The following is a 281,615-nucleotide window of genomic DNA, read 5'->3' as shown; positions in this document are numbered from 1 at the left end:
CAAATTTAGAACAAGAGAAGCTTCTTGCAGTTTCCTAAAAACTCTAGGAAAAAGTAAAAATGTACTCTAGTATCTGCATCCCAGGTGTGAGTATAAACTACCACATCATCCAAGTAAGCTTCACAGTTAGGCACATCGCCCAGTACCAAAGTCATTAGCCTCTGAAAGGTGGACAGAGCATTTCGGAGACCAAAAGGTATGACAGTATATTGAAGAAATGAATCAGGTGTGGCAAAAGCAGATATTTCTGATGCACGAGGGGTGAGTGGCGCCTGCCAATAACCTTTCAATAGGTCAAGTTTACTAACAAAAACAACCAACCCAATACAACCAAGGCTATCTTCCATTCTAGGCATTGGAAATGAGTCCAGGATGGTAACAGCATTAACTTTATAATAATCTGTACAGAGACGAAAAGTACCATCAGGTTTTGGCACCAGCATACATGGAGAACACCCAAGGACTACAACTAGGGACAGCAAAACTATGTTCTAATAGATATTCTGTTTCTTTCTGCTTTATAAAGGATTTATGGAGGTTTAGGTGGTATGGGTGTTGTCTGATGGGTGGATGGGATCCTACCTCTATATTATGTTGTAGCAGGGAAGAACGAGTGGGGACATCAGAAAACAAAGAGGGGAATTTATCTAGAAGAGCTATTAAATCAGCCTGAGGTGCAAGGGGAAGGCCAGACAACTTTTGCAGAAGGGCTTGCAATGCAAGGGAGTTGGGGAGATGGGCACAAGGTAAGCAATTCCACTCTTTACACAATATATATTATATATATTTGTATATATGTACAGCTACCAAAGCAGGAGGGACAAAGCCAAAGACGAAGTCCAAAAATGGGGAAAAACAAGGTCATACACAAAACGTCTTACAAATTTTCAATCACAGCCAAACGAACTCCAAACTAACAAGCAGTTTGTTCGCTCATTCATTCGTTCATTCTCTCTCGCTCTCTCTCTCTCTCTCTGTCTCTCTCTCTGGTGGAGATCCTGTCAGTGGACCTGGAACACATGCATCAAATGAACACAGCACATAACACCAGGGAAATTGAAATCCTTTCAATTTATGTTCTGGATAATGGCTGAAAGAACGAGATCACACATACAAGCGGCCAAAATGAGCTTTGCCAGGTAGCAAAGCTTTCTGTCCATGATAGAATAAGAAGCTCAGATATCCAGTAGGAGCTCAGAGTACAACTGCTGCTCATATGGACAACATGATATCTGATATGGATGCCCCTATGGATGCCACTATCTCCCCCTTGCATGGCCAACTGGAAAAAAGCCTGAGCGTCCAGGACTTGCTGGAAGGATTACCTTACCTGGATAGCCTGGGAATGCTACAGAAAGACCTGTGGCCTATGCTTTAAAATGCAGTTCAAAATAAGAAGTGAAGAGTTTATTTGCAAAAACCAATAAACACCATACTTCTTTTTAAAAAAATGACCTGACTGTTCTGACTTATTTTTAACACGCAGCACATTCTACACCTAAATATGTTTTTTTCACAATAGCCGTTATTGTCCATTGTCAAGACATTGCAAGTTCACATTTTACAGCAGAAAACGTCAAATGCCAGTACTGTTCTTGATCATAGCGCGATAAATCAGTTCAGCCAATCAGTGCATAGTATTCGGGTCAGGTGACGCAAGTTTTCCGCAATTTGTTTTGAAGCTGCTGTCTAAGAGAAATTTAGAGTAACTTTGTGGACGTCACTTTATTTAAACATGAATAAGGAAACTGAAGAGGCCAGTAGCACAAAGTAAATTTTTGCAGCACACAGAGTTCAAATAAAAACCTCTTTTATTATTGGACCATAAATCATCTTTAGCACTAGTCATACACAATAAAAGGCTAGACGGTGAAGTGACACATCGGCTTAAATGAGTTCTCTTGACTTTGGTGGACGGTATTGGCTGGTCGAGATAACATTTAGTAATGAAAAATACACTACATTATGTTTCCTTGACAACATGCAGCTATCAGCATGCTAGGTTCTCCACTCTTAAGATAGATGCTATAGTGCCTTTTGTGGCAGGGTTACAATTAGGCTCATTGGTATTGCAGTCAGAGCTCATACTCAGCCTTAGTGACAATTGCTGTCCTACAGGAAGCGTGCACGTATGTGTTTTATGCACATAGGAGTCGCTTGCACATCCCCCAGTCGTACTTCTCTCGTCCTAGGGTGCCCCACCCGCTAGTGCTTCACCCATCTCTGGGGTCCCTCACACAGGAGTCAACATAATTTGGAGGTCCTCATATGGCTCACACGCTGTGCACGCCTCCTCTGTCTTTGTCTCTGTGTCTCGAAAACCTGACTCTTTGGTGTTGGCATTACGATAAACGTTATTGTTCATTGTCAGGGGTTTTGTAGGCAGGCAAGAATTTTCTTATAAATGTTTAATATTGCCCATTAATGGGTTGTTTTTGTTTTATATATATATATATATATCATTAGCCATTTTTATGGTTTCCCCGAAATGAAAGCAGTGATTCGTGAATCCATCCTAAATTTAAAGTCTCCAGAAAGTTCAGAGGGTGCTTTGTATGGATAAATGAAAGTGTGCATGTAATTGCATAGGCCAGGCTATCTCTATCATTGTGTTTACTCTGGCAGTATATGAACATGCCTGCAAATGAACATATATTGCACAGCAGTGAAAGATAATCTGTGGATCTACATACGTAATTGCTTTCTGTGATGGAGTTGCTAAGTAGCCCGTGAAGCATTGATGCTCACTGCTGTTTGAGAGGCAGTACGGCAAACAGAAATCAGCTATTATGATTCCTCTGGGGTTTAAAGTGCAAAGTAACCCTGTGTTTGCTAATGAGTCACTCACCATATGGCGGCCAATGGGAAAATGCTCACTTAAGCGTCATCTGATCAAATGGCTAAAAAGAGGACAGGCTTTTATGTCCTTGCTTTTAAAGTGCCTGGGTTATTTTAGGATGTCAAGGGAGTGCGAGTGGAACAGCTGTTTGGTTGGACTGAAATCTGTGGGTGCTGCATCACTGACCTTGTGCCCTCACCTCATGGACAAATGTTTCAGCCACACAGCTCTGGCACTTATAGAATGTTGACACACTTTGTTTTCTTAGGGCCACATGCGTTGATTTATAACAGCAGCCCATATGGGCTTAAGTAGTATATTCAGTGAAACTGAGTACTGTGATGAACATTTGTGCTGTATTTAAATTCTAAGTTGATTGTGTTACACCTGTTTGTATTTGTTAACACATTTGTTTGCTCTTGCATCATCTGGCCTGAAAAACTCTAAATGCTAGTGTGAGGGTTTTCATGTAGGTTCTGCAGTGTTGGTCAGTGGTCAGTGAGCCATGGCACTGAGTTTGTTTCACCTTTGGTTCCTTGCTACACTTCCCAGGATTATTTGTCTTTCACAACACATTTTTCTCACTAAAACCAGACCAGTAAAAGTTCCATGAAGAACTAGATTCATTATACTTCATCTGAGTTTATTAAAATTGATTGGGGGATTAGATGCGCCAGGAAACTGTTAATGTGTGCATATGCTCCTTTTAAGTTAGCATGGTCAGTATGTGGGCAGTCCACATTTTAATGTCTGGTGATATGGAAATTGGGTCTTAGCAGTATTGGGATCTGCATTCACTGCACCACCCCATCCTCCCTGGGGCATAGTTTTTGCATTCTAATCTACTCAGAATGCTTTGTAAGCTTTGATGTTGATGTTTTCCTTTAATGTGGAGCTCAAGTCATCTTAAACCAAGATGAGACTGTCCAGAATTTTTTCTGAAGTTTTCAGAGGTTTTTCCATTTTAGTATGAACAAAAAAAGTAGGCAAGTCTAGTTTTTCTGGACTATCATTCACATGCACATCAGTTCAGATGTCCTACTTGTTGACAAGTGTGACAAAATGCAAGTGTCAACAGTACATTTTAGTTTGTTTCATGCATCTTGAGTATCAGGATTTTGTTCAGCTAGAGATCATCAACATCAAAATACAGGTGTAAATGTACCCCATGCACATGGGTTACTTCAGAAAGTGGTCTTAGATACATTTTAGCCAGGCCTTGTGGTAGTGAAAACACATCCATCTGTCCAAGCCACCTTCAACAACCAAATCCCTGTCCAGTATAGTCACAATGCTTGTGATCCATGACCGTGGGAAGGCTAATTATGGAGGATGCACATAGTTGGTCCCTGGTCAAATATAAATGCTTATTAGCCATTCTTGCACCAAAATTGATGCATGAATTAAATATTCTGGTGATGATGATCTGATTGAACATCCTTGATTGGCTGAGTCCTTGGCCGGGTGATGAACAGTCTGCTGGGTAGTGTAGTGTGATAGGGGGTCGAGCTGTTAAAATCATATATATCATATAGTTAAAATCATATCAGGATGCAATCCACTAGTCTCATGAAATGACCAGATTTTTGGAAATGTCTACAAGAAATCTCTAAAGGAAGTTTGGAATCTTGCAATCTTATTTGCTGCATAGAGTGCTAAAATATTAGTCCACTGTGTGCTTTGCAACTGTTAGCTATTGCCACAACTACTAATTAAAAGTCAAATTAAAGAGCCTAGGATCTCTTGTTTATATGCATTTCAGCAGTCAGAGGTAGTCAATCATAAAATCACCATTACATACTATGAATACTATGAGAATACTATGATTTCGCTATTTAGCTATATCCCCCCCCCCCCCCGAAAAAATAAATAAATAAATAATCTGACTCAATAAATTTTTGACATTGTTAAAATGTGACCAATTTTTTTTTCTGTTACAGCTAATAAATATGCCTGCTGGCTTGCTAATAATTGCTGACATTTATAAGTCCTAAATAGCAAATAACTTTTTCTAACACTGGGCAAAATAAAACACATTGTTAGGTAACCTAGATTAATAATAATTAATAATACCTAGATTAATAATCCTCATCACATCATCATGAATATCCCACAGTACAGGACAGCAAGACAGAAGGTTAACCTACCACTAAGAAAGCCATTAGCTAACATTAAAAAATCATTCTTTGTGTAATTTACCCTATTATCTTCTTACCTAATTACATGATTAATGAGAGAATAATTTGGCACCAGTGGGTGCCAAATTGACAGTAACTGCCCCTTGTCATGCAAAATGTGCAACACGGTATTTTTGAAAGTCACACTTTAATATACATTAAAGACCCATGCAAAACAACAGATGATTAACCTCAGTCATGGTACCAGTGGTACGTTGAAAATTGCCAGTTGCATAAAAATATAAGATATTTGTAACTTTCACCAAAACAGGAACTGCATGGTTGCTGAAGTTTGATGAGCTGAAGTTCTTCTAAATCATGGGAGAGCACCAAAATTGTATCTCTTTGCAGTCTATATCTGGTTATAGTTTCTTCCTCTGTAACACTGTAACACTTAAATTTGCAGTTCTTATGGGAAAAGTTCATGGCATTTTGAGATCCTGCTCAAGCAAGTCACCAAATGTGGTCATATGTTTAATGAATTTAGCCCAATACAGTTTTTGGTGTATTCATTTCTAACTTGTTACAACAACCACTAACTTAGATACCTAGATAGCCACCTACTGTGCAAATGTATTGAGATCCTTTGCACTTGTGCAGTGGCTCAGTAAGTGAGTGAGCAACAAAGCTTCTTCATGATGCATTTTTTCAAATATTTTGTTGGACATACTTAACATATCTCTTCCCCTAACAGAATATTCCTGCTGTTTATGGTTAGGAGCAAGTTGCATAAGTCACACCACTGAACAAGATTCTTTCTTTTGAACAGTCAGATGGGCTTCATGGTCCCACTGTGGACTACGTCTGGAAACTATGCATTTTCTCAAGTTAATGAGAATAATAACAATGATTTTGCTCTTGATGGCCCTATAAATCTTTTCCTGTAATACTAATGTCTCTTTTTACTTGTCAAAGCAGATCATGATGGCAATTTAGTAGATGACAGCATATGGTTCTGGAGATAATGATAATCTGGGGATGTTTAGCAGTGTTTTATGCTTGAAGTCATTATTAAGGTTCATGGATTAATAACCCCTTGGGTGCCACAGGCCAGAAAAGCTCAGTATCCCTGCACCAACACATTTCATGAAGGACATGACAACTAACCAACCATTTGATGTATTGTATGAGGGAAAATATTAATTATTACAGTACTATGGACCAAGAGTTGACTTTATGTGATTGGACATACAAATAAAATTTTGTACCTCTCCTCCTCCTTCATGTGTTAAGCATTTATAAACATACCTCTTCTTGGTGATATTCTTGTTTTCTGTGGCAGGGCCCACTTGCAGAACAGTGTCTCCCAGGGCAGAGTGTGAGGAACCCAAGTCTGAGAAGCTGGCAGACAAGGGCAGTGAAAGTGGTGCTTCCCTGAATGAGCTGTCCACCTCCAGCTCTGAGACCCACTCTGAAGCCACCTCCCCACAGGACAGAGGCCCCATCCTGGCACCACGAGGAGAGGTGGTCGGCGGATCCCTGGCTCCATGTGGAGGCCTGCACTCCGTCTCTCGTCCCCCCAGTACCCTCACCCTGGGCAGGCCACCCAAGAAGGGCTCCTCAGTGCAGTGGATGGAGCTCCCAGATAAGAGGCGCAACAGCGAGCTCTTCCAATCCCTGACCAGTGGAGTGGGTTCAAGGGAGGGGGGTGTGGGTGGATTGACACGAAGGAAGACTCTGGAGAGGCCCAGCGCTGAAGAGGAGATGAAGCAGTGCATACGGGATTTTCGCAAGATCAAGATTCCACAGGCATTTCCAGAACGGAAGCGGCAGTGGCAGTCAGATTTGCTTCAGAAATATGGGCTCTAAAGAATCACTAAATCAAGATCTTTGTTGTCTGCATTTCTCTTCACTAAATGTTCACATGCATAGATGACAGTTGAGCCATAGCTGTCTACTGTACTATTGTTTTAGTGCTGAATGAAGAGGTGATCAAATCAAACTTGCTTAGCAGAGTACTAACCTATGAATGTGCAAAATTTAGGGGTCTCCTTTCACTTCAAGCTGTTGAGACTATTCTTGGTGAAACAGTCAAAAAGAAGACTGAATTGGAATTCTCTTGTTATGTTGCCTTGTATATGGAATGTTATGGTGTCAGTACAGGGTTTGAGTCATGTATGGTCCCATTGTGCAAATGTAAACATTTTATACCTCACACTGATTCATGTATTTTTACTTTGAACATGAAGCCAGCACTGGATAAAGGAATTTTTAAGTTAATTCTATTTGCCTCAAATGCACAATGTGCACGTTAAACACTGCAGTGGCAAAATCTAATATCACTTCCTATCTAATGTTTTAAGGTTCAAGATATATCAAAAAAGCACAAAGTTTATTGGTTCATTACATTTCCTCACCACCTCCTAAAAGAAGTTTAAAAGTTTATATCCGCTGCAATGCCATGAGCGGATGTGTATTTTACTATTAGCTGATACGTAAAAAGACTGTCCAGAGTCAGCTAAGCCCATAGAGCTAGGACTGTTTCATTATTTATGTGGATTCAGTTGGTAAATGATTGCTTGTGCATACAAACTTTGTATATGTTTTGTGTATAGTTCATTACACTCACTTAAAGGTACATTCCAGCATTTTTCTCAAAAGACTTTTTGCATATTTTTCTTGGTGTTTTAAAAGCCTTTCTGAAAGGCATCCTTCAAAAAAAATGTTTTAAATATACCCTCATAAGGTTCCACAGAGCATAGAATGAGACAAAGAAAATCACTATTTCTAATATACCATTAATGCAATGGTATATTAGAAAAAGAACAGAATGGAGCACTTGAACTTGTGCGTAAACAAACCTGAAAAGCTATGCATTTAGCTACAGCCAGAATAGTAGTTTTAAAATTTAAATTTAAGAATTATTTTTATTTATTTATTTGATTTTTTAGTTGAATGAAGTACTGATACATAATTCACATACTGATACGTAATTCACACAATAATCCAGGACTGTTTTTATGTATACACTTGTACAAGACAATATGGAACCTGAAAGTGGGTGCAGTTATATTCCCTTTAGAGAAGTATATTTTATTTAATTATATAATGGCATCTTAATTAAATTGGAAGTACATATTTCAAATTGACCAAAATCATTTAAGTATTGTGAAATGTGAAGAAAGTATGGTTTTAAGAAAAATGCTGTAATATTCCTTTAAGATATAGGGCTTTGTAAGTTTTCATAGATGCTGGAGCCCTTTGTCTATGGCTTAGCATCTAAGGTTTGTCAGTATGTTTAAAGTAAAACCTACAGTAAAAGCTGGATTGAGATACTGAATTGTCTTATTCCAGGTCACAGGTTTTAGAAGCACAAGGACAGAGCTGTCTCTGTGATACAGTAGTAACAATTGCAGTATTACAGTGACTCTCCAACAAAAGCTAGCGTTAGATTGTTGTGCGATGTGAAATAAGACAAATGATGCTTTGGTTTTATCAGTTGACCTCTTTTCATTTGCCTCAGTGTTCTTTAATAAAACATGATGTGTGAAAATGAAAAGAAATAAACTTGTCTGCTTGGCGTATGATTTCATCTTAAAAGTGCAGTAAGCATCAATCACTGCTGTTTTGTACAAACATTTGAGGAAGCTCAGTCTTCCAGCTGTGCTAAGCATTTATAACAACACATACTAATATGTTTTAATATTTTTTCAAACTTATCACACCTGACCTGTCGTGGCACACTGGAAAAGTAATTTTAAAAATGTCATATAACATTGACATTAAGAAATAATTTATGATTAACTCAAAATAAAAGGATTACTCTAAACAATTCAACGTTATGTTGTTTTAACCTATATGTATTTACTTGCTTCATCATCATTTACTTAATATATGTATTTAAATACACTCTTTCAGGTTTAGTATTTAGAATGATATATTGGAGGACATACGTTATTGCTTGGTTCTCTCTAAGGATGCCTCAAGGCTTATCATTCTGCCCAATGGGGCTGAAGAATCAGTGAGTATGTTCATTTTTAATCAAGTCAGGAGGAGATTTATTCATGAAAGGAAGAGAGCACTTGGGCCAGAGTGTCTCAGGATTGTCAGCAGCTCAGCCATTTCAACAAGCTCAGTGTGATGAGTCCAGGCATTTGAAATAATGTGGAGGAAGTCTCCATACCGGGCTAGGAATAAAAATTATGATCTTGAGTTACGTGGCATTGTTCACTGGCTATTTCCTCTACAGGTTAGAGGAATTATTTTACCATTTATATTTTTAACATTGATATTTGCATTTACAGTTTCTCTGTATTCCCTTGACCTTTGCTGTTCCTTTTCATTTCAGTTTAGATTCCTCTACAATTTACGTCTCAACTGCAATAAGGTAAGATCAATATGCATTTACTTTGGGAATCTGATACTGCTTCCCAATATAAATTGCATACATTTAATATGCAATAATGTTATTATCCATGCTCCAGTGAAGTCTGCATTTATGATGGTAATGTCTGTCTTTATTTCCTGGAATAGGCAATGTGAGCATGTTTCTGGAACTAGCCAAACCATTTACTTCAAAGTTTAGTCCTACCAAGAAAGCCTGAATATTTGAAAATCCATGAAAAAAACTATTGGCACACTAACGAATGCCTGGACTGAAAACTGTCTGCCTAATCGAACTTTTCTTTAATGGACAAAGAAGCTCATTTAAATGCCACACCAAATGGAAATTAAAAAGATGAATTACAGAAATCTTGTTTAGTGGCTGACATTTAAACAGATCACATGGAAATAGTTCATAAAATGGCTGAGCACATGACTGAAAGACAACGCCTCCACAGTGAATGCTGTGAGCTTAAAACTGTCTGTGAAATAGGAATTTATGGTAAAATACACATTTACACATAAGCTAAGAGAAATACACACACAGATTTACACACACATGAAGCACATAAAGCACACTACAAAATTATGTTATCAACTGACATCCTCCCAGGAAAAAAGCTGCAAAAAGCTGTGCTCTCTCTACCATCCCCTCCTAAGTACCATCCCCTCCCATTCAAAGCCTGTGGTCAGCAGAAAAGGAACATTTAAATATGTTTGGGGAAACAACAAAAGATGAAGGTAACGCTGCATTGTTCTCTGTGTTCTCATTTCCATGGCAACTTGCGAGATGAGTGTTTCTCCTCCGGCTCAATGGAAGCCCCTCCAGTTTGCGACGCAGCAGAGTCCACAAACCCACCAGCATCCCACTCAAAAAAGCTCAAGGCACTGGGCCTGGCCATTGCACATGATCATGCTGCTGCCACAGGAATAGCAGCTTAATTATGAGCCATTCAAGAATCCATAATACAAGACCAGCAGGTGAGAGGTCCCAGGATAAACCTAAAAAGGCCGTACTGTTCCCGAAACACTCCTTATACATAGCTGATAGGCAGCTCACAGAAGGGTGACATTTTAAAGTACGTGCAGGTCTACTGCGTATAGATAAAGGGGTTTGAAAGGTTGTGCTGCCTGATTACTAGAAGTGCATATGATAGACTGTCAGATGCTTCTGCTGGCCTCCACTTGTCTACCAACTGCTGAGAGCTTCACAGATTTGCATGAATACCCCATCAAATAAGGCAATGAATATTTTATTTGCATTGTCAAGGAAGATTCAAGAGCACCCAAACTGACTGGCCCATTTAGAATAATGCATACATGCAGATTATGCAGAAAAATATCCATGTTCCACAGAGACATCAATTTTTTCTGCAATGTTTTAATTACCATATTTGTCATCCTCAATGGCAGTGACATCACCACTTTACATGAATTACAAGAAGTCTGGGATTAGAACACTGATGAAAGTCTTCTGACCTACAAAGTAATTGAAGAATTTTGTGGCATCCAGTACAGATATGCATGCAGATTCCGAAATTCACACGACTTTGTCATGTGGGACAAACACTGCTTCCAGCCAAACTGCCATCTTTGGTAAAAACAATATGTGTCAATCATATAGATATGACTCGAATATTAACGTAGATACTGGAAGATCATCACTATCGCATTTGCCATCTGACTACCCAACCTTATCCCTCCCCGCAAAGCATGTGGAGCAGTTCTGCTCCAACCAGGAGTGATGGAAGCTCAAAGCAAATGGAGAACTGAAGTTTTTCTTTGACTTCAGGCACAGCCCAGAACATCAAGGACACAAGACGCACCTGCTGGAATGAACAACTTCAAACGCGACCGGTACATTTTTAAGGCTCATTTGTATGTAGTTGAGTGCACAGAACAGTGGAACACATGCCTGCCACATGACTACATTCTGAGGAATTAAACAGCACATAGGCTTATCTCCCCTTCTGCTCCTGAAAAGAAATAATGAATGACTAGTTGGAGGCTGTCAGCTTATCGCAACAGAACCTAAGCAGCAGAAGTTAAATGCAAAGAGACTGCTTTAAAATTGTTTTAAATAGTTCTGATGATTTAGTCTCACATGATGCAGGACTTATAGGGCTTATGTGCCAATACTTAAATGACCGCTCATCCATTTCTTCATTTAACGCTGAACTAAACACATACCTCTTCACCATCCAGTATTCATCTATCATTTAGCAGTTTTGTTGTCTGTTGTATTTAAATGTGTTCAATGTTGAGTTTTTTTACTGTGTTTTCATTGTGACCATTGTTTAAATGTACAGTGACCTTGAACCTTATAAATAAAACATAATAATAATAATAACAATATTATTATTGTTATTATTTTCATACCAGAAACGGGTGTTTTGCAGAGAAGTAAAAATGATGAGATTTAGGACTAGCATGGATAAAAGTGACAGCTATAAAGCATCAGAACTTGAGGTTAAAAATAAAACACCTTTGATGTTACAGAATATAGGAAGTCACGAATAATGTCAGTGAAAGTGTTATGGAGTAAGATTATCTCAGCAATATTCCACAGTAGTAAGCAAAAAACACACATCAGAAAATAGGTATATAGTAGTGAAATGAAATTCCCTTTCTCTCAACTAAACTTTTAATCAGGCTCCCCTTCTGGGGCAGCAAGCCAGCATCACTATTCTAAACTCATGTCAGCAGTTTTCCATATTGCGTTGTTTCATGCTGCAGAATAAACCCATGCATAATGACAGGTGTGAATTAATGGAGCAAAAAAGTTAACAGGCAGACATACTCTGGGATCACAGAAAAATAAACTACATTTTAATGAAAATAAAGGTGTTTCTTTCTTCTCGTTTCTCATTTCTTTCGTCTCATTTCTGAAATGCATTATTATAATATCTTGGCATCATCCCTCAATAGCAAAACCCAATATATGTGAATAGAGACTTTTGTGTTACACTACTAGGTAAATGTATCAGTAATAGTGTACAGTGTGAAAAAACTCAGCTTTTTTTCCAAACTTCTGTTATTTGCATGCTGTATAGTGTTTTACTCTTATCATCCTGCATGGTTAACAGCCATAGATGGGGTTCACTTCAATGTTCCTTTGTCTGTGTTCCACACATGCATCTCCTGCTTCGTTTTGTTTTGTTTTTCCATTTCAGTTTCATTCAGATCACCATTTCATTTTTTGCTCTGTTACTTAAGAAAAAAAAAAACACAGGAACCCACATGACATCTACCATGTGGAGATGCATGCACTGGCTCAGTGAAGTCCAAATACTTGTTTTAGTGAGAAGGCTTTTATCTCTGGGTTTGTGCATTGCCTTGACAAATAACTGCACTGCATGACAGGCATTCTCTCATACTACAAAGACTAGAGCAGATTCAAAGTGCTTCCTTCTTCAAAGCTGTAAGTGATGTCACATGTCATTTAATGTAAATGCTAATTTAATCTGGAATTCTAATTATTTTATATCTGTCTCCATACAACCTGAACACATATGCATTGGTATCTTAATTGACAAATGACTTCTGATTGTTGCCATTTGATCATTTGTTAAATATCCTTCATCGAAAGACCCAAGAAGCACCTTCTAATTTTGTGGAACCAACATTCCCCTGCTCAGTAATTCCTCAGAACATACTGATTCTGAATGAAATGATACAGTGCTTAAGCAAGCATTGTTTGACAAATAACTGTTATTACACTACTAATAAAATGACTGTGGGTAGATTCATTTGAACTAATTTTATAGCCCTTGTGAGTTCAGAAGCCAGTATCTTTATGAATTTATGAAGACTTTAAGATAATATAATTTGACTTACTCAATTCACAAAAAAGACACTAAAGCGGCATATTCCGAAAATGCTCACAGACAATACCCCTACACACTGAAGCGCATTTACTCAGACTGTTAATCACATCATATTCCACTATTGCTTGGAACTAAAAGGCCATTCATTGCCACTGTTACTTTTGTTGACAAGTCTTTTAAAGTAGTGGGCTGTGCTTTCTACTGGCATATCCCTGTTTTTTTTGCTTCACAGATAAGGCACAGAAATCCTTAATAATAGACCCAGACAAGACATGCAGAAAAACATACACCGCAGTGTAGTTCTCCAAGACCCAGCCATTACAACAGAACAGCAACACAGTCCTCCATCCTCTCCCTTTTAATCCTCCCACTCTCTCCCTCTTACATGAGCCCATTTACACCACATCTCTATCCATCCCATCACATATTGCACCGGCTGACATACCATTGCACATGCCTGCCCACAAAATACCCGTTTATCTTAAATTATTGCTATTCATCATTTTATATACAGAGGTGTTCAAGGCCATTTGAGCAATCATTCAGCAGAACTACACACAGTTCTTTATGGACAACCGCGCTTCAATTTATGCCGGCTCCCATAACAGTGAAACCGCTCTATTGCAGGAAAAAACCCATCTGGAAGCCATTGTCCCTGAATTGCTCTATTAAGTGATCAACAGCAAACACATTAATAGAATAACAGTATACATTAGCAACATATGTCAAATTCCAGTATATTCCCCAGCATCAATGTATTGTCATTATAACTAAAGCTTACACAATAGTGGCAAGTTATTTCCTGAACACATTTAACCTTATGTTGAGGTTTATTAAATTCACCCACAGTATGGAGAGTGCATTGTGTAATCAAAGATTCCCAGAAGTAGCAGAGGAATTTGTATCTGTCTGCCAGCTTTTCCAGCAATGTGTGAAGGAGACAGGAGCGTGTTTCAGGGCTCCTGAATAATTGGGTTTACATCACAGATAAGATTAAAAAGCAGAAATGACGACCACAAAATCCTGGCAAAAAGTTAGTTATTTACACACTAGTGTAACATTGAGCGGTAAGGAGGCAGACACATGTGAGGAGAGGAACGGAGCGAGATTTATTATGGGCAAATATCAGAATAGTTATCATAGTCCAGGGTCAAAGAGCCAACATGGAGAGCATGGGGATAAATGAGTAAACAAAAAAACACAGGGAAGCAGGCTATAACTAAGGCTAGGGAAAACCCAGGGCTAGGAAACACAGTACAAACCAACAACCATACGAACTAAACACATTTCAAAAATTCAAATGAACAGCCAAAATACAGGGATCAAGACATGGTTTAAATACATGAATTTAACAAGAGACAGGTGTGGAAATAATCAAACGAGGGGCAGAGAAAACAAAACCCTGGAACAGAACCAAAAAATTCAAGATGGGGAAAGCATAGCACCCAGGAGGGTCTGATCATGACAAGTCACCACTGCTAACATGGCTGAGTTCAAAGATTGTTGGTTCTTGGTCTTGGTAAGAAGGTTTCATGTTTGCTCTGTGGTAACTGCTGGTGAAGCCCAGCCGTGTTTTCTTGCATCCTGCTCTGCCCCTTGCCATTATCCAAGTTGCTTGTGTATAGGGTGTTTAACTGAAATGAGGGTTAAGAAATATCAGTGCTACTGGAATTTAGTTGAATGTCAGTGTCATGAACATCTTAAACTAGCACAGTACTAGATATTATTTAAACAATTGTGAGATGAGTCTCACCCTTCCAGCAGATGGATCTTTGTCTACACTCTGGCCTTTTACCAGAGGCCTGTGAACTTGATATGGTACTTTTTTCTGCTCCTGCTTCTGAACAGAGATTGCTGTTCTCAATCCCAGCCACAAGTTCCCACTGGGACAATGGTACAATCACCACTGGGACAATGGTAGTGCCAACATCTCATTCTCTCTTTTGTATTGTTCACAACTTTTCATATACTTTCCTTTGGATATTTCCATCACTTCAGACTGCCACAGCTAATAATACTATTTATCTTATTGAATATCAAATTGTCTGGTTGGTTTGCCATTACTTGCTTATCGGTCTGGATATGGAGGGCCTTGTGGTTCTCCACAACTCTGTGGTTACTTGCATTTGGATGGCGGGCAGATCATATGCCATCCAGATTACTAAATACAGAGAATCAAGAAGGTGAGAACAAGGATATGGGCATGTTGGAGGAACATGTCAAAGCTCGAGGAGAGAACAGATGCTGTGGAAGTTCGATTGAAAAATGTAGTTGCTGAGATCGAGGATCAGCTTCGTGCAATGGTGCAGGCTCTGAACCAATGCCTCCAAGACTTCGCTTATGACTATAGGGCTTTGTGCCTGAAATGGCACCCTGAGATGGCAGAGGATGAGATGGTCTGGAGGATTTTAAATGCCTGTAATCCTTGTCTTGCTACTGGGTTAAAGGGATTAGTAACCACTGTGGACCAATTTGTGAAGACAGGCTCCATGGTAGAGCATGACTGGGCATCCTCTAAAGGGTACTGGACCAGAGTCCAGAATGCAAGCAGTGGTGACAGTCATGCCTCCAAGAAACCACAAAAAAAGGGGTGGGGAGAGGAACAGCAGAAAGGGGGAGATTGCATCTATGCATGCTGAGCTTTTTCTTCTTGAGGTTCCTGTACAGATCATGGGGATGGCTTATGATGCTGTGCTGGACACTTGAAGCACTTTCACCCTCATACAAGAGAGTCTATGGAAACATGTAGCCAGAGATGAAGATCTACAACATAGCAACCACCAGACTTGTAATGGCTGGAGAGCCAAGCCATCAGGAAGGCTCCATTGTTTCTCAGTCTTCATGACACCACTTATAAGAGAGATATGTCCTCAGGGATAACCTGCACATGCCTCTTCTGCAGGCTAGAGATTTTCTAGTGTTTAGCAAGCTCACCCTCCAGCCTCATCACAAGTATAACATCCAATGGCAAAACACACCAATTTAAGAAAACATCTCCACTAAGGGGGGGGGGGGGGGGGAAGGGGTGGCATCAACTTTTATATGGCTGTTATGAAGGAGCAACCCTCAGCACTCCATCAGAACATTGTCTCTCAACCTGAGATTGTTAGACTGCTGCAGAAGTGGTCTACTCTATGGACAGTTGAGGTTCTGCTAGGATTGTGCAACATCGAATCTACACTACTGATGAGATCAGGCAGTGAGTATACTGGACCTCCTGCCATAAGCAGGAAGTAATCAAGAACCATGTCCAAAAGATGATGACAGAGGGAGTACTAGAACAGTCCTCCTCTTCCTGGGCAGCTCCTGTGGTCTTGGGGCCTAAACCAGATGGGTCCTTCCATTTTTTGTAGATTACCATGGTCTAAATACCAAGACATTCCTGGATGCTTACCCAATGCCTCAGGTACATGAGATTGGAATCATTGGAAGGCGTGGCATACTTCAGTACTTTGGATCTCTTGAGTGGTTATTGGCAAGTGGCTATGAACAAGCAGAGCAAGCAAAAAACTGCCATCACACCACAAGGCCTGTATCAATTTAAGGTTATGCCTTTTGGTCTCAAGAACGCTAGTGCTACCTTCCAATGGCTGATGAAGCAGGTATTATGTGAGTTGAAAAGGAGGATGTTTTGTCTATATTAATGACATCGTGTTCTCAAACTAAAGAACAACACTTAGAAGCCATATTTATAAAATTACATCTTACCAATCTGACATTGAACATAAAATGTCACCTTTTTCAAACCCACCTTATTTTCTTGGGCCATGTGGTATCAGGTAAAGGGCTAGAAGTAGACCCAGAAAAAGTAAGAGCCACATGTGAATATCCACCACCTACAGGTATTAAAAGTCTGCAGAGATTCTTGGGACTGGCACCACAAGTTTATCCCTTACCTAGCAGACATTTCAGCTCCCCTAAACCATCTGAAGAAAAAGAATGTGGTCTGGGAGGGGACAGGAGTGCCAACAGGTTTTCATGAGGTTGAAAGAGGCTCTTCAGTCATCCCCAGTACTAGCTCAGCCTAGAAGAGATCTCACATATCAAGTACAAACAGATGCCATTGACATTGGGCTGGGTAAGATTCTTACTCAACAGCAGGATGAAGAGAAGGTTATAGCCTATGCCTCATGGGCTTTAAAGGGTGTGGAACTGAGATATTCAACTCTGCAGAAGGAGTGTTTGGCTGTAGTATGGGCTGTGGAGAAGTGGCGTCATTTGACTTGTACAACAACTATGGTGCTCTCACTTGGGCTTTTAATTCACCAAGAACAGCATCTAGGCTGATTTGAGGCTCCAAGCCTTTGACTTCAGGGTTCATTACAGGAAAGATTGCACCAACATTTTTCCAGATGCTCCATCAAAGGCACCCCCTGATGTCCAAGGTGTTCTGTTCAGCTGTGGCAAAGACTTTTTGGGGTGATTTGCCAACATCTCTCCAGAACGTCAGAGCTGCACAAGCCTTGACGGAGATGATTCAGGACACCAAAGCAGGTCGGGTCTACTACCAGGAGCAGCAAGGCATCTTGTTCTGGGGTATGCCCTCTAGACATGGTTTTCATTATCAACTAGTGGTCCCTGAGGGATTGATACAACAATTTCTTCACTATTACCACAACAGCCCATTTGGGGGGCCATCAAGGCCACATGAAGACCCTCAGGAAATTCCTAGAGTTTGGCCTGGTGGCCTAGGATCTGGAAGGATGTGTGGACATTTTTCAAGGCATGGTCAAATCTGTCAACAGCACAAAAACCATAGTGTCCTTCCTGCAGGATTAATACAATAGACTGAAATCCAAGAACCAAAGGAAATGTTAGGGGTGGACTTCATGGGACCATTTCCAGTGAGTCGAGCAAAGAACACAGTACCAAAATATAGTATATGATCAAGGGCCACAATGGAAGAGCAAGTTCGTGACCAGGCTGTGAAGCCTGGGGAGTCACCCAGAAGATGACCATGGGCCATCATCCCCAGTCCAACCTCACTGAGAGGGTGAACAGGGCCCTGAAGACCATGATTGCATCTTACATGGGGATACACCATCAAGATTGGGACCGATGGTTGCCAGAGTTTCACCTAGCCATCAACACGGCTGTTCATGAAACCACAGGGGTCACGCCTGCCATGATGGCTTTGGGACGCTCACTCAAGGGTCCCATAGAACAACTCTGTATCCAGATGTCCCAAACAGTCTGAAGGGGGCATCATCAGAGAAAACAACTTTACCCCAGTCCTCTGCAGTCCAAGCCCTATAGTTGCTGCAGAATATCAGTCTGTCCTTGATGTTTTTCTTGGAGAGAAACAGCTTCTTTGCTGCCCTTCTTGACACCAAGCCATCCTCCAAAAGCAGATGCACTCACACCTGCCTTCTGCCATTCCTGAGAAAGCTCTGCACTGGTGATGACCAGATCCCATAGCTGCATCCTCTTTAGGAGATGGTCCTTGTGCTTGCTTGACTTTCTTGGGCACCCTGAAGCCTTCTTCACTGCAATTGAACCTCTCTTCTTGAAGTTCTTGTTGATACAATAGGTGATAAATAGTTGATTTAGGCACTCTCTTACAAACAGCAATGTCCATGCTTGTAAAGCCCTTTTGATGCGATGCGATGCGATGCGATGCGATGATATGATAACTGCACATGTTTCCTTGGAGGTAACCATGTTTAACAGAAGAAAACTTCAAGCACCACCACCCTTTTAAAGTAACCAGACTGCTCTTCTAATCAGCATGACAGAGTGATATCAGCTGCTTTGTCCTCATTAACACTTTCTTCTGTGCTAACAAGAAGATTACTGAAACAATGTTGGCAGGCCATTTTGTGGCAGGGTTTAAATGACAGTGATCTTAAACCTTTCTGTGCTCCCCACACAACAATCAAGAAACTAGTTTGTAGCTAGTTAAATCTAGTTAATAATAATCTTAAAATTACACAACTAGCTCACTAATTAAATGTACATGAACTAGCTAGCTAGATGCATAACTGAAGTGCTTGGCTAATAAGACTAGTTGAGGAATCAAAACATTTATGACAGTTTCATTAATGACAACTCATTCATTCATAACATCCCTTTACAACAAATGCGGGAAACATGGATAGAAAAATTAACCATTGCTGCACCTCTTACCTGGCTTGCTCCATGGTTACAATAGCAGCTTCACATACGGCGCAAAGGCAGAGGGGGTGGGGGGTTGTAGGACAAGGTCTTAATGCTACCTCCCTGAAATCAGTTTTTTCATGGCAAGATGTCTTATCCTATAACATATCATTAACTAGCTAGCTAGTTAACTAGGTCCACATATTGTTATTAGTAGACATCTAACCCCTTCACAGCTAGGAGCATCTAATTTTGGGTTCCATTTAATTCAGGAAAATTAGGACCTTACAGTTTTCACTTGGAAAAACTTCCAGAAAAAAATCCAGAGCATTGAGCAAATAAGCATTAAACAATGTTTAAAATGTGTCATAATCATTTACAGTACCTTCAAACCAATAAGAGTAATGGTGTCAAGTGATTAACTCCCCCACATGCTATTCCAGTAATCTTGTTACTCTTTTGTTGGCTGCATCTTTCATGTATCTTTGTCCGGATGCCAGTGCTTTTAACCTATTTTTTAGTTTAATTTTTCTACAGAGGAAGCTTATGACTTTTATTTTAACAAACTGTCTTGGAAGTGGAACAAATCGTTGGCTTAGTGTATGACTTGTATTGATTATGAAACTGAGGAGTAGGTGGCCACACTTGACCTGTAACTTGCCAGCGAGGCCTTGCTGAGAAGAAATTCTTCAAAAAATGAACATTTCTTCTGACAACAATTCCTAAAACAAATCTCTTAGAAAATGCCTCTCATCTTGATGAGGAGACCAACCTAATAATTAACATGAGTTTGTGTGTTTAGTAAATAAACATTTTTTAATTTAAGGAATTGTCTCTTATTCACGTGTGTAGTTAGGAATTTCCTAATTTCAACTACACAAAATAATTTTATGTAATTTGGACAAGGAAGGTCATGTCAGGAGACAAGGGTGAAATGGTTTTCAGGCTGCCAGTACTACAGAAGAGTCATTTTACATTCAGCATGCATTGCCTCTGCGGCCCTGTACCACAGCATATTGTTGTTTCAGATCAGAGGGGCTTAGCAGCAGTACAGCTTCTGTTAGGTCTAAGAATCGACTAACTCATGTAGCTCTGACTCTGGTTCAGCTTACAGAGACATACAGTTAGAGGACAGCATGCACTAAATTACTGTTTTGGCTAAACTTTTTCAACTAATCACTATAAAACTTAGAAAGTACCAAATGGATATGAGTTGATTATAGATTTGTTGTTTCTGAAACCAGTTTGGAGCCTCACAAAATGATTAAATTCAATGACAGCTTGATGACCACAAAAACAAGTCAGATAATTGCCTTATTTCTGGGGATTTGTATCTTAAATTATGTATTGATCTAAGCCGTGGCAATGCCAATGTTCCTTACCAAACTAAATAAGGTGTTGCCAATGGCTGGTCCTTGTTTAAAACTGATAATGTTTTGCTTTCTTTCACTAATCAGTGGTGAATTTATCTTTGGATCAGCATTGCCTCAGCTACTAGCAATAAAAAAGATATGTTGTCCCAAAAAAACTAACTTCTAGATTTTCATATATTTTTTCAATTGTTTAGAAACCTGTGCAATGTATAGGATATATTTTCTAATCATTTTATAATTGTGAATTTCCTATTGTTGTTAATTAACAAAATTACACTTGCACAATCACTTTATTAAATTGTTCATGTTATAGGGTAGTGCTTTTATAGTTATGCCAGAGATGTACGTTGACAGCAGTTATACAGTGCCTGGACAGTATACTGAGTACACAGTATACTGCTATATTTCTTTTTAACATCCTCTTGTCAGGAATCTGAACATGCCAATGTAATTATGAGTGCACATGATGTGCTTCTCCACAACAAAAACACACACACAGCCATTGCCTAGAATGACAGGAAAGAAATTTGAGACTACTTTGCCTTAAACCTTCTGTATCTGCAACTTGCATATTTATTAATATGATAGGATGTGTGCTCTCTGGGAATCAAACCCTAATCTTGATGTTGCTAGCAAGTTCTCTTCCTGCTCTGTGAGGTAAACCTATCTCAGGTTTCTTGAAGTTAAAACCTTTTTTGGCAATATAGATGTGTACAATGTTACATTCACATAGGCTGGCTGCAGTGGAATGAATTATCTGGTTGGGTGACCATCACATGTCTCTGTCTGTTGCGGGTCCACCAATGGCAGTGTGTCTTCAGTTGTCCACCGCTCCTGTTAGCACCTGCACCTAGTTTATTCATTACAAGTATGTTCTATTTAAGGTCTTCGTTACGAAACCTTACACCTCCCTATGTTTTTGTGCCTTGCTATTTTCAATGCCTATAATTTCTTATTCTTGTTTTGCTTGTTATTTCCTTTGCCTTTGTTATTCTGTTTATTAAACATTCTGCTCTAGCATCCACCCGTGTCTTTGAATTGTTACAGAAGTCTTTCCCTTTACCACAGAAGCTGCAGAGAGTCTGTACCAGGAGCAATTAGCTTGGAGGAAATCTTGCAGCAGCTACAAAAAATGTTGACAGCAAATGTATTTATATCTGCCACATCAAACCTCTGAATGATTCACATCCGTTGTGAATGCTCTTGCACACTGACAGACAACTGATTGCGCTCTCTGCATTATCCATATGCAGGGATGTTGGATCACAGGTAATGACTAAGCAGGACTTTCTATAGACAATGCTTCCCTTTAAAAATTTTGTGAAAAATTATCTTGGTTTCTAATTTTGATATATATTGAGAAATAAATAATATGAGACTTGCGTTTTCCATGATAAATTCTGCTTAGTCATCTTCCATGTTGGCTTTCTCCCAAACCAAAAGTGGTTTGATCCTTGGGTGCACACACATATCATGTATCTTGTTTAGTAGGGCAGTGGTAGCTGAGTGGTTAAAGTACTTGACTGTTGGGCCCCTGCACAAGACCCTCAAGTTGTACTCACTCATAATTGTAAATAGCTTTAAAAAAATGCCACTGTTGGCTATAAAGTGTAGTGACTGTCTTCCAATTCTGAATTGGTTGTAATGAGCCCATAGTCAAGATTTCAGAAATTAAAGGAACAGAGAAAGAAAGCAAAAAGGGGACAACTTCCAACACATTTCTTCCAGAAAACATGTGAATGTAAAGTGCCAATTTATTGTGTAGCAACAGCAACTGACATCTATGACATTTGGCCACTATGAGTAAATCATTATGCACTATGGCTGGTCAAACAGACTGTTGTTATTTCATTAATGAGGTCCTTTGTGACACACTCCACAGATTTATTGTAGTTTACTTCAATAATATTTTCATCTACTTCATGAGCCTGAAGTAGATTTTCACCATGAGGGCCTTGATAAGAGTGTTGGAACATTGAACAATGACTTTTTGTCAGGACTGCAAGATGTTATTTACATCTCCCATCTGTCACCTTCCCTGGCTATGTCTTATCTCAAGGTTGGATACGCATGGAGGAGCATAAAGTGTATGCAATGGTGTAAGGAATGGCCTCAACCCCATAATATGAAACACTTACAACTTCTACCAGTGTTTCTGTTTCAGGTCTCAATGACTGAGCAACCATAACAGTGAATTATGTGCTGTTGAATTAGAGAAAACACAGACATGAGTGGGTTTCTTCAAAGCAGGCTGTTCTTTGTTTGAAGATAAATATAACTCTATACTTGACCCAGCTACTTCCTCGTGTCTACACAGCACGCCTGAGAGACGCTAAAGGAGCATCTCTGTTGGACATGAAGAGATGTTTGTGACACAGTTCTTCCTCCTTCTTTAGAACATAATTAAACTAAATAAAACAAAAATGTGACCATACTTTACTTTACATCACATGTTGTGCATATGGCTGCACTTTTTGACTGCACTCTTCAAAAATGCTCCATGCATTTCATCGCTCTCCTGGCATTCATTGACCTAAAACATAATTTCCACTCCAGTGGCTCATCCTGACCCATCAGAATACTTTGTTCTAAAGGTGGAGTCAAGTCTGTGCTGACATAAAGGCTAAGAGATCCACCCTAGCTCCACCCAGAAGTCTCTATGATGCATAACGGAATTATAATGTTAACCCCTGTAGAACAGAATTATAATGTTGACAATATAGAACTCCAATCCCTTAAGGTATCCCTAGAGAAGTGGAGCACCTGATTTAGGGGCAGTCAGGAAGTATGGCTATCCAGCCTTAGATGTCTAGTGAGTACAGGGTATTGGGAGGGTAACCGGACCATCTTGTATAGAAAGACTTCTATTGTCAATTCCCTGTTCTCCTTACTTTGTGCTAGGAGCAGGAGTTGAGGGTATTACACCGTCATAGTATAGGCTACTCTAGAAATATTCCAGGCAACTAACCCTACAAACCTTTTTTATCTATGAATGCTTTCAGTCTTATATCAAAACTAGATTTGTGATCACCATTTTCAAGTGGATTTTTAAAAGTTAATAGAAGGCTCAGCTGCTAATGAGCTTCCTCCATTTTTTTACATCTACCCTGGGTGAAGGATAAATAAACAGTTCACACATTTGTCAGAGCATATTTATGTGATTATGGGGAGCATAGCGCATCTGATTGCTGTAAGGCACTGTGAGAAGAAGTGGACTGCTGATTTTAGCATACAGGTTTCATCATTCACAGTGAAGTGATTGATTTCTCACCAAGTCAGTCATTCATTAACTCTTTGATGGGGGGAGATAATAGATTACAACTACAGGGCAGATTGGCAAATTGAATTTTATCTAGAAGTGTTAGCAGGGAGTGGAATGAAGGAAGTGAAATTATACTGAATTTCACACTGAATTCCATCCATTTTACAGTAACTAAGTATAAAGATTTATAGGTATTATTTTAAGTATGCTTTCTTTACCAAACTATAGCACAACACAGCATCATAAATCATAAAGGCAGAATGGGTCAGCCTTTTTATAGTGTTGTGTGTGCTTACCGTAGAAGCAATGCTTTCAGGGAATCTCTGAAATATTTCTCTATCAATTAAAAATAGCATTTAGGTTTTCAATAATCCAATCTCCTCTTCAGAAGAGAACCATTCACAAAGCTCCAACAAGTGCAAGGCACAGCATTTCTACTATAGCAGTTTGACTTTCAAGTTATACTTTCATCTGTCAGTAATAATTGGCAGAAAATTGTGTATGTGATGGGCAGTATTTTTTTTTTCTTCCATCAAAGAGGAAAAAAGGGGTAGCAATTATGGACCTTCTTATCAGGCTCCTCCCCAGTGTAGCACCAGTGCTCTGCAAGGCAACAGAATTAAAAGAGGAACTCTGCCTTGCTCATTCTGTGAAATTTGCCACACTGCAGTGAAATGGAATGAGTCTGTATGCCCTGGCGGTGTACACATTTGATTCACCTATTGATTCACAGTGCCGAACTCTAGGCAGTCACTCCTGTTCGCTACCTGGTTCCATGCTAAAAGCTAGTCTATGATAACTGGAAGCATTTTCATATGATGATTCAATATATTGATATTCAATGTGATTATCAAAAAGAGAAATATAGAAAAAATTAAGAGAAATAGATCACAGGAGGAACAGGTGAGTGACTCGACATATTAATTGAGAATATTAATACAGTATACAGTATCCTTCATTTCACGAACACAGAAGCACTTAAAACTAACCATGGATGCAGTTGTGACTCTATCCTCTAATTATGACTCTATATTCACAAATGACAGGGTGCTCTAACTGTAGATATGTCATTATTTCAAGCACAAATACTTCATTACAAACAAAATGGATTTGAAATTGGACAATGCTGTCATGGGCTCTAGAAAGTGCAGTCACATCCAGGGAATTGTAACCTCATCTTACATGTCAAGAAAATTCTTCAGCAAGAAAGTTTCTGACAGACGGGGTGAATAAACACAGGCTTGCTCTGTGTGGCATGCAGGATTAAAGAGTTGGGATTAGGGGCTGTTTCACAGCTAAGGAGAGATGGCTAATCTTCCACCAGCAGACTGAGGGAAAAGCTGCTCCACACTGACAAGCCAGCCCATGTTCCTCCTTCCGGCAAATTCCAATCCATCTATGTCTTGCCTGTCCAGTCGATGAAAACTCAGTGTAGAAAAATGCTCCCCTCGGAATTGCATTCTCCAACATGCTGCCATATTAGGAAAATTATAAATTTTTAGATGACTACAATATGACAGTTCCCCCCCACACACATATTCAATTGCACATGGCCAACTTTATACAATAGACAGTGTTAATTCTGCAGATGACAGACAGCTTCTGTGCACATTAAATCTGTGTGGATAGTGCTTACAGGATTCCAAATAATAATCCATTTGTATAATATTACAGCACTGTGCCCTTTATCCTCGGAAAATTTAGGATTGGCTCTAAACCCTGAGAATGAATAAGAGTAATAACAGATGCCAGTCTGTTTTATGTACAGAGATGACGATTAAATATGCGATATGGCTGCAGTGCTGCCTGTTGCTATTGTCCCAGCAGGGGGATGGAACATTTCTCTGAATAGATGCATCTGAAGGGGACAGAAAAGAATTAGTCACAAAGCTCCTGCTCTGAACTGATAACACTTCATCTGGGAAGTGACTGTACGGAAGGACTATGAAGCAAAAAAGAGGTCAATGCAACCCTAAGTCTCTTGTATAGCAACAAATTGATTGTATTGTCAAATACTTACTTGTATTGTCAACAAATTTTTAACATTCTGTTCAATATTTTGAACATTCTGTTAATGCAACTAAGATAAGTAAATGGACAAGTTGATAGCCACGGTGTTATCTACAGTGCACAGAAAGGAGCAAAACAACCTCTGGTTGATTTTGCTGATAACAATGCAAACTCTAGATAATAATAATTGTATAAAGCTTTTGCAGTATTATCGGCATCATTTGTGTCAACAAATTGACCTTGGCATTAAAACTAAACTTATTTTATATATCTTACCAGCTTAAGGTCAAAAATGAGAAGCAGATTTTTTTAAAATTTGTTTGCACAGTAATATGCAGCTGCTATTTGAATGTGTTAAGAATGTATTCTTCTTAAAGGATACTGCTCCAAGAGGATTAACAGGACATACTAAAATGTCTAGTGTCTTTAAAGATGTGGCCTAGCATGGGCATCACTGATTACTGAGTGTCTCATGTGTGCTGTGTTGCTCAGCTTTTCTCAATGAGGGTTTCTCACAGCCAAGCTGTGAGAGTGCTAGTCATGGTCAGAGTGAACCGGTAAGAAGCAATTAACACCCAATGGAGGACCTGTATTTTTTTCTCTGACTTCAGTTCATACTCACAGTATGTGAGCTCATTTGAAAGCACATGTTTGAAATGTATGAATATTCAGCAGGTGGGCTTAAAGTTCTTTTTCAGGCTGCTTCTGTAAAAAAGGAGTACTTTAAACCACAGTTGTCTGCCCACTAAGCAGAGCAGTAAGTACTTTACCTTGCAACAGAATTGGAAAGGTTGATTTGGATTTATTCTGAATAGGGAAGTGAACACACACACACACACACACACACACACACACACACACACACACACACACACACACACACACATGCTCCGCTCCACACAAACACACAGAGATAACCAAATTATTTCGCAGGCCTGTGGTCTAGGCATTGCTCAGGCTGTGTTCAGGATTAGGATGGCTTGATGGACAGTAGGCACTTGAGTCTAGAAGACAGATTTGGCAGGAATGGAAAGACATCATGAAATGTCTTTGCATACTGTCTGTCTCTCTCTCTCTCTCTCTCTCTCTCTCTCTCTGTCTCTCTCTTTCTCTCTGTCTCTCTCACTCCTTCCTTGTTTTCCTCCATGTACGTCTGTGCTATGATAGCTAATTCCTTCTCTGTTAGACAAATACTTAAAATGTGTGTGCATGTGTTAGCACTGGAAGAGCTATGTGGTGTTACACTGTTGTCTAAAACCCCAGATATACACACATTTACACATTTTTCTGATTTCACAAATGCATTCAACATGGTAGACTTCATAATAAATATTTTAAATAACAGATTATTTATTGTTCTGCCCAGCTATTGTTTTGTGTACTTCAGTCGCCCAAATGATTTAAGAATGCTTTGCAAGTACTTAGTTTAATTATCAAGACAGAATAACAACAATGCAAATTACAGCAACTATCTCACACTAGCATGTGGTGCTTCTACTCCAGATTGGTCCACATTGGCTCAGCCTCTGCCTCGCAATCGTCTCGTCATTACCACCAACTCCACTCTGCTGTTCATGGCCTCATTAAGATTTGCATACATACTCCCTACTGTGTTTCATTTCTTCGTGAAGTGCTTGCTAATATTACTGACACTGCTAAAGATATATTGTTTTGGCAATATCCTCATTTCTCATTACTATGTTTTTGTGACCTTTCCTGACTTGTTAATACTGAGTTGTCTATGATGACCTGGTGGCTTGTGATGACCATGTCCAAGGGATTAGCAATAATTATAATTTTAGAAATTAAATATTAATTTGAATACATTTAGGAAAATTAGTATTACCAGGTTGAACTCTTCAATACGCCAAGTCCAAACATAAGCAAATAACAATGCTGTTCCAAATGATCAGAGGAAAGCTGATTTATAGATCATATTTGATCACTCAGTGCACTTTGCAAATCGGTTCTGATGGAGTAACAAGTGGTAAATGTTTTTGCTGTAGTATGTTTTTATGCCTTTAAATAAATCTGTGAACAAAATTCCTACATTTTAGACCCAGGCACAAGCAGAATGAAATGTGTCATTCCCTTTAATTATGACTACATATATTTTCCAGAAAATAAAATGGAGAACTTATCTGTATGATACCTCTGTGATATAGATAAATATCTGTTACTGTTGTATATTGACATATACTTGTAAGTAAAGGTAAATCTTACAATCATAATAGAATTGAGATTTAAATTAAAACAGCTTATATTGGCAAAGATAAAGAAAGTTTGTGCTTGTTCATAATTATACAGGAAATTAATGGTTCCAGAGGTCAGTCAGCAGATACATTCCATCAGAAAAACTATAAATTATTACATTTAGACATGACTGGTTAAACATTTTGTCTATTTTACTGTCAATTCATGGTCAATAACTATTTAGGAGAATTTATCTCCAAGAAAACCAGGACCTCAGAATGCAATGGTTTGGTGCTTCCGACATGGTTGTGTTGGTGCTAAATTACTCTGTCATTAACTCTGCACTTCAATTTATAGCAGCAAAACACATTTAACAGTATATAGGTTTCCTACAAACACTGACACCTTTTAAAGCACTCTTCAAGCACACCTCATGACATAGCTATTCTATATCTATATAGCACTGATGTATACAAAAGTAAAATCATTTTGAATGTAAATTAATGTCACGTCGGCTGAAACCCAAGCACACTACAACGCCCAACATGCTGTTCGTCACCCGGCTAACGACTCAACCAATCATACACATTCCTTCAGTTCCTCATCACAGCAATATTGATATCACCTGTTTCTCTGCATTCAACTGTATCTAAACCTGCCTAGAACTTCCAAGTATTGCCACTAGTATCTACTGTGCATACCGCACGGTCTTTTCTTAATTTCTCTCCTGTGTATAGGTTTTGGGGGTTTTTTTAGCTTTTCTGTCTTCTGATTTTTGCCTGCCCCTTTGTGGAATAGTTTGCCTGGTTTATGATGGCTCTCAGGTTTTTTGACTCAGACTGTTTACCTTAATGATTTGGATTACCTCTGTCTTTGCTTTCCTGGTTTTGACCCTGGCTTGTTCACTCACCATGAACTTGGAATACAATAAATCCATCGCGCTACATCCGCGAGCGTCTGACCTTGTTTGCCCTATCACAATTAAGTTCTTCTGTTATAATCAGATTCAACAATATAGTGTGACATTCCACCCACAGTAATACAGAGTAATAAATGCATTTATATTTAAATGCTTAATTTTTAGTTACAACCTTTGTTGAAATATTGGTAAAGAAAGGCAAGGAAAATGCCAATTCTAAGAAGGCAGAACCCTTTTGAAAGGTCCACTTTGTGCGTAGGATCATGTTGCTTTGTAGCTGAGCCTCAGACCACTCTGTGTCATCACAGCAAAGGAAGAACAAGGAACTGTTTCATATCTCACGGGCCCTGTGTCGAGCTCCAGCAGCCAGGGAAATAGAGAGATTGAGCAAGTGAGAGAGAGATCAATTGTTAAGGGTTGAGTATCCAAGGGAAAATATGAGAGCCCAGTAATGCACCATGCATTTGACCTTGTTGTAACACCAAAGATGTTTTAACTCTTAGCTAAAAAATAGTGTTGCATCAGGTCACCATGGTCTGTCTTTATACACTCCATATCTTGTTTAAAAGGCTGGGAGAATAACCAAACTGTGAGTGTTTGCACAGCAGCATACTTACATTTCAACACAGCTTGTCCACAGCACCTGGATGACGGTGGAATAAATTATCTGTATAAATAACCAGTTTGCCTAAATGTTTTTTTTTGTTGTTTTTTTTTTACCTTAAGACCCATTTCGGTGGTCTCCAAAAGCAACATGCTAACATGAGCACTTAGCATCGTACCTGAAGTTAAATTATTAAAGACTGAATAAACAGATTCATGGCCTGCTCCCTCACAGTGTAGCACCTGCTGGCTCTGAATAGCTCCGAGTGTCCTATCAGCACCCTTCCAGCCTTCTGCTCTTTTACATCACTCACTGCTGTTAAATGGGCCATGCAGAATTAAAATGCTAAATATTGATCGCTAGGTGACAAAGGCCACAGCAGCTGGGTTTGCAGGGTGCTTGAAAACCCTCTCTAATGAAGCTGGCATTTCAAGCCTGCTGCCGGCTGGCCGTTTGTCATCCTGCTTTGAGGCTGAGAGACCCAGCCCTCTTGCTTTTCAGATGGAGCGGGAGGGACATGTGGCGAACTCAAAGGCTAATCATTTGGCTTCAGGCACAGATAAATAGACTTAAATTGGAAAGGGGAAAAGTTGTGCTTTTACTTGTCAATGGAAAGGGCTGGGGGTAGGGGGGGGAATTTCATCAACACAGCTTTTACTGTATGGCAGTCATATCTGTGCATTCTGGATTTTAATGATAACTAACAAGAAATGTTGCTTGTCTCTTTGCTTGCTCTCTTCTTATTAAACTGAAAGCAGTAGTCGATGTAGTGCAGTTTTTTCAAACAGTATTGTCAGTGAATGTTACTATGCCCTGTCTATCTGAGTTAAAAGAGATTTATCTGCATGTCTACTAATACCCAATAGCCACATAACCAACAGTTTGATATTTTTACCTTGCTAAAGTATGGTAATAGTGAAAAATGATATGTGCATGGGAATAAGCATTGTTATTTGTAATGAGAAAAAAACATTCTTAATAGTCAGAGCTTGATATAAATCTGTGCTTTTGACTAATATCCCCACACTAAATAAAATGATAGAATAAAATGTGTCAGAGTGAATATTTAAGAGCATGCTTACTGAGCTAAAAATACAATGATATATGATGACCTCTGATTACAAGCACAGAATGAGTGCCTTTTGTGTGATCTGGTGGCCATTTTGTGATTATTAAGGAGAGTTCTGATTAGTAGGACATGTTTGTAATTGTCATGACCACTAAGTATTATGTGAAACTATTAACATATAACCATATTAATTTTGACATAAAACCTGTTTTACAGCTAGCATAAATAACAATGTAGAACTGAATGTTATAGCCTACTTGTCTGATGTGCAAGCAACTTCTGTTTAGTAAACTCATCCAGTAAATCACAGACTAACAGCAGTATGAATGCCAAAAGTGAACAAACAATTAAAGTTGATATACCATACTTTCTCACCAGTTTTGTTAATTCTATTCCAGGGAAACTTCAGATGTATTTTTGTGGGACCAGGTTGCTTCCACTGACACCACAGCTCAACTAGTTACTCATGAAGCATTTTTTGTAAGTGACCTACTGATCTTTTACAATGATATCCAGAAGAACTCATTGTACTGTATAATGTAGCTAAATGAGATTGAGCTTACTAATTTTTCTCTTTTCCACAGTGAGCTCTCATAAAATACTAGAACTAGAAAATACTAGAAATTATATTTCTCAAAATTATCTTTCTTAACTTGCAAAGTTTAGTCATTTTCTAAATTAACATCTGATTGTGATAAAAAGACAAAAGTCTTTAAATGTTTTTAAGTTCTAACATGACTTCTACTAATTTATTTATGCAAGAGGAGACTGACTTGGCAAGAAAGACACTACAGTTCACATATTTTCAAACCACTGATGTAATGAGGCATGAATCACTCAATAGAACTTTCAATTTAGCTACAATATTTTGAGAAAACACACTTCTTGTCTTTAAAACCTAATGTGGAATGAAGGGCAAAATTCAATCAAACTATCATGTAATTGCTACCATGGCTATTTTATAGTTCATTTCCTCATTTCTCTACTCTGTTGGGAATTGTGGGTGACTGATTTCTGAATGCACAAAAAAACACTTATTATAAAACCTGAAAATATTGACTTCATTACTGTCAAACACTGTTTTTCAGTTTCCATGCATTAGAGCATGTAAAACCTGAATTATTTCTGATAATATGGTAATTAGGACAATTATAGTATATTGAACTGTGAGCAAATGGTTCAGTACACTCTTGAAATCATATGAAGATAATGATACACACATGAATAACTGATAATAATACCAATTTTTATTTTAAGCTTGGTCAATAACATATTTCACACTATACTTTGAAAGAAATTTTGAAATGAGTCATGCTTTCAAAGAAATGAGTCATACTTTGAAAGAAATTTTGAAATGAGTATGCTTCTCCAAGGAACCTTAGCCCAATCTTTTGTTTGTTTGTTTTTTTGTTTGTTTGTTTGTTTCAGATTAGTTTTTTTTTAACATCTGAAGATAAACATTTACCAAACAATATCATTTTATTTAAAAATACAGAAATCTTTCAAGTGGGGATCTGCTCACTCCTCTTCAGATTCAGAGTAACAGGAAAATAAATTAAAAATAACAAATGTATCAACTGATAGAATGCCTTCAAATACTACTTGAGACAAAATTGACCAGAAAAAATCATAAGGTCATAATGATCCCATCTTAAGGGCTTTATCAATATTTTATTAACTAAAGTGAAGTGTGTTAGATGAGGCCTCGGAGGGGTGAGTGAACAAGTGAACACAAATTTCCACTTCAGTAGTACAAAACCTGCACAGAAACATTACTGCCTGATGCAGCTTCCATTTAGAGAGTAAAAACAATTGCAAACTATTAGCTATACCTAACTTCCACTGCTTAATGAAAAGCCTCCGTGTTTATATTTTCTTTGATTGTCTGTTTATGTTAAAAAGACTGAAATCTCCACCAAATATTTATGAATAAGAGAAATTAAAGACTATAAAAAGGTATTTTAAAAAAAAACACATTGAACTTTTGTCAGAATAAAGACTATTGACATGAAGTTATTTTTTTCTGACAAAAGTTCAATGCATTTTTAAACCTTTTTAAGTTATAGAAATAAATAAAATATTGAATAATATAGATTACTGACTTAATGCTCACAATACATTGATTAAAATGGCTTAATTGACAAACAATAAGGTATAAATGAACAGAAGCACTGGCCCCACTTAGCTCACCAGTTCAAATGGTCTAGAACAAACACTGATGCAAGTATTTAACATTTTTAAGAGCTTACAGCTATGCCAAATTAAAATGATTCTTCCATGCTCATATTTCCTTGTAGATTAATTTTTACAGTGTACAGGCTAGCAACCAAACCTACTATATGTGCCTTGAACAGGAGATCTAAGCTCTCTGTTGTTTGAGTACTACTACCATGCCTTTCAGCAACCAGAGTCCTACAAACAGCCTTCATCATTCCGGTCCCTTTCTCCACAGGCTCCAAGATGAGCTTAGAAATCCAAATATTGTCAAAGACATGACCTTGATATCAAAATGGATTTTGTAAAAAATTTCATGTAGCTTGAGAGGTCATGTAATTCAACACATGATTGTTATATCTATTTTACATTCTCATTGATTTATTTTGTCAAACAAATCACTTGCTACTGGACCTATTTTATAGCAAACCCATCCGTTGAGTCAATTTTGCAGGCTTTAACATATGATTCGATTCAACTGCTAATTATCAGGCCCATGGAGAGCTGAATCGAGTGTTTTAAGACAATGACATTATTAAACATGGTAGAATTTCACTTGATGATTCAGGGCCAGAGTTGTGCTTTTATGTCTTCAGGAGATTGTTCCTATTAAAATAGCCATGTTTTTTTTCAATTTCACAATTTTACAATTCTAGCCCTATGGTTTTGGTCCTGAATGGAAATTATCTGAAGTCTGTACTTGGGTCTGTGCTTGTTTGTATGTGTGTGTGTGGTAATCTAGATTAAGAACAATATATTACAGTGTGCCCAGTGTGTGCTTGATCAGAATGGTCACAGTATCATCCCTGAGTGACACACACACTCTTTCAAGATGCATTTCTGCCTAGACAAAACTCCTGATAGCTTGCTTGATCCTATTTGACCCCTGCCACTGAGGATTGGGTGTGTTTAGAGTATCTCATTCTGATGCCAGCCTCATGGGTATCATCTCAGTTTCTTGTGGATATGTGATCATGTGATATGGTTTGCTGAGCACTCAGAGAAAAACAAGTCTTGAGCAGGGCTGTTTTGCAGATGATCCTTGACTCCATGTCCAAGGCCAGCAAATCCTCCAGCAAACATAAATATGTGATAACAACAGGCTCAAACACCAAAACAGGAAATAGCCTTTCTTTCTGAAACATAACCATTTGAGTTAAGGATTCCAGCTTTTTTTTATACTTTTTAGAGGAGCATGTAGACTTTTACTGTCGCACTGACACTTCATGAATGTCAGATTTAATACTCGTAGAATTAAAATATTTTCAAAGTGCTTCTTAGATTGTGTAGGAAACCAATGATCACTAAGGTGTGTTCTCTGAGGAAAGTGTCTCTCTGTAGAAGAACACAGGCACACATTTTAATCATCTGTCTGCACTTATCTTTTTCCTTCATCTTTCACTTCTACTTATGCATAGCCTTATTTTCGTTTACTGCACAAACAGGCTGTTGTCCCCTCACTATCTAGTTTTGCTGGGGTTCTGATGAGACAGTGTCCACAGGAATGAAGAGGTTCTCCGTTGGTCTCAAGTAATGGTGGTTTACGGCTGGCCACCTTCGGGGGCCTTCCATTTTCCTTTCCATTTAGTTTGATTTGCATCTGTCACTTTTCACTGACAGCCACGACCAAAGAGGAAATGAAGAAGTGCTCAAACAGCTATTACACCAGTGAACACACCGTAAACTGCTTGCCTCACCTTCACTAAGCCTTGGCTGCCTCCACTCACCTGGAACGGCTGCTTGGTAGCCCTGGTTGAGGTTTTGGGGGTTATTTGATGCGGCTCCATTCATCAGTACTCATTATTAGCACTAACAGCTGGTGGCATGGGAATACAGCAACATAGCGAAGAAATTCTTCATCCACCTCCATCTGTTCCAGCCGATTAGCCCAGGAGATGGGTGTGTGACTCCAGTAAATGCTTTCCAGAATGTTCTAATCACACCTTACTCACCATCTTCTTTCACTGCACCATGCCAGCCCCTTGATGACAGACACAACATGGCCACTTAGAGTGAGCTATAAATTAAGCATTAAATTATAATGCTACTAAAATCAGGGAAATACCAGTAATTGTAAATATTGCAAGATAATGTCTCTAAAGTTTTAAAATGGCTTTGATTGAAAATCTGGTGAGATTCTGCTGTCAGTCTCTGCAATACAGAGCTCATACTATATTTTAAAACAAAAAAACAAACAAACAAACAAAAAGATTTTATAGTCTTTGTAACAGCCTCTAACCTATTCAGATCATTTCTAACTGAATTGTATTTTCTAAAATATAAGTGTTTATCTGTTTGGTGCACACTGTTTACAGCTCCAGAGTGCAGGATAATAACTACAATTATTCCAGCATCTTCCACAAGAGGCGTAACTTCTCATAGCCATTCAGAATTTTTCTGTTTACACTAAGAGCTAGATTGGCATTTTCAAAAGCGCTGTCAATGTTAATGGATCCATTAACACACCAGATCTGGCCACCCCTCAATAATTTATTCATGAACACACCAGGAACACATACTTTGAAAGTGCAATTGACCTTTAGATTGGCTTTTTGTAGAGGAGCACGAAAGGAAACAGGCACCAGGAGGCCACCACAGTTATTGTGTGTCTTAACACACTATGGTAATCAGCATCCACAGTATAATACACTGTGTGCTGAATATGCAAATCCCAGTGCTGTGTTCAGATGAATCAAAATTGCAAATCTAAATTGCATATATGGTTTCCCCAAAAGCTTTAAGAGTAGTTAATTAAAAAGTAACTTAATCAGGGATGTAAATGCAATGAAATATCACATGAGCTGAAAAGAGAGGTAAGAGTTGAGCATTACTGAGTTAGTTTTTCGTGTTTTACAATATAAGGCATTTAGCCCTAAAAGTGCTTGCTGAGTCGTTCATATACTAAATATTGCTGCATGGACAGTGAACTAAATTTGTGTATTACATGTAATTCAGACTGTTCTTCTAGGCAGTTGCCCCAAAATAATTTATATATTTGTATATATATATATATATTTCTATATGGTATGTGTTTAGGTGATGGTTGTAAATTCAGTTCTGTTAAAGCCTTTTTTTACCTTGATTGTCTGACCTTGTAGTCATGTAGTTAAGGATGTAACTGCCTTTATATCAAACGGATACTCAGAGGTCCCTCTAAGTAGGGCTCCATGGAATCTTTCAGTCTGTAAGTATCTGACCGAAGAATGTAAAGGCATTGACAGCATACTCTTGCAAATATATAGTCTGAACCCAAAATGACAAGAATAAGTCTAATGAGGTGCTGGAAGCAAATGAGGCGTATGGAATGCTGCATATATTTATTATTACTTGTTTGCTTGTGTAAACAAGGATATTTTATATGGTACTACATCTAAAGTGGATCAACCAGTTCAAAGCACGTTCATGGGAATTTGGAACAACTTTGTGGCATTCACATCCAGGACTACAACTCACTCTCACCTAAAAAGCCATGCATATGTAATGATCTGTCTCCACTGTTCCCTTGTTTTGGCAGGAGATGGTGTAATGTCTCAAATAATGTAGTGTTATGCCAAAAGGCCTCATGAGTATTTAATGTCATACCCACAGATTCCACAAAAACGTTGTATGATAAGGTACTGGCCACTGGAGCCATACTCTCTGCTAGCTGCCACTGCTGTTCCAGCTGCAGAGAACCCTAAGGAACTGTTCAGGAGGCAAAAAGGTTGTTCATGCCTTCAGAAACCCATAATTTCCAACTTTTTATATTCCTCCTTATTAAAAAAAACATAAAAGACAAATGAATGGCTCTTTGAATTATAAGAAGCTGCTAATTTAGAGACGCGTCCAGCAGTTCTCTCTGTAAAAGGGAGAGTTTCACTATAATTAATACTGTTGTTTGCCTAAGGGACATTCTGATTATGAATCCTGAATCCTGCACATTATTTTCATATTGATAGTCCTTACCCTACAACATTCCCATTTTAAAATGATATAAATTCCATTGCCTGAGGTAAGTGGAACATGATTTTATTTAAAAAACGTACTGTAATCATTTAAGATTTTTTTTTATCTTTCATCAGTGGGAAGGGAAATGTAAGCCTGCAAGTGATAATTAACACTGAGTTGTTTGAGCATCGATGATCCTGGCCAAAACATTTGAGCTTGGCACTAGAGTGGCAGGAGTTGAGCTTCCAAACTCTGCAAGGGAGGCGTGAGCTCACCAGGCACAATGTGTGGCCACAGAATCTGTTAGTGCGTGCATCATAGTTAACTACCATCAAAATGGATTCATTAATTCACTCGTTAATTTGCTGCTTTATTAGGGTGTGACAAGTGAATATCTGCAAAAGACACACATCTTCAATTAATCTCAATCCCTCACAGTTTGCCGCCTGCTTGTTTTCTGTGATGATTATTTTTAGGCTGTGTGGAATAAGAATAATTGTCCTTCAGAGCCTGGCACGTGACAGTGGAGGGGATAATGTGCCAGAACAATCTGTGTCGCATGTCATTGTCAGTGGCAGACTCTCACATTAAAAGTGCAGTTATAACCAGCAGGTCTTATTGACATGGTGCTAAATTGTTCCATCATAATCCAAACATAGCATGCATGAGCAAGCGCAGCATATGTACTTCCTGAAACAGCACATATGACCTTTATATGGTAACTTTCATTATACAGGCTCAAACAGTGGCATGTACACCTTTATTACCTTACAGCATAGCATGGCAACTGTACCTTAGAATTATGCATTACATGTGATTTTCTTATCTTTAAACTGTAAATTTAAACAATAAAATAAGATTGTAGAGTTACTTAATGATGCTTTTAAAACAAGATTCTGCTAAGTTTCATTTCCGAAGTCTATGAGAATGGCTGCATGTAGACCTGCATGTGAAATGTATTTTCTGTGCTGACCACTTGAACTTGTTTGTCGCTGAGCCTCTGTGCTTAGCAGTGGCTCGTGTGTACCCAACAACTGTGTTTAAGATTTTTTACAATTGTTTACACACATTTCTCAATAGTTGACTTTCTCAAATTCTAGACACAGTTCTCTTTACAAGCATGCAGCACGCTATAGCAGTTAACCACACAACCATAATTTACTAAAACTACCAAAACTTCATACATAGCTGAAAATGGAGATTCCAGAACACATGTTCTCTGGGAAGAAGGTTACATTATCATACATAGCACAATGACATAAAATGTGCTGATATCAGTGGTCTTTAATTTGTCTTAGTTTTATAAGGTTGCTGACCTTGGTGTTACAGTATGTGTATGCATACGTGATTATACTGCTGAAACCACTTTGAACTTCCACAGCTTTTCCGATTGTACAGCTGTTAGTCCCCAAAGCCTCTTATAGTAGCTTCTGTTATTTTCTACTACTGTAAGTTATGTTTAGAGAAATGTGTGTGTTCATGTCCAGTATTATTGCTTTGAGGTTTACTGTATTAACATTGACTGGTAAGTCCAGACTGTTGATTCTTTGTGTAGATATAATACAGCCATCCATGTGGAACATCTATATATCCATTACACTCTCTCAAACTCATAAATGTATCTCTGATTTCTTGTGTTGTATTCTAGAAAATAAATTACATTTTGACTTCATTTATCTAATGCCATACCACTGGCAAAGAAGTGTAGAGAAAAGCTCTTTAGTATTGGTCTTACTGAGGTCAATGTTTCTGTCATCGATTTTCAAATGTATGCATTCATCTTTCAAAAATATGGCATGGAGGTTTGTCCTGAAAATTGTACTTAGATACTGAGAACTGTATGCAGTTTTGTGCAAAGATTGTCTAAGAAGTTTGTAATGAAAGTCTATCTAGTACAATGTGTTTAGAGATTTACACCACGAACACAGGCAACAGCAACCTGAGTATTAGTGGGAACTGTGTGCCAGTGGTCAATAGCAATGTCTAAGAAATGTTTTGTATACATTTTTAAAAATAATGTAGGAATATTTATATGTGCAGTCACTGGCAAGGTAGAGGGCCTTTTTTTATTTTATTTTTTTAATTTAAATTCCCCTCATGTGAACCCTCCGCAGCTCAAGGTCCACCTGCAGAGCAAGTCCTGTAAGCCCCTCCCCTACACCACTGTGTGCAGTCAGGTACAACTTTGTTGAGTTTTGATTTAAGAGTTCTGAAAACATGAAAATGAGTTTTATGTACATTTGAATGAGAGAATCTTTTTTTGAAAAATTCAATGCATTTTGTGCCAAAGCAATGAAAATTCAGGCACACTTCACTCCACATAAATCATTTTTGTGCTAACTGTGAAGAGTTTTGCAAAACCGAGTTCCAAACTGAAAAATGCTTGTTAGAAATTGTAAAAAAAACAAAAAAACAAAAAAACTGTAAGACCTTTACACATTTACAATATTTAATTCACACAAAATTCCTACCCGTCAGTCTGTGTCTAAGAGTGTGAAGAGTATGAAGCTTATACATTAAGTAATCAGTGAAATCAATGAAATAAATCTCTACACTTTGCAATACAGTTTAGAGCAGTAAACTGCCACAATCACTGCAATGCTCCATCATTGCCCAAACTGGAATAAGAGGGCATGCATTCAGAAAACAGTGTATTCTTGCCCTTCCTGCACTGACAACTGTTCAGCACAGGGCACTGAGCCAGTGTGGTGCTGGCTATGTAAGCAAGTATGTGTATGTGTGGGGGGAGGGGGTTGATTATGTATGTGCATTGTATGCATGTGTGTGAAAGGGAAACAGTTTGAGCATGTGTAACCTGTCAGCACATGGCAACCTGTATGGTTGTTGTAGTGTAGTGGGTAACAATGCTGCATTTTGGCCGGGGGGGGGGCAAGGTTCAATCTCCAGCTGGGCAAGTGTTCTATGCTACACCAATAGTCTTTGGGTAGGACCTCTAACACTACACTCACCTACCTCTGTTATGTGATTGAAAATTGTTGCTGTGGATAAGAGTGCCTGCCAAGCACATAAAATATAAATCCTGGAGTAAACATGTTTCTAATCTTAGTCACTGCTAGCATGCCAGAAAGGAACACACCTGATGGTACTACCAGTGAACCAAAATAAAGGGTTCAGGCCAGGGTATAAAAATAGAAGTAATAGCTGGAAGGTGTACAACAAGGTGGTTATCTCAAAGATCTAGGGCTTGGTTATGCACATATAAAATGTCTGATTAGAGTTGGGATTAGAGTTTGATTGCCTCTGTGAGTGTGTTTGTGTTTATGACACTTAGTCAACTTAAAAGCTTGTTAATGTAGCCATAATCGGTGAGATACCTGGCTTATATCTGTACTCAGCAAGTCCTTCACTATACCCGGACTCCTTCCTTTACTCACTTTCTGCCTGGGGAAACTCTATGATGTAGGTACCATCTGGGAAGTAAAGGAGTTAACGTACTCTGCTATACCAGCTGGAGAACTGGAAGCATGAGTGAAATCTGTAGCAAACATCCATTTCTCTGTCAAAGTTATTGCCCTCGCTTGCAAACCTTAATGGCCATCACCAGCAAATCACTGTACTAATTGTCACATCCTTGATCCAGCCTCATAGAGTAGGTTCTCCCTTCCACTTTACAGTATCTGGCAAGTTGGCTTCCACACCAAGACCCTGAGCTGCAGCGCCAAAGAGAAGTACAATTCTCTCAAGGTTACTGAAAATTAATTTTGTACTGTAATATTTTCCTTAAATTTTCATATCATTTAGACTACAATGAATCACATGGTTCCTGTCCCCTGATAGAGCCCTTTATTATTACTTTTCTAACACTGTTGGGCTCCATAATATTCAAAATGACATTTGCTCATTTAAAGTTTCATATATGATCAGCTGAGTGATACCATGCCTAGCAAATGAGACCTTTGTAAGAAAAAATGTGGAAGAACATCAGGAAGAGTGATATACGTGTATTCATTCTGACTGCACTTAAGCACAGTGGATAGCATAAAGACACAGATATCGTATTAAGCACAGGGGATATTATAAAGACACAAACGTACATGGTTTCACTAAAATAAAGAGAGAGTCATGAACATGGTCATGAGTCATTGTCAGGTTCATGCTTTAGCTATAGAGCCCTTATCTATTGTGCTGAAATCTCACAATTCATTCATGGAATTTGCAGATGGGATATGGAGCATAAAGTAAGTGTATATGGTGATGATTATTACTATATCTATTTTTACATCCTGTTTCTTATGCCCAAAATATAGTGGAAATATTGTAAAATTTGGAGGATTTACAGGTTTTACAAGAGTTTTGCTTTCCTGTTAATTGCCCAGGTCTATATTAGATTCAGAATCAGCTCTATGTATATCAGATTCAAATCCACCTTTCTGTATGAGCAGACCAGGTTTCAAATATTAGTCAAACAATACTGTGCATAACTTATCCAGTCTTTATTAAAAAAAAACAACTTTAAACTTAAACTTGATCTTCAGAAATTCAGAGCATTCTATACGTTTCACTTGCAGGTGGAACTAACTGCAAAAAAAAAAGTGCTTTGCAGGTTGCTGTATCTGTTCCACTGCCTTCCAACATTTTTGTCAAGTTCTTTTTTTCCAGCTCAGTAAACAAAATTATATCATCATTTTCATGACAGGAGATGACAGGAATCCTTAAATGTAAAAAGGTATATTTGAAGATCTTCTTAGATAAAGAGGATCTTCAAAGGCATAAAGCTCACAATGCAAAATAGAATTTTGATATTGTACAAAATCGAATGTTCAAATGGTGCAAAATAGAATATAGCTCCTCTCTTTGAAATTTTTGCCCTAATTACAGTCAAACTGACCATTTAAAATGGTTCGCGTTAAAGATCTGGGTGCACTTACAAAGGTATTTCAAATTTCTAGACCTTTCATTACAAGGCCCTATATGTAACAACCACCTGTTTCTTCAAGCTAAATTAGACTAAACTTTTATAGAATTGTATTATGAATTGTCATAGTAAATTCAATTACTTTTGCCTGTTTTATTTATTCATTTTCCAAGCCACTTAATCCAATTCAGGGTCATGGACTGTTCTAAATATATTTCAACTAAATTTAAACTTGACTTCTACACATCTTTGTTCACACTAAACTTTCACTAAGATTCCAGTGGACTAGACATTATTTTGGTAACTGTTGTACAACCCACATGCTTGATTTCAGGTATTAATGATATTGTCATGTCCTTAAAAATGCGGCAATGGATAGGATACAGTCTAAATGGGAGAAAGACAATTAATGGAATGTACTCTTGAGCCTAATTCTGTTCAAAGTCATTCACTATATCCATTAAAATAAAACTAAATTAGCTAAGAAAGCATAATAGCTAATTAATGCTATAGAATATGCTATATTATGACATTAGCAATCCTTGTGATTGTTAGTATTCTACTATTATTGACCTAACTCACATGTTCTTGGTAAGCACCAGACTCTCAAACTTTTGGTCAGATATATTCAGTATAAAGTTATCAGAGGCCTTCCCCTCTCTCTCAGAACTGTTGGGAGGGTAAGGATTGATGAATGGGGTTGTAGGTTATTTTATTAAAAAGGATAGCAAGAAAACACCTGGAGAATATTATGTTCTACCTATTATGTATGCATAATACTTGTGCTGCTAAAAAGAGCTGGAGCTGGAATAGGCCCTAATAGATTATGCTCTTACATCTTCAGGAGATGTACTCCTGATGTTAAAATGACTCACATTGGTATCTGTGTTGAGTTTCATACAGAATGTCACAATGATGTATAATGATTAAATGTAAAGCTGGAAAACATGGAAACTCTTCACATAAATATGAGACTGCCCTCTGGTGGCGGATGAAGGCACACCGTTATCCATCTGCTAGATTCCCTGCAGTAATGCAGGTAGCTGCCAATCAAAGCCTCCCTGTCATTCTCAGCAAGGCTGCCTGTGGCTAATGACTTTCATCTCACCTGTCGCCACAACAATCATCTCCCCTGTGGTCATAGCAGTGTCTACTACAGCCCGCTTCTTCTATGCGGGGGGGGTGGGGGTGGGGGTGGACATATGGTCTGTGAAGTCGCATTAAAATGTATTTTCTTTCAGGAGCATGATGCTCATCTCCTGCCCTTTGAGTGGCGTGTTTGCAGTGCATGACATTTTGCTGGTGCCTGGCATTTGCGATATGCAGCAAGTGTGAACACTGCTGCTCATCTTTGCAGCTTTTCCTCGCAGATGTTGATGGACAAGAAAATGTTAAACTTGCCCGCACCACTGCACCGTTTACCTATGATCATTGGCCATTGAAGATGTGCTTCAGTTGATTCAGTGATTCAGTTTATTTTCGGGGGGAGGGGACAGTCTGTGGTTGCTCAGTAAAGTGTGAATATATGGAAAGTCAAGCTGGAAGACAATACTAGGTCTTGATAGACTACATTCATAATTTTCTGTCTGTCTTTTCCTCCCTATCTCTATCTACCTCTTTGAATCTCTTATTTTAATGTATTCCTTACACATGCTTTTGCTCTTACACAGATTAGAGGTACACAGTATGCACATGACATTTTCACACCAGCATTTGGAGCCTGTCTTGAAACTGACTCATAGTTCTGGAAGGAAAAACTGAGTACTGGCTCTCAGAATTGTCAGATCACCATCCCCTCCCTGCTGCTTCACACATGCTGCACCGAGCACAATTTTGGGAACTGAGGTCCTGAGAAATCGTGTTCTTAAAGTGGTAACGTCTGTAAAGTTACACATATCAGTGGCTTACAGATTAGTTTACCTGAGTGTCAAGGCACATCTAGTAGAGCACACAGATCTAGGAGAGTCTTCTGCGGTTGTCCTCAAAGTGTCATCCTTGCGTACACTGGCAACGATGAAATCGGGTCAGACTTGATTGCACCTGTTCAAGGACGGCTCATGAAAGTTTAAAAAGTGAGAGGGGTAGTTGCAAGAATCCCAGTAATAAATGTGCCTTGAAAAACCACTCACTGGTATAAGATAAAATTCTGTTTACCCACCTTGAGATCTTTGTGCAGGTAAAACAATAATTCATTTCATGTGGATGACGGGCCCTGCGACAACGAGAATAATCGGAGGACCGCAATGACTGATAACAAATAATAAGCATTTTAGCGCCATCTAGCGAGCGAATACTGACGCTTTTACCAACAGAACGCGACGCGACAGAGTAAAGTGATGTCTCGCTACGTATAACCTTTAAGAGATTCGCACGGATAATCAAACACATGCCGTATAAAATTGTATGCCGTATATAAATTATATACCTAGTACTATCCATAGAATGTATAACTATCCATAGACTCACTACAACTGCAGTGAAACAGCGAGGTCTGATTTAGCCCATAAAATTAGCCCACTTTGTTCTATAACATCTAATTTGGGCTGGCTTTGACAATCATTTGACCAACGTTTGTGTGCTTGTTGTCAGTAGTAAATTTTGTGCGCTTAACAGCAAGTGAATCTTATTTGAAACCTATTTGTGGAAAAAAAAAATGCCGTCTTTTCAGTTTCTTTCTTAATGAAAAATATTACTTTAAAAATATAATTTTTGCTTCATCACGCATAAGATGTACTACATATAAAAAGGGGAGATACGTATTTGTCGTCTCGTCATTTGATTACTCCACACATCTAACAAGCATTGGTCTCAGACCTTTCGCAGCAGTTGATTTCATCACAGGGACTCCTTGTGCAGTTGCCTCACATGCTGATCATGAACGCAGGAACTATTCCACTCTGGATAAAATGTCTCAGTGCTTTCCAACCCCTTGGCCTTTTTCCCTGAATAGAACGTTCAACAGCAACATGAACGTCAACAGTAGAGGCCACCCATACAAATTCCACTATTTGAAACTTTCTAGGACAAATAATATGAATTAATAATGAGCTGAAGAGTGGTGATGGGCTGTCCACAGAGTAGCCTCTATCAGAGAGGAATCCACATTAAAAAAAAGAGGCATTGTGAATGTGCAGTTTCTGATTTAGTTCAGAAAAAAGAACTGTCAGAGGTTTGTGTGCTGGTAGCACAATGGTCTATAAATACTGGAAAGAAAAGTAGAAAGTTTAAGAAGGTCAAGTGAGTCATGAAGAAAACAGCAGTTCAAAAACGAGGAGATTGCAAAAGGACACTCTACACAGGGGCCGTGTCGTGCTAGTTAGCCTGCTTTTGGGAATGAGCTCAAGGATGGAGAGAACGTTGATACAGAGGGGGCCCAACATTACAGGAGCTCAATGCCGAGATCATGGACTTCTTCCTCCACATCCAAGAAGTAACAGCTGTGCTGTTTCTGAGGCTCAGGCGGAGGTTCCTTCAGACTGCCTTTCTCTTGTGCATGATTGTGCTTCTTTTTCTGGGTGGCCCTCTTTTCTCTATGGCAGTTTCTACTACTCTTTCATACCAACTGCAAAACTTCATTACTCCTGTGCACTTCTATTACAGGTGAGAGCTTATTTGTTTCAGGTGAGTCTTAATTGAGCTGTAGTGTGGTAGACACAAGAGAAGACCTCAGTTCTGTAACTTGATATTATAGTTAGAAGTGCCAAATTAAAAGAAAATAACTGGTTTTATCTCCACTGATTTTGGTATGGAGAGATATACATTCTACAGTAATGTATAAAGTATACAGTAATATAAAGAATTATAGTACGTATTATTTTAAATGCCTATATGAATGAAGTATTGTAAGTTTACATGAAGTATATTTTTAGTATTATAATGTAAAAGGTTGTACAACATCAAAAGAAACTAAAATTACACCATTAAAACAAAAAGGGAAAAGAGCTGATAAAATATGTTGTCATCTGAAGGACTCGTCATTCCTTAAAATTCTATTCATCAGTTCCATGGCTCAAGTTGATATGTAATATCTAAAAGAAATATAGTTTCTACATTGTAGCAGACACTGAAATAATAGTAGGAAGGGTCGCGGCCCGCTGATGGTGTAGACGGGGGGGGGGGGCGACTGCTGACCCGCGTGGACAGGGGACGGGGCAGGGGGGTTGCGGCATCACAGGGCTGTATTTATTTCTGCTACCTCCTTAACCAGTGTTTGATTGTCCAGCAGAACAGACTGTCCGCATGCCCAGCACTCGCTCTGCTCCCTTCCCATGGCAAACTTCTCACTCCTCGGGAACAGCAATAAGAAACAGGTTTCCTCATATTCTTATTCAACAATTTATTCAGCTTTTTTTGTTTGTTTGTTTGTTTGATTATAGCAGTATGCATACCGGACATTTTGCTATAGTTTATGTATTACTGTTTGTTCAAAATATAATATTTTTTCATATCTTTTCCCACCCACATCAGGTGATGACCTATGGCCAGCCCTACCAGATCACACTGGAGCTAGAAATGCCAGAGTCTCCAGCCAATGAGCAGCTAGGAATGTTCCTGGTGAAGATGTCCTGCTACTCCTATAATAGCCAGATTATCGATTCTTCTGCCCGCTCTGTAAATGTCACCAAATGGACACACACATGCACAAAAAATAAATGCAACCAAGCTTAACTATCCCAGTATCACACACTGTGCATCACTCATCCAGAACATCCTCTCTCAGTCACGGCCCTGTGTGTGTACTGCCTTTAGACTATGATTCACTATCGCTCCAGCCTGCTACAGTCTCTGGGGACCCTTACACTTTTTCCTTTGCTGTTGATGGGTGCTACTGAGCAGAAGCAGCGTGTCCTGGTGGAGCTCTATTCCTCATATATCAACAACTCAGTAAGTACAGCCTGTGCTCAGAACAGAAAGGTGGTTATGGCCATGCAACAGGCCATATATTATCGCCTTATTATAAGACCATGGAGTATGAATACTGTGTTGTAACATAGGTTTAGGCTATATTAAAGGAAAGGCAAAGGTTCTCTTAGCAGACTTGTATGTTAGGTTTATGTTATGGCCCCATCTCATTCTTATTACAAACATAACACATTCTCACTCTTGCAATACCTTTTGCATTACATGACTTGCTGCAGTGCTCTAAACAGGGTTGGCCAGTGTTGGAGGGCCATAACACTGCACAGTACGATGTTTTCACTGTAGATTGAGTTCAGTGAAAACACTAAAATGTTCAGTGCTGTGCACATCAATTTATGCAAAAAAAAAATCTTTAAAAGTATCACTACAAAAAGCATTCCAATTCAGAAACTATTGATATTACAGCCGTATGCAATGTGCAGAACACAGGAAGATAAAATAATATTTACCTTTGACTGAAGGAGCAAGATACATGCACACATATACACAGTGCAGAAAGTACATAAAAATAGCAAATATATAATGTGTAGAAATTGAAATAATTGTACATGAAAATCACTTACTTTTTCCATTGTTCTCTATCTATCTATCTATCTATCTATCTATCTATCTATCTATCTATCTATCTATCTATCTATCTATCTATCTATCTATCTGTCTGTCTGTCTGTCTGTCTGTCTGTCTGTCTGTCTGCAGTATAAACCCACTATTGGAGCCATTATAGAAATCTACTCTCAACAGGTTCAAATCTACAAAGCCGATCTCTACATTCATGCTCGCTTCACAGGCATCGGGTGTGTGTGTGCTCAACAGAGAGAAAAACACAGAGCGTGACAAAAGGACAGTCAGATAGAGAGAGTTGTCTTTAAGTGAAAGCTAACTTATTCCTGACATCAACAGGTACATCCTCTATCACTTCCCCCTGACTTCAGCTGTTGTGGGTGTAATAAGTAACTTCATCTTCCTCTGCATGCTCATCCTCATCAGCTATCCGAACATCACCCTGGACTGCCACCCAAATCCACAAGTATACCCTTCTAATTTCTAGCCAAAATTACCCTAGTTTATGAATGTGTGTGTGTGTGTGTGTGTGTGTGTGTGTGTGTGTGTGTGTGTGTATGTGTCTGTGTGTCTGTGTGGTTGAATGCTATGTGATTTTGTTTCTTTCTGTTGATTTCAGGTTGTAAATTGGAATAAAATAAGGCTGAAGAGTGCAAGAGCCAAACATCAGTATGAGAGAACCACACAAACTGAGGACCACAGTGCAGGTTAATACTGCACGTCACTAGTTAAAAGCTTTTTTTTTTTTTGCCAGAAGTTACAGGTGGCATTTGTGTGGTAAGTACAGAAGTACAAAAAAAAAACAACAATATGCACTTATTTCTTCAGCCACAAAGACATATCTGCAGGATGCCTCTGTAATAGGATCCGGTGACATCATGAATTCCAGTTCAGGCCACATGGAAGAATCCATTCTTCACACACAGATGGAGGAAGACATGAACATGGAACATGAATCATCCCATAGGCTTTGCTGAGGGTCTGTCTGTATCTGGGGCTGATGACAGGGATATTTATTTGAAGTATAGATTTCTGTCTAAGGTATCTTCAGATTAATTTCTGCCTTCCTCATACCAAGAAAAGACCTGCTATCAGAGTGGAACTTTCTTAAGCTCATAGGACAAATGGGGAGGTTTAGAAATTGGGGTAAAGTTTATGAAAAGTAAATGCAACAGTGAGGAAATATTCTCAGTTTCATAGCTTGAATCTATGCTTTTTATGCTAAAATGAATGCATTTGGTTATTAGCTAAGATATATGTGTATTTGTTAACTAATTCCCCAGAAATCCAAATTAAGAAATTCAATAATGTTTTACTAATTGTGGTTTGTTTGCATAAAGCAAAGCCTTAATTTAAGACTTAATTTATTTACATTGTCATTATTTTCACACTTAGTTACTCAGATATGTGACAGTTTGCATTTTGAATAACCAATAAAGTAGCTTACTTTGTCTACATTAGAGGTACACTCGGTGCTTTTATAATATGGAGGAGTTGGAAGTATGATTGGCAACTCAAATTAATAATAAAAATCCATTAATAATAATTAAAAAAAAATCCAGGTCCTTGTCACAGCTCTTCATCAAATTTCATCCATTCGTTTGTTTTTGATCACTGTAGGCATATTTCGTCCGATTCAGCAGCATTATCCTGAAACTCCTGATGTCAATGAAATTTGTGAGATCAGGAAGGTTATTACGAGGCGTCATCGACTGCTATATAGTCTATGTGCTGATGGTGTCCACCCCTTGATTTGCCTACTCATATCGCGAAGTTTCCGCTTGGACATCCACTAAGTAGACTGACGTCAAATCCGATGTTTGCATCTGAAATCAGTTGTAACGTTTTGGAAAGTGGTACGCAAAGGAAAACAGCTGCTTACTAAGCGACCATTTTCCATAGCGACAATCTGCCTAATAAGCGACCGTATAGTTCTCATACTAATGCGTATACGGGGGTGCATAGAATCAGACAACTAAGACGTGCTTATGACTTTAATATGTTTTTAGGTTTCCGTGAATTGTATTTATTGGCCCATCGGAATACGCTTTGTAAAAGTTACGCCAGAAAACAGCTTCATACGTTGATGTAAAGTACTTTCATACGAAGTAGGTTTTTAGTTCACAGGAAACGGTTTTTACATTTTGCATTCTGATTTAGCTCTTTTCTGAACTCTGATGTTTGTCCTTGGACTGTAAAATGCAGTGTAATGCATGAATTAGACTAACACACCGCTGCCGGAGTCTCTCTCTCGCTCTCTCTCTCTCTCTCTCTCTCTCTCTCGCTCTCTCTCTCTCTCTCTCGCTTTCAGAAAAGGAAAGCCAAATTGTATTATTTGTTAATTCTCAGACTGTTGTTATCTCGGGGCAACACAAGGCAACAAGTTTTGCATGTCTAAACTATAAATGTAACGGTAAGTGTACTGACAGATACTGACACGGAGTCGTGGAAACTTTATGACGTCATGATATGCAAATGCAGAGCTACCAACCTATCGCAAGTCTTTGCAGCGAGCTTAAGCGCTTACTTTGTTGGAATTCTGTGTGCCTTTTGGAGCCAGCGTGTCATCCTAAGACCATTAGCACCGAAATGTGATGTGGCTATATAACAGTGAGTTATCAATGCACGGGAATACTTTCAATTATTTGGAATTTATATTCCAAACCGTAGCTAAATCCAGAAATGTTTGAGTTTTTTAGTGAATCATTAGTTTTTTTAGTTATGCAATTTTTGAGTGTGTTTTATAATGTAACAATGATACATTTTTTCATGTATGTTTCACAAGGCTCTCATCCAAGGTCACAGTTTATTGGATTCTTGGAATTGTGGATTTTTCTGAGCACTGAGTTTGATGGCCTAGCTTCATGAAAGGACTGGCATTTTTTCAGTGAGAAATATGAGCATGTCAGTGTATAAACATGATGAAGGCAAAGCAGGAAGATCCAGTCAGGTGGAGAATGAAGAGAGTGTGAGAAACCTGTTAAGAGGAGAGGGAAACCAACAAGATGAATTTGCTCTCGAGTCTGCTGACCCTGCACATATGGGGAATCCTTACATGAGGAAAGCACTGCTAAGTGGTCGAAGGTCGAAACCCAAACTGGTGTCTGCTCAGGCTGTGCTCTTTTCCAGACTAGAACCAGAGTTCATTCAGGAGGAACCAGCTGGTACTGTAGCACATGCACTGGAAACTCCTCAGGACACAGAACTGAAGGTGAAACGAGACAGTATACCACGCGCCGCTGAAACCAACATCGCTAGTGATGGAAAACCCACGGACAACGAGGGAGTGACACAAAACATGAAAGAGAGAAACACTACCAGATCATTAATTGAGACTGGTGAAGTGTCTAGAAAGAGCTTGTGGTTAGCCGGACACAGGGAGCGATGGAGGGGGAAAAGGCGTGAGAAGCTGGGAGGGAGTGTGGAGAACATCGCAGAGGACGTCATGACCACTGAGAAAGAAATGAGCCGAGTCATCCGAATGAGACATCCGCGAAAACATTATGAATCTACCAAGAAGCAAGATGAAGAATATGAAAGGGAGGGAGGAGAAAGACAGGCAGAACAAGGGAGAGTGGAAGGAGAAGCCGACACCCGAAGAGTGGCCACACACCGTATATTCTCAAGGGTCCTTGCTCACTCCTTCGTCTCATCTTCCTCCTCTTCATCTTCATCCTTTAACTGCTCCTCTGCAGAGAGTGATGACGTCTTCAGTGAGGGAGAGGAGACAGTCAGGAAGAATGACATGAGGAGGGTGAGTGGAGGTCAAAGAAGTGGCAGATTGCCTAGACAGCAAAATTCATCACACTCGGCTTACGTAGATAAAGAGATCATGGTCTACCAATTCCATTCACGTGTCTTAAACAAGATACTTTTACACAGCATAGCTTTTCTAAGGTGCAGAGCATGGCTTTTCTATGGTGTTCATTTACAAAAAACAGTATATGGTTTTCTGTTATACTTACATTTTAGGGAAAAAATATATTTTCAGTAAGGTTCTCTCTTTGTCTCATTGCTCTACTGTCAATTTGCATACTTTTGAAAGAGACCCTTGACATCAACCATTTGAATAAGCTATTTGCATAACCCAGTAGATGGAGATAATGTATTAGTAGTCTGTTATTTAATAATATCCCAATATATCTCAAACATGCTCAAGGTTTCAGTTGATGGATGGGTGAATATAGTTAAACATTATAGTAATAATTATATTGAGAATTTTATAACCTTCAGACTTTCACAGTTTTGGAAATTCCATATGCTTTTAATTTGACTGTGGAATTTGCTTTGTCTGGTGAAACATAGTTTAAAATTGAATTTTAATGATTCCACTCAACCATTCGTGATTTTATCTCTGTGCAGGCCAATTATTCTAAATGTGAATTAAAGTTTAAATGTGAATTAAAGATGAATTAGTGGAGAAAATAAACCTCATAAAATACAGCAGACCCTTTTTTTCAGTGTCGATCCTGGAGAATGTTCCTCACCATGATGCAGTGGTCAAAGCGAAGGCAGAGTTCCTGGGTTCAGCTGGCTGGACACAAAGGTATGTGACCTGTGCCTACTCAGTGACATCATCACAGCATTCCCCACATTATCCTGACCTCTATCTAGTTACTATTGATAGTCCTGTTACCTTCTGTTCAGTACATCTAGTTTTACACATTACTGATATCCAGTCTGCACCAGGTAAATCCTGAAAACACATGCCTTTCCCAATCAGTGTATCTACAGCTTTATGAACCTGTTATAGGACCTTGTGGAGTGCAGCACAGCTATTAAAGTGCCCTCTATTGCCCATGTGTTACAAGGTAATATCCAACAGGGTGAAGGTGGGAAGGTGCTTAAGAAGTTCAATGTGGTGGAGGACACCTGTCTGCAGGCACTCATGTCTGATCCCCTTCACCTGTTTGTGCCTCGTTACTATGGGAACATTAGCAGAAATGGAGAGCGTTACATACGACTCGAGGATCTGCTTAGTGGCCTCAGGAAGCCTGCCATCATGGACTGCAAAATGGGCATCCGGTACGCAAGAGCTTTGTCCAGCTTAATTGGTGTTTTTGAGAAAGCTACAAGGTTTATTTTGAATGGTCTAACAGTTGGTTCAGACCAAATGGCACAGATAAGTGGCTTCACTGGATTAATCCTATCTTATGTCTACATCATTGTCAAGTGTAGGTCTATGGGCTGTGTGTGAACCTTATGTAGTATAGTCGTGGCCAAACATTTTGAGACTGACACAAATTTTGGTTTTCACAAAGTTTACTGCCTCCGTTTTTTTTTTTTAGATCCTTTTGTCAAATGTTTATTTGGTATAGTGAAGTACAATTATAAGCACGTCATAAGTTTTTTTTTTTCTTTTTATTGACAAATACGTCCAGTTTAAGCAAAGACTTGTTGACCCTTCTTTTTTAAATACTTCTGAAATTTGTCTTGGCATGCTGGATATCAGCTCCTGGGCTCTTGACTGATGGCAACCCATTCTTTCCTAATCAGTGCTTGGAGTTGATCATAGTTTCTGTTTTTGTTTGTCCAACCTCTCTTTGAGGATTGACAACAGGCTCTCAATTGGATTGAGATCTGAGGAGTTTCCTGGCCATGGACACAAAATTTAAATGTTTTGTTCACCGCGCCACTTGGTTATCACTTTTGCCTTGTGACATGGTGCTCCATCATGCTGGAAAAAGCATTGTTCATCACTAAATTGCTCCTTGATCGTTGGGAGAAGTTGCTCTTGGAGGATGTTTTGGTACCATTCCTTATTCATTGGCAGTGTTCTTAGGCAAAAGTCTGAGCAAACGCACTCCCTTGGATGAGAAGCAACCCCACACATGAATTGTCTTAGTATGCGTCACTGTTGGCATTACACAGGACTCATGGTAGCACTCACCTTTTCTTCTCCGGACAATCATTTTTACAGATGTCCCAAACAGTCTGAAGAATGTCAGTCTGTCCTTGATGTTTTCTTGGAAAGAAGTGACTTCTTTGCTGCCCTTCTTGACACCAAGCCATCCTCCAAAAGCCTTCATCTCACTGTGCATGCAGATGCACTCACACCTGCCTTCTGCCATTCCTCTGCACTGGTGTTGACCTGATCCCATAGCTGGTCCTGAGATGCTTGCTTGACTTTCTTGGGCCTTCACTGCAGTTGAACCTCTCTCCTTGAAGTTCTTGATGATTCAATAAATTGTAAATAGTTAATTTAGGTAATATCTTACAAGCAGCAATGTCCTTGCCTGTGAAGCCCTTTTGATGCAATGCGATGATGACTGCACATGTTTCCTTGGTTAATCATTGTTAACATGCTCAACTTCAAGCACCCCCACCCTTTTAAAGCAACCAGGCTGTTTTTCTAATACGTATGACAAGATGATATCAGCTGCTTTGTCCTCATTAACACTTTCTGCTGAGCTAACGAGAAGATCACTAAAATTATTTTAGCAGGCCATTTTCAGGCAGTGGCTGGAATGCAGTACTTTTTTTTATTAAGTTATTTTCATGGTAAGGAATGATTTTGCAATTAATTGCAATTCATCTGATCACACTTCACAATCTATAGTTAATGCAAACTGCCACCATAAAAACTGAAGCAGCAAACTTTGTGAAAACCAAAATTTGTGCTAGTCTGAAAACATTAAGCCACGACTGTACAATGCTGCATCCATTGTATGCTGTTTGATAGCAGGACAAAGGGAAACAAGGATTTCCATAAGAAGTGAAGCCAAACATTCAGTTCTGTTCACACAAAGTTAGTCAAGTAATGAAAGAGTCAGAACACTGAATTTACATTTGATCGTGTAGAAGTGGCCTCACGTTTCACACAGCAGTATTATGCAGATATGCTGCATTGCTTAGGAGAAATCGTTACTCTTATTTGTGGGAAGGAACGCATGTTTTAAATCCAAGGCATCAAACTACACAGGCCAAACCATAGCTGGGCTATACTGCTGCCAGCCAAGATCTGGCAACTATATTGAATTCAACAGCAAGATTATACTGTATGCAAGTTTTATTAAAGAATTCAAAACAAGCGATCTCTGAAGTCATTTATGAAGGCTTATTATGCACAGTATGTTTCGGCAATCTCTCACATCACATGTGATCAGGGTTTTGGTAGTTGTTATCTAATATTGACTTTAGAACATGCAAAAGAGCTCAGGAGTGATTCCTTTTCAGCATAATGCCGGAATTAACAGTAGTAAAAAAGGGCCTCTATTAAATATTTATCTTGTGTGACTGGTTCATATGCACACACTTTTAAATAATCATTGCTTTAATTTTCTACCTTTGATCCAGAACTTACCAGGAGGAGGAAATCATTAAAGCCAAGACCAAGGGTAGTCTGCGGTCCGATATGTATCAGAAGATGGAGAACGTGGACCCCACAGCTCCTACAGCAGAGGAACAGGCACAGAGAGGCGTGACAAAGCTGCGCTACATGCAGTGGAGAGACAGTACAAGTAGTACCTCAACACTAGGGCTCCGCATAGAGGGGATAATGGTATGCCACTAGCAGGAAGTGCCAAAGCCAGACTGCTGAGCCACTCTGCATTGCTGGGAGATCCATTTTAGTCTGCGCATATGAAATATGCTCCCTCAAGCTCCGTTCTGGACTGTTGTGTGTATGTGCTCTCTTTCAGATGGAGAATGGGACTGTATTACGAGAGTTCAATAAAACACGAACCAAAGCACAAGTTACTGAAACTCTGTTGTTTTTTACCAAGAGGCAGGTACACATTCTAGTAAGTTGGTGATGTCAAATATTCCATTCATAATACTCGAATGAATGCTTCAAAGTTTAAAGTTGAATTTTTTAAAATAACTATAATGCTCCTATAAAATAATGCTAAAATAATTTGTAATGAGCTATTTAGAATGTCCTTCAAAATCTTTTCTTCATTACCCCTTGTATGTTAGAAGGCCTATGTGTCCAGATTAGAGGCACTAAGAGAGACATTAAAGGAATCATCATTTTTCAACACCCATGAGGTAACGGGTGTGTCTGTTAACTTTTTTTTAAGTGTCTTTTGTTATCTTGGCATCCAGTAACTGCATGCTTCCGTCCAACCCCTAGATAATAGGAAGCTCTCTCCTTTTCCTTCATGATCAAACATGCAAGGCCAACATATGGATGATTGACTTTGGGAAGACCATACCAGCACCTGAAAATGTTTATCTGAAGCATGATGTGCCATGGGTTGAGGGGAACCGGGAAGATGGCTACCTCACTGGACTGACATCACTCATCTCACTGCTGCATGCAGCCATTAGGGAAGCAGCAGCTCAGAGCCTAGAGAACCATCACCCAGACCACAGAGAGACTGATACTCTTATGAAACCTTTGCCTGGGGAAAATGAGTCAACACCACACTTGGTAAAGAAAACCAAAGAAATCAACCATCTTAGCTGATGGATTGCCATTTTGGAGCTATTTATGTATCCACATGGCATGGACTATTTAGAACCATGTAGAATCATGATTAATTGTTTGGGTGACCAACTTAATTATTCTTCTACTGCTGTTGCTTTGACATCTTAAAAATGGTTGATTCTTAGTTGATATTTGTTTATTTTAATAAGATGCAACATTATTTAACTTTGAGGTGAAATCCTAGTATTAAACCAGTGTCACGAGACAAGATGCGCTCGAATGCTTGCAACGTTTCTCAATTGAAAACGTACCTTATGCCTGTTGCAAACTAACGTTGTTTCCTAACGGTACTTATTTCCCCTAGATGGCGCCACTTAGTCATTAAATTCGTAGTGTCATAAAATTTCTAAAACTATTCTAATTTGCAGTTGGGTTTAAAGTTGTTGTTTTTTTTAATCACAAACAGTTTTTATCAGTCCGTTATTTCTCGGACCTGGTCACTAACGTGAGCGTTGGAACCCACTTTTGAGCACAAATTTCCAGCGGTATTTTGTTGTGCTCAAGGCGGGAATGTAAACGCATACTAAGTTGCTCAACTTATTTAGCCATTAGACCTATGCGGATGCATCTATCGCGATAGTAACACTAATCTTAAATATTGATGTTAAAATAAGATGTCTCCGATTCGAAGATGGTACCATAATTTATCTGTGGTCACACGTGTCCGTCCAGATTTTCCAGAACAAGGTAATCTTTCAGTGGTCCGGGATTCTGATACTTGGTGTATCAGAATGTTTGTGGTAAATTCTATTAATAAAGTTACAATAAATGGCGTGCTAGCTATCTTAGATGTAGCATTCTGATATAAAACACGTTCCCGCAACTTGGCCATGCCCTACACAAGGGCGGCCACAGTGCGTAGGATCACCTATGTTAGCTGTTGTTAGTAGTTTGCTGTGGACTCTATTTCTTATGAAGTTACTTAATGTTTATAGTTATTTCTTGCTTTCTTTCTATATGGTAATAAATGGCAAAAACGTAAATATGGCGCACGTGTCGACACCCCTAGCTAACTAGTTACTATAGCAAAGTTAACTTGCTAGATAGTTAAGCACGATAGTCGCAAGCATTTTTTGGTTAAATTTTGAAATCAGATATAATGTATTTGCATAACATTTGAAATTATTGAGACATTAAAGAGCAATTTTGTGTAAATGATAGTCAAATTCTTTCGATTTCCATAAATTACTCTCGGTTGTATTGTTGGTAGACTGCTAACTAATTGAGCGGGGTAAAATGCTGGTATGTCAGGAAACCCCGGAAGTAAACTACAGTGGAGTGATGGTTATTGTAGTTCTTTAGGAACATTGTGTTTGGGTAGTGCGCAGTCGTTGTATCCGTATACTACTGGCATATAATTAAAAGTAATTTGTGAAAGGTAGGTTTAAATGTTCATGTTTAATTGAAATAATTTGCAGTTCAGCTTTGGTAAAGGGAAACTGCTGTTAGTTTCTTAAACCGACGGTGATTAGGTTGAGAGATGGCGGACGATAGCCGCTACTACAATGGTAAGTGTGAATAATAGTATCAACTCTGTTGATACTGAAAACATTTTCTACTCTTTCTTTAGACTTTGACGGGTTTCCTGTTGTAAGAGAGGTCTGGAACAATGAGAGCGTTGCCAGAGGTAAACAGAATGAGATGAACGGCATTTGTTTTCCGATATGTTCGTTCGTTCGTTCCTCCTCTTTCTGTTGCATAGTAAGGCAAATTTAGTAGTATCTCAAATTTGTAGTAGACGTTATGTTATAAGGTGCCGTGCGGGTATTTCATAAACAGTGTACATTAATACACTGAAAGGTGTGCGTTTTGTAGCTTTAATAAATAACACAGACGCAGTCGGCGAATGTGAATCGTTGTTTACGTTTGAGAGGGGCTGACGAATTGAGCATACTCTCCCACTTATATATATATATATATATATATATATATATAGCTTCCGTTTACTTTTCTTACAGTAATTTACCACCAGATGCATTAAGCATCTTGAATAGATTTGCGTACACTTATGGAACTTTTAGGTTGTTCTGTATAGTGTAAAACTATTCAACTGCTTCACTTATTACTATGCATTCTTTTTGTTATATATTAATTATAGTGCAATTTACAGTGTACTTTTACATTGCTCTGCATACATGCCAGTCTTCTTTTTGCTAGAAGACCTTTTCACTACAACATAAGATTGTCTTTACCTCTGTTACCATAGAGACCAATCAACACTCACAAACAAGCTGTCATCCAGTCAAAATATTTGTGTATTTCAATTCAAAATCTAGGACACTCAGCATCAGTCAAGGGCATAATCAGGAGTTTGTATTGTTTTCATCCGGCATGTTTTTTATGTGGCCCAGAGCATGATGGACCGCGTGGGCAGCCCTCATTTCTGTCATCGTAAGGGCCGTGGGCCCTTCAGAGGACGCGTGCACAATGAGCCAGTACGTCAGAGGCACAGAGGCTTTCCTGCGGGAGGCTTTGGTCCTGGTCCCCCAAGCCGGTTTGAGGATGACTGTGATGTGGACATGACTGGTGGCCAAGATGGGCCATCCCATCGGAGATTGTGAGTGCAAATATGCAAGTTTGGGTTTGTGCAAGCATGAAAAAGACAGCAAATGTGATTGATTTGTGCTGCTCTTCTCTGTAGCAACCCCTATGGACGGCCCACCCGAAGAGGAGAAGGCCGATTTGATCTAGACAGAAGAGGAGGGGGCTTTTGGGGCTGCAGGTCTACAGGAGGCAGTGGAGTATTTGGGGATGCAGGAAGACTTGGAGGTGGAGTGAGTTCAGACAAATCCAAAACATGGTACAAAATAACGGTAAGAAAATAGAATGGAGCCACTTTTTGAAGTGAAATGGCTTTTCACCCTTCTGCTATCAAAGTTGGTGGACATGACCCATGCTTGTCCTTTGACAGATACCCTATGGCAGGAAATATGACAAGAAATGGCTGCTGACTGCATTACAAAATCTTTGCCCCATACCTATTATTCCAATGCATGTGAGTAAACACTGTCTGACTAATGCTTAGGAGTCAGGACAATATTGAAAAACATTATTTAATGGCTTAAACTATTAACTATTTTCAAAAAACATGTAAATGAATAATAGTTTAGTAATCACATAACTGCCATTCAGTCTGCCTTGTGTATGTTAAATAGAATATGATGAGGATGGCAGGAGATATTGCCAGCTTTGGCACCGTCATTCATGTGAGTGCTCTTGTGTCTGTGTATTCCTTTGTATGTGTGTAGTATGCCACAGAGGGCCAGAAAGTGCAGTTCTACTTGGAGGATGCCACAGCCGCCAGCGCCCTGTGCAAAATCACACGTAGGATCACAGACCGTGAAGGATATAAGGCACGCCGCTTCATTTTTCAGTACCTTCTCTCTTTTAAAATTGGTTTACTGAGCTGTGATTGTGCATGCAATCATATTTTTGTAAGTTAAATTACTTTCCTTTGCTATCAGATGAATGCTTTCCAGCAAAACCCTGCCATTTATTGAATTGATATTGAATGAATCTGGTAAATGTGACCTAAGCGAAACAGAGGCTGTGCTAGTAGGCCCCAGTTAGCTTTCTTTCATGGTTAGCCACTGTAACATTATTGCAAAGTAGCTGTAGCAAAGTATTTTGTGAAGAGTTTGTTTTTGTTTATCTGTTTAGGTGGTTGTGTGGATGAATGCCTGTTCCCCTCCTTCCTTTCTCCAGAGTGACCTGAAAGACCAGGATTTAGTACACTTAAAGGTGATGGAGAGCACACGTTTTATGTTTTTGATCTGAGAGAAAGTGATTCCAATGGCTTGCATTCACTGTGTTGATGATGCAACTCTTTTCTTTCCCTTAGCAATGCATGTCCAAACGTTTTGATCGTTCTGAGCAATTTCTCGATTTGAACAGCATTCGCACTGATCCAGGTAAGACCTCTGTACGGCCTATGGGTTTGTATGAAATCTATGGACACGTGGTGTCAAGTGTTGAATTCAAGTTGCGTGAATTGGCTAGATACCGATAGGCAAAATAGACTAGAAACTAATGTACAGACCAGTGAGCAGCCTTTGTGAAATGATGAATTTGAGATTGTGATGATTTTCTGATGCATTGTCTTTCTCAGAGTTGGTGTCTCAGAACATTGAGGTTATTTTGAGCAGGAAAAGCTGCATGCAGGCTGTGGTAAAGATCATTGAGGAGAATATTCCAGAGGTAAGAATGCACTTCAAAAGTTATCTTCCAAGAAACAACTGAGAACTCAGTTTAAGTTCAGCACTTACAGTGAATATTTATTATATTTTCGTTTTTTATACACTTGTAGACCATTTTGTAAGGCAACTGAAATTTGTGACAATTAAGGCCAGGTTCACAGATCCAGATTAAGCCTAGGTTAAAAGAATTTCTAGTGGTAAGTCAGCATTAGTAGTGCAGTTTAGTCCAAGACTACACTTAAGCCATGTCTGGGAAACTGGTGTTTAAAGTACTCATCACCATCATAAGTTAGCTGTCTAACCACTGAACTGCTGCATGTGAAACGTAATGCAAGACTAACATATACAGAACACCAGAGTTTAATTAGCCATGGAAGGCATTACTACCACCACAAATTCAACACACACTTTTCTCCTCTCTCGCTTTTTGTCAGCTGGTGAGTCTGAATCTAAGCAATAACAGACTATACAAGTTGGACGACCTTGCTGATTTGGTGAACAAAGCCCCAATCTAAGCGCTCAACCTGTCCCATAATGAGGTGACATTTAAACTCTGTCCTCCCACCAATTTAAAATCCACATCCATAATCATTACTAGATATACTTTTAAAGTAAATCAGATTTATCTTTGTGAAATGTCTTTGTTGTCTAAGTTAACGTAGCTAACGTGAGTATCTGCTAATGCTGGTTCCCAATCCTGTTGCGCTCGCGCTCACGCTGCAGCTGAAGTCAGAGCGGGAGCTGGACAAGGTGAAGGGCTTCAAGCTGGCAGAGCTGTGGCTGGATCGCAACCCTCTGTGTGATCACTTCAAGGACAAGCCCACGTACATTAGGTCAGTGTGTATACCCAGTGCAGCTCCCTCAAAGCCATGTGGGGGGAGAAGATCAAGGAGGGAGATACCGCCAAGATGTCCTGGTCTCAGACTATTATGCCCATGTGGTTGAGCTTGTATTTTAAGATTCTTACTTCCTAGTGTCAGAGTTGTTCTTATAGTACACACCTGTGCTTGATTCTGAGTCGACTTATACCAGTGTCTTAAGAGTATGTGTTAAATGGCTGATTAATGTATAAAAAAAAAAGTACCCACTGGAATTCCATTTACAGTACAGTTGTCTTGAAATTATGAGGATGATTTAAGAAGAAACTGCAGTCTGACCAGTTTTCATGAATGGATGAAGTATAGATACCTGAAATATTTAGTTGCTGAACAAGGTTTTTAAAGAAGTTAGTTGTAGGCATTATACATTTGAGGATTAAAGTTTCAGCTGGGCAGGTTGTCCTTTACTAAGCATTGAAATGATGAAGCAGTCCATTGTAACTATTGTTTGTGTGAATGTGTGCAGATTTGCTGAAATGCTTTCTCTTTTAACAACACACAAACGACTTGGAAAATAATGTTTCTATAAATCATAAGCCACAGTTTTCTAAAGCACTCCATGTCTTGTTTCTGGGATGTTCTCTGTTTTGCTTTTACGCTATTCCTTCTGGAGGCATGTGTCTCCCTGTGTCAGCCTCCTGAGAAACCATCAAACGTGAAATTGTTCTGCTCCACTAAAGATAACTGTCGTGCATGGTAATAACTGAAGTTGTATCCCAGACATGTTTCAAGAAGTTGAACAAGTCTAAATCAGAAGAAACTCTCTAGACATCACTACCAGCAGTGATATTGGAGATCATTTCAAAACTCAGAGAAAATGTAGATGTGTTTTGACGTTGATTTCGCTGGAATTCAGTCTTGTTTTCATGCTGCCCATTGTAGTTCAGTGTTGCTTCTTTATTCAAACCTTTTCCCTCCCCTCATGGTGTCCCGTCAACCAGAGCACTGCTTATTGGCCAGTAAAGAAGGTTGGTTAGCCAGTGACGGGTAAGATCTCAACTTCTACACCTGGGATGACTTAAGTCAGGCACAGTCGTAATAACTGGCCATGAAATTGACAGAAAGTGCACGAAAATGGAGGAAATCCATTGAAGGAAGTAAAATTTAAACCCTTTTGGTTTGTAGCAATGGGGAAAATGGTCTGTGAAACAGAAATTGGTGAAAAGCATTGTGAAAGCATTCACAAGCGTTTCCTGAGATGACTTGGGAAGAGGTGAAAGCAACACACTCCCTCAGAAACTTTTGAGGGAGGATGCTACACAATTCTAGGGAGAAAAACACCATTATCCTTTGCTGGAATTCATTTTGGTGTGCCTTTCTGCTGTCTGAGGAGTGTTTGTTTAACCGTTTTTGAAACAAAGCTAGACCTAGATCGAAAAGAAATGCTTGGCAAATCATAGTTGCCTTATGTGGTTGTTATTTCCTTTGGCATATCATTTTACAAAAGGGCATAATGTTTTAAAGGTTAGCTTGTAAGTAAATTGGTACTAGTTAAAGGAAATGGCATCTGTAGTGAAGCTACTGAGGTTAACTTCACTGTTTAGTTTTTTCACTTTAGGCTTCTCTTGTCCAATCCGTTTGGATTAAAGTGGTGCCTTTTTCTCTACAATTTCCTCTGCCTGTTGCTGAATTGTTGTCATTTGTGCTCATGGGCTCCATCTGATGGTCTAAATATAACCTAATGCTCAAGGTTTTGTATATAACATTGGTGTCTTCTTCCCATGAGAGGACCAAGTGAGGTTCTTGCTAAACATCTGAATATCTGCTTTATGTCCTGGTTTTTAAGTCACTTTGCCTACAACCAATGTCTTTGTTTTTTCTTTTCTACAGCTCAGTAAAGTTATTTCTCTGTATTTTGTACTTCCTCATGTTCTGTAGTTTCGGGCTTTGTCTCTATCTGTGTATGTAAAGACCCAGTGACGTATGTCTATGATGTTGATGCCTCCACAAAGCAGTGTACTACAGCTGATACTTGGACAAATCTTGTGTGTCTGTGTAATTCTGATGTTTGGATGTTGCACGTTTGTATGTATGTACAGATTTTCCTGTATGTCTCAAAATCTGGGTTTTAAATTGACTTTCTCTACATATATGGGTGTAGGCAGGTGGCAACAACTGCTAACTTTGGGCTTAAATTAACTGGCCTGGCAGAAGGCATGTGTTTAAAAAGGAAATGCATTTAAATAATTACTCTGAGAGGTAAAGTTGCAATAAGAAATGAGGACAGGACAGTACCTCCTGTTACAGTTCTGGTCTTTTAGATTGAGAGATTTTTAAATACAGTAATGCTACTGATCCTTTCTGACCCTAATGACTGAGAAGAGATCTCTATTATTGTAGAACGAATGCCGTAAATGTAGTTCTGATGGGGTGTGTTAAAAAAAATGTGCGTGCATGAGTGTATATACGTTGCTAAAAGGTCAGAAGTAACACTCTTTTCCATTGTTGTGTCCTCTTCACATTAACAGCGCTATTCGGGAACGATTCCCCAGGCTCCTCCGACTGGTGAGATATGCCTCTCCAACAATCTCTTATTGGCTTAGTTGTACAGTCGTATCTTGGATATGGGTTAGTTGAACATCATGCCACTTTTTTTTTTTTTTTTGTCATCCTTCCCCTCCGTTCATCTGTAGGATGGCCATAATCTTCCGGCAACGATAGGTTTTGATGTTGAAACTCGCACTGCAATTCCTATGTGCAAGGTATCGGGTTCAGTCATGAAAGTTATTTATGATGAATATGAACAAGTGCACGTATTAATACTGCTGTTTTTCCTTGCTCATTCAGGGCAGCTATTTTGGTTCCGAGGAAATCAAGGAATTCATTGTGCGCTTCCTGCAGCAGTAAGGGACTTTCATGGTTATCAATTGTTGCCTGTTGTGCTTACTATGTACAATAAGCTTCTCTTCACCATATCTTTGTCAGATACTACAGTGTTTATGACTCGGGAGACAGACAGCCTCTACTGGACGCCTATCACGATGGGGCCTGCTTTTCTCTCAGTCTGCCTGTCACCATGCACATCCCTTCCAGGTACATGATTGTCTCTGGATCCCTGGATTTCCCATATCCTTCTGTCTCTCTCACTGTCTTTTCATCTACTGCAGGTCTAGTTTGGGAGACTATAATAAAGACAATCGCAACATTAAGAAAGTCAAAGACCCTGGTAAGTTTCAAAATGTATTAATAAATATGTATGTAGGTATGCCTCTGACTATTTAATGTATAGAGGGATCACTTGCATTGCGTACCTGCATTAGCCTGCGCTAGAAACTAGTTAAATTTAAATGCAGCTATATAAAATGTGTGCACCGTCTTGTGTAGATGTGCATCTTTTGAAAGATTTCCCTAAAGGGAAAGTAACAATACACCTCAAGATTTGCTGACAGATATATCTTTGCCACAGGCACAAGGTTCCGCTTGTTGAAGCACACACGACTAAATGTAGTCGCCTTTCTCAATGAGCTCCCCAAGACCCAGCATGACACAGCCTCTTTCACTGTAGATGTAAACACATACACGGTGAGTTTCAGTGAAGATGTAAACACACACACATACACTGAGTTCCTGCCATTTTTATTTAAAATGCAGCTTGTGTCTTAAGGACTTCTCATTGATCTTTTTCTCTTAATTCCTATAATACAGCAAACATTACTGGCATTTACAGTAAGTGGGGTATTTAAGGAAGGTAGGTGTTGCAAACCTTCACATTTGACAAATTCACACTAGGGTGTTCATGTGGCTTTCTGCCTATATCAATGTTATTTGTGTGTGTGTCCTGTTGTCTCAGTTGATGGCAAGTCCAGAGACTCTGTTCATGCATTCTTTCGGGTCTTCATTGCAGTTCCAGCCATGAATTCTGGGTATGAAAGCAAGAACTGTTCTGTTGTCTTCTCAAAAAAAATTGAAATGTGTAATTGGTGTATTAGTTAGCTTTTAGGTGTCTTTACATTTTGTGTAAATACCCAGGTCTATATCTATATCAGAGCTCTCATGCCTTTTGGCTAGAATTTATAAAGAAATTAAGCTTTTTATATTGGGTGTGTGTGACTTGTAGGTTGTGTTTAGTCAATGATGAGCTATTTGTGAGGAATGCTGCCCCTGAGGAGATCCGCCGTGCGTTTGCTGCACCAGGCCCCACACCCTCCAGCAGCCCTGTCCCCACACTTTCTGCGTCCCAGCAGGAGATGCTCTCAGCGTTCTCCCAGAAATCTCAGATGAATCTCGAATGGTCCCAGAAGTGAGTGGAGTTCTGGGCAGAATTGGCCTTCAGTATGTCATTTGTTTTAATATTTGTGTTTCTGATTGTGTATGTGTGTGTCTGTGCGTGTGTGTGTCTGTGTGTGCGCGCGTGCGTGTGTGTGTGTGAGATCCAGGTGTCTACAGCATAGTGAATGGAACTTCAACCGAGCTGTTCAAACCTTCACAGAACTTAAGGTAAAACCAAACAGACATACCAGCAGAACCAAACAGTATTACATTTTATGCTTATAATAGTATGCTTAGTTTGATAGGCTGTCTCTGTGTGTAATGCTTTCATCGCCAATCTTTTCTAGGATCAGGGCTCCATACCAGAAGTCGCTTTCATAAAGTGAAGATGGATCAATGTAGTTTTGTTTGCAAATATGAAAACAAGGAACTTTGTTTTTATATACATTTTTAGAGTTTTTTTTCTGCACTTTGTATTTTCAGCTATTCTGAGAACCTCAAAAATCACTTGTTATTCTGTTACAGTTGCATTTAAGTTATTTTTATTTATGTATAACCATTCATGTTTTCATTTCTACTGCGTAGTATATGGTTTCTGTGTTTTCTCAGAAATAAAATCTATTGTTGCCATAATATATCTTTTTTTCTTTTTAATGTGGCTAAATAGGTTGGGGATCATATTGACATGATGAAAGTCAAGGTACAATTCAGTAGTAACGGACTCAAACTATCGGTGCTGAAATTAAAGGAAGAGTTAATATAGAATCAGATTAAGAACTACTTGAACGTTTTGGTCCATAGTCAGAAACATTTATTTGTGACCTTCTTAAAATGGCTTCACTCCCTTCCGTTTTCCGAGCGGTGCCTCTCTGATGACGTAATGACGCTGCTCCACTCTTGCTCTGAGTATGAAAACAATAAACAACCTTATGAGAAGAAACGCAGAACCTGTCGCTCACACTCGAAATACATTTAGTCAGAAGGAAAACTTGTTTTACAGAGACTTATTTTAAGGGAAACGACGCCTTTAAAAATTACACGGGACAAATGTTTGTCCTGACTTAAATTATTTCAGGATTTTTGTGTCTGAAAAGGAAGTTAGTTAGCCAGCCAGCCTAGGTAGCACCTTCAAGAGAGCAGTCCCTATCTTATCATTTGACTGTACCTCGTTACGCGTTAGCTAATACTTTGTGTTTATTGTTATGCAGTTACCGGAGTACTGTTGCCTCACTCGTTTTCCTCCACCACCTCTTTGCACCCTCACCCCAATTTCTCTGGCCCCATGTCTCGGTGGCTGTTCCCCTGGTCTGGCTCAATAAAGAAGCGGGCCTGTCGATACCTTTTACAGCATTACCTCGGTCACTTTTTGGAGGAACGTTTGAGTTTGGAACAACTGAGTTTGGATTTGTACAATGGCAGTGGAGTCATTAAAGAAATCAACCTCGATGTTTGGGTAAGTTAGCTAGCTAGCTAACTACTTCACAGCCTTGTGCAGGCCAGTCTCTTCTGAAGAAACTATGAGACCCATAGCTGTGTTTCGCAATTCTGACTAGGCTGAGAACAATAACAACAACCCTTAACGTCACCATGCACATCTTAGACTGAAAAGCAGCCTTTTTCCAAGGTTGCTAGCTAATATCTATCCCTGCTCGTTGGTGAGGCCTAGAAATCCATTGTCACGCTGACCAAGTAATTTTTATTCACATCTAGCTTACTCGTAGGTATTACCACTACGTTTGGGAATTACTTTGAACTCATGAACACAACTACAGTAGCTTTATAATGTTATGTCTTGTCTTGATATACCTCTCAAAGGAATAGTCTCGTTCATTATCTATATTGTACCTACTCTCCCAGGCAGTGAATGAGTTGCTGGAGTCATTAGGGGCTCCCCTGGAGATAGTGGAAGGCTTTGTGCGGAGTATAGCAGTTACAATACCATGGGCAGCACTTGTCACTGACCACTGCACACTTGAAGTCACTGGGCTACAGATAACATGTAGACCCAAGTACAGAACCAGTAAGTTGACTGCACCTAATCATCTTTATGACCAGGTATATGAGAGATATTTTGTGCAATGAGTCTCATATAAGTTGACTTACATTTTGTTCTTGTAGGTGGGAGCTGGGACTCCCAAGGCTGGTCCTCATGTATGACGTCCAGCATGCAGCTGGCACAAGAGTGTTTGAAGGACCCACCTGAGGCATCTGAAGAGCCCCCTGCTCCATTGGAGGGGCTGGAGATGTTTGCACAGACCATTGAGACTGGTATACATAATCAAAGTTTCATGTGAGCTAGAAGGGGCCATGGGTCATTGCCTAGATAGAGTGACAGGTGGTATAACTGATAATCCACCAGTAGCATTTTTGGAACCAGGTGCAACTAAGTTGATATTCAGCATTCTTGATGCTGGTAAAGGTAACGTGTCATGCTAAGTATTGTCGCATTTGGCTGTATTTTCCCATTTTCATATTGACTGCTGTACAATCTAACAAAATGTCCTTTTTCTATACTGCACAGTTCTGCGGCGGATCAAAGTCACTTTTCTGGATACTATAGTGAGAATTGAGCACCAACCTTTTGATGCTGAGACCGGGGTTGCCTTAGAGATGCAAATTAAACGGTAAGTGCATGTAAAGTGTGTAGTAAAATGCTATTAAAGTGTTGTGTCAAGAGATAAAAGGTATTCTCCTTGCTTCTCTTTCTCTTCTGTTCTTCTCCCATTATCGACACAACATCCATGATGTCATATACCTAGCATAAATTGAGTGTACATGTCTCCATTGTTCCAGTGTCCAAAATCATTCATTATTAATTTTTGCCTTTAGTCATGTCAACAAACAACAGATATAACAATTTCTGTTTGAGGAAAGAATTTAATAGAATTAATAACATGGAAAAAAGATGGAGCTCATTGTGGTGGCATAGCTGATCCAGGAACTGGTAATGATCATCCTTCAACCTCTGAAATCAATGCTATGGCACAGTTAACTCCTTCTCATTTACATACCTAATGCAATCATATAATTTTTCTCAAAGCTAGCAAGAATAGTCTTTTTTCTTAAGTCAAGTTTATATCACATACTAGAAATATCATCATGTACATTCCTTGCAGTGTGAACAACAGCAATAAATCCAGCTGGTTTCAATAGACAGTGGCTTATACTAGACAAAGTACAAACATGACAAATATCCAAGTTAAACACCATGTGCGAACATTTTCCGTAAACTGTTAGAACAATATTACATTTTTAAAATAAATAAATAAAATAGTCTGTTGTATATAGAGAGAAATTAGAGGCTGAAATATGAGAACTATTACATGTGCAGTATTTAAAGCAGTCATACTTAGATACGTAAGATACATATTTTCCATATACCTTCGTTACCCACCTTGCGTCTAGTGGGTATACAGTTAGAGACACATTTTTTGATAGTCATCTTCCAATACCTCTTCAGTTTTTAGTTTCTGACAACACTGGTACAGCATGATGCAAGCATGCTAGTGTAGCACCTACTGTCTCGTTCTACTACAGTTACATTGTCACAAGATGCCAGAGCAGGTTCATCTCAATATAGATGTCTCTTATTTTCACTTCTAACTAAATTCTACATTTTATATTTCTAGCATTTAGCAGATGCTCTTATCCAGAGCAACTTATAAAAGTGCACTGTCATTTCATAAAATGTATGACATTGCTAGCCACTACAAAAGATTAGAATCAAATTGAACCATTGAAATGTTAAACTTTAACATTACTCACTCACCATTGGAGTCACTCATTTATAAAACAGTAATTGGACAGTAACTAAATTTTTATTTAGACTGTGTTCCGTCTCATTCGGCTTGAAATGAAAGTTTGACCGTGTTGTTAAAGTAGGATGAATTCTGAGGTGCACAGAAACATCCAGCTGATATACAACCAAAAGCCTTTGTCTAACAACAAGATAGTGACCCAAAAGATTCTACTGCAGGAACTATGAATCATTCTACTGAAGACCCTAAAACCCCACTAAGCAAGCATTTCACTGATTGAAGACAGAGTAAAGGTGAAAGGCCCCCAAAATAAGCAGGAACTGAGAACGACTGCATTACAGTCCTGGCAGCGCATCACCGGGGAAGAGCTTTAGCTTTTCATGATGTCTGTGTGATTTTGGGCAGAAGATCAGAGATTGCAAAGGATTACCAGCCAAGGGCTGGTCTTTTAAATAGTAGTAGTATAAAAATAATATTATATTGTCAGATTACTCATGGTCCCCCAAAACAGGACTAGTATATATAAAAGGGCAATGGTTCAGATTTACCCAATATATACAAAATGCACCTGGAGTAAAGCTAACATTCTCTCTAAAGATGTTATTCTTGTCATCAGTGTTACATTTATGGCTACAAATGAACTCTCTGTAAACCTCTGTCCGTTAATGAGCTGTATTCTGTTCTTGCTGGCCATGTCATAATGCAGTCTGGAATACTGTGATGAGGCTGTGAGAGACTCAAGTCAGACAGTGCCTGTAGATATCCACCAGCCCCCAGCCTTCCTGCACAAGATTCTCCAGCTGACCTCAGTACAACTGCTATATGAGACTATTGGAGGGCCACAGGTGAGAGCCATTTTAAACCACAAGGAATGGGGGATGGGATTTAATATAAGTCACCAGTTGGTGTAACTGGCTGCCAGAAAGTAGAAAGCGAAAAATTAATTTGAGCTTGACAATGCAAAGTAAAACTGTTGATGCCAACAAACTGATAATGAAAGCTTTGGCTTTAATCTTGTAAATTGAAGGCAATACAGGTAAGCTACAGACAACCAAGATTGTCTCCCATTATCCTCATCCCAGTACATGACAGTACTTGAGTTCTCCAGCTAGATCCCTTTATGCTGTAAACCTCAAGCCTTTTGGCAATCATTTTGATATAGTTATCCAGTATAATAAACAAACATTATTAAAGCCCTCTTCTGTTTTCCAGGAACTTGTTCCAGAAGACCCTGAGGGCAGTGAGGATGATGATGATAAGAAAGACTCTACCCCTCAGCCTCTGCGGCCACATTCTGGGCCTCTGCTCATTGGCAGCTGCTCTGGCTTCATGGAGACCATAGTCAAAATCAAGCAGAATGACATGCTCCCAGGGCCCAAGGCATGTGGCGTCACTAATGCTTGTTTGTGTGGGTAGAGCAAGATGCTACTAAGAATAAAGAATGATAAAGAATATGTAAGTCACCCTGCGTAAGAGCATTTGCCAAATGCTATAAATGTAATTTGAGATCTAAGGACATCAGTGGTTATAGAATATTTTTTGCTGGGTTTAGACTGTCGTGCAGGCTCTCTCAGCAGTTGAGGTTGCCTTTGGGCTGACACTGTGAACTAGGCTTGAGTAAGTGTTTGCACTTTACTTTCTTGTTTGTAATTATTTGGTTCACGTCTTTCAGCTGGAGCTGGACGGCAAAGTCGGCTGCCTCCACTTGCTGTTGTCTCCCACTCAGATTATTCACCTGACGGACCTTCTGACTGCCCTCTGCATTGAGACAGGTTACATGTTCACCTTGCCTTTGAATACTTACCATTGTTTACCTGTCATTCAGCTGTCAACTGTCTCTTAGCGCTCACTGTCCTTGTGTCGCTCGCTCTTGCAGAGGGAGGCAGTAATTCTCATGGTGCTGGGATTGGTGCTGGTGGTCACAGTAGGCCTCTGGGTTCAGATGATTTGAGGTTGATAGAGGAGGATCTCAGCAAGCAGCTCAGTACAGATGTGGCAGACCGCGATCTGGAGCTGGATGGAGAACCTTACATCTGCAGCCTGGAGAATGGAGGTTAGGTTGGTGTGTGTGTGTGTGTGTGTGTGTGTGTGTGTGTGTGTGTGTGTTTATTTTACTTCTTCAGTTGGAAGTGTGTAGCTTTTACTTGCTATGCTGATGTTAATGCTTTGCAAATCTTATAATCGTTCCTCTGTTTGTGTATACAGGACTGGTCCTAAAATTGTTTTTCTGTAATTATTTCATGTTCAGTTTGTGTTATGCTTTTCTTGTTGTCATTTTCCCTCTCTCTGTGTCTCAGAGATGTTTTTCTCCATGGGTCCTGGCGGTATGACGAGCAGTGTAATGTCAACACGTTCGGGAAGTGAGCTCTCAGACAGTGACATGGAGTCCTCAACACACAGTCAAAGCAGTGTAGCTCAGACACACCCTCTGTCTCCACAGGTCAGCCTTCCGAGAGTTTGTGTATGTGTGTTCATGAGAGAGATGCTGTGTCTTATTTGCAGCAGTTCTTATGAAATTTTACTGGTGTTTTCACTCTCTGGTGCGTCTGTGTTTCACCTGTCAGGGAATGCTCAACTGCCCCAGACGTTATCCTGTACCAGGAGCCTTATCCAGCATACCTAGCAGGCCTGCACGTATGTTACCCTTTCTACTTACACACACACACACACACACACACACACTTTGCTTTTCATGCCCCACTATTTGTGGAATTTCTGAAAGCACCCGGCCTGTTCTGCTGTGTAGGGTCCTCGGCCCATGGTGGCCAGTCAGAATCTATGAAGCCTGAAGCCTTGCTCCGCCTCTCTCTGGGTGGAGTCACCCTGACTTTGCTGGAGCAAGAGCCACCTCCTGGTACTGAAGGCCTGTCCCCAATGGCTGAGGTGTCCCAGGTGTTCTTCCATGAGCTGGCCTTCTTCAGAGACAGTATGTTCAGCGAGAGAGACTTTAAGAATCTGAGAGGCAGTTTCGCTAAAGCTTGCCCTCACTCTCATCTCAGGTACACTCACTTTCTTTCTTTACTTTTGGAAATGTAATGGGAAGTCTAAGCAGTATTTTTAATATTCACAAGGCAGTATATTCTGATCCTAGATGTTTAGACAGGCAAAGACTCTCACAGCTCACCTCTGGCATGCAGCTGTTCTGCTGGGCAACATCAGCAGTTTTGTGAAAGTGGCATTTACAGTCTAGCAGAGGAGGATTGCTTGACCAGGGGCTTTATTTGCTCACGTTGCATCGGTCATTACTCAAGCAAACTTAATTTGCTGCTGTGTTGCTACGGGAAGCTAATGTTTTTTTAGTAGATTAGTTGTGCTAACATTATCAAAAGTACATTTTTACCTGCCTAAATCCTCTACCCACCGGAGACAGTGAACAATGCTCAAACCTCAGCATCTGAAGCTGGATGGATGGCTTTAGCTTGGCAAGCTGCTTGATTTAGAGTTGCTATGGATACTCTACCATATTTTCTGAAACTTGACTGTCTACTGACTATAAATTATAAACAGACTATAAATTAATGTGAGGACTCATTTTATAGGTAGTATGTGTAGCTCAGCACAGTGTTTATCATTGACTGATCACTGACCACTAACAGGATGAGAACATACTGTATTTTCCCATGTCTTACTCTCTGTTGGGAGCAGAGCTCTTGATTCTGTTGTTCCTTGCTCTAGGTTGACAGGGGCGGCCGTGCAGGTGACATGCGAGATGCGTAGCTCCGGGCGGCATGCGTCCTCTGTGACCTCTGACCTCTCCTTTAGCAGGCTGGAACTGCTGGAGTGCCTGTGGGAGCCAGGCGAGCCCCAGTACACTGAGGTACTGAACCTGCAGCAGTCGCTTATGCACCATGCCACAAAGCACACATCTAATTACACTTTTGCACTTTTAATTACACCTCATAGACCATGTACCATGTAACACAAACATGTGCAATTAGCAGGGTGATGATTTTCTACATCTATGGAAGTACACAGACACAGGGAACATTTGATGGTGCTAAGATTGCTGGATGAGAACAACAGTTTTCTAATATCAGAAGTGCTCATTCAGAGTGGACATAACCAGAGATAACCAGAGATAACCAGTGAACAGTAAGCCCTGTGAGAGTGGAGCTAGGCATTATTAATACTGTGACTCCTTGGATTCACATTCATCCTTTTAGAAAGTGTGGGTTCATTCTTGAACACACATGATAATGTGTCATAATCCTGATAATCCTGTATGATAATTATTCATCTATGAGAGTCATTTAGTTTTAAGTAAACTGCATATTACCAGGCATTATTAAGTCTGAACTACTGCATGAGAACGCATTGGTTGTTCTGGAAGAATGCATTGACCTGTGCATGCGTGTGTTTGTGTGTGTCTGTCTCTACAGCTGTTGCAGTTCCAGACTGCTGGTCTCTTTACTGTGGGAGCCACCGCCAGACCTTGTGCCCAACTCCACTACAGCCTGATGGAAAAACACCAGCGAAAGGTGCTCCAGCTCAGTTAGTTTACTCAGTAATCAGACGTTTGACACAGTGGGTGGAGTTTAGTCATCACGCAACTAAAACTGTGTTAGATTGCAGGTTCTGGCTGCCTCCACTACCTTGAGAACTTTGCAAGAAACACTGGCATGACATAGAAAATAGAATTTGAGATGAAAATAGTTTATTTGCAGATACAGTTGGCCAATAGAGAGAACAGCAGCATGTCAAAAAATGTTAAACTGTTTTCATCTTGCTAAGCACCAACGTCCAGCTCTATGCCAATCTGAACAGTAGGCTGACATGACACGTGAAGTGTGTAAAGGAGTTATAGGACCACAGGGTACCAAGTGGCTGATGACACTATCAGTTGGTTAGGAATTCAATCAGGCCAACTTGTGGTCTAAACCACAATAGTTAATTTGGAGCATAAGGAGTGTATGATGAGGCATGTGGTGGTTCGCATGCCTTTAACTGGCAATGTCTCAAATTCCTGTTGGTTTGAAAATGGGTTAATGAGGGTCAAAGTAAATCTTCATTACAAATTTAAGTGAACACACAAAGTTGCTGGACGACAGCTTCAACATCTCGGATTACCAGAAAGCTCTACAAGTGGGGGCTCCAGGGGCTGCACCTTTTATATGGAAAAGGGTAAGGCTTAAGCCTAAATTTAAAAATTGGGAATGTGTCTTTTGTTTCTGACTTTTAACATTTTAGAGCATCCAATTAGAAGACCATTACAGTAATCCAGTCTTGATGAGATAAAAGCATGGACTAATTGAAATTGGCCTGTAATTGGTCTTAATTGGTGGCTTAATAACTACAAGTTTTAATGATTTTGGAATATAGCTTGGGCCCAGAGAAGAGTTCAGAGTGAGCAAAGGTTCTATACCAATAGGCAGTAAGTCTTTGAGTAAATGAGGTGGAACTGGATCAAGTATACATGAGGATGGTTTGGAAGAATTTATCAAAGAATTTATCAAAGCTCCTCCAGACAGATTGAGGAAAAGGATTCTAAATGTTTGTCTGAACTAACCAGGCAGCTGCCAGAATGCATTTGCAGATTAACAGGGTCCAAGAGAGCACAATTCATTTTTTTCCTGATATTTTTAAATCTTGTGATTAAAAAACTTCTATTACTATTACTATCCATTACTGCTGCATTCCTGTGGGATCAGGAATTTAATTTCAGTATGATTCCTGGTTGGTTTTGGTATAGTATTATCTTGGATTGTTGTTGTTGTTTTTTCTTTCTCTATTAGAGAGGATGAGTATGGTGATTTTGCCACAGAGTGGGCATATTTATATTAATTAAGGCTATTTTTCCAAGACACTTTAAATACCTCTAATTTAGTATTTCTCCATTTGCATTCCAAGATTTATGTGGCTCATTTGAGACTATGCGTATGATCATTGTACCAAGGAGCCATTGTCGCTCATTCTTTTTATTTGAGATGGTGCAACCGTATCTAGTTATTTGGAACGAATTCCCAGTGTGCTCAGTTATATGCTCCTACTGGAGCTACAGGTAAATCAGTGTTAAATCTGGTAAAGTCAATAAGTGCAGCTTTTGTAGCAGATAGTAACAGTAATAGTTTGTTTAGTTTGATGAACAGGGCAGCCAACGAATTATGGTTCAAATATTCATAAGTTGTAATGAAGTGGTCAAATACTGCCTCACTTTGAGGAAGTATTGCTAATTGTCTGTCAGTACCAAGAGACAGGATTAGGTCTAAAGTATGGTTACAATTATGCATAGGTCCCACCACATTCTGAATGATACTCATGGAATCAGTAATTAATTGATTTCATTTTCAAGTTCATTTTAAAAGAATCATGTTTATTTTCAAAGTGAACATTGAAATCACCAACGACAATTGCTGTTTTAGTAGATAGCATTATGCCTGATAAGAAGTCCGAAAATTTCTGCAGAAACTCTGAGTGGGGACCTGGGACACGGTAAACAGTAATTAACATAAATGACTGGCGTTTTCTTGGTTGAAGACGAAGGTGTGTTCTTCTCTTGTGCAGAGTGGCTCAAAACAGCGCATGGTGCACAGGGAGTGCTCGGTGTGTGTGGACCTGGGAGAGCTCACCACTGAGGTAGACCTGGACACACTGGGTAGACTGGACAGCATCATCCAGGCCCTGAGCCACTGCCCCAGCCAGGCTGCAAAGCCGACACACACCCAGGTCTTGCCGTACACAACGCCACTGCTTCTGTTATGCATGCTTGCGCTGGGACTGATTTCATTACTGTTCTCTCTCCACTATATCACCCCCTTCTGCTCCACAGACACAGGCCATGGTGCAGCTCTCCTCCATCACCCTCTCTTCCCCCCATGCTGTGATCAGGCTGCGCTTCCCCATCCCCGACCTTCGACCTTTAGGTCAAAGAAGGCCTGTCTGCCAGCGGGCAGTGCGCACCGAGGTACTGACCCTGGATATGTCCAGACTGGAGCTGAGGTCGCAGCAGGGGCCGGCCAGTGTGTCTCAGGAGATGCCCTTTGCCTCGTCGGCCAAGCTTACACAGCTGCTGGAAGCAACCTTCAGCGACATGCATGGTGAGAGGGCCGACCTCGCTCAAACGCACACCTTCTGCAGTGCCAGTTAAACTAAGGAGTACAGCTTTTCTCTTTGCTAAAAAGATATATGCAGGGTTTTGCCCTTAAATGACTCATATATGCTGTAGTTGTCACTAGAGAATTTAGTCTATGCTTGATGTGGAAATGTCAGCGAGAGTGCTTTTTTTGAGTGTTCTTTTTTTTTCCCCCTTTCTTAGGAGTCTATGAGGGATGGGAGGGGGGTTCTTTCCCCTGTATCTGTGTTCAAAGTAATCTGGAATTGGAGAAGACAGAAGGAACACCTAGGTGTGTTTGTGTAGTGTGGGTGATTATTGTAGTCCTTGCAATGAACATAACTAAAAGTGGTGTTTAGATGGTTAACTTAAAGATGAATATCTCGCACTAGATACAGAATTTTTTCAACTTCTCACATATCTCTGAAATGTATTATTTTGCTTCTGTCTCCACTTTTGTAATTTTTTTCTGACTCTGTGTAGAATTGTGGTGCGTGTGAGTGGAGGAGCGGGTTTTGATGGTGGAGTTGGTGGTGTGGGGTTGAACAGGGATCTGGGCTCAACGTCTATGGAAAACCCCTGTGAGATGAGGGAAAAGAACAGTTCCCCCTTCTCCTCCAACCGCACCATGTTTGAGACCGAGGAGGTGGGCAGCTTTCTCCTCGCTCTGCTGCTTTTTGTGTTTGTGCTTGATTTGTTCTTCCCTGCTTGTTGTCTTTTCACACCACCATCTTTAAATCCTCTATATTTCACTATCCCTGTAACCCCTCTACCCTCTACACCACCCCCCAGCACTCACCCATTCACTGTACTTGTTCCTGTTTCTAGATGGTGATCCCCGCAGATCCCGAGGAGATGAAGGAGTTCCAGTCCCTCTGTGTGTCTCAGTGTCAATGTGAGGTGGAGATCACACTGCCTGTGGCTTACGTGCTCGTGCCCAGTAAAGTAGCCTTCCAGAGCATCTACAATAGGCAAGTGCTTTCCCGCTCTACTGCATGTTCAGCTTCAACTATGAAGCTTAAATCTTCTGAGTGTTCTATCTGCTCTGCCTTAAAAAAGTGACCACCTTAGCAGTAGTATGGGGTTTGTTTGAAGTTCTGTATTAATGTTTTAGCTTTCATTTTTTGTCTTCACAGGATCAATAATGATTTATTGATGTGGGAGCCTCCTATTCCTCCTCTGACCTCTTCCAAGAGCACTCCCAACCTCCCGCAACAGCAGAGATCAGAGGATGAGTTTCAGCTCTGCAAATCTGCCTTCAGACTCGGTGAGGCACTTAAACATCCTGTGTTTATTGCCTGTTTGCGACCGACAGTGATTTTATACATTTTGAATTAATGTGGTTCAGGATTCGTGTGCGTGTGTGTGATTTTTAATTTTTTTTGTTGCTATTTGTAGAATCTGATTCAGAAGAGGAAGAGCCCCAGTTCTGCTCCCCAAGAGAACCTGATAAAAAGAAGCAACCTGAGCCCCAACTTGACTATGCCCTAAGTTTCCTATGTTTAACTGTACTTATTGGCAAGGGGCGCCTCCAGGTCATGACGGACACTAAAGTGAGCAAATTACCATTTTTGCAATCCTGTCACTCAAAATAGGATGAGAGAAGGTGTGCCATATTTTATCTTTTTCCTATTGTGCTTTCACAGAATGAGGCAGGTCGGAGGGTGGAACAGTGCCATGGGGAACTACTGTTAGACTTTGAAGGGGGAAAGATTTTCAGTGTTACACAGCACCAAAATAATCCCAACCTAAATTTCTTGACTATAGAAAGCAAAAAGGTTGAGCTCTATCACAAAGGTAAAGTACTCTTGACTCCTCCTACATATCTTGCTCTTATTTATGTATTACTTTAAACTTTTAATTCAGGACAAAACTAAAATCTCACCTTTTTGTCTTTCTCTATGTAGCGGAAGTTCCAGACTCCCCCACTCCTGTACGATTAGAAATACCCAGGTTTGTTCCCCCAAGCCATCTGGACCCTACCATTTATCCCACAGAGGTGGGTGTCAGCAGCGTGGGAGGCAGAGGGGCAGGTGGTCAAATGTTGTCGACTGCCATCAAAATCACACTTGACCCCCAACGCAATGTCAAGGTTGCTGTGTTTTAGTTTTCAACATCTCTATATCTACATTAAGTAGTAAGCTCTTTTACTCAGCTTTTGCTCTTCCTCAGGAGTTTCTTGTTGCCCTACGACTCCAAGGTGCTACTTTACGACATCACATGGCAATGACCAATCACAGTTGGCACGAACAGGTACCACTATTAATGTAATGGATTCTTAGATGTCACTTTTTATTTTGTTTATATTTAATGTTTGAATTAATCAATTTTCTAATAACTAAATACATCCACACCATGTCATAAGTTGAACATTTATAGGGATTGTATATGATTTCAAGAGAAGTGTACTGGCAGGAAAAAAATGTTGAGGGAAGATCCCCAGTTATGAGAAAAGCTTTGCATGCTAGTCCTAAATAGCACCACCTCAGAAAGGGCAATACAATTGGATTTGGAGGTATAAAATGAAACAAAAATAAGGCAAAGGGGCTAAGGGTTTTGTGCAGAATGATGGGAAAGTAATCAAATATTGAATACCAAAAGGTTGCACCGGGGAGGACATGTGCAAACCTTATGAGAGAGGGTAGCAGAGGCTTGGAGATCCCAATTTGGGTTAAGTTTGGCTAGCCTGGCCTTTGTCATTTACACATGATACACCAATTTCATCTGAACTAGACTATGTCTAGCACAGCTAGAAGAATGAGGAATCCCAAGAAGGATGTGGGTCCATTCATTCTCTTGGAAACAGAAGTGCATGTCCAGATTCCCACTGCTACCCATACCCCATCAATGTTAATTTCCTCTGTTTCATGTTTAGTTGGTGGATTTTCTGGATGTCATTGACGATGATATTTTAGGATACACACCACCTGTCATCATTACTGTCTTGCACACACACCTGGCCACCTGTGCAGTTGACTACAGGTAAAAGTTCTAGAACCTAGAAGTTGAATCTTACAGCAAAGCCTAACAAAATATAGGTTAGAGGTTGATGTGTCAGATTATTTATATTACCCTAATACCCTTATGAAAAATACATATTTTCTTGGTATACATAATTTTTCTCTATTTTTGTCCTATCCAGGCCCCTGTACCTTCCACTGCGAGTGTTGTTGACGGCAGAATCTTTCTCTTTGTCCAGTAACATTATTGTGGATACTGCTACCTTTCACCTCAGGTATTGGCACTCTGTAATGGAACAAGCTTCGGTGTATTCTGCTGGTTGAATCTGATGACTTTGCAACTCTTTTTAGGTTCATCCTGGATGACTCGGCATTGTACCTCACTGATAAATGTGAGAACGAGACTGTGGATTTGAGACGAGGTACAAATACTCATCTGAAATACTCATCTGTCTATATTTTGCTGCACTAAATAATAACATTCTGCTACTGATCTTTTTTTCCTCCCTTCCAGACTATGTGTGTGTATTAGACATTGACCTGTTGGAGCTGGCTATTACTACATGGAAAGGCAGTGACACTGGCAAACTGGTGAGCCTTATATTTGTTTATACCTTAGTTACATTTAATTTTTTTTTTAATGCCAAAGATGTTTCTAACACAGGTATTCCATGTTCAGTCCCAGCCTCTGTTTGACCTGCGCTGCTCAAATAATGTGGTTCACGTGCACACCTGTGCAGACTCCTGTGCTGCTCTGGTAAACATGCTCCAGTACCTGGTCTCGCAGGGCGACCTACACCCGCCCCCGCGCCACACGTCCCCCACCGAAATCGCCGGACAGAAGCTCCCCGTGCGAACTTGACTCAGGCTTTCTTTTTTTTTTTACTTTAAAGAAGTGTCAAACTTTAATTGCTGCTGTTTATAAGCAGTTAACTGGGGTTCCAGATTCTTATATGGAGATTTTTTTTTTTTTTTTCCCCCCCCAGCTATCAGAAGCTCCTACATCTGTACCCCTCTATCCACCAGCGGAGACGGCAGAGATTAACCAGTGCGATCTTACTGATGCTTTAATTGACACAGAAAGGATCCACCATGAAGAGGACCATGAAGACACAGGTAAAATTTTATCACAGTAATTTATAGGAATTACATTTATGGTTTTATCCGTTAACTGCCCCATCTTGCCCCACCATGTAGTGCTGGGAAAACTACTCTAGCATTGTTACCTGCTGTAGTAGCCTACACTGAGCCAACTTTTATGCTGGTTTAATTTTCAGAAAACTGAATGCTTTCTGTAACTACAGCTTTTATTCCATGCTTCGCTTGATTTCTGATTGTCCATTGGTTTGCTAAATTCTTTGATTGGCAGACCCTTCCTCCTCGTTAAAGCGGGCGTCACCTGTCTCAGTGTACCTATTCCCAGGAGAAGCCCCCAAATCGCATTCCTCCATTTTAGAGGGGGAGGACTTGGAGCTTGATGGACTAGTGGCCACAGCCAATGAGGCAAATGTTGACATGATGTCAGAGGAGGGTTCCGAATGCTCCACTGACAACGATGACTTCTGCATCCTAGAGGCTCCAGGCATGGGCATTCCTGTGAGCACTTTATTACCTCTTCCTGCACTCACGTTCTTTATTCTATGCCTTTCTGTTAAGCGTTTTTGACAAACATATGGCTACCAGGCTGGGATCAGCACAATTATTAATCTAGAATGTTTTAAATTAAAATCATATTTTAATATTGTATTAAGTAATTTTTAATGTTGTATTCAATTTGAAAGACTGCATTACAAAGGTTAAAAGACTTGGTCTCTGTGAGGAAAATATATTCCACTAGGGGGCAACCAGAGCAATAAACTCCAGGTTACCCACAAAATGTTAAGAATTTAACGATGTATATATGATTCTATCTAAAGGAATCGTTTAAAAATAGGTTTGCAATTTTTAGATAAATGATGATAAACACATTTAAGGGGAGTTGTTCATCTGTTATTAATTATTATTTAACTGCATTTTTGGTTCTGCCCACTTATAATAAGTATAAGTATAATGTGGCATGTTACCTAGACTGAGTTTGAAACCACCAATCTATTGTATTCAGTTCCTTCTGGGGGTTTTTTCTACTTTAAAAATTTTTAGTCCTGTTCAATAGTTATCAGGATTGAAAGTGAATTCAGAAATGCAGAACAGTACTTTCCTCTCTTCCTCTTGACCCTGTGCAGCCTAAGGATGGAGAGCCGGTTGTCACCGTGTTATGTCAGGGCCCAATAAAGGTGCGTGAGGGCTACTTCTCTCGGCCCCGGGGCAGTTCCGACCTGCTGCGCGCCCCTGCCCACTTCCCTGTGCCCCAGAGCAGGGTCGTGCTCAGGGAGGTGTCTGTCGTCTGGCATCTCTATGGGGGCAAAGACTTTGGGGGTAAACCCATCTCCACTCTCACCCAACACAGCCACAGGTGAGGGAAATCTTTTAACTGGCTGATATCTAGTGGTTAACAACTATTCTGTTTTTCTGTGTGTTTTTTGTTTTGTTTTTTTGCTTCTGTAAAACACCAGACTCAGCGAATTGAAAGGTTTACTTGTTAGCTGATTTAAAAAACACCAACTTTTCCTTGACTAGGGCATGAGTGTAACGCATATGCGCCCCTCTTCATGATCTCTGTGAGACGACATGCGTGTTTTCTCCAGGGGTCGTTCGGCCCCTCCAGGGGCCCGTGGTTCTCCATCCCGCTCGGCTGGCTCCTCCAGACCCCAGAACTCATGGCGTTGGGTGGGGGGAAATGGCAGACAGCATTCGCTCCTCATGGAGATCCAGCTGACTAAGGTTGTGAGAGTGCTAAACTGACACTTAAACAGCGTTTGCTCATATTAACTTCATGAACAAATATTTGTTCTTTCCGTCGTGTCCCGTATGACAGCTCAGCAGTTTCTCACCCCTCTACCTCACTTGTCATTCTAGGTCAGTTTCCAGCACGAGTCCTACCCCATGGTGTCGTCCTCTGCTGTCCCTGGGCAGGACGCAGAAAGTGCGAGCATGGGAGAGCAGCCCCTGTCCCGGCAGGTATTCATCGTGCAGGAACTGGAGGTGCGCGACAGACTGGCCTCCTCCCAGATCAACAAATTCCTCTACCTGTACACCAGCGAGAGCATGCCCCGCAGAGCCCACTCCAACATGGTGAGCGGGGCTGGATCTTTTCCCATACTGTCCAACAGTAACTGTGGCCCCTAGGCAGCTAGAACATAGTGAGGTCAGAAGGGTGAAAAGGAAACAAATAGCATAGAAACAACACTGAAAATGAGAGAGGTAGCAAAGAGTACAGAAAGGAGTGTATCAATGCATCAGCAACCAGTGGGGTTGGGGGGGAGGGGTCATGAATTGTAGTCTTAATTGGTGCAGTATATGTGGTTAACATAGCTGTGTGTGTGTGTGTGTGTGCTGCAGTTGACTGTGAAAGCTCTTCAGGTGCTCCCTGAGTCTGGACTGGGAGGACCAGAGTGTTGCCTGCGAGTCAGCCTCCTGCCTCTCCGACTCAACATAGACCAAGTAAGTCTTACCATGGAAGCATTACTGATGTTGGGTTTAATGAACTGCCGGTATCTCTGTTCAGAGTACAGTAGAATTTAAACATTCAAAAAGGTTGTTAAGGAGGCCCAAATCTGGATGTGGAAAAAGAATTCACAAATTCTCTGGTGCTTGACAGTGCTTCATGAAACAATAGGGTGTACTTAATGTTAACTAAAAAATTATTGTTTGAACATGAGTATAACATTATTATAGACTCAGACCTATTAACATGAAATATTAATTAAAACATGCTAGACTACACAATTTATCGCTCCTGTATTAAAATCCATATACTGCCTTCCAATTCATTTTAAAATTTATGGCTGCTAGAGCACCAACATATTTAAGGGATCTTCTCACCCCTCTAATACCAGTCTATATCTTTTTCAATGGTCACTATGTCAGATCATGCAGTTACATTGACATTAAGTATGCCTAAAACCAGGCTTCAAATCATGAGCGAAGTTTTTAGTATATTAGGCCCCTGACTGAATGAGTTACTTTTTGTGTAGCTTCTTAACATTTTTATTTTATTTAATTTTATCTTGGTTCTTATTCATTTCGTTCATTTAATTCTGTTTTTTTTGTTTTTCCCATTTCATTAGTCTATAGTCTATTTTTACAATATTTTATTGGTTTACTGATTTTGTTGTTGTAGAACACTATAACCTGTTCTTTCTACCTCACTATTGTTAATTATTTTATTTTAAATATGAGGTACCCCGAGATGGCATTGAAGTGTCACACACAAATACATTTCCTTTTTGGGGGCAATATTTAATGGGTAAGCACTGAGACTGTCTCTACTCTCATTTTTATTGTTCCCTCAGGATGCACTTTTCTTCCTGAAGGACTTCTTTAGCAGTATGGCAGCCGGGGTTAACCCCTACCTTTCTGTTGACATAGCAGCTGAGGGTAAGCTTATGAAAGTTTGAAGCAGCATTTACAATCAGATGAATAGAACACTACCAACTATATTTTGTCATCCCTCCCTGAATTTACAGTAAAGGCAGACATTACTCAAAAGCAGGCAGAGGAGGTGGACCATGGCTCTGGATTGGGCCCTGATCTGACTGCTTCTGTGGAGACAACCTATAGCGAGCAGAGCTCCTCTTCAGCTGGCTCTTCCTCCTCCTCCTCTGACCAGCCAATCTATTTCCGGTAAAACAAACATGGGTTTTATTGCTTTGTTGCAACAAAGTATGTTTTCTTAATATAGTCTTAATGTCTCCTTTTAGAGAGTTTCGTTTCACCTCAGAAGTTCCCATCTGGCTTGATTACCATGGGAAGCATGTGGCTATTGAACAGGTAAGAGTTCAGTTGCTGCACTGATTTGCACAAACTTCTCTGTGTTAGAAATTGGTCATGACAACAAAATGAGTGCTGGTGCTGATTTGCATCTTATATCAAAGGAGTTGTATAGCAAAATGCAAAAGTAAAAAAAAGTTTTTTTTCTTGTTTTTTTTTAATAATTCTTTTGTAGGCATTTTTTATTGACCAGTTTTACAGATACAGCCAGACTACACTGTGTAAAATCCGTGATGTCATGTGATTTCATAGGGCACGTTTGCAGGGATTCTGATTGGCCTGGCGCAGCTGAACTGCTCCGAGCTTAAGCTGAAGAGGCTGTGCTGTAGACACGGGTGATTTGCTCTGCCCCACTCGCAAGCACCAGCTGCCCCTAGCAAGGATCTGAATGCCTCTCAGCACTTCACCTACTATTGCCCTCTTTTCCAATGACACCATCTGACTGATTATTTTGTAGAGAATATGTCTGTCTGCTTTTTTCCATGATAGTTTCGCCATATTTTCCTGTACTGTGATGGGTGTCACTTTGCAGGACATTATCTGTCAGGTAGCTAGATATTGATAGCTATTGAATACAGAAGCAAAGGGAGGTTCAAATTTGCTATGCTTTGTTTTGTTAGACTGCTGGGTGTTGACAAAGTCATTCAGTATGCTGTGAACGAGTGGCTGACTGACATCAGAAAGAACCAACTACCAGGCATTCTGGGAGGTGTAGGTCCAATGCACTCTGTAGTTCAGCTCTGTAAGTATGCATTATGCAACATGCTTTGTTCATTAACAAAATGTACTAAATGTTAATGTGAATAATCTTTGTCGATTTCTTGTCCAGGTGAAGTATTGTCTTGTATTGTAAGCATTGTATTGTATTGTATCTCTGAATCTAAGTTACCGAACAGACTGTTATTTCAGGCAGTATCTTGTTCTGAGGGTATTTTTGGACTCAGACCTATTTGTATTAGTTCAGGATACTCTTTTGTAAGTCGCTCTGGATAAGAGCATCTGCTAAATTATGTAAATGTAAGTAATTAGGTGTCTCCCCATTGAAAGTTATTTTAGGCTAAGGCTAGCCTTTATCTTTTAACAAAAAATATGTGGGTTTTTGTTAAATTTAGAGTGAAACGGGAATGGGACTAGCAAAGCTGAGAAATTTATAATTGTGTTTATTGCTTATATATTCTTTATGGTTGTTTCTTTCATCTTCTGCCCTGGTGCCCGCCCACCAACCTTTTACTATAGTCCATGGTGTGCGAGATCTGTTCTGGATGCCTATTGAGCAGTATAGGAGAGATGGACGCATTATCCGTGGCCTCCAGAGGGGGGCAGCATCCTTTGGCACCTCTACAGCCTCTGCTGCTCTGGAGCTTAGCAACAGACTGGTGCAGGCCATACAGGTACATGTACACAGCACCGTTGTTTATTTATTCAGTGAAGTATTAAATGCCAAATCAACCAAGTTGCTTTAGATACCTTAGGTTGTTTGGTATCAGTTACAACTGTTGGAGGCACAATGTGCCATTTTTAAATGAGTTATGAAATAAGAATAATGTACTTAAATTAATCATTTCTTATTTCTTAATTATTAATATTATAACACTTTGTATAAAACTAATATAACAATTGTTACTGAGTCAGTCTTGTGGTAAGATTATTTTGTGACATGGTGTGAAACATATTTTCTAAGGTCCATTAATATGCACACATCTGAAAACACATCTAAAAAACTGATATATTGTTACTAAGTATCAAATAAGCTCCATACATATATCTGGATTTAAATAGAAAAGACAAAAAACTCAGCACTGTCTTTATAAAATCCTTGAATGTTTTCAGGCATTTTATCTCAAATTGTATTTACCACCTGACTCATTGGGACTTAAAATTGTGGATATTATGCAAAATTGTATGCATCCAAATGTGTTCTGCAGGCCACAGCTGAAACAGTGTATGACATCCTGTCCCCGACTCCACCTTTAACACGTTACATCACTGAGGGACGTCCTATCTCCCGACCTAGACGGACCCCCCAACCAGCTGACCTCAGAGAAGGCGTGGCCAAGGCCTATGACACTGTCAGAGAGGTATTATGCTGTGCAGTTTATTACTTTGCACTGATTCATTGTACCCACTGGCTGTTAATCAGTTTTTAATATTTAAATGTTCTTATATTTTTAGGGAGTGATCGACACGGCTCAGACCCTGTGTGATGTGGCCTCTCGCGGCCATGAGCAGAAAGGTCTTCCGGGGGCAGTGGGTGGGGTTCTGCGTCAGATCCCACCCACTGTCGTGCGTCCCTTAATAGTGGCCTCTGAGGCCACCTCCAACCTGCTCGGAGGTATGCGGAACCAAATCAAACCGGATGCAAGGAAGGAGGACTTCCTGAAATGGCGCACAGAAGATAGCCAAGAGTGACTGATGCAGATGGCTGTTGAGTCTTTTTGGTAGTGTGAATGGTAGACTGAAGGTGTGAGTGTACAAGTGAACATGTATTTCTGAGTATTAATGCGAAGATGAAGAGATCTGCCGCTCAGTGAAACCTGAGATGTTTAAGTGGCTTCCAGATGTTAGTTGCACATTTCATCACATTCATGCAGTGCAACATTTTTCATTGTGCACTTTGGTACAAGCAAAGCTCTCTGTAGGCAGCCAAGTGCAATTCGCTGCCATCTCACCTTGTCGGAAAGTATGCAATTATACCAATCCAGAACACTGTTTACTATTTACCAAATGACCTGCTACTAATTTTTATTTCCTCTTGGAAATACACAAAAGGCATCAGGGTGTTTTCTTAAACTGTAGGACTGTGTAAACCTGTTTAATAACCTTTGGCTATTTTAAACTATGACCCTGATGTTATTGTGCCATGAATCTGTTTAATGTCCAGGTGAAATACATTTTTGAGCAGTAGTTCTGTCTCTCCTCCTGATGCCTGCATACATGTGTCTATAGCATGTCCATGCTAGTTTCGTATTGTGTTAACATCTGTTCCATTTTGTTTGCTATTTTATCAGACTTCAAATAAGTGGGGAAAGGTCTGCTTATCTGTCCAGTTTCCCAAGTTCAGACTTGCTTGGTTTTGTTTTGTTAGTTGTGTTTTGGCAATGGCTTTTACATTTTTTCATTAAATTCATAATACAGTTTAAGGCAGGTGAGGTTGTGCGCACATACATTCATGTATCTTATGAGTGGGTGAGGGAGGAATTGTGTATTTGTGGGGTGATCTATTGGCTATGTGACTCATAGCGATCAGTATGTGTTTTTCCTGTAATTATTACTATATCATAAGCTGTAAGAATCATCTGTATAATACCAAGAGAATGTGTAAACAGATTAATACAAAAATAATAAAACATGTACATTTGAATGAGAGTCTGTAATTAATATGGTATGTATTGAGGTGTTTCTGATACGAGATTAATGACTTTCGTAATAACTGTTCTCAGTATATTGTGAATGCTACTCAGAATCCGAAATTATTTGCTTCAAGGGAGTCTTATTTATATCCAGTGGGTGGCGATATGTTCCATAAGTGTAGTCGTAGTCGCCATGTTTAATCAGAGAAGAAGGAGGACACGTGAAGAGCTAAAATTTAGCAAGTGGCCATTGCTCGTTTGTTATTGCGATATTTGCTAGTTTTTTTTTCTTAGGCATTACTGAAATGAAGCTATTAACGCATAATATGTTGACATCGCACGTGAAAGGTGTGACTAAAGGATACCCTCTCTTGATTAAGGTAAGATAGCGTCGGCGTGGATTTCAGATTTGTAGCTAGATGTCTAGTAGTTAACTAATAACTAACTAATCTAAACAATAATAGGCTACTGGAGACGTACCTAGCTAGGTTGCTTAGCTATAATCTACGTCCGTAGTAGTCCATCATTTGTTATGACATCGCTGATTCGATATGTCTTAAATAATTGTGAATTTATGTTACTGTTGCACCCCATACTGCCAAGTGGCATCTCCTTATGACAGATGGCTACCTGGATTACGGTTTTAAAGGTAGAATTATAGATGTAGTCCTGTTGTGGGTTCTCTCCTTTCCCAAGGCAACGGAAGTCAAAGTAAATGAAGTGGAGTTCCAGCCTCAGTTTGTGAGCCGAATGATTCCGAAACTGGAGTGGAGTGCTTTGATCCAAGCAGCCGAAGGGGTGAGATTTTCCATTTAAGATAATTTTCTGCATTCACCAAGAATTTTTCTGCATTCATCTAGAATTTTCTCTTAAAACAAGAACACATTTTGAATAATCCAAATTTGAAAATTAGCGTTTAACTAAAAATATTGTATTTTATTGAATTTTTAATGATATTTATGATGGCAATCCTTGCAAGAGAGCATCCTGCATTGCAAGTGAAAGTTCAACATCCCAAACAATGACCAAACACGTCATTCGTCTTGCCAGTTGTGGCTTGACAAATTTGGGCTGTGCATGTGTCTAGTGCACTGATGATTACAGGAACCACTGCCACCTAAACTTTCCAAATCTGGTAAAGACCTCAAAAAGCAGAAACCTGAGGAGGTGCAGGAACCAGCATGGTATGTACCACTGGATAGCTCAGTGACCAGACACCACTGACTAAAAGCCCTCTACCCTTAGTATTTTTCAAGCTTCTCGTTTTCCTTGGTCCTGATGTTACAATCACCATCTATCACTAGTTGGTCCTGATGTTGCAATCACCATCTACCTGTTTTGAACTCTGTGTTAGTGGGGTAGACAGGAGAAGCCCTAGTCAGGATTTGAACCCCCCATACCAAAGTGAGTGGTGCAACTCACTGCACTATTCAGTAGTACATGCGATACCATGCTTGTTCCTGCTCCTCCTCAGGTTTATGCTTTTTGGTAGTGTTACGGACATTGCCTAAGGGACCACACTGGAGACGTCCTGGTCAGGATTTGAACCCCCCATACCAAAGTCAGTGGTGTAACGCACTGAGCTATCCAACCACTTTTGGAATTCTGTGCAAAAGTCTTAGGCCACCATTAGCTTTGGTATAATAATGAACATATATTTCCAATTCACTTAAGATACAAACCAAAAATAAGGAAATATGTATATACAATTTTAAGAAACACAATTTGCTGAAGAAAATAGTGGTGTGTCATGTGTTTTCCCTTGGCATTAAGTGCAAATTGAACTCTTTTGGGAAGAGTTTTTTTAAGTAATGTTCTGGTACCATTCCATTTAGAGAGCCAGGTTCCTGCTATTACGCAAGTGTGAGGTCATTAAATACTTGCCACTGTAGCCTATAGAAGCTTTTTTTTCTGAAGGTTTTTCTTTTTTTAAATACTGAATATACATTTCCTGTATTTTCTGGTTGTATTTTAATAAAGAGATTGAGAAATAGTTATATGGTCAATTTAATTTATTGTTATTTTTTAAATGAATGGCCCTGACTGACACAGTGGACAGGTCACTTAGTCATTTAACCCTATAAGTAGTGCTGGGTGATTAAAACAGTCTCAGAACAGGATTGCGATAGACTGTTACATCTATACTTATCCAGTAAAAATGTCAAAGGCTTAACATCGTTATTGACATAAATTCTATCACAGCAGAAATAAATGTGACAACAGCCAGTCAGTCAGTTTTGGATTGCACATCAAAGTGCACATCTATTTCCTGCCGCAAAGCATTGTTTGCCCTACCAGAGCTGAAGAAAGCTGGGAAAACTAGAAAAGAACAATGAGTGGAGCCAGCGAGGGGCACGGAAGTGAAGGTGAACTCATGATATTTTGCTGAAGCTGATGAAAGTGTTGACAAAAAAGTTATCACAATATCAGTTATGTGGAAGTGGCTTGGATATCAGAAAAGTAATGAAGCACAGATTATGATGGCCTGCGAAATAGGTCATTGGTCTGCGCAAACCAAGATAGGAACAACAACAAATCTTTTACAGAGCATCCACACCAACAGTGTGAAATTGCTGCCAATGTTACACCATCCACATTTTAGCTGCACTTGCTGTACCAAAACAACAATAAATCGTGTCGTCTTTTGCGGCCATTACCCCCATATGAAAAGCAATTAAAAATAAGCAAGGATATGACGAGAGGAGTTTCAGTTATATAACACGCACACATGTAGCATCATGACTGGTTAATAGGGTTTACATTTTGCAATTTTTACTCAAATTTCTATATTGAAAACATTTGAGTGATGTGAAACCTGCATCTAATTTATATTACTTTTTGTTAAAGTTTAAACTGATTGCACAGTTAAATGTGTACATTATATTCTTGTATTGCTCATCAACTATTTTCAGTTATTTGCAAGATTCTCTTCAAGCTGGCAGCATTATGGAATGATATATTGTGATAATTATCTATATTGATCAATATGGGGAAAAATATGATCATATTTTTGCTACATCACCCAGCTCTACTTATAAGGCATTTCTGGATAGTCAAATATACTAAACCACAGTTTTCACGAACACCCACTCTTGTACAAGCATTTGATGAATCAGACCTGGCACAGTTGTACAAGCTGACTTTTATGGTAAACGTACGAAAATGCTCCTGCGTGAGGCCCAGTGTTCCTACCTAGAGACAGCATCACTGTTTTTGAATGTGTCTATGACAGTGCTGATCCAGTCAATCATTTCTATAGCTGGGATACTTGCAAGACTTGCCCAACGCGCCCATATCAAACTATGAGAATAATGAAGAGTTCTTACGGAAAGTGCACCGGGTTCTGCTGGAGGTGAGAGGAACTGTACTCAACAGTTACAAGTTTCACATTCCTGTGTTTTTATAAATTATCCCAAAGTACTTAATGATTGCAACAGGTTTGGTGGATATTTCCACAAGCCAGTCTGAGTGAAGTGTGAAAGGTGTGTTTGTGACATTAAGAATACATTATTTTTATAACACCAGGCTGCTATGCACTTATTTTGGAATAACCTGACAAAATAATTTGTCTTAGGTTAATGATCACTCTTAAGATATTACCTACAGGAAACTAAGTGAATTATATTCTGTTTGTCAACTCTGCTATTGAGTAATATTAACAGGGATATTTTTTTCTTTTCCTCCTTAGGTGGAGGTAATTGAAGGGTGTCTGCAATGCCCTGAGTCTGGCAGACAATTCCCCATCTCTAAGGGAGTCCCTAACATGCTCCTCAATGAAGATGAGTCATAGACAACTTACCTACTCCTGTTTCTTTCAGTAACAAACAGATACAGCATCGCTGATATATCGGATTACAAAAGAGTAGGGTTGGACTTTGCCAGAAAAGCCATCAGTAATCCAAATAGTATTTGTCATTTTTGCATTTAAGCCTTTTATTGCTAATGTTCTGTTAACTGTTGTTTGTCTTTGATTATTATTCTTTATGAATATTTTTGAAATAAACTGTAAATGTTGCAAAATTGCATTTAATATTTGATGATTTGTTAATCAGGTTTGTTACTGACAGTTGCAAATAATTTGAACATTTGTAATGAATACGCTTGTATTGATATCTTTAAGAAAAATGCCTTCTCAGAAAAATGATTTTTGCCAAATGCAATAGATTCATTAGATAAAAATGTAGATGGGGTACAGTTACAGCTTTATAATAACATTCTAAATCATTCTAAAACATTCTAAATCATTGTGTTTCGAGACAGAGGGAAAACTGTGCTCTAAAGGTGGATTATTTGTTTTTCTCGAGTGTAATAATCTGCCTTCGTTTACCATCAAGGAGAGTTCACTAATTCTTACTAAGTTGCAAACAGTCATTTACACATGGAAAGTATCTTTGTAGATGAAATATTTTTAAAAGGTTTGTGAGAAATAAATTTCAGTCTTAAGCAAAAGTCATGTGTTTACACAAACCACACTTTTTGCAGAACCCACCGATCCACTCGAGTGGTTCCCAGTGGTTCAAAGGCTCCTTGCAGTTCAGAATGCTCAACCTCACCAAAATACTTCAGACATATTTAGAGAACTCAGGGTTTCATGTGCTTGCATTAGTTGGTGCTGTAATATTCAAGGAATGGTTCAGTGAAAAGTCAGATTTACGGGCTTTCCCTTTTGCTTTTTTGGTTTGTTCGTTTATTCATTAATTTTCTTAGGTTTTATTGAAGCTGTGAGGTCTAACATAGTTGAGAAGTAAATGACAGTAAGTGCCTACCAATTCTGAAATCTTTACTTGCCTCAAATGTTTATTGAGTTGTTGTAAATAGACTTACGTGGTTTTCTTACACTGTAGGACATACTGTTATCTATAAAAATGAACAAAAGTATGAACAATGAACAATATCTGATGTTTGTTTTTATTCACAAGTTGATATATAGGATTATGCCAATCAATAGTGGTGAAAATATTGTTCTCTGTCATCTTTGTACTCGTGTGTTGGTTTGGAAGAACACTCACTGAGTAAAGATGATTTCTTATTCACATTGCCATCATCAAGAAATTAGCTCTCAGCAACAACTTGACAAGCATAGCAAAGTTCACATATTTGAAAATAAGATCAGTATATGCCCCCGTTCACGATTTGCACCAGTTGTAGTTCACCAATTGCTTCATATTCTTAGTCTTTCTTTTGCTGCTGGCCCGTTATTTATTTGTAAAGTGTCTTAGAACCTAAGATGGCGAAGTCTGCATGAATAACTGGGAGAGGAGGGTGACGTGGCACGTTAAAGACTATATTTATATTACGGGTGGTCTAGGGAAAAAAAAGCGCATATGTTGGGGGGGGGGGGGGGGGGGGGGGGTGCGCTATTTTTAAACATCGCATTGCAATACCGCTACCAACCACCGGAGATTCAACTTTTGCCTCTCCTTCCCTTACCAGCACTAGATGTCGCCAAACCACTAAGATCCACGTAAGCATTTTTCTTTCCTAAACGCTAGTCTTAAATAAACGCTCAAATTCTTAAGTCATATTTGAACAGGAAAAAGTATTTTCGTACAGTGGTACCAGCTACTCTGCAAAAGTACTTCCTTGTACATTTACGAAGCACTTTCAGTGTTACCCTACTGCCTGTCGCTACAAATTCAATTACAGCCTCTCACTGAAATTATAATAGGGTTATAATGGGAGAGGTGGAAAGCTGCCCTAAAGTTGTAATTAACAATGAGATTGGAGGTGAGAGACGGGAGGGAGAGGAAACTAAAGACAGGGTGTAGCCGAAATAAAAGGACTAAATTAGAAAGTATATTAATCATTATAGCGTCAAAGCAAAATGTAAGGTCAAAATCATAATCCGATGTGAAGCAGATAGAAAATATAAGACCGTGTAAAGATCGTATTTCGGAAAGCAAATTTTAGATGGGACTTCTTTTTGCCTCACCACTATAGCTGTTTGACTGTGACATTGTATAGTCTGCTGTTAATTATACTGCAGCAGCACCTAGGTTATGTTTTTTATATAGATTTGCCAAGATGTAGTTGATCTTTTACTGTCTAGAAGCAGACAGCGTCAAGCAAGCTGCGGGATAAAGGTGGAATAACTGCAGCCTTCCTGGGTTTAACCGTGCAGTGGGTATCTGCATAAACTGTTTCAAAACAAACTGCTAGCGTTATGGAAAGATTCATTCTGCTTCAGTCCTTCCTTAGTGATTTTTTTACCTGTGTGTGTGTGTGTGTGTGTGTGTGTGTGTGTGTGTGTGTGTGTGTGTGTGTGTGTGTGTGTGTGCGTGTGTGTGTGTGCGTGTGCGTGCGTGCGTGCGTGCGTAGATTTTGCCGAGACTGATCTAAGTATTTTGCAGTTTCTTCTAAAGTCTTGTAAAAGCACTGTCCTTTTCTAATGTCTCATTCCCCGAATAGTAGGTCTAAAGTTTTTCTAGGACGAATTGTTTGTTGCAATGCTTGCAATTTCTTTGCATACGATCATTATTATATGTTCCTTCAGTAGGCTGTTCCTGGATAACTACATATGAGGTAACGTTGTGGTTCTTATTTAGTTGAAGATGTTAAACCTGACCTGAGGCTGATTCTGGACAATATTAAACGGTCAGATCCGTCTGGAACGTATTGTGTGTCATGGCAAAGTAACTGGAGAGTGACATTAAAAAGAAAGTTAACTAAAATAGCGTTCCCTCACAAAGCTCCGAGAAGAACCGCAAGAATTCTAACCATTACTTCGACACCACATTCGGCTTCTCTTCGAAACACTCTCTGCCGAGAGTCTGCCGAGCAAGTTCTGTTTATTACATCTCCGGAAGCAAAATATTTAGAGTTAATCAAACAAAGAACTGCTCAGCATAATGCACAGGAAAGGAAAAATTAGCCTTTTGTAATACCTACATACTTTATTTCAATAGCATGTAGGAATAATTTATAATGAGGATCAGTATAAACTTTGTAGCTTACCTTAAAATGCGCAAAAGTTATTTTTCATGAAGGGTCCTAAGGTGATGTAGTCTAAATGATGCAAAGTTTACTTCGGTGATTTAGCATCTCTTAATTTCATTTTGCTTCTCAAATTAACATGGGCTACCATGTGAGCGTCTCACGCGGAGCAACGTAAGCCACATTGCGTGGAGCGCTAAAGAAGATAAAACCTGTATCTGAACGCCACGCGGATCAGTCACCAGGTGCACGCGGGAGTCAGCACATCCTACGCACTTTGCGTTTAACCTATCCGAGGAGAACGGTATATTCACCGAACTGCGGTGAATTGCGCTGCGAAGGAATTCAGCATTTGGGTCCTTTTTCCTTTTGAGACGCTGCAGACGTTTTTGTCACCCTTTCAGTCATGTGGTTCATCAATCTCATACTGCTTATTCTAAAACTATTGGTTTCGGCAGAGGGATTTTCTACTTGTCAGTCTTATGACTTGGACGACCACAAATCAAAGAGGATAGAGGCGGTGCGAGGGCAAATCCTCAGCAAGCTGCGCCTTCGCGCACCACCCGATCCTGCCTCCAGTCCTCCACCAGAGTCGCTACCCGTTGAGGTAATGTTACTGTACAACAGCACTAAGGAGCTTCTGAAGGAACGTGTGCGCCAGGCCGAGTCTTCTTGCGACCGGGAGAGTAGCGAGGAGGATTATTACGCAAAGGAGGTCCAGCGTGTGGATGTGCTTCCTCAGCGCGCGGACACTAGTAAGTAAAAACTGTTTTTGACTTTTAAATTGTCATAAATTCCAAAAGTGAAAAGGAACTGTAGGCCATTCTTTTCAGGATCATTACAAATAGTGTTTCTAATTTCGGTATACAGTGAAAATACCCAGCTGGTTTACCAAGATGCATATTTATCTATCTTAATTTGTCAACACGCCAGCCTAGTGTTGTAGATAATGCTACAGGTTTATAATTTGTGACTGAAATTATTTTATTCATGTTTGTTTGGTCAACCAGATATTGACCTAGAACCTTATGATTCAAAGGGTTTCTGGGAAGCTCAGGGGCGTTTGTTAGTTGTTTTGGCACTGTCTGTGATTTTTTTTCTCTTTGAGGTGAGTCGTCTGAAAACCACCCAGACTTTAATAGAATGCTCCTGTTGTCCGCAGACGCGATAAACACAGTGCCCCAGAATCCATACTTCAGAGTGGTGAGGTTCGACCTAACCAATGTAGAAAGAAATTCAAGCACACTTGTCAAGGCGGAATTTCGCATCTTCAGAGTGCAAAACGCACGGGCGCGCGTCACAGAACAACGAGTGGAAATATACCAGGTGAGTTAATATAGTGTACCTTAGCTGCTACACACAAGCTTGGACTTATCAACATTAACTGCAGTTTGAAGTAAATGGTTGCATAATTACCAAAGTCTTTTGTGTAAAATATTTTTGCATCTACTAACAGTGTCTGTCTGTCTGTCTGTCTGTCTGTCTGTCTGTCGATTCATCTATTAATCCATCCATTCATCCATCCATCCAGATTTTGAAATCTGATGATGTTACGGCTCCTTCTCAGAGGTACATCGATTCAAGAACAGTACAGCCCCAAGCCAAAGGGGCATGGCTGTCTGTTGATGTTACAGAGACATTGAAGGAGTGGATGGCTTTTCAAGGTCAGAAGGTTCATGAAGCCACACCGCATCAGCAAACAATTTTAATTATTCCTCTGTGTTGTCAAGTGAGAACTGCTTGAACTGTTCTCCTTTAGAAATCTATGAATAACATTAGAGAATGGAAATACTCAGAGTCAGTCATTTACTGTCATTATCCTCCCACTCAGAGAAGAATCTGGGACTGAAGCTCAGCGTTCATTGTCCATGCTGCACATTCGTTCCATCTACAAATAATATCCTGTTCAACAAAAGTGAGGAGCTGGAAGCTCGATTTGCAGGTCCCGCTTTTCTTTCTTTATTTTAGTCTCATTTCACCTATAACCTATGTTTTCTGCTTCCAGCTCAGTCAGAAATGGTCACTCAAAGTGCTGACAGTATTTTATAGTAAATGGAATTGAATCAGTCTCTTTCCTTTTCTAATGTGCAGGTGTTGATGATGACCTGGTTCGCCAGAACAGGCGGCCAGGTCTGACAAAAGGCCAGGTGGAGTTTAGTACTAAAACGCCGCACCTCATACTAACGCTGCTACCCACTGACCGTTTGGAGAACCCTAACAAAAAGCACCGCAAGAGGAGAGCAGCCAGTGACACTACAACATGCTCAAGGTAGCATCGGAAAGGCATAAAAACACACACACCATATCGTTATGTGTGTGGCAGGGTGTATGAAAGAGCTACTGTACCCTGTTCTACTGTAAACTAACTGACATACAGGGTATCCAGTGTTTTGCATGTAGTGACCTGCTTAGGGAGTGTCTTGTATTTAAGTGTGGAAAAAACCACCCAGATGTGCATAAACCTTTCTTTGCATGTGCCTTCTTATTCTGGTATAAACTGTACTCAGTAAGGGAACATTAGGGCAGACTGCTTAGAAATCCTCACAATGAAAATGAGAATGTGAGCAGAGTCTGCTTTTGATTTGTTTTTTTTTTCCCTTGCAAATTAGCCTGGAGAAAAAGAGTTGGGAGGCAGTATTTTATATAATCACTGTACCATTTCAGTATCTCAGTGCCAATCTAAAATCAGGTTTGTTGTACTCAGATAAAGACACATCCAAAACTAGTGGTCTGTTGATCACAGGTACTGAAAAAGAGGTGTAGAAAAAGATAGGAGCAAATAGATGTGAATATTAACAAGATGCATTAATAAGATGCAGCAAGACGTTATGGTAGGCATTTGTTTGTTTGTTTGATAGATAGACCAAAGCGAATACATTTTCATAGATTTCCATTCCACACTCACATACTGTAATATCCGTAATATCATATTTTGCACATCAGTATGAAGAGAAAGAATAAGCAAAAATGACAAAGATAATACATATATAGATAAGTAAATAATAAATAGAAAACATAAAAGATAAATTAAAAATAAATGGTTGTCTAGTAAGTTCGAATCCTGGCTCTACCATGCAACTGTTGGACCTTTAAGCAAGGCCCTTAACACTCTTGGCTCCAGGGAGCTGCACACTGGCTGACCCTGCTCTATGCATTTCTTTGTTTGTGTATTGTACATGTATATATGACAAAAATAAAGGCATTCCATCTGCCCTGGATGGAATTAATTCCTAGAATTTGTTGTATTTTCTATCTAGCTGAAACTCAGTTTACAAATGTAGTAATAATCATATTAATCTTAGTGGCAATGTTGGTACTAGGCACAGCGCAGTATGGAGGCAGTACTTATAGACTATTCAAGTGCAAAAGCAGAAATTGGCAAATAAAAATAGATTTACTGGAAGCTTTGACTTGTCAGTTCTCTCATCAATTTTCTGACAGGAATGCAGACCAAAGCTGCTGTTTGAGGTCTCTATATATTGACTTCCGTCGGGATCTAAATTGGAAATGGATCCATGAGCCGAAAGGATACCGAGCAAATTTCTGCGCAGGGAACTGTCCCTACTTGTGGAGCGCAGATAATCACTACAATATGGTATGTGAACAAAGTGCTTTATATTAATTCAATTGAATGAAGACTTGTCTTTCTGTACCGAGTATTGTGTTATAAGAAATATTAAAGAAATTCTGAAACGCACTCTACCATCCTCTTACTTACCCTCTAGTTATTGCGGATGTTTAGTGATTTGTGTCTCTCCCTATGTCTCGCCTAGATTCTGCCACTCTATAACAAAATGAATCCTGAGGCCTCAGCATCACCCTGCTGTGTGCCCCAGGACCTGGAGCCCCTCACTATTGTTTATTTCCTGGGTCGGACACCCCGAGTGGAGCAGCTTTCCAACATGGTCGTCAAATCTTGTAAATGCCGCTGACTGCTGTAGGTATGCGAGCAGGGGGACACTAACGAGATGGAGCTTTCAGGTGGCCCCTAGGAGATGGGAGGAGTGATGCAATTGACAGTATGGACAATATCTGATAGCAGGGAGAGCTAGTAAATCTATTTGAGACCTTGTTGTGCAGGCGTTTCTCAGGTTTCACTTGCTTTGAGTTGATGCAGAGTTGCAGAGCATTACTTGAGAACTGCTAAGAAGCTACCTTTCTCAAAATTAATCTTTCAAGTAGGCCTACATGATGGTATTCAGTCTTATTCAGTCTTTTGTCATATTTTTTAGTCTAATACTTTTACAACAGTAAAAATAAAGTATTCAGGAAGTGGTGGTCTAAAAAAAGAAAGAGGGTAAAAAAACAGACTTTTTATGTCACCTGAGTATGCAAGAGAAGTTTGTAGAATGGCTTATATTTTGTTTGATTATAGCAAATGTAAATATTTTCCCAGCCAGATAAGGGTTGTATATGTTTGTGTACCAAATACAATAACGTTTTATTAGATAGGTGGTTCTTGGCTCTTTTTATTGACGAGACTACACAATGGATTTTACCTAACTGTGGACATCTATTAACTTGTTTATTAACAAAATTCGTTTTCTAAATCTTCCTAACCAAAACGCTAGAAAATTAACTGGAAAGGTAGAAAATTGGTAAAGACCAGTTTCATACGTGATACTAAAGTGCAACCCTTTCTTTAAAAAAAAAAAATTAAGCTGATTTGTTTCTCGACTCGCCAGTCAGATGCGGTCAAGACTTGAAAATCTTTGGCGTAAACAGGATGTGAACGATTTCCAGACACCGACCACTCACGAAACGCCAGATTTAAACGCCTGGGGTTCAGGGTTTGCGGTGACACAGCAGGGGGAAAAAAGCAACGGAAACGTTGGAGGAAACGTAGGTTTGAATGCATTTTACGCAGTCTCTTTTACACCGTCTATTCCAGATTGTACGGAAACATCCTTGAAACATTGGCGCAAGTTACGTACTACTGTATTTTATTAAGCGATGCAGCGGCGTCGTCCACGTCTACTGGTATAGTCTATATTGCTGAGTAATGTAATTTTGGGTTTGTGGGAGACAATTTATCTTGGCCAACATATTGCGTCGTCTTGTTTTTCTCTCCCTTCTAAACTGATAATGTTTTACTGTACCCTCCAAAATCGTTTCCTATATGTCTTGCCAATACTTGCCAGTGTTTGTTTTTGAAGGAGACATTACGTTGTTTGAACTGTTACAATTTTAGTCCTGTTAGGACGACCGCTGGGAAATGAGAGGCATTCTGTGTCTGGCTGCCAGGGTTTAAGACCGTGAATGCCTCCGATTTCAAGCCAAACGAAAACAACTTTTTAACCCAAAAAGGAGTCTGAGATGTGGTGTTATATAAATGGCAAATAAATCGAATAAACCAAAATACTGTCTCGAAGCAAAGTCAACGTGATTCACAACCCAGTGATCTGTGCATGTCTGTAAACAAAAGTTTACAGAAAAAAAGTTTACACTTACAGACTAGAGATTGACTTCTTAAGTAATGTATGTCAAAGAATGTGATTAGGCCAATCTGAAACAGCTCATCTGGCACTGTTCCAGACAGGTTACGGAGGGTTTTGTGCTGAAATTTAATAACATGTCCATCAAGCACCCACGGGTCCTTCCTGTGATCCTTCCTGCAGCCTCCCTATGCCACAAAGTAAACCAGAGCAGTCCAGATTCACACGGGAGTCTTATTAAGGGGTATTGTAATGAAATTGTGGTTAAATAAGGTTTGGTCGAACAGTTTAAATTGAAATGCCTACAGAGACAGTATAAGGAATAGGTTCACACTTAATTACAGTTCAGTAACTATTCAGATAGTCTTATTTGGGTTGATACATGCTGTATAGATTGCCTAAGTGCACCCATCATGTAACTGATTGATAGTTTTAATTCAGTGACTTTCCAAAATATTCCTGTCATATAATATGAAAAGTACAAATAGAACAGTATATGAAGACCTCAAAATGGATGTAGCACCACCATATAAGGTGTGTATAAGGATATGTGGACATGTTAACCTTTTTCTTTGTATTACAAATTTACACTGTATATTTTTACATGTACTGTAAACAGTATGTATATATTTTATATATTTTTTTAAAATTATATCAAAACAAGTTTTCAACATGCTTGATATTTATGTCAATTATGATTATACAATTCTGTCTTTTGTAACAAATACACCATTTTTCTTAACCCAAATCAAAATTGTCTGGACTTGGTTAATGTTTGCACAGGGGATCAGGAAGTTCTAAATGAGGGGAAGGTTAAATGTTCGCTTATGATCTGTGTGACATGAAAAATGGCCTGAGACATGCACCACCCTCTGCAGTGAAAAGACGAGAAAACAAATGGGGAAGAGTGAGAAAGAAACGGTCACAAGTGGATAAGAATTGATTTTCTGCAAGTGACAATAAAGTGTGCACAGGCCCTGATACCCAGTGCTCAGGGTGCAGGGAGACAGTGTTAGGTGGGGCTACACTGTGGGCCCTCAGAGGTAGAAATTAGGGGAGCTCAGCCTGGCATGGCTCCTTCCTAAACCACCATCATGTGTTTGTCCTCTTCACTCTAAATACCCCCTTTACTATGTGCACCCGGCACTTATCTCTGCAGCCAGGCTTTCCAGGGAGCATACAAAAACCTTTCCTGGACCTGGCCTGTAACAGTTTTTCTCTCATTTTCTCACTCTCCACCTTGGCCATTCTGAAAGCTCATCTATACAGCAGAGCTTAAGTACTCAGACAGCTGGCATGGCATGTTGTTTGCGTTCCGCAATCTCGGTCATGTTTTGTGTACACACTAAAATGCAGGTTTGAGTAAATCTATGAGAAAGGATGTAAAGAATCAAGTCACTGTTTGAGAGTGTTTCCGTGTAGGTAGGTGTGTGTTTAATTTGCAAGGCAGTCCTCCAGCTAAAGAATAAACATATCCAGCAGATTTACGGGTTCAATCAAGTTCCAAACTGAAATACTAAATGATCATTACCCAGGTGTAATATTAAGATGTCTGACAAATCTGGACACATTTGAGAACTGTCCAATTAACCTCGTCATCCAGCCACATGAGGGAGACATTTTTTTCATACAGGGTTCAGAGTAAAAACATCCTTGTCATGAACTGCTTTAAAATAAATTTGTTGAAGTACAGATTAGAAAACCAACTAATAATAATAATAATATATTCTCAAACAAACACCCAGAGTCATTAAAAGATACTATATCACAAAAATCATCAGGAATTATAAATAATATCTTCACAAGAAACTTAAAGGTGTAGACAAAACTGCAGTTATTTTTAGTAACATGTTGTGGAGTGTATATATGGCACATCATATTTCAGTAACTGTGTAGACTTTTTAAACTAAACTTCAATGAGCCAGATGGTGTCAGGATCTTACAGGTCTTGATTATGTGAGCATGAGTTTTTCAGATATCCATGATCATGGCAAGGCAGCTGACATATTTGAAAGTTAATTGTAAACAATATGTATATATTTTCATATGTATACATTTAGTAGAGTTTTAATCTCTCCATAGAATTATGCAATGCTGCACTGTATTTATGGCATCAGACATGTCAGTGTAAAGATTATTTAACAATAATTGTTAACATCATTTTCAGATCACCACTATGCGGTAAGTCAAAGAGTCACATATTTGTTTGTTAACACACTGGTTCTTTGTTACCTGATTAGTATTAATTTATGGCTGCCCACTCTGTGTTTTGAGGTTATGGTCAGATGGGGGTTTATAAACTCAAGTGCCACAATTCCTGGAAAGAGTGGCTACTGATCTGGAATCAGTCTTTAAGTGGAGGAGGTGTTGGGGGATATGATGGAGGTTGAAGTTCATTGCTGTACTCTGTGTATAGTCCAAGAGGACCTGTGTAAGGAAGCTGCCTCCTCATGCTTCTCCGCTTTGGCTTGCGTGGTCGGTTTAGTCCAGTCCCAGCTGGTTTGATGCGGTCACTCAGAGTATCTGAGGACTCGTCAATGTATGCCAGGTTCTCACCAAAGAAGTCCAGGAGAGAAGGGCATGGGGGAGAAGAGGGGCATGAGGAAGACGGAAGCGGAAGATGTGAACAGCTCTCCACCAAGTCAGATGGCACGTCCCCCTCGCTTGCCAGATTGCCCCCAGCTTCCGTCCCCGACCCAGATTCCTGCGAATTCCAATCTGATTCAGACCAGGATTCCGACGGTGTCTCAGATCTGGAATCTGATTCTGAAACTGATCTGGATGCAGACCTTGATGCAGGCTTAGACTGAAGCCCCAGCTCAGCTCGTGAGACAACCTTTGATCCGTGTCCTGATGTTAGCCTTGATCCCGATCTTATCCCGTAGCTTGTATATAATCTAGGTAAAGGCCACATCATATTATAACACTGTTATTAAGCAGACACACTTACCTGCACTTTTACAAAAAAGTAATGCAAAAATACTATATATTAATATGAAGAAAAAAATGGAGACGCCAACCCCACCGAGTATCGGATCCAGTGTTATATCGGGAACCCGGCCAGCTCACAAACAAATGCCCATTTTCCCTGATGGCCTCTGCCTCCAGAGAGACAGCATGAGGAAGCCCGTCCACTGGCGGCCTGGGGTGCCGATGATGGGCCCCACGGTGGCACCTCTTCCTGCGTCTGCGCTGGAGCTGAAAGGGGTCATTCAAGTCCAGAGGGACTGGGATGCGGAAGTCCATAGACATGTTCTGGATGTTCTGGGTCCAGTCAGTGGCATGGGCTCTCAGCTCTTCCATCTTAGGACAAGAGAGGGAGCAATAGTGAAAATAAATGGAAAATTTGTTTTATTACATATTTCAACATTATTTACACTTAAGCAGTTCAAATTCTATGTTTTGTTCTTATAAGGGTCATTCGTTTTTGACATTAAGTTTTGTTCAGCAAAATACATATAGGGATACAAATATTCAGACTATACCAATATATGTAGGTGTACTGTAAACGATTTTATAGCTCATTCACTGAGTAGGAGTGACACAGAAAACATCAGAGAGGTTAATGTTTAAAATATGGTCATGCATGGTGCAAGTAAAGCACATTCACTATGAGTAGTTAGTTAGTCACAATGAAATCAAGTCACAATAAATGCATTTCAAGTCAGCATTAGCTAACTTTGCATGTTTGTACTTGCGCCCACACACACACACACACACACACACACACACACACACACACAGACACAGACACACACACACACACATTTTTACACCGACCTCTGCCCTGGTTTTCTTGGAGAGCACCCTGAGCCAGTTGCCTATCATTGTGAGGATAGAAGCGAAGTAGGCCAAGCCGAACACAATCCACAGCCACACCAGAGGCTTGTACATTGGGATGCCTTCTCTCCGGTTATCTAGGAGTCAGAGGAAGGACACGTTTGTGCCTGGTCTACCTTTCAGACTAAATGCTTATTTAGGCTACAGGGCCTTAAGTATCTGATGAAGTAGTCAGTAAGTTTGTAACTATTTATCCAGCTTTATTCAACTATTCAAGTTTGGAACTGCTGAAGACTAAAATACATTTGTCTCATTTAGGATTGTCACGGTATACCAGAATTGATGATAATAGCAATATTCAATAAATGAATATTGATATCATGTTAATAATACATATATATGATAACATCATAAATAATCTAGCCTCAGTAACTAAGGCAGATTTTAGGCTTTAGAGATGTTTTATTTATTCATTCAACTGGTTGCCTTTTCACTGTGCAGTAATTAATGTAATTAATGTAATGTTCTTTTTATACACTTTTGGTTACATACTCTCATCACTACACTTATATTTTGAGCATATTTTATTTGTCAAAAACAGACTAAACACACAAAACTAATTTAAACATTAATTTGAGTGACAGTACAATTATTATTTTGTTATAGCTTCCGTTTTCTACACTGGTCAGGTGTATGTGGCCATCATCATGGCATGTTAGTCAAAACACAGAATACTTGGTAAACTTGAAAATTTACTAAGCTTGCAATGCCATTTGAATTTCATGCATGGTAGTGACAACGGAGTTATGTTGTGGCCTGAAATAATACAAGCTATGAACATGAATAGCTTAACAACTAATATCAATAAACAATGTTTCACTTCACTTCACTTCACTTCAATTATAAACAGGTCAGTACTAAACCAACTATAGGGAAGAATTGGGTAAGATGAGCCAGTGGGTAAGTTGACCCATCACTCGTATATGGACAACCATTCACAATTTTTGTCATATGGCCCTAAAATTAGTTTGCATTGTCCCCATATTCTGTTATCTATTTGAAATAGGTACACTAATAAGGATTCAAACGATGGCATACATCCTGAACTTGTGTTGTATGCAGTAAGTTTATTCCTGTCTTATATTCCCTTGGCTATAGGTCAACTTAAATAGAAATTAGCTCATCTAACCTCACTCTCTCCTACATGGAAATACTTCCAGAAATAAGGAGAGGAAGTGAAATTTAACGGCAGATCACACAATCTAATATTCCATATTACACAATATATACTGGTATTTAGCTAGTATATATTCACTAGACAAACACCAGTTACTCACTTTAGGTCCAGTACGCACAACACAAATGCTAAAGCAATTGTAGGCTGCTCATATGCAGTTCTCTCTTTAAAACTCTGCTGCTCACTACTCAGCCACCAAGCAGCTGCATGATTAGCACATGATCGGTGGATTTGGTTTGTCTTAAGGGGCAGCATCTTGTACATATTCACATTTTTGATAGCTATTGCAATTTGTCTTCCACAGATTACTGGTGGACATTAGTTAAATTAGAGAATGTTGTGCATTGTGGAAGAAAATAACTTCCTGCAAACCTAATGTAAATGCAATATCCTCCCCCCAAATAACATTAAAATGATAATAGAGTACCTGCTACATAGTCACCAAAGCCAACAGTTGTCAGTGTGATTACAACAAAGTATCCTGCCTCAAGAAGAGTCCACTTTTCCACTTCTTGAAACACAACGGTTGGCAAGGCGATGAAGATCAAACAACCAATCAGAATGGAGAATACAGCAGATATGACCCGTATGCTGGTGTGGCTCACGCCCTTCTGCTATTATTTGGGAAGATTACAGGAAAGAAATATTATCCAAACAAATCTTTGAACTCCTGGAACAGAAACCAGTCAAGTTTCAGTGTTGCCTTGGACTTAATGTTGCTGGTTTTGCCCTGGAACATAATGGTTGTAATCTTGTAATCATTAAAGGATAATCAGCACATTTTGTAGCCTTGTAAAATTCTTGTAAAATTGCCAGTGTTCTTATGTGAAAAAAAACAAACTCAGCAAGTAGTTTGTAAAGAAAATTAAGCTGTGAAATTAGATGAGAAATACACTGCCCTTACCAGGAACAGGTCCTCTATCTTTGCTACTGCCCTCCTGAGCATGTTGCCCAGGTGATCCCCCACACCAGCTAAGAGAATTCCAAACATGGGAATCCCCACCAGAGCGTAGAATATACAAAATAACTGCCCTCCTTCTGTCTTTGGGGAAAGATTCCCAAAACCTGAATGGTGCAAAGTGCAAAGGACAGGAGACAGACCTTTTATTGCTATTTGACTTACAACCTCTCAGTGCCACAGCAAAGGTACTAAGTCTCCGCTTCCCAAAGGGATAGCCAGTGATTAAGGTAAAGCTGTTCCACTGTCTCACCAATTGTGGTGAGGATGGTCCCACAGAAGAAGAAGGCATTGGATAGATCCCACCTGCTGGTGAAATTGGCTGTGCTTCTAGCATCCACACCAGCCTCGATTGCATCAACCACTTTCTGCAGGAAAAAGTATAGAAAAGAGATGGTTGTATATAGTGGGTTTCAGATGCTACTGCTAACACAATTTTGTTTGTCTGTATGTGTCTGTGTTGTTCATTTACATACATATGCTCAGATTAAATGTTATATTGCAGGTCTGGCACTGTAGGACAGTAATGATTAGCTATGCGTGCAAATGTACCTGAGTGAATTCACTGAGACTGTTTTCTTGAACACAAGTGTGGTTGTTCAGGAAGGCGAGGCGAGAGTTGAGCAGCTGCCCGTAAGCCCATTCCTCCCGGGAGGCTTCCAGCCAGCCAAACACCAGTGCCCCCATCACCAGGTACAGCAGCACAGCAGCCAGGATCATCACCAATGTGGAGCAGCGCATGGTTCCTCAGCCCACCTTTTGGAGTAGGACACGTCCTCTAGTAGGCCCACATGAATGAACTGTGGATGGAGAGGTGATCGCTAAGTGCTGTCTTTTCCTGCCTGACATAGTTAAGGTGGAAACCTAAGCAGGCAACTGAGGAAGACCAAGTGCACTGTGTGCGTGGCAGTTTAAGTATGAGACAGAGCTGAAGTGTGAGAGCACAGGTCAGGTCACCTATGACTCTGCACTGTCATCCCAGTTGGTGATCTCGTCCTCCTTCATTGCAGCCATCAGTCATCTCTCTCTCGCCTCCACACAGTCAACCTCCTTCTCTGGGACCCGCTACAGCCTGCGGAACACAGCGGCAGAGAAAGCAGACCTATTGGGCTGCACACGGCAGACACGAGACAGATCATCATAAGCATAACAGCCCGAAGCGCAACAAATGACGCCATAGTAACAGAGCCTCTGGCAGAGGTCTGTGTAAACACAGTGTTCTAAAGGCTGGTGACAGCGCCTTGACGCACAGCAGGGCATTCGACACGTTTGCACAGAGCAACCTGCATGCATGGTACATATGGGAACAAGAAACAGCAGATTGCAAAGGTTCAAAAATCAATTAAAAAACCTTAAAGAGGTCAGATCAAATTATTTCAAATCATCACAAGATAAGCAATGGTTAGGATTAATGATCCATTTTCTTGTTGCTAAAGCACATGTTTTAACAGAACACTTGTTATTACTGTAACAGCTTTTCATTTTATATCCTTGTAATTTAAAATGCTAAACTATTTTAACATATCAGCAGTCAACAAATATATTTATATATTAGAATGGATAGCTTACTGAACTTCACAGCAAAAGAAAGCAAGAAGTCAGAAATTAAGCATTACTCATTTGGTCAAGTTAGTTTATACATGTATCTAAAGTCAGTATGTGCCAAACTATTGACACACCTTGAATATCTCAGTATTACTGCATCAATATTCCTTAGAGCACAAAGAGCTATCACACTCAACCATCACAGTGTCAGACAAATATATTTAGTAAGGGGATATTTAGCTGCACTCTTGAACCTTAAAGTAGAAAAAGTACACCTGTACACAAAACCCTTTTTGTCAAAGGACTATGATAGAGGAGCAGATCTACTTTTTCCTTTAAAATATTTAACAAAAAAAGAAATTAAACTCATCACTTCTCATATTTAGGGCACATTGCTTACCTCAATGAAATGCAAAAATGTGAGATTCCAGCAATGACAGTCCGGAGTTCCCTCTCTGCAACAAGAGAGCAAGTGTGTTTCCCCATTCCCAAACCCTTACATCAGCTGCCAGTGTAAGAGGTGAGATAGTACAGAGAACGAAGGACAGAAAACAGAGAGAGAGAGACACAGAGAGAGAGAGAGAGAGAGAGAGAGAGAGAGTGAGGAAGAAGAAGATGAAGAAGAAGAGACGAGAATTCTGAAGAGTTCTGAAGACAGGGAGAGACTACGAGAAAGAAAACAAGACAGAAGGATAGATTCATGGAGATAGATTCACATATTACAATTTGACTATCCAATCCATGTCCTCATATACCCCTTATTTTATTCTGAATTTCTCTTATTAATTTTTACAGACATTAAATGTTCACTAGAGCAGGGCCTCTTAACTCTGGGAAATAATTACTCTAAACATTGACATTTTCCCTGCTCGAAGACATTGAGTTGTGTGTTGGAAGTAAAAGCCTGAAACTATAAACAGCAGTGGGTCCCCAGCACTCCCCATAATTTCTAGATGTCATATTCCAGCTATTAGCCTATTAAATGTTGTTAGTCTTCTTTTGAAATATTTGATCCTTGGGCAATGTACTATAGTAACATGAGCTTGTCAATGCTCATGATTCTGTAGTGCTGACCTATTTATTACTGCTCAGGAGACTGAAATACAACTTTTTGTACTTATAACTTAGTTGTATTTTAGATTTATATATACTTAGAGTTACAAGTATGGGTATAAAATTTCTTGCGAAATGTGTTCACCCAACTTGCCCACTTTGGCAGCCTTTAGCAACTGATTATGACACTTGTTGAGGAATGACTATGCATACATGGTTTGTCTAGGCTCTCTCAAACAAATAAATGGATTTATACAGGATGCTATTAATGGCAAGAAGGCATCACCACCGCCTTTAGTAAGGCCAGGGGAGCAGGGCTAATGAGCCATGCTGGATCGGTTCCTCATGAGGGACCTAGACCTATCTCTCGCTCAGTCTCAAACATGCAAAACAGGCTTTTCAACAATCACACACATCTTTTTTTTTTTTAATTCCTGATCCAGCAGTGACTAATGCCCTGCTATTGAAGCCATCAAGCTTGATATAAACAGAAACAAACTCGGCTACTTTCCCAAAAGCAGCATAGTATCTAGTCTGTATACACTATTAAATAAGTGTGCAAAGTGCTATCTGTCCAGCACATCTGGGTTCTCAGATAGCTCCTGCAATGTCTTCCTTACTGCTCACAAACAAGAGAAGGGACATACCCTAGAGAAGCTGTATGTACTTCATAAAAATTTTAAATGAACATTGAGTTGCTGAACTGCAAAACAGGCATTAAATCAGAAGTGTATATTTACCATTAGAATTCATACAATTTGCAGTTTCAAGGTAATTTCTCAGACTTTAATGGCATACAAATGCACAGTAGGCTGACAGGTCAAAAATACTGAATGGAAAAAAAAACAAAAAAAAACCAAACCCAGTACTCAAGTTTCTCAACTAAGCCCAACAGATTTTAATTCAGCTTTACAAATCCTCATTTATCTGACACAAAAGAAAAACTATTTAAGGAATATGTACACATACACCCAAAAAACCTAGTCAATTATATTAATCTCATATAATAATAATAAAAAAAAAAACAACCAAAATGAACTGTACAAAACTCTTGTTGAAACAAGATGAACTAGGCACTGGAACGCAGTGTGAGCACACTTCTGCACAGATCACCATACAAGGAGCGGAAACAGGGTTAGCTTGGTCTGAGACATATTACACACACACACACACACACACACACACACACACACACACACACATCCTCCACTCCTTTTACTGTACCTTATTCACAACAATCAAGCTACTGCAAAAAAGAAAGATGTCAATGAGGAAAATATATAAAGATATCAAGTTTTTGAAAGCTGAGCCAACATCACAAAATCACATGTAATGTACATACATTTGCACGATATATACAGTAAAGCCTTGCTTTTCACAAGCAACATTTGTGAGAATGTTACTGTGCTTCAAAAAGCAGCAACTGTTAAATCCACTTGTCCAAGAAGTTGAAATTCATTGCCGAATCATCCCTGTGGCTGGTAGAGCATCTTGATGAGGTAGGCAGGTTCCTATCTGCCTCCTCTATAAACCTAAAGTTTAAAATAAAAAATAAGACATTTAAAAATTCACAAATTTAATTTAGGCAGGAACATTAAAAAATACTATATAGTAAAGGTGTTTTTTGCACGATTAGAAGGAGCACCAGTTGTAGAATTTGATACGTGTACGTGAGTGTACCAGCAGCAGTTTAAGTCTCTTAAGGGTCAACTTCATCTTCTGTCTCTTTGAGTGTGGGCTCTCTGAGAGATAGGGGTAAAGCATCAGTGCCCAAAAGCCCCCTGCGCAGGACATAAGGACAAGCAGGACCCATAGGAATATCAGCAAAACCTGGACAGACGGACATACAAAATCGGCAAGAAAGAAAATGTAAAGAAAGAACGGACTCATTTGTGAAGTCATAGCTCCTTATTTAATCAGAATTTACGCAAAAATTAGCAAAAACATGACTCCTGCTTAACTAGATTTGAGGAAAAGATGTACAAGCTGGAATGCGCTAACAGAACTCTCTGAAGCAGGTGTTCGTACAAGCACTTTGGTTCTTCACTATTAAAGCAATGCCAGTAAGAGCAAGGCTTCTTAAAACACAGCCGACACCCACCTTTCATGACAACTTCAGGCAGGCCGTAAGGCTCGTACTCAATATCATCGTATGCTACTGACATACGGCTGCGATTGCGCCGGATGCGCTCGGCTAGGTGAGCTGGGTCAGCCGGGATTGGGAACGTTCCAGAAAACAGGAGTTTCTCTGGGTCCCCCGGTGGGGCTGGAGAGAAGTGAGCAGAGTCAGCACTACCAGTGTCCTGTTCCTCCTCTTCCTCTCTCTGCTTTGGTTCATCAGTGTAGGTCTGGGTGCTGGCATGGATGACAGTGTGTCCACAGCCTGGGGAAATGGAGCCCCCGAGTGCTTCCTCTTCCCAATCCATATGCACATATGTCTGAGTGGACATGCTCTTCACTTCTTTTGCCTTTTCTTGGCGTAGACTCTCCAAGACAGTTGTGACCTCTGATATTTGACTTTGGTCTAAAGCAAGACACATTATTGCAACATCCTCCTCCCTCTTCAATGGTTTGTCAGTCTGTCTCCCAGGAGCAGCAGCATGCTTAATTTGGTAATCTGGTGTGTTTACAAGAGCTTTACCATATTGTAGAGAAGTAAATGCATCATGTTTAACTGTAGGCTTCTGGGTGTGTTTCTTAGTTGGTGCTTCTGTACTTAGCTTTGGACTTATTACTTTGGACTGAGTTTCAGGTGAGATTGAAACAACATCCTGGCTTTCTTTTCTGACAGTGTTTTCCTTGAGTTGGATGTCAAGATTGACTGAGACAGCTTGCTGGTCATCATCTCTTGGTCCTGTTTTTTTAACATATTGAACTAAATCAGGCCTATCATCAAAGATCTCAATTTCAGAAAATGAGGCTGGACTAGATGAGAATTCAGTGTTGACATTCATGTCTCTGATCTCCACTGTTAGGTTATCGTTTGCTTGTATTGAGCCATTACTCTTTGCAATCAATTCCTGGGGGGAAAATAAATGAACTAAATAAGGGAAAAGAATCTCCCAGTTACAAAAAACAACAACTCACTCAACACAATAGTTTGAGGGTCACATAACGAAATACTGCTTTCATTTACCTTGGCATTGAGAATCGGTTGCCAGTGGACTGTTGTCTTTTCTGAGCCGAGCTGATAATCCATTTGGTTGTCTCCAGTCCCATGGCCAAAGCAACCCCTTTCCTGTGAGAGACCTCCCTGCTGTACCATGCTCCTGAAACAGACAGTACATACTAATGTGAAGAGAGAAAGACTATGTACTGACAGTACAACATAAACATCTCTCACCCAGCACCTGTGTTTACTGTCCCGATACACCACCATTAACTTCAAGTGCTCCACAGCTCACTTACAAATACATGCCCAAAATGTACGCACACACTATCCATCACAGGCTCTCACTGTTATTGTGTGCTTATCTATAACAAATGCCAGTCAAATGGCTGGCCTGAGCAGGTACCTTCTCTGTCTGCTGTGAACGTGTAGTGAATCGGGGCAGCATGGGAGGATAAGCTCGTCTTCTCGCACCAACACTATAGAGTGGCCATTGCTATGGTGACCCAAAATCTCCTCCGATGACAAGGCAGAGATCCTCCACCTCTGCAGCTCTTCAGACTGCTGTCTGCTCTGCTCGGAGAGCAGCTGGTTCTGGGCCTGCAGAATCTGCAGCTGAGAGCACAGACATTTTGGGGGGGGGGGGGGGGGACAAAACACATCGACACAGATACAAATTGGTAAATACACTCTACACTATAGTGTGCAAGTACATCACAGATCAGTTCATTTAGGATGCAGTGCTACATATAGCCTTGAAGCAATGTTTTGCAGAACATATAGCATGTTTTGCGCTGTAAAAAATTATTTATCATTATTAATTTAGATCCTAGATGCAAACAAGGCTTAAAAAGCTCACTAGGTGGCAAATATACTGCAGACCACAACGACTGTTACAAACATATCCAGTAGGCCACCATGCTACAACTCACCGGCTGTATTTTCCAGAATAGATTTCCACAACCTATTTTGGGTCAAAAAACAGTTCACTGGAGTACTCTTATTGGACATTTTCAAATAATGACCACCAAGCAGGGGTTTTGAATTGGCAAACAAAATGTTATAAGAACATGAATAAAGCTAAAATAAAGAACTGAAGAAAAATTAACAAAATGAAAACTATATCCTCAAACAATTAATCCTACAGTACTGATTTGAATTGTATATACATTAAACCTTTGGACAGTCTTGCCACATTCTCTGTAGTGCTGTCAATAACTAAGCAGTCTATAAATGCCAGGATATATAGCTTTCATACTCTATGTTCAGTGTAGTTTTATTGGTCCAGAAAATATCAAACACACATGATTCCGATTGTGGACCATCATTGGTTGGGGCTGGTAACTCAATTTTGCATCTTGATCATTTAGAAAACAGTGGATACAGGCACTAAAGCAGTGAAACTGCTAAGATCACCGCCTGCAAATGAGAGAGAGTACCTGTTCCTGTGGAGTGTCAGCCTGTAAAGCGGAAAGTGTCTCTATTTCACACTCTCCATTTTCCTCTCCGCCATCCTCCTTGCTATTTCTCAGTCCATCTTCTGAACTTCCATCAACGTCCACCGTCTCCTCCAGAGCAGAGGAGGGACTAGGACAGTGTTTTCCACAATCTTTGCTGTGCAGACCCTCCTGTTGTGTGTTTGCCAAATCAGAAGATTCTTGTCTTAGCACAGGTATATGTTCTAAACCTTTTTCTTTTTCCAGTAACTTCAATTTTAGCTGTTCATTCTCTTGCTTGATGGACAAAAGATCCTCTCTTGATACTTCCTCCAGCTGCAGTGTTAGCTGCTTGTGTTTGACCTTCAACAAAGACAGCTCATTTTGTGCTTCATAGAATTCATATATTACCCGCTTTAAAGCATTGAGGTCATCTGTAGGGTACTCCAAAAGCCTCTGTAGGACCAGTGCATCATTCTGTCTGTCTGTCTCCTTGGAACTTGGCACTCCTTCGCACTTTGGATTTTCTGTGTTCTTATGAAGCACATGGTGACTGCCTTTCTGAGCAGTAGCCAGCTGTTCCAGTGGACCCTTTGCCGTTGCGTTTTCTGTGAAGAGGGCAGAATCTTTGTAGTGTACATCTAATATAGGTAGTGACATATGGACCTTATTGTCTACAGTAACATTACTCATATGCAACACATCTGAAGTAGGGCTGACATTGCCAGGTTGATCATTTCTAGCCTCTTCATTTGAGCAAGACTGTAGTGGATCAGCGTGTAGTGTTTTGTCTTCAACAAACTGAGAGGCCTCTTCTTTAACCATTTCAGTAGTTATAGTAGCACAGCTAACTACTAAATTACAATGTTGATCCTCAAGGTCCTCTAAAGATGTGTTTAAGGGCAGCCCAGAGTCCATCTCTTTTAGTTTATATGATTTTAGCAAGGCAATCTCTTCTAGACAGTTCTGCAGTTCCATTCCTCGACTCCGTAGGGCATCATCCCTTTCCTGTAGCTCCCTCAAGAGATCTTCAATGTGCTTGCTTTGGTTCTCAAATGCTAGTGTTAGTAGCTGGGTTTGACTGGTCACCTGGCACTGAAGAGTGTCCAGCTTTTTCTGGGCGTTTTTCGCCTTCTCTGCTTCTCTGTCTCTCTGTGTTCGCAAACGTTCCACCTCTAAGACTAAAACGGTAGTGTTGTCCAGGTCCATCATTTCTTTGGTCTTTGCTTGCTCTTTGAGCTCCTCTGCTGTAGTGTTGTCCTCTCTATTCTGTTGAGAGCATTCAGAAGATTTTGTTTGGGTTCTGCCTTCTGTAATCAGCGCCATTGTTTCCGTTTCCTTGGAGAACATAATATTTTGAAGGTTTACAGGTTCACAGAAGGAAAGAGGTGAAATAACATCATTTTCAAATGCAGTAATGTCATATGTGGTGTGTGTTTGGTTTCCAAGCTGCAGATAGCCTAACGGCATGTTTCCTTGTACATTTATGTCCTCCAGTCCAGCAGACCTTTGTAGCTGGTCCAACTTCGCTTGGAGTTCAGCGATCTTTAATCCTTCCATTTCACTGTTTTTGAGTCGTTTCTTCTCTTCCTCCCTCTCCCGCCCCCTCTCTTCCCGTTCCTGCAGAAGCTCACACTGAAGAGCCGCAAGTTCCTTTTGGATTCTCTCCCCTTCTCCTTCATGCTCTGCTACCTTCCTTTCCATCTCAGCAAAGTCCTCTTTGAGCTGTGTGTTCTCCTCCTGCCTCTCTTCCTGCTCCCTTTCTCTCTCCTCCAGTCTTTTCTCAGCCGCCTTCTCCAGTGCAGCCACCACCTCCCTGAGCCTTGTGGTCTCCTTCCTCTCCATGTCAAGCTGCGCCTCCAGTTTCCCACCTTTCTCTTTGAGCTCCAGGGCCTTGGCACGATGTTGCTCAACTTGGGTGGAGTGTTTCTTACTCAGCTGCTTCAATTTGGTTCTTGCCTCTGCCTCCGCCCCTCTCTGGGTCTCTAGGTCTTCCAGACGTTGCTCCAGCTCCCGCTTGACGTCGCAAAGCTCCTCACGAAGAACAGCATTCTCATTCTCTAATTCCGCAAGAGATGAGTCTTGTTTTTTTTCCTGATCCAAAGGGGTTGAATTTTCATTCCCTGTGTCATGACAAATATCCTTCTGAGGAAAGGCATCATCTTTAAACAGGCGCTCGCTGGTTGAATCAGACATATAAGATTCTGTGTCTGTGTCTTCTATCCCTGTGTCTTGCTCAGTCATTGAGCTGTCCATGTCCACTACACTAGGGTTCCCAGCTCCATGCTCATCATCTGCCTGTTTGATGCTCAGTTTCAGGGTGTTTTCAGACCCATAAACACTGATGTGCTCCGAGTCAATACCCTCACCGGGTTCTCTGTCTGGGGGATATGTTAATATGCCTTGCACACTTGGTCTCTCAGCTTTCAGGGCCCTATTCCTGTGGGATGAGTGCTGGCGAGGAGAAGTGCAGCCATGGTGGATTGAGAGAACAGGAGTGAAGCTATCCACAGCAACAGGTGTGAACGGATGAGAAACTTGAAGAGGAGAAGCCATAAGCTGGGCTAAAAACAAGAAGAATGTGTGTGTGTGTGTGTGTGTGTGTAAAAGAGCAAGAGAGAAAGGGAATGTAAATTAATATATGCATTGGTATATATAATAGCAGTTCTATCTAGCAAGACTTTATTTTAAAATATCTGGTTTGTTCCATCACATATTTGCTAGCAGATGGCAGCAAACATAACAACACAGAGTACACGGCATAAATGTGCCAAGCACACAAACAAAAATATCCATTCTATACCCTGAAGTTCTTTGATGAGCTTCAGTGCTTCAGCCAACTCTTCAGTCAGCCTCTTCACATCTACCTCCAGACTCTTCTCCCTCTTCTTCAACTGATCCAGAGACAAACGTAGGCTCTCACTTTCCTTCAGCGACTCCTACAGGCCAGGATTGGAGTTGCAGTAGCACAACAGAAAAACAGACTCAGTAGTTAAGTCTCAGTAGGGTGTTGAACAATTATTAATTATTTATCACTGCGTCCTGCTGATGTAATGAATAATTTGTTTCTAGACATCATGTGAAGTGTGTACAAAGTCTTAAAATAGAGACTTTTTAGTGACAGAGTGAAAGGACGAATTAAATAACCTACAGAAAGCCTAAAATTGTACCCCATAATACATATACAAAACCCACACAGGCACACATCTAAATCAATTAAAGGAAGGGTTCAATTAAAACTATGACTAAAAGGCATAACACTGTTGCATTATGCAATTACTGTTATCCTGTCTTAAGACCATCTGTATTCTACACAACTGCAGGACAGCTTTCACATTTATAATCCAAGCCCTTCGTTAGCCAGTTACTCTGGCACCCATTGTTAGAACACACCCCAAAAGCTGAGCACATACAGAGAGAAACCACTGGTGTACTGACAGTGAAAAGATAAGATAATAGTAGCTTATTTTGCTGAGTCACCAACAGCAATTTAACAGTGGCACCAGTTCACTTATGGAGAATGATAGCAGTTTAGAAATCCCAGTACTTCTGCCAGAAACAAAAACAAAAAAAGAAAGAAAAGACAAACAGCCTCAGTCATGGGCCAACTTCAAACTTCTCCACTTCATTTAGACCATAATGTTAATGTTGGTTTCCCATTTAGCTATTTATAATTTTAACAGTCTATATCCATGTTTACGAGATGGATAATGCAGTAGTATCTGAGGATGGAACAACCCCTTAGACAGAACTGCTGGCATTTAACTCTTTCTGTACCATTTTCACTGAGGCAACAAAAAGAGCTTGTGTGCAAGTACACACGCTGGTGGCGTACCGTGAGTTTTTCCAGCATTTGAGCCTCTCTCTTCTGACTTTCCGTCAGATCGGCCTCCCTGTTCTTTAGCTTGGTATGCACATCCTCCAGATCCCTCTCCACAGTCTGCTTCTGCAATGCCAGCTAGGGTGTAAGGGGAGAGCGAGAGAGAGCGAGAGAGAGCCTTAGGACTCAGGGTTTCGGTGCAGTAAAATCAGTGTGACCTAAGAATTTATTCATGAGGTGTTTGGCCATCATGATCTCTTTAGTGAAACAATTCCACCTCTCAGGTACAGAAAATGAATATATCATTGCCACAAAGTAAGATGCAACTCCTGCCTGTGATTTATGAAATACAAAGTGATCATGGTTTGTGGGTTTACTGCCATGATAATTATTCAGCCAGCTCAGATGTCAGGACAAACAAAACAGCATGAGTTCTGAGCATATATCATACCATGCATTATAAAATATAACTTGATTATCAATGAAAACTGAGAATATTTCCAGTTAAATGGTGTACAGAATGTGTGCTTTTTTAAGCAGGCCGATTTATCACAACATAGATCGGTGAAGAATACCCCAAACTTGAGCAATAATAAGGCAATGCAGCTTACTGCAAAAACAGCCATTAAACCAACCCTTAAGGACAGAATGCACCTTCTTCTAAAACATGCAATGTTCATGAATATGCTACATTTAAAAGTGCTTACATAATTTGTTGTTACAAAACACCACATTCAGCACTCTTTGAGGTAACCAGTTTTAGTCATCATGAGACATTTATTGCATGAGGAACCTTTTGATAATTTTGTTGACTGATGAGTTTACCACATGGTTATAGAAGTGACCTAAAACACAAAAGGCCTTTGCAGTATGATGTCCAGATGGCCAGTTCATGTTATTTGCATTTGTGTTTCTGTATCTTTGACAGAGTTTAATCAGATAAGCAGTTTGAATTAGATTAGATATGAGCATTTATAAGATAAATATAAAGGGTACATCAGTCAACGACCCAATCATACTATATTCAGACATCTGGAAAATGATACAAGTCTATAACGATTACTGAGAAAGCAAAAAGCCAAGGGGCCTTACACACGTATTTCAGCTTGTGGAGCATAACAAGATGTTACATACAACAGTACACAGAGAGACTCATGGGCATGCAGGCTAGTGGGCATGCAGTCTGCTAGATTTTGTTGCTCCACTTACTGATCTACCCATCAACTGCATACCCAGTGACCCCTCAATGCACCCTTAAATCATTACTATGAAAGGAATGTGCGAAAGAGAGAGAGAGAATGGGGCATATAACTAGAAAATATAATTATGGGTTTAATCAAACCACACAAATTACAACACTGACCTTGACTTAAGTGCCTTCTGTCAGAAAGTCATGAGGCAGAGAAAAGGAAAGTAAGAGAAAGAATAACAGTCGGAGAGAAAGTAATGTAAGAAATCGAGGGATAAGAGGGAAATAAGAAAGATGAGCTGGAGGTCACATTAGGACACTGACCAGTAGAAAACAGACAGCCAAGAAAAAGAACTTGAAAAAAAGCAAACATCTTCACAAATGCTGCAATAACAAAGTAACATTTATCTAAACTAACCTTTCTAACACACAGAAAGAGGGAGAGGGAGAACAAGAACATAACATGAACAAAACAAAAAGAATTACAGAGTTTTAAAAAGTGTATAGAGGTCCTGTGTCTATAGTATAGTACATCACGTTGTGTATAAGAGCATTTACATTTATAGTATTCAGCAGACGCTTTTATCCAAAGCGACTTACAGATGAGGGTTAAGGGCCTTGTTCAGGGCCCCAACAGTTTTAACTTGGCAATGATAGGGATTGAACCAGCAGCCTTCTCATTGCTAGCCCAGTACCTTAACTGCTAGCCAAGTACATTAACTGCTGAGCTACCCCTGGCCCAAGTATGTTACAATGTGCCTGTAGTGTAGCATACATGTTCCCAACAAAGTCACTGTGTAACATGTCCTACCTTGTCATGCTGTGCCTGTAGTGTGTTGTGAAGTGTCCTGGCTTGCTGGATCTCCTGAGTGAGTCTGTTATTCTCCTGGTGGTGCTGCTTCTCCAATGACTGTCTCTCTCTCTGCAGCTCCTGTAGCTCCTACAGAGAACTGCATGTTTAAAGCTCCACACAACTTCCATAACAATCCACCCACTTTCAAGACAAGTTTTAACTTTGGAAAAGGATTGAAATTAAGCTTAAACGGCTTATGCCCACTAATTGGCATACAGTAACAGATGTCAAAATGTTTTTTGATATGGCACTTTAATTTCCAAAATCTTACTCTTTACATAAGGCTCAGTGAACATTAACATTTATGACAAAGCCATAACACAAAAATACAAAATATTAAATCAATAAAAGGCAAAATATGAATAATTACAGGCCATATTGTTGTTATAAATTGTTGAAGTAGAAGAAGATATATGCAAGGTCACTATACAACCCACAGCCATTGCAATCAAAACATCACCCAGAGTGAGAAGAGCGAAAATGTTGGACAAAGAAAGCTTTTAAGCATGGACAGTCTCAAAGGGAGAGAGTGAAGAACAGTCTAAGAGGCTGTGGTAGAGAATTGAGTAGATTGGGGTCCATGAATCAGCAGTGACTAGTCTGACTTTTGGAACAGCCAGTCGCAGACACCAGACCAGTGTAAGCAAGAAGCAGGGGTAAAGAAGCTCAACTGAAAAGGGTGAAGTTGGGGCACACTAGTCTTTATAGGTTATTAGGACTTTAATCAGGATGTGCAGTAAGACAGATAACCAGCGTAACTGAAGGAGGGCTGGAGTGATATGATTCATCAAGAACAGTCACGATGATATGAAGGCATGTAGCAATGGGTGCGTGCCCAGACACACACACACACACACACACACACACACACACACACACACACACACACACACACACACACACACACACACACACACACACACACACACACACACACAGACACAGACACAGACACAGACACAGACACAGACACAGACACAGACACAGACAAACAGGTGTACTCACTCTCTGGTGTTCTCTCTCCATGTCTCTCCTGCGCTGCTCAGCATTGCAGCGACTGGTCTCAGCATTCTGTCTCTGGCATTTCAGCTCCTCCTGTAACTGCTTCACACGCAGTTCAGCTGCCTGAGCCTACACACACACACAAAGTTTAATATACACCACATCTCACAGAAAAACTATGAATGATGTACATTTAAAATCACCCCTGATTAAAGAAGCCAAATCAATCAAACACCCCCAGTCCATGTGTGTGTGAGTGAGAGAGTGCATGGACAATCACCCGGTCCCCTTCCTGCATGATGCGCGTTTGTGCACGGGCGAGCTCATCTGTGGAGCGGGTCAGTTTCTGATCTTTTGTGCTCAGTTCTCTCTGAGCCTGAGTTAGATGGGTCTCTGCCTCTTGACAGCGCTCCTTCTCCAGCTGCAGCTCTCGCTGCAGCCCAGACACATGCAAACACGCCTCTGAGAGGAATGAGGGTCACAGGAATTTTAATTAGCACAAAAAATAAATACAGTCATGGATATTTATAACAGTTGACATGCCACTTTTATGCTGTTACAGAACCATTATGGTAATTGGAAATTACGTTTTCAAATATTCAAAGCAGTAAGGTTTCATAGCGACCTCGAAAAATGAAGAGGACTATAGACTAAACTAAAAAATGACTACACACCCCTAAACACATGTGTGCATATGCATTTTGCCCTCTTAAACACAGGTGGATTAAGCTCTTTCAGCAATAAAACACACCACACATCCACACCAGCACCATTGAAGTGCTATTTTAAGTATTCGGTTTTAGTCTTCCAACTCTTTCCCCCTTAACAGGAAGCCACCACTATAGGATGTTGAAAGAAACTCTTTACCATCACAGCACTTACAAGTAAGGCGTTTCTTTTGTTTATTTTTTTTACTGACGTCTCAGTAAAACAACCTCTATTGGAACATATATAGGCAGTTCACACAGAAATCTTAAATGGTCCATGCCCCATTCCTTGGAGACCAAAAAAAATAAATAAATCACACATACACAAACTTGATTTCAGTTCCACATCTGTAGCTTTTAAAAAAATATTAATGCCAGAAATATCTTCATGGGCCCAGCTGTATTAAGGGAAGAGTCACAAGTTACATAAAAAGAAGAACTGCACTGTAATGGCATGGTGTTTACACTAAAGCCACCATCCTCTCACATAGTCTAAGACACGCTGTGCACAAATGCAAACCTAACAGTCCATATACAAAGACAGCCCAACACCCTGCTTTTGTGGTTCTAAAACAAAAGCAGGACACACCCACAGCCAAAGACAACTGCTTTAGTGTTTAACTCGGCTGAATGTAGGACTGCAGTATGACTATTTTTGTTTCACACAGTCTGATGACAGATTACAAATTACAAATACAGTTAAATGCCTAAAAGATGCAGCAGTCTAGCTTCTGTGTGTCAGAAATCCCCATTCCTGAAATAATCTGCAAAAAATACAAAAAGGTGTTCCAGCCTCTGGCAGGGTCAACCGACTAACTACCATAGCAACCTGGTAAATCAACTAACAGGCACTTTTCTTTCTGACCATCAGACACAGACCATTACCAAGCTAATGTCATAGAATCATTCATCTTGTGTACCTAAAAATGGCTCTTTTTGTAAAATTCATTTAGTACATATTTCTTACTTTGTCAATTTTCTACAAGTTATCACTGAGTATAAGAGCATACTGCATGTTCTTGCTGATATTTTGAGACAGTTTTCACCACAGACTTTTGGCTTGAATCTATACCTCACAATAATGGAGATGCTTACCATCTCTCTCTTTTCGAAGAGCCTCCTCAGTCTCACCATCCCGTGAACCCTTGTCTAAGGTGATGACATCGTTCGAGGAGATGGACGAAGAGGAGGTGGATGCTGGTCTCCCTCTAGGAGTGGACCTTGTGTCATCCCGGTCCCATGGAAACACTGAGGAGAAGGGGCGAGCCTCAGATTGGTAGACTCTGCGCCGGAGGGGTGGAGTTTTGTGTGGTTGCTGTGCGACCTCGGATAAAACGCCATGCACTGAGGGTTTGGGGCTTTCTCCAAAGAGCAGCTGTTGCTACAGAGGTACAGGACAAGGGAAAACAGAGAAACATTAAAGCTTAATATTTCAATCTCAAAACTGCCCATAAGCAACCAGCCAAACAGTAGTTCCTGTTATTTAAAGGACTAATCCCTTTCTGGTAAATTTGTAAGACCATACAAAACCAAATATATGGGGAGAGTGTGTGCGCCCGAATGAACTCACATGGATAGGGTGAGTTTTGGCATCAACTTCTCCTCCAGTACCATCCTTATCACCTGCAAAGCACAGTGAAAAAAAGACATCATACTGGGAAGAGTGGATATTCATACTGGGAAGACTGGACATCAGTATTATAAGGAAAAGTAGAGAAACTAAAGATCATTGACAGAAAAACAATAAGGAGGAAAAAGAAACAGAGGTACCACTTTGGTGCCAGGGCGAGTTCATGTTCCAGCATGGAGTGGAAAACAACATGGAATCCCCCGAGACACTTCTCCTTTGCAGCTTCTCCAATTCCACCTCCAGCCTAGACAAAACGGAGACAGGGCAAGAGGAAGCTCTAAATCATTTAGCACCTCTGTCTAAATCAGCAGAAGGTCACATTCACCCAATTTGCTTCCATTTAGCTCATGTTAATAGGCTATATAAATTTTTACCCAGCCTGCAATTTTGATACACCTGGCACGCAGTAATTTAATACACACCTATTGTGCTAATCCAAGTACAATGTGTACACACTGCTCAGTCAGTATCCTTTGTGTCTCCTGTGTGCACACACACGTCTTTCTGTATAACCTGTTGTGCAACTGCGTGCACGACGTGTGTGTGTGTGAGACTGTATGTGTGCGCACACGTGTCTTACCGTTTAATCTCCTGTGTAAGGTTCTGTGCGAGTGCTCGGGCTGAGTCCAGCTGGCCCTCTAGAGCACACACCTGAGCCACTTTTGTCTGCAGCTCGTGGGCCAAACGCTCCCTGGCCTGTGCCCCCCCCCTGGCCTCCTCATGCACCCCCAGCAGCTCCCTCTGCACAGCAGTCAGCTCCACACGCACATCCTCATACTGAGCCATGTTATAAGAGCATGATCAAGGAAGTCATTAGAGCACCAATAACAAGAGATCAGTTGACTGTTATCACACTAAATTGTTGTTAGAAGTTAAAACATTGCTGGACAGTTGTGGTGGATCTGAAGTATAGCTCTTTAAACATATTACCCATCCATGCACCTTAATAGCCCAATGAGTGCAATTTACTCTCAGAATAGACTTAGCTATTTTCCAGGAGGCCACAACAGCATGTTTAAATGACTCAGTTCATATCCACTAGTTACAGTATGTTCAAATGGCACAGCTCAGTCATCCAAATGCTTAAAAAAAAAAAAAAAAAAATTATTTACTTTTCACCCCTTAAACATTACAAGAGTACTGTAATCAGCTCAGCTGATGCCTGTTTATTTAGAAGTCGATTACACTGTCTGACTTTATGTTTAAAGATCTTGCTTAATCTAGAATGGCAACTACTGCAGCATGCTCTAAGATGTATTACAAACAGGTAGAACTCTGTGCACCAAAACCTGAATTAGCCTACACGTTTGTGGGCCATTAAAGCATTATACCTTTAAAGCAGTTTGAAAGACTGTTAGCACTCTAATTACTTCAAATGGACTTTTTAGTATTAACCTGCCTTATTTATGCATTACTTATCAAAAGGTCATTGAGTGGGTATTAATGTTTCAGCCCATCTGCCTTTCCAGTGTGCTCTGCATTCTCAACTCGAAAGGGTCCAAACAGAAAGTGCTCTTTGACAAAAAATATTCACATCATACCCCAAGGAATGCTGAATATATGAGCCAAAATGCCTGTACATCCTGTAGACAAATCTGAGCAAAAAAAAAGCAAGTTAATGCTAGAAAACCTTTTGGATTTACTGGACATACCAATATATAACTGCGTATTTTTGCAACTAAACCTAATGCTCACTCTCCTTATATCATTCAAAGTATTTCAAACCAATTTAATACATTAATTGCTAATTTTTTTAAAAAATCCATAATTATAATTCAAGGCAAGCACTTTCATTTCACAAAAGCTCCACAGAAATCTCCAAAATAGTGAACTGTGAAACCTTTTGCTTCTGTTTGTGTAGCGCTGCATCCGAGTTGCCCAGCTGGAGCTGCCTTTGCTGCCTCTCTCGGTTCAGCTTCTCAACGAGTGCTTGCAGCTCCTGAACTTTCTGCAAGGCCTGATTAGACAAGCCTGCAGTCCAGTCCTCTGCAGCCCAACTCATCTCTATACACACATACACAAATGGCAGCAGCAGAACCAGAAGTATGTTTCTGAGAAGATCCACTGGGACACAGTCAAGTCATTCTCAGTTCTGAAGACAGAATAACAAAGGTGATTTGATGTTAGAGAAGAGCATATTTCCAGGGGTTAATTAATGCAGTCAGTGACAAACCCCTTCTTTGCCTCAGGGAAATTACTCAATTCCCACTTTCCCCTAAAATAAAACATCATGCATAGAGTGTGACAAGCTCATAAAATGGTTATGTAGAAATAAGCTGGTTCATCCAGATGTCTGAAAAATTACGTGCAACATTGAGATGGCATTTTTTCGCTCAGGCTCTCAACAAAACATGCTCATGGGAATTGTTGCCAAGAAACAAAACAGAGCATCTTGCATAAACAACGATATATATATATATATATATATATATATATATATATATATATATATATATATATATATAAACTGCGCAACGATCATATACACTAAAATGCTGCATCAAATGTCTTTAATATAGAATCTAAATTGTGTTCTTTAAAAAGAGTACTTGCTTTGGTAAACAACGTTATTTTCCAGTCATCTACTGATAGAAATTGCACAAACAGAAGTATATGGAAGACCCGGCCATGAATCCACACCTCTCTCCCTTTGGTCATCCTGATTAGTACAACTCGATAGTCATGATATTCACGTCAATATTACCACCACTAAAAGGGATAAGGGCGAAAACTCCGATATGACAGCGTGTGTATACAGAAAGTCCGTCCGAAAGACTTAATGCACTCCCTAAAGGGCATGTAGCGCTACCTAGCAATTCACCTCCTTTGAGTAGTCAGCAAGCAAACCACACGTCCCATGGGACCGCAGAATCTGTTTATTACAGATGCTATGAATATTATAAGCAAGATAAATAGGATTTTTAAAAATGTAATTATAAAATAACGACAAGGTACGGCAGCCCACAAGCTACACTTGAAGCTAAATAACCAACAACCGAAACAAAGGAGGAACTCCAGACAAAGATTTTTACATTTTAAATCAACGTCTCGCAGTGGCTAGTTAGCTTGCTAGCTAACTAGCTGTCTGACCTGGCAAATATGTTAGCTAGCTAGCTATTTGCGATCACTTACCGCCACTTTTGGTCTTTGTGAATCACAGTAATTCATTTCATATTCTCATTGACGCTTAATTTCTTATTCAAGTATTTGATAATAAATATTTATTCTACAGACGTTGTACAAAAAAAAAAAAATATCTGGATGGTAAACAGACTGAACCCTACAATAACCAAACAAGCTTGCTACCTATTGAATATGCAGGCGGCTTGTCTCGTGCGTTTCGTAAACCCGATATTAACGCGAGCCGGAGTGGATGACGTAGTAACAGGGCAGGACAACACGGTCTGCAGTTAATATTTCAACCACTGGGGGGCAGGACACAACATAAACGATACGTTTGAGTTTCCAACGAGACCTATCAAACCCGATTAGTGTATGTTTTGCATTGACTGTGACTATATTTGCTCTGTCACGTTACAGTTACCAGACTGAAAGTAATAGTATGCCTCTTGGTTCCGTGAGATGAGGACATTAAAAATAAAAGATTCTAACCATTCGTTTATGCCATAAATTATACTGATAATTTATCCATGATTAATTCTCTGATGTATCCTGTGCTTGCACTGCAGGGTATTGTAATGAATATAAAACAAAATATATACACTGCTATTAAAAATAATGCATTTCTTTTTTACAGTACAACCCATATTTGAGCAACTGTTTATTTAATTGTTTAGAAAACTACTATCCAGAATCCACTATTGAACCAATGGTTCTTCACAGTGATATTATAGCAACAGAATGTAAAGAGATTATTAACTACTCTAAAGTTTTCTGTGGTGTATAGGTGTGTGCACTTTGTGGGACCACAATATAATGGTATTGACCTTAGTACTGACCTGAGTGGAAACCCTTACAGTATGCATAGTGCTTTCAGACAACGGTCGACCTAACTTACTGGGCTATCAAAGACATACTGCAGGGGATAGAAGCACATGAGTAATGACATGTTCTTCCTGCTTTTTCTATCTGCTACAAATATTCATGTCCTCAGTTTTAATGCATCACACAACAAATCCTGGCCATTTACCCTGCCTTGTACCTACCTTCTTTGGCCACACAGTAATTTATATCAGATGGCTAATTATTCTTAACATAGCTAACCTACACCCCATTCATTTCAGAAGATGGCTAATACAAACTGTGCTGTACAAACAGGCTACAGACTACAATTATTTATCAACAGTACAAGTGTTTCTCATAAAGGCATACTTTCTTTAGAGAATCTTTTACATTATTCTGGGCTAAATTATCACTAAATTATACAGATGTATTTAAAATGCTTATATCAATGCAACTTCATCATAATGAGGCATATCCCTCATTTCACAAATAGACTTAAGCTGTTGACACACACACATACACACTCCAACCCTGACTGATTACTACACAACTCATATATATAGACTGTTTTGCTATAGGAACTCATGGGTGCTCACATGTTTAGATGTGTATTTTGCTAATCATTTCTTCTTTAAGTGACTGCCAATGTACATAATGAATCAATGTCAATGTATATAAAACTTGGGCTTCTGACAAATCAATTGGTGTACATCTACCCTTGCGAAATAGAAATCAACCTGAAAGGTATGGCAAGATAAGTTTCCACTATCAATTAGGTACTTTTTAAAAAATTAACATGCTACATATCAGTTGCCTATGGAATGACACTTAGGCCAATACAGAACACACAGCATATAAAGTTCCATACAATGGGCATTATAAAAAATCACAATTTATATTTTGAATTATAGAAATTCCTAGGATTTTGTTTCTATTCCTCTAAACAAGCTTCAACGAGCTTCAATATTTTTATTGTAAAACATCTTAGTGAAAAAGGCTGTTATTAGTTGTTTGCCTTAAGTGAACAGTACCCATCAGACAGGCAAAAATACCTATTTAAGATCCATTTAAGAAGTTTTTATTTTGTTCTCATATTCTATGAGGCCGCATTAATAATAACAAAAATCTCTATCTGTGTATTAATTGTTTCCATAGTCTGCAGTGTTCTCCATGAAGCCAAAGGTGTCAGGCCTGTGTACCGCGGAGGAGCTGGTCACCAACACTGTGATGCTGGAGCTGAAGGCCTCACAGGTACGAAGCTGCCATGGAGCTCCAACTCGGCAGACTACAGCCGGCTGGCCATGAAACAGCAAAACATCCCATACGAGCTCACACTTGGAGACCTGTTGGACCTTCCAAGACCTCTGGGCAAAGATAAACTGGTCACCAACTCTCTCTGCCTGGGTTATCCGCTGGGAAAAACAGCGAAGCAAGGGCTTCTCCTTTGTCAATTTTCCTTCCAAGTTCTGCATGCTTAGCTGCTGGAGGTTAGACTTTAGCAGTTCCCACTGTAATCAGCGGGAGGACGCTGACTGCGGCGCGACCAATGAAGAGTAAAACATGAGGGAGATCCCCCTTGCCCAGGCTTCACATGTGCTCATCACAAAGAACTCACAGTATGAAAATACGTAAGCGGCCATAACCTAGGGACTTTTCCTATTTCCTGAGATGTCTGTAAATGTTGCAGTTTGTAATTTTTTAATTTAGTTTGTTTGCCTACAAAGGAAAAAAAAAAAAAGCTTTGCAGACTTGTTTTTAATATGCAGTAGATTTTCAGACATCAGTTACTATGTTTGGTACTTACACAAAGTAAGGCATTCATCTTTAAAAAATTCAGAAAACATGTACTGATAAAAGTGCCTATTATATTATACACTGTACATTAGTTTTGAGAATTTTCAGAGAAAAAAAAAATTGGAATAATTTAATGAAGAACTGTTCAGACACACTTAATCTGTTGTTAGTATCAGTATTAACTTCTTAATCCAATTTTATTCATAACCTAAGCCTCTGTATTACAGGACTACCTTGCCAACATTGCATACATAGCAGCCAGCTTGAGAGAAATAACAGAAATTGAGCAAAGGTTTAATGGTTTACACTCCAACATTACTACTGTAAAAAGTGACACTTGTGTTCATGGACAGTATACATTTTGAACCCAGGCCATACCTCCCTTTGCATTGATCTATTTCCATTTGGCAAAATAAAAACTACGAAAATAAGAATCTCTCAACAATTTACAGTAAAAAGCCGCTGAAAGGCCCTTATCAAAGGACTCGTTCTCCTTCATATTAACAGGAGACAAAATGATTCCCAAGGATTAATATACGATGGAAAGCTTATCATAAGGTCACATTAATTTATTGTAAAAGTGAAACTTTTACTTCGTTCATGTTACCATTGGTTGCTGATAACACTCCAAGAGAACCAAGCTAGTTTGCAGAATCAAACCATTCAAAAAACTAAGTCTTCACCTTAATGTAAATATAAGTGAAGACTCAATTTTATTAATGGAGATCATATCTAAAGGTAACAAAGGGAAAGTATGAGTGAAACCTGACTACACCAGTCCCCCTCTGAACAAAAAGGATGCATTACTTCTGCCTTTCCAGAGAAGGAATATTTGACAGATAGCTTCTACAATTCAGCTGATATCCGTCACTCTCAGTAAAAGCACACAACCCATACTTGTTACAATTTATCCACCTCTGTCCCATATGGCAGATCTATTGTCCAGTCTCTCTCAGGTATTTTTTCTTTTGCACATTGCCCACTATAGTTCACAATTTCTCCATTTTGTACCCCATTCTTCATCGAACCTTCTGTCCTCATGGACCTTTCCTTTTAGGCAAGGAAGACCACAAAGATGATGAAGAAGACAACAAGTACGAGGAATATCTTGATCATGAGCCAGCGATTGGAGGAAACAGACTGAAAGTATTTGAGAATCTCCGTGTGGGCCATTTCTACATTCAGCTGCGTGTCCTCCACGTTGGAATCAATCCTACAAGGCAATAAAGAAGAATAACCTGAATAAATGTTCATTATAGGCATCCAAAACAAATTTCCACAATGTTTAGGATTATTTCTCTAACTGCTAAAAACAAGTCTGTGCTAAATCCAACCAACATTAGTCTCAGATGTAGCAGTCTTTGTGACTCAATGAATAAATTTAAAAGATGCTGACTAAACAATATAGCTCATGTTTTTAACATGAGTGGGGATAATTCAAAGGAGCGGGAAGAAAAATGTTACTGTAATCATAATTCTAAACAACACTTCCGCCTTTTAGTAGCACTTACATTAATATGATGAAGTGGGATTGAGTGGCTTTGGAAGCAAGGAATTGTTGAAATCTCTCCCTTAAGATCCCTTAATGCTACTTGATAAACTCCTATCTGATTCATTAACAAGTCTATACAACAGTATCATTCTTATCCTTACCTCTGTACGGTCTCCTCCTGTTCTTTGACCATATGTGCCAACTGTTGGAAGATGGAACCCAGCTCCACAATGGTGCTCTCAATGTTCTGCATGGTATCAGCTCGACTCTGGATGTACGAGTCCTACATATGAGAAGTCAATATGTGAAAGGGAGGCGACACAATGGATTTAAATTATGTTGGCTCGCAATGGAATGGCTACATTTCATAATCCGATTGCAGGCCTTTTAAACAGATGCCAAATGATACCTGCTCATCAATAAGTTGCAATTGAAGGGGGTTGGTTCTTGAGTCCACATCAATAGCAACTTCTCCACCATGACTTCTAGATTCATCCTGCATCAATACTGAGCTACCTGAAATAGTTGCATAGAGATTTTTAATAGGCCGGAATGGATTTAACAGCAAATAAACCGGTTTAAAGTTTTAACCCAGAAATATTACACACACCCTGGTTATAATCATTTCCTACATATACGTAAGAGTCAGATGCGATGATAATGAACATCTAGCTAAAAGAATATTCATTAATACCAAATAATGACAAATTTCGAGGGCTGAAATAGGGACTAGAGTACCGCTGTGCACATTCACCCAAAACCTGGTTAGGATTTGTTTCAGTGTTCAGTAAAAGATACGCACTTATATACACGCATAAGTATATATATGTATATATACGCATGTTTATACAAAGGTTTCCACAAGATATTTTGTTGTTGTTGTTAGAAGTGGCGTTAACTTACTGAAGTTGTTGGCCAACAAAGGGGAAGCTGACACTGGAGCCTGGGAGAACTGCTCTCTCCTACTGCGCTGCTGCTTCAGATTCTACAAAGAACATGCACAAGTTACTAACTAAAGTCCCCACAATGATGAAGCATAAGGAGTACAGGTGTGCTACATAAGTGTTGATCTGAGTGCATAATGAGTAAACAGTAGCAAATATATACATTACATGGACATCTGACTGTAACACATTTGTGAGTTAGCTGGACTGTTGAACTAAGCCTTGTGCAGCTGCCCAGGTATGGATATCCATTTCATAAAGCTCCCAATGCACAATTCATACTCTAATGTTGTTTCCAGAGGCATAATGGAAGTCTATAGTGAATGATGCAACAGAGGATAGGTGATTCTTATGCTGCACATGCTTCAACACTCAGCAGCCCTTCTCTATGAGCTGTCATGGTTTTGGCAACTTTGTGGCTGAGAAGCTGTTTGCTCCTGAATACTTCCATTTAACATTAATTGCACTTACAGTTGAACAGAGTGGATTGAGCAGTGTCTATGGAGATTGCATGCTATGAGACTGATTTTATGGACCTGATAGCAATGGGAGTAGGTGAAACACTATAACTTAATTACTTAATCAGAAAGGGTGTACACTTACTTTTGGCTATGCAGTGTTTGTTGGATTTTACCATCACACAAAAAGAACCAATAATAAATAGAGAGAAAAAACAAACAAAAAACCCGAAATGAATCTTACCTCAGTTCTCACTTCCAACACAGACTTGAAATCATTAGACATTGATGCCAACTTTGACTGTAAACATAAAAACAGACTTTCTGTTGCCAAAAGCAAAAGTACATAACTGTATTACCTAGTGTGATAAGTCTAGTGAACATGCATGAAGACAAGAGAGATAGGAATCACTGAAGGTTTTCTTTGGGTATAGCAGATAAAAATTCTAACCTGGAGGGAGACGACAATCGTGTTGGAATGTGTCTGGATGTGGCGTCCATTCTGCTCACTGCGGGAGCGCACCAAGTCTTGCAGCTGTGCTATCTGTTTATTCAAACTGTTGATGTCCTAAAAATGAGACAAACAGACCTCATATCACTCCGGGACTAGTTCCCTTAAGTATGAAAATAGACACACACATACAACCGCACAAATATGACGCATGCTCAGTAGTTATATTCACCTTTCAATCTAAAGGTGAATGCAAGACTGAATTATTATTAACAAAACATCTTAAATAACCACTAACCTGTTTTATAATGTATGTTAACTCTTCAATCTCCACAGATTTATCATCAAACAGAGACTTCCTTTTGGCCACTGGAATTTGTAAAGTTATGTTACCAAAGACAATGTAAAATAACCAAATGTAGGTACTGCAAAGCCAAATAACGTGGCCCATTTTGACCAGGAGGTACTTACAAATTGTGAGCTTTTCCAGCTTGGCAAAAGTATTACTTAAGTCTTTTCCAATTCTCCTAAGAGGGCACAAGAACAAAAAAAAATTGATGGAAGGAAAATTTCCATAAAGCTAATAATTCTAATATTATCAAGTACAGTGATAGCTTAACAAACATAAGTCTTACTTTGCCATGAGTGTGAAGTCACTTCGCTGTTTAAGAGCATTAAGACTGGGCTTTGTCTGCATGCCATTCTAAACAATGGAAAGAAAGACAGGAGAAGATATTAATGCTCTTGATATGATACCAAACCTTTTTAAACTGAATAACACTATAGTTGCAAAACAATACAATAAATAAAAATACCACCCTGGTTTTAAATCGTTGGTTGGTTGTACCGTATGAATGAAAGCAATTACATTTACAGAATTTAGCAGAGATGCACATGCGTGCTTGTTTCACACACAAGCAAACACACAATGTCCTACCTGTATCTGCCTCCCCTGAAGAGACTTACAAGCGGACTGGAACTCGAGCGTGCGATCCCGGCACGTCATGATTGTGAGGACGCAGAGAACTACCGGGAAGTGGATAACTACCTGATTCCAAAGTGTCGGATTGAAACCCTTGCGTGGCTTGGCTCGAGTAGGCCAAAGTAAACAGACTATATACTTCTAGGTTTCTAGGAACTTGGTGGAGATGGGTACTCTTGAATGGTCCCGCGCTTCATCTGAGGAAAAGAGAACATAAATTGCTGTTGACAATCTGATTAACATATGTCCAATAAGCGCCCAAACGGGTAACTTCCTACAGGAATATTGTACTGTGTACTTCACATTTCCTTAAACCTGAGCGCCGAAGCAGTCACGAGATGAGTAAATAACACACAATCTACAGTCTATCCGATCCGCAGTAGCGTTATCTAAAATTAACGGGTAATATTAGGTCGCCTAGAAGTTTATAACTCAGTCAGGCCGTTACACAGAATAGCTAACTACATGTGGGAACATTAACTAAAAATATATCAATACAATAGATATCATAATTAGCTAGCTAGCTACCCACCCACCCAAGTTAACCCTAGGTTAATTATGGCTATCCTAACTAGCTAACTAGTTGGGTAGCTGCCTCTATCTAGTAAGGTTAAGCTACCTAAAATAAACAGATATCCATCTAGTTAGCTAACCTAGCAGCATTCGCTAAACCTTTAAATTCTAACTTATTCGTTGCGCGTATAAATAGCCAAAGACGATAAAACATGACAAATAGACATCTAATTAAAAAAAAACAGAGCAATATTTAGTCGTCAAAATACCATCTAACAGCTATCTTCGTCCAAAGTGTCGCTAGTTAACCCTGTCTGCCGAGAAAGGGAAATGATGCTAGCTAACCTAGGCTCGCTAACTAGCTAGCTAGTATGGTTAGCTTCTCAGCTGGTTAGCATTGATGATAATAGAAAGACTCGACAGCAAATACGGTGTGTTGTATAACGAAAGTTACATAAGATTAAACAAATGTTACAGTTAATATCACGTACATATACATTTACTCACTGTTATTTGGTAAAAACATCGAATGTTAACATTCCCAGATTTCCGATGATTCGTAGGTTGGTGTTTCAGTTGAGTCCTGACCACTTCCGGCGTAACACGTCATTGCCACGTACACCAACAAGCATGCGCCCAGCATGACTGATGACGTCGGTTGACGCAAAAAAAAATATTATCGTCCAATGTAGGTAGCTATGTAGTACTTTAGTTGTAAGCATTTAACTAGCAAAGTATCCAGATATTTCAAAGACTTTGCTTTAGACTTTTTAAATGTTATCCTTACGGAACAGTTACGTATCAAATAGTTTAGTGGTTCAAAACCCATTTCCTACCACTAAACAGTTACGTGTCAAATTGTTTAGTGGTTCAAAACCCATTTCCTACCACCGGATGTCGCCACTTTGCTCAAAATGAACGACAACAACAACAACAACAACAACAATAACAATAATAACAATGACAACAATTATCAGTTAAGCACACTGATGTGCTGCAGGGATTCCCCACTCTGATGCTACAAGAACAAAGTCCAGGACAGTTTGGTGATTCCTGTGTTGAAACACATTTGATTGAATTCAACAATTAATTACCAAGTAGAGTTAGGGTCACAGAGAGGGAGAGAGAATCTGTGCTGGAAATCCAGGGCTGATGTATGGATATTTAGTTTAGTTCAGTTCAGCTAAATACATAGATGAACTAGAACGTACATTAAGATAAGAAAGAGAGCTGGGGTGGTTGCAAGAGGGAGAAAAAACCTTTGAGAGAACTGTCACTTGTTATAACTGTTATGTTATCACTCAAACACACTTGGACCTGTATTATGTATCTCAGCAAGCAGCAGCATGCTCAGTCTATTGTGTCCCCTCTTCCAAAGTGTCGTTTTGTTACCACATGAATTTCTCTTCAGTCATAATGGAGATCTGTGTTTTTTGATATTCATGCAAGAGCGTGTTCATGGAAAAATAATTTTCTTTATTTATATCATCATTACAGATGGAAATACACTTCACATTCCTGTGATTTACTCATCAGAACAATCACATTATATATAGAATTATAATCTAAAAATTATATATATAATATATAATTATATATAATATTAATAATTATTATGAACTCAAACAAAGAAATGTTTCTGTCAGTGTTTCTCTTACATATACATATGGCTGGTGTTGTTGTCTCTCACAGATACCATCAAAACAGGCATGCACGTACATTCATGTTGTCCAGATACCATCCAGAACCTCCCTGAGCACAGCTGCTTCAACAAAGAGTCATAGTATAAACATGGCTGGTGTTTTATCATTTATCATTACTGCCACAGTGAGAGAGAGAGAGAGAGAGAGAGAGAGAGAGAGAGAGAGAGAGAGAGAGAAAGAGAAAGAGAGACAGACAGACAGAGAGACAGAGAGAATGAATCACACAGAGAAATACATGGATTGAAGACCTTGCTTTCAGATGGAAATTTTTACAATGATATATCTCATAGAGATTAGGAAACTAGAGTGTGAGTCCAAGACAGCCAGAAAACATGGACATGTACCTTCGTCTCATTAAGGATGACTCATTCTGGTTCTCGATGTCTCCCTCCTTATTTTTCTCTTTCTTTTTCTCCTTACTCTCTGTCTCTCATTCACTCTCTATCTTTCTTCCTTTGTCTCCTGTCTCTCTCTGCTTTTTCCTAATCTTGTGCAGGGAGCTAAAATTAGTCCTGGCACAGAGGCCTCGCAAACAGGTAAACCTGCATCAGTATTTAGAGATTGGCTGCTTCACACACACACACACACACACACACACACAAGTGATGCTGGGTGTTGATAATGTCATCAGAATCAGATATCTATGACTATGCTAAACTCAATCCCCCCAAGTGTGCAAATACAGAGTGCTGCAGGGTCACTTGGCTATGTAACATGCTAGCTAAGAGAAGTGACCTTTATAAAACTGCCAACAACACATGGTAGTGAAAGCCAATATTTTGCAATAGTCCAGCTGATCCAATTGCAATAACTTCCAGAAAGGCGGAGAGAATGCTAGATAAATGTGCGGCGGCTGTGTGGCTGTGTTTTATTAAGGCTGAGGACAGGTGACATTAGCAATGCCATATTAGCTGAGTCATGTCATGTGTGTGTGTTGTGTGTTAGCAAGTCAGAGGGACTGACTCAGCAATGAGGCAAGAGGAGGGTAAGTGATAATATTATTTCTCACATCACTGTGTGGATGAAGCTGCCTCCCGAGGCACTCAATAATTATCAGCATGTTTGTCTTTCATTACCATTAAACAATGAGGATGAGAGAGAGCGAGAGAGAGAGAGCAAGAGAGAGAGAGAGAGGGGGGGGGACAGTACATTGGGTTCAGGCTAAAATGACAGACAAGCACAATGAATCAGGCAAAGATGCAAGACAGGGACAGGGACACAGGTGTGTTGCAGAGAGATGTGGAGGGAGAGAGCATTTTTAGAGCCCTCAATAACCACAGAACTTTCTCAAAAATAGGACATTTGATTTTAATAATACCATATATAGAACATTTCACTATGGTGGTGGCTGACTGGATATCTACTAAATATACTGTAAGTCAGCTTTATGTACATGATGTAGACATAATGCAGATTATGTCAGACTGTATACTGTAAAACAGACTTGTTATCAACAGGAAAATAGGGCACAAATGGTGTAGCAGCAGTAAGACGATTGTTACTGTTAGACACATACAGTATGGATTACACGGAATAGAGTGGAGCTCTGTAGCGTGGCTTCTCGTTTGGTTTCAGCTCTCTTTGAAAGCCATGTATCTTTACTCACAGAACAAAATCAGAACACAGTTAGATCCTAGAACATTCTGTACATTAATAAAGGTGCACAGAAACAATGACGATAACTAGTACATTCTTATACAGTACATATATCTTGAACTTGCTTATCATATTTCCATTTATTTCAATTATGCACTTGTTTATACATGTGTACATTTAGTTAACTGTACAGTGAGTGCGGTAGCTGATATTACCTTTGCGGGACGATGTTTAGAATAATTTACCTAGGCAGTGAATTACAGACTGAGGAAAAAATAGGACACCAAAAGACAGGACACCCTAGTGTCTCATCCACGTTGGACGAAAACTCAAAATAATCCAATTACACAAATCCACAGGTCAAAAATTAGTTATACAAAACAAGCAAAGCCATATCCATAGCTTGAAGAGAGGACTAGGTCAGGGATCTTTCTATTTACATTATTGCATATGTATAATCAACAACCCATCTCTTTAAGGGCTCTTCATCCTATTATTATTGCAGAAACCTCAATATTACTCAGGCGCATCTTAGGTGGATGAGCTACATGATGAAGCACCTGTGGCAAAGATTATGCATATTGTTTAAAACACTGTCCATTGCCTTCACCTAAATACTATATATTTACAACTTCTCATAGTTGAATTCATATTTATGGACCTGAGCATCGAGAAATGGATATGATTAATGAATGATTCTTCAAAATATTGAATTATATCACATCTAATTTTCTGACAATATCACAGTTGTAGTATACACATATTTATTTAGCTCACAAAATAGATCCCAAAGCAACAGTGAAAAGCTTGATATAAAATGCAACTCAATATAAAAATAAATACATTATAGTTTGGATACTCTATAGTCAGTGCAGAATGCAACAAATTCTTAAACTAAAAAAAATCCTATAATCGTGTTTTTTTAATCATATATTTGTATATGTACAGCTGTTGAAGTTGATTAAACAAACTTCCCTCTCTGTTTCAGGGCTGGGTTCTCTCCTTTGCTTTTATTGTTCAAGCTCTACACAGACTTCCCACACCCATCTATGGCAGGGTAAAGAATGTGTCTCATAGTGGGCCACCCAGGCTGATTCTTTAAGAAAGATTAACAGACTTTGAAAACAAAACAAACACCATTTCTCTGCAAATGAATAAAATGTGAGTACAATAACATTAGTAGAACTTACATAACAATTGAATACAAACATATAAAATACTTTTTTTCTTCTCTTAATATTAACAAAGAAGCTTATCTTTACCTGTTTGTGTGTTAGAGCATGAGAGACAGAGAGGTAGAAATATTAGAGATTTAAAAGAGTGTTAACTGTGAATCTGTGTGTAGGTGTGTTAAAAGAGGAAGAAAGAGAAAAAAACAGGAGGCGTAAATGCGAGGCAAAAGATTGTGTATGGGTACGTGTGAGAATTGTTTCTGTGAGTGTTGCAAGCACCAGTGGAATGAATCCAGGTCTCTTTACCATTGACATTCTCCTCACTGCCTGGTCTTCGGCAAAGATTCATTCATCCTCCAAAGGACAGAATGAGACAAAAAGTGAATCAAACAAACACAAAAAGCCCCATTGATAAACTCCCTGAGTCCACGTGATGGGCTCACGAGAGCTGAGAATAAATCAGGCCTGACATACAGATCCTTATCATTCAATATGCAGACCACACAGATGCCTGTCCATCCATTTGGAACATCTCTGTACAACCCCCTCTCCAGACACAGTACATATGGATGGAGCAGATGGGAAATATCCATATAAGTTCTTTTGACATAACTTAAATCTTGGCATTTGAGTTCTTTGAGTTTCTTGGGTTCAAATATTCTGTTATGGGTCATTTTTTAAAAATAATTTTTTTTAAAATTGGGTAAAAAAAAAAAAAGCTAAAATTACCTCTTAATTGTGGTTAAAACAATGAGTCAGAATTCAGAATACAATTTCCATTACATTTACACTAATGATTATTAGTATTAAGTTCTTATGAAGTCAAATCCAGTCAGATGACTGATATAATTTCAACCAGCAACAGGTTCATATGGATAAACGTCCCTATGAAGGGAAATACTTGATGGATGATGGATCTACAAGCCACATGGATCAACTATTGAGCTGTAGCATGGACTCTCACAGCAATACACTCAGGCTGGCTAATCAGGAGGCTTGATGTTCTTATTTTAATCGTGTATATTATCCCTAAGTTAAAGCTGAGCAAAGATGTGGGAATGTGTCATTAAATACATCATCCTTCTCCTGTGACTGCACTCACCACACATGTGTATCACAGTAGACATGAGTACACATGATGGACTGTTGCAGTATAATGCTTTAGAAGTGATGAGATTTGATGACTAATAGAATACACACACCAGTACTGGTAGTTACCAATCTGAATACATGCATCTAATACTGTACTACATTTGTAGGTGATGCAGAGCAGCAGGGAGGACAGGGTTCATGTGGTTAAATCCATCTGCTGTTGATGGGTTAAATCCACAGCTCCATGATAAAGATACTGAGCATGGATAAACATTTTCCCTTCCCAAAAGATGGATGAGGTCATACTTGTAACCTCAGTTCATCACAGTTGTATGGACTCACATCTGAAATGTCAAAACAAAAAACTGAATGAGGAGCAAAAAATGCATACTCTCAATTACTTTAGGATTACTTTAGGTCAAACTATGTGTGTGTGTGTGTGTGCATTTACCTGCAGTTGTGCTGGTTGAGTCGCTTGCCTCTCTTGGTGCAGCTCACCTCCCTCAGGGTGCATGCGCATGCACAGTGAGGAGGCTGTGATGTCATCCTGCGTGCAGGGCAAGGAGGGCACTTCTCTGCATTAGGAAAAGGAGGTGGGGCGCTCCGTGGGAGGAGAGTAGGGAGCGGAGTAATAGGTGCTGGAGTCCTATCAAGGAAACAAGACTGGTTAAATGTGCTTCTAATGCCTGTAAACTATGAACAACAAAACCAAATGACTGACTAATGAAGGAAATGTAAACAACATAAACAATTATAAATAAGCTGCTTTTCTGAAAGGCAACATTTTATAGCTCATAGATATGAAATAAGTGCCCCTGTCACGATGATACAAATATAATGAAAATATATCGTAAAGATAGAGCCAAAGCAGCCATAGAACTAATCCCCATAGAGTTAAAACTATCATCCCTTGCTAAACCGATGTTAAATAACATGAATTAACAGTGTATGAGGGTCTGAATCTCTCCTCTCGTGCTCAACTTACATGCCTTACAGCAAAAATAGGACAGCACCAGTGATGCAACATGGCCACCACAATAAAATCTACTGGGTGCCTGGTAGCTTCATAGTGCCCTTTTCATGACACTTTTTAATGTGCGAACAGGCTGACAGGGCTGCCTCTTCCCCCCATGCAAGTAAACTGGAAGGCAAGAGAGGAAGTCTGCAGCTGAGTTGGTTAATTATGGAGGAAATCTATCTCTGTCTGAGTTCAAGCACTTTAGCAGGCTGGGAGCTAGGCTGGGGCTGGGGGTGGCTGTGTTCTGGTTTACAAATAAGACTGATTTCACACTGGCCACTGACTCTAGGAGGGGTGAACAATGGATAGCGGTGATGGAGAGATGATGCTAAAGTATCAAAAGTGCCTCTGCTGGCCCCCTTCATATATGTGATGATGGTACAGGGGGATTCTGTTAACTCCTCTCTCAGAATAGAATTATCCATTGGAAGTGAGTAGGGTGTGCCTATATACTGTGTGCACAATTATTAGGCAAGAGAGTATTTTGACCATATAAGCATTTTTATGCATATTTTCCAACTCCAGGCTGTATAAACATGAATGCTTATTGGATTTAAGCATATTTAATTATTAGATATCTTATTTTCCTCTGGCAAAATGGGCCAAAAATAGATTTAACTGACTCTGAAAAGTCAAAAATTGTAAAAAGTCTTTCAGAGGGATGCAGCACTCTTAAAATGATCACAAAACTATAAAATGTTTTGTTGCAAATAGTCAACAGGGTCGCAAGAAATGTGTTGGCCAAAAAAGACGCAAATTAACTGCCAAAGATTTGATAAGAATCAAATGTGAAGTGACCAGGAACCCATTATACTCCAGTGCTGTCATATTCCAGAACTGCAACCTACCTGGTGTGCCCAGAAGTACAAGGTGTTCAGTACTCAGAGACATGACCAAGGTAAGGTAAGCTAAAACCTGACCACCACTGAACAAGACACATAAGGTGAAACATCAAGACTGGGCCAAGAAATATCTGAAGACAGATTTTTCAAAGATTTTATGGACTGATGAGACAAAAGAGTGACTCTTGATGGTCCAGATAGCTGGATCAGTAACGGGCACAGAGCTCCACTTCGACTCAGATGCCAGCAAGGTGGAGGTGAAGTACTGCTATGTGCTGCTATTATTAAAGATGAGCTAGTTGGACCTTTTTGGGTGGAATATGGTTTCAAAATCAACTCCCAAACCTACTGCCAGTTTTTAGAAGACACTTTCTTCAAGCAGTGGTACAGGAAAAAGTCTGCATCTTTCAAGAAGACCAAGATTTTTATGCAGGGCAATGCTCCATTGCATGTATCGAAGTACTCCACTGCACGGCTAGCCAGTAAAGGCCTAAATGGCCTCCTTCCTCACCTGACCTAAACCCTATTGAGAACCTATGGGACCTTCTTAAATGGGAGATTTACAGTGAAGGAAAACAGTACAGCTCTCTGAATGGTGTCTGGGAGGCTGTGGTTGCTGCTGCACAAAAAGTTGATTGTCAACAGATTAAGAAACTGACAGACTCCACGAATGGAAGGCTTATGACTGTTATTGAAAATAAGGATGGCTATATTGGTCCCCCCCCCCTTTTTTGAAATGTCAGAAATGATTATTTGTAAATTCTGAGTTGTTTATTATTCTCACTTTAACAGATGAAAATAAACAAGTGAGACGGGAAAATGCCTGTTTTTCATTTAGTTGCATAATAATTCTGCACACTAATAGTTGCCCAATAATTATGCACACATAGATATTCTCCTAAGAAAGCCAAAACTTCACTTTTACTTTCTTAAATATTCAGGTTTTAGGTTTTATTAACATTTTGGATTGACCAAGAGCACTGTAGTTGTTCAATAATAAAATGAATCCTCATAAATAAAAATTGCCTTAAATTTGTGCACACAGTGTATGTGCAGTGTATATAACATATACAAACAAAAGCATTTTTATATCTACCCTTTTACCCTTTTAGAACTTAAACCAGATAGTAAGAATGAAAAGTTGTGTGCTCCGAGGTGGTAAGTAAAGTCTGTTATGTGTTGTATTTTGAGACACATTTTGATTTCATCAATTTAATGTCATATGAATGACATAGCAAACAAAGCTGCTTCTGGGCTTACCAAAGGTATAACAATTAAAATATATATTCCATGAATTATAGAAAAACATACGAAGGTTTTATCTTCACAGGTTTCTTTCGTTTTGGTTTCCCCCTTTTTCTCCCTCTTCTGGCTGGTCGTGGGCCTTGCCTTTCAGACAAAAAAGACCAGTTAGTGAACTTCACTAACTGAAGTTCCATGCAACAACACAGTCTCTGCTTAACGGTGTCACAACCGATGCTGCAAACATCAGAATGACGGATTTCGGTGTCAAGTGACTTCCTTTCTTAATTCCTCTGATTTCTAGGCTTCTTGGAAGCCCGTGAGAGGCCGATGGCCTAATTAAGCAATAAAATGAATGTCTTGTTTCTCAGCTCAGAAGGAGTTCTGGATTCTGACTCACATCCAGCTTTGCAGACACAGGCCAGCTGCATTCTCTTCCAGGGCCAGTGGGAAAAGCCAAGCCCCACGCTCATTTCTCTTAGCCACTTCAGCTTGGACAAGTCCATTGCATGGCACTGTGCTTCTGCTTTTTTTTCGAATGGCTTTCGCTCATTCGAGGTGATGATTTACATTGGGCATTTTATATATATATATATATCTCTGATGTTATTTTTTACTCGGGCATTCTAACAGAGAAACCTGTCAGATTGAAGGTGCAGTGCACTGTTTTTTCCATTCCTAGGATCACAGTCACCGATATTGACATTCTCATTCCTGGGATCTGTTACTCCAGCTTAGGGGTTAGAGTCCCAAGTGCCCTTATCACCACCGGGACAAACTTGGTGTTAACCTTCCACGCTTCTAATGTTCATTTCTCTGGAAGTTTGGAATTGACACAATACTGTTTTGTGCATCGTATCTGCTTGTCTTTCTGGATCTTCAGGTCACACAGGATGTTAGCTTTGGTCATTCCACCTCTCTCTCTGTGCCTTGCATATATTTGTATATGATCCCTGCAACTTGCTTGTGCCACTCAACGTGTCCTGCCAGCATCCCTCTGTCCATTTTGTATTGTTTTCTACATATATTATAGAGAGATTCAGAGAAGTACACAAGGATTTCAGTTACAGTTTCTGTGGAAACACTGTGTACTTCACTACAGTTTTGGCTATTTCTACATCTCTTACTACAGTACACTGCAATTACTATTAAGTTTCATAGGTGACTACCTCATGAAGCTGGGGAAGACAACTCCAAGAGAGAGAGAGAAAGAGAAGAGAACAGAAGAGAAGAGAAGAGAAGGAGGGAGAGGGAGTGTGTGTGTGTGTGTTTGTATAAACTGTGAGTGGCTAATGCTCCATCGTGACATATACTCAAACACAGACAGATACACACACACACACACACACACACACACACACACACACACACACACACACACACTTTACCTTGTTGGCTGTATGTGAAGGTCTGCTTTTAGTCTATAGGAAAACAGATAAATAGTACAGAGTGAAAACATTTAATTTGGTGAAATCAGGAATTAAGAGGGCACCACTTACAATGTAGCCTCAATATTCCAATGATGTCACAGGATAAGCTTGAGTACTGTATACATAATGGTAGAAAAACTGAGTGAAGTAGATAAAGTTGCAATGGTAGTGTGTAAACCATGCAGGGTTGAGAAACTCAACCCTGGCAAGTTAATGTTGTGTTTGATGGGTTCAGAATGCTGAGTCCCAGTGTATACAAGGCAGCTGCATTTTACAATGGGAGAAAAGCAAAGGGTCTAAATGTAAATGATCTCACTGAACACCCAGCTCCACCCCTGACCCTGATTCTAACCCCCTGAACTTAGAAAGAGCTTTTGATGCAAATCATATAATGACCTCCAAAAGCTCTGATATAAACAGCTCAGCTGGATGCCAGAAAAGGGGGCTTTTGGGGGGCTACTCAGTTTGGTGGGGGTATAGGTCTTTCTGACTGCAAATGAAAAGGGCTCCAAAGTAAAGCAGGGGCTTTTTGCACATATCAAAGGTGGGAGTGTATGTGTGAATCCTCTTGTATGCAAAATCGTGCTTGGCATATCTGAATCTGTTCTTTTTTCATTATGTTACAGAAAGACTGCACCAAACACAGAGTCACCTTCAGAATGTGTATATAAGTCAGTATGTCAGACAGGTGATGGATAGTTCATGTACATGGATGTTTGTGTGTGTGCTCACCTGCACTCACACTGAGTATGTTCTATGAAGGGTAACTGCACTAGTTCATAATTCATGTATGTGGTTTTCATAAGCTGAAAAGAAAAAGAATGGTTATTAGGAGTCAGCATTAAAACACAGACAGAATACACACACACAGCTCTGCATAGTAATGACTCCATCTTTTCTTCTTCAATCTCCTAAACCAGTACGTGATCAGAGTCCTATCCAGCCCTGTTCATTCCACAGGAGACTTTATCCACCCCTATCTGAATATATATGACAGCCTCATGCTGTGTGTGAGTGTGTGTGTGTGTGTGTGTGTGTGTGTGTGTGTGTGTGTGTGTGTGCGCGCGCTTGTATGCACATCCTTTTAAACAGTTTTTCTGACATATTGAGTGAGATTTTGAGATCTCACTTTGTCTGGAGACAGTTGGTATGTGGGTGCATGCAAAGGAAACCTTTTTTATTGTTATGTCTAGTCTACCAATCTTTGTACATTAAGATTTTGGGTATACTGTTGGTACATGTGCATAGAGGATAGCATGTACACTGTCAGTATAATGTGCATATTTCTGTGCACATATATATTCAATTAGAGCATTTACATATGGTGTTTGATTGACCTCCATAGTGAATTTATCAGTGTGTGTGTGTGGTATGTATCACAAAAATTGTCAAAATGTATATGTGTACATATATTCTAGTTTATTGCTGGTGTAACTGTGTCTATATGGGAGTGAGAGACCTGAGTCTGTGAGAGATTGGGGTCTGTGAGACTAGCTAATAAGGGTATGTGGTGTACCTCCATGGTGAGTGTATCTGTGTGTGAGGGTACGCATTCGAGCGCCTCATCAGAGCAGCAGCCCCCACAGCGTCTCAGTGACACACACGATGGCAAGAAGAGGTGATGCGTCTCCCATGGGAACTCCTGCCACACCTCCACCAACGTCTCCCTAGGCTGGCAACCACTCTTCTGATACACATCCAACCATCTGACCACTGATAGAGAGGTGGGGGTATATAAAGGACATTGGAAACTGTAAGAGGAGTTAAACATTTTATAATCACTAAATGGGAAAGTGGAGCATGTCAGGGAAAATAAATAAACATATAATCCCAATAGCTCACAGTGATCTCTCCTAACAGGTTGCCCAGAACAATACACATGCATCCAGAATTTTTGTCCTCTCAACACTCTAGCCTCATATGGTTTTGAATCAGGGAGTGGAGACATGTACCTTGTCCTGATGTGTGACTCTCCGTGGTCTGCCAGTGAACTAACTGGAAGAGGAGACACACAGATGCAGTAAGACATAGCAGAAGTAAGACATAGTAACTAAAAACATGGCAAAAAACACACTCAGCAGCATCTTTAATGGCTCTCATAAGTTAATAATGTGGAACATATAAAAAAAAAAATAGGTTCAATACATTTCTTTAATATATAGTTTATAGTCTACAATCCAAACTGAAATAAAAAATCCACTCAAAATGTATTGACTGATCGTTAACCATTCAACAATGGTTTCCCACAACTGATGAATTTAAGTAATGCCATCTCTGAATCCATCTGAGTGCTATGGACACTGACGTGTCTGTCTAACTGATGTAACTTGCCTAATATTTCAAATTGAACACATAACAATTTAACCTAAATAAAATAAAAAAGAAATTATGAAAGAACATGGGTGTCAGTAATGCAAACACTGATAAGATATATATCAGATGATAAACCAGTGAATATGACATTAGCTTAGTTTTAATGTAAAGATTTCAATATGACATTCATTCAAATGGGTTTGTGAAATATATGATGTATTAAACTAATGCCATGTATGGATGTGCAGTAAAATAAGATTAGAAAGTTAACATGCATTCCCATGAACATCCCCCCCCCAGTACTGTTGAGTCCACACTCCAGAACAAGGTCACAGCTTGGAGAGAACAGACTTTGTACTGCGACACAAATCCACACACACAGAGAGAAAGCATGTTTTGCCTTTGCCCGAGTTGGTAAGTGTTTTTGAGTAAATGAATGTGTGTGCAATTTCTGATGCATGTGTGACAATCCTTATATGGCCTGTTATGGTACATGCACACACATTTATACCTACCTATATATATGGGGGTGTACATTCAAGTATGTAAATGCAGGTTTCTGCATAAATAGATGTTGATAATTATTGTAGTGCTTAACATTGAGAATGTAAAAGTAAACTGAGTAACAAAAACTGAATAAGAGTACCTCTGTATAGGCCTTTTACAAAATAAATGTACTGAGGTTTACACACAACTGGTGCTGTGTACAGTGTTGAATCAGAGATTAAATTAGACCGTGATTATGTTGCAATACGAGGTAAATACCACTAAAATTTGCATCTCCCCTTCTGCCACAGAGCCAATGTGAAATACGGCCGCCAAGATAAGAACTGGCAGGGAGGCTGGCACTTCCCCCCCACACGCACACGCGCCATCTCAGCTGCAGCAGCAGCTTGCACTGGCTACGTCAGTGGGCTGTTGATACCCAGCACAGAAAATCGACGCACGGACAGCGGCTCTAACCTGCGGCCTGTCTGCCAGTCCCTCACACAATAACGGAAAACAGAACCATTTCTGGACCTTTTTCCAATTTTAGTCAAATTGGAAAAGGAGTACACGCATTAAAAACTGAGTGTGGTTAGCGGATTACATCATCGTCTTCCCACCTGGTGGTAACGGTATGACAACTGTCGCGTGAGGTGTAATTACAAGTATGTGAGAGAGAGAGAGAGAGAGAGAGAGAGAGAGAGAGAGAGAGAGAGAGAGAGACGAAATGCGCGTGTTTATGTAGACACCTTGAGCAGGTGCAACGAAGTTTACCTAATAAATCGCAAGTCAGTGCACACGTCAGACTACAATGCATAAGCCCATGACTTATTCTTAACATACAATTCATACGGTAATTAATGACCCTAAATATAACAGCTGTTAATAATCTAAGAACTGCAAGTCACAGGCAATGAAACAATACGCAGCATTACACTGATCAATAGTTACAGCGGTCTTGTTAGCTTTTAGAAGTAGAGAAAGCTGAGACATAATGACATAATAAAGTCTAAAAATGTATAGTCACAGTATTTGCTGCCATAAAACATGGCAACGATTTCACGTAGACCCACAGACTACCGAGAATCATGCAGTCTCTTCTAGTTAAGCAGGATAGGTACACAACCATTCAGGAAGCAACACACAACCTTTTAGTTTTATTGTGTGCTATTCAGTGCGCACATATCAAGAACAAACATGCCATTAGTGCTCTAGACTAACGTTCACTCAGTTAATGTCAGTTTACAAATAGTAAAGGTCACGTACTAAAGGCGTCCTTTTAACATTGACGATATTTTGTCATGCACGTTAAATCATCCTACAACCAAACACGTAATTAGCTAGGTTAATGAACTATAGTTTTTATTCTGTGCGCCATGCTCGTTTAAAATTAAGAACCTTTGACATGGTAAATGTCAATGACCCTGAGATTATTTAAACAGAAAATCAGAAAAGTGTTGGGCATGTTCAGCAATAAAATGCGAAAACAATTAAGAATTAAATGAAAACTGATCTTTCGTTGATTACTTTTCATTAATGGGAGCAGGAGATTTTGTAGTTTACTGAATATCAGCGTTTCCTCATACGCAGTCTTGGGTGGGAAATAACAAATATAGGCTATCTTATCCAAATTAATGTCGTATTCTTACCGGTGCCTTGGCACACTGAGTTGGTATTCTAGTGAGCGAGACGAACTGAAACATTCCCAGAATAACTTGCAGCCTGGTGCCCATTGTTATTCACCAAGCGAGTGGAAAATAGTTCTTTATATTAAATAGCTGAACCAATTGTCCTCTTAGTCTCCAGCCTTTGTTACTTTTCTTGGTTCTCAAATGTTATATTCCATGAAACCAGTTCCCAAAACCGAGACCGTGAAAATGCACTATGCATGTCTTCAAAGCACACGGCGACCATTGCCATTGTCATTGCTTCATGTGAACGAACAAAAGACAGGTATTAAAAATGTAAATTTCTGAAGTTCCCAGGGCGGATTTGTAGTCAGTCCTCCCAGGCGCTGGCACCCTAATTACTGAAGTTGGTTTTAAAATTAGCGACACGCTGACACTTCTCTGTCACAGAAACGTGCCCGGTATCTCAGCAACTTCCAGGCAACAGTTTAAATAAATCCAAATGAACGTCCACTCACTCTGTACAGAGAGTTTGTGTGCGCCGTTATAATTCCATAGATTGCGTTTACTGGCTAACATGAGGCATAGGAAGAAGGTCGATCAAACAGCAGCAGGCCACTAGACAGTCTCATTATTAAAAGCTATATCCACATAATCCAGGGTACAAACATATTCAGTGCAGTTAAATCCTTCAAATGTGCCAAGAACGATTTCCCTGTGTCACACGCGTCCTGCTTCAGTCCCGCTTTTCGTCGCAGATATCGTGGTAGCTGTAGGTCACAACTGAAATCGTGCCTACCCTCCGACGACGCTGTTTAGCTGAGATATGATGACGTTTTTCTTTACGCACAAAACAATTCTTTTTTTAAAAAATTTTATCGTGGACGGTAAATTAGCAATACGCTGTGAGCAGCCAAAGTGCAAAGAATCACAAGCTGGAATAGAATATGATTAAGCAATTGCTCGTTAGATTTCGCCGTTTTCCTCCTCCTTGCCCTTCAGGACCGAACTAGACACGCACGCTCTGCAACTCGAAGCAGCGCGTAACCGTCTCGCTGCCAACTTTTTTTCCCCCTCAGACGTAGACCTTGCTCGCGCAGAATCTGGTACAGGTGTAATCCTTCTTCCACTCATCGTTTGGTTTGCCAATAATTAACTCAGGTTTTCTCGGTCCTGTTCGAAGCTTTTGCATTGCAAACTTGGGCTAAAGTTGTTTGTTTTTCGGCTCGAAATTCTTTCTTCAGATATTTTATATCCTGAAACAGAATGGCAGACGTCAGCGCTCTGTACTACAATTGAAGCGCAATGCTTCAAGTTAAAACAATTCAGGCCAGAGGGGTAAATTTAAATACTAGCTTAACCCATAACTGCTTAACATGGCCCACTCATCGCTTTCATCTGAAGACCCCCGGCGTCATGGATAAGTATGTTTGGGTTATGTGGGGCACAAGCCACATGTGGGATCATGGAATGCGGGCCGTTATCTGCTCTAGTGTGCGTTACAGACCGGGGAGGGCCAACTGAGCTTACTGCTATAATAATATAATACCACCTAAAGGACTTTTGCAAACCCCCCCCCCACCACCACCACCACCACCACCACCAAAAAAAAACAGCACCAAAATTATGATTTGTGATTGTTAATTAGTCTGCGAGAAGCCTCCATAATCTTGCCAAATTTTCCAACAATCTTACATCTACATTTGTTAGATCAGCTTGGCCACAAGCAAATTTTCATGATCCCATTCAAAATTAGGCCCCAAAGACCCCTTCCAGTACCCTCTGTTCAGTGGTTAAAGTCAGACTCATACCTGAGAACTGGTATCTGCAAGATCAGTTTAGGAGTACTGCACCTGCATATGGGCCTGTGCGCATTATCAGCCAATCAGATCAGAGTGCAGTCTAAACCCTGGAGTTAGAGGGGAAAAGGCCCTCAATGTCAACATCCGCACAGAGCATTCCTGAATGCACCATCTGAATGAGGTTCTTCAACTGAAATGGGTTTCTCAAAAATGCCAAGATTATTATTACAAATTATTATTATTTTAACATTAAGGAATTTGACTTGCACAATTTGGGGAACCTCACAGTAGACACGATCTTAAACTTTTACAGTGTAAAACTAAACTCTGCAGTGCAAAAAAAAGCACACTTGAAAAAGAAAAGCATTATTTGTAAAACTAACACTCAACAACAAACTATTTTTAGGAGAAAAAACATGGGTTTTCTTTGCTTTCAATTACACAAGCAAAGTTGAGTAATTCTGCAACAAATATTTGCTCATTTTTTGGTGTGCTTCAGGCCTTAATAAAAGAAAAAAGAAAAAGAAAAAAGACCATACTGATATCAGTTGAATATTCACAAAGAGAGGGTAATGGTTAAGTAAGCGTTACATCACATGTGATGAGTAGAATTGTAATAATTTATTTATTCTACACTGTAGGAAATAGTGACAAACAAAAATACAAGCTCTAATTCCCCTCCAGAAAAAATGTATTGGCTATTAATTTCATAAGGAACTCCTTAGTGTTGAACATAGGGAAGCACATGTCTATAACAATTCTATATAGCTGCAAAGCACACCACATTAGAGGATACAAAGTTACACTGTGAGTGTTTAACTGGATCAGCTAATTAGAATGTCATACTCATTCTGCCAAAGTTACAGTCCACAGAGAAAGCACTTTCAATATTTGCCTTCATGCTCTGTCATTTATCTGAAAATGTTTTGAAGAGCTTCAGGCTTTCTAATGCCAGCCAGTTGACAATCAGGTTTGATTTGGGCTGTCTCACATAAAAATCAGTAATACATGTTTCTTGTTTTGGAAAGCAAATAGTATACCTTTCGCACGTAAGATTGTCTAGTTAAGCAACATGAAAAACATTTTGGGCAGGATTTAAATTTGATAGAACTTGTTGTAGCTCAACAGTTAACGTACTGGTCCACTAATTAGAAGGTTTCCAGTTCAACCCCGACCATTGCTAAGCTACCAGTGTTGGGCCCCTAAGCAAGGCCCTTACCCCGTTATTGCTTGAATTGTACTTTGGCCACAATTTTAAGTTGCTTTGGATCCTGTTAAACATTCATACAGACAGATAGAGAAAGAACTTAGCATTGTGAAGTACAATTGGCATTAGAACGTAGCATTATGAGCTACAGGAATACATTGTTTCCATAAGTGTCTAGCCAGGTGCAGCTGAAATGCAGCACAGTACCGTCAGTCATGCTGTACACGTTGGTAAATGATACCTACTGTGAACAAGAAGCAGTAACTTGCTTGGCTGTGTTGCTAAATAGTGACCAGTTGGCCTTAACTGACAACACTGTGTTCATTAAACTCACTCTTCAATGAAAAGCATGTCTTATGCTTGCTTTTGTAATTCATTCTGGAAAATAATGAATGAAAAAAATGTAAATCATAGTATTCTGAAAGTGTTCATCAGCAAAGGGTCACATGTGATGTCCTCATGTTTATTTTAATCCTCCAACACAACACATTTGTCCCATCCACTAGATGCAAACATTACCACTATATACACTCTCGTCTCATGTTTGTAGAACATTTCTATTTCTCTTTGTCACTTTTGTGTATCTTGTATTTTTCCAGAAACTCTGCATGTTTCTGCCTCATGATTTCCTGCTGCTTCTTAAATCCATTCACTCTGCAAAAGTTAAATTGTTCAAAAATCCCAGATTAGAGTTAAGATCTGTGGTCACTGTTCAAGTGCAAATTTCTAAGCAGAAATGTTTCTTAAATAACACTCTTGCTACAAAACAGATATTGCTCATGAACCAATATATCTCATGTATAAGCAGATTTAATTACTTAATTTCTTAGATTCTTGATTTTTATTTTGCTTTCTCAATTTACATAAAATATTCTTTCTTCTTTGATCATTTGTAAATGTACATGTATGTTAATATATGTCAGCTTTCACACCTGGCTCTCTCTTTGGTCTCTTTGTAGATTTCAGTGATGACTCTGTCTTTCTCATCCATGAAATTGTTATGTATATCTTCCAGCTTCCTACAAAGGTAATAGCATAATTCTGTATTACAGGAGAGCTACTAAAAAAAACACATTACAGTCAAAACATATATGCAATTCTGTTTTCCTTTAATAGCCACTACGGGGTAGGGCACTATATTCAGTTATGTTGTCTTGCAATGACACATGGACTCAAAACAGTTTCACTTCTGTGTAGTGTAGAATATGACACGTTGCTGTGAAAACCAATGCATATTAGAAGCAGTATTATAAGTCTGTTCATCCATTTCCTGTGTTGGTCTCTGTGTTACATTGTGTCTACTGAGGCCCACAGAACATTCTTTTTTTTTCTTAAACTATTATCTGTCAGCCGGTGATATATATTTGCTATGTGATACTCAGTCCTGGTCCAGGTGTGAAAACATTAAGCATATTATGACAGACATAAATAAATAAACAACAGGAACCAGGGAATGGCATTGAACATACAATACAGTCCTGTGTCAGACTTTAAAAAAGCAAACAGAAACATTATCAAGTATTCTATCAGTTACTACTGCACAAGGACGAATTTGGGTTGCCATGATGTTGGTGTCACCAACTTTGTGAAAATGTTCATAATGAACACATCATTTAATAAAAAGCCCTTTAGCCAAATGAATGTTTTAGAGCTATTGTGATCTAAATGATTTAACTGACATAATTCCCATCATGGTTACCCCAGTAACAGCACTGCAAAAGTTCAAAATTATAAGAGGAACAACACAGGGTGATGAATTAGGATTCAGGAAAATCAATCCATGATGGTAGCAATGTTAATCTTCCAGCAGCAACAGATGTTTAAAGTTTTTTTTTCTTCTTCAAACTAAAACTGTTGAATGACTTTGTTTGTACAATTTAAATAAAATGCAGGTGATCAAAGAGCCCTTATTAAAAGAATAAATAAATAAATACATTTTACAATCAAGATCATATTTCAAAAGCAAACATGACACATTTTAGATGCATATCTGATGCAGAGCCATGAAGACCACCAATCTCATACTGCACCAGAAGATGCACTTTCTAACTTCTACCTTGGTGTTAGTTTTTGTGCTGCCTACCCTGTGAGACACTGACACTTCTCAAATCTACCAGTGTGTGAAGCACTGTATCAAGCTGTCTTTTCTCGATCAAGAACCGATCCCTGCCTTAAGGCAGTATTAGACATTAGTGTTTCACCAACTAGTCCACATTTGTTGCTCTAATCTAGCTTCCAGTACAACTGCACTGGGTACAACTAGTTTAGTTCATAGATTGAGAAACACTGTTAGATCATCTTGTGTGAATACAGCCATCCCAGTGAGCCTTGTCACGGTACCCAGATTACACAGACATGTTTGGTAGTGCTGAGAGATTTACAGTCATGGCCAAAATGTTTCAGACTAGCACAAATTTTGTTTTTCACAGTTTGCTGCTTCAGTTTTTATGGTGGCAATTTGCATTAACTCTACATTGTGAAGAGTGATCAGATGAATTGTAATTAATTGCAAAGTGATTCCTTGCCATGAAAATGAACTTAATCACAAAAATTAATGCATTCCAGCCACTGCATTTCAGCCCTGCCACAAAATGGCCTGCTAACATAATTTTAGCGACCTTCTCCTTAGCTCAGGAGAAAGTGTTAATGAGGAAAAGGCAGCTGATATCACCCTGTCATGCTGATTGGAAGAGCAGACTGGTTGCTTTAATAGGGTGGTGGTGCTTGAAGTTTTCTTCTGTTAACCATGGTTACCACCAAGGAAAAACATGCTGCCATCATTGCATTTCATGAAAAGGGCTTCACAGGCAAGGACATTGCTGGTTGTAAGATAGCACCTAAATCACCCATTTATTGAATCAAGAGCTTTTTCCAGCATGACGGAGCACCATGTCACAAGGCAAAAGTGATAACCAAGTGGCTCGGTGAACAAAACATGGATATTTTGGGTCCATGGCCAGGAAACTCCCCAGATCTCAATCCCATCGAGAACCTGTAGTCAATCTTCAAAAAGAGGATGGACAAACAAACACAGAAACTATGATCAACTCCAAGCACTGATTAGGCAATAATGGGTTGCCATCAGTCAAGATTTTGCCCAGAAGCTGATATCTAGCTTTCCAAGGTGATTTGCAGAAGTCTTAAAAAAGGGTCAACACTGTAAATATTAAGTCTTTGCTTAAACTGGATGTATCTGTCAATAAAAGGTTAAAACTTATGAAATACTTATAATTGTACTTTACTATACCATATAAACATCTGAAAAGCATCTAAAAAAAACTGAGGCTGTAAACTTTGTGAAAACCAAAATTTGTGTCAGTCTCAACTTTTGCCCATGACTGTATACTTAATTGATATATGTGCTACAGCTATTTTGTTCTTGCCTGATAATTTCATATCATTACCAGTACAAGCTTCTGGACCACATAATTAATTGAAAACATAATCAACAGAATGCTGCAATAATTGTTTGCTGCAAACCTAAATAACACTTGGGTATTTTATATTTTAGAGGCAAGACTACGTTTTTGCCAGGCAGTATTCTGCTACAGTGTATTAGCATTACCAAAGCTATAACTCTTGCCATAGTGTCCTACACTTTAGACACTACCTGAATCCAATGTAGTGAGCACCACAGCTGAGGAGCATGGCGATGAAGCAGTAGCCCACCAGATGTAAATTCTTCTTCCTCTTCCTCTGCCACTCTTTTTCTGTGTAGTCCTGGGAATGTCTGAACTGCTCCCAGTAATGCATGTGCTCAGCAGTCTCCGCAGTGCTGAGAGAGAGAGGCAAGAAAATAGGACAGACCCAACGCATACACACACACACACACACACACACACACACACACACACACGTGTACACAACGATAACCACTGCTTAAATACAAGCAAATGGTTCTGCTGTAAGCTTTTTACCCCATACTATAGCTAATAAACTGAACAACAGCAAAGCAAAGTAATGATAAATGCCCAAGTGCCAGGAGAGTTGTTAGTAGTGAAGCTTACCTGGGGTTGTGCGTATATCTGGAAGAGGGTCTGACATTTGGGTGTCTAGAGTAGTGATGCCTCAGCCTGAGGTCGTACTCCCTCCTGGTTCCATCTTTGCTGAGCATCCGGTATGCCTCATTCAGTTTCACAAATTGGGAATGAAAGCTTGGGTCTGAAGGATTTCTGTCAGGGTGCAGCTAGATGGAAAAAACAATTGAGAGTCACATTTTCATATTAAAGCCTTACAATTAGGAAAACAGAATAACAAACAGATTCAGAAGTTGTTGTTGTTTTTTTCCTGAAGTACACTAAAAATGAATACAACAACCAGAACATAAAACATAGTAGATAAAACTGGGTGAGTTAACTGAGACACAAAAACAAAACAGCATTTTCTTTGACTTTCATTTTCACCTGACACTTTTATCCAAAGCGACTTACAATTATGACTGAATAAAACTTGAGCAAGTGAGGGTTAAGGGCCCAGGGGCCCAACAAGGCAACTTGACATTGACAGGCATTGAACTGGCAACCTTCTGATTAAGTATCTTAACCATTGAGCTACCAGTTTCCTCCTCTCAGCTCTCCTTAACTCTAAGTTAGCTCTATCATGCTTTCTACTACATTTTGCTTACAGAAAAAAAAAACACCATTACACCTGCACCAAACACACACAGAGAATGCATTCACCTCACTCTTACACAGCCAAATACAAAGTTATGTACATAGGCATACATACATGCACATTAATCTTCATATACACACACACAAATATGTTGTACACATATGCACACTTCCAAAAAATCATAGAATAAGATAAAATCATAGACTAAGATGCTAACACCGACATGTCCTTTGAGTCAAAATATCTTAAATATGCCTGCATGTAGACAATGTAGAAACCAAAGTATATTTAAGAAGGTAAAAACAGAAACTGTCCTTCACAGCCCTGACCATGGCTCACATGATAAAGCAACCCCTCTCAAAACCATGACCACAGTAGGCTGAGTATAACTGATCCCAGAGCAAATGTAATCTAATCAATTGAGACCCATCAAGCAAGCCAAAGCCAGAAACAACTTCAATAACCACTTTTGCTTTTCTATAAAATGCCACTTTTGGCTAAGTGGGAACTCAGACTAGTAGGGATGTGTTGCACTACATTGACCTCTACAACACAATTTAACACATTAAGAGATTTTAAATCTCATTTTTATTCTCATCACTTCTATATTAATATTTTTAAGAAGATAAAATTCAAGTACAATTAATATAATGTCAAAGATGAACCTTTTTGGACTTGTCAAAAAATGCATTTTTTATTTCTTCCAGCGATGCATCAGGCTTAACACCAAGAACATCATAGTAACTCGTTGATGACCTGAAAAACATACAAAGGAGCAAAAAAAGCAATTAACTATCTAGATAACTCTTTATATGTTATTCCAAAAGGAGCCACTATGTATATTGGAAAAATAACAATAATATTATATATATTATTCAGTTACAGTGACAGACAAAAGCCTTTCTGTTGCCAAGTCAGCATGAAAATTCAGTTCCATGCATTCTAATTTAAGTAGAATTCTGATTATCTAGATTCTGCATAAAAGAGGAATTAGGCCTTCCAGTTGGGTTCACATTAAATGCTAGTCCACTAAAGATTTTGATTTACTACTACTACTCAAGACTACTACTTTGATTCATACATTAACTTTTGTGTGGAACATAAAGCTAAATTTACAGTATAGTTATTTTATAAAGTCATTTTACAAAATTCTAAAATTACTTTATTTTCTCATATATATATATATATATATATATATATATATATATAGAGAGAGAGAGAGAGAGAGAGAGAGAGAGAGAGAGAGAGAGAGAAGCATCCAGGTGAATAACTGCAGTGTACTCTAGTAAGAGCTGTAGAGAGATATTAAAAATATCCAGAGAACTCTATGTACTTTACTGCAATTTTTAATCTCTTTCTCTATTTATATCTAGTAGTTCTACAAATGGAATTTACAATGACAACGGGAAACGACGTAATATGAAGCATGGATTAATGCACATAATCATTGTGTAGAATTACATTGTTAAAGTAACAAAAAACTAGCCTGTGGGCAGCAGAAAGTGATAACAGGTGCAGAGTGCACTTATAGTGCCACAGACATCTCTGACAAATGCGCAGGTTTGCCTCCACTTGCATAATGCTACCCAAAGGAAAACCTAAAGAGACAGAGATGGTATACACTAATAAGAGAACTACACACAGACACACACACAGTATGCATAGACCTGTGTAGGTGATTCCTCCTTTAATAGGAATCAGCTTTTTTTGTGTGTGTAGAAAACCACACAGGTTTAAATACCTAGCTTATCTTTTGATGTTTCCAAATATATAGGGTATATTAGCTACAAATTGTATTGGTGGCTAGCTAGCTAACCTAGCTATCAAATACAAAGATGAGCTTAGTTATCATTACAAACAAAAGGCGAATATTAATGCTAGTTTACTTGCTAGTCTAGTTACAGGTTTGCTCGTCCTGCAGTTAGTTAACTGCATAGTTAGATAGCTAACCTAGCTAAGGTTTAACCTAGTTTTCACAAGAAAATTTCGACGATGAATTGTAAATTGTTACATTTTTACCATCTCAAAACAGATGGCAAGAATAACTTAGCTCGGCTAAGTCTAGCTTTCATCTGTTAGCCAGCAACCACAGCTGACCGAGCTACTAATGAAAAAGGTTATGTAAACTAGCCCAAAACACAGTTTATGCATACACACGTGATTAAATATTAAACCTTGTAGCCACAAATTAATCGCTTGTCTTGACAACCGCCACAGAAATAGCTATATAGGAATTAACATAAACCTCTAGTTTCATAACAAATATAAACTAGCTAGCTACGAAGGGAGTTTCATAAACTCCAGTCAGCCATTTGATGTCCTTCTCAAGCAGCTTGTCATATGATCAGTCGCTGCTTCGCGTTCTCATTTAGAACAAATTAACCCTTTCTGAAGTGATCGTTCGTTTAGGGTGGAACGTTCCCTTTACTTTGTGTAGTTACAACATGTATAGCTTGTTCCAAAATAAAAGTCTATGGTCTTGATTATAACTGCTACTTATGTATCACCACATCATTAGGCCTTAATTTGACATCAAATTAAAAACCTTTATTTACAGCATGTTTTGAAAGTATGCAAAAATACATTAGCACAATGTTTTTACAGTTAAACACGAATACAATAATACTATACAAATTCTTCTCGTTAAGGAATCAATGGCTTTGACAGTAGGCCCATTTGGTTGCCTTCCATTTCAGTCATGACTGATGGTCCACCTTCAAAAACAAGACAGACATGCAGATTAATCACACATTTTATTGATGATGAATTTCTTTTATAGTCTCTGCTAAATTAACAAATAGCTCTTAACAGCCATACTGTAGATTAAATACAGATAATTCCATGTCGTACTATAGAAAATACACTGCCTGGCCAAAAAAAAAGGTTACACTAATATTTCGTTGGACTGCCTTTAGCTTTGATTGCCACAGCGAATGCATGCCATATTGTTTCCACAAACTTCTGCAATGTTACAACATTTATTTCTGTCCAGAGTTGTATTAATTAACACCCCCCAAGATCTTGTATTGATGATGGGAGATTTGGACCACTGTGCAAAGTCTTCTCCAGCACATCCCAAAAATTCTCAGTGGGGTTCAGGTCTGGACTCTGTGGTGCCCAATCCATGTGTGAAAATGATGCGTCATGCTCCCTGAACCACTCTTTCACAATTTGAGCCCGATGAATCCTGGCATTGTCATCTTCAAATATGCCCGTGCCATCAGGGAAGAAAAATCCATTGAAGGAATAACCTGGTCGTTCAGTATATTCAGGTAGTCAGATGACCTCATTCTTTGGGCACATAACGTAGCTGAACCTAGATATGTCTAACTGCAGCAACCCCAGATCATAGCACTGCCCCCACAGGCTTGTACAGTAGGCACTAGGCATGATGGGTGCATCACTTCAGCCGCTTCTCTTCTTACCCTGATGCGCCCGTCACTCTAGAACAGGGTAAATCTGGACTCATCAGACCACACGGCCTTCTACCATTGTTCCAGAGTCCAATCTTTATGCTCCCTAGCAACAAGTGGTTTTAAGGCTACATAGCTGTTTAGTCCCAATCCGTTGAGTTCCTTTCGCATTGTGCATGTGGAAATGCTCTTAGTTTCACTATTAAACATATTTTTCTACGATTTGATTTCACCATACGTTTAAGTGATCGCTGATCACGATCGTTCAAGATTTTTTTCCCGACCACATTCCTTCCTCAAAAATGATGTTTCCCCACTGTCCTTCCACTTTTTAATGTGTTGGACAGTTCTTAACCCGATTTTAGTAGTTTCAGCAGTCTCCTTAGATGTTTTCTCTGCTTGATGCATGCCAATAATTTGACTCTTCTGAAACAGATTAACATCTTTTCCATGACAAGATGTGTCTTTCGACATGATTGTTTAACAAATGAGAAGCTACTCACTGCATCAGTTAGGGTTAAATAACTTGTTGCCAGCGGGAACAATCACTCATGCAGTAATTATCCAATGGGAGGCTCTTACCTTTTTGCTTAGTTAAAGCCAGGTGGTGACCTTTTTTTGGGGGGGCCAGGCAGTGTATATAGGCACTTCATGCCTATCGAGTAAACGTACTGTGCTTAAATACTTAGGGGGCACACGATGTAGCCACAAATTTGGTGGACTTACCATAGGGTGTTTATGGAAGTAACAGTCCAAGATATAGGATGCCCTTACACATTGCTCTTTTTCATTATAATATTTAATTGCCTCCAGTAGAGGAACAATATTCAGTCTACCAAACTCTTCAGCTACCTGCAGGAATGAGAAAAAGGTGTTAGGCAGACTTAAGGACATACACAGATCAACCATAATATTAAATCCACCTGCCTAATTATTGTGTAGGCCCCCCATTGTACCACCAAAACAGCTCTGAACCATCAAGTTATGGGCTTCACAAGTCCTATGAATGTGTACTGTAGTATCCGGCATCAATATAATAGCAGCAGATCCTTGAAGTTCTGTATGTTATGAGGTGGGCCCTCTACAAATCAGACTTTTTCCAGCACATCCCAAAGATGCTTGATCAGATTCAGATCTGTGGAATATGGAGGCCAAGCCAACACATTAAGTTATTTGTCATGGTCCTCAAACCATTCCTGAACAATAACTGCAGTATGACATTATCCTGCTAAAAGAGGCCACTGTCATTAGGGAATACCATTGGCATGAAGGCTGTACTTGGTCTGCAACAATGTTTATATATTGAAAAGTAACAACCACATGAATGTCACGACCCAAGATTTCCCAGCAGAACACTGCCCAGAGCATCACGTGGCCTCTGCCAGGTTGCCTCCTTTCCATAGTGCATCCTGAGGCCACCTCTTTCCCAATTGGGAGATACACACACACCTGCTGTTTACATGATGTAAAAGAAAATGGACCAGGTCACCTTCTTCCATTAGTCTATGGTCCAGTGATGATGTGCACTTTAGGCACTTTCAGTGATGGACAGGAATCAGTATGGGCACTCTGACTGGACTGTGGCTATGCAGCCTAATACACAGCAAGCTCTGATAGAAAGGTGTCAGTACACAGTTAATCACAGCCAGCATTAACCCTTTCAGCAATTTGCAGTAACTCTTCTGTGTGATCAGATCAGATAAGCTAGCCTTTGTTCCCCATGCATATCACTGAGCCTTGGGCCCCCATGACCTTGATGCCGATTGTCCTTGAACCACTTTTGGTCGGAACTAACCACTGCCTACCAGGAACACCCCACAAAACAGTTTTGGAAGTTCTCTGATGCAATAATCTAGCCATCCCAATTTTGCCCTTGTGAGTGTCACTCATCTTTATGTCTGTCCATTTTGTCTGCTTACAAAACATCAACATCAAGAACTGACTATTTACTTACTGCCTAATATATCCCCACCCCAAGACAGGTGCCACAGTAATGAGATAAATGTTATTCACTTCACCTGTCAGTGGTTTTAATATTATGGCTGATCAATATATAAAGGCAATCCACAATAAAGCAGGCAAAGTTAGAAGAACCTTGTCGGGGATTCAGACATTCTGTGTTCTGTGACCCTGCCTAGACAACAGATATATTCTGGGTGTCTGACAAGACACTCTATTATTCTGACCCCAATGTCATGATCCCTTCAAGTAGGACTTAGAAAAGAAGGATCACACATTCTAACACCCCTATGCTTGACCCTTCTAAAATAAGGTCTTCCAAAATACCCATAATGTTGAAACTCATTAAGAAAGATTGGAGTTGAGGAGATAAACCCTTTCTTAATTACATTTCTAAAAGTAACACTGATGTTTCAGCCAAGCTCATTGGGTCATCCCAAAAGGCAATACTGCATAGCAGCTACAGGTATTGCTGTTTCATACTGGGGAAAAGACTGTCCTCCGTCATCTACTCCTACCTGTGGGCTGCAAGTGCTCAGTAAGTGCAGCACCTCCAAGCTTAGGGTCACCACATCCGGATCAGCCATTCTAAGTGTAGCAGAAAGGGCAGGGAGCAAACCCGCATACGTCAGCTGAACACAGTATTCCGCCCCTTTACAGGCAATGTTACCCAGGATTCTCAGCACCTGCTCAAACAGGAGAGGATAGGAACTGGTAACAGCAGATGGGCAACTTTTGTGGGTTATGCTTAGGATATTGTAGGACGGGGACAACAAAAGTGAAACATTCAGGGATCACAGTTCAAGCATAAAGTGTAAGAATTCATGACACCCGGTGAAAAATTAATGAGTAACAATGACTACTGAAACAATGAATATTTTTTCCAAAACGAATTACAGTGCATTCTGAAGTTGCTTAATAATGCACTCTTTAGGCTCTGTTCAGACAATGCATGCATATGGTATTTGCATCTCTCTTTCACCATTGAATTGATTCCCTTGGAGAAAGGTAAAAGCTGGAGCAAATGTGGCACAAGGTTGAAGAACAGCATGGCTGAGCAAAACACAGGCGAATCAGCTGGAAACAACAAAACAAACATGGCACATGGGTATTGTGTAGAGGTTAGTTATTGAATTCATGACTTACATACACAGTGGCTTAAAGTAACATTGCCTTCTTTGGTTTCAGTAATATACATCAAGATTATATTATATTTATTCCTTTAATTATTCTCTGTGTTAACTGATATGACTTGTCACAGTACCATGTATTTGACATTGACATTGCTGTTACCTGTGAGGTTGTTGAGGACCCACAAGCTCTCCCGGGTCAGAGCAGAGTGGGAGGAAAGGTAAGCCTGACTGAAGACACACAGGGCAACTAAGAGACGGGCATCCTCTACACCCACTGGGCACCCAGCACCCTCATACACCTCAGTGGCCAGCAGATTTCCCAGGCAACGCAGCAGGGGCCAGATCAGCTACAAAGGAAATATAATTTCAATATTTAAAACTACTGGTGTTGTACAATATTTATATGCATTTTGGAAGGTACATGAAACTAGAGATGATTGTTAATGGGGAAAACATGGTAAAAAAAGAGGCAGTGGCTGTGTTAGAAGGCCTTATGGAAAGTCACCAGTTCTAGGCCTTCCTCAGCGCTTCCTTTAGCAGTGGCTCCACCCAGTGTAATCAAAAGGTTACTGCAATGTGAGATGACTCCATGATTTAGCAAGGCAGAGGTATCAACATCACTGCAAAGACAGAAAAATGTAGACACAGATGGACACACAGGAATCTAGGCACAGACAGGAGTACAGACAGGAATACAACCAAAACATATTCAGTGTTGGTCACTGGAACATATCTTTCTCATGTTGATTATTCATTAGTTTAAAGCAAATAAATGTTTGGAAGCAACACTTTACCAGTCAAATTAAATTATTTTTTGGTAACAGAACATTAAAAACATTACCCACAGACCAGTGATTAAAATAATGATTTATTAGTTTTTTGAATACAAGATATGTGAGAAGTAAGGTGTGAAATGCAGAAATATCATACCATGACATTAAATAATGCAAACACCAGGCACATTCAATTGCTGGTCCCAAACCAAATTCAGGATCTGGAGTCAAAAATGAAATCAGGTGTGGGACCAAACCAGAGGCCATTACCAACCTGAGAGACATACAATATTCAGTATGATTACTTAAACTGTATGAACATTTATCATCTGTGACACACCAAAGTATAAGAACACTTAACTGAAGAATATATTTCAAGAGATTATTTTTATTATTTAACTTGTTTATTTGGTCTCTAAAAGCTGTAACTCACGGAATAACTTTGTCAGCCACGTCTTTCTCCTGGAGAAGCTGTGACAAGGTAAAGCCCACTGCCTCCACCACTGCCAAGTTAAATCTCTGATTCTGGGATGTATAAAGGTAGCTAATCAAGTTAGTATACTACAATGTAGGCCCCCCATCAATCGGTCCTATTCCAAGTCCTTCGGCTCAGATCAATACAATATCCAGATACACTCAACTGACAAAAAACCCAGTGTAACAAAGTAATTGTTAGGTTTAGAATTTATGGACTTTATAGGTAATTAGATAAACATGAACTCAACTAAAACTTCCCCGAGGACACAAATGTTCTATCCCTACGGACTGCCATGAGAAGGCGGACAGGATCAGTGATTACCTGAATGCAGTTGGCCAGGGCAGTCACTATACCTTGGGCTAGCAGCTTCTCTCTCACTAAGGCACCATCAGGCCACAGATTCCCTAATATGTACAGGCAAAGCTCCTGCAAATGTGCACACAAATGCACCCGCACATACATGCACACAGACAGAGGTGGAAAACGATAAGAGTGAAAAACAAAATCATATAAACAAGCACTTCTGAGCATGAATCCTTGGTTCATCCCTTTAGCAAGACTCACCCCCACTAACCGTAAGCTTGGTGCTTGGGCTGGAGAGGTATGTGAGGAGGTAAGGCGTGGCAGCTAAACAGGCCTGCCCCACACCAAGGTGGGGAGACTGGGAGAGCTCTTGTAGACAATGTGCTGCTTGCAGCTGACACTGGGCATTGTGACCACTCAGCTGTCCAACCAGCACATACATGCTGTTTTCCACCCTGCAGAAAGAGGGACATGAAGATACTCAGAGACACCAACAGTAAATCGATACAAAATATCCCAAGGAAATTACTCACTACTAACAGTTACAAAATGTTCCATATGCAATGTCTTCAAGTGGTACTTTATCTGTTCTTAACACATCACTTTTGCTGCAATGAGGAATCTTCGCAACACTGCATCAGAGAACTTTGATATGGAAACAAATTAAATTCATACAGCAAAAGTACAAATTTGCATTCTGAGAAGTATCATACTTAGTGAAGATAAGATGAGTCTGAGGGTCTCTCAGGGTCTTCCTAAGCATAGCCAGATGAGTATCTCTCTCCTCTCCACCATATTGTACACTGCGTATCATCTCACGAATCTAGATATTTGCATGGACACACACATCCAATTAAAACATAACAGTGCTTCCTCAAATCAGTTATTTTCTACTGGGAAAACAATTTTGAAATACATCACTATTTTTCTGAACTTCTGGAGCTTTTTTCCCTGCAACATTTACCTGGTCTGGAGAAACAGGAGCACCATCTGTTTCCATAACGTCTTTCTCTTGCTCCTCATCTTCGTTTAACAAAACCCTCTTGCTAATAAGTTGTCTGTCCCTCCTCGCTTGTCTCAGGGCTATAGGGTTTTAAAAGGAAAAACAAAAACACACGAAATATACCCCTCATAAATATGCACAACTAGGTAATAAATATATGTTCCTATACAAAAACATCATACAAAAAATACCAACTAAAACACCTTTTTCGTGTTCTCGCCTCTTGTGCTTAAACTCTTCTAAATCCTTGGCAGAGCGGCTTGCCCTGTGTCGGACTGCTTTTAGTCTCCACATTTTCCATACAGAATTACTTCTCTTTGAATTATGAACCGTTCGTCTAAGAATATGAACTGATTAAACCATTAGCGGTGATGTAATGCTATTTATTCTATTTTTAAACAGCACACAAATTCACTTTACCACAAACGTATATAGGTAGGACCCTTCAAATCGCTGCAACAGGAAATAACGTTTCCAAATTCAAAATTAAAGTCTCGAAGCTTATTTAGCCTATTAGTTGGGTTTGGTCGTTGATTCTATGAGCTTGCATTATCATAAATATAGTTCACTATATTTTAATATAGTATTGTAATAGTTCCATTCAGCACCTGACCAAAAGAATAAAAACCAGACAATTTTAGACATGCAACACTAGTGACAAGGAATTCTAGTGATGTAGGCATAAGTGTGGGCTTAATTCTTTCATGAATGGAAAAAATCTTATGTTAATCAATAAGAATGTAAAGAAATAATCTTCTCACTTCTCACAATATGTTTAAAGGTATTGGCATGATTTTATTATCTTTTTAAATAAATGCAATAAATAAAATATCTTTTTTTTTTTTGCTATAGCAAAAACCTAACATTTATGTAAATATATCTTTATTAAGTTACAAGTGCCAAATCGAAACCTTGCATATACTAACATATGAGTAAATATATGAATGGAGAGAACAAGTGGTAGAAAGAATAAAATAATAAATATAAAGACCATCAAAGAGCAATATGGAATATGAGACAGGTAAGAGTGTTATGAACAGTAGACTACTTATAGCTGTGTATTGACAAATAAGGTGGGTCATGTGCTCACTTAGGCTATATCTTTCTTTTTGTAAAGCTAATTTTTCTGCTGCACTCTTGCTGCTTGGCTGAAAGTCAGATCCCTCACTGAAACATAATCAACCATTAGTGCAATCTAAAAGAATAACAAAAGTGGTGTTAAAGAGTGGATGTCTAGAATTCTGTGTAAAGTTTTAAGTTATTTAAAAATTCTGCAATTTATGATGTTGTTGATGATGATGATTAATGTGCAATCTTGTTCTTGCTTTCTTTCAACAGGTGACTAATTTTAGAGAAGTAAATGTGAATTGCATGAGTCATGATTGCAGCAGAACTTCTGAGGAATTTTGTAAGGAAGAATATGGATAAAAAGCATTCATAATAATTCATCATTACAACCTACTGAGAATTACAGCTTGTTTATGACAATGTTGATTGGTAGAAACAAGAATGTACTCTGATTAAAATGTACAGAGAATTTCAAAAAGAAACACACACAGGCTCACACTTGACAGAGGGAATTTTATTGAAACTTGGGAGATTGTTGATAATGATCAGTGACACATAGGAGGGAAAATATTTCTATAAATGTTTTAATTTGAGATGCATAGTCCTGACTGTTGGGGGTCCAGCCCTTGCAATTACACAAATAAAATATTGAATTATGTTTACATGACTCACTGCTCCCATTTGCTGGGAATTTCATTCTGATTTGATTCATTACATAAAGGACGTAGAAGCAACGCAGATGACCAATGCTGGGACTTTGCCCAGGTGAAGGGTCCGAATGAAGTTAACACAACAGAAGGTGAGAACTAATAGGCTCATCTTGCAACTCCCTTAACATTACATCTGTATATGTCTGCATTATATGTATTTTTAATATTTAAATATGAATCCTATCACCTTTTCTATTTGTCTTAAATAACATTTTAAAAAATCAGTTTTAAGTCTCTTGAGAGCAACAGCCAGCCAAATTCATTGCAGCCGATGAGGATGATGGTATTTACAGCTGTTAATTATAGATACCTTAGGTGAAATAATGATTAGTGACTATTTCCAAACTTTGTAACACCATTTTTGTTGCAAATGGGGCAAATAATGTAGGCCTGTTGTCATACCTCAAGTAATAGGTTACTTGAATGAAAGTTACACTAAACACTTGACTCAAAGTCAGATTCACAGACAAATTATCCATTTATCACAGATCACAAAGTCCCACATTTTGATGACAACTCTAACTGGCATAGTGCAAAGAAGAACAGTCTAAGAATTTGTCTTGACAAGCTATGTTTAAACACTGAAAGATATGCTTGGTACAATTAGACATATAAAGTAGAGCAAAGTTGGAGGTGATAACAATTCAAGTCCTTATATTTCTACTGTGTGACCCTCTCTGTAAATCTATAATTAGAACCCCTTGTGGCTCTTAAATATTCATTGAGGTTTTAATATTTCCTTTTAAAAAGCATGAGCTCCCATCAGTGAGTCATACAGCGTGTGTCAAAGTGAGAAGGACGAAAAAGAGGAGGGGGGGGGTGTGGAGTAAGGAGAAAGAGGAAATTTACTCTTTGATAAGCTCATACTCTAGGGATGAGAACAAATGGCACCTGTTCCCAAAGCCTATAGCCACTAACACAGCATCACAAAACTTGTATCATTTTATTTCTAGGATAAAACCTAGTTTATGGTTCGTTAAAGGCCAAAATCTTTTATTGGAAATAAAAAGAAAATAGAGGCATTGTGAAAATTCTCGGGGACAGTAAACAGGAGGTTTGCAGGGAACCTAAGTAAGCCTAAACTCAAATGTTTTCTTTCATCAAGTTCAGATATGTCAACTGCCAACATTTAAGGTCATTACCAGCTTAGTTAATTAAATTATTAAAATGACCAATGCAATATAAATTCATTGGCGACCTCATGTAGGTTGGTTAATTACTTTTTTTTGTCAAGGTTTGGCTGTTACTGAAACCATCGCACATTAAATGAATTTCCTAAGGAAGGCTTAGGTGTCAGGGAAAGAACAGTTCAGCTACGTAAAAACGTCTTTCTAACAATAACCATGAGGGGGTGCAATTAGTTATATTGTTGTCTACCAAGTTTAGAGAAACTACTTCAGACATTTTGTATTTAATTACCTTCAAGACTGGGATCTGTTTTGTTAAGTAAGGTTCATTCTCAATTTACAAACATATATGTTTACGGTTTGTTACTTTTTAAATTTTAATTTTAAATTCAATAATCTGTTGAAAACAGACGGGACTATGTCCTACACTCCGACTGGCCAAAGACAGTAAATGTATTGGATAATAATAGAATCTTTCAGTTGTGGATGCAGTTTGACGGTTAGGGGCATTCAGCTTCTTAGATGCTGTGTCACGGGGCATTCATTGCTTCAACTCTAACCCTTCGACCGCCCCTCCCCAGAGCTCGGCAAACAGCCCAACATCCCGTCCTACCACCGACAGGGGAGGGAAGGGAAGCACGGCTAACAGAGCAAAAGCCGTGTAGGCTACGCAACATTGCACTTCGCTCGCTGCGTCAGCGAGCAAGTGAGACCCAGTTACAATGCTTCAGTAACTCTACACGGGGAAACCGGTCCCTTTTCTCCACCGGAGTTGTCGGCATCGACACAGTGCAGCGCGAATGTGGAATACACAGCGGGACGTTATCCAGGGGGAAAAAAAGATCCGGTAAAAAATGAAATGTTTCTCCCGTTATCTGCCTTACCTCTTCCGACCTCCGAGCACAATCCTTTCCTCAACTTGCCATACCGAAGGTAGGATGTACGTCGGTTAGTGCTTGTTCCTTAGGTGCATGTTGCAGTCCGCTGAGGCCGGACACGCGTCATGTTAACTTTAGAAGTGAATGGACGTGAAAAAAAACAACAAAAAAGTAAAGGAAACATCTCCTTAGTAAGTTTGGTAGTCATCACACAAATTCCCGTTGTCTCCACGCATGAAGCAGCTTTGATCTTAATTGAGTGTACGTCCGAAAAGCTCCAAATACCAGAGAATTAACCACCCTTACCTATCTATTTAAATAACAAAAAAAAAAAAAACCGACAAAATAACAATGTTTTTAAATGCGTGGTTTCATTAGGTTATTCGAGAGGCATATAAATGTAGTGAGTAGTACAGTGTAGTAGACAGATAAGAGTAGTTTGATAACAAATTACATCTTATTCACCCATGAGTAATAATGAAATCCAAGCTTACGTCACTTCTATGCCTTTGGTCTCACTGCTAATGGGTGTCATGCATTTTGAGTGTCACACACCGATGTACATACTACCCATATAACTGAACCCTGAATTCAGAATGACTTGAATCTTTTGCATTTTTGCACATTTCTAAGATAGTTTATGGTTCATGCATGTTTAAAAAACATGGTTAAATAGTTTACTTGTGAGCGTCTGATTAGAATAGAATATTAGAATAATTGTTGCAATTTTTCCTAACATGATAAAAACAGATTATTACATAGGAATTATTTAGTGTGAAAAGCTGTTTTACACTTTGTTAGCAAAGTCTTTGTAGTAGCCTCCTGCTTTAATGTCTGTATAAAAAACTCTTGTGACTTTTTATACATGCAGAATGAGTAGCATAATGTTATTTGACCTCTACCCAGGTTTTATGAGCTACCAGACATTCCATATGCTTGATCATAAAAAGAAAGGTAATTTTGAAATCAGACGTGATGTCCATTATGTAAGACTTAGTTGAATGGATTTTAGATTATACATTGTTTGCAGTGCAGCACTCAAGAGCAGAACATTTTGTTGGGTTGTGCAATTTAGCTACAGGACTTTGATCATCTGCTACTCCCAGGTCCTACACAAGAAGGCAGTTTGCCACAAGGAGTCATTTGTGGCTCAACTGCAGTTTATCAGTTTATGTGCATCATAAGGCAATGTTTTCACTAAGATTCAACCTTACACTGTAAATGAGCCAGAGATAGCAGCATGGCACAGGAGATGATTAGCAGCAGTTAATTGCAGTCAGCGAGGTCAATGAGGAGAACTGAGCAATGAGGATGAAGATGGTGTGGAGTATTATGGATGAATAGTTGTCCATTTTGATGGGATGAGCCACTGTCTTTTGTCCCCCTGGGCAGGCTAATGAAGTGCACTTTAGCTTTCTGTCCAGAAAGTAAATGAACTGTGTGGGGCGGGGGGTGCCCAGCTGTCCTAAATTGATATGCTACTGCTGTAACCTGGTCAAACACGACAGTCTGGGCTGACAGAGCAGCCTGAGCTTCAGGCTTCATGCTAGCACCCTCAGAGGGCTTTAGAAATGTATAGGGCTTTATAGTGGCATACTGACTAAGAGCCCAGTGGAATAAAGCTGATTTGTCTGCATGAGCTTTGGTTGGCACTCCCACACTGTGAAATTGTTTGTAGCATGACCATTACTCTGGTAAAATGGCTTGTGTAATGAATGTCTGGTGCATATCCTGGCTTGTTTTTCTGGTGTTGCTACAGGACTTGACCTAGAACCATTAGTCTGCCATCATCAGCTGTAGACTAAAAGAAGCCAGATCAGCCAGTTGGTGGCTTAGAGAAATGTGATTTCACTGAGCTGGCTGTTGTGGACTGAGGGGAGAGAACATAATTTTAGGCAAGTTAGGTGTGTGTGTGTGGGGGGGATGGGGAGGCATAAAAGGAAGTAACTACATGGACTTTGATAGATTAACTGTTAAAAGGCACTGATTTGCTCCCCGTCTTTTGCTAGTGTCAGGAAAAACAAGCAGAAGCTAACACTTATGAACACACACACACACACACACACACACACACACACACACACACACACACCAAGGTCTGTAGTGCATTCCATGTTGCCACTTCTGTTAGGCAGACAGTGACTGGCCATGTGCAAGTGAAGTGAATGTCATGTGAAGAGGCCCCAGGTTTCTCATTCTTTGATAAGAACAAAGTGCTCTTTTAGGTCACCCACATGAGACATGAGACACAGAGCAGAGAGTGCATACCACAACAATACATGCTTTGAGTGTGTGTGCATCCTTCTGTCTCTGCTCATACATGTGTCGCATAGGTGAGGGAAAGGGGGAGATACAGAGGCACTGACCCACGAGGCAGGGTCATGAAGGATATAGTATTGAGTTTAGAAGTCTGCCAGCTGAAGCTACCTGTCTGTTCTTGTTCTCCCAGTGCACTGTATTTTGCATTAATTGATGGTTCATTTTGTGTAGCTGAGGATCCTCTCACATACAAGAGTGAGGAAAACCAACAACACAGATTCTGCTTTATAATGAAACAGACATGCAACAGGTCAGCTGAATTCAAACAGACACACTCCAGTGCAAGAGACAGAGAGAGATAAAGAGGTGGAGAGAGGCAGAGAGGATGCAGAGGAGGTCTATTGTCTCTGTTAAATGCAGACAGGAAACACTCAGTTATAATGCTTTAAAAAAGGTCTCTGCTTGATCAATGACTTCTCCTCCATATAATGACTAAAGGCAACTAATGACCCAAGCAAATGAATCAGCAAACTTAAATTTGACAGCTCTTTCTCCCACACAATCTATTTTTGTCTTTTGTAATGAGCTAGCTCTCTACACTACTGCAGACAGATTTTCTAAGGTGCAAAAGGTACAGAATATCCTGATTGTGCTGTCTAAGAGAGAAAGTGAATAACGCATTACACAGTTCATGTGTGGATAAGGTGTGTGTGTGTGAGGAGAGAGAGAGAGAATGAGAAAGAGATGGAGACAGATCATCTGATCTACCTTCCCATAGCAGATTATACGTATAAGAATATTTTTGATTTTCCTCTACATTTAACAGGCTTAAAGAAAAACAAGGCTTTGACTTTTATATCCTATTGGTCATTAGTTGGTGGACATTTGTATTTGTATACAGTCACACTTTACAAGTCACAACAAAGGTATAGAATTACCTTTTTAGGAGCCTCAGATGTACCATTCAAACCTCAGCTGGTTTTCATATTGGATGAGTTCAGCACCAAGGACAGGGGCAGCTCTTTGTCCTAGAAGAGGTCTCCTGTGTATTCTGCAAGTGTATCTAAGACAATTGAAACAGTGAATAAAGATTAAAAGAGAGGTCTCCTAATGTGGTGGTAGTTATGCTTTTATTAGGATATAAGCTGTACAGCTCTGACTATTTCAAGAAGGGCAAGATTCTCTGAAGCTCATTCTTCTCCTGGCACCCCCTGCCCTTTTTTCACTAACTGGGTATGGAAGATCAAGGAGAGCAGCTCAGAGAAACCAAAAGCAACCAAATGCAAAATCCATATGAGAACACTACATTTTTAGCATTTTTATGAGCCTGCATTGACATCAGTCATAGTGTAGTGAGTATGTGTCGTTTTTAGTTGGCTGAAATTCATGTGTTTACACTATGTTTCACTGTTTATGTTTTGATTATTTTAGGAAACTCTGGTTTGGTTGAAGCACCTTATACAGAACAGTACCTGGAAATCTTTTCTTTTGACACCATTCTGGTCATGTTTAGTGCTTGTGAGCTTTAAGAATGATCTGTGCTTGACTGAATGGGAATTGGTTGGATCAGAGCAAAGAGCATATCTGGGGTATGCACTTCTACTAATCCTGCATGGATATGTACATGAGCACACACACAAACTGAACACAGACATATCTCCACATTGTCACAATGCCAGATTCCCTAGCAGACTACAACACCCAGCAACCCGTTCTTCTCCCTGGCAACAACTCCACCAATCAGAGATGCTTAATCAGATCAGCATCACTGGAGTATTGAACTCACCTGTACATCATTAGTATCAGTGTATATAAGGCTGTTAAGAACTACCACTCACTGTGAAGTATTGCTGTAAGTTTTCTGAAAGCATACCGAGCGTTGTTTCTTGATTGGCTTATTGTGTACCATACCTTGACTTTGTTTTTTCGTTATTGTATTTTTGCATTTTTGCCTGTCCCCTTTTTTGGATATTCTGCCTGGATTAATTGTGTATGTTTTTCTGTTTTTTTTTACTTGGACTGTTGATTCTTTATGATTTGGATTCTCCTATCACATTCTCGTTTGATCATAATTCTGGATTCTTCTACTCTTAGATTAAGAATAAAGACACCTACTATTTCATTTCTGCAAGCATCTTATTTTGATCAACACCTAACAGAATACTTCGCCCACATGCAGACGGCGGATTCTGAAGCAATTAAGGAAGCCCTTACCAGTCAAGGTCAACTACTCAATCAGCACTAGCAGGTGCTAGAGGGTTTCATGAAACAACAGGCGGACCAACAAACACAAATGTCCGAACTAAGTCATTGTCTTGGAGAGCTTACGTCAAGGCTACAGATGACGGTTCCTTCAATCCAGTTCAACCCCACACTTGTTTCAGCTACCCCAGTTACTAGTTCTCAACCCACTTTTCCAGTAAGTAAATCTGAGAAATATGACAGATACCCTGAGAAGTGTCGTTTGCAATAGTAGTCCCACCCGTTCTAGTCAAGAGAAAATTACATTCCTTACCTCACGTCTTTCAGATAAAGCACTAGATTGGGCTACCGTCGTTTGAGAGAGTATACAAACCTCCACATATGAGGAGTTTATCGCTCTGTTTAGAGCAGTCTTCAACCACCCCCACGAAGGGAGAGGAAGCGGAGAATTACTCATAAAATTACAACAAGGCAACTGAACAGTAGTAGATTATGCTCGCGGGTTCCGCACCATAGCTGCGGGTAGTGGATGGACCGAGGACGCATTGATTGCAGTTTAGAAATGGCCTGAATTCTGATGTATTGCACGAGCTGGCTTGGCGGGATGATGAGCTCAAGTTAGATCAACTTATAGCTCTAGCTATACTCCTGGATAATTATCTGGATAATTCTCACTCCACATACCTCCACCCCAGTCTGTGATATGAATTCAGATGAGAACCCATAGTGGAGTACATGCAATGTGATTCATCCCGCTTATCTGAGGAGGAACGGAGGCATCGGTTCCAAGAAGGTCTATGTCTGTACTGTGGATCAACAAGTCATATAATAAGGGATTGTCGGCTCAAACCAAATCACAATGTGTCCCGGAAACAGAGGGGGAGCAAGATTTCCACTCCACAACTCCAGGTAGGGACTTGCATAAACTCGGTATGGTTGCAAAATCTTTTACGTTACCAGTTTATATTGGATCTCAAACTCCCTCATCTATTTTCACAGCCCTAGTTGATTGCGGGACAGAGGGCAACTTCCTTCACGCTCATGTGATAGAGGATTTACACATCCCAGTAGAACCATTACCCAAGCCCCTTCAATTGGATGGATCACCTGTAGGCGCTGGGACCATATCTCTCCGTATCACACTGATAAAACTCACCACCAATGCACTCCACTCAGAACTCATCTCGTTCCTGGTCCTATCAGCATCCTCCTTCTCAGTTATTCTAGGCCTTCCTTGGCTGGAGCAGCATAACCAAAGTATAGCCTGGCCTCAGAGGGAGATAACACAGTGGTCGGATTATTTTCCTATGACTTGTTTGTCCTTACCCACACTTACACTCTGTTCCACGACTATAGAGGGTCCTGCTGACGACCAACATTTTTTTTCCTTCCTAAAGAATACCAGGACTTAGCCAGCATATTTAGCAAACAGAAAGCAACCTAGTTACCCCCTCACTGTTCCTGCGATTGTGCTATAGAACTCCTGGAGGGTGCCACCTTGCCCAAGGCACGTATTTACCCCCTCTGTCAAGAGGAAGCGAGAGCTATGGATCAGTATATAGAGGAGGCACTGAAACAAGGGTTCATCCAGTCCTCCACTTCCCCAGGCTACTTTTTTGTAAAGAAGATGGACGGTGGTCTTTGTCCATGCATCGATTACCGTAATCTAAACCAGATCACCAAAAAATATGCTTACCCGTTACCGCTCATCGTCGTCGCCCTGGAACAGCTACGAAAGGCAAAATTCTTCACAAAATTAGACCTTCGTAACGCTTATAACCTTATAAGGATCAAGAAGGGAGATGAGAGGAAGACTGCCTTCGTCACCACCAAGGGACACTATGAATACAAGGTGATGCCATTAGGTCTCAGCGTTGCACCATCTGTGTTCCAGACTTTCATTAATGATGTTCTTCGAGCAGTCATAGGGAGGTATGTTATCAGATATATAGACAATATCCTTATTTACTCACCCAATCTTCAGACACACATTCAGCATGTTAGATCTGCATTGAAAATTCTCATTCCTGGATAACGGACTGTATATGAAAGGGGAGAAATGTAAATTTCATTCAACCACTATCATATTTCTAGGGTATGTAGTAAGTTATGGGGGAGTGACTATGGATGACAAAAGTAATTTTTCAAGGAAATTATCACCCGGCGAACAAAATTATGGCATCGGAGAGCACGAACTGTTGGCCATGTAGTTGGCCTTGGAGGAATGGAAACATTGGCTAATCATCCTTTTTTAGTAATCACAGATCATTGGAATCTGTGGTCCTTGTTCTTTTCCAGATTTAACTTCAAAATTATGTATCGTCCAGGAAATCGCAATACTAAAGCAGATGCACTTTCCTGTGTCCATCAAGAGGAGAGAACAGAGGAGAAGGAAACCATATTACCTATCTGGGCTCACCTGACATCCATCAGATGGGAGACTGAGGAAGAAATAGAACAGGTCACACAACGAATGGTCACCCCATTAGAATGTGTGAGTGACAAACGCTACGTAGCTGAATCTTCCTAAGACGGTTTGCTAGCCTGGACCCATTGCTCCCTCTCTACAGGTCATCCTGGGGTCCCAAGTATATAGGCCCCTTCAAGATCCATAAACATGTTTACGAGGTGACCTATCAATCGAACTTACCTGCACATTTCCGTGTTTCAAGGTCTTTCCATGTCTCTCTCCTCAAGTTTGTTGCTTCAGGTCCTTTGGATGAGGTCTCTCCAGACAATACCCCTCCGCAACCCATAGACTATGACGGAACTCCGATATACGCGGTATGCCGCATTCTGGATTCCAGGAGGAGGGAAGGTTTGATACAATTCTTGGTGGACTGGGAAGGGTTTGATCCTGAGGAGCGGAACTGGGTTCCTCGTGATGATATATTGGATCCCGGTCTACTATAGGACTTTCCTGAAAGACCTGCTCCTCGTCCTTGCGGGCATCCCTGCCACGTTCTGACAGGGGGAACTCTTAATAGGACTCCACAGTGCCGACGAGGTCGTCGCAGCCGTCTTCGCTCCTTGACTGTTCTGGACTCTTTGGGGGAGGGTACTGTCATAACGTCAGATTCCCTAGCAGACTACAACACCCAGCAACCCGTTCTTCTTCCTGGCAACAACTCCACCAATCAGAGACGCTTAATCAGATCTTATATATTTATAAATAAATATAAATAAAGACACCTACTATTTCATTTCCACAAGCGTCTGATTTTGATCACCATCTAACACACATTAATCACTTTGTTTTTATTCATATAGTATTTAGCCTATCAGAAATTTCCTAAAAGATCCTGTCAGTTACCCTGTTTAGCCCAAAATTACATATTATGAATGAGAGAGATGTCATAGTGAGGTGGAGGAATGTATGACTACCTTTAAACAAATCGCAGGAACCGGGAATTGAAACTGAGAACAGAGGCTGTGTGGGCAAGTTCAATACTACACTCCTCCTCAGGCCCCTGATGGTCCAGGCCACGGACTAAAACAGCACATGAACAAGAACAGCTCTGTGAGGAACACCCCCACAATAGCACCTCTCGACAGAGTTTCCTGCTGCTGCTGGCCTGGGTGCCCTTTGTGCCCCTGCATGCCTCTATCAAGCAGTCTATCAACCAGCTGTTCGTTAAAGAAAACTCAAGTGAAAGGTGGGTACAAAGTGTTGGGACACTGAAGTCTTATCATACAGAGAAAAAGATGTAGAAAGGAGATTAGGCCAATTTTCAGTTATTCTACCCATTCAGAAAATGATCTTTAATGAAGTCTTATATAAAGCACTAAGAAACACACAGCAATAAAAAGCACTGCTGGCAAGAGTAAATAAAATCATATAAAAAGCATACTTGTAAAACTGGGGAAATTGCATTAAAATACAATCCAAATGCAATATTCTTAGGCTGTAAAAGAGAATGTCAATTGGCATAGTACGAAGTATAGACTTTGTAACCACTAGCCATAGAAATGACCTGATGGGAAAGTCTGGTGGTGAGGTTAAAGTCAGTGTGAATGAAAAACCAGAGCCCTGTCTCAATAGTCTATTTAACATGCCCTTGCCAACTTCCATTAACAACTCAGAAGTGCATAGCACCTGTATCACACAAGTGGCCACTTGCAGTACAAGGGCAGGATGAGAGTATGAGTAGCACATTTCTCAATTGGAATGCACTTACCCTCTGCAGTAAACATATATGCATCCCACTAAATTTATTTCTTTCATGATTTACATTATATTACTGAGTAGGCCACAGTTAACCACAGTAGGCAACAAATAATCACAACAGCTGAATATCGGGTGAATTTAGTTTATTTTTACGTTGTTTATAACCTAACTAGTTCTAATATAGCCGAACTAAACAAATTAGCTAGCCTAAAAACTGTAACATCCATTAACTAAACTTGAAGTGAAACCTTTTTATAAATTATTTGGTTTTGGCTTACACTTTTAAATGGCTTTGTGAGAAATAGGTTTTGCTGTTGAAATGGACACTGCATCGGGTCACAGAGCTTTTTGGGTAATTTCTACTGTTGAAGTGGTCATTTGTGTCTTTTTGTTCCCTCGAACCTCAGAAAGCCCATCTAAAACACTTCATTACAGTTAATACACTATTGGAACAGCCCTTAAGTTAAGATTCCTCTGATAGGAGGTGGCAAATTGAAGTATGTGAGGGCACGTTAAATTGACTATTGAAATGTAGAGCAGAATGTATTTTACTGCTTTAACGTGATGCATTTCCAAGGGAAATGGGAAAAGTTATGGGCAAGGCATGATTTTTACCCATCAGCATTTGATTGGATTGTTTAAGCGGGCATTTAAAATCTAACATGGAGCCTGATCTGGAAGCTCTCATGCACCCATGGAGGTTAATGAATCCATTTACACTCATTACCATTACACAGTACCAGATGATCAGGAGTTGGGTAATGAATATTAGTTTGATTTTATAATGGTGAACAAGAAAGCAAAGCATTGCTAAAGGATATCTGTATTTAAAATGTTTTTATCTAACAAAATTGCTGAATCCATCAATAGCAGATTGTAAGTGAATTGCAGTCATGGGTAAAATGCCTCGAACATAATCTACTTTACTCAAAAAATGATATAGAAATTACTAGTCAAAGCTTTACAGAAAACACACAATCAGTAAATTTTCAATTAAAGGGAAATTTAAAAACAGGAACCGGGTCTCTCACCTGGGTAATAATATTTGATAATTAATGAAGGGCAGGACAATGCTCTAAAAATAGGCTCAAGATCAAATATGTCCCTTGATAGGCATAAATTTGCAATGCTAACATAATTGTGCCTCTCTCATCTGTGTCCATCGCATGATTTTTGTTTGTGTTTGTTCCATCCAGTCCATATGCTTTGTGTTTCCCTTCCTTGCCTCTCATGTGTTGCCCCACCCTCCTTCAGGTGTCCCTCATTTCCATGTGACTCATTGTCTCCCATTCATTCTACCAGTGCTTTGATCCATCTTAATTCCAACCCATGTATATAATTTTCTGTTCCTGCCTTCTGTGTGGATTATTAGTCTTGTGTCATGTTCTTATGTTCTTTTGATTGTTGTCACTAGTATACTTTGTTTCATCATTCTAGTTTCAGCTTTCACCTTGTTTGGTCATTCGCAGTGTACTCACAGCACGCACCTGCATCCTTTCTCTATGTCTCGCTTTTATTGTGTCATAGAATAACTGAGAACAATAGGGTGCAGCGAGCCCTCTGCAAACAACTGGTCCTCAACTCTGTGGAAGAAACTGCCAAAGGACACGATCAAGAAATGTCAGATTAGCTGGATTTAAGATGAGGGACAGGTTGGATTGGCTAGTAAAATGGCATGGTGAGCTTACCCTGGAGGGTTAGAGCTTGCACCTGGAGCACATCTAGGAAGCAGGTTATGTCCCAGTGCTCGCCCAGGAGGCAGGTTTTACCCCAGAGTTCATCAGGTTACACCCTGGAGCTCATTCAGGAGGCAGGTTGCACCCTGGAGTTTGTCCCGGAGGCAGGTTTTGTTCAGCAAGGAGGTCTGCCTCACCCTGGAACCAGGCCAAGGGGGACATGTCCAGGTGCTTCCAATCAACAGCCTGGCAGATGCTGCGAAAGGATGAGCCAGAAAAATCCCAGTCCAGTGCCAGATCCTGAGCCCCCTGCCCTGAGGACCAAGGTCTTAATGACAGAGACCACCTTGTGTCCTGAAAGGGGGGGGGCTCCCCTGGAATTTTTTTGGGGGGGCTAGGGGCTCCTGGGTCTGGCTCTCCTGTGTCTGACCAGTGATTGCCTGACCGCTGTGTAGGTGGAATGGTTGGCATGAGAAGGCATCCAAGAGTATGATTATCTGGCTTTGCTTAGCTAGTGCCGGGCTCCATTGGATTCTAATCCCTGTGTATTCTAGTCCCTGTTGTAGCCTCTGTCCCTGTGGCCCTGTGGTCCCTCTTGTCAAGTCTGTTCAGTGTCCAGTTTAGTCCGTCCCAGTCGTCTGTGTGTCTCCCTGTTAATTTCCCTGTCCCATTCCCTGTCCAGTTCACAGAGCCATCCCCAGTCCTGGTGTCGGTCCCCTCTCCCATTCCTCACCTGACCATACTTCTGCCTTTTTCACTGCTCAAGTGTCTGTTCCCAGTACTGCTCCTACCATGCGGCCCCTGGCTTGGATCCCCCTCCTTTCCTGTTATACATCTCCCGAGGGGGAGCTCTGTAAAAGTTCCCCCTCATTTCTGTTGAACTCCATGTGGCACTGTCCATCACATTGTTCTTTGATTGTTTTCATTCTGTCCTTTCCATATGCTTTGTGTTTTCCTTCCTTGCCGTTTGTGTGTTGCTCCGGCCCTCATTTCAATGACATTCATTGTCTCTCTTTTGTTCTACCTCATGCTCTTGTGATTGTTGTGGTTGTCACCAATATACTCTTTCATCATTCTAGTTTCACCTGTTTTGTTTGATCATTCGCACACTCTTGGCTTGCACCTGTATGTTGCTTCTATGTCTTACCTTTGTCAGGTAACTGCTAAAAACAAGGTAATAACATAATTGAGAAATGGTGGATTTCTTCATGACAATCACTGACAATTTTCATGATAACTCAAAAAATATATGGTCAGAATAAAAAAAAAAACAGTCAAAGCAATATCATAACAAAGCAAATCGAAATAAAGGTTAATGACATGCTCTTATGGAATCAGGCTGAAGTGACACAGGCCTGCAAGTTTCACATTTCAACAAAGCAATGCACGTACTGTCGATATTAGTGAATCATAACTAGTACTAACACCAGTAACTGAGACAGAGGTTGCGAAAGTAGCTGCTTCTCTCAGGTCTTCAAGGGATAATGATGTGATATGAACACACTCATGCTGAAAGATAAATTCCTCAATAAGTAATCCATTAACACATGTCAATAATACTTCTCAAGTAAGTCTGCTGTTGTGGCCCCTTTATTCAAAGGAGCTGCATCCTCTTCTAACCTCCAATTACAGGTCAATCAGTAGTTTACCCTTAGTATCAAATGTATCTGACAACCTGGTTGCCAAGTGAATCACTGACCATCTAAACAATAATTCCTTTCCACTGCACACAATACAATTGGGGCTAAGGGCTAAACATTCATAAACAGCTAAATTTGATCTCAATTTGATCTCAAAATTGTATCTAAAAAATGTAGGCGAGGGTAGGGTTGTGGGGGCCTTGTACCTTGTTTTATGGAAAGCTTTTATAACTGACTGAGAACATATAACTGTCATATCAGTCAGTTATGACTGACCATTAATCATAACATTTTACTTCATAAATTACTTAGCTTCAATTGTTCCATGGAGTATTTCTACCTTGCCAAATCCTACCCCTCCCTTTGCTCCCAACTTTCAAAATTGACCACTTCTTATGCAGCAATGATGCATATGATACATATGAACTGCCTATGTGCATCAACTGGTGTCCTTCAAGGCTCTATACTAGGCCCAGTGCTGTTAAGCATGTACATTTAATGATTTGCCCTTTGTGTGTAGACAGTGTGATGTCTAATGTATACTGAAAATAGTTATTTTTATTCATGGTAAAATGCAGAAGAGGTTGCAATCAAGTTGACAGATGTTTGTCAAAGATTACATTCTGGCTTAATGAAAGCTGTTTTTGACTAAAATGTTTGCATATTTTTCTTCAAAGGCCACAGCGTAGATGTAGAACAAGATGTTCTCAACAGAAAAGCGTCTGCCCTATCATCAGCAGATGACGATCCCCTGATGATGCCACAGCTGTCCATGGCTGGGAGCCTGAGAGAACAAATTGGCTGTGCTCTAGGGGTGGATAGTGCTATTTTCCAAGTGTGTTACTGTGCCCCTTGATGTTGCTTGAACTGCAGCTTGAAAAGATGTGCTTTGGAGGATGGCCCTTACCCTTGTTGGCAACTGTTGTGTGATGAGGGAGACTTACCTCACAGGTGGGGAAAAAAATACAAAAAAAGAATATAAAGTCCCTCATCTCTGGAGAGAGACTACAAGTTATCATACAAATACTTGGGTTTTACAATACAAATTGTATTGGGAATACAAATATTTGGGTTATAAAACCCACATAAAAAAGGTCTGTAACAAAATAAATTTCAGTTATACTATAAATATGAAATATGCACTAGAAATATGAAGTGAGGCAGCTAAGCTATGCTTCCTGTAAGTGCGTGCAGGCAAGCACGAAGGGAAGCGAGGAGGCGGATGCAAACACAGGGATTTAATAATGAGAAGGGGCACAAACATAAACCAAAAGAGCGAAAAAGACAAACGAGGGAACCATGAGCCAAACCAGCCGAAAGAACAGAACCAAACCAGATAGACAAAATAACCAACGACCAGGAAGACAAAAGGCAGGGATTATATACTGAAACTAATGAGGACTAACAAGACAGAGGTGAACATAATTACAGGTGAAGATACAAACAAGGGGGTTGAACAGAATGAAACCCAAAACAAGGAAGCAGGAGGAAACAAAAACCATAAACTAAACAAAACAGATACCATTGCCATGGGAAACGCGATGCCAGGGAGGGATGATCATAAGACTGCCACTCAATGGTTCTCTAATGGTTCTGTCTGTTAAATTGGTGTAATGCACATTACAGTGTTAGAACCACTGGAACCACCATACAAACAAGCACTTAAAACTTTAGAAATTATTCTAATGAAGTATAATCTTCTTAGCTGGGAGAACCTCATCAAATGCAAAAATATCTGCCTAGTTTATTAGATTTTGCTCTCCTACTCTGGCTTTATTGACTTCAAATCTACTTCAAACAGACTTACTAGAGGTATAGGTAAGTTGGGAGTGCAGAATTCCACAGAGGAAAACTTCTTTTAGTAAGGCTATATTTTCCTTCAGAGCATCACATCAGTGGAATTCAGTACCACAATCAAATACCAAATCCCCCACTTTTCATTCAGTTAAGCATAATATTAAGAAATGTCTTATTGAGAACCAGCAGTGTCAGAACTCATGACCTTTTAATACACCTTTAGCATGACTGTGTGCAATACATGTAATATTTATTTGTAATTATGCTGTATGTACAACTGTATTTAACAGTATTGTAATATGCTTATTTCATATGCTTCTATCACAATGTAGTATGTCTTAACTATTCTGTATATTGTATTATTTTTATTATTGTTAGACAAAGGGAAAAATCAGGTACATTTACATTTATTTGAATGTTAATTAATTATTGTACGTTGTCCCATTTCACACACACCCACAAAAACACACACACAAGCATGCAAATAAATATAACTGAAATAAATACAGCTGCTTCTATCAGCATCCAATTATCTCGTTTCGCAGAGTATAACAGAAACAATGTTTCATATATTAGCTCAGTACTAAATTTAATTCCAAAATTGCAACAACAAATGGCACTAAACAACTATATTTTGTTTGTCTCTCTTTTGGCTCATATAGACCTTTCTTTCCAGGCTAGGAGGGAGCACAACGCATGGTAGTCCTATATATTTTAAATCTTTAATTAAAGGCAGGCTACATTCGATGCTGTGCGACAACAGGCACTTGATTAGAACCATTACAAAGTGGGGGGAATAAGTTATCCTTGTTAAGTTGCAATGTAATCCTGTAAGAATTACTATTTAAAAACATACTTCTAATCTAATTAATAAGGTGGCTTCTAGATATGTGAAACCAGCATAAAGACAGCAACAACAGCAATAATAATGGTATTTTGGCTAAAAAAAAAAGCCAATGGTTAAAGAAATAAGATTTTTTGAAATCTTATTTTATTTATTTGTGTGTGTGTGTGGGGGGGGTCATCAGTGCTGTATTTTGGTCATTATAAAGTTACTCTTGTCATCCATAGGAATGTGTGTGTGTCTATATATATATATATATATATATATATACACACACACACACACTGGTGTGAAAAAGTGTTTGCCCCCTTCCTGATATCTTTTTTTTTTGTGCATGTTTGTCATACTTGAATGTTTCAGATCAAACAAATTTAAAATATTAGACAAAGATAACACAAGTAAACACAAAATGCAGTTTTTAAATGGTTTTTATTATTAAAGGAAAAAAATCCAAAACCTACATGGCCCTGTGTGAAAAAGTGATTGCCCCCTAAACCTAATAACTGGTTGGGCCACCCTTAGCAGCAACAACTACAATCAAGCGTTTGTGATAACTGGCAATGAGTCTTTTACAGCGCTGTGGAGGGATTTTGGCCCACTAGGAATTGTTGTAATCTGGCCACATTGGAGTGTTTTTGAGCACGAACCACCTTTTTAAGGTCATGCCACAGCATCTCAAATCAGATTCAGGTCAGGACTTTGACTAGGCCACTCCAAAGTCCTCATTTTGTTTTTCTTAAGCCATTCAGAGGTGGACTTTGGATCTTACTTGAGGTGTGTTTTGGATCATTGTCCTGCTGCAGAACCCAAGTGCACTTCAGCTTGAGCTCATGAACAGATGGCTAGACATTCTCCTTCAGGATTTTTTGGTAGACAGCAGAATTCATGGTTCCATTTACCGCAGCAAGTCTTCCAGGTCCTGAAGCAGCAAAACAGCCCCAGACCATCACACTACCACCACCATATTTTAGTGCTGGTATGATGTTCCTTTTCTGAAATGCTGTATTACTTTTACGCTAGATGTAATGGGACATACACCTTCCAAAAAGTTCAACTTTTGTCTCGACGAGCCTTTATGTTCTTTTTGCTCAGCAGTGGTTTTCGTCTTGCAACTCTGCCATGCAGGCCATTTTTGCCCCGTCTCTTTCTTATGGTGGAGTCATGAACACTGACCTTAACTGAGGCAAGTGAAGCCTGCAGTTCTTTGGATGTTGTTGTGGGGTCTTTTGTGACCTCTTGGATGAGTCGTCGCTGCGCTCTTGGGGTAATTTTGGTCGGCCGGCCACTCCTGGGAAGATTTACCACTGTTCCATGTTTTTGCCATTTGTGCATAATGGCTTTCACTGTGGTTTGCTGGAGTCCCAAAGCTTTAGAAATGGCTTTATAACCTTTTCCAGACTGATAAATCTCAATTACTTTGTATCTAATTTGTTCCTGAATTTCTTTGGATTGCAGCATGACGTCTAGTTTTTGAGGATCCTTTGGTCCACTTCACTTTGTCAGGCAGGTCCTATTTAAGTGATTTCTTGATTGAGAACAGGTATGGCAGTAATCAGGCCTGGGTGTGGCTAGAAAAATTGAGCTCAGCTTTCCAAAGATCCGATAAACCAGTTAATTTATGTTTTAACAGGTGGGGGCAATCACTTTTTCACACAGTGCCATGTAGGTTTGGATTTTTTTCCCCTTAATAATAAAAACCTTCATTTAAAAACTGCATTTTGTGATTACTTGTCTTTGTCTAATATTCAAATTTGTTTGATGATCTGAAACATTTAAGTGTGACAAACATGGCGAAAAAAAAAAAAAAAAGAAAAAAAAAAAAGATATCAGTTAGGGGCAAACAGTTTTTCCACACACACACACACAGAGAGAGAGAGAGAGAGAGAGAGAGAGAGAGAGAGAGAGAGAGAGAGAGAGAGTATTGTAATGTCACTGTGGAAGAAAAACCAGACAATTTCTACTCAAGAACAGCTTTTATTCAACAGTGCATTATTGAAAAAGACTCACACAGAGCACATGGAACAGGGAACTAAATGGTGAAAATGGGGGGAAGATAAGCCAAACATAAATAGAGCCATTGGAAGGGCAGACCCAGTCGCCTTTTGTGGCGTAAACCGTGGTCAAAGCAAAGAAACGTAGAAGCGAAGGGAGATGGCAAGCTAAAAGGAAATGCGACCATCCCATGTCTGACACCTGTGTAATGTTGGCAATGAAGATGAACCAGAGAATGCTATTTCTGCTCAAGAATATCACTTTTATTTGACAGCGTATTCTTGACAATCACACAGAATAAGCAGAAAAGGGAGCTGACTAACAAGGCTAAATGCGGAAGATAACCAAAAAGATCAGTAAACTCTATCGACTAGCACTAGTAAAACTAAAAAGAGCATGATTAAACTAAAACCGAGACAGGCACAGCATTCAGCTCTAAACAACGTGATTGTCTGAGTCTGTGGAAAAATCACACGGAGGGGCCATCATTCCCCCTTCTTCCCTTTCCCACTGGCCCACGTCCTGCGGTCTGTGATGGTGAACCCCCCCCACCCCACCCAGGGGTGACACAGACCAGGCAGCGGATGACTCATTATAGCCTACTCATATTACCAGTTAGCCTCTATCTATGGATTACATTCGAGATTAATTATTTTCTCTAACTTTAGGTGGAGGCCTTTTTGGATAAAAACTTTAGCTTAATGTGGCAATTTGTGTCTTTACCTTATCTAGCTAATGATATGTTCTGCTTTGACCAGTAAGCTTAAGGTAGGGTAGTTAACGTTAGCTACCTAGCTTTATAAGAACTGTCACATTTTAGCTGTTAGGTGAGCCTAATTCTCAGGAATTGCAGCCTTGTGTTTCAGGGAGAAAACAAATAGTGCTACAAAGAACTTCATGTATAGTTCATGTACACAGTTTGCGACTTGTTAAAGCACAAACTGTATATTGAATCACAGCAGTAGCAAACTAATGGATTTCTAGGGGCATGTTTCTTACATTTCATTACATTTACAGCATTTGACAGGTGCTGTTACCCAGAGTGACTAACATATTTATAGGTATAACAATATGTGTTCTCCTTGGGAATCTAACCCTTGACCTTGGTGTTTCTGGCACCTTAATCTACCTGCTGTTTTTATTAAGTAGGAGACACAACTATACTTCCCTAGTTGCTCTGTTATTATTGTAGTCATTGTTACCAGTATTATAATTACTTGGCAATACTGTAGAGAAAGATAAAATATTAATATTATTGTTACAGTATTATAAAAGGAACTCTAAATATAGTTCTGCTATTAAGTCTAATTTGAATTTAGAGAAAGTTCCTGAACAATAGTCACCCTGTATTTCCAGGAGACTCATGCAAAAAGCCAATACAGCTGGAAGCCAATACATCCGGAGCTCTAAATGTGTGTGTGTGTGTGTGTGTGTGTGTGTGTGTGTGTGTGTGTGTGTGTGTGTGTGTGTGTGTGTGTGTGCATTAATGGGTGGCACGATCAAGACCCGCAAGAATGTCTTTAAGCAAGTTTCTGTGTGCGTGCGTTTCTGACTTTGTCTGTATATGTTTGTGTACTATTAAAAATGTTATTACTGCTGTGAGGGTGTCTTTTTGTGTGTAGTACAGATTGTTGTGTTATTGTAGGTATGCCCAGGCATTTTAACTGAAAGCTCCCAAGGCTGGATTTTCATCCACTCTTTTCACAGAAGCTGCACTGCTGCAGAATTTTAGCTCTAGGAAACCGTGCAGCCTCAGCCAGTTTTCAAATCCCCTATTCATAAAATTCAGAAAGTGGTGGTGGAATCACAACCGCTGCTCCCCGTCTAAAGTTTCAGTTTTATTTTTTCAGAGGAACTCAAAAGTTATGGGCAAAGCCTTGTGGCTGTTGTACATGATGAGAACAATGATGTATTTTGAGCTAATGATGTTTTTTGGCTTCGGACCAAGCTGCTCTGAGATGTATCACTGGTTGGATATGTTGAAGCAGAGCAACTGGCAACACTTCCATTTCCTGCCAGTAGACTAAGACCATGAAATTGAGGACACCAGAGTGAGGGAAGTGGTTGAAATGAGAAGTCTGTATGTGGACTGGGCTCTCTGCTCTCTGCCTCTTAGACAGCGGTCTGTGCCCTCTTTGTGCAGTGTGCCCTCGAGCGAATAACTGAGTAGGGCATGTGGTTCTCTGGAGGTTTGGCTGAAAGCAGATTCAAGTTGAGCCCTGTTGTGCTATATTGTAATGTATCATGGCAAGGCTGAGTTTAAGTCAAAGAGATTGTCAGAGCCAGAGGGATGTGTGTGTTTGTGTGTGTGTGTGTGTGTGTGTGTGAGAGAGAGAAATGTTGGCAAGTATTTTGGGGACTTGCTGACTCAGTGGGTAGGCCTGGGGCTCTGAAAGCTTCTGTTTAAATCTCCCTAAGAACTCAGTTCAAGGATAGCACTTGTTAGATCACAAGTAATGCTGGTAAGGTGGTGTTTTGACATACGACAGGGCGCGTGTGTGTGTGTGTGTGTGTGTGTGTGTGTGTGTGTGTGTGTGTGTGTGTGTGTGTGCACGCGTGTGTGTGTGCGTGTGTGTGTGTGTGTGTGTGTGTGTGTGTGTGTGTGTGTGTGTGTGTGTGTGTGTGTGTGTGTGTGCACGCGTGTGTGTGTGCGTGTGTGTGTGTGTGTGTGTGTGTGTGTGTGTTTGTGTATGCTTGTGTGTGTATGTCTTTGACTGTGTGCAAGTAAGCACCTACTTACCTTCCCCATTTTAAATGTGTTTTGTGTGTTTTGTGTGTTGTCTGCAGTAGCAGTAGTACCCCATTTAGCAGTTGCGGCCTTTGGAGGTTGCCTTTGACATACACTTACAGAGGGATATGAGCCACAAAATAAATACAGGAACATAAAGCATATCTTTTTATTTATTGCTCCTCTTAAAATGCAATGGGCAAAGTGCTGGAATGAGGCAATATTGCAATTCTGAGGATTTAGCGCCCTCTTGAGTTTAATTTCAGTTATTGTTCATCTTGAGACTGCTACATCATGCCAGAAGATGGTGGTGTTACATAAGCTCTACTGTCCCTCTTTTTGTATTAATATTTGTTATAAATTATGTGTTAATTATAATAACCAAAAAATGATCATTCATTATATTATTATACAAATCGTGGTGACTATGGGATGTATTTATACATATTTATAATTATATAGAATTGACATATAATTTATTAATATAAATTGTGTTGACTACATTTTATAAAAAGTGCCAAAGAGGCTCTATTACTAATGTCAGTGAAGGAAAATAGAAACACTAAGAATATATGAAAGTTTGGATCATTTTGATGTCAGGTTTGCATATCATATTAACAATATAATATAAATATTTGCAATTTAGAATTTTTTTTTTTATAAATTATAGCAACAATTTTGATAAAATATTAACACAAATATGAACATGCTTAAATATACTCCTATGTCATAACTGAGAGAATGGTCAGTGGTTGTGGGTCATCTGTTGCTGTAAATATGTTGGCATTCTCTAAATTACTTATTGAATGAGGGAACCCACCTTCCCACCCCAACACCCCCCACCTTACATCCACACACACACTTTCTTAAAGACCTTTCAATCCGATTTGTTCCTCTGTAAAGGAGAGGATGGTTTCTCTGGCTCCTACATGATCAATGCCATATGGTGCCGCCTGTTCTAATCCATCACTCATGCTCACTGCAGCAGGGGCTTCCTGTTCATACCCCAACACCAGTATTCCCCTCACACTCCAAAGCCACATATGCCCATCTTCTGACCTAAATAATGTATTAAATCCAAAATCAAATTTTAGGTTGCAGTGTTGGTGTTGCAGTCAAGACTTAGATGATTACCTCATCACTCTATTAGTATGGCATCAGAACTAGATGAAGTTTAGACTTGCTAAAACCCAAGGTAGAGCTAGCACAGAAAATGCCTATATTGTGTTATTTGATATTTCATACTATACCTGATTAATTTATCTCATATGAAATACTGCCACGCTTTGTTCCTCTGCTGTCTGATTAATACAATACAGCAATACATTAGCTGTAATATACCCGTTATCACAGTAACAGGCACCAAACTCCACCTGTCTTAGAGAGCTGGAGCTCTAGTAGGGTGTTTTGCTGAAATGGCCTGTGGGTTTGAAGTGGGTTGCCCGGTTATAGAGGATAAGAAAAAGAGGAGCAGAGAGGATGTCAGCGAGAGAGAGTAAAAAGACAGAAAGAGCAAAAGAGAGGGGGAGAGAACAAGAGAAAGAGAGACTGACCCAGGGTGGGTGGCCCATGTCAGGTCGTCAGTCGACAGCTTGGCAACCCTGCAGGTCTGGCTGCACCAGCCTTGCGCCCCTGTGATCTTGGTGGGCAGCTGCTCGACCAAATGGGATTGTCCAGCAGATTACAGGGTGTGCATCCTGGGGACAGGGAGAATGGTGGGGGCCAGGCCCCATAAGAAAATGTGGAGTGTTATGGTAGTGTGTATATGTCTGCTTTAACATACCTGTAGGAAAATATACTCCTATTTCTATACCTGTCTTATCACTGTTTAAATATTCATCATTAGAGTTGAGATGTTCCAGTGAATCAATAGGGATCCTGTTTTTTTGAGTGCCAGCATGAAGAACAGTGGATTTTAGGCTGTAATTGCAGGGAAAGTATGGATTTCTCCTCTACAGACATACAAAATAGCAGTAGAAATGGGTGTAATTACAGATAATTGCTACGGAAACCTAGCCCTAATTAAAAGATTACAGTAATGCTGAAATTTTAGACAGTGGAAAAAACAAATCAACAAACTTCACTAGTTATAGTTTACCCACCATCCCCCATTTCCCCTGATGCCACATGCATTAGTTTTGATAGCCCAATTATTAAATGTATTAGCTTCATCCTGTGCACATTCAGATGGTGGCTATGCGTGAGATGTTGAATGGAGCTCTCCAACGTGCTGATCGAGGAGGGGTGCTGAATACCTTTACCTTCCATTATCTCCTAACAACAATGCTCTGCAGCTCAGCCAGAATACTTTAGTAATTATAGATAAATGTACAGCCACATTGATGAATAAATTATATACATGCACATACGGAAATGCCTACATTTTCCCTGTGTAGTAGCTATTGTTTAGTGTGGCTCATGAAAACATATTGAAAACAGTGTCAGCATTGGTGCGCCTCTATATCCTAGGTGTAACTCGTACCCTTCAAATAAGCAAGCAATTTCTGGAATAATTTTTGGTGTCTACGTCATTAACCCTTATGTTGTAAAAGCTGTTCCGATCTCCTTAAGCTGCATTAGGATAAATACTAGATGAATTGTAATGTTTAGGATTTCCAATGATCCAATTATATAGACAGCTGTTGTGCTGCATAGCAGTGCTGCACCACAAGCAGTTTCCTAGCAACCAGTGTGATGGTAAAGTATTTCCCCTTGAGCAGTACTATAGCCAATACAGTCAGAACTGGTGGAGTAGCTATAGTACACTAAATGAGAATATGGGAATGCCTTTTTTTCAGTGCAGTTCCCTATGTACTATATCACTATATATTGTGCCCTTTGTTTGTGTGTGTGTACATGCTTGTATGTGTGCAGTCATGAGTGTATACATATGTGTGCATGTGTGTGTGTGTGTGTGTGTGTGCACTCAAATGTCTATGTGTCCATATGTGTATGTGTTATTTTAGGAATGCTGTAGAGAACAGCATGCATGCTTTGCCTCCTTTAAAACTTTAAATTTAAAAATAAGTGTAGCATCCATGTTTGGATGAGCTGTTTGCTTTCATTCACTAGTTGATACATGTAAATGTCAGTATGAACACAGAGACGGAATGAAGCACTCAGTGATTTAACCACAAAAGCATCACTGGTAACCTGGCTGATAAAGAGCCTCTGGGCTACGTTTAAGGCACTCAACCAAAACTACACATCCATCTGGTCCAACTGCTCGCTCTCTCTCTCTCTCTCTCTCTCTCTCTCTCTCTCTCTCAGTCACGTCACACACACACACACACACACACACACACACACACACACACGCACACAGACATGCACCATACACTCTCTTGCCCATTCTGTCCAAATGTGTCTTATTTTGTTCTTTGTATTTTCTCTGTGTGCAACAGCCTGGCTCTTCTCTTGCAGTTGAGATCCTGGAGAATTCTGTGTTGGTATTGTACTACCATGAAACAGGTCATAGTAAAAGAATGCACAGTGGCTTGCCTGATTATTTCAATATTCCGTTGGTCTGGGTGAAGTTAATAAATTAGTATTGTTATGGGTTTTTTAATAAAAAATCAAAACATCCCTATAACTTACACGTGTTGCACATTGGTAGCCGATCTACCTAAACCACAAAGATCTTTGGTATAATCTTTTACTTTATTTACTCTACTTCAACTGAAAACAGAAGAATCCACTATAATAATATTTACATTTACATATATTAATTGTATATCACGTGTCTTAGGAACATATTTCTACAAATCTAAAATCAGTCCAAGGCACAAAGACACATTCAGAAATCCATGCAGCTCTGTTCTTAAAGGAATTCAAACAAAAAAAAACAAACAAACATAAAAATCCCCACATGAACTCCACGTCATATCTTTCACCCAATTTTGCATAGTGTCAAGGCAAAGGCATTAAGGTAAAGCTATTGGATGAATTATAGCTGAATGTCCAAACATCAAATAATATACATTTCAAAATTATGCATATAAATGAAAATAAAATACTCTGTACTTGCCTAAGTCTATTAGAAGCTATTTGGCTCCTACAAGTGTTATGGTGAGATTGAAAAGGGATTTTTCCTTCTGTTGTATCATAACAAATATTTGTTAATCTTTCTCAGGCACAACCTACCAATGGTCCCCCATGCAAATACTATTACTGTGAATTACACAAGGGTTCTACTCTTTCGAGTGTGAAGGCTGTGAAAGCAGCCCTGTCTGGCAGTCAATATGCAAAAAAAAACAACCCCAAAAAACAGTTATGCTCAATTTAGCAGAATATATTCAGAGCTAAATCAGTAATGAGGTATTGATAGGACATGATCTAATGCTGCTGCTGTTGTCAATCAAAGTCTAGTTCATTTGGCATTCCTCAATATCCAACTGGTTTGGGATGCATGCATCCAAAGGCAGGTATGGAAAGTCACCCCCAGGTCAGGCAATTTCTTCCCATCAATGCAGGCAATTGGCCATGACTAAAATATCATGGTGGTCTATTTATTCTATGTTTCATGGTACAGCACTGATGCACATGTCTGCATGGGCTAAAGTGCATAATAATGGGAGCCCCAAAGCCTTGAGTACCTAAAGAATCTGTCTCTGCACAGTGGAGTGAGGCAAGAACTAACTTTCCCACAGGATGTTGCATTAGACTGCTCAGGTTTTCAATCCAGAATCAGCAAAACAGTCCCTGCAGCACCATAGTGAAAAACCTAATAAAAACATCTTTTTTTAAAGAGAAAAATAGTTATTTAATGTGAGATGCTAGAACTGAACTGCAAGTGCCTCATTCACTTTATGACACAAACAGAAAAAGCATGTGGTCCCCCTTTAGACAGGGGATATGGAAAGTTATGGACAGCTAAAGGATTACCTCTGAGTTTAAGACCAGATAGCCTCTGGCTCTGATCTCATAGCTTTTGAATGACATTTTTTTATCATGCTGTGCTGTAACCTGCCTCTTCATTTGCATTCACTCACTTTGTCTTTCTTTCATTTGGTTGTTCTGTTTTTGGCTTCATCTGTCTCTTTCTCCCTAGTCACTGCTTCCTCCCTCCCTCCCGCCCTCTTTTCCTCTTCAGACAGACAGATCCTAACCTGGCCTGTTGATCATTAGAAGATGCCAGGTGGAATTTGTCATCAGCTCCAGCCTCCCTGTCTTGACAGAAACTCATTGATTCCCCCCCCCCCCCCCCCCAACCTGTTTAAATAATGGTAAGAGCTTTGTTTAGGGTAACAAAGCCATCTGAACCAATGATATGTTAAAGTGGGGATTCTTCTAGCATATTCATACCCCAAAACAAGGATTAATTTTAAAATTGTTGTTGATTGCTTGCTCTTTCAGTCTAAGTTTGGTTTTGGCTATGGCTTATAAAAAAGATCACATCAGGCATATCTCTTGCACACAAAGAATTGAATAGGGTTCCCTAAATTGGCCTAGACTGTCTCTGCTCCATTTCTACTGCAAAATAAGTTTTACTGTAATCTTGCATATTTGCATATTATATTGATCGGTAGTGAGGGTTAACGATGGTGAAAATTGCCATTCTTTTCTCAATATTTTCACTTCATATTCATACTCTTTTCTAATCATTTTATGATGTCATGTCTGAGTTATTGTGTCTTGTTCTATGTTGTATATAAAAATGTAATGCATAAGATTAAGGCTTTAGGGTGAGGCGGACAAAGTCCCCGCAGAATGTAATATTACAACCAGAATGTAAATCAAATCTTTTCAGAGTTAATTCGCCGACGGCAAGGTGTCTAATCGTATTACTTATCGCATGGTCTGCGATTACTTAAGGAGTGTTGTTGACGTAAAAGATTTTGTCTGAAACCTGGTTTTCGGGGTTTTCTTATTGAGTCCACTGTGACCTTTCTTTGTGTGCCATTTATATTTTAAAATGGGCAGTACTTACCAGCTTGTGTCTTATTTCGCATATGGCGCCGCTTTTCGTGTAGGGCAAGCAAACTAGAGGATGGGGGTTTTCGAATCGCAGTATGACTATTAGCAGACAGTTGAAATTGATAACATTATTTAAATTCCCAATAATTAATCATCCTCTGTTCAGTTTTTAAGCCGTCGATTTGATAGGCGTGCTCCTGCCTGCTGCACAGTCCTCGTGTCACGCTGAGGACCAGCTAGTTTTGACATGTGCTGTCATTTCAGTACTGGACAGCGCCAATGTCAGTGGGAGGAGTCTTTATTCGAGTGGTACAGGGGCTGGTCTGTGATTTAGGAGGTTAGAAGCCAAAAATGAACTGAAGCAGGAAACTGTCTAAATAGGTCGATTAAGATTTGCATTTTAGATGCAACATCTAAATAAGACGAATAACGCTTAGACGAAGACGCACTAACGCTTAGCATTTAACCCCGCCTCTTTACTTCAGAAGCTCACGTCTCAACTCAAATCTATATCGCCGCGTCCGGTGCACTTCATTTAAAACAATTCATGCAAAATCGGCCGTCCTATTCCGTCCCAATTCTCCTACATTTCACGCATCAAGAAAGGAAAGTACATCAGTAGTGCAGCTCTACGATTTAAGAAGTGGTTCCCACGCGCTGAAGATGAATTACTGAACGATTATTCCAGCCGCGCCTGCTCTGACTGCACTCCGTGGGACGCCTCTCTGACTTCAAGCTGTACAGTCGATGCCCCCCGAGGTGGAAGGAAAACAGCCGCCGGTAACATCAGTTGGGCATTCACCTACATCAGAGGGGCGACCGGTGTCATGGCAAACGGCGCGATGGACCCGCGTACCGCCTGCTGATGTTTGGATCCATGATGGATTCTTGTATGCCCACCTTAAGCTTCCGATATAACGGTATCATAAATGGAGGAGGAGATTGACAACCGAAAAATCAACAACAGTTTCCTTCGGGACCACAACTATGCAACCGAAGGTAGCTCTTTTTTTTTTTTTTTTTTTTTTTTTTTTTCATTTGTCGGGCAGTTGAATGAACCGCATAGCAAATGTCTAAGGCGTCAGTCGCGGTGGGGGGAGGGGAAACAGTGATATAGGTTAGGTAGGCTACGTTGGCATACATGTTGCTTTCAGGACCCCACCTAGTTTATCCAGTTCTCGAACGAGGTTTAGCAGTGCTGGGTACAATAAGGATGATATGTGTTTTGTAACAACAAACAACTCGGTAACACTGAAAATAAATCTGTGCCAAAGTAATGTATGTTAGGACACTAATATGTTCTTTTAGTACCCCTTTCTACGAAAATGTGTTATAGCCACGTATAAAATGATCACATGCTCTTTTCCCACATTCTGGTTTTAGGTGTTACTATGGCACCTTTCACTGAGTAGTGACGCGCAGAGTGACTCAGACATTTGCGAGCATTAGCGCTTCTCTTGTGTAGTTCGTGACTACTGAAATTTGTTACTTTATAAGATATTTTTCTAGGGCAGACATGACACAGACCCTGGATCAAGAATTGCTTCGTGAACATTTGCACGTGGATTACACGTGTTGAGGATGATTCAGAATAAGTTATTGTGGAAAAAAAAAAAAATCAACTCAGAAATTCAGCAATCTAGTAAGATTACACAATAATTTAGATTACAGTATTTGTGATTATATGGCATGTAATCTGATTATATGGCATCCATTCATGGAGAGGTGAACAAGAGAGAGATCTGGAAGAATGTGCCTGGCAGGGAAACAAGGTATACCTGCAGTTGCACCTTTTTATTTTTATTTTTAATTTTAATTTATTTTATTTATTTTTATATTGTCTTTTTCTTTAATTGGTACCAGAAATAAGTTTGGCCAGTAGTTTTTAAAGGTTTATTTAAGGGTTTAAGGTTAATTGTGACGTGTGTGGAAGTGTGGAAGTGGATGCAGTCCAACACATTTAATCTGAGACCCCTTCCACCATGCACTGAGCTATGAAGGGGCAAAAGTCTGGCCCCTCACCCATCAGAGGGCAGCATCCTGGGTGGTGATAAATAGCTTTGGGAGCCTATGTAAAATAGGCCCAGTGGAGCGATGCAATCAGCAGCCTGCAAGATCTGAGGACCCCAGTTTATGACCTGTTCAAGAGCTCCAGCCTAGGGTGTAAATCACATTGTAACTCCATGTCTAGTGATAGACTTTCTCTCTTTTTCTCTGTCAAACACACACACACACACACACACACACACACACACACACACACACACACACACACACACACTATTAGCAACCTGCAACCTCATGACTCTAAACACACACACTATTAGCAACCTCTTGACTCTAAATGCTCTGTCACTGTTCTTATACATATGTATGTCAGTTCACTTATAGAGAAGTTGAGTGTATTATATGCTCATTATCACATTGTTGTATTGAATGGAATATAAGCAAAGGTTAATGGGCTAGTGGCAGATGCTGTGATGTTACAGTGACAGATAGTGTGACTGACTATATAAAGAAAATGAGTCTGCAATTGTAGAGCATTGAGCTCCTCAGCAGTGAGCTCAAAAGGTCAAACCAAGGAGAAACAATGTTAAATTTGAGCTCAGTTTGAGTGCTGGTGAGACCCCTTCCACTATGAACAGACCTACAGATCCTTTACACAGACACAGGTATGACAAAGCTGTTGTTGAGTATAGCCACTCCCTTTAGTCCTGCTGGGCTTTTTGGTGCTAGTTTATAACTGAGTGCCATCATGCCTCATATTTCACTGTCTATGCTGGGTGTCTGTATCTTTAAAATGCAGCCTAAAAATGTGGTGCTCACCTCATATTAGCTTGTGAGCTCAGACATCAACCTGCTGAGTGTCTTCCCAGCCCCGCCTCTATGGCCATCCCCTACCCACAGTGACTCACTGACTGGACAGAGCAGGTGGTGAGAATGGATCTTGTGCATTGACATCCTGAGGGTTAGAACTGTGTTCCAGAGAAACTCTCTCCTGTCCCTCAGGCTGTGGAAGCCTCGCACAGGGAGTGGTTGTGATGACGTGACCACTTTAACTACAAAAAAAGACACACACTCGCACAGACCACAGAGTTTTTAGTAGGATGGCCTAAATTGGAGTGATGGAGGAATTCTCTAGTGGGATCCCTCAAAACTCAACTTAATGCAGTGTAATGCACAGGAGGTTTGGTTATATACAGATGTAATTGCCTGTACTGCTCTTTACAATGGCAGAATATGATCATTATGATTCAATAGACTTTTCTCAGCATACAGTCAATGTGAATAGTTATATGACCCAGTAAGGTGACCTCACAAAAGAGCACATGCACACACCAATTTGTCTAATTTACTAAAGTACCATGGTCCTGGTAATTGGATTTTGGGAAGTAACTTTGTAGCACAGAAGGGGTTTCTTCAGTCCCAAACCCAGTAAGGCACTGACAGGCATCCCTTAAGCACAGAGCATAAGAATGGCATGGGTAGAATTGTTTAAATTTCCAATATGCCATATATTATCTTTCTTCAATGTTCTTGTATCAAACAGAAAAAAAAACATAGAAAGTTGTCATTTAATCATGTGGGTTTAAAATGACATTTTACATTAATCTTAGTATTAATATTTAATGAATGAGTACTAAAAGCTATGTTAACTTGTGGTATGCCTAACTGATCGCAATATTAGTTTTTTAATAGAGATGTTATGGGCTATAATGTTATTATGACTTCAAAATGGTATTCATGGGAGCCATGTTAGCTTTTGCTGGGCTAACATATGCATTAGTACTCTTCTGCATTTCATATGCAAAGCATTTATGGAATTTCACATCTTGGTAGTAATGAGGGCAATGTCACAATTGAATTGAAAGACATTTCTGGATCACATTATCATCAGTGTGGGGAGAACAAGAAGACTGTACCGAGTCAGTGGGAATCATTAGCATAACACCAATTGTAGCAGAATGACAGATTACTAATAGTGGCCGATTGAATGTGGCATTTCCGTGAAGGAGGCTCGACCTTCATCTTTGTTTGGGCTCGGCGGGCTTAATTGGCCCCAACACCTCCCCTGCATATTTACATATCTCTACGTTCCAGTGCCTGTGCTGAACAGCCTGTGGAAAAGGGCTAGGCAGCTGCCGTCCTGATAGCAGTCGTCTTAAGTTGCGAATTTCACTCTTTTACGAGTCCAATTCAGCAAGCGCCAGTGGCAAGGGCCCTGTGTGTGTGCGTGTGTGGGGAGGAGCAGGCAGGGAGGCTGCCATCTCTAGCGTTTCCCAGTTGTGATATATTGCCTGACGGAGAGAGGGTAGTGGGGCCTGCATTGCGGGTATAGAGTGGGGAAGAACCCAGCCCTGCTCCATGGAAAAAGATCCAAACCACAGTCCATCCAGCAGACTCTCGCTGGTAAATCTAGGAAAAGGCCATTACTGCTCCTAGACTTGCCCCCCTGCAAGTTTAAATTAACACTTCAGTCTTGATACTTATATGGCTGCGAATAAAATATCATTGGAGCCTGTTAGCATCTGAATGGTGTAATGCTAATCTGGACTGTATTTGCTTTGTTTTCCACAACATTAGCATGTTGTTCCTTTGTAAAGAAGACTCATGCTAAAGGTGGTACTGTAAAATAAAGGTGAAGTATCCAACAGGGTAACTACAAATTATGTTAACATTTCTTTTGAAAGCAAGAAATGACACATTCCATGTTGAGTTACTATTATTGTTTTTCCCTTTACATTCATACAGCAGAGGCCCTTACTACTGGCAACATGACCTTTGCACATTGGCTGAGCACAGCCTGTGGTGGGATGACCCACCCTGCCAGTGCAATTTACAGCCCCTCCTCTCATCCGGGGTTAATGCCCCACATTGCAGTTATTATTACTGCTACATGAACGAGGGGGTGGAGGGGTTGGTGGTGGGGACGAAGCACGGCAAAGAGACTGCCAACACAAATGGCCCCGGGCTACACTTTATGATTTTAATCATAAAAAGAAATGTCTCCGCAACCCAAAGGGTCACATGTATTATTGAGAAGAAACCCATGAGGCACAAATGTTGTCATGTCAGTGGGAGGACACATGGCCATGGTCTGGACACATTAAAGATTCAGCAATTGCTGGGTGTTGAGTCTTTATTGAAGAATGCACCCATATGGGACAAGAAGGAGCCAAGTAGAGTGAGTAAGGAACATGTTTTATCATGCCTCTGCATAGCTTTTAGGAGCTGAGAATGAGGAAAAACACACACAAGCATGCACACATACACCCACAGACATACATGCACACAAGCAAACAAACACACAGTCTCTATATTTGTACATATCTTCTTTGTATATTTATCACAAAAGAAGAACGGGTCATTTCAAACATCGAACTAATCTCCTTCTCTCTCCTTTGTCTCTCTGTCTCTCGCATACCTGCTCTTTTTCTCTTTGTGTTCTGCTGGCACTTATTGCTTTTATTCTAATTTGGGAAGTTCAGAGCATCTATGGTTAAATTATGGATCTGTTAATGATGTGTGAAAAAAGCTCAATGTGAGCTTTCAAACAACCCTCCACTCCACTCATATGCACACAGACGCGCACACACACACACACACACACACACACACACACACACACACACACACACACACACACACACACACACACACACACACACACACACACACACACACACACACTCTCACTCACTCACACTCCCCTCTGTATCCCTGGAGACCCACCGAACCCCTCTGCTGTGATTCCTGCTCCAGTCTCCTATTTCCACGGGGCATTTTTCCAAGAAATAAGGTTAATTAGCTTTTTCTCTCTCCTCCACCGCGCGCTGTGTTTTGGAGACAGAGGTGGTGCTTTGAGAGTGTGCTGTAGTGAACCAGTCACTGTGGTGTCTGTAATCAGCAGGTGCTGGAGCTGATTCCCTTAACATGTCTTGTGGTCTGGTGAAATTTACCGTATTCATTGCCTCTTATTCTCTCCCTCTGCTTTTGAAACAGCCATCGACTCAGATTGCTGTCCACTCATCGGGGAGTCAGATGATATGACTGACGCATGTTACAAAACTGTGGGCAGGTTGCACAGCTGTTGTTTTGCTTCAGCACATGTTTGTGGATCGAAATACTGAAAGGGACGAGATTGCCCAGTCAATTTGGTCTCATTTTCCTTTGTAAAAAAATTGATAGGATGCAAAGGAAGGTAGGAAGTCTTACTATCTCTGTTTGACTTGTTTTGTCAAGAGGATGTGACTTTAATTAAATGATCAGAGACATTTTGGCTGAAATGTTTCTCTTGCAGCAATGGTATTGTTGCGTTCCGCATGCTCTCTATGAACAGTACTAAGGTGTAGAAGCAAACATGCAGAGCTTCTGTGTACTGAACCCTAAATGATGTGGGTACAAGTCTGAATGAGTCCAAGTCTCTTGGCTGGAAGCCAACTTTGACTAGTTTCCATCCATTTTAGAGCAACTCTGGTGTGTTCACTCCATGGCCCTGCAGAGCCCTGATGTCTCCTAGCATTTGTTATTGAGCACATGGCAGATCTTGAATCTTGAAGGGAGAGCTCCGTTTTGATATGAAGGGATGTTCAGCGTGTGTGTGTGTGTGTGTGTGTGCAGCCTGATCCTTTGTCATGCAGAGCTCAGCAGTAGTGCTCTAATCTCAATCGCCATGACCGAGGATTGTTAAAGCCTTCCAGTACCCACTACCCTGCCACCTCTTTTTTCAATACACTTTTACTTACACAACTGGCTTTGCTCAGAAAATATAAACACTCTTCATTTCATAGTGACTTTCACAAAGATGCTGGCTATAGAGTGGAACGTGTCTGTGTGCATGTGTTCGTTCAGGTGCTGTGTAGCAGCAGACACACTGTGACCTACATACGCAGGATCTGTGCTGTTCTCGAATCGCAGACTGCTGAGCTCAGGCACCACATGGCTCATTGAGTTTCATGAGGGCAGACAGACAGTAGCTACACCCCTACAGGACCCAGCTATTTAGTTCATAGTCTCACAACCCTGTTTACTTAAACTATTAACTTAAGTGACGTGAAGCACTGCCTTTGCTAGGCACCCAGTGTACTAGTTTCCCATTAAGATATCCCTCATTTATACTTGTAACTTTGTACTTATTACATCTGCACAAAGGTGAGGAAATTCAATCTGTGAATGCGGTCGGTGGGAAATGCCTGGATTGGAGTTTGCTGTGGTGACGTTATTAGTGTGCTTGAGGTAGTGGGTTGTCTCATTTCACTCTTTTCCCAAGCCAGCCCTTACTGAGGGGTTGCACCTATCACACGTGTCTGAAGGCCCCTGGGGATGCTGGGTAGGGACAGGTCTGTAAGGTAACCTACTTTATGGTGTGTGAGTGATGATAGGAAGCTGTGGCTCTGGAGGATGGATCAGTTTTTTTCTAGACTGCATATTGTGCTGTGGCTCTCTGGCCTTTGACCCGGCTTCCTGAAGGATTTATTCATTCCAGACGGCTACACATCACTGGCTTGATTTTTTGGGGGGATCTGAAAATATTGTGGAAAAATAGCATGATTATTATGGGGGTTTTTTCTTTCTTTTTTTTTTTTTTACTCACCAGCTGGTGACACAGCCAAAGAAAACAATTAAATTTAGTGGTGTGAAAAAGTGTTTGCCCTCTTCCTGATTATATATATATATATATATTGCATTTTTGTCACACTTAAATGTTTCAGATCATTAAACTAATTTAAATATAAGACAAAGATAACACAAGTTATCCCCCCCCATTAAAACATAAATTAACTGTGATTTATCACATATTTGGAAAAGGAGAGCCACACCCAGGCCTGATTACTGCCACACCTGTTCTCAGTCAAGAAATCACTTAAATAGGACCTGCCTGACAAAGTGAAAAAGACCGAAAGATCTTTAAAAGCTAGATGGCATGCTGTGATTCAAAGAAATTTAGGAAAAATTTGATACAAAGTAATTGAGATTTATCAGTCTGGAAAAGGTTACAAAGCCATTTCTAAAGCTTTGGGACTCCAGTGAACCACAGTGAGAGTCATTATCCACAAATGGCGAAAACATGGAACAGTGGTAAATCTTCCCAGGAGTGGCCGCCCGACCAAAATTATCCTAAGAGTGCAGCGATGACTCATCACAAAAGACCCGACAACAACATCCAAAGAACTGCAGGCTTCACTTGCCTCAGTTAAGGTCAGTGTTCATGACTCCACCATAAGAAAGAGAATGGGCAAAAATGGCCTGCATGGCAGAGTTGCAAGACGAAAACCACTGCTGAGCAAAAAGAACATAAAGGCTCGTCTCAGTTTTGCCAGAAAACTTGATGATCCCCAAGACTTTTGAGAATATATTCTGTGGACTGACGAGACAAAAGTTGAACTTTTTGGAAGGTACCTGTCCCATTACATCTGGTGTAAAAGTAACAGCATTTCAGAAAAGGAACATCATACCAGCACTAAAATATGGTGGTGGTAGTGTGATGGTCTGGGACTTTTTTGCTGCTTCAGGACCTGAAAGACTTGCTGTGGTAAATGGAACCATGAATTCTGCTGTCTACCAAAAAATCCTGAAGTAGAATGTCTAGCCATCTGTTTGTGACCTCATGCTGAAGTGCACTTGACTTCTGCAGCAGGACAATGATCCAAAACACACTAGCAAGTCCACCTCTAAATGGCTTAAGAAAAACAAAATGAAGACTTTGGAGTGGCCTAGTCAAAGTCCTGACCTGAATCTGATTGAGATGCTGTGGCATGACCTTAAAAAGGCAGTTCGTGCTCGAAAACCCTCCAATGTGGCCGAATTACAACAATTCTGCAAAGATGAGTGGGCCAAAATCCCTCCACAGCACTGCAAAAGACTCATTGCCAGTTATCACAAACATTTAATTGCAGTTGTTGCTGCTAAGGGTGGCCCAACCAGTTATTAGATTTGGGGGGAAATCACTTTTTCACACAGGGCCATGTAGGATTGGATTTTTTTTCCCTTTAATAATAAAATCTTTTTCAAACTGCATTTTGTGTTTACTTATGTTTATTTTTGTTTAATATTTAAATTTGTTTCATGATCTGAAACATTTAAGTGTGACAAACATGCAAAAAATAAGATATCAGGAAGGGGGCAAACACTTTTTCACACCACTGTATATCAGTTCTTTCCTGCTGTTATTGAGAAGAATAATGTGTTGATAATGAAGCAGACACTGCTAAGATGCTAAATTTGCCTTTTCTCCAGTGACCGAAGAACTAAGGAATTATATTTATTATAGATATAAATAGGATGCAACTGAAAGGCTCTTTGCCATATAAGCTAAAGTGAAATGTAGCTTTCTTTCTAGATGCTCCAGCAGGTATTTTCGTGGAAACAGGAATACACAGAAGTCTGGTCTCCTGGAGCCATGTTAGGTCAGTTCTACCTTACTGGGTGAATTTCAGAACTGGAGAGTTCATAACTGTAGTTATGATGAATGTATTCTCTGTCTTGTCCAGCCATGCTGCTTTGGGCTTCTGCTATCAAAATCTGTCTGATCTCTGGTGTATTTCTCAGCCTCTGTCTCCTCTTTCTGTTTGGCTGTCAATCTTTCTCCCTCATCTGACTGAATACCAGAGGCCATACTCACATGAATGACCCAGATCAAGGGGATCAGACATCTGTACTTGTCTGTGTGTAGGGTTTTAAGCTGTTACCTACAGGGCCACTGAACCGCCTAAATGTGGTATTCCCACTATGCCTGTTAATATTTCTCCAGGCATTCAGCAACCAGGCGTTCAGCAACCAATGTGGGGGGCTGTCATTATCCTCTCCTCACCCTACCATCACCCATATTTCCAGTCCATTATGGCCCAAAAGCAGGCAGCAGCTCTGAGCGACCGCTTTTACCAAAATAAAGTCCATTACAAAAGGGTTTAAAAAAAAGCTGGTGGTGGTAGGGAGGGTCATGGGTGGGGAGGTGGGTGTGGGTGGTGTGGCTGGTCAGGGGGTATGGTGTGTGGTTTGTTCATTTTTTAAATGGTGTCTATAACCAGCTGTCTGAGCCAGAGAGATAAAAAGGATTCCTCTGATATTATGCTTATTGACTGCAGCAGCATGGGAAAGAAATAAGCATCCTAGCATAGGAAAGCCCAGCACAAAGCATTCATTTCCTAACCAGATCACGTCTAAGTATTCGAGGTGGCGGTGAACTAGAAGCTAATGGTGAGAGTATAAGGAAAAGTAAAGCCCTCTCAGCCTTCGTCTGCCTGTGTGGTTTGCTGTGCTGAAAGCCAGTGCACTGGCCACTCGCTCAGGTTGCCGTGGGACTCTTAGCGTAGAGTAGGCACCCGGATTTCTCAGCGAGATGTAATTCGCCTCTCCTAACTGCAATGGAAGCGGTTGCCATGGCAACAGCTTCCTCCTTCTCCCCATTCAGCTAGCTTTAAATCCACAGAGGGGGGAGTGGGTGAGAAAATATTCTCTCTCTTTCTTTCTGTCTTCATTACATTTGTGTCTCTCCTTTTATCACAAGACCGTACTACCAAAGCCATATACACACTGAAAAGATTAGATTCTGCTTGTGCTCCCTACTGATTTATATTAACTGACTCAGGTGAGCGTCTCCTACTGCAGGAGAGCACTGAGGCTGTTATACTCTGGAGCATCCTCAAGAGGCTGTTTCCTCAAACTCTTTTAAAGCCGCTCCGCCCTCAGCAAAGGCAGATGCATCTTTTTACAAGGGATAGAAGGAGATATCTGAAAGGTAGGACAGGAGTGCTGCATGAGACCACCGTACAATTTAGGGGTGCTGCCGAAGGATACTGCTTTAATGTTACTGGCTGGAATGCGATCAGTCTTTTAAAAGTTCTCAATTTCCTTGTTCATTCTGCTTCCATTCGTTCTGTGTTTCAGTGCACAGCAAATAAAGCAACATTCAGTCTTTTCAGCAGAATGTTGCCTGTGCATTATTGTGTGTTCATGAGAACACTGGCATTACAAAAGCCATCATTTTGCAATACTGTTTTGTTAAGTGTCTTGGGATGATCTGGGTGAAAATGCTGGACCGGCTTGAGCGTTGAGCACCGGACATTGTGTAGGCAGACTGTGAAGGCAGCTAGGAGCTGTAGTGATGAATGGGCAGAAGAAATCAGTGGCTCTTTCCAGTGGAACGAAGCCGCTGTCTCTAGGGGTTTGGGGAGAGGAAAGCCCATGTGGAGATGCTGAAACAGCAGCTCTGGATTTGCTAGCACACAAAATATGGTAAAAAAAAAAGGTGGGGGGAAATGTGGTTGAAGATTTAGGAGATCATTTGGGGGAACTGTATTCCATACTCTCTGTCTGATCTTCCTGTGGATTTTCCTCCTCTAACCCATTTTCTGCAGAATTGGGTCATTAGGATAGTATTATCACCAACATCAATTTACAGGGCATCTTTTCATGCTGCTTTGATGTGTACCATATTAATTAGCTTTTTTGAAATTTGAGCGCACACAAGGTCCTGGATAATCCACTAATATCCCAGTGATGCCTGAAATGAAACACACTTTACATTTTTATGCATTATTTTTAAACATATTGAAAGGACTTTGTCATAACTCTCTTATTGCTTTGGAATATTATCCCTTCAGCAACACTAGGTACAGTGTAATCTAATTTGACTAAGAAATACTAGGAGATTTTAAGTCAAAATTGAATTTGACACTCACTAAGCGGTGGGGGGTGGTGGTTTTTAATTCTAACTCTCTCTCTCTCTCTCTCTCTCTCTCTCTCTCTCTCTCTCTCTCTCTCTCTCTCTCTCTCTCTCACATGGGCCCTGTCTAGCCGACATCATCTCCACAGTTGAGTTCAACTCAACAGGGGAGCTCTTGGCAACTGGAGACAAGGGAGGACGAGTGGTGGTTTTCCAGAGGGAGCAAGAGGTAAACATAAGGAAATGATCCCAAAGAACTGTAAGCAATACACAAAAAGAACATTTTATGTATAACTGAATGCAATCAGAACCCAAAATCTGAATTCTCAGTGCAAAAAGTTTAGTAACATGACATTTAATGTGGATAATTTGCGCCTAGTCATAGAAGGACAAGACATACCACATGTTTACATACACATGTACTCACATATGAGGGGAGAGTCCATGCTATACTTAATAACTATTTTGCTGATTTCCTGTTATTGATTCTGGTTGGCTTGAGACCACCCTTATCTTCATATACATCTTGACTGCTACCACCTATGACAAAAGAAACTACCAGGCAGTGCAGAATTTTATCTTGTGTTTAATTCAGTATATAACTAATTAACATTAGACTAATTTACAGCCTATATACAGTCAGCAACACTCAGCAGGGTTACTGTACTCAGAACCAAATGCTATTGCAGACACCAAGTCTGGACAGTTAAGAATAGTTAGATAGCAATTTCTCTGTTTTCCCTTCTAATGTAGAGTAAGAACCAGCCTCAGAGGAGAGGGGAGTACAATGTTTACAGCACGTTTCAGAGCCATGAGCCAGAGTTTGACTACTTGAAGAGCTTGGAGATTGAGGAGAAGATCAACAAGATCCGGTGGCTTCCCCAGCAGAACGCTGCTTACTTCCTGCTCTCCACCAATGGTATGTGTGCCGGCATCAGTTGGAATAGCAGCCATCTTTGTAGAGGAACCACCATGAGGCTATGGTTCATGTTCCTATTTATGACTACCAACTCAGGATGTGTTTCTGTGCAGGATAGTAACTAGGACATAAATCCCATGAAAATCTTCCATGGACTAGACAGTATGCACTGAGGTCATTTTTATAAGACAAAGAGTGAATATATTATCTGTCAAGCAAGTAATTTATCACAGAGGGTGTGTGCGTCCTCTTTCAGATTGTATGACTTCACCTTATATTCTCCACTGAGCTGGACAGGTGCCAGCATTGTGCCAGATTGCATGTACAATCTATGCCTCTTTCTTTGCATTTTCTCTCTCTCTCTCTCTCTCTCTCTCTATATATATATATATCTATCACAGAGTGGTGTATTAACACTGATGTGTGTGTGTGTGTGTGGGGGGGCGCCCCTGTGTCTGCAGACAAAACTGTGAAGCTGTGGAAGATTAGTGAGAGAGATAAAAGACCAGAAGGCTACAATTTGAAGGATGAGGACGGGAGGATCCGAGACCCCGCAACCATAACCTCACTGCGGGTGAGCATGCCACTTAAAACAGCACTACACTGAATACAAATGAATACACAGGCATGTTGTAAACATTAGCTGTGCAAAGTACACTGAAGCAGATGAGAGGATTTTCATGTTGCAAGGTTTGAAGATATGGATTACTTGTAGGATTGTGGCCAGCTTAGACAGGTCATGTGAGAATTAGGGTCTAGCACTCTTTAAGGCCTGGGTCCACACAAAAAAAAAGACAGGCCCTCCACAAATGCACTGTATGAAAAGATCTGCAGTTGCATCACTTTGAAGAAGGAGGTCTGGTTGAGCTAGTTTGCCTAGTTTGGTACTGTAAGAGCTGCCCCTTTGAGTAAAATAGATGTTCTTTCCCTTTGAAAACTGGATTCTGCTGACTGTGGCTTCAGAATGGCAGACTGCTGGTTTTCATGTTTTCACCGTGAAACTAAGCCAGTTCCCAGTGGTTTTACCAAAGCTTGTTGGCACGCCATCTTGTTAATGCTGCATGGAGCAGTCGTTATTTACATTTCCCATGTGAAAGGGATGATTGTGGTGCTCACAGCCAGCTCTGATAAATGGACCACGTCAATGGACAGGGTTTTTCTGCTAATCAAAAGCCAGCTGCCTAGCAATGAATGTGTGCAGTGAAAAACACATGATCATTTCTCTCTACTGTCCCTTTACACATCCACTCTAAATTGAATCGATGTATAACAGGGTGGGGCCTCCTGGCTCGGTATGGCTGCGGCATCTCTTTTTTTCTGGCACAGTGGCCTAGAGGATTAAAGCGCTCCACCCCTCTGGACCTGTCTGGCCCAAGGTGGCAATCCCATTTGGAGCATGAAATGTATGTGCAGAGGAGACAGAACAAGGGATCAGTGGGCACAGAGGATGAAGGAGACTCAATACACACATTGTGTTGGGAGACTCACTGGGGCAACAGGAGCACACACATTGTGTGTTGTGGCAATGATCACTATGTTCCTGCACATTTACGGCATTTAGCCAACACTTTTATCCAAAGCAACTTACAGTCATGGCTGAGTACAACTTTGAGCAATTGAGGGTTAAGGGCCTTGCTCAGGGGCACAACAATAACTTGGCAGCAGTGTGGCTTGAACTGGCAACCTTCTGATTACAAGTCAAATACCTTAACACTGAGCTACCACTACCCATGTCGTCCCACATGCGGATTTGCCCTGATGCCTTTGGTGGTTTTGTCGTTTTTTAAAACTGACATTAAGAAATGAAAAAATAAATCACTTACTATTTATCCTACTGGTAACCATCCAGTGTTCTGGGAAAGAAAACATAGGATGACAAAGCTAAAGAACACAAGCAATTGTCTGATAATTGTGAATTATAACGGTCTACGCTATCACTACTAAGGTGCAATATGGGACATTTACTTCACCTTTAAAATACATTATTTCTGTTCTTTCCCTTCCTTCTCAGAGCAGATACAAAAAAATGTGACTTTTTTTCCTGCTGCCTCTGCCCACTGCCCATGGTTTGAATTATGTGTGCTATGAGAGGAGGGGAGAGGGTTGGATCTGGGGAGGGGTGGGGATCATCCTCTCTGATCCATTCAATATAATTTCAGGAAGTTATCATGCTTGCATAGAACTGAGATGCAGCCAGGAGCATCTCACAGGCCTGCCACCCTGCATAGCAGCTGTTTTTGGTTCCCCAATCTCACAACCTGCCACTGGCAAACAGCAGGAAATGTATATATCAGCATACATGGCAACAACCAGCCAGCACTTCACCTGGTGGCAATAATAAGTAAGAATGGTGCTATTTGTGAATGAAAGGATTAAGGTGAAGTGGCATCTTAATCAGACAACCCAATTCACATTAAGACCTTAAAATGCTTCCATGAATCAAGCTTTAAAGTCAATAAGTAGTAATGGGTTGGCTTGGTGGGCGGACCCCAAGGACTGTCACAACACTTTAGAGCGTCTGGGATAGAGAGGAAATCACTCCAGGACAGATCGCCTGCTGCTTGAAAATGTATGACATTTTGAGCCGAAGCTTATTCAGCACCCGTGTGGTGCAATTAGGTACCACATGTGGGGCTTTAGTGCTGCACAGAATAGAAGCAGCGCAATGGGCGGGGCAGTCCCAGCACATGGCCGCAGTCACAGATGTCAAGCTCTCATTCAAAAAGCCATTACTCTGGTCTTTTAGGCTACAATTTGGGGCACTGAACTGCTAAATATGCATCTCTGAAAATGTTGTTTTTCATCTATAAAAAGAAATGGTGACGTCAACTGGAAAGATCTGATGAAAATGCCTAGCACTGTACAACTAAATTCACTGGATTTCTTTGGGAAATGTCTTCCAGTATACGTGTTGTGACAAAGGCATGAAGGCAGCCACCCTACCCACGACTCAAACCCAGGTCTGACAGGAGGTAAACATGAGCTCTGACCACCAGACCAAAGAGCCAGCTACCTGGCATAACAGCCAGAGCACCCATTTAACCCCTTCCAAAGTGACAGTCTCTGTCACATCATCCTCCCCTTCAGAGACTGACAGTCTCCATCACAATGCCTTCACCTCCAGGGAGTGTCCCCTGTGCATGACACTGTCAATGTATCCCTCCACACACAACTGCCCTTTCCATCAGGGCCACACCCATGCCCCTCATCAGGGGTCCTTACACTGAGCTACACGATTCCCTCACAGCAGGGGTGGGTTCATCAACCTGGGGCACACTCCCAATGGCCTCACTGCCACGCCTCTTCTGACACCATGTGTGACAAAGGCTAAAGGCAGCCACCCTACCCAGGACTCAAACCCTGACAGGAGGTGAACGTGAGCTCTGACCACCAGACCAAAGAGCCAGCTCTGTGGCACAGCCAAATTACCTAAATGAAAAGCAGGAGGGCATGACCAGTTGGCGAGGGTCAAATATAAAGAGGAGCTTCTGAGAGGTATATCTAGTTGCCTGTTGTTATTCTCTATTGGCCCAGGTGCCGGTGCTGCGGCCCATGGATCTGATGGTGGAAGCAACGCCCAGAAGAGTTTTCTCCAATGGCCACACCTACCACATCAACTCCATCTCTGTCAACAGTGATTGTGAGACATACATGTCCACAGATGACTTGCGAATCAACCTGTGGCATCTGGAGATCACAAATAGAAGCTTCAGTATCCTGCCCTGTGGAGGGTTGTTGGAACCTAGGTCAGGCCAGTGGCCTGTATTTAGATTGGTCATGGATTGCTCTCACATGGGCACAACAAAACTAAACAGGCAAGGAAGGTAAAGGTAAATATGGTCAGTTCCCTATTTAGAAATTTTTAGAAAGAAATGTTAATCTTAGTTAATCTTAATCTTAACAGCGTATGATAGGTAGAAACCCATTTTTATTAGTTTGAATGATGTTGATTTATTCTGTTTATCTAAGTAAGTACATTTTATTTATATAGCACAGTTAAAATCAAGTCCTTTACAGTCAATCAAAAGGACTGCACCTCCATCAGTTCTCTTCCAACCAGACTCATCCATCTCCTCTCATTACTCCACAGTTCCTTTGTACTTAAAGTTCTTTACTCATATCATTATTTTTCATAAAATATTCTAAAGTATTCCTTAACAGCAATTTTAGACATTGTGGACATTAAGCCAGCCAACATGGAGGAGCTGACGGAGGTGATCACAGCAGCGGAGTTCCACCCCCACCAGTGCAACACGTTTGTGTACAGCAGTAGCAAGGGCTCCATCCGACTGTGTGACATGAGGGCGTCTGCACTCTGCGACAACCACTCCAAGTGTGAGTGCTCAGGGAATCCTCGGGCTCACAAAGCCTTTCTAAATTCATCAATACACAGGAGATAAAAAGGAGTTCCAAGTCAATCCACAAACAGTATTGTTTCATGGAAAACCTCTATTGAGGTGAGGATGGGGCCATCTATGACCTGAAGATGATCAAAGGTTTTCACCCTATATAGACAGCTAGAACCTCGTATAGGTATCTGTCATATCTATATAAGTGTTGAATTGTCTGTCTTCACCATTTCATTTCTCTTGTAGATCAGAAAGGTAATAATGGCAAAAACATCTGAAGAAATCGGAAATGCTCCTACCTAATTATAGTACAATAAAGGGTCACTTACAATGGCTAAATGACTAGATTGTTTATTTTTTTAAAAAGTTGTTTTTTTATTTTATAATTGAACATTTACAGCTAATTAATCTAATGATTACTCTTTATAATTATCACTGGAATTCAGTCAGAACTGACTGACAGTGGTGCAGTTTAAGGCAGCCTAGATTTATCTGAAGAGAGCCCCAGTAGTCTATTGAAGTCAAACATTAGAAATGCATAGTGCAACCCAGCTCTTCCCTCTTGAGCCTTTCCCCAAGAGACCAAAGATCATATCAGCCATGACAGGGATTATCCTGCCTCCCACCTTGGGCAAGAGCATGGAGGGAATGATGCTTATGCTAATATTTAACATAACTGTGTCTGCTGCATCTTATCCTGCTAATTTAATTTGGTAGTGTTTCGGAGGGGAATGAAAAATCCATATAGGATTTTATATATAGGATATAGGATAACTAGACACTAATAAATTTCCTTTAGTCCACCTTTAGATCTTCTGTGGGACCGGTTCAAGATTGCAGCCAGATGTGCACGGTTTCGGAATACCATTGAATACATTGACATTTCAGCAGCGGAATGAAAAACAAAAATCAATGTTGTAAGACGCCTAGCTGCATCTGAAGAGATCTGAGTGCGGGAAGAGTTCAGTCCTTTCTTGAAGAGTTATTGATGTGCTCGTTGTTCCATGGACGCATGTCCTGTTGAATGGGCCATTTGCATTCTGTTGGTGAATATTAACCCCAGAGAGGAATGCCCTTGGGGGAAGGCTGAGAGAGGTGTCCTCCTGTTTCTGCAGCATTGCCTTGCCAGGGCTTTTTACACAAAACTGTTATTTTTCACCTGGTATGTCAGCACACAGTGGGCAGACACTGCCTCACCCAGGGAGCAAACTGTTCAATACAGTTGTCCCAGACATCATCAGGTACCCTTGTATGTGTGTGTGTTTGTGTATGTGGGCTGGGAGGTTGTGTTTTAGTTTGTGTGCAGATTTGTGTGTACGTGTGTGTGTGTGTACGTGTGTGTGTGTACGTGTGTGTTCTTTCTACCCCTTCCACTCTCAACACTGAAAAAATCTAACCGTGCAGGAAGGCGGAGCAGGCAACGTCTCTGTCCCGCCCCTGTAGTGCTCGTCTCCTAAAGTGTGGCTCTGTGGAGTCTCTGGAGGCCTCATTACCCCGGGGTGAGGGACGCCTGGTAAGGTTCACTCCTGCCTGGGACAGACTATCCTGCATCCCTGGCATCGATCTGTGTTCCTGCTCCCTCTGCCCCTGTGTTTTATCAGCTATGGAGACATCCTGCTGAGACAGCACACAGCAATCTACAACTGAGTCAACAAAGCAGGAAGGGGGAAATCGACAGCAGTTGACATAATTGTGTCTTGCCAGCTTGCGGGGTATCTCGGATCTTAAATGAGTGTGTTGCTCTTGTCTGTGGGTAGTAAATGTGATTCTTCAAATTGGGGACTGAGCAGGTACCACCTACTCCTCCAAAGAGCACAGAATTCAAACCTACAGAGATTTTACTGTGGAGCTACTGCATCTTTCTCACCTTGCTCTCATGCCTTCTCTCTCCACTCTTCCTCATGCAGTCTTTGAAGAGCCAGAGGACCCAAGCAACCGATCCTTCTTCTCAGAAATCATCTCCTCCATCTCAGATGTGAAGTTTAGCCACAGTGGACGTTACCTGATGACGCGGGACTACCTGACAGTGAAGGTGTGGGACCTGAACATGGAGAGTAAACCTTTGGAGACCTACCAGGTACAGCATTCCTAATGGATTCCTCCTTTCATTTAGCATCCCCAATCATAAAACAACGTGAGAATCTTTTGAAACTGCTTTCATAGAACACAAGACATTAATTGATTAGACCATTTAACAGAAGAATAGTTACCTTTGAGAATGAATGTCTTTTGCTGAGTTTAGAATATCACAATGAGAACGAAGCCTCAGGATTGTGTGCATTTACAACTTTACACACACACACACACACACACACACACACACACACACGTGCGCGCGCGCACGATGTATCAGTCTATATTGACTTATAACCCTCTATCCATGTCTGAATGGTCTTGACTTTGTTCTCTTGCAGTACCCTCTTTTCTTTCACCTGTCAGTTGGGTATTACATCATTATATATAACACTCTTTTACACCTCCACCTGCCAGGCTTTCATCTTATGCAACAAATACTCTAATGTAGTAATTCTTCATCAGAGTTCTGGGTGGAATGAGTTCCCTGCTCTGTCACACTTGCTTCCCCCACTGGGTTCTTATCCCGTTCATCAGAAGCGTTTAGACAGAGACGAGGTTCCCCCAAGACTTGGACTGGGACATACCGCTACAGTTACAGTGAAGGCTTTTCCAAATGCTGTCTCTCTTCATGGCTATGTCTGTTCTTTCAGGTACATGACTACCTGAGAAGTAAGCTGTGTTCACTCTATGAGAATGACTGCATCTTTGACAAGTTTGAGTGTGTTTGGAATGGATCGGACAGGTCAGAAAACAAACACAAATAAAATTAATTTGTGAATGTAACTGAAAAAGTTTAACCAATCATGTAATTATCCTTATTTATGGGTTTTGTTGTCTTATAGACTTTTATTATGTTTTGGCTTCTAGTGTAATCATGACTGGCTCCTACAACAACTTCTTTCGAATGTTTGACCGCAATACAAAGCGTGACGTGACTCTGGAGGCATCGCGGGAGAACAGCAAGCCACGGGCTGTCCTGAAGCCCCGTAAGGTGTGTGTGGGTGGCAAGCGCCGCAAGGACGAGATCAGCGTTGACAGCCTGGACTTCAGCAAGAAAATCCTCCACACCACCTGGCACCCTTCGGAAAACATAATTGCTGTGGCCGCCACCAACAACCTGTACATCTTCCAGGATAAGGTCAACTAGCACAGCTCAGATGCCCTCGCTTACACAAGCGCACACACGCATACATGTACACGCACGCGCACGCGCACGCACACACGCACACACACACACACACACACACACACACACACACACACACTGGCAGCCTTGCTGCAGCTGAATGCAGGCAGCGTAGATATGCGTCTGTGTGGAGAGAAAGAGGCGGGGAATGTGAGGCAGAGTGGGATGCTGGGGCATGCCCAGACTGAGGACTTAAGGGCCTGTATTCTGCACATGGATGCTGCCAGGTGTATGGCAATTAGGGGTGCAGTACTCTTCTGCAGAACCCATTCTCCTCTCTAACCTTCATTGCCTCCACATTTTGCCCTTCAATGACTCTTTTGTTTATCCTATTTATTTAGTTCTCCACTTGAAGGAAATGCCTGACATGGAACTATGCCAAACTAAGTGCGCCGACACAGCGGTCTTGGGCAGGTTTTGCAGACCTGGATTGGAGGAAGATGTCAGTAGAGCTGTGGGCAGCAGAAAAGCAGCCATATTTGTTCGGCTTCCTGTCACCTCCTTCTTCAATGGCACGTGAAACAGAAGGGTGCCTTTAACATGAGCCTTGATGGATCGGACAGAGAGGCCACAATGTCCTTCACCATCACCCTTCAGCTACTACAGTGCTGCCAACAAAATGTGGAACCATGACATATTTGATAGCGTAGGAGTGTGGCTGTGTAAACTACGATGCCAAGGGTCATAGTCTGACACACGATGCGGACAAGACCACAATTCTTTGCTACTTGACCGATTTGTTATCGGAGAACATGGAGGTATAAGCAAATCCCCTTGGTCAAATGTCACTGACGTTTCCTTTTGTGTCGCTGTTTTCTCGTCTTTTTATTTTCATGTTACAGTTAAAAGCTGTGGTGCCTTCTTTTGGTATGTGGGCATGAGACGGGCAGGGTGGGGCTTGGGGAGGGTTGGTGCTGTTTTTGGGTGGCGTGACATATTGGTTTGTGGAGTGTGACTGTTTTCAAAGAAATGTGGACTGAATAGCTTTGTGTAATAAAAAAGAAGGAAACTGATATGTATTCAAGTGCACAGAATTTAAGTACCTTTAAATTTTGCCAAATGGTCATGGCATTTGCTCCATTTTGCTCATGATTTATGACGCATACGTCCCTGGATTTGACTCCTTTGATGCAGTGTTGGGTGAGACCTGTAATTTCACTCCTTGTAATAAATCACTGTCATTTACTAATAAAATGTCTGCTCAGCAGGGTGCAAACAAAACTGCAATGTAAGATACTTTTGCCTCTCGCTGAAACAGTTCACTTTCCATTATTGTGCATTTTTTACAGACAGCTAATGCACTACCCTGCTTAGAGCGTTCCATGATGTGGAAGGGTTGAGAAGGCCGGTATCATGATGTAGCCTAACTAGATATGAAGGTTATATGATATCAGGGAATTTTAGGTACAAGTCCTTAAACAAGTAATGTCTTAAGCAATTTCAGTTGTACAATTCTTAATGAAACAAAGTTTTATAGCTCAGAATGTATTTGAATGCAATTAACTGACATGCAGTCTTTATGCTTATTGGAATTTGTTGAAATAAAAAAAATGATAAGATGCGCAAGTTTACATATTTTGTTTTTTGCCCGTTGAAATTTTTTTTTAAATCTACTGTACTTTTATATATCCGCGCATGACGCCAGTGAGATACCTGGATATCCTACGTTCCCATTCTATGTGACCTGGACATCGCATACAAGTCGTCGCTAGCAGGTTGGCTACACTTTTTCAACAAAATGGGAGCAAGTGAACAAAATTGGATAAAGCGCTCCCTCGTGTGGCGATTGAGGAAAAAGAAAGCGCAAACGTTTCATCAACGTTTATTATTAACGATGTATTAAGTATTATTAAACGTATAAAGCAGGCAGTAAAAGTACATTTAAAGACAGTAACAGTACATTTGAAAAGTATTTTATTTGAAATTTCCCGTTCGTGCAATACTAAGAAAACGGCATGAAGACTATCATTTGGTTATAACTGAACATTAAACCGATTATTATTCTTAATAACTGTATTGATTAAATTGCTTAAAATGTAGCTAAATATACCAAAAAAGATTACAAATGCGACGAAATCGATTTACGTTTTTAATAACGGCATTTATCTGTCACATTGCTTGAAGAGTTTAAGAAGTTGACTTCACGAAACCCATGCGTTGGCGATAGCCTAATCAAGCCCCACGCAAAGTACAGACAGCGTCCAGCGATTATGCAGAACGAATACATTCGTAAAGTACAGTCTCTTGCAGCGATTGTTAATTGAAATCATTATAATTGGCCTCGAGAGGATGTTTCGCTCCACTCCAAATGACAGCAGACTGCCAGCTGGGGAGGGCACCTGTCAATCAAACGCGCCTTTATAATCTCGAGCAACTTGCGCGCTGTTTTCTCTGTGGATAAATTTGTGGTCGTGATAGGAACCGGTCCGTCCGCGGGGTCGATTCTACAAGTCCGCCGAAGTTCGCAACAGTGCCGTGCAGTGAGAACCTTTACTTGGAAATCGCCGTTTTCGCCTTTGCTCGAGACTTCCAGCCCATCTTCATGGAAATGGATAAGTTACCGCGTGTGAACATCAGCGCGGAGAACAACACCGTCGACCGACGTTCATTTCTGGACAGGGGTGCTTATCAACACCTGGAAAACGGTGACCTGAAAGTGTTGATCCCCGTGATCCTGGGTGTCGTCTGTGTCCTCGGCTTTACTGGAAATTCTACTGCCATAGGAGTTCTCATTTCCAACGCGCGCAAGGGTAAGCTCTCTTTGATCAACGCGCTGATTCTCAACCTCATGCTGGCCGACGGTCTGGTCTTGGCGTTTGCGGTCCCGTTTAAAGCGACAGCCTATAGCCGTGCCAGCTGGACTCTGGGCTTGTTGGTGTGTAAAACCTGCGACTGGTTCCTGCACTCCTGCATGGCTGCGAAGAGCTTCACAGTGGCCGTCATGGCCAAAGCCTGTTTCAGGTACATCAGCAACCCCACCAAGCAGGTCAGCATCCACCTCAAGACCATCTTGGTGGTGCTGCTCTTCATTTGGCTCCTGGCTTGTGTTGTTCCGATTCCCCACTGGCTCTTCGCCACTCTCCAGAAGGAAGGTGATAGACTGCTCTGTGTGCAGCTGGTGCCCCTGGACGCCCACAACTTCATGTCTGTGTATGTGAAGGTTTACCCGCTGGTGACCTTTTGCGTTCCACTCAGCTTCGCACTGCTCTACTTCTGGAGGGCATACAACCGTGGCCAGCGCCGCTGCAGCAAGACGCAGAACCTGCGCATGCAGATGCGCTCGCGCAAGCTCACGCTCATGCTCTTCAGCCTGACCGTTGCCATGGGCACCATGTGGCTGCCACAGTGGGTGGCGTGGGCGTGGATGTGGCATGCCATCGACAGTGACAGCCCCTTCCCACCCATGGCCCTTGTCCTCTCAGCCCAGCTACTAATGTTCACCATCTCACTGGTGAACCCGCTCATTGTTTTGGCGCTGTCCGAGGAGTTCCGCGAGGGCTACAAAGGCCTGTGGCGCCGGCTCACTCTGCGTAAGCACCCGGCCAAGCAGCCAAAGCCCGGGCCACACACACCCACCGCCATGAGGTCGCCCACACCCCGGCCTGAAACGTCCGCCCACCTTCCGCCTTGCCAGTCAGATTGGGAAGAGGAGACCGGGCTGAAGAAGCAGCAGGAACAGGGTAGGGGCGCAGCCGAAGACAGTCCTGGCAACAAGGACGGAGCAGTGCTGCCAGACGTAGAGCAGTTCTGGCAGGAGCGCGAGAGTGGCTCTCACTCGCAGGAGAATGATCCCGTACCGTGGGAGCACCAGGATCCCAAACAGGGGAAACAGTGAATGTCCACTCCGTGCCTACCATCCACCATGCCAGGCAGTCCCAGGAAGAGCAGAAACAAGACACTCCCACCCCACCAAACACACACACACAGGCACAAACACACACCTTTCATTTTGTCGAAGGGAAAATGAAACAAAGATCAGCAGTTACAACAATGCGACCTCATTTGAACTGAACACAGGGTGTAATTCCAAGAGAAAAATAAATTCTCCCAAAGTTTGTGGGATGTACTTATTGAACGTTACTTATCGTTTGATAATATCAGTAACCTCATTGGATATTGGATGGGAATGCTCCTATAGAGAAATGTTTCAACTGTTATATTTTGTACTTATATTTGTAGTAGTGCTCCTTATATACACATACATTATGTAGACGTTGTGAGCAAAAATTACAGAAAATGTTTTATGTAACTTGTCTGATATTTAAAGCTGTAAAATAGGAATGGATAGGAATGTTGATTTAGAAGGTCAAATAACATTTTAATTCCCTGTACATTGCACCATTCCATCATAGAGGTTTATAAGAGTCTGTTTACACAAATGGAACTACAGATGTAAAATATAAGACAATGTTTTGTAAATGCATTTGTTCTAAATAAACTTCATTAGGTTTCATTATGTTCCCTAAGCTATGGGCTGTTTCCTTATGCGCAACAGTAAGGTGGGAATAAAAATTTTTTTTTAGTATAAAACAATTCTTAATTGTAAAATACAAGTCTTGTTGAATATGTAAAAAAGTAGGGTGCCTTTATTCCAGTCAACTTGTACAGAAACACAGCAACTCCAAAAATGTAAGTTATCTTTTCAAAAACATTGGAACAGTTAAATTAAACCTTACTATCAGCTGACTCTGTCAACTGTCACTGTTGCACAGACCAACATCACATAGAGTTAAGGGACTCAGTGAATACACACCTAATAATTATTTTAAAAATATCTTACATTTTAACCAAGTTGTCAATTAAAATGACAGACGCACAGAGAGGCTCCAGGAGCTGAATGCACCAGTTGGATGACCACAGTCACCAGAGACAAGAACAAAAAAAAAAAAAGGATCTTCCCAGTTTCTACAATACAACTGTTGATACAAAAGCCAAAAGGAAAGAGCTCATGAGTCATGAGCAGGGGCACAGAGGAGCAGGATAAAGCCACAGGCAGCAGGTGTGAGGGGCCAGCACGAGCCGATAAACGGGTTGCGATGAGTTAGCCCTCCTCTGCTACCCCCAACACCTCTCATGGGCTTCCACACTGGCAGTACACAGACACAGCTGGCCCTGTGCTGCTGGTGTTCGCTCCCATCCTGCCAGTGGGATCAGGTGGGTTTGGTCTGCGCGTGGAAATGATCCCGAGGTGACGCCATCACCCTCTTAATCGGGTTGGACAGTCGGTCTCGGCAGATACTTGGCCTGTGGCTAAATGTCACCAGCACACCTGCTTCCTCTCGTCATCCAGTCGTGAAGCCTTACATCAGTCCATTCAGACAGCTCGGGGTGGAACAGAAGTCATGACCAAAGCTGAAGGCTTTACCGAAAGCTTGGCTGAGAGCCAGCGTCACAGGGACGGTTAGAGATTGCTCATTAGGTTTCTGACCAAGAGAATGCTTGAAGAACGGATGGCAGTCTGAAGGCTACTGGTGGGAGAAGCTGAAGGTCTGGCAGGAGTGAGTGTGTATGTGTGTGTGTGTGTGTGTGTGTGTATATATGTGTGTGTGTCAGTCTGTGATTTAGGAGATCACTTAGTGGAGCGTCGGGCAGGCTCAAACGCTGTAGGCGGGGGAGGAGGACCTCTGCGGTCCAGCTCCTCCACATATGCCATGATGAGCTTCTGTCTTTCCTCTGGGACACAGTCCAGCACCAGGTAGCGCATATCGTTCTGGAGAATCTTCTCTATGTCTGTCAGGTGCTGCTCGGATTCCTGCATCAACTTACGAGATCTGGGGGATGAGAGCAAACACTGAGATAAGCATTATTTATTTAATTACAATTACTGAAAAGACTTGTGGCAATTAGCTTAATCAAGTGGTAAGCAGCTCAGAAACACAAGCTTCATCATGGCCCTCTGAAGTCTCTCACTTGTATGTGATGAACTTGGTCTCTTTCAGCAGAGTCCTGAAGTCTGCTTTCGCTGTGATGTGCTTGTCTTTGATGTAGTCTTCAAACTCCCTCTGCTTTTTCTGGAAGAAAAAGCAAAGCAAGCCTCTTCACTACATTTAGCAAACTACACTGCCTCAGCAACTTCTGTTTCCTACTTAGCATATTTATATCAATAGGCATAAAATATTCAATCTACCCGATCACTGCTTGAAAACTTCAGACATCTTGGATCATCTTTGATGGTCTTTTTGACCTCCTTCCATGTCGAGGTCAATGTGACCTGTTGGAAGAGAGTGACGCGGTCAGCCATGGTATCATATACCAAATAGAACTGCAAAGATCAAGCACAGTACAAAACGTATCAAAGAATCAGAACAGAAAACCACTGTTGCACCATAGTCGTCTCATCTAGAAGTTGCCGGAACAGCTCCTTCTTCTTTTTTGTCAGTGCCTCGATATGCTCGTTGAAGAGTCTCTCCTTTTCTTCACGCTCCAGCAGTGAGGAAGACTCCCAGCGGTGGTCCTTCCTCAGGGATCGTCGCGTCTCAGACCAGGTGGCATCTGATGACCTCACCTGCCATCCCGAGGCACAGGAGGTGAAGCAATCTCACACAGCTGCACACAAGCATGCATGTGCGACTGCACTTTTGGCACATGCAGACTGCACAAGTACTGAGGTTAATAGGCTAAATGGGATTAATGAGACTAATGGAATTGCGGCTTCCTTTACTAAATATGGTGTGCATTCCAAGCAGACTAACACAGCAACATTGTTCACTGTCATCAGTTACACCACAAACACCTGCTTTTTCTCATCCGCGTCATACTAATCTTCAAAGACGTTTAGACTTATTTTCTTATATACCATCTTGCAGATAAACCAATCATGTAAGGTAGTTGTATGCTCTTACACAGCAGGTGAAGGGCTTGAAATCTACTGCATAAGCTGAAGCAGATGTGAAAGTGGGGGACACTGAGCAGGATAAAACAGTTTATTCTCAAAGGGCTTATTAATTAGCCGCATTGGTTAAGTCAGACTCCGAAAAACCCAAGTGTAGAGCCCAGTGTAACTGATTCAGCTCGGAAAGAGCTTCATAAGAACGTGCTGAAGCACCTCACTGGAAAGCAGGAAGAGGATTAGAAGATAGTGCTGCTGTTGTTCTTCACATGTGCAGCGCGCCCCAAGTCAAACCTCTCCACATGTGCAATTCGCATGGTACGAGGGTCTCACCATGTCAGACATGAGGGCTTTGAAGTGCTGCACGGCCTCCTCACGCTTGTGTTGCTCACGCTCACGGTCGATCTCCTTGGTCTGCTCGGAGCGGAAGCGCTGGACAGCACGCTCACGCTCACGCAGGCTGGCCTCCACACGAGCTTGCTTCTCCAGCTCCTTCTCCTTCTCCGAGTTTGAGTTCTGGAGTCGAGAGTAGAGATCAGGTTCAGGCATGGCTCGTGTGAGACTTGTGCACGGCTAGTCAAAGGACAGCTACAATACTTGCAACAGCTGTTGCATCCTCGAAAGAGGTTTAGCACAAGAAACATTTCTTGTAATCAATCCAGTATATATAGTTGAACTGAACTAGCAAAACTAAAATCTTAAAGAGAAAAATGTTCATTTAAGAAGGATGAGACCCAATTATTCCTTCACCTATTTATGAGCCTGTTCTCTCCTTTATCTCCTAAGTACCTACAAAGAGAGCAGGTTCAGCACACTTGCTGAGTTGCATACTAAAAGGGGTCTCCTCTACCTTTGTGAGCTTCTCCACAAAGCTCTTGAACAGTTCCTCTCGTGTGGCTGATGTCTCTACTGCTTTGTACCGAGGGTCTGTCTCCATCTTCTCTTTCACTTTGCTCCAGCGCTGCTGGCCATCTACGTGGTAATCAGACAGCAGTTCGAAGAAGTCCTGCTTTACCTGTAAGGAATATGCATTGCACTCAGACTGATCCATGCACATCACCAGATCAGCTGTTTCAACACCTTTGGCATATGTCTTTGCCAACTGGGCTTTGGTTGACCTTTTTTTGACATGATTTTATGGGAAATTAGAAGCCCACTGCCTTCAACTTCTCTGTAGTAAATTTAACTAATGTTTCTGTTATCTGGTCATATTAAAAACTCAAGTAGCAGTTCCGTCTGTTTTGCCAAGCTCTCGTGTCATTGCAACGTTAGACCCTCACAGTGCCATACACAACAACCTTGTGAGAATTAACTTGTGGTTCTCACTCTCTAAGTTCCTAAGGTAGCCCACACAGTGGAGCATTGGGCCAGCTCAAATGCAGCCTCACCACTTCATGCTTGTCGATGTCCATCTGACAACTGCCAGAGACTGAACTGAGGGCAGAAAAGATGCAACATGGCAGTCACGTTGCCCTTATTTACTACACATAAAAACGTCCATTCAGTCTCGGGGACAGGAGCTGAAATAGTCATAAATTCAAAGGAGATTTCTACTACCTGCTGCTTTCCGGTGGGCTATTGTGACCCTGTCCACTGGCCATTAGGCTCTGTATAAACACTGTTGTAAAAGCAGCCTCAGAGTGGCTGTAGATTGGCGTCCTCCAGTTAACCCCACTCTGTGCAGACTCCCTCCCCCTCACCTACCACCCTTCCCCCAACAGGTGACATTTTACTGCTATTAATGTTTTATGGCTGACCTTTAGCTGGCAAAGGCAATCAGTGCTGTCTCCCATCACTTAACCCAAACTACCTCAGACCACCAGCGCCCAGTAGTCAAACAGACTAGGCTCACAACAACCCACAATACAGCACACGAAGACATCACAGTCTGGTTTCTGTCCTTCATAGGATGTTTTGTTTGAATTCCATACATGGACCTCCTGCTGAAACATGCCATGAAGTTCGTCAGGTAGGTCTGTAGCTGGATTGTATTCTGTAGCGCTCTGTATTCTGTAGAGCTGAATGCTCACCTTCTCTCCCCTGTTCTTTGAGTTCTCCTTCTCTCTCTTCCTCAGAGAGGCCATGAACTCAGTAAAGATGGCCTCCCTGTCCTTCATCTTCTCAATAGCTTTGAAACGCACTTCCCGGGCATGCTTGGCGGCAAACTCGCTGAATGTGGTTCTGCTTGGTCAAAATAAAACGTAGCAAACTGTAAAGCTAACCAAAACACATTTTATGCCAAAGACACCATCTGTTGGTATTGTCAATAGCTCATTTTAATCAACCTGCAGTATAATGAAATAGTAATACACAAATACACACTACCCACACAGGTGTGTTCAAGAAAATGAAGCAAAAGGTGCTAAAGTGTTCACCTGGCACCAAGTCTGGCTTCCTCCATCATCTTCCTGAAATCCTCTTTGGCCTGCATGATCTTGTTTTTTTTCTCCTTCCTCTCCTCTTCAGCACGGGTCTTCACATATTGGTCAAACACCTAAGGAGGCAAAGTAAACACATGTGAATACCTGTAAACATAGGGCCATGGCTTAAGAGGCAGAACAAGGCATCTGGAGTTACTCTGAGTCTCTCAAAGGACCTGATGCAAAGTATCCTAGCACCTGTTGATGTTGGCACTGTTTCAGAAAACTGATTTTGCCAAATTTCATATCATTAGAAAACATGCTGAATATTGAATTGGTGTTAATTATCACAGTGTACTGTAAGCATGAGAGAGAGGTTGTGGGTGTGGGTGAGGTATTGGGGATGCGTGTGTATACCTGCTTCCGTTCCTTGGGGTTCAGTAGCAGATAGCGGGGGTCAAACACTATCTTATGCAGCTCCTTCTCCCAGGTAGAGAAGGCTGAAACCTAGCACAATGAAGAAAAGGCAGAGCAAGAGGGGTAACATGAGTTGCTTAGCACCCCCTCCTCCTAATTAGGCTCATTCTAATGAGCAAGCCAATCAGCAGGTGAGCTCTTCTGAGCGAGACCCACCCCCTGTGGTGCCGAGTCAGGGTGTGCGCCTGGTGCGTTTCATCCCGCCCCACATCGCTATCCTTAATGAATGACATGCATTGGGTGGGGGGGGGGTCCCTGTGCCTCCCTCCTGCTCTCTCCCTGCATTAATTGGTACAGATGAGTGTGGAGTAATTAGTAGGGGCAGGGGGAGTGGCATTAACTGCTGCAGACTCTACAGTACGGTCTGAAGGGGGAGAAGGTTTGCCTTGATGTCTAGCCCTCTTGACTGGAGTGGAGCTGCCTTTCATCTGCGGTGTGGAACACGTGGGCAAAGGGCAAGCAACTGTAAGCTACCGCCTTAAAGAGCTCTTGAACTCATCACAGACTCAGTGATTTACCTTTTTAGTGCTGGGAGACATCAAATTTGCTGCGAGTGAGGGCAGCAAAGAGATATAACCTGCTCATTGTTGATGAACGCATGAGACAAGGCCTGGTAAGTCGAAAGTCGGTCTGGTAAGTCGAAATGTCAGGAGAGGTATTTTAATGAGAGCTTAGGCTTACATATGGCAACAGATTTGACCTTTCTAAAGCAGAAGCCAATGTGTTTGTATATACAAGTACTTTGTTTACATAGCTGATGAAGGATCTCTAAACCATCCTGTTTCTTTAAAAACCTGTTGGTAATTTTTACTACCTATAAACAATATTTCCCTCTCTGAATCCTGCTCACTAGAATTTTATTTCAATAGCAGGGGAATAAAAACTAAGCGTTTTGGCTTGGCACCCAGAAGTGGGTGGTGAGGAGCATAACTTGGAGGTGGGGAACGAGCGATCTGTGTGTGGAGGTGGGCGCTGTGGGTTTACCCCTCTCTCCAGGAGCATGTCTTTAAACTGGCACATCCGAGTCTCCTGCGGGAGCAGAGCTCGCTCCCGTGCTGCCCTCAGCTCAGCCTCCACTGCTCCCTCTTTCTCCAGGTCCAGCTCCTTCCTGTCCTCCAGTCTACCACATGAGAGGGGAGACAAGGTCGTAAAACACTTAATGTCATCAGCAACAGACAAACAGAGAAGACAATATTTTTGGTTTGGAAAAGGAAGCATAATTATTTAGAGTACAAAATGACAAAACCAAAAAAAATAACATAAAAGGCTCACTTTTTCTTTTTGGCTTTGCTGGGTTCATCATCTGGTGTGTCATCTGCAGCTACAACCTCTTGTTCCTGCTTACCGATTGCTGTAAACACACACACACACACTTAACTTAAAAATAACAGAAGATTTGGACAGATGGATGAAAAACAAACAGATCTCTCAAGATAAATGACACATGGTTCTCTACCAGTACAACCTGACATGAGAAACTCTAGTGGTCAAGGGCTTGCATCATCAAGAATTAAATGCTGCTGCAATTACAAAGCCAATATCCAAATGAATACTGCACCAATAGTACATTATCCCTGGTATTCAAAATCCAGACTATTTGTTATAATGAATCTCTCAGTGTAATAGCCCTACAGAGAGGCAGAGCTCTGAACATCTCCAATCACAAGAGGCCACAAACATTTATTAATTGGGTTGAACAATGAGACTAGGGTACAGAAGACTATTACTGACTTTTGCCTATGAGCATTATGGAATCCAGAAAAAGTCCGGTCATATCAGATCCCTGATATGCAATCTTGGCCCTCTTCAAGCTTTAAGATTCACTCATGGACAACTGAGACATAACATCATATAAGAGGCTCCATGGTGCTATGGCCAGAGCTCTAACCCTGCTTGGGCCCGTTGTCCAGGGCTCTCTTGTGTGGTGGCTCCTGGATGCTCCTGTCCACGTCAGTGCGCCCCACCAGCTCCTCTGGTCGCTCCCACATGGAGAGGCGCGTGGTGGGGTTGTAGAAGAACACACGGTCATCACCAGTCCACACAACACACCTGTCATGGGAAAGCTGCTTTAAACACCAAAGATAAAATCTCTGTATTGTGCAGGTGAAAATAAATATGCTACAGATTCTCAAACAGACAAACAAACAGACAGGAACCTGCTCCAGTGAACCCACAGTTGTGTGTTCTACGGTTACCTACCATGGAGTGCCAGGAATGGGGTTTGTAGCTACAGGTTTGGCTTTTTTGGCAACTTTCTCTTCTTCCGTCATCTCCCCTTCCTTCAGCTCCTACAGTCATGCAAAAGACTCAATGGGCCATCTAAAATGTTCTACTTTCGTCTTTATTTTTATCTTGAAGATATTGGCAGATGAAGCCTAATAAACAAGTAAGACAAACTAGAAAGCACATTTTACCTCTTTATGCTCTTTGGGTGGATCAATTTTGGGACTTCCATCTTCCACCTCCATAAGATCAGTGATCTCACCATCTACTGCCAGGTCCTTGGCTTTCTCCAGCTCCTTTTCTGTTGTGGAGAACCACAATAGTTTTAACAGTGGAGGTAACTGTTCTAAATCATGTATGGAGGCTTACAAGCTAACCTCATAAAAAGAACATATATGAGTCAGACCAAAATAAAGCCCAGCCTGTGTGTTGAAACTGTTTAGTGTGCTGAGAAATGATTGGGAATACACTCTCCATTGCTTTGCTCTCAGACCTTTCTCTCTCAGTTCTTCTGGCTTTTCCCAGGTGGTCTCCAGTGTGCGTTTGTTGTAGTAGTAGGACTTCCCTTCTGCAGTTTTAAACTCTGACCATTCAGAAAGAGCCAATGGGGATGAAGCTGCTGCTACTGTCATCTGGGGAGGCATCATGGGTAACAGAGGAGGTGCTATGCCAGGAAGCATACCTGGAGAGCAGACACACATGTACACATACATACATACATACATACATATACATACATATATATACATACATACACACACACATATATACATATATTATATATGTATGTGTTTGCTATAAATGCACTAGGTCAGCATTGCCCAACTCCAATTCTAGATTCCTTGCACAATCTTTTTTGTTTTCCCCAGTCTACACACATTAGCCGATTATGATAGCTTTTGCTAGTATATTGCTCAAGAAAACCTATGCAAAACCAAGGCCTCAACCAATTAAATCCAAGTTAAGGCAAGCCCAAGGCAATACTGAGACAAATCTGACATCACAATATTGTCCACATAGAACACTAGGACATCATACCATAATTGAGAGTTCATTTTACCTTTCACAAGCTAATTTGTAAGCGATTGGAATACGAAAGTAACAACAAAAACACCTTCACTGCATCTTTCAGCAACATCTCACAACTAGATGTGAATTCTGGTAAACAAACTTTATTTTAAATTCACTATATCTCCATGATCAGGCAGAGGAGTTTGAAGTCACTAAAGAATCACTGAAGAAAAACTGAATGATTAAACTAAAATTCTGACAATGTTTTGTTGGTGGATCACATATTCTATGGTCTTGGGAAGGAATTTCAAAGACCTAATGTTTCAGACAGAATCAAGACTGAGTGAAAATTTACAAGAGTGCATGACAAGACCAATAATGTACGATCTCTGCCACACTAGCATTTGGCCTACCTAAGATGAAACGGGCGTGTAATAAAAGGGAAAACATAGAACTATGCAGTGCTGTGGGGCACCTAGGACTGGGGTTGAGAAACACACCTTCAGATCATTTTACTCTACTTCTGACTGGATAAACAAAAATTAAAGGGAAATAAAGACAGGACAGCAGAACTAGATTGGAATAATGAAACATTACTAATGATGGAAATAATGAAAAATGAAAGCACAAACATGGTTAAAAGATGCCTCTACATGCCCAATGAAATGCCTTACATACTAATTTAACATCAGTAATAAAAAAGAATGGGCATAAAGTTCATGATTATGCAATAAAAGAGGCTTGTGCATAACTCGCAGTTAATAGACTCAGAGCTAGGGAACTCTGGTGCTGTCTTAGGAATCCCTGACAAAACCTATACACACTTTTTCCATCAGGACACCTGTCCTCCTTTTAATCTTTATATGTGAAAGATGTAATCTAAAAGGTAAGCAAAGTGAACCCAGATTATTCTGTGTCAAAATATGCTTTTCATTTAATGCTGGAAACAGAAACAAACCAAACCATGCCATTGCAAAAAAGCACTAGTACCACAAAGCAATCACTATGGAGAACAAAAAAGCACAAGGATAGCTATTAACAGCTACAAGACAGACAAGCTCATGAGATGATGCAATTTACACATTTCATAGTTTGTTGCAAGGGCAGCGTGCTTTCTTCAAAAGGTGCTCCAAAAATGACAGACCACAGAAATAGAATACTGATACTGTAAATGTCATATCCTGTTAATATTTGAAGAAAGCCATGTGCCTAAACTATCCATTGTACATGTGTATGAAGTATTTTGGGATTTGATGAACTAGCTACCTATTTATCTTCTGCAACTAGAGGTAAATAATACATAAACCATAGATGCACAAGTCACCAGCATGCCGACTAGCAGAGAATACCGACTGGAGATAGAGAGAAAATTACCGTTCTTGCTGGGAGAGATAGTCTTTATATAGGGACAGCTGACTATCTGCATCATTGCTACACCTAAAAGAATCAAGCAAGCACAGAGTGTTGGGGAGAGAAAGACAGACGTCAGCTACAGTGTCCAGTGCAGGTAACAGGCCAACAGCAGACTGTATGCAGCCCTTAGGTCAAACTACCAACAAACTCCACATTGGTAATGTGTTCTTCTGTCGCTATGAAAAATTAGAAGGTTATGATCATGTTGGTAAAAGTCTATAAACCAACATTTACAATAAGTTTACTTTGTTTACTAGAGTTGATGTCAAGCTTAAAGTCCACTTAGTGATATGGATTTCTCCTAAAACTGACAACTAGCAATGTAACCATTTTCTTGGTAACATGGGCAAATAAGAAGGGTGCTGATACTGCCATCTATGGCTTACTGCTGGGTATTTACTTACAAACAAACAAACAAACAAACAAACCAACCAACCAACCAACCCACACTTTACAAGGGGTGTTTCCCCACAAGGGTCATTAGTTGACATTTTATTTCTACCTACTCTTGGCTTTTCTCAATTCTAAATCTTTTGTTAGCAACACACTGCATGTTTTGAAAAGATGTGAAGGAGTGGAGGTTTAAAGCCAAATCAAGGAAGAGCTAGGTGAGCGGAGGCATTCAGAGAGAGCCCTGCCAGGAGTGCAGCAGCGTTCTGCGGGGTGATTGGCCAGGCAAAGGGGGCCAACGTACCGGGCAGTGGAATAGGCAAGCCAGGCACGGGCACTCGGAAAGGTGGCACCATCACTGGGGGAAAGGTGGGGATAGCAGCAGCCGGCTGTGGCACCGTGTGGGGTAGGGCCACAGGAAGGGGCTGTGGTCCCGTGGTCACCGTCACGGCTACTGCAGCGGGGTTGACAGCAGCCACGGGCGTCACCGCAACGCTGTGGGGCGCAGTTACAGTGGATGGCAGCTCTACGCCTTCAGGAGCTGTGAAATGGGATGCAAGTTGGGCAAGAGAGGATATCAGAGACTGGACCACATGCTGAAATTAGTCCTACTGATGATACTGAGCAGACAACAAGAGATCCCTACAATATTTTTATTTTATTGTGACAATGACATTGTATAGAATTTTTTTCCAGACTACTGCCCTTAAATCATTCTCCCCTGACTTCCTAAAACTGTACTGGATCAAAGGTCTTGTACATAAACATTTAGTATATACAGGGTCAATTTGAAATTCTATAATAAAAATTACAAAATATTCAGCTTCTATCATTTCAGGTGAGTGCAGCCAGTAGTGCAAAAGCTTAAAGAAATGTAAAGACAAAGGGCAACTGTGGATTTTGCGTGAGTGACATTTACCTGCTCCAGGCGTAGGTAGCAGTGGCGAGACTATGGACGTGCTGGGGGTGGGAGTAGAGCTCATGAGTGTGGGAGAGGCCTGGGTAGTGTGGCTGACATGGGAAAGAGTCGTGCTGACACTCGCGGGTGGGAGGCCAGGGCCAGGGCTGGTGGCGGCGGATGGGACCCCTGGCCCCGTGGCTGCTGCCGCCACTGCTGCTTGGCTCATCATCAGAGGGGTAAGCTCCGCCTGCTGGATAACCTTCACGCCCTCTGGCTTTGTCCAGGCCGACTCTCGCGTGCGAGCATTATAGTAATACACCTGCGCAGAAGCAAACCGCTCTGGAACCCGATGTAGTGAAGTCTCTCATAAGACATCCAATGAGAGTTGGGATTTGAACAGAACAACGTGGACGGGATGCACATGTGAGCACAAGCACTGTACTGGAGCAAGAACTTAATAAAAACGTGGTGAAAGAAGCAATAAACAAAACAGCACAGAGCACTTTCATTCTGATATACAGCAGAGAGAGGGTACAGCTTCATTCATATAATTAAGTAGCCATCTCATAACTGCCACAAAACACTGAAGTTTTCTGACCTCACTGCTATTACATTCTATACCTTTCCATCTGGACTCTTGTTTTCCACCCATATTTCCTCTGCAGTGGGAAGCGATGGTGCAACGGGTGAGGCTGTAGGGGGAATTCCAGGTGGAAAGATCATTCCAGGAGGAGGCGGCATTGTACCCACTGGTGGAGGTATGAATGGTGGTCTCTTGGAGATCAAAACAAATAAACAGACAAGGAGCCATTAAAATCACTTATATACTCTTTTACAGTTTGAAGCTACATTTTACGTTTGGTTACCACAACTGAATGCGCAGGTATTCATTATAATAATACCTGTAAATGGGGCGTTCCTATGGGTGGTGGAACGCTGGGATCAAAGGGCAACCGCCCAAATGAGGGTCGGGCTGTAGGTGGAGGACCCCTCATCATTGCAAATGGCGGTGCAGCAGGGGTGCTCAATAAAGGCTGCCTGCGCTGGATCCCTGTGCTGGCGGGAGGTGCAGAGGAAGGAAAGCGAGGTACTGGCTGCTGAGCCATTCTGGTACTGCGGAAAGAACTTGAGTTAGCAAGCTAACCAACCTACATAGCTAGCTTGCTTGCTTTAAAACACACACACACACACACACACACACAACCGTAGAAATGCCCCGTTCAACAAGCAGCTAATTAGCCACACGACCGCGAGCCACATCCCACAACTTTCGACTACGACCTGTGACATGTTCATTATACATTTGGAAACAACTAGCAATAAAATCAGCAAGCAAAAAATAGCACGATGGCATAGTGTGATGACCGCTTGCTAGCTATATGCGTTATTGCCTAAAACGGCCACTCTCTTTATTGTCTATATGTAGCTAGCTAGCTAGCTGTGCCTGGAAAGTTAGCCGTCTAGCTACCCATCAACTCACATTTAAGGGGTTGAGAAAAAAACTAAATAAAACAAAAATGAACATAAGCTAAAATATGGAATTATCAAAGATACGCCATTTCATTATTCTCGAAATAATTCAATGGTATTGTTTAAAGCCTTACCTGTTAGCACTGAAACCAATGCTTTCTCCCTCCGTGTGTTCCGCCATTACAGGAAAACAACAAAGTACTACAGTGACGAATTTCCTGTAGTAACGCGCTTCAAATTTTCCCATGTCTATAAATCTGCTCTATAATGACCAAAATGGAAAATAAAGCAAGCATAATTTATTAGTATAACTACAACTGGAAAATGTGCCACATACCGACATGTTGACTCTCGTGGCAGAATACCCTCTCCAAGGTTTACTCTTGATAGAAGAAATATTTTGAGATGCCAGGTTTCATCTATTGACTATACCGACCTTTTAAATTCAGTATAATCTGTTATATCTCAAATTGAGTAAATTAGATGTTACCAGAACACACTTCCCCACACTTATGTCAGTGTTAAGAGTATACTGCTTTAAAAAGTGCATAGGACACTTTTAATGCTGATAAAATTACTAAAACCTAGTTGTAGTCCATAGCACTTAAACCAGACAAAGAGGGTAAAAATCTCACAATTTTTTTGTTTAAGTTTTATTCAAAAACTTACTGTCTCCAGATGGATACAAATCAGAAACAGTACAGTGGATGACATGATAGGGAAACAATTATGTATAAGTGTAAATCTTTGAACAGGGACAGATCATATGTGTTTACAAACGTTAACTGAAAGGGAAAACACTAGAAAATTAGGTTTTGTTATAATGCATGTATATTTACACAGTCTATTCAGCAGTTTTGTCAGTGTAGTGGTGAATGACAAACAAGGGACAGTATAAAGCCAAGGGGCTTTTGTTTATATATTCTTTGTGAAACTGGCATTGCACTTTTCTAATGTAATTACACTCATGCCTTTTTTGAACATTCACTTCTGAAGCAAATGGGAATCAATGCACCGCGCAAACAGAAAAAAAACAAAAAAAAAAACAAAAACAAATCTTAACATGGAAAATGAGAACCTTTCTATACATGTATGTTTAAGGCCAAAGGCATGGAATGATTAAATAGTATAACTCTGACAAAACATGTTTTTAATACACACACACACAATTTTTTATATATATATATATATATATATATATATATATATATATATATATATATATATATATATATATATATATATATATATATATATCATTTGTTTATTTCCATATGAGCTAGATGTATTAGTTTTACTGTATAGAGCTGCCCCAAGCAACACAAAATATTGTTGTTTGAATGAATGTTACAATGTGTTACAGTGAAGTTGTGATATGGGTCAAAACTTAAAGCTGAATGTAGTAGTTCTGTCCAGGAACAATAACCACCCTAATTTACATTTAGGAAAATGTAAAAACCTGAAGACCTTAAAATTGACAAAAACCAAACCAACAACAAAAACAACAAACCCATATAAAATACAAATTTAAAAAAATCCTTGCTGCATGGCTACATGCTTTCATCTTGACATTTTTAATACATTTCCTTTTAACTTTAAATTGGAGCTTAAAAAACTCCTAAATGCAGTTAAAAAAATCAGCACCAATTTATATAATTTTTTAAGTAGATGTCTACATCAGTCTAATCAGCTGAAGGTCAAGGAGGAGACAATAGATTTGCAGCAGACATACTACAGTAAGCTTTGCTTTTGTTAGAGACAAAACACAGTGGCACTACTGGAGAGATTTCCTTTTGCTTCCTTGATGCTGCACTTTGGAGGGATGTGCGAGCAGTTCTAATCTTTGGGTGAGATGTTTTGGGGAAGCAGAGCCAAGGCTTCTGTTCCCCGATTCCTCACAGAGCTACAATGAGGGCGCTCACTGTCCTTAGCAGATAGCATGAACTGTAGGCCTTGTTAATGTCTTTCTCAAAGGGAGGGAAACAAAACTAAACACTAAATATAAAGACCTGGAGGATCTCCTCCATTTTACATATTAGATAGTTAAGAAGAATAAAATATATCACATCACTCACTATGATGAGCAATAACCTGCTTATAAATTACTACTTTACACCTGATTACTCACTATTACAAAAGGGCTATACATAACATAGTTATCTTTAAGTTAAAAAAGAAGATGCATTCACCCCAGTTTTAAGAAATACCACAACTCTAGAAGAGCTCACAAATTTCTTCACACAAGATGACGTTCAACTTTGAAATATATTTTATATTTTTATACATGGTTAAGAACAGTCCAACATTCCATGGCAATTCACAATCTATCCTCAACATTTTGCATGAAGAGGAAAAAAAAGTTTACCCAATGACTACTGAAGTCACTATATTTAAGTCTATATTTAACACACAAGAACATGTGTTTTTGTTTACTAGCTTCTACACTGAGCTTGTGGATCACCTTTACAAAATCAATTTGATATTACAGAAATAGATGATTTCCTTGAAAAAGACTCCAAATTTATCTTAAAACATGGGTACTCCAAGGACCTACAAAAGAAAATGTTTAAATTCAGTGTGAGGTTAGTGTTACCAAATAAACGACCCTTGATTCTCTTAAAATGTAGTTAATTACGTCCAGATGGGCTTTAGCATTTCTTTGCTTGAAGCTGTAATTTCCACAGCATGGAGTAAACTGTGGAACAAGGCTGTTTATTAGAAATCACTCCTATTAGTGCCATCTAGTGGTGATCTCTCATGGCCTTAGGGTGGAGAGTGTATGCGTTCCCCACATTACCGCTGAAAAGCATCATAACCCAGGAAATGAGTGGTCCTTACAGACTCGTCCATGATAGAGGCTGGGTCGAAAAAGTCTGGCTTCAATTCCGATCTCTCTCGTCGATTCTTCGATGCGGGCTACAAAAACACATGGATCAGATAATGAGATTACTCGTAAGCAACACATTTTTATACTTATATATTTTCAACAGCCTTGACTTAAGACTAAGGAGCTAGTCCTTCCTCATCATAATTTTCTTGGGACAGAGGATCAAGACCCAAGAGCCTACACTTTTCCTCTATAGGAGCTCATGAAAAATAAGGGTGGACTACTTGGAAGGCTCAAACAATATAACTATCACTACTTCTGTAAGAATTCATTACCAGATCAATATCCATCGTGTCAAAATCCATGCCTTCATTAAGGTCCTCAATTCGGCCTTCTGATGACATCATCACATCCTCTACAATTGGTTCCTCATCATCTTCCATTAAGCCTGATCCTCGACGACTGAAAAAGTAGTTGGAGGGTGGGAAAAATGTACTTACAGTATTTAGTCCTGAACTAAACCAGCATGTCTAGATCTTCTGGAAATATTTACTAAGGCACCAAAAAGAAAATAATTCGTTTATTAAAGCTTCATTATCAAGGTCTTTTTTTTTTTTTAACTTAAATTACTTATTGCAAACATTCCTTTCCTTTTGCAGGATTGTGTGTGTGTGTGTGACATTCACAAGACTTCCTAGTCCAACATGGCATGTAGTGAGATGTTAGGCTTTGTGAATGACTAGCAATTACCAAGTTAGGATTACAGCTGTACAATATAGCAAGTGTGAGAACAATGCTCTTTAAGCATCATCAAACAGCAATAACTAAAATCCTGCTTGGACCAGGCCCATTTGTAAAGGACATGATCTCGGTGAAGCTGTGCATTCTCCCTCACATGGCATGCTGCAGGTTGCTCCTCAGTTTGGCATAGTTCATGGCTCTCTCGTGCTGCTGTCTGGCAGCTTCCTCCTGCTGCTGCCTCTGTGCTAGCATCCAAGTGACCTGCGTGCTACAAAACACACCGGCACCGCATCTTACCACATTCTGCTTCCAACAGATGCAGCTGGGCCCCTTGCTTCAGGCCGCCAATCAAAGCATGAATCCATATAAACACATCTGCACAAGAACACTTTTTAACCTATATGATTGTGCCTTTTCAGAAATTCTAATCACAGTGGGGGCGGACGGACGGACAGGTTTTCAGACTATGACTTTTGAATCACAGTTTAATCGCCATTGCTGCAATCGTGCAGACCCATTTTACACCTTATACCCAAGTCTTTGCCAAAGGCGTCCTTACTTGTAGTCTATGGGTGTCTGGTGGTGGGGCTGGGGGGTCTGTGGGTGTGGGTGGGGCTGGGGGGTTGGCGGTTGCTGCTGCGGCAGCGGCGGTTGCTGCTGTTGCTCGGGGGTCATGCTGTATACGCCCATGTAGTTGTCATCCGGCCGCAGACGCTTGGGTTCGCGCATCACTGTGGAGGTGAGGTGAGGCGAAGGCATCATGACGGGCGTCTGCAGAGCCTGCTCTCGGTTCAGCCACACCTCGCTGCCGCCGCTGCTCTCCTCTGCTGCTCCCGTCGGCATGGGCGTGAAAAAGAGTAAGGGGTCACGGCCCAGCTCTGCTTCAGCTACATTCTCTGCTTACTGAGCGCATAAAATATACTGAAGCCAGCAGGAGTGAAGCTGAGGGATTCAAACTGGAGTTTAGCTTAAATGCTTTTACACAGAAGACACTTTAAAAGAGGAAAGTATCCTTAACACAGCACAAATAATAAAAAATATGATTGAAAAAAAAAAAAAAAAAAACCTCCCACCACTAAGGCATTTCAAAGCTTGAATGGATGGGACAGTTTGCTCCCTGTGTGAAAGGCTGAGCTGCAGTAATGAGCTGCAGTGTGGTACCTTCTGAGAGTTTCCTCTTGCCAGCGACGGGCTTGGCCTTCTTGCTACGCACGGTGGAGCCACGGCTGCTGATGCCGCTCACTACGGACATGGTATCGTCGTCACCGCCGGCCTGCAGGGAGTTCCTGTAGGAGATGAGTGGCAGCCAGCAGTCCTCCCTCTGCAGGGCCATCTGAAATGTCATGAAGCGCTCCAGATACATGTGCCTGAGCAAAGAAAGAGAATCCATCAGACACACTGCTCAAGGTGTGTGTCCATCATTCCTGAGCCACATGTCAGGGATGGACTGCAATCAGCAGTTATTTTCTCATTTGCATCTGGCAGCCTAGCCTGGAGAAATAACACGACTCTTCCCCATGCCTGATCTGGAGGTAGGAATGTGAGCTTACACAGTGCGCTTGTCCTGTCTCATGAGCTTGGACGAGAACTCGCTGAGGATGTCCAGGAAAGCCAGGTTTACAGGAGGATGCCCTTCCCCTTGAGGGTTTGGCTCCTTGAAGGCAAACTCAATACCATCCCTGCAACATGATTTACAGACACAAACAGATGCACTCACAGTACAGTCACTGAATCTCTGCCATGCATGTGCACGTGAGGACAGGTGAGGCATACTTGTGTAACATAGCAATGGCCTCTCTGGTTTTGAGCTGATCCAGACCGAAGGTCAGCGAGAAGCGGCGGGCCAGCTCCTTAATGCCACAGAAGGCAGAGGAGGAGCGGTCAAAGCCTGGGCCCAGCTCTGACAGCATCTCGTTAAACAGCTGCACAGGGCAAAGGAAACTCATGTCTGACTGCTTGTTTGTGTGAATTTATAGGAAAAATGGTCATATTGTTCAGAATAAGCACGCAGAGCACCCACATCACACGTACCTGCTGCAAGCTCAGAATGAGCGTCTTTGCACACTGGATTTTGTCAATCTGTCTCGTTTTACTCATGGTTTCCTTGATGATGTCACCATAATCATTGTAATACTGGTAAGAGTAAAGAGCATTATGGTTTATAAATCCGAATTCAACTGTTATCGGTGTTTTCTTCAACATGACCTATAGAACTAAGCCGAGAGGCTCACCCTCATGTACTGCTTAAATATGTCAGCCCCAGTCTTCATCTCAACCACGTTAAAGATGATGAGCTTGCAGTAAGCTGCAAGCAGGTTACGTCTCTTGTGCAAAGCCTCAATTTTGCCTGCTTCATCGTCCTGTTGCCCATCTGCTCAAAACAAAGCAGGAACAGGAAATGGATGAGTAACCTTGAACACTCAGTCTTCGCAGCTAAAGTAGTAGATATTAAAGCAATATTTAAAAAATTCCCCTCCCTAGTGGTAACTAGTACTAACAGTTCCTAACAGGGACCCACAGTGACAATGGTCCAGTACATTGTTCACATTTAGGGCTCTAGACTCGAACTAGACTGATCTCATTCATGCGAGTGCATGATGGTCATTAGACTGTTTAGATGTCCCTCCGGCACAGCTACTGCATTAGCCAAGTAGTACTTTTTTTTTTTTTTTGACTTCTTCACTGGCTCAATCATCATCTACGTACACATTGCCAGGGCACTGATGATGAAATGTGCAATTAGTAATCTGATGTTAGCTAGTTGCCATTTGAGGACAGCATAATGAAGTGAGCAAAACACTGGTGCTTGCTTTATAATCATAACCTAAAGATGCATGTAATGCTTAAAGTAAAGTTTAGTATGCCAATCAGTACTACTGACAATGACCCAGATGTTTGTCAATCATAACTATGACAGTAAACCAAATTAAAACATGATGATAAATAGCCTACTCTTGTTCAGCTGTACAGTTAGCTGGCTTGTTAGCTTGCTAATGCAAATATTTCCACTGTGACAAATATTTTATCACCAGTAAGTTCCGGGGTTTTCTTTTAAATTTATATTAGATGATGACCTGTCAGCCACTGCTTATGGCAGAAAAACAATGTTCAGATATATAAATTAAATGAGTCACTGTCAGTCTTTACATCAGTGCAGAAATAGGGAAGCCAACTATTCATCAGAATGCAAGAATGAAATATCTGTACCAAAAACAAGTGACATCAGTTTAACTGATGTGAAGCACCACTATGCTATAGTGCCCCTGTTACTTTTCACTCAGCAGTCACATATCAGTCTTTGTTCATAGAACAATTGATACCCAGGAAGCACAAAATGTAAACTGTTCCAAAGCAGCATTAACTAGCTATGCAAAAGGAAAAACCAGTAAATCCTGTCACCCACAAGAAAGTGTAGTATTCTATTTCTATGGACTGGTGGAACTGAAATTAGAATTACACTGTGAACCCTTAAAATCCCAGAATACGAGTAATATTAATTATTTTGATTCTATGAAGAAACTGCCATTTATTTAAAAACACAGTTTAACTGGTTTATCCGATTTGAGGTGTATATTTGAGATTCTGGTCTCAGTACAACTTATATATAGAAATTTCATAAAACACTGCAATGGAAAAATGGACTTAAAAGATTAGTTTAAAGTCATGGAAACTTCTGCAAAGTATCAATACTGCACAAGGAAAAATCATCCAGCCTTGCTCATTCCCCATGATTATAGGCCAAACCTGTACTGCTGTTGTCCTCATCCTGGTCGATGAAGACGTGGTCCAGGATGAAGCTGAGAAGCTCCGACTGCAGGGAGGCCTCGGGCATGTACACCAGAGGCTCCAGGACCTCCCTCCCACCCGAGATGATCTGATGACTGAAGATCAGCAGCAGGTCACACAGGATGGTAAAGGCCTGTTGTGGAGGGAGAGCCAGTCAGGGGTCTGTATGCCTTTGTGTTAGGGGGGGACTGCTAATAGTGGGGCTCTCATACTGACTTGCTCTTTGACAGCCGTGTTGACACTGGCCAGATAGCGCTGGCACATGAGGCAGAATGCACGCATTTGCTTCCTCAGAGTCACCATGTCCTCCTATATGAGCAAAATAAAAGGTTTCATGCACCAACAGGGCAAATGTATATTAGCAAAATCCAAAGCAAAAGAAACTGTAGTCTTACCTTTTTGGAGCTTCCCTCAGAAACCTTGGCTAAGTGCCAGAGAATCACATAATGTGTACACTGCAGTGCATGGATAACGATCTGAAAGAGAGTCACAAAGACTGAGTCACCTACTCTCATTGTAATGACTCTGCACTCCAACACCATCATAGTAGCAGTTCAAACAAGCCACCTGCTCAGGCATATCTCCATTCTCAATGCCCGTGTTCAGTAACTTATAGTTGCTGGTGAACAGGTCCCACTTGGAGAGGTCATGTGCACTGAGTAGAGGCAGAGAAAAATGGAACAATTAAATCAAATTACATGGCAAGCAACTGCAGTATAATAGTAGTAAAAGAAAATCTGAACTGAACTAGGTCCTTACTTGTGGAAAGCAGTGATCCTTTTCAGTGTGGACAGGACTTGATAAGCATCATCCTCGTCTGGTTCTTCTCCCTGAGGAAGATGATTTAGATGCTTTAAAAAGGTACTGCAAGCATTCCTCCCAAAACAGGGATTACTGACATAAAACAATTTTCCTATATCGATAAAGAACATCAAGCCCACTCGAAGGTGCACACTCTCCCTGAGCAGCCTCACCTCCTGCAGGAAGTCTTCCAGCAGCCTGTTGAACTTGTCCACCAGTTCATCGAGAAGCTGGCTGCGGGCGATGTCCACCCTGTTGAAGATGGTGAACTCCTCGTTACAGAGGGCATGGCAGGTCTTTGAGCAAGCCTCCAGAACGTCGGTATCTGTGTGCTTCTCCACAATCTCCTTGATTTGTCTCAGCAGCGATTCCAGATGCTGAATGAGAAGACATCAATAGCACATCAAATACTGCATACAGACAAGCCTACATCCATTTTGCTAAACTCGCAATAATTCCATGTAGTCAGAAGCTATTGCGTATAGTCAGTAGCTGTTCTTGAGTATATACACTTAACAGCTTTTGGACTCACCTTTTCTAGCCGCCCTGTTGTATATATCTCCAGATCAAAGAACTGAGGCAGCTGCAAAAGATTAGTTACCTTCTCTGCATCAACTGAGTACTGTTGAAGAAAATGAAACAGCACTTTTAACAAACCTTGAAGGGTCCACAGCATGGAAAACTAAATTTCCCTCATTTTATTAAAATAAAGAATAGGTAATTGACACATATTGCTAAAGTTTGAAAATAAACCAGCTCAGTGGTTAAGATACTTGATTTGTAATCAGAAGGTTGCTGGTTCAAGCCCCACCACTGCTAAGTTGCCACTCCTGGGCCCCTGAGCATGACCCTTAACTCTCAATTGCTCAAGTTGTACTGAGTCATAATTGTAAGTTGCGCTGGATAAAAGAAATTAGCTAAATGCCATAAATGTAAAAACAGCACATTTTGAACTCATTAATATCTTTGCTTATTCAGCCTAAAGCAGTTTAGCCCCACCCACTTACAATGCAACTCTCATGCATATTTCAGATCTGAGCACTTTTTGAATGACACGCAATACAGGGCAGCCAATCAGAACAGAGCTTGTTTATCTTAAATCTGTCTTATATCTGTCGGTGATAGAAACAGCCTGTTTAATTATAGGAAATAAAAAGAGGTTGGAAAAATGGTCTTGTAAAAATTAAACTCTTTTTGGAACAAAGTCACACAGATGTACGTGGACAAATAAAATAAAATAAATATAGATATAAAAAAAAGAAGCATGACACCGTCTGTTGTCCTATTACTTAGTGTCAGTGTTCACCTTTGCTAGTAAAAGTGGCAATCCCACTACAAAGAGCTCAGTCATTCTCGTCCGGTCATCAAGCTGCGTTTTCTTCTCTTTTGCTGTCAGCACCTAGATGAGTGTATGCACACACATCTTACAAATCAGGACATGGACATAACCATAATTAACTCTGCAATGTCAACCTTGTTTCTTTATGACAGTTAAGGAACTAAGTGAAAATCTTGCCCCCAGACTCTGTTCCCCAATTAGTGCTGCCTTTTCGTGCATGATCCTGGCATCAACACCGGAGACTCTGCTTTTCTCAGGCTCACGCCTGTGAAACTTTCCATAAGCATGTCAGCCCTCTTACCCTCTTGCCGGTGCCTCTGCCCACGGGTGGATGGCACTCCGCAGCTTGCCGGACGGTACAGAGCATGATCTCGATTAGGGCCGTCTCCTGCCTGTCCGTTAGAGCTGTACGATACACAATTTCCCATTAGCACGTAGAATAACAGTCATCTCACCACAATGACAGGGGGCTATTTTTTCCTTATATAACCTATTGCATTTTAAAATTAGCCAAACTCAATTATGTTAAACTGAACCTGAAAAAAGGCAGCTGCAAATGTCCTGCTTTGTTTGTGCAGAATGTAATTGAATTTTTAAAATGTACTCTTCTCTACAATTCCCTTAGACAAGATCTAGGCAAGCACTGGAGTTCTTTAACCACAAAGCAAAATCTGAAGTAGACTGAGGATTGGGGTTCGAATATGGTTTGTTTGTAGAGTTGTTTTAGAAGGGTATTCATCCAATGCATTTAAATATGCACACAAAACAGCAGGACTGAGATCAGTTAAAAGGCTGAAACATGCAATTTGAAGATGGCCTGTTCAAGAAGTGCATGTTCTAGAAAATTAAAACTCCTCTGAACTTCTCATTTCACGTCTGTATTATAGTGTACAAATTCTCCTCCTCAAAAAAAAAAAAAAAAACAACAAAAAACCCCAACCCCCCCACCACAGTAATGTTGAAAACACTGTTGCAAATGGTGTGGATGGGCAGCAGGCTGCATAACCAGCTGAAAGGCGTGGGTCTTACCTTCCTCTCCGGGTAGGGGCTCGTCCAGCAGCAGGCTGATCATGCACTCCCAGTCCTTAAGCAGGTCCGCAGCACAGTCCCACATGCTGTCCACCAGGTACGCAGCATGCTCGTGTAACTGAGAAGGACACAGCACAGAATTACCATCATTACCCCTCATGCATGCCTTCCATTTGCTTTAGTGCGTTCTCATTACCCCAGCCCTAAGGAAAAGCTTTGTTGACGAGCTACTACTCTGGTTATTCCGAATTACTTTTTTAATTTCTTGGTCTGTAAAAGTGTTTGGGATTGTGTTGCCCAGGAAAAATAGCCAAGTTGGTAAATCTATATCATAACACATTCAGGGTGAGATAAACAACAGTGGGTTTCTGGGACTCACCTCACTCTCTAGGAAGAAGAAAACAGTGGTTTTGATGAGGTTGGCATTTAGACTCTGTCTGCCGCGTCTCTTAGGCATGCTGTCGTCCTCCATGTCTCGATGGCTGAACAGTCTGCAAAAGACAGCACAAACATTTTAGGTTTACAAGATATAGCCATTATTACACCAACAGGCAAAACCACCTCTACACAATTGATACTAAATCACAGTTTGCTTTTCTGACCAAAAAAAAAAAAAAAAAGGTTGGTTTTCTCTGCTTGCATGAGGCTGTCACTCAAAGTCAACCTTGGGAGTACTAGGTCTGTGTAAATTAGGACCATGTACACTAAGCAAACCTTCTCATCATCTCCATTTGTCTTTGGAGACAAATGGAAGTTCTGTGTCAAGCAATAAAGGTCAGTCCAGCTGCAGCCTTTTCTGTCTCATGGTGGAAAGGTGAACAGTAAGCAAGTCTCACTTTTTAAAGAGGAACTCCCCTGCTGCCACGGCAACTGGCCTGTGGGCGGAGTATACCAGATGGTAGACACTCTCACAGTCCTCAGCAGTTAGGACCTCCTCACTGCTACTGGAAAACCAAACACCAATACTGTATTACCACACTCATTCATCAGCACCGTCTCATTCATCTCATCATTTAAGAAAGAAACAGAGGATGAGTCAGACTGTCTGAATGTGGATGCTTACTGTAACACGAGCGTGAGCAGTTTTATTGCTTGCACGGCAACGTCATATTCCTTGTCCAGCGTCATGGAGACAATGCGGTCCTAAAAAGAGACAGCAATGGACTATACAATCTCACCAGATTTGTGGGCTGGGAAGTGGGAATAAGTGTTGGGGTGGGAGACCAACAAACACCACTTTCAGCCTCAAAGACTGTCATTATGACCGGGCAATAACCAAATATCTGCAATGTGTGCAGAGAGGCTTCTTCACCTTGAAGCGGCTAGTGAAGAGCTCCAGCTTGGCGTTGAGCTCGCGATTGTAGTAGAGGCCTTGCAGGGCCGTCAGGCACTTCAGTCGCACCTCACCTTGCTGCGAGAGGAAAGTGGAGAAACATGGTAAAGCAGTGCAGTGAGAAGCCATGCTGTCGGCATGTACCCATGCCCCAGCTTGTTCCGCAAAAGATCACTGAGGCTGGGGGCCAGGGGCCGTGGCTTGTCCTCACCTTGTCATGCATGGTCCAGCCCACATATTTCAGGTAGCTGTCATTGAGAAAGGCGTCACTGTACATCTTCATCCACACACCGATCTCTTCAATGCAGATCGCTCGGATCTCCGCTATCGCATCACTGCAAAGGAAATGAAAGAGTCAGAAGCTGAAGCCCCAGAAGGCTCTGTAATTCAAGCATCACCATCTGAGCAGAACCAACAGTACTATTGGAGAACTACAGCGCCATCACAGGCACCTGATCAACTTGAATGGCTCTGCCAAGTTGATCACAAAAAGGTGACACTCCTTTTATTGAGGTAATCATTTCATGTTGTTTTTAAATGATTGCAATTCAACATTTTAATTACTGTCCTTTCCAAACAGCTTGTCACAGCCTTTAAGACAACTTAGTGATCAATAAAAAAAAAAAGAAAAAAAAAAAAAAGAAAGACATGCATCACAACAAATGTATTTATATTGATAATGTCTGTTATACAGAACAATTGTAGTTCCACTGTTATTAGAAGACCAAATGCTTTTAATCATCAAACATGAGGCATACCGGTATCGGTGAACGAAGACACCCTTGAAAATGGCATTCATCATATTTTCAATTTCATCCTGATTTTCTTGAAGCTGGAAAAAGAAATTTAAATTCAGCACTAAACAAAAAGACTGTACATACTGTAGATATTAATATAAATAAATATACACTAAGCAAATCCCATTAGCTAGATTGATCAGGCAACACTAAAAACGCTTAACCACATAGACTTAATACAATACAACACATTAAAAGTCAGTCCCACCAAAATCCATCCAACCCTCACCTCAATCAAACAGATGGCATCCCAGCAGGGCCATCATTACATAACTGAAGAGTTAATTACTATTAGCACTGCCATCTAAAGATAGCTCTCTCTGTGGGATCTCTTACACGGCAAGAGTCGAAGTCTACCAGCAAACCTGGGCTTAAAGCCAGATATTTTTTCGCTTATGGCATTCCTGTGGCGCACATGGTAAAATAGGCAGAGCATAGTGCTGAAAACACCAAGGGCATGGGTTTGATTCCTATGGAGTAAATGTATTGTTACACTGATAAATATGTAAATTGCTCAGGATAAGAACTTATGTTAAATGCCAGATATGTAAATGTAAAGGAGAGGGGTGTCACTTTTAGTTGCATTAGAAAATTAGAAACCATGGCATTACTTAAATAGCAGTGCTTACTTCCTTGCGTTTCTGGAGGAGGAGCTCCAGCCTGTCGTTGGCCCGCTTGCCGATCATCTTGTTCCTTTCGGCCTCATACTGGCGCTGCGTGTTGTCCATGTTAATGCTGAGGTTCAGTGCTACGTTGACCAGAGCAGTCATCAGCTTCATGGCTGTAAACATAACAGACAAAATAGGAGTGGAGGGTGCTGTTGACCCACACTGATACCTTATGTGTACTACAACCACATAGGATTGCAGAATTAGTACTACTGCGGTGGAATGACTAGTGAGGATTATGGGCAATGCAAATACTGTGTGATGGTTTCATGCAGATGATTCGAACCTGCAAGAGTGCTGGTGTGCCTGAAGGCACGCACTTGAGAGTCTGAGAGGCCTGTGAGCAGAGAGATGACCGTGTCCATCATGTATTCATCATAGATGATACTGTACTGGCACTGACGCACTAATACTGTGATGAACTCGCAGAAACTCGTCTTGAACTTCTTCCACTGCGGGCCGGCCATTGTGAGAGGGTAATCTCCACTGTCCTACAGGGACACAGACGAAAGTCTTATGCAGAATTAGACAGGGATATGCCGGAAGTGCATATGCATACTTCACATGAAGGAAAACAATTACCTCATCAAATTCTTCAGTCATCTTTCTAATGATCTCAGAGTTTTGCATGTGTCGAAACATTTCGCTACTCACAACACCTGCAATAACAACCAGTGTGTTCCAGCAAATCAGGGAAGATTATGACAATATAATAACACAGAACTTAACAACAAAGGACCATGACATAACTGCTAAAGCAAAACTGCATTATGTGTGGAAATCTCACACATTAGCCTATAGTCTTTAAATAAATAAAATCTACCCCACACACACCCAGCCACCCCCACCCCCACACACACAATCAAGCAATGCATGATTAAAAGCATACCTTTGCAGCCTGAACACTGGATGAAAAAGTTTATCAAGTCAAGGAGTGCGATGTCTCTGTCATGCTTGTAGGACTCTATCCAGTCATCCACGACAGACTAGGAGGAGGAGAATTATCAAAATCTGCCGCGAGCTTCATACATGTAATAAACTAAACACGCGCACGCAGATGTGAGCTGGGTGATCTATGGCCTGACCTGCATGGCGCTCTTCCCCAGCTTAACCACTTCAAAAAGCATGATGTTCTCCATGCCGTTCTCCTGGTGGTGGCCATTCAAGCGGCCTGCGCCCTTGCCACCGCCTTTCCCCTTGTCCCCAGGGGCCTTTTTCCCCTTCTTCACCTAAAACCCAGGGATCATCACAGGCATGAACTTGACACCGACACCACCCTCTGCCAGGAGCAATCCACTCAAATTTCTAGCTATAAAACCATTCCATTTTTGGCATAGAAATACTTTTCAGTGATATTTATGGTTTTGCTACTTTTAGGGAATTAAAAAGGACAAAACTATGAGTGTGAATGTATTTTTTTGTGGTAGACAAGGCTATTGATTACAATGGCAAATCAATGGCTGCAATGCCATTCGTTTGCATGGACCTGATGGAAGGCCATTTGCTCATCAATAAGGGCAGGGTACACAGATAAACCTCAGTCACACAGAACATACCTTCCCTTTCCCCTGAGCGGCATTTCTCGCATCAGGATCATCAAAGTCAGTGTCTGATGAGAAACGAGTGTCTGTATCCCTGGCAAGCACAAAATTCAATCAATCAAGAGCTCTTTACACTTCAGGGTGAGAGTTTATGTACACAAATATGAAGGCGGATGGAAATCCACTTACTGAGGATAATGAAACTCTGTTTGCAATTCTGGTGCTGCTATCATTTCTTTAACATCTTCTGGACCACCTTAACTTTTCAAGGATTCAATCTTCAGTTAACACAAGCAATGGAAACAGGTATGTTTGTGTCATATGACCTGGAACACAAATCCCACAGTAGACATTAACTCATTGCAGTTGTTAATTTCTAAATTACGAAGTTCAGAAAGTGAGTATTTCTTCAAGAAGGGACAAACAAGCCAAAAAAACCTACTCCCAACCAACCGAACACACATGCATGCAGACATGCACAGATGCACAACCCCACACAAAGAAGAAACACCTCACTGAACTCATTCAACTGAGTACACCGGGGAGACTGTATGAAACGAGTATAAAACTATGTATTAAAAAAATAAATAAATTATCCAAAAGGACAAATCAAGCCCAAATCCTGGTCACATTTTGGCTAGCTGAGGAGCTCTCATGGCATTTTTCATGTGGATGCTGCATCCCTGACCCAAACGATGAAAGATATCAATGTTTCAAGCACCTCGTGGCAGATGCTGCTGCTAAAGCTGATGGTGTGGGCAGCCCATATACACATGCAAAAATATAATGAAATGTTTTGAGACAGCATATCTGGCTGCTTGGAAAACTGGACAAATTTCTAATTTGCTTCAATTAAATCCAAAAGCTGGTTTGATACTACAGCTTTAATTTGCTTCAAAGCCTCATTACAAAAAGACAAACAAAGATGCAGCTGCCTTAAAAACCTTTAAGGATTTTACTTCAAAGCTTCACTTTTTGTGTAACATATTCCATCCTGGACAGCCCCCTGTGCTGTTATATTGTCCATCATTGCAAAAAAGACCTAAAAAGGTTGCTTCCCACACTCTGCAGAAAAGCAGGATACAAATATCCAGCAAAAAAAAAACATTTACTACCTTTCTAAGACAAATAGAAAATTGAAATGCAGTTATATTTCAGAAAAGCCAAAAAAAATGCCAGTGTATTTTTGAATCTCAGTGCATTTCAAATTTATTCAACCTACCTGATTTTATAAAACACAGGTAGTATGTTCTTTAATTCACCTGGTTTTAAGATTCACCTATTTAGTAAAAATGTTCAAAACACTTTCAAAGCAAAATATCAGAATTAGCAAAACTCTTAAAATACTCCCATCAGTACTGGTTCAATAGTAGCATTCGACATTGATAGCCAAAAGGAGGTACGTTAACGCTCCTGATGAGCAGACCTGTAGATGCACTCCTAATACATTTACAGCATCAGTCATCCTTATTTTCACAGCAAAGCCACTGAAGCCACAGGAACAAATTAATGAATTACTGACTGTAGTAAATACTGACTGCATAAATCTATGTAGGTCTGAGCTCAACTGGAGAAGACGATTTTCCTGCTTTGATTGTGTTTTGGACCATGGAAAGATTAAAACACCCACTTCCACCATGTGGACAAATCAATCCTATAATCACACTCAGTAATGTGCCACAAAAGTAAACAAATGCTCAAACTGCTTAAACATATATATGGAAGGTTTGTATTCACCAAACGCAAAAACGGTTATCTAAAGTAGTTCGTGAACACAAAGGCTGAAAATTGTAAGGATGTGTATTGCATAACCACAGACCTCAGCAAAGAGAATCGAGGTTAAGCATAATTCAAAGCCGTGCTGTGAAAGCCATATGCCTGAAAATGTGCTCGCAGATGAAGATGAAAACAAGGGGGCGTGCCTGAACGAGACTGTCAGACACGCGGCGCTCATTGGGCATTTCGTCGCCACAGTTTCAAGGAAACACACACAGAAGCGGCTGCCTGTTTCCAAATAAGGAATTAATCTGTCCGCCCCCGGGCTCACAACGTCCAATCACAGACCATTATAATTCTGAGACGTAAACATGAATAACTGCGAAAAGGAAGCAACTGAAAGGACAAACTAATGCATATAGCTCCATGTGAAATATAAACTAGTTTAGTTATCAATAGTTCTCCTTAGTACCATAATGAAGAAATAATATGAATAAATACATCTTTGCTACAGATAGTTTCTTGCATGCTTTGACTTGTTACCAAAAGTGTAACACTTAATGTACCACAGGGTGTGGCGTATATTTGTGCAAAATTAAGACTCCAGCTAAAAATAGAACAACACAAACTTCAGGGACAGTGATGGTAAACGTAAAAGTTGCAACTGATATAACATGACGGAATTACGAACAGCAACTTATAACTACAACTGCGCATCTTAAAATCCATATGTCCAGCGCTGAACGAAAGGTTAGCTAGCGTTATGTGGTATGCAACAACGGTTACGCAACGTCTACAGACACAAACAGCCCACAACACAAGATAACTCAATATAAAAACTTTAGCGTGCAAATAAAACAGAGTTGGACTGATGACAAACATTCTTGGGAAATAAGAAAATCCACTCCTTGAAAAGTGGCGCCAAATTAAGCTGCCGCTAACAACAATTACGATTCAGCCGTGTTGGATAGGTGAGCTACTTTAAGATATAAACCAACAGCCAAGCGGATCAGTTTCTAGTAATATTTCATTAGTTAGCTTCCCAGGTAAGCATACAGAGGTAAAGCAGTATTTCGCCGCGGATTAATTTGCTAGCTAGCTACTAGCTATCCTAGCTAGCTATGTTGCCGGCGTCTGTCAAACATTTGTTGAGTCTACGGACTCGGCCTAGACGTCCTCTGCAAAGTTAACCAGCGTCAGCTGGTCTAACCATATTCCCAAACTAGCTAGCGAGCTAGACGAGATCTATGGTTTACACTGGATTACATTTACCACATTAACAGCTAAACTAGCTAGTTAGCAGTATGGCACGTCAAGTAATTCAATACAGTAATCTATCATTAGTCAGTTTTCAATGTTCGCTAACGCTAGCTAGCAGTTAGCTCTGATATGAAACGACAAACGGATGGACACAGACCCCAATCAATCATGTTTCACACTGGCTGCAATTTAAGTTCATTCGTCTTCGATGTTACATAGTTAGCTAGCTAGACTATTACTCTATCAATTCCAAATGTCTTGTTTAGGCCAATTAACAAAGAACATTAACGTAAATATTTTAAAGATAAACAAGTTAATGGGGAAACAAGAGAGTGAAAAAAATCTCCATCTTGAAACCAATCCAGCAGCTGTTTTCGGGATTCTCCATTTTGGCTCAGCTCATATTCAATCATTATGAAACCAAGCCGTGCAAGTCTTCTTGTTATTAAGTTACATCTATCTTTTATTTACGTACATTAATCAACCATAGGATTTTAGTATAATGTCTCGAAGACCTAATTTCTTGTGCGAGCAACAACAGTTTCCCTTTTCACGTGAGGAAAAAAACATCGCATCCCCGTCCTCCATCTTGATTCAGAATTTGTGTTCCAATTTCGCCATGGTGGCTGGCTAGCTAACTGTCTATGTTTAGTTAGCTAGCGAGCTAGCTACTTACAGCAACAAAACAGTTCACACACATACCACGGAAGTAGCCAACGATATGAACTGCTAACTAAATTTCTCCAACAAAGACACACATTTAAGACGGCACGCTGTTAGGTTTAAACTACAGTACAAACCAGTGCATGTTCCACGACGACTGCGTTGGCTAGCTACCTAGCTATTTTAGCAAGCTAAAAGACTTCCCTCTCGGAACCCAGTCCCCGCGTATTTGGCCACCAAGCTAACCAATGCTAGCGTCAGTTCGGTGTACCAGCAAAATATAGCTAAACACATCAACTTCTACAAACGATTCTGCCATTTTACAACTTACCTACTTGCCTGTGTTAAATCCAGCAAAAAGACCGCTTCCTGGGGATTTCGATCCGTGTTACTTGCTCTGTAAGAATACCCCAGACTGATTCATAGATGTAGTTTGAAAGTGGCGGTCAGAGGCTGCTTTAGACACTCTCAACCCGCTTGCTCTATTCGGTTTGTTGTTCAGATGATTGAGTTTAGGGAAATTGTACAAAGCTGCCACCTAGCGGTCAAATGGCCACGACCCTTTGACGTGGATAATGAGTGACATCTAGCGGTCAAATTGGTAAAGAGGACATTAGTATTAGATATCCTGTGCCCTCTATATTTACTGACATCCTAGACAGATTAGCAAGAAAGGTTCTGTAAAAAATATTTGCTGATCTACCTGTTGATATTCTTTTAATCAAAATGTGAGATAAATATAATATTATTATGAAGTAAAAATGATTCTAAGAAAAAATCTATCATGTTTGATAAAAAAAAGTATAACAGTGATTGGCATTCCTAGAAACAGAGTACATTAGCATTTATATTTATCTTTTTTAGTTAGTTACACACATACATACACAAATCCAACAACAACAAAACAAAGGCAAAAAAAACAAAAAAACCAAATGTGTATTCACATTCATAAATCAGGCAATGGCTTAAAAGAGCCAAATACATGTCTCAGAATGCCTATCCCTACCACTATGGCCTTGATTGAGAAGTTTAAAACAAATGTAACTCTCATGAACCTGCCTGAAAGAGCAAGTGTGCCAATACCGCATCTATATATTGTTTTAAAGGCAAACTTTTCTCTAGGGATCATAGTCTGAGAATTGCAAAGATTGGTTGCATCTTGAGGTAATTTAGTCTTCAAAGCTGCAGTCAGATGCAACCACCTTGTCTAATGTGGAAGGCGTGGCACAAGAAAGCCACTGTTGTAAAAACTCTCAAACTTAAGACCCAGGTTCTGTGATCAGATCACGCAAAGATATAGACAACAAACAATTAAAGTGAAGTGGGCAAAACATGGTGAGAGTCATGTAGAGAATGTCCTAACCTCCACTGGAAAGATTGGAGATAGTGCCCTGATGTCATAAGGCTGTTTTATTTTGTCATCAAGAATTATTTTAAGTACTTGGTGAATTTAATTCGAACCCTTCTTGCACCTGCCAGAAAGCTAAAATTAGTGGTTGTTAAATTTTTCAATGGGACAGTTGAAAAACAATGGGATCTAAAGCATATTTCCAAATCCACACAAATGTGTTTCAGTGACTACAGAATCATGTTGTTGCTATGAGCATCACAGTCCCCTGGCCTAATCCCTACTGAAAACTTGTGGAGTAAGATAAAGAGGAGTGTCCACAAGCAAGGACCAGTCCCTCCTTTCTGAATTCTCCCTCTCATCACACCTTATAGAAGTGCCGTTATCTTGGTAAAGGTAAGGGTGCACAAATTACTGAATGGACAGGTGTCAATAAACAAAACATACACTTTTCATCATAAAATAATTATATATATATAGGTTTTTTTAAAAAAAATTTTCTTTGCAGCAAATATACATAATTTTCACATCTTGCTGGGCATAAAAACAATAGATTAACAGTCATTTTATCCCAAGTGTCACTCATAATATGTTATTGCTCCTTCTGATCCACAGCTATCTAGAGTCATTTTCTGCTGCCTCTGATAGTGTTCCTCTAATGGGCATCCTTGATGCCTATGGAATTAAAGGCCTTCCACAGAGACTGAGCTGCAAATCCTCTACATCCCACTGGATCACCACCCCTTTGTATATCACTCATCCACAGAGTCTGCATTCTTGGCTCACTTTTTTTCATGTTTCCTCCATCCTCTCCTCCTAGGACAGTGAGCTCGTGTGATCGCCAATACAGTGCCTGGTTTTAGGATTGTCTCTGCAAAGTTCTCAGAATTGCTTCCTGAGATCAATCCTCATCTTGCCAGTCTCAACACCACAATTAAGATTTTTTTTTCCCCTGAAAATGATGTGTGTAAATTATTCACAAACTTGAATTTCATACATATTCATGCATGGTATTTAACTGTGTCAAACTTTGTTGAGGTGGACACAAACATAACAAGTGATCTGAAATGATTCTGTAATGGAGAATATAACCAGATTTCCCAGTCCTGGGCCTCTGCTTGTGGATACTGTATTTGAGGAGGCTGTACTGACTTTATTAGTGTGGCAATCACAAAATCTGGTTTCTTTGATTAACATACATTTTTGTGCGTAGATTGAAAAAGTGAAAAGGGTTGCTCACCACACAATGTCATTGACAGATTTATGAAGGTCAATCACTTTTTGTCTTATATTGCAACAGACCTGCTGTGCATTTATACAGTAGAGCTAGACCAAGGACACCTTTGAGATTTTACCATTTTAACATTGTAGGTAATGGAAAGAAAATAAGAAGTCTCTCAGGAAAAAAAAATCTCTTTATTAATTACATTATTTAAAATCACTGAGTTAACATTGAACCTATTCGCAAATTAATTAAGAAAAAAGGTTTAATAAAATATATTTTCCCAGCATTAAACACATTCTAAAATCATCAACCAACCAACCAACCAACCACACACACTTTTCCATTTTATCTACAGAAAGGCACTCTGGCACTGAAGCACAACCTCTAATATCTATGGGCTACTTGTCTGCATGCAAGTTAACATATCCAAAAAGGATCTGTGTACATCACAGATGCCCCACAGCAGCTCAGGTGGCCATGGAAACCTGCTTCCTCTGTATTTAGGCTGGTCCATATGAGAACAGTATGCCACACCCATGGTGGCAAAATGGTAGTGCTCCTTCCTTCTGGCTGGTGTGTAATCCCAGCCTTGCTCTAGCTCATTCAGAAGACACTCTCTTATCCCATGCACTGTCCAGTAATCTGTTCTTTTTGAGAAGTTTAAAAGGTCACTGAACTACCCAGTGAATATTATGCCAAGTTTTAATCTGAACTTCATCAGAGCAATCTTACATTTATGTGAGTTGAACATGAAACAAAAACAAAACCCCAAAACCACCAACTACACAGGAGTAAATGTTATTTCTATGAACTTCTTATTGTTTGCATAATTCAGTTTTCCATTTGTAGTGTATCTTTGGCCAAGTTAAAAGGCAAACATACAAATATGGTACTCACCATAAATGTACTACAAATCCATACATCACGCGAATGTACAAGTCTTTAATCAATATATTGACATACACAAAATTAAAAATAGTTTCATAAAATGATTTGAGAAAAGCAGCAAGTGTGTCATATATAGATTTTTTTTTAAACTTTAAGTTATGAGCTATAGGTCTTGATTTTCTGTGTGATGACAGCACAACAGATGGGACATTTGCTAAGGGAATCAGAACACTTCTTGCAGGTCACCAAGTGTCCGCATGGAATGAAAACAACAGAAATGTCATTGTCCATACAAACTTTACAGAGCTTCTCACGTTGGAGCTTCTCTAGCTTCTTCAAGGGATCCTCAGCTGCAACACAGAAACCCCAAAATGAGATTTACACATGAAAAATCAGTAAGGAATAAGTTAAAATTAGCCAAAATGCAAAATAAAAGATAAAATACAATACAAAAAGGGCAGAAGTCACAGGTAAATTACAAGCTCATCTGAATTTATGGGTATTAACCACTTAAGTGATTAGAACAAGAGACTAAAAGCACTTACTTTGTACTTCTTGACACACATCAGAATCACTGTCAGAAAGGCTGCTGGTAAGATCCTGAATGAGGTCAGCCACTGTGGTATATTCCTTTCTGGTCTGTTGGATCCTTTCTAAAATGGTCGCTTCCACTTTGATTGGCTCAAATCCCATCTCGACAGCTTTCTGGGCAATCTCTAACTGCATTATGTTTGATGCTGTAAAAAGGAAAGTCAAAATAAGTACTTCAGACATCGATTCCAGATCCATGGCATACATCAAATTTAAAAACAGCACACCTACGAGAAAGTGGATATAAATTTAGTATATCAAAATCAGATGTACCTACCTCTCTCATGATGGGAAGGACCATTCTGGTGAGGTAGGAATACAAAAATTAGAATGCTACTTCTCAGTGTTAATCTTCACATTTTTACAGGATACTATTCCATACATTACCACAATAGTCATTAGTGAAGAACTACTTACTGAACAGTGGCCTCTAGGACTCCTCAGCTGCACACTGTTGACAAACTCTTGCCCCTTCTCTGAGAGCAGGAAACTGCATCTGTCAGACATTTCAAAAATGTATTTAAATTAGATTCCACATCTCTGGATAACATACCCTTGTGTTAGTCATTCAGGATGACATACATAAAGAACATTTCACACATACATGTAAGGTGAAAGAACCTCAAAGGTTATGAGTCTGTCCAGTTAAAAAAAAATCTGTACTGTTAACACACTGCTCTCGCCATACCAACAACAACTGGTCCAACCAGACAAGTGATTTTTTTTTTTTGCGCTACTGTCTTGACTTCACATTTTACTTGTCCCAGGCATCTGAGCAATCAATATTGTTTAACCCTGCAACATGACTGAATGAGTTACTTGTAAGTAAGTGAGTCGATCAGTTACCCAGGATAGTGCTTTGCATGCTCCTCCCATGGATCTTCATTAGGCTGCCAGTTCTTGAGACTTCCTCCACATCTAAAACAACTCACACGGTCACGCTCCCCTACAAACACAAAAACAAAAGATTTAAACTACAACATGACTGGCAAATATTTCTCCATTTCCAAAAGAGTGGTAGCAAATAACACCACTCCATTACTGCAGTAGAAGCAATATAAAAGCAGTCCTAATACATGCAGTCCCAAGCCTCCCTTAAAGAAACTAGGAGAGACAAAACACCATCAAATGGAAACAGTAGCCCTACCTTTACTATAAAACCCAGCTCTAGCAAGCTTTTCATGGTCCACGGGATGCAGCGTGTTCCTGAAGCTATTGAGTCGCTCCTCAAAAGATTCCATTGAGCCTCTGGGAGCACTGCTCTGCTGCTGGGACTGCTCGGAGGGGATGTTGCCCACATCGTGGCCCAAGATGAAGAAACAGTTATGGTAGTACTTGGCGTGCTCTGCCCAGGGGTCATCACCCTCCTCCCAGGATGACAGCATGCCTCCGCAGCAGAAGCACTGCACTCTGTCCACCTCCTCGCTGGTCTCTGGTACGTAGAACCCAGCTTGCGCCAGGTTGCTGGGCTGGACCGGCGACTGTGTTGGCCAGCTGCTGAACGTCCTGAGCCGTGCATCTTCGCTCTTCATATGTGGTACAATGGGGTACACGGACTGGTCCACCACCTCCCCTGTACGGAGTCGGAACTGCATGGCTTCTGCCTCTTCATCGTAGATGGACTCTGTGGTCTGAGCAGAGGAGCTAGCAAAGAGGCTGCTGCGATGAGTGCAGCTAAGGAATTTGCAGGTGGGTGAGACCTCGAAGTGTCTCTGCACAGGCATGTCCCCTTGGTGCCAGTTCTCCACAGTTTGCCGGCAGCTGAAGCAGCGTACCCGGTCAGCCTCTCCTGTGAAATAGAATCCTGCCCGGGCCAGCCTTTCAGCAGAAACCTCCTGGACTTGCGGAAAGGCCCAGAAAGAATTCAGCCGTGCACTCATTGCTGACCAGTCATGTCCACCACAATCATCTTCAATTTCATCAATTACATTAGAGCCAGCCATGGTCACTCAGAGTACACTGAAACAGAAATAAATAGAAGCCCTATAACCTTTGTGAAAGAAAAACATTTTAAAAAATGTTATCAGGTGTAGGGAATTCAACCTAATCCAATCAATGCATATAGTAACCCATAGTGAGCCAAATGACTGTTTTTACTGTCCACTTAACCTAAAATTACCTCAAGTTTCAATTCTGAGAGTTTCTGCTTTTCTAAAAGTGTTACTAATTTGAGTCATGATCATACCAAAATGGTATGGAGCCTATACTCACAATAATTCCTTAGAGAGGAACAGTAAAATTCTGGAAAGACTACAGAGCAAGTCATGCAGCTTGCAATCATGAAGGCAAATTGCAAAGATAAAAAGCCCACAATAGGTTAAACACTAAAAGACCAAACAAATAAACCTACTTGACAAAAGCAGTTTCTTTGTCCATAGAATGTGTGCTTAAAGCAATAGAGACGAATTACAGTAGGAAGAACTGCAGAATAGTATGGGCGGTATTAAGGAATTTCCATGAGCAAAAAAGCAAGTGAATCTGGTTTATGTGGTATACTAATCAGTTGTACTTCTAATTCTTTGGAAAACTTCCCTAGTGTTTCAGAATTACAGATACAAGTAGAATTAAGTTGTCCTGAGAAGCTCAAAAGAAAACATATTAAACTCTTCCATGAGATAGCCAAGTCTCGTAAGTTTAAACTCTAATATGTTAGGTAATCTCCACAGGCTTCAATGTAAGCCTGAGCCGCAAAAAAAAAATCCATGCATCCAAGTCAAGTCAAAAAACATTTGGACGTTCTAAGCCTCTCTGTTATTCTGAAACATTTAAGAAACAGAGGCGTGGGCGGTGCACGTATATCGTGTCCGAAGTAGCTAGCTAAGGATTAAATGCAATTAGTTACGCCAAATGCTCGTAATGGAAACTGGATCTTAAAAAAACACTTCATACTGTACATTTTGTACAGCATGTCAATCTGAAAAATTTGATTCTGCAAGAAGCGGCCATGGAGGAACCAGGCTTAAGCAAGTCTCACAACGCATGACACCCCATTTAGAACGATAACTTACAACTGAAACGATGACTGAATGACGACGCATTATAGACCAACGGATGGTGTGTCAAAGTTTGCGCATTGACCAAATGGAGTTTATAAACCTTAATCACCCTTACTTAAAAGGCGCAGCAGCACCACCATACCAAGTTATGTAGTTAGCTAACAAGCACTAGTGTGTAGCTTGTGGGTTGACATCTACCACTTGCTGCGTCTTGTCACGTAGAGTATTAATTATATGGCTAACTCGATAGCTAAGGCAAGTTATAACGACTCCGAACTACACAGGTGAATGATCTATGAAGACAGCACTGGATCCCACAAACTGGACAATACGGATACACATCCAATTGAAAAAAATAATTGTTTCTGTATTACCGATGAATCGCAAAACAGAATAGGTGTAACATTATCCAATAAGCAGTTCATTTCGACAACACCCAAGTTGGTACTGGCCTCTCACTACACAGTATCTTTGTATTAATGTATAGTCCAAATACGCAAACTAGCTAGCTATAGCACGCTCTTAAACTTGCGGGAGTCCAAAGAACCTTCGAAGTATTCGTGACCTTTACTTACCTTCTGTTGAGATCGAGAAAATACTGAATGCGAGCCACCGCTTGCGTAGTATGACTACTGCCCTAAACAGCCCTTGCGCTGGCGGAAGTGACGACAAATCCACGTTACGTGGTTGTTACAACTACCGCTAATAAGATTAAAACCTTTACAGTCTACTCTAGGAGCAGCATCTACGCCGGCAACCCCAATGACGTTGTTACTGACACGCTTCCAACTGGGGAATTCGGGCCTTATTGGAAAATCCGAGTTTCCGATAGTAAATACGACGTTGTGGTGGCGCTCATGTGCGTAAAACCTAGGTTAAACTTAGCACTGAGGTATTATTTTAAAAATATTGTAAAATGGTTTTAATCTGTTCAGAAAAGTCCTTAAATATATGAACTATATTTTCTGTTACTAATTAATATTAAACATTAATATTAAATTGTCTTTGTAATCCCTCTATCCCTTGGGTCGAGTGTGTGTATATATATATATATATATATATATATACACACACACACACACACACACACACACAGTGTGCATAATTATTAGGCAAGAGAGTACTTTCACCATATAATTACTTATGCATATTTTGCAACTCCAAGTATATCAGCTGATGTGTATTTGTGCAATGAGTGACGGTGTGGCCTAAGGAGAGCACACCCTTTATCAAGGTCTGCGTAATTATTAAGCAGTTTCTTTTCCAAAATGGGCCAAAAAAGAGCTTTATCTGACTCTGAAAAGTTACAAATTTGTGAGGGAATGCAGCATATTTAAAATCGCTAAGATATTGGGGTGTGATCACAGAACCATTAAATGTTTTGTTGCAAATAGTCAACAGGGTCACAAGAAACAGGGTAAGAAAAAGAGATGCAAATTAACTGCTAAAGATTTGAGAAGAATCAAACATGAAGCGACCAGGAACCCATTATACTCCACTGCGGTCATATTCCAAAACTGCAACCTACCTAGAGTGCCCAGACGTGCAAGTTGTTCAGTACTCAGATACGTGGCCAAGGTAAGGTAGGCTGAAATCTGACCACCACTGAACAAGACACATAAGGTGAAATGTCAAGACTGTGCCAAAAATGTGAAAACAGATTTTTCAAAGGTTTTATGAACTAATGAGAGTGACTCTTGATCGACCAGATGGATGGGCCTGTGGCTGGATCAGTAACAGGCAGAGCTCCACTTCTACTCAGATGCCAGCAAGGGGGAGGTGAGGTACTGCTATAGGCTGGTATTAATAAGGATGAGATAGTTGGACCTTTCTGACTCAAAGTCAACTGCCAAACCTACTACCAGTTTTTTAGAAGACACTTTCTTCAAGCAGTGGTACAAGAAAGTCTGCATCTTTCAAGAAGACCATGATTTTTATGCAGGACAATGCTCAATCACATGTGTTGAAGTACTCCACTGTGTGGCTAGCCAGTAAAGGCCTAAAGATTAAAGAATGACATGGCCCCCTTCCTCACCTGACCTATACCCTATTGAGAACTTGTGGGCCCTTCTTAAACAGATTTACAGTGAAGGAAAACCATACAGCTTTCTGAACAGGGTCAGGGAGGCTGGGGTTGCTACTCCACAAAAAGTTGATCAACGGATTAAGAAACTGACAGACTTCATGAATGGAAGGCTTATGAATATTATTGAAAAGAAGGGTGGCTATATTTGTCACGTCACGTTTTTTTGTAAACTGAGTTATTCTCACAGATGAGAAACAAGAAAATTTCAGTTGCACAATAATTCTGCACACATGGATATTCTCCTCAGAGCCAAAAGCTCACTTACTTTCTTAAATATTCTGGTTTGAGGTTTAACATTGGATTGACTGAGAGCACTGTAGTTGTTCCATAGTAAAATGAATCCTCAAATTGCAACTTGCCTAATAATTGTGTGTATATAAAATATTAGTGACATTTTAGGCTACATTTTAAATCAGAAATGTAAAGATCTATTTTTGCTTTTACTGTCCTCAGGGATGGATTTTTGACCAAGTCAGTAGAGCCCGTGCCCAGGGAACTCCGACCATCAGGATTCATGAAAGACCTCAGCCCATAAGGCCCGATGCAGCTTAGACAGTGGAAGCATCACTACAGGTTTAAAAATTATATCCCTAGACTATGTACAAATCACAAAATCAATAAGGCAAGCTATATGTGTAGCACTCCTTTCTCTATGGCTGAGAGCAACTTGGTTAAAAACCTACAGGGACGAGGCTACGCAGTTTGTAGTATTAGAAATTGTATCTTGATGCTCTGAACTTTTATCACAAGACATGTGAATAAACTATAAACATTATTGCCTCCAACATAATGAAATTTACATAAGTCAAAGACAACAAACAATCATTATAATTACAAACTGAATTTACATTAACACATGACCTTGAATAGACAGAATGTTTCGTTTTCCCTATATTCAATTATATAGGTTCTTGGTGTTGAAGACTTTGTATGTTCTCACGCCAAACTAATGCACACTATCAGCACTTAGATCGCAGTCCATCTAAATATTTATACCTGTCAAGATGTCAGTTACATATGAACATTTAAAGTGGCAATATCCCGGTTTTCCCCCTTTATAGGCCTGAAATAGCTAACCCGCTTAGTGGATGGAGCAGTATGTGCTTTGAGTGCCTCATCAAACAACTGTCAAAAACAAGGGTTACCTGTGATCCACTACTGAGAAGTGCTGTATATATCTCACACCCTCTACTTTCACTGAAATTGTGGCTGGTGGTCCAACCAAACCAAAGGGGTAAACTGAGCAGAACAGTACCCTCGAACCTGGTGGTGTAGTGGCCTCACCTCTTCAGGGGGTCTTGCACCTCAATGTCTTTGTATGCTATAGTGCCTGTTAATGTGATGCCTTGACTCCTCATAATCTTGTGAGCAAATTTCATTCACTAACTGCAGGACGTTTAGCCCTCCTTTCCCTCAAACTGAGATTCAGTTTCAGGACAGTCCACGTAGTGCCCTTTGGTTGAAATGTTCCATTTAGCTGAATGGTTTTGTATGAGAGGAACTTCTAAAGCCCTACATCCGCTTTAGGTACTATATCTACTTTTGCTGACATCATTACCAGTTGCCAAAGGGGAACTTGGCTTGAAGGTTTAAAAGTTTAGTTGGTATGAAAGGTTTCACAAATGCATTAACCAGTTCTACCAAATAACTGCCTCTTCATTTCATTTTCAAAGTAGTTAAAAAATTATGACCAGTGTGGCACAACAAGTACTGTTGTTATGTTTGACATAGTGAAATAACATTTTTAAGATTCAGAGCATAAGGTTGCATTGTGTTGCCAATCAGTGTTCAATTATGTTTAAAACTACACTGTTACAACAAATGTAGCAAAGAAAAACTAATGTCACATGGTAAAACATTCATTAAGGATAGTTGAAAATTCAAAAGAAGCAGTTTCTATCAGATTTATCTTGGTGAAACTGAAACTTCAGAGGGCCTCACCACAAGAGAAACCCCCATACGTGGATATGAGAAACAGGCACAGTGTAAGTTATGCATGTAGAACAGTGGGTTAGGTTCCTCCTAAGATACAAATTGATTTTCCAATTAAATGATGTAATGCCAGGGCAAAATAAGGTGATGTTTCAAAAGCTGTTTCCTCAGTAGAGGAAATAGTATTATCATCAATCCACATACTTGGCGAGAAAGGAAGTTGAACTGTGGAAACTGTCTTTTTGAATCTTTTGTGGAGTTAGCACCGGAGTTGTGCAAAAGTGGCTCCATGCTATTACTGGTTGCTACTGCAATTACCATTGCACACATTAGTCTACACATCGCAGACAAACACACAGAACCCAACATCCATCAAGTTGTTTATAACTAGCCACAAGGAGACATTCAGACCCAGGGAAATCCTCAGGTAGTCTATGACAGACACCTTGCATAAACACACCTTTTTCACAGAATTAATGGAAGGAGCTCTGAGGAACATGACCAGATGCAAATGAAAAGAGGCAATGTCAAGATTTTCAAAGAATGAAAACTTTTACCTGAAAGAATACCAGTGATGATCCATCAAGCAAGACTTATAAAATATATAAATAAGAGAGTGTATATGCTCAATTATACATTTTTGTAACACATTTCAAAGTAGAATAAAGTATCCTTCGTGGTACTAATGCCTGCATATTATAGTTTCAGTGTGTAGCTGAAAAGTGCAGAATCTGACTGGCCCCCAGACCCCACACATGTATAGAACATCTGCCTCATAGCATTATACACTTTGGTGTTTTGTCATGTATTTAGAGTGATTTTTGTGTGTAGACACAACCTCTTCGGAATAATACTCTGTGAAACCAACTCTTTGTTTCCTTAATTTCAAGATTTTGTTTTTTAACCATGTTCGATACAGCAGATGTGAAAAAAAGAAATCTAACCTTCAATCAGAAAGAAAGTAAATAAGAGAAAAACAGCTCCTCTTCAAGAAACAGAATGTAACAATTACTAGTTAAATATACCAATGAACAAAATCTAATTGAAGCTTTAACTTATAGATTTGTTTAATCAGTAAATTAATTCTTTACACTAATCAATTAAGTCTTTACAAACTATTAAATATTCTTGTATGACATTTGCCTTCTATTAAAACAAGGAAGGTCAAAAACCACAAAAAACATGAGTCAAAAGTCTGCAAGTGGTTGTTGAAATGTACGAGTTAAATCCTATGAAACTGACTAAGTCTGAAAATCCTCACTCAAGGAAAAAAAAAGAAAAAGAAAGAATGTGTTTAATGGCACCATGAACCTGCTTTGGAAAAAACAAATATGCATTTTGCTGTCACATACACTGGGATGTCTAAGGGTTGGATAATTATATATGGTATTTGAGATTCCAAGTCCCCAGCAATCTTCAGGCTAAAAGCTGTCTTTGCCAAAGGGAAGCATCATGTACATTCATCAAACCACAGTTGTGTTAGGAGAGAAATAAGGCTCACTCAGCATGGGGTAAAAATAACGTACTTCATCTGTATATTAAATACAAGTTAATTTAGATTACATCAATTCATTTTATTTTCTTTTAATAATAATTTCCACATTTGTGAACTAAATGATTATTGTGCAAGATTTCCATACTTTAAAACCAGCCCAAAAACAAAACTATATGTAGGTAGGTGCAAAAGAAGCGCATGGGTTAGTTGTCAACCCTGAAATACTAAACTTAAACAAAAATTTTAAATATATTTCAGAACATTCATAATGTACATAAGTCATGTATGTACTTTTCACACTTTACAGCCCAAGCACTCGTAATTCCTGCACTAGTTCTCTTATTTTCATTGGCAGCGTTTTTGTGGTTGTTGTCGTCTGCCATCCTTTTGGTCAAATGGTTATTCTTCATCACATTTGTTGTGCATCTGCCTATGCACTACCCTTCTAGGAGTTGTTCAGTGAATACTTCAGCCCTCTACAATTCTCTTAAGCAAAGTTCCAAGCCCACCTTTGGCAACTTGCAAGGGGGTCTTCTCCTCCTTATTCTCAATGTAGATGCTGGCACCATGTTCAACTAAGAGTTTTGCAGCCTCTACCCGCTCTTCATCACATGCCAGATGACTGAAATTGAGATACAGGATTAGTGTAGAAAAAAAGGAAAGAACAAAAATGATTTAAGGAAAAACATAATGGCACTCACAGAGGTGTGTTTCCCTCTGAGTCTTGAATATTGGTAGAAGCACTCTGTTTAAGAAGTAGTTGAATAAGATGGTAGTTGCCCTTTGCTGATGCCCTGTGAAGGGGTGTAGATGCTAATTTATCTGTAGCATTAGGGTCTGCACCATTTTCCAACAAAAGCAGGGCTATCTGTTAAAAATGTTACAAATGTGTAAACAAATGAATCAGCATAATACATTTTAAACTTAAAAAAAAAAAGTTAAATAGCCAAGAGTACATAAAATTCTATAGCCTTCATGAACAGAATAGCAAAATACAACAATAAAACAGAAAAAAGGTTGGCTACCTCATATCGGTCCTTTGATGCTGCATAATGCAAGGGGGTGCAGCCGTTTTGGTTCACTGAATTCAGTTGTGCCCCTTTGGATATTAATGATCTCACAATTTCTTCTCTTCCTGCAGAAGCTGCAATATGTAGAGGAGTCCAGGAGGCCTGTAGTTATAAGTGAAATATGTAAATTAACACCTCCATGACAAACTACAGTGACTGCATATTACATTAGTTACACATAAGGGAACATGATGACTCACGTCATCTTTAAGATTCACTTCAACTCCGATATCCAGAAGAAACTGAGCAATATTCGCATGTCCAGCTGAACAAGCCCAATGCAGAGCAGTCCTATGATCCTACACGAAACGGTAAGCAGTATGATAAGAAAACCAGTCTGATATTTTTAAGAAGTCACTAGCAAATGACAAATTCGGCTGACTAGCTAACTAGCTACTTTACGCTAATCACTGCAAGGTTAACTTGTTCATTAAGATTTGTTGCACACACCTGGTCTGTTTTTGTTGCGAGAGTTTTATCAGATAAAATACATTTTTTAAGTTGTTCAAATTTGCCAGTGTAGGCTAAGTTGCAGATCTCTAAATTCGACACAGAGCCTTCCATCACAACTGCATGCAAACGCATCAGTTGCTCCTTGTTCTTAGTTTAGACAACGGATGAGGAATTGAGAGCATCCGGTGTGTAAATATTACATTTCAAAGTTATAGTCCGATGAAACACTTAAAACCTTTATTTTTCAGTGTTCACCAGTGCAGAAAATACATATAAATACAATGGAGACCATTCAAAAGTTCTAATAGGTTGGTACACTTTAAGACCGTCAATAATTACTTTAGCTCCGACACAGGGGAACTAGGTATGTAGTGCACAAGACTACACCGACAACATTTTCAAAAGCACAGATTTGAGTTTTCGCATCTGAAGAACGCATACGCTGGTTAAATTAGCAGAGTAAGAAATATCAACAATTCCATATAACGATAGTTACAAAAGATTACTCAAACCGGTACTTGTTTTGCTTCAGTGGTATTGTGTCCTCGGCCAGAGGAGGATTCCTCTCAAGGTTTCTTCCTCATGCTCTAGGGAGTTTTTCTTTGCTACTGTCAGCCTTGGCTTGCTCACTGGGGGCTTGGACTTGGACACTTGTAAAGCTGCTTTATGACAACATCTGTTGTAAAAGGCGCTATATAAATACATTTTATTTTGACATTTTAATGTCTGATGCTGTCTAGCTAGGTAGTTGGGGCAAAAGGAGCTCAGTTAATCTTAAATGTTGGGTAACTAGCTATGTTAGCTAACTAGTTAGTTAGCTACTAACAACGAGATATTGAATAGTCTGTGTTTAAAACTGATACTCTGGTTTCTTTTTAAACCAAACCAACAGGAATAATTTACAGGCAGGAAAACACGCGGACAAGTTCATTAACGGCGAGAATCGTTAGCTAGCTAGCTAACATGGCTTCAACAGTTGTAAGCTTCTATATCCATTTTCCACTCATTTTAACCAAGATGGCTAGCTAAAAACGGTATGTTTATACCACTAAACTATGACCCCCTATACATCTTTAATAGGATTTCAGAACTCACGTGGATCAGTCATGCAGATACTCAGAGGAATTTATCAATATTTACTATGACTGCATGGACAAAAAAAGAAGAGTATGTATGTTACACATTTCAGTTAAAGTGTGGTTGTCATGCATTATAATCGGCTATAAGATGTTAAATGGTTCCGAGTTTCAGAATCTGACGAGGCTGTATCTGGATAAAGCAACACTTGTGTGGAATGGCAATGCTTTTTCTGGACAAGATGCCCTTGCAAACTTTTTCGAATCTCTTCCATCCAGTGAATTTCAAGTGCACACGCTTGATTGCCAGCCTGTACACGGTAAGCGATGTTTATGACGCAGCATGTTGTTAACCGCTTGAAATAAACTAATTGAAAATAACCCTTTCACCAGATTATTTGTGCAACCATGAGTGGTTGGTTAATGTTTTTATTTCCTTGAACAGAACAAGCAACTCAAGGGCAGACAACGTTGCTGGTAGTTACTGCTGGCACGGTGAAATTTGATGGGAACAAACAGAGATATTTCAACCAAAATTTCCTATTAACTGCTCAGCCATCCCCACACAGCGACCAGCCAGTATGGAAAATTGCAAGTGACTGTTTTCGCTTCCAAGATTGGGCAAACTGAATGATTTCTTTCTACCATACCCCACCCTGCATTTTCATTGAATACCTAGGATTCTTCAAAAAAGAGGTGGCTGAGAAACATTTAAGTCTTACCTCCAAGTATAATTCATTTTCATGCTGTAAATAAATGTTAAATAAATCACACAAAGGACTGACTACTGAGTAGAAAACAATTTATCACAATGTCTATTACATACAGTGGCTGTTCCACAAGAGAGAATAAATAAGAGCCTTATGACAAATTCTACAAGCAAATGGTTCCTTCAGCAAAGCATTCATTCTGTAGACTTTGTTTAGGACCCTGAGGATTGACCAAAAATATGAAATGCTTAATTTCATATCTTAATGTTCCAGAGATGAGAACACCAATCCCATTTCAAAATGCCAAACTTTGTGATGGTTGAATGGCTGTTAAATGCCACACCCGATTTAAATTAAATAAATAAAATAAAAATAAAATTGCAAACAATACACTTGCCCCATGAAATATTTGGTAGATATTTTGTTGTTTTTAAAATGAACCTGCACAATCTTTTTTAAAAAAAAAAATGGGGGGGGAAAAACCCTGAAAACCAAATAACACCTGGTGCAAAAAAAAAAAAAAAAAGTAAACCAAATAAAAAAAGTGATTGAATAATACTAACAGGAACAAAAAAAACATTTGTCTAGAGAATTCTGGTAAATGGGGGATAAATCATTGTCTGGATCAGAGTTAATATTCAGTATAGTATTGTGCTTGATAAATGCTGCCTAAATTAAAACTTGGACACAAACCTACAGTCAAAACTATTCTATGATCTGCAATACTGGCATTAGCCACAGGGCTGAAAGAAACCCTTCTCAGCCTAAGAAGGGTTTGGATTTTGTGGTTCCTCTTCATTTAGAATAGTCTTTTGCCTTCGTATTCCAAATGCAGTCACAAACTCTACTTCATTATCATCCTACAGTCAGTGCATAAACACCCAAATAATTTACAAAAATGTTAACAGTGATGTTATCCATTTACAGCAAAACGTGTGAACAAATAATTAGAATTCATACATAATTGATGAGTTGTGATCCATGACCTTAGGATGCATTATATGAATATTTTTGAGCATGTATAATTCCAAACATTAAAAGTAGACTACTGGCACTGACCAAGAGACCACTCTGAAGGCACAAAGAGATCACCATACATTGCTTGTCTTTGTAAAGAAGCCCAGCTTGGCAGTACAGTCACAGCCTCATCTCAATGATTGGTGCTTGCCTTCAAATTTCTTACAAACCAAACCATTAGAAATACTCATTTCAAATTGAAGCATTACAAAGATGCAAATACAAACAGTTCACATTGTTTACAAAAATAGGAACAGGTGAAGATGATGGCAGTTTAGCGCTGTTATATGGTTGAAATCCTTTCACATGTCAGGAGGTTCCTTTTTCTAACAGGTGAAAATAAGACACTATGTTGTTTAAGAGTGAATCTTGTCCGAGTCCCAGCTGTCACATGCGAAAAAGCTAAAATTCAACATTATTCTACAGCAATGGGACTTGAAAGCTGACGATTGACCTATAGAAGTTTGCTTACATTATCCACAGTATTGTGACCAATAATTTATGAACAAAACAGCACAGTAAATATTGAAGATGTGTGCATGTATGCTAGCTGTGTGGTCAAGACAGCAAAATGTTCCCAAACATTTCTACATATGCAACCTTTATGGAAGCATGTCATATTTACAACAGTGGTTCTATTTACGGCCATACATTCGTTCAATATCGTGGAGATAGTGGTTCTTCAGCTCCTTCCTCTTCAGTTTAAAAGCATCTGTGACCAGGCCAGTTTCAGGGGTCCATGGCTCTGGACTCAAGTGAACCTTTATTGGGATCTCAAAGCGCTGTAGTTTAACTACAATTGCACAAAATTTAAAATATCATGAGTGCAAAAGGTATCAATACAAAAACCTCAGTAGAAATAGACAGACAGATTTTTACTATACTTTTAATCTGCTATTAAATGCACTATTTTGCTATACTTTTAATGGGCTAACCTTTGAATTACTATAAACTACCTCTAAAAAAATAATATACTGCATTTCATCTTTATTTGCATACCCATAAGTACTCCCAAAACAAAATAATTTCTTACTTGAAGTGGCTACTTCTTTAATCTCTCTCAAAACCTCAATCTCCATAACAGGGTGGTTACAGATCTCTTCCCACGTGCCAGTAATGCCTTTCTGATTGGCCAGAGCAGTCAGCTTTTTTTGGTTAGGTACCACAAAGCTGATGATGTAGTTCTGTTCACTGAAAAGAAAAAGAGAGGCGAGTCATGTATAAACTACTGTTTACTGTTGCTGAGTGTTCCTGGTTTCATCTGATTCTGATGATCAGATAAATGTACCTGTTTGCATATGCACAGATGTTGTCAATAAAGGAGCAGTTCTTCAGTGCTGACTCAACTTTGCCCAAAGATACATACTCTCCAGCCTGCAGCTTGACAAGATCCTTCTTACGATCTACATATTACAAAAAGATATACAAAGACAATTAATAAAACTTAAGTAAAAGACATTTTTTTTCATCTAAAAATTCTAAAAATGTGATTTGACATGGTTGCATTTCAGATAAGCAATTTCCATCTGTTGTTTTTTCATATAAGCAAGACATTTAATCTATTGTGATGGCCAGTTCAAAACACACACCCACAATCTGCAGACAGCCATCAGGGTGGATTTCTCCTACGTCTCCAGTACAGAACCAACGTTGTCCATTCTCATCCACAAAGAAATCATTACTGTTATTGTAGTCACTCCTAAAGTAGCCCATTGTCACATTGGGACCTCCAATTAGAATCTCGCCTCGTGGATGAGGCTTGTCCAGCTTTGTATAGCCACCTGTAGAACAGGAATTATATTTTGCTGTAGGCTTTTCAAAGGCATTTCTATTTACTGCCCTGCACACTCTAAAATGTATATAGCACTGTGTCTGCAGTGGCACTGAGAATGAGCTTAGGGGCTGAATGTAGTGCAGCACACTCCCACCAAACAGACCATATCTACTGACCTTCTGCCCAATCTCTGAGTTTTAGCTCACAGCAGATGAGAGGGGCTCCCACTCGTCCTGTGCTGTAGTCACTCACTGCAGGCCCAGATAACAGGAAACATGAGTACCATAAGCTAAAATGCATGTAACAACCTAGGAAAACAGCTGTGACGAGACCTGTAACTTAGACCTACCTAGTAAATGAATAAGTGAACGAATGAATAAAAATTTGTACTTAACCTTGCTAAATTAAAACCACAAGCCAAACCAACAAATCCAAAATTTCATCTTTTTATACCCTTTCCTTTCCAGGCATGCGAGAGCTTTAATTAAAACCAAATTTGGAAATTTGTTCCGTCATGTGATGCTCTGTCACCCCTGGAACATTGAATGTGTAAATCTGCAGTAAGACTCTTGGAGTGAGTCATCTCCTAGAGCCTCCAGGGCTTACGTGGGCCCTATGGATCTCCTCACCCTCTGTGATTGTGCTTGCACCGCAGGTCTCGGTCAGGCCATAGCCCTGGCCCACAGGACAGCAGAAGCAGATGTTCATGAAGCGCTGTGTAACGGACGACAGTGGTGCCCCTCCAGACAGCATCATTCGTACGTTTCCTCCCAGTAGGGCCTTCACCTTCTTAAACAGCCTATAGACATTAAGAATGAACACCATGAACCTGGATCCACTCCAAAATAACTAGATTATCAGATATACTACAGTTGTAAGGTATATTTTCTTTTCATTCTTACAGGTTGCAGAGAGGCGCATCATAGCCTTTCTTGATTTGTTCCAGCTTGTAGTTATAGGCTAGTTTAAACAGGGTCCTCTGTACACAGTCCATCTCTTGCACTTTGCTCATCACATTTTTATTGATGCGGTCCATTATCTCCTGGCGAGTAAAAAAAAAAAAAAGTTCAGGAAGGCAATGCAAGTGAGTGTAATAATGAAGTTACACCGATGGTAAATTTAGGGTGCAAAGTAGAACTTACAGGTACAGCTGCCATCAGAGTAGGCTTTAATACTGAGCAATCACCCTTACTGCCTTTTTTAATTTTAGTGGACTGCAGTGGAAAACACACAAATAATAAAGTAATAAATGTAAAAAAATTGTACAAATTGTGTTATTATTTTATCATTACTGGAAAAACCTAAAACCTTTCTTAAAATACAAGGAAAGTAAATAATTGAAAGTCAGATTCTTAATCTAATTATTTTGTTTGAGTTTCTAGTGTCAGCTTACCTGATCAGACAGTGTTTGTGGGGAAGAGTAGCCTATCTTGCAACCATACGTTACGCAAGAGATCTCAGCAGTCATCTCTAGCACATGAGCCAGAGGCAGATAAGCAATATATGTGTCCTTGGTGCTATTAAAAAACAAAACAAAACACAAGATCCAAGTGCTACAACAATCAACATTTAAACTAAGTTGTTTTTTGGGAATTTCAATGTCAGTATGTGCAAGGCCATTTAAGCACATGGCCTATACTCACCCCAAGCCTGGGATTCTCTCACACTGGCCTGTCATGCCTGCAATGAGGTTGCTATGGACAATTATCACCCCTTTTGGTTGGCCTGTGGAGCCACTGGTGTACATGATGACAGCAAGATCTGATGGTGTAGGTCTCACTATCTCCCTATTCACTGCAACACAACACACACATTGTTGTCTTCTCCAGTAACAGTAAGATGCCTGATTTACATTCACTTTAGCACAAATCACCATTGAAAGTGCATCAAACTTTCTGACGTGCACAATGTTTGTCTTAATATTAGTATATAAGAATGCTTAACATCACTGCTGACTGTAACTGATTCTTTGGAAAATGTGTGAAATGTGCACTTGAAACATTTGGTTTGTTGCTGAAATTTTACATACAATTTTCAGGCTTGGCTCCCAGCTCCTTTACAGACTGCATGCTGTGGATATGAATAGTCTCTGGGTAGCCTGCGGTGCTGATGCCCTTGTTGTCAACATAGATGATGTGCCTCAGATTGGGGATTTGAGGAAGTACGGTCTACACATGGAAAAAAACAAGTGCATTTTCTGTTGTGCAGGGCTCAAAACAGTCATTATTAATAGTGTATGATATGCCCAAAAATCACTTGTAGATGACAAACCTATCTAACATATGTGGAACAATGCCATGCTGGGTACAAAGTATTCAGATACAATACAAAGTATTCAGAGCCTTTTGAAAGAAGAGATACATCTTTACAATATTCTTACAGACTCTCTAGGCAGAGAACACTAACCTTTAACTTAGTTTCCAGAAGCTCCACACTAGTGACCAAGTGAGTCGCACCACACTCGTTAAGTCCAAAGGCTACCGCATCCTCTCCAAGAGTAGCGTAAAATGTGACCACTAAAACACCCACGTCAAGCATAGAAATGACCACATATAATTTGACATCAGTAAAGTCTGGACAGTTCAAAAATAAATATAGTACAAGGATACACTGAGCAACAGTGACACAATAACCCAGAGGTACCAGGCATTTTATCTGGATTCTGTAAATGTCTTGTAGCTACTATGTTTTTTTGTTTTTTTTTTTAAAGAAGAAAAAATGTCTCCTTACACGGGAAATTGTGTCTGAAGCATGACTGAGCTGTGATCATCCATTCAGCTCGTGTCTCACAGAAAATGGCAATGGCATTTTTTGGCTGCTGGCCCAGTGCTGCCAGACCGCTGCCAAACAGATTCACTTCAACATCCAGCTCCTGATATGACATCCACTTGTAATCACCTAGAATCATCTACAAGGAAAAAAGGTCACTCATTATTCAAGCACATAAAATGGCTGCGAAACCACAGTTTTAAGTATGTTGAACCTATGGAGATGGTAAAGTAAAACAGCTATGCATTTTTACCAGTACAGGTGTAGTTGAATTAAGACATGCAAGTGTGAATTGCTAACGCTACCTTTTTAAACACCTTTCCACTAGGCTGGGTTTCATTTTCCTCACTCAGAATAGTTCTTGTTCCCAGACAGTGTGATTTCCCAAAGCACTGCACTGCATGACGAAAAAGTTTGTCTAGGGTGTCTAAACCTGGGAAGTCCATCGTGGCTAGGGAGTCAAAGTGGTCCACAGAGCGATAGGGTCCCTCTGCCTGACCATTTGTGGATCTGGCCTTGATCCGCTCCGCTAGGGCTTTCTTACCCTGAGCTCCAGTTAGGAAGTACCATGGTAAGAAACTCAAGGCTGAGTACAGCCACACCAGCATGTGAACTGGGAGCAGGATAATGGTGCTGAGGTCCATTTTCAGAGTCATGTTTTCTTGGGCTGAAGTGGGGACTGAGAGATGAAGGCTGCAGACCAGGCCTGAGTGACTCAAATCTTCTATAGCAGCTTGTATATCAGACCTCTTGTCAAAAGGTTACAGATTAGGTGGTACCTGACTTGCTCTTCTTCAGTGCATCACCTAAGGCTGACAGACATCAAGGGGACATATATCATTTAGGGTGAATGAACTAGACACAATTTACAGTACACACACACACACACACACACACACACACACACACACACACACACACACACACACACACACACACACACACACACACACACACGTGTGCCTGCTTAAAGATGTAATTCAAAGCAATGCACAAACACTGGGCAGATCAAGTCGTGCACTACCAAAAAGACAGCAGCATCATTACACTACGACAAAAGCTGCAGATTGTTCTTAGAACAGGACAAAAAGCTGCAGACTGTTCTGAGTAGAGGACAATCTCAATAATCAGACACGATGACACAGACAGTATCACAAGGGAGACCTGATATTTTGAACTATTGTGAACTTGTTCCCAGTACTACCTTTTCAGAAAGTTTTGAAGGTTGTCTAATTAAATAGACATTTTGGCTCTCCACCTTGATGTGATGAAGCACTTCTGCTTAGAGAGGTGGATTCTTTTCACCACTATGTGGACATGCAACATACGTAGCAAGTAAAACTAAAAAAGCACAAATATTTCTCAACTCATGAACCAAGCTTGTGCCAAGTTATTATACAATTCCAGTACTTAAAACTCTCTGAAAAAAAATCCTTCAAAACATACTGGCACAAACCAACAGATTTGAACATTTTCATATTTTGTATAGAACAATGGAAACACAATGTACTGTGCTTTAATACTAAAATACTTCTTGAAACATTCCATTTCTCTGCAAACCTTGTGTACAACTTCACTGCAAATTTGACTACCTCTACATCTTTTACTACAATACACTGCAATTACTCCCTGGAATCTCATTAGTGTGTATGTGCATGTTTATTTAGCTACATTTTCTGTAGGATCAGCTCTGCTGTCTAGAGGTTACTCTAGGTCTTACTGCAGTTTGAACTGACCCATTGATAAGAGTTCAGAATCACTATATTCTGCTGACAGCAGTTAGTTATTCATTCTATGCACATGACATCACTGGTCATTTCAACAACTATGTTCATGACTTACGTAGTCATCTAACCTGTTCCGGAACATTATACTGACGTAAAGGGGCCATGACCCTACATGTTTGCCTCATATCAATAGCTTTTTATTCTACATCACAAATGTGTTCAAATAAAAATACATAAACTTACAAAAATAAATAAATAAAATTAACATGTAAAATGGTAACTGAATACACCGTCCAGCCTGTATTAAGCAATCAACCAAAGCCAATTACGATAACTATATCGGTACAAAGAGCTATAGTATATACAAGATACACATCATCATCCATCACTTCAGATAGGTTAGAGAAACGTATCGTGCTCATATTATGACACTGATAAATTTAAACAAATGATCATTCACGAATGATGCTATGAAGGTAGCATACGGCATTCTCTCTTCATGATAAGCTGTGGATTCCTGTCCTAACGCTCGAAGTGACAGCCAGTGGCATCAAGCCCACCCCACACACTGCTCAAACCCTCAGATACTCCAGGTGCTCGCATAGTTTACGATAGTTAGTTAAGAGTCTGAACTGAATCCACGCATGAAGCAGGCATTCACCATGGAAAAGTATCCCCGACTACTGACGCTCTAGATTACTCACTTTAACACGTGCTAAAATTCCCCCCCACGTCAACGAAATATCTGTCCATCTGATATATGACTAAAATATTTGCATCAAATAGCTTCCTTTCAGAGGCTGATTAATACGTTATGACCATTAAAAAATATCAATTTAGGAATTTATATTTATATATATATATATTTATATATATAATTCCTAAATTGATATTTTTTAATGTTTATATATACATATATAAAATTCGAGAGTTCAACGGCAAAGTAACATCCTCCGTGAGCACTAATATGACTTGAACAGAGGAAGTATTTTTCCGGATATTGCCTTACATCAAGGTCGCCTGGTTTTAGCTGGAGAACGTACCGGTGCCGCTACTATTAGCTGATCAAATATCAGTAAAATACTACCGTAAATCACGCTGATAGAGACTTCTAACAACGCCTGACTGAAAACGTTCATGGCGATCTCCTGATGTCAGCAGCAAATCGTGAACCACCACAGCATCATCACGAGGTGTCAGGACATGCTTTCCGTATCCCACCCTTCAGATGGGTAATTTCGTATTCAGGTACACGATAGACTTAACCACTGTATTATTTTTATACCAGTACATAGCAAAATCCAGATCACAATTTTTTATGGTGATATAGCTAAATATACAGTGAAATTCTAGCCGGTGAACATCCTTGGTAGATGGTTAGCCAATATTAACGCTAGACGTCTTAACCCAATTCAACCATCATGACAAACGCACGGTTGCCTTAATATTTTAAATAAAGCTGATACCTACCTTTTGTTATTAAGCATTGGGCTAATAAACGTATTCTATTAGGTTGGAGATTGATATCCACCTTTTCTATAGAGCCACTTAAATTGTTTAAAATGTCTTCTTACCTTGAGTAACTAAAGCAACCGTGCCGGGCACCCTTATTCTACTATAAAGAATGACCGAGAGTTACCTCATCGCATCAGAGAATCCGGAAAATTGCGTCATCTGACTCCATATTTTTCAGCCAATGAGCGCCAAGAAAGCATCGCAGTTCCGTATGGCCTTCCCAATTTGCTTTAATTTGAACTGTTTCACATACATGACAGAATTTTAGATTTGTTAAACAATCCAAATGTAACCCCTCCCCAAATTAATTTTCCTTAGATAAATCTCGATATAATGCTGGTAAAGATATTAAAGAGTTTTGGGTATTTCTTATTCTAAAATATTTGTCATTGCCAGCCAACACTGTCTATGCCATCCCAGAGGATGCCTGCATCAGTAACACTACTTTCCCTAGACATATCACACATGCCTCGAAAATATAAAGAAAATGACTACCAATCAAAGACACTTCTGTCAGTGTTTGTTTATTAACTGATATTTGCATGTAAAAAAAAATGCTGTTAATAAGATTTGTTGCTTTTTTGCTTACATGAATGTACTACAAAGCAAGGGTGTATGGGTAAGCCACATGGTCTGGAAATCTATTAGTCACTTTTTGCCTTCAACCATGATGATATGGTAGCCAAACTTTGTTTTCACCGGAGGATCTGTGTATACAGGCTTATCCATGGAGCTGATGGGTAGTGCAAATGCAGCATCTTGAAATGGTCCCACCATTGATCCTCGGGTCATCCATCCAAGATCACCCTATCAACATTAAAGTAAATATTTTTTCAACTGTGGTTTTGGCAGGTTTACAGAACTCACATCATATTAGATATTTATATGATCCAGCATCAAATCATACCAGCATTAAATCATATTCCAACAAGATATTTTTAATTGCACATTACATATTTACACAGGGGTTCTGTAAACAAGCTCCAGCAAATTGTAGATATCTAGTCAAGTAACAAAGAAAAATAAACATGCTTTTAGCATTACAGCTTACAGTTTAGATTAACATCCACACCACTATTAATTAATAACCGAATAAAACTTCAAAAGGCGAAATATGCTTCAAATAAATGTCAAAAATAAAATAAAAATATAAAAAAGCTGCAAGCTTGTTAATAATTATAAACCATTTCATTTAAGCATTTATATCACTATAAATAAAATGTTCAAATTAGAAACTTTATTTTACAATTTGTCAACTCATTTAATGATTCACAGCACAAATATTTCTCACAATTCTGCATACAACAAAATAGGTGTGATTATGCCATTTACAGGTGAAGACAAAGAACTAAGACATCTTCACTAAAGGTGTCCCACTAGTTGTAGAAGCAAATAGCATTTTCCCTGATTGAAAACACCCGATTTGACCCTTTATGAATAAAATCAATTTTATTTATAAAGCTATTCAAGCTTTTGAGCTACTGATTTAATATTTGCCATATAAAAGAGTCTCTTACTCCTTGTCTAGCTTTGTCTTCACTGTACTGGGCTGCCACTTCACTAAAGCGCACTCCAGCCTTCAGCTTCTCCATAGCCTCCATGCACTTCCCATGTTTTTCACAAAGAATATGACGCACCTGGAAAATGTAAAATCAAAGTATCATCATTAATTGAAGTGTCACATTTGACCTAACTTTAAATGGCATTGAATGAATATTGTACATTTCAGACCAGATCCACCAAATGAGCTGTTTTAGTTGTTACCTTCCCATGATGGTATCAGCCAGTAGTATCAGAACTAGCGCTGTCAAAATTGACCAAAAACAACATCCCTTCTAAAAAAAAAAAAAACAACTCCCCACATAGGTGGTTTGAATCATTTGAATATACATTTTTGCACAATATATGCATAAAAGGGCAAATCAATACAGCAAGAGAAATCACTTTGTTTAGATACATTTTTCAACATAAACCTTTTATTATTTCCTTTACAAGAAAACAGGAAATAATAATCAAACCTCTGCACTGCATAAAGTTTCCATCTAGCCTTCAGTATCAAATGTTACACCTGAGTTACTCCCATCCATAATGCAGTTCATTCTGTGGCACCTGAGAGGCCCAAGCGAGAACTTGCAAGGCAGACAGCCACAGTAGTGCTGCTGGGGATAAAAGAGGGGGCTGCTTAGCCACTATGGATCTCATTGCTCTCTGCCAAAAAATGATGCTTTACTCAGTGAACTGAAACACACTCAATTTGTGACGCTGTTGTCCTGTTGCTTCATGTATTCATCTGGGTTTGTGACGCTGATATGGGTGGAATGCAACGTCTCAGAAAGCCCTCAAGACTGTGGTCACCCTCTGGCCCTCCCTTGTCGTTATACTCTTATAGATAAACCTGCTGGAGCTGCATGCTGATCCCTGGCACATGTTTATGGACTGTTCATTTGCTGCTCATCTTTACAGATCTAACTACATCTGCATGTTACTGCTGAGATGATACTAACCAATGGATTAGGCGTGCTCATTGGTGACAACCGCCACTACCCTCACACAAATTCCAACAAATACACTCAAATAAAATCATAGCCTATGTCTTGTGCAACTGTGGTGGGTGGTATACATTTAACAGATTGGCATTTCAAGCATCTGTTAGTGTTCATCTTAGCACTAAAACAGGCAAAACAAGTGGCCTCAGTGACTCTCAATAAGACAAACTATAAAACAGTTAACAACAGCTAACCCTTTAGCCTAGTTTACCTTTACTGCAGTACCTCCTTTCTGAGCTTTCTCCTTCTTGTCCGCGTCTCCACTGCTTGAGGCACCGGCTCCTGCTAAAATAACTTACCTTTACTAACCTACCTCATTAAAACAAAAGACCAGCTACATGTTTTACGTGTTTGAAAAATATCTAAATTTGAAATATGACTGGTAAAAGCGGATAAATAGCTAGCAAGTTAAAATGGCTAGTTAGCTAGCTCACAAAGCTCAACATGTTCACGTTGCTTATGTAGCCACCTAGCAATTATCTTATTAGCCAGCTAGCTTGCTCTTTATTATATTGACAGTGGCAAATGAGGCAGAGCTGTTCTTTGTTGCTAACTGCCTTACGATTTATCGCACTTTACCTTTTGCACCTTTGCCACCCTTTCCTTTTGGCGGCATTTCTGTCACACCAACAACTGGGTTTGTTAGCTAGTAGTCGATGCGTTGATTCAAGAGAAAGGTTAGCCGCAGTGGCTAGCTAACCTTTCTCTTAAATCAGCGCACCGACTACTATTCACTACCGAGGGTGGCCAAATCCCCCTGTTAATAGTTCCTTTTAGGGACTCTTGAATAGTTATTATGATCACTTAATCTCTTTTCCATAGCAAAACACGACTTATGCATCAGGCTTTCATGCTAAAATTTTATCACTGCTTTTGCCAGTGACAATACAATAGGTTACAAAACATTTTTGGATTTTAGCTTAGCGTCCCTGCTACAGGATGTTGCCATGGAAATACCTTGCAAAAGACCAAAACAAATCGTCGATGAATATGTCAGTAGCAATTTATCCTAACTAGCCTATTTAACGGTTAGAAAAATTAAAGGTTAGCTAACCTAGCTTGCTAGTTTCAGATCACTAAACTACACTATTCGTAAACAGAAGCAACGTTAACGTGGGTCTTTAATAATAACCTAACCTAAGAGCATGTTGGCTAAAATATAGCAAGCCATCTTAATTTGTTTGCATATTTACCTTGCGCTTCTATTACCTCGCTATCTTATTTAACCTAAAGGTTTTATTATTGTTGTTATTGCTATTTTTCTCCACGAATTTGAAGAAGTTTAGGGACAGTTCGTAAAGTACCAGGCAAGAAATGTATCACTTAGTTAATATGCCTAGGTAATCAAACTGACATTACTGTACAATACATTTGTATTAAATAGCTAACTGGGTTGATTAGAAAGCTAGTTTTTAAATTAAAACAGCAACCATAGCTAGTTAGTTAGCGTTACTTTTACGCGAGACAAAAGATATGGAAAAATACGACCAAATTCTTACACTTGGAAGAGGTGGAGCAGGTGTCGTCTTGCTCATGAGACATAAAGATACAAAGAAAGTGTATGCTGTGAAAAGAATACAGGTTGACAACTCTCAGAAAACCAAGACCAAAGAGGCTGTATTGCAAGAGGCTGAAATTCTGAGGAGTCTCAGACACCCCCATATTGTGACATGGGGTGACACCTTTGTTGATTCAACAAATGGGTACGTCTGCATTGCTATGGATTACTGTGATGGTGGAACACTGGATGACCAGATTAAAGAGAGGAAGGCAGAGGAATATTTCTCAGAGCTTTTGATTATGAATTGGTTTGTTCAGATTGTCATGGCAGTCAATTATATCCACTCTGCAAGAATTCTTCACAGAGACATTAAACCTTCCAATGTGTTGTTAACCAAGAGGGGTATGATTAAGTTGGGAGATTTTGGAATATCAAAGATAATGAACCACACTCTGGATATGGCTTCCACCTGTGTAGGAACACCCAGGTACCTAAGCCCTGAACTGTGCCAGGATGTTCCGTATAGTACCAAATCTGACATATGGGCCCTTGGCTGCTTGCTGTATGAACTGTGTGCACTCAAACCAGCGTTTGTTGCTAAAAATCTGCTGAGCTTATTTTACAAGATTATAAAGGGGCAATATAGCCAGTTGCCTGAACTGTACTCAGATAACCTTCACACTTTGATCGACAAAATGCTATGTATGGTTCCTGAGAGCAGACCAAATGCTAGCAGCATTCTGAGCATTTCCTATGTGCAGAAACATCTGGACCAGTTCATTCAGCATCAGGAGACTGAACTGACAAAGGTTAATTCTGAACTCAAACCTCTGGCAAAAGACTTTGCATCTACTGAAGATGCAACATTAACCTGGAAGGACACTGTTGTTCATATGGAAATGCACACTCCTCATGAAGCCCCAAATATGGAAGATGGTGGTGAAATACCTGTTATTGTCAAGGAGGAGATGGTCCATGGTAGAACTGAGTCTGATTACTCGGAAGATTTTGATGAAAATGACAGCATGTCATCTGTTGAAGACATTTCAAGGAATGTTGACCATATGATTCCTGAGGAGCCACATGGTAAGAAATGAAGAAGTGATTTATAAATTTCTCATGTTTCTCATGTTGAGTTCTGTATCAACTCATATATTATTACAGAGCAATGGTGCCAAGGTAACTAAATAATATACCAGAGGCAAATAATGCTAGAGACCTAATCATGCTGAAAGCAGATTTCACATTGAAACCTTGTATACTGTGTGGTAGATGTTGCAATTATCTCTGATGATGTGGACACAGCTGAGTACCCAGATGACTTTGAGGAGCCTGACGAGGATGAGTTGGCTGAAGTGGTGAACTGTGCCAGAAATGCCATGGAGTTAACCTCAGAAGGTTCCCTTGAGCTGAAAGATGCTGGTGGTCTGTTGGTTACTGTGAGAACTCTGAGGGAGAAGTATATTGGTCAGTACAAATTTTTGTTTTTTGTGGAACACAGTCGATTTGTACTTTAAATAAGTCTGTCAGTACTTATTACAAAGTAGGTTTTGTAATCTTTAAACTTGTGGTTTACAGCCAGTTATTTTTTTTTAATCAAACAACTGTGCAGTAAGAGTGTTACTTCTCATGGTTTACTTTTCAGAGGATGTTGGGCCCTTATTTTATGAGGAGATCAGTGGGCATTTTCTGAATGGCCTGAAGCCAGAGGACTTGCAACCCCAGTTCCAGCACATGGTAGGGACAGATCATCTGGAGACCTGCTATCTTATATTCAATATTGACCAAGAGACTACATGTTGAGCATCCAGCATTTTTAGTGACTTTAAAATGAGTAAATATTGAATTCTCTTTCAAGGGTCATGGCAGTAAAGTGCTAGATACCATTGACTATCATTGACCATACTATTGACTGCTTAGTCCATGCATAAAAATACGTTTAAAGCTTTTAATTAGGCCATTAAGTATTTTAATTGCTTAAACAAAAACAGTGGACTCAAATTAACTTTCTTCTGCTTAAATAAGTTGGATGTTATGCCCCATCAGTTCATGAACAGATGTAGGTCTTAATGGTATTTTTACTGTTTGAAGTCAATCATGCTGAAATGTTGATTTTTTTCCAGAAGAGATTTAGAAACCAGTCCTATATTCTTTTAGCAAAAGATATCAATAACCTTTTGGAAAACAGACAAAAAGTCTAATTTATTTTGTTGTATTGATTTAATGTTTGATTGTTTTATTTTTTATTTATGTGATGTGCAGTGTTTTAGTGTGGTGTGTTTTTACAAATAAACACATTACTTATATAGCTTGTCATTTGTTAGGGTGACCTCATTTGTATATTAATGTTCTTATAATATATTTGCTCTAAACATTTTTCAGAAATGTAGGAATACTTAAAGTTTAAAAGTCCTAATTCTGTTGAATTACATGTGCTGCATGTGCATGATTTATGTTTTATAATTTAAGGATAATCATGTGACTGTAGATGTTTAGGGTGATTATATGTGGTTTTGCAGGACTGTCTAGTGAGCTAGCCTAGAAGAGGCAGTTCCACTCACTGACTGGCCGGGTGGCTTTGTTGAAACATGCAATGCACGAGAGATCTCAGCACATCAGTGCAGTGGTTGGCAGACAAGATAAAAATATCTTGTTACCTATGAACAGCAATCATTGTTCCCTCATTAATAACGTAATTAGGCTTGTAGTTAGGTATGTAGATTATATCCAATAATGATTTAAAAAAAACTATTGTTAACTGATTGCTTTGTTGAAGATAAAAACGTTCAAGCTTATTGGCTTGTAATGTGGGTTTTTTGTGATAATGCTAATGTTTAGCTATTGATGTGTTCTACTTTGTTCAGAGTCCTTTTAATAAATATATATGTGCTTTGCCCAGTGTGAAAATAATAAAGTTTCACTGTTCAGGACTTCCAAACATTAGCTGTAACATGATTAATCTATCAGAGTTTAACATTATGTCAGTGATTTGTTAGATACTGCAGACAAGTGCTTCAGGAGAAAAAACGTAAGTATAAGTATCTTATTCTCTTTAAGGCAATATTAGGGTCCTTTTCATATGGATCTTCCCATTGCTAAAATATGCATAAACATTTGATAGCTCTCTATTCAAAACACTACATTATGTAACCAATAGATGGCAGTCTGTAGTCAGAAGAAGAAGTGGAAAGGAGGCTGTTTTTGTTTGTGTCTGTGATTTTGCTGTTTGTGTTGCTTTCATTTTTCATTATGTATTTAATTTTACTACTTTCATTATGTGGCGTGATGCTGATGACTACTGTTGTTATTACTATGGTACTGATGATGATCATTTAAAAAAGTTGATATTTTGCTAGGCACTTACCATTAGAGAATGGTTATGTAAAGAATGTTTTTTGTTTTGTTTTTTGTTTTGTTTTTTTAACTTGAATTAAAGTAAAAAGGTCACAGTGACTTTGAATTATTACAGTGCAAATCATTACAGTATCATTCACAACTTGTGAATGCTACATTTGGTCATTACAGTGTCATTCACAATGTCTGAACACTGCATTTGGTAAGTGACAGTAAACATTAGCATTTGACAGCTGCTGAAATATGATTTTGGTATAAGCCACTTTAGAGCTCATAGCAACTCCATCACCATTTGAATACTGTATATCCTACAAAAACATGCCAGATGTCTAGTCATGTCTTCCCCATTGAGCTCAAATATAGAGCAGAAATGAGAACACATTCTTGTAAAATTGTGAATTGATGGGCAACAGCTGCATATCTGCTCCACATATGTTCCTTTCTCCTAACCAGATTTCCCTCTGAAAGGGGAAATGTGCCATGCATGTATGCTGTCCATTGCCTTTCATTCAAACAGCCTGATTCTAGGATTAATGAATCCTAATAGATAGATAGATAGATAGATAGATAGATAGACAGACAGACAAACAGATAGATAAAAAACTTCACTGATCCCAAAGGAAATTGCAGTGTTACAGTAGTAAGACATAAATGCACATGAACAGAGATATATTAAGCAAACATAAGGGATATAGGATAAATAAGGTTATTTAGAAAAAGAGCAATATATCTACGTAAATATCTGTGTATGCGTACATGAGAATTTGCATGACATTTGCATGAGCAGCATTAACATTGCACTAGATGACATGTGGTAGTTTAATTCACAATGAATACTGTAAATACTATAAGGAGCAGCAGTACTTGTGGTCTAAAGTGCATAATGAAAGTCACATCAGTAGCAGGTTACGGAATATAATACAGTACAGTGGTCAATGAATAATGTATATTTTTTAACTGTAGAGTGTCATAGTGTGTGATTCAGCACCATTCAGATAGCAGGAGGTCAGTAATGTCCCTTCAGCAAGGAGATTAATAGTATGTACTAATAGTATGTTTTATAGCCAGAAGATGAAGTGAATTGTACATTTAACATTGAGGAACTAATATTCTATTTCATCCTCTGACATGAAGCTTTGGAGGAACAACGAACTATGAATGAAAATGATGGCATGGTGTATCTAGTAGCAAGTGCTTCTTTCCAATACAAATAGCAGCAATTTATGTAAGAAGGGGTAGAAGTAGCCAAGCACTGTGTTCTCTTGATAACAGACTAGAAACACTAGGCGTGTGTGTAATTGGCATTCCTCTAAATGCTTTCTCATTATGGTGCCATGTGGATATGCGATACTGCAGGGGCTTTCCAACAGTGCATTACCAGTTCACT

At 40.2% G+C, this 281,615-nt stretch overlaps 23 protein-coding genes across 43 annotated transcripts in view; 11 read left to right on the top strand and 12 right to left on the bottom strand.

The window, feature by feature from the left end:
* kctd8 (potassium channel tetramerization domain containing 8) overlaps positions 1–8,499 on the top strand; it is a 23,335-nt gene extending 14,836 nt beyond the window's left edge. Inside the window, exon 2 of the mRNA XM_027016452.2 lies at positions 6,299–8,499. Coding sequence (XP_026872253.2) covers positions 6,299–6,825 — 527 coding nt within the window. The 3' untranslated portion in view covers positions 6,826–8,499. The remainder of the gene's footprint in view (positions 1–6,298) is intronic.
* A 36,566-nt stretch (positions 8,500–45,065) lies between these two features.
* Positions 45,066–48,421, top strand: bscl2l (BSCL2 lipid droplet biogenesis associated, seipin, like). The gene is given in 10 exon segments (XM_027017585.2): positions 45,066–45,223; positions 45,226–45,276; positions 45,278–45,309; positions 45,935–46,019; positions 46,177–46,320; positions 46,459–46,593; positions 47,326–47,423; positions 47,530–47,656; positions 47,810–47,897; positions 48,019–48,421. Coding segments are annotated over 10 exon segments (1,020 nt in total). The 5' UTR covers positions 45,066–45,112; the 3' UTR covers positions 48,168–48,421.
* Positions 48,422–50,092: 1,671 nt separating this feature from the next.
* On the top strand, positions 50,093–55,600 carry si:ch73-22a13.3 (inositol-trisphosphate 3-kinase B). The gene is made up of 7 exons (XM_027016641.2): positions 50,093–50,944; positions 51,652–51,736; positions 52,002–52,215; positions 54,487–54,691; positions 54,831–54,932; positions 55,108–55,179; positions 55,265–55,600. Exons 1-7 carry the CDS (start codon positions 50,093–50,095, stop codon positions 55,598–55,600), a joined length of 1,866 nt encoding a protein of 621 aa, XP_026872442.2.
* Positions 55,601–56,910: 1,310 nt separating this feature from the next.
* Positions 56,911–65,537, top strand: zgc:153681 (uncharacterized protein LOC751719 homolog). Its single transcript, XM_027017541.2, is given in 22 exon segments — positions 56,911–57,129; positions 57,973–57,980; positions 57,982–58,178; positions 58,263–58,434; positions 58,533–58,616; positions 58,870–58,974; positions 59,282–59,362; positions 59,463–59,532; positions 59,730–59,818; positions 60,252–60,356; positions 60,541–60,650; positions 63,164–63,200; positions 63,329–63,397; positions 63,483–63,538; positions 63,621–63,728; positions 63,803–63,861; positions 64,102–64,217; positions 64,341–64,383; positions 64,486–64,558; positions 64,753–64,935; positions 65,072–65,132; positions 65,252–65,537. Coding segments are annotated over 22 exon segments (1,893 nt in total). The 5' UTR covers positions 56,911–57,101; the 3' UTR covers positions 65,291–65,537.
* Positions 65,538–65,820: 283 nt separating this feature from the next.
* On the top strand, positions 65,821–86,900 carry atg2a (autophagy related 2A). Of its 2 annotated transcripts, none has more exons than XM_027016812.2 (42): positions 65,821–66,357; positions 66,762–66,924; positions 67,023–67,172; positions 67,426–67,528; positions 69,369–69,507; positions 69,875–70,042; positions 70,335–70,434; positions 70,539–70,715; positions 70,960–71,102; positions 71,227–71,296; positions 71,409–71,661; positions 72,338–72,479; positions 73,042–73,140; positions 75,164–75,325; positions 75,429–75,696; positions 75,915–76,002; positions 76,194–76,356; positions 76,539–76,681; positions 76,847–76,977; positions 77,109–77,263; positions 77,357–77,507; positions 77,618–77,802; positions 77,883–77,963; positions 78,586–78,692; positions 78,853–78,945; positions 79,022–79,092; positions 79,185–79,261; positions 79,350–79,520; positions 79,657–79,786; positions 80,040–80,266; positions 80,893–81,122; positions 81,355–81,490; positions 81,626–81,841; positions 82,109–82,210; positions 83,062–83,146; positions 83,236–83,392; positions 83,470–83,539; positions 83,792–83,874; positions 84,160–84,281; positions 84,776–84,930; positions 85,465–85,617; positions 85,712–86,900. In XM_027016812.2, the coding sequence occupies exons 1-42, from the start codon at positions 66,187–66,189 to the stop codon at positions 85,946–85,948; spliced, it is 6,027 nt and encodes a 2,008-aa protein (XP_026872613.2). In that variant the 5' UTR covers positions 65,821–66,186; the 3' UTR covers positions 85,949–86,900. The 2 variants fall into 2 exon arrangements, with proteins under 2 accessions (XP_026872613.2, XP_026872605.2); XM_027016804.2 differs by having other exon boundaries at positions 79,335–79,520.
* A 190-nt stretch (positions 86,901–87,090) lies between these two features.
* trmt112 (tRNA methyltransferase subunit 11-2) lies at positions 87,091–91,338 on the top strand. The gene is made up of 4 exons (XM_027016559.2): positions 87,091–87,269; positions 87,586–87,687; positions 90,149–90,241; positions 90,578–91,338. The coding sequence occupies exons 1-4, from the start codon at positions 87,195–87,197 to the stop codon at positions 90,677–90,679; spliced, it is 372 nt and encodes a 123-aa protein (XP_026872360.2). The 5' UTR covers positions 87,091–87,194; the 3' UTR covers positions 90,680–91,338.
* A 2,735-nt stretch (positions 91,339–94,073) lies between these two features.
* On the top strand, positions 94,074–98,269 carry tgfb5 (transforming growth factor, beta 5). Its single transcript, XM_027016994.2, has 7 exons — positions 94,074–94,577; positions 94,985–95,148; positions 95,354–95,486; positions 95,654–95,764; positions 95,914–96,091; positions 97,264–97,417; positions 97,596–98,269. Exons 1-7 carry the CDS (start codon positions 94,229–94,231, stop codon positions 97,752–97,754), a joined length of 1,248 nt encoding a protein of 415 aa, XP_026872795.2. The 5' UTR covers positions 94,074–94,228; the 3' UTR covers positions 97,755–98,269.
* Positions 98,270–100,678: 2,409 nt separating this feature from the next.
* Positions 100,679–107,254, bottom strand: kcnk4a (potassium channel, subfamily K, member 4a). 2 transcript variants are annotated; one of them, XM_027017350.2, is made up of 9 exons: positions 107,178–107,254; positions 106,190–106,304; positions 105,785–106,032; positions 105,486–105,600; positions 105,179–105,339; positions 104,702–104,888; positions 103,038–103,174; positions 102,283–102,560; positions 100,679–102,154 (listed from the first exon to the last, which is right to left on the bottom strand). In XM_027017350.2, exons 3-9 carry the CDS (start codon positions 105,971–105,973, stop codon positions 101,602–101,604), a joined length of 1,620 nt encoding a protein of 539 aa, XP_026873151.2. In that variant the 5' UTR covers positions 105,974–106,032; positions 106,190–106,304; positions 107,178–107,254; the 3' UTR covers positions 100,679–101,601. The 2 variants fall into 2 exon arrangements, with proteins under 2 accessions (XP_026873151.2, XP_026873162.2); XM_027017361.2 differs by having other exon boundaries at positions 105,785–105,988.
* A 1,348-nt stretch (positions 107,255–108,602) lies between these two features.
* si:dkeyp-115e12.6 (centromere protein F) lies at positions 108,603–124,889 on the bottom strand. 3 transcript variants are annotated; one of them, XM_027017319.2, is made up of 18 exons: positions 124,709–124,889; positions 123,417–123,668; positions 122,157–122,353; positions 121,717–121,820; positions 121,517–121,569; positions 121,042–121,327; positions 119,520–119,701; positions 119,243–119,368; positions 118,196–118,324; positions 116,211–116,333; positions 115,179–115,314; positions 112,787–114,939; positions 112,379–112,567; positions 111,346–111,554; positions 110,967–111,099; positions 109,932–110,850; positions 109,511–109,660; positions 108,603–109,362 (listed from the first exon to the last, which is right to left on the bottom strand). In XM_027017319.2, exons 2-17 carry the CDS (start codon positions 123,576–123,578, stop codon positions 109,530–109,532), a joined length of 5,232 nt encoding a protein of 1,743 aa, XP_026873120.2. In that variant the 5' UTR covers positions 123,579–123,668; positions 124,709–124,889; the 3' UTR covers positions 108,603–109,362; positions 109,511–109,529. The 3 variants fall into 3 exon arrangements, with proteins under 3 accessions (XP_026873120.2, XP_026873107.2, XP_026873115.2); XM_027017306.2 differs by having other exon boundaries at positions 112,379–114,939; XM_027017314.2 differs by lacking the exon at positions 124,709–124,889 and having other exon boundaries at positions 112,379–114,939; positions 122,157–123,482.
* A 2,390-nt stretch (positions 124,890–127,279) lies between these two features.
* On the bottom strand, positions 127,280–132,764 carry stx5a (syntaxin 5A). The gene is made up of 11 exons (XM_027016404.2): positions 132,681–132,764; positions 131,616–131,857; positions 131,314–131,381; positions 131,150–131,205; positions 130,977–131,047; positions 130,679–130,795; positions 130,472–130,528; positions 129,729–129,810; positions 129,235–129,341; positions 128,987–129,108; positions 127,280–128,546 (listed from the first exon to the last, which is right to left on the bottom strand). Exons 2-11 carry the CDS (start codon positions 131,682–131,684, stop codon positions 128,387–128,389), a joined length of 909 nt encoding a protein of 302 aa, XP_026872205.1. The 5' UTR covers positions 131,685–131,857; positions 132,681–132,764; the 3' UTR covers positions 127,280–128,386.
* A 2,406-nt stretch (positions 132,765–135,170) lies between these two features.
* vegfba (vascular endothelial growth factor Ba) lies at positions 135,171–147,717 on the bottom strand. The gene is made up of 8 exons (XM_027017748.2): positions 146,717–147,717; positions 144,221–144,263; positions 143,785–143,981; positions 143,001–143,074; positions 142,227–142,259; positions 140,908–140,985; positions 138,188–138,382; positions 135,171–138,080 (listed from the first exon to the last, which is right to left on the bottom strand). The coding sequence occupies exons 1-8, from the start codon at positions 146,798–146,800 to the stop codon at positions 138,059–138,061; spliced, it is 726 nt and encodes a 241-aa protein (XP_026873549.2). The 5' UTR covers positions 146,801–147,717; the 3' UTR covers positions 135,171–138,058.
* A 1,389-nt stretch (positions 147,718–149,106) lies between these two features.
* dnajc4 (DnaJ (Hsp40) homolog, subfamily C, member 4) lies at positions 149,107–156,668 on the bottom strand. Of its 3 annotated transcripts, none has more exons than XM_027017606.2 (7): positions 156,493–156,668; positions 155,805–155,916; positions 154,984–155,074; positions 153,712–153,890; positions 153,315–153,479; positions 150,637–150,723; positions 149,107–150,358 (listed from the first exon to the last, which is right to left on the bottom strand). In XM_027017606.2, exons 2-7 carry the CDS (start codon positions 155,894–155,896, stop codon positions 150,262–150,264), a joined length of 711 nt encoding a protein of 236 aa, XP_026873407.2. In that variant the 5' UTR covers positions 155,897–155,916; positions 156,493–156,668; the 3' UTR covers positions 149,107–150,261. The 3 variants fall into 3 exon arrangements, with proteins under 3 accessions (XP_026873407.2, XP_026873417.2, XP_026873399.2); XM_027017616.2 differs by lacking the exon at positions 156,493–156,668 and adding an exon at positions 156,060–156,463; XM_027017598.2 differs by having other exon boundaries at positions 149,108–150,358; positions 156,476–156,668.
* Positions 156,669–156,843: 175 nt separating this feature from the next.
* tmco6 (transmembrane and coiled-coil domains 6) lies at positions 156,844–163,828 on the bottom strand. Of its 2 annotated transcripts, XM_027016538.2 has the most exons (13): positions 163,584–163,828; positions 163,342–163,460; positions 163,091–163,200; positions 162,649–162,832; positions 162,396–162,500; positions 162,030–162,121; positions 161,754–161,870; positions 161,329–161,443; positions 160,984–161,170; positions 160,673–160,767; positions 160,209–160,376; positions 158,458–158,583; positions 156,844–157,032 (listed from the first exon to the last, which is right to left on the bottom strand). In XM_027016538.2, the coding sequence occupies exons 1-13, from the start codon at positions 163,672–163,674 to the stop codon at positions 157,015–157,017; spliced, it is 1,527 nt and encodes a 508-aa protein (XP_026872339.2). In that variant the 5' UTR covers positions 163,675–163,828; the 3' UTR covers positions 156,844–157,014. The 2 variants fall into 2 exon arrangements, with proteins under 2 accessions (XP_026872339.2, XP_026872347.2); XM_027016546.2 differs by lacking the exon at positions 156,844–157,032 and having other exon boundaries at positions 158,490–158,866.
* Positions 163,829–166,959: 3,131 nt separating this feature from the next.
* LOC113582095 (serine/threonine-protein phosphatase 2A 55 kDa regulatory subunit B beta isoform-like) lies at positions 166,960–214,138 on the top strand. Of its 4 annotated transcripts, none has more exons than XM_027017685.2 (10): positions 166,960–167,218; positions 204,182–204,279; positions 204,804–204,969; positions 205,431–205,543; positions 208,504–208,681; positions 209,140–209,304; positions 211,226–211,395; positions 212,045–212,136; positions 212,262–212,532; positions 212,922–214,138. In XM_027017685.2, the coding sequence occupies exons 1-10, from the start codon at positions 167,140–167,142 to the stop codon at positions 212,931–212,933; spliced, it is 1,344 nt and encodes a 447-aa protein (XP_026873486.1). In that variant the 5' UTR covers positions 166,960–167,139; the 3' UTR covers positions 212,934–214,138. The 4 variants fall into 4 exon arrangements, with proteins under 4 accessions (XP_026873486.1, XP_026873495.1, XP_026873503.1 ...); XM_027017702.2 differs by lacking the exon at positions 166,960–167,218 and adding an exon at positions 192,679–193,384; XM_027017694.2 differs by having other exon boundaries at positions 212,262–214,138.
* A 326-nt stretch (positions 214,139–214,464) lies between these two features.
* gpr151 (G protein-coupled receptor 151) lies at positions 214,465–217,485 on the top strand. Its single transcript, XM_027016982.2, has one exon. The coding sequence runs from the start codon at positions 215,123–215,125 to the stop codon at positions 216,413–216,415; it is 1,293 nt and encodes a 430-aa protein (XP_026872783.2). The 5' UTR covers positions 214,465–215,122; the 3' UTR covers positions 216,416–217,485.
* Positions 217,145–229,840, bottom strand: tcerg1a (transcription elongation regulator 1a (CA150)). Of its 2 annotated transcripts, XM_027016962.2 has the most exons (21): positions 229,789–229,840; positions 229,087–229,297; positions 228,806–228,958; positions 228,203–228,503; positions 227,588–227,824; positions 226,855–226,917; positions 224,963–225,151; positions 224,661–224,770; positions 224,446–224,534; positions 224,135–224,295; positions 223,519–223,597; positions 223,231–223,366; positions 222,187–222,276; positions 221,785–221,903; positions 221,440–221,590; positions 220,260–220,424; positions 219,743–219,925; positions 218,906–219,085; positions 218,708–218,791; positions 218,491–218,591; positions 217,145–218,351 (listed from the first exon to the last, which is right to left on the bottom strand). In XM_027016962.2, exons 1-21 carry the CDS (start codon positions 229,833–229,835, stop codon positions 218,150–218,152), a joined length of 3,051 nt encoding a protein of 1,016 aa, XP_026872763.1. In that variant the 5' UTR covers positions 229,836–229,840; the 3' UTR covers positions 217,145–218,149. The 2 variants fall into 2 exon arrangements, with proteins under 2 accessions (XP_026872763.1, XP_026872772.1); XM_027016971.2 differs by lacking the exon at positions 226,855–226,917.
* A 1,126-nt stretch (positions 229,841–230,966) lies between these two features.
* stag2b (stromal antigen 2b) lies at positions 230,967–248,643 on the bottom strand. Of its 2 annotated transcripts, none has more exons than XM_035532122.1 (33): positions 248,487–248,643; positions 244,706–244,842; positions 244,532–244,610; positions 244,061–244,204; positions 243,865–243,961; positions 243,558–243,634; positions 243,262–243,466; positions 242,937–243,088; positions 242,269–242,342; positions 241,722–241,845; positions 241,490–241,588; positions 241,241–241,320; positions 241,014–241,118; positions 240,557–240,668; positions 240,178–240,295; positions 239,450–239,553; positions 239,116–239,208; positions 238,342–238,431; positions 237,983–238,186; positions 237,768–237,838; positions 237,576–237,663; positions 237,404–237,484; positions 237,225–237,317; positions 236,967–237,141; positions 235,454–235,593; positions 235,254–235,355; positions 234,996–235,144; positions 234,773–234,901; positions 234,384–234,589; positions 233,782–234,049; positions 233,377–233,490; positions 232,817–232,943; positions 230,967–232,570 (listed from the first exon to the last, which is right to left on the bottom strand). In XM_035532122.1, exons 2-33 carry the CDS (start codon positions 244,747–244,749, stop codon positions 232,448–232,450), a joined length of 3,867 nt encoding a protein of 1,288 aa, XP_035388015.1. In that variant the 5' UTR covers positions 244,750–244,842; positions 248,487–248,643; the 3' UTR covers positions 230,967–232,447. The 2 variants fall into 2 exon arrangements, with proteins under 2 accessions (XP_035388015.1, XP_035388014.1); XM_035532121.1 differs by having other exon boundaries at positions 232,448–232,570; positions 241,014–241,121.
* Positions 248,644–250,900: 2,257 nt separating this feature from the next.
* xiap (X-linked inhibitor of apoptosis) lies at positions 250,901–258,755 on the bottom strand. 3 transcript variants are annotated; one of them, XM_027016486.2, is made up of 7 exons: positions 258,574–258,755; positions 253,355–254,166; positions 253,054–253,153; positions 252,625–252,703; positions 252,485–252,509; positions 252,162–252,353; positions 250,901–251,966 (listed from the first exon to the last, which is right to left on the bottom strand). In XM_027016486.2, the coding sequence occupies exons 2-7, from the start codon at positions 254,148–254,150 to the stop codon at positions 251,773–251,775; spliced, it is 1,386 nt and encodes a 461-aa protein (XP_026872287.2). In that variant the 5' UTR covers positions 254,151–254,166; positions 258,574–258,755; the 3' UTR covers positions 250,901–251,772. The 3 variants fall into 3 exon arrangements, with proteins under 3 accessions (XP_026872287.2, XP_026872277.2, XP_026872298.2); XM_027016476.2 differs by lacking the exon at positions 258,574–258,755 and adding an exon at positions 255,779–255,861; XM_027016497.2 differs by lacking the exon at positions 258,574–258,755 and adding an exon at positions 254,558–255,724.
* Positions 258,756–260,091: 1,336 nt separating this feature from the next.
* On the bottom strand, positions 260,092–262,422 carry psmd10 (proteasome 26S subunit, non-ATPase 10). The gene is made up of 5 exons (XM_027017552.2): positions 262,237–262,422; positions 261,987–262,085; positions 261,742–261,888; positions 261,418–261,584; positions 260,092–261,338 (listed from the first exon to the last, which is right to left on the bottom strand). The coding sequence occupies exons 1-5, from the start codon at positions 262,369–262,371 to the stop codon at positions 261,185–261,187; spliced, it is 702 nt and encodes a 233-aa protein (XP_026873353.1). The 5' UTR covers positions 262,372–262,422; the 3' UTR covers positions 260,092–261,184.
* Positions 262,423–262,619: 197 nt separating this feature from the next.
* nxt2 (nuclear transport factor 2-like export factor 2) lies at positions 262,620–264,099 on the top strand. 2 transcript variants are annotated; one of them, XM_027017574.2, is made up of 5 exons: positions 262,620–262,698; positions 263,132–263,217; positions 263,320–263,406; positions 263,491–263,635; positions 263,761–264,099. In XM_027017574.2, the coding sequence occupies exons 2-5, from the start codon at positions 263,203–263,205 to the stop codon at positions 263,943–263,945; spliced, it is 432 nt and encodes a 143-aa protein (XP_026873375.1). In that variant the 5' UTR covers positions 262,620–262,698; positions 263,132–263,202; the 3' UTR covers positions 263,946–264,099. The 2 variants fall into 2 exon arrangements, with proteins under 2 accessions (XP_026873375.1, XP_026873365.1); XM_027017564.2 differs by lacking the exon at positions 262,620–262,698 and having other exon boundaries at positions 262,900–263,217; positions 263,485–263,635.
* Position 264,100: 1 nt separating this feature from the next.
* acsl4a (acyl-CoA synthetase long chain family member 4a) lies at positions 264,101–273,232 on the bottom strand. 2 transcript variants are annotated; one of them, XM_027016883.2, is made up of 15 exons: positions 272,783–273,232; positions 269,891–270,397; positions 269,547–269,724; positions 269,223–269,332; positions 268,846–268,984; positions 268,460–268,610; positions 268,210–268,333; positions 267,959–268,030; positions 267,719–267,858; positions 267,446–267,615; positions 266,993–267,067; positions 266,632–266,823; positions 266,331–266,445; positions 266,076–266,233; positions 264,101–265,835 (listed from the first exon to the last, which is right to left on the bottom strand). In XM_027016883.2, exons 2-15 carry the CDS (start codon positions 270,239–270,241, stop codon positions 265,678–265,680), a joined length of 2,133 nt encoding a protein of 710 aa, XP_026872684.2. In that variant the 5' UTR covers positions 270,242–270,397; positions 272,783–273,232; the 3' UTR covers positions 264,101–265,677. The 2 variants fall into 2 exon arrangements, with proteins under 2 accessions (XP_026872684.2, XP_026872674.2); XM_027016873.2 differs by having other exon boundaries at positions 272,887–273,232.
* A 103-nt stretch (positions 273,233–273,335) lies between these two features.
* On the bottom strand, positions 273,336–276,947 carry pin4 (protein (peptidylprolyl cis/trans isomerase) NIMA-interacting, 4 (parvulin)). Of its 3 annotated transcripts, none has more exons than XM_027016924.2 (4): positions 276,873–276,947; positions 275,585–275,658; positions 274,345–274,464; positions 273,336–273,634 (listed from the first exon to the last, which is right to left on the bottom strand). In XM_027016924.2, the coding sequence occupies exons 1-4, from the start codon at positions 276,913–276,915 to the stop codon at positions 273,476–273,478; spliced, it is 396 nt and encodes a 131-aa protein (XP_026872725.1). In that variant the 5' UTR covers positions 276,916–276,947; the 3' UTR covers positions 273,336–273,475. The 3 variants fall into 3 exon arrangements, with proteins under 3 accessions (XP_026872725.1, XP_026872731.1, XP_026872740.1); XM_027016930.2 differs by lacking the exon at positions 276,873–276,947 and adding an exon at positions 275,953–276,079; XM_027016939.2 differs by lacking the exon at positions 276,873–276,947 and adding an exon at positions 275,953–276,079 and having other exon boundaries at positions 275,585–275,655.
* On the top strand, positions 276,189–280,312 carry nek12 (NIMA-related kinase 12). Of its 3 annotated transcripts, XM_027016911.2 has the most exons (4): positions 276,877–277,960; positions 278,147–278,341; positions 278,520–278,611; positions 279,394–280,312. In XM_027016911.2, exons 1-4 carry the CDS (start codon positions 276,907–276,909, stop codon positions 279,409–279,411), a joined length of 1,359 nt encoding a protein of 452 aa, XP_026872712.2. In that variant the 5' UTR covers positions 276,877–276,906; the 3' UTR covers positions 279,412–280,312. The 3 variants fall into 3 exon arrangements, with proteins under 3 accessions (XP_026872697.2, XP_026872712.2, XP_026872705.1); XM_027016896.2 differs by having other exon boundaries at positions 276,189–277,960; positions 278,520–280,312; XM_027016904.2 differs by having other exon boundaries at positions 278,180–278,341; positions 278,520–280,312.
* The last annotated feature ends 1,303 nt before the right edge of the window (positions 280,313–281,615 follow it).

This window comes from Electrophorus electricus, chromosome 12 (assembly GCF_013358815.1).
Source record: "Electrophorus electricus isolate fEleEle1 chromosome 12, fEleEle1.pri, whole genome shotgun sequence".
NCBI classification, from domain to species: Eukaryota; Metazoa; Chordata; class Actinopteri; order Gymnotiformes; family Gymnotidae; genus Electrophorus; species Electrophorus electricus.
The sequence above is the reverse complement of the archived record's forward strand: the minus strand, read 5'-3'. Positions and strand labels throughout refer to the sequence as shown.

What these genes read in the sequence shown, in the direction of transcription:
- tmco6 (XM_027016538.2), bottom strand. Translation starts at nt 163,674, where the DNA reads ATGTGGAGACTAAAAGCAGTCCGACACAGGGCAAGCCGCTCTGCCAAG. An exon ending in ACTCATCTTATCTTCACTAA is followed by an intron (nt 162,833 to 163,090) that starts GTATGATACTTC and finishes CTCTTTCTGCAG; the next exon opens with GGTGGAAAACAGCATGTATG. An exon ending in TGAGCACTTGCAGCCCACAG is followed by an intron (nt 158,584 to 160,208) that starts GTAGGAGTAGAT and finishes TCATTCCTGCAG; the next exon opens with GTAGCTGAAGAGTTTGGTAG.
- pin4 (XM_027016924.2), bottom strand. Translation starts at nt 276,915, where the DNA reads ATGTCTCATGAGCAAGACGACACCTGCTCCACCTCTTCCAAGT. An exon ending in CTGCTCCACCTCTTCCAAGT is followed by an intron (nt 275,659 to 276,872) that starts GTAAGAATTTGG and finishes AAGTTATTTTAG; the next exon opens with CAGGAGCCGGTGCCTCAAGC. An exon ending in AAGGAGGTACTGCAGTAAAG is followed by an intron (nt 274,465 to 275,584) that starts GTAAACTAGGCT and finishes TACATTTTCCAG; the next exon opens with GTGCGTCATATTCTTTGTGA.
- psmd10 (XM_027017552.2), bottom strand. Translation starts at nt 262,371, where the DNA reads ATGCGTTTGCATGCAGTTGTGATGGAAGGCTCTGTGTCGAATTTAGAG. An exon ending in CATCAAAGGACCGATATGAG is followed by an intron (nt 261,585 to 261,741) that starts GTAGCCAACCTT and finishes CATTTTTAACAG; the next exon opens with ATAGCCCTGCTTTTGTTGGA. An exon ending in TCAGAGGGAAACACACCTCT is followed by an intron (nt 261,339 to 261,417) that starts GTGAGTGCCATT and finishes TCTCAATTTCAG; the next exon opens with TCATCTGGCATGTGATGAAG.
- trmt112 (XM_027016559.2), top strand. Translation starts at nt 87,195, where the DNA reads ATGAAGCTATTAACGCATAATATGTTGACATCGCACGTGAAAGGTGTG. An exon ending in GATACCCTCTCTTGATTAAG is followed by an intron (nt 87,270 to 87,585) that starts GTAAGATAGCGT and finishes TCCTTTCCCAAG; the next exon opens with GCAACGGAAGTCAAAGTAAA. An exon ending in TGATCCAAGCAGCCGAAGGG is followed by an intron (nt 87,688 to 90,148) that starts GTGAGATTTTCC and finishes TCATTTCTATAG; the next exon opens with CTGGGATACTTGCAAGACTT.
- acsl4a (XM_027016883.2), bottom strand. Translation starts at nt 270,241, where the DNA reads ATGACTCTGAAAATGGACCTCAGCACCATTATCCTGCTCCCAGTTCAC. An exon ending in CACAAACACTGTCTGATCAG is followed by an intron (nt 268,031 to 268,209) that starts GTAAGCTGACAC and finishes TTTCCACTGCAG; the next exon opens with TCCACTAAAATTAAAAAAGG. An exon ending in TGCAAGCACAATCACAGAGG is followed by an intron (nt 267,068 to 267,445) that starts GTGAGGAGATCC and finishes CTGGGCCTGCAG; the next exon opens with TGAGTGACTACAGCACAGGA.
- kcnk4a (XM_027017350.2), bottom strand. Translation starts at nt 105,973, where the DNA reads ATGCGCTGCTCCACATTGGTGATGATCCTGGCTGCTGTGCTGCTGTAC. An exon ending in GACCATCCTCACCACAATTG is followed by an intron (nt 105,340 to 105,485) that starts GTGAGACAGTGG and finishes TGCACCATTCAG; the next exon opens with GTTTTGGGAATCTTTCCCCA. An exon ending in AGATAGAGGACCTGTTCCTG is followed by an intron (nt 104,889 to 105,178) that starts GTAAGGGCAGTG and finishes CCCAAATAATAG; the next exon opens with CAGAAGGGCGTGAGCCACAC.
- LOC113582095 (XM_027017685.2), top strand. Translation starts at nt 167,140, where the DNA reads ATGAAATGTTTCTCCCGTTATCTGCCTTACCTCTTCCGACCTCCGAGC. An exon ending in CAACCATAACCTCACTGCGG is followed by an intron (nt 205,544 to 208,503) that starts GTGAGCATGCCA and finishes CTATTGGCCCAG; the next exon opens with GTGCCGGTGCTGCGGCCCAT. An exon ending in AACCTTTGGAGACCTACCAG is followed by an intron (nt 211,396 to 212,044) that starts GTACAGCATTCC and finishes CTGTTCTTTCAG; the next exon opens with GTACATGACTACCTGAGAAG.
- xiap (XM_027016486.2), bottom strand. Translation starts at nt 254,150, where the DNA reads ATGGCTGGCTCTAATGTAATTGATGAAATTGAAGATGATTGTGGTGGA. An exon ending in CATGCAAAGCACTATCCTGG is followed by an intron (nt 252,704 to 253,053) that starts GTAACTGATCGA and finishes AATGTCTGACAG; the next exon opens with ATGCAGTTTCCTGCTCTCAG. An exon ending in TCCTTCCCATCATGAGAGAG is followed by an intron (nt 252,354 to 252,484) that starts GTAGGTACATCT and finishes TCCTTTTTACAG; the next exon opens with CATCAAACATAATGCAGTTA.
- atg2a (XM_027016804.2), top strand. Translation starts at nt 66,187, where the DNA reads ATGTCTCGGTGGCTGTTCCCCTGGTCTGGCTCAATAAAGAAGCGGGCC. An exon ending in CTGCAGCCTGGAGAATGGAG is followed by an intron (nt 70,716 to 70,959) that starts GTTAGGTTGGTG and finishes TCTGTGTCTCAG; the next exon opens with AGATGTTTTTCTCCATGGGT. An exon ending in GACTGGTGCAGGCCATACAG is followed by an intron (nt 84,931 to 85,464) that starts GTACATGTACAC and finishes TGTGTTCTGCAG; the next exon opens with GCCACAGCTGAAACAGTGTA.
- vegfba (XM_027017748.2), bottom strand. Translation starts at nt 146,800, where the DNA reads ATGGGCACCAGGCTGCAAGTTATTCTGGGAATGTTTCAGTTCGTCTCG. An exon ending in CAGATACACTCACCATGGAG is followed by an intron (nt 143,075 to 143,784) that starts GTACACCACATA and finishes TTTTCTTTTCAG; the next exon opens with CTTATGAAAACCACATACAT. An exon ending in CCTGTGAAGATAAAACCTTC is followed by an intron (nt 138,383 to 140,907) that starts GTATGTTTTTCT and finishes TTTCCTTGATAG; the next exon opens with GACTCCAGCACCTATTACTC.
- nek12 (XM_027016896.2), top strand. Translation starts at nt 276,847, where the DNA reads ATGGAAAAATACGACCAAATTCTTACACTTGGAAGAGGTGGAGCAGGT. An exon ending in GATTCCTGAGGAGCCACATG is followed by an intron (nt 277,961 to 278,146) that starts GTAAGAAATGAA and finishes ACTGTGTGGTAG; the next exon opens with ATGTTGCAATTATCTCTGAT. An exon ending in TCTGAGGGAGAAGTATATTG is followed by an intron (nt 278,342 to 278,519) that starts GTCAGTACAAAT and finishes TTTACTTTTCAG; the next exon opens with AGGATGTTGGGCCCTTATTT.
- tcerg1a (XM_027016962.2), bottom strand. Translation starts at nt 229,835, where the DNA reads ATGGCGGAACACACGGAGGGAGAAAGCATTGGTTTCAGTGCTAACAG. An exon ending in CTTGCCTATTCCACTGCCCG is followed by an intron (nt 226,918 to 227,587) that starts GTACGTTGGCCC and finishes TGATTCTTTTAG; the next exon opens with GTGTAGCAATGATGCAGATA. An exon ending in CCCATTCCTGGCACTCCATG is followed by an intron (nt 224,296 to 224,445) that starts GTAGGTAACCGT and finishes TTCCCATGACAG; the next exon opens with GTGTGTTGTGTGGACTGGTG.
- stag2b (XM_035532121.1), bottom strand. Translation starts at nt 244,749, where the DNA reads ATGATAGCAGCACCAGAATTGCAAACAGAGTTTCATTATCCTCA. An exon ending in TGGGGAAGAGCGCCATGCAG is followed by an intron (nt 243,962 to 244,060) that starts GTCAGGCCATAG and finishes TCCTCCTCCTAG; the next exon opens with TCTGTCGTGGATGACTGGAT. An exon ending in GTCTTCGTTCACCGATACCG is followed by an intron (nt 241,846 to 242,268) that starts GTATGCCTCATG and finishes TTTCCTTTGCAG; the next exon opens with TGATGCGATAGCGGAGATCC.
- si:dkeyp-115e12.6 (XM_027017306.2), bottom strand. Translation starts at nt 123,578, where the DNA reads ATGAGTTGGGCTGCAGAGGACTGGACTGCAGGCTTGTCTAATCAGGCC. An exon ending in GCTCATCAAAGAACTTCAGG is followed by an intron (nt 114,940 to 115,178) that starts GTATAGAATGGA and finishes TCTTGTTTTTAG; the next exon opens with CCCAGCTTATGGCTTCTCCT. An exon ending in GTTCACAGCAGACAGAGAAG is followed by an intron (nt 111,100 to 111,345) that starts GTACCTGCTCAG and finishes TGTCTGTTTCAG; the next exon opens with GAGCATGGTACAGCAGGGAG.
- tgfb5 (XM_027016994.2), top strand. Translation starts at nt 94,229, where the DNA reads ATGTGGTTCATCAATCTCATACTGCTTATTCTAAAACTATTGGTTTCG. An exon ending in GGAGTGGATGGCTTTTCAAG is followed by an intron (nt 95,487 to 95,653) that starts GTCAGAAGGTTC and finishes CCTCCCACTCAG; the next exon opens with AGAAGAATCTGGGACTGAAG. An exon ending in GACACTACAACATGCTCAAG is followed by an intron (nt 96,092 to 97,263) that starts GTAGCATCGGAA and finishes ATTTTCTGACAG; the next exon opens with GAATGCAGACCAAAGCTGCT.
- gpr151 (XM_027016982.2), top strand. Translation starts at nt 215,123, where the DNA reads ATGGAAATGGATAAGTTACCGCGTGTGAACATCAGCGCGGAGAACAAC.
- dnajc4 (XM_027017606.2), bottom strand. Translation starts at nt 155,896, where the DNA reads ATGCAAGTGGAGGCAAACCTGCGCATTTGTCAGAGATGTCTGTGGCAC. An exon ending in GCTCACTACATTGGATTCAG is followed by an intron (nt 150,724 to 153,314) that starts GTAGTGTCTAAA and finishes TTACCTTTGTAG; the next exon opens with GAAGCTGGAAGATATACATA. An exon ending in GAGACCAAAGAGAGAGCCAG is followed by an intron (nt 150,359 to 150,636) that starts GTGTGAAAGCTG and finishes TAACTTTTGCAG; the next exon opens with AGTGAATGGATTTAAGAAGC.
- si:ch73-22a13.3 (XM_027016641.2), top strand. Translation starts at nt 50,093, where the DNA reads ATGTCAGTGTATAAACATGATGAAGGCAAAGCAGGAAGATCCAGTCAG. An exon ending in GACTGCAAAATGGGCATCCG is followed by an intron (nt 52,216 to 54,486) that starts GTACGCAAGAGC and finishes CCTTTGATCCAG; the next exon opens with AACTTACCAGGAGGAGGAAA. An exon ending in CATTTTTCAACACCCATGAG is followed by an intron (nt 55,180 to 55,264) that starts GTAACGGGTGTG and finishes TCCAACCCCTAG; the next exon opens with ATAATAGGAAGCTCTCTCCT.
- stx5a (XM_027016404.2), bottom strand. Translation starts at nt 131,684, where the DNA reads ATGACGTGCCGGGATCGCACGCTCGAGTTCCAGTCCGCTTGTAAGTCT. An exon ending in TAACATACATTATAAAACAG is followed by an intron (nt 130,796 to 130,976) that starts GTTAGTGGTTAT and finishes TCTCATTTTTAG; the next exon opens with GACATCAACAGTTTGAATAA. An exon ending in TTTGTTGGCCAACAACTTCA is followed by an intron (nt 129,342 to 129,728) that starts GTAAGTTAACGC and finishes CAACTATTTCAG; the next exon opens with GTAGCTCAGTATTGATGCAG.
- nxt2 (XM_027017564.2), top strand. An exon ending in GCATGGACAAAAAAAGAAGA is followed by an intron (nt 263,407 to 263,484) that starts GTATGTATGTTA and finishes AATGGTTCCGAG; the next exon opens with TTTCAGAATCTGACGAGGCT. An exon ending in TGATTGCCAGCCTGTACACG is followed by an intron (nt 263,636 to 263,760) that starts GTAAGCGATGTT and finishes TTCCTTGAACAG; the next exon opens with AACAAGCAACTCAAGGGCAG.